This window comes from Haliotis rufescens, unplaced genomic scaffold, assembly GCF_023055435.1.
Source record: "Haliotis rufescens isolate VD_foot unplaced genomic scaffold, xgHalRufe1.0.p SCAF_4, whole genome shotgun sequence".
NCBI lineage: Eukaryota > Metazoa > Mollusca > Gastropoda > Lepetellida > Haliotidae > Haliotis > Haliotis rufescens.
The window spans coordinates 35,453,319-35,690,567 of NW_025964112.1; the positions used below are offsets into that span (position 1 = coordinate 35,453,319).

The 237,249-nt window shown below is 40.6% G+C and overlaps 11 protein-coding genes across 27 annotated transcripts; 6 read left to right on the plus strand and 5 right to left on the minus strand.

Annotated features, from left to right (window-relative positions):
- Nucleotides 1-5,620: 5,620 nt before the first annotated feature.
- On the minus strand, nt 5,621-18,132 carry LOC124149814 (transcription elongation regulator 1-like). 3 transcript variants are annotated; one of them, XM_046521605.2, is made up of 4 exons: nt 17,995-18,075; nt 7,961-8,028; nt 6,239-6,817; nt 5,621-5,734 (listed from the first exon to the last, which is right to left on the minus strand). In XM_046521605.2, the coding sequence occupies exon 3, from the start codon at nt 6,804-6,806 to the stop codon at nt 6,258-6,260; it is 549 nt and encodes a 182-aa protein (XP_046377561.2). In that variant the 5' UTR covers nt 6,807-6,817; nt 7,961-8,028; nt 17,995-18,075; the 3' UTR covers nt 5,621-5,734; nt 6,239-6,257. The 3 variants fall into 3 exon arrangements, with proteins under 3 accessions (XP_046377561.2, XP_046377565.2, XP_046377563.2); XM_046521609.2 differs by lacking the exon at nt 7,961-8,028 and having other exon boundaries at nt 17,995-18,132; XM_046521607.2 differs by lacking the exons at nt 7,961-8,028; nt 17,995-18,075 and adding an exon at nt 7,682-7,782.
- An 8,376-nt stretch (nt 18,133-26,508) lies between these two features.
- LOC124149849 (mucin-5B-like) lies at nt 26,509-43,358 on the minus strand. Of its 5 annotated transcripts, none has more exons than XM_048381957.1 (9): nt 43,090-43,358; nt 34,633-34,790; nt 31,700-31,816; nt 30,935-30,986; nt 29,958-30,107; nt 29,057-29,479; nt 28,643-28,906; nt 28,005-28,144; nt 26,509-27,645 (listed from the first exon to the last, which is right to left on the minus strand). In XM_048381957.1, exons 1-9 carry the CDS (start codon nt 43,187-43,189, stop codon nt 27,559-27,561), a joined length of 1,491 nt encoding a protein of 496 aa, XP_048237914.1. In that variant the 5' UTR covers nt 43,190-43,358; the 3' UTR covers nt 26,509-27,558. The 5 variants fall into 5 exon arrangements, with proteins under 5 accessions (XP_048237914.1, XP_048237913.1, XP_046377617.2 ...); XM_048381956.1 differs by having other exon boundaries at nt 28,643-28,981; XM_046521661.2 differs by having other exon boundaries at nt 28,982-29,479.
- An 881-nt stretch (nt 43,359-44,239) lies between these two features.
- On the minus strand, nt 44,240-100,833 carry LOC124149848. 6 transcript variants are annotated; one of them, XM_046521654.2, is made up of 31 exons: nt 100,763-100,833; nt 100,188-100,244; nt 98,807-98,863; nt 96,838-96,964; nt 95,363-95,505; nt 90,012-90,059; nt 88,379-88,561; nt 86,499-86,669; nt 84,372-84,626; nt 82,494-82,712; nt 80,348-80,539; nt 79,248-79,745; nt 78,617-78,778; nt 77,710-77,871; nt 75,294-75,498; nt 73,982-74,166; nt 67,786-67,953; nt 65,794-66,024; nt 65,318-65,488; nt 64,735-64,914; nt 64,209-64,487; nt 63,477-63,632; nt 62,161-62,355; nt 58,043-58,198; nt 54,160-54,399; nt 52,666-52,825; nt 51,264-51,379; nt 49,820-49,961; nt 48,436-48,539; nt 46,419-46,547; nt 44,240-46,011 (listed from the first exon to the last, which is right to left on the minus strand). In XM_046521654.2, exons 2-31 carry the CDS (start codon nt 100,216-100,218, stop codon nt 45,575-45,577), a joined length of 5,502 nt encoding a protein of 1,833 aa, XP_046377610.2. In that variant the 5' UTR covers nt 100,219-100,244; nt 100,763-100,833; the 3' UTR covers nt 44,240-45,574. The 6 variants fall into 6 exon arrangements, with proteins under 6 accessions (XP_046377610.2, XP_046377611.2, XP_046377614.2 ...); XM_046521655.2 differs by having other exon boundaries at nt 100,767-100,830; XM_046521658.2 differs by lacking the exon at nt 100,188-100,244 and having other exon boundaries at nt 95,363-95,488; nt 100,763-100,799.
- A 2,484-nt stretch (nt 100,834-103,317) lies between these two features.
- LOC124149811 lies at nt 103,318-108,962 on the minus strand. 3 transcript variants are annotated; one of them, XM_046521601.2, is made up of 6 exons: nt 108,891-108,962; nt 107,270-107,435; nt 106,897-106,964; nt 105,519-105,761; nt 104,202-104,309; nt 103,318-103,508 (listed from the first exon to the last, which is right to left on the minus strand). In XM_046521601.2, the coding sequence occupies exons 2-6, from the start codon at nt 107,393-107,395 to the stop codon at nt 103,355-103,357; spliced, it is 699 nt and encodes a 232-aa protein (XP_046377557.1). In that variant the 5' UTR covers nt 107,396-107,435; nt 108,891-108,962; the 3' UTR covers nt 103,318-103,354. The 3 variants fall into 3 exon arrangements, with proteins under 3 accessions (XP_046377557.1, XP_046377556.1, XP_046377558.1); XM_046521600.2 differs by having other exon boundaries at nt 107,264-107,435; XM_046521602.1 differs by lacking the exon at nt 103,318-103,508 and having other exon boundaries at nt 105,490-105,761; nt 107,264-107,435.
- Nucleotides 108,963-112,939: 3,977 nt separating this feature from the next.
- On the minus strand, nt 112,940-154,763 carry LOC124149843 (pre-mRNA-splicing factor CWC22 homolog). 2 transcript variants are annotated; one of them, XM_048382126.1, is made up of 20 exons: nt 154,646-154,763; nt 152,212-153,532; nt 150,235-150,266; nt 146,896-148,716; nt 146,501-146,689; nt 143,103-143,231; nt 142,241-142,334; nt 135,501-135,629; nt 133,898-134,033; nt 132,940-133,043; nt 131,782-131,884; nt 130,188-130,250; nt 129,627-129,710; nt 126,832-126,980; nt 126,324-126,401; nt 125,473-125,625; nt 123,881-124,008; nt 122,602-122,703; nt 122,168-122,319; nt 112,940-119,799 (listed from the first exon to the last, which is right to left on the minus strand). In XM_048382126.1, exons 1-20 carry the CDS (start codon nt 154,654-154,656, stop codon nt 119,174-119,176), a joined length of 5,604 nt encoding a protein of 1,867 aa, XP_048238083.1. In that variant the 5' UTR covers nt 154,657-154,763; the 3' UTR covers nt 112,940-119,173. The 2 variants fall into 2 exon arrangements, with proteins under 2 accessions (XP_048238083.1, XP_048238084.1); XM_048382127.1 differs by lacking the exons at nt 112,940-119,799; nt 122,168-122,319; nt 122,602-122,703; nt 123,881-124,008 and adding an exon at nt 124,015-124,512.
- Nucleotides 154,764-157,361: 2,598 nt separating this feature from the next.
- Nucleotides 157,362-172,036, plus strand: LOC124149844 (cell division control protein 6 homolog). The gene is made up of 12 exons (XM_046521648.2): nt 157,362-157,496; nt 158,415-158,567; nt 159,271-159,423; nt 160,285-160,929; nt 162,815-163,014; nt 163,730-163,893; nt 164,593-164,699; nt 164,977-165,116; nt 165,403-165,565; nt 166,507-166,712; nt 167,508-167,648; nt 168,443-172,036. Exons 2-12 carry the CDS (start codon nt 158,423-158,425, stop codon nt 168,533-168,535), a joined length of 2,157 nt encoding a protein of 718 aa, XP_046377604.1. The 5' UTR covers nt 157,362-157,496; nt 158,415-158,422; the 3' UTR covers nt 168,536-172,036.
- Nucleotides 172,037-177,393: 5,357 nt separating this feature from the next.
- LOC124149846 (40S ribosomal protein S26) lies at nt 177,394-180,509 on the plus strand. The gene is made up of 4 exons (XM_046521650.2): nt 177,394-177,522; nt 179,028-179,205; nt 179,572-179,705; nt 180,409-180,509. The coding sequence occupies exons 1-4, from the start codon at nt 177,520-177,522 to the stop codon at nt 180,448-180,450; spliced, it is 357 nt and encodes a 118-aa protein (XP_046377606.1). The 5' UTR covers nt 177,394-177,519; the 3' UTR covers nt 180,451-180,509.
- Nucleotides 180,510-185,743: 5,234 nt separating this feature from the next.
- Nucleotides 185,744-200,936, plus strand: LOC124149842. 3 transcript variants are annotated; one of them, XM_046521642.2, is made up of 6 exons: nt 185,744-185,831; nt 187,794-188,709; nt 188,930-189,256; nt 193,991-194,152; nt 196,038-198,209; nt 198,507-200,936. In XM_046521642.2, exons 2-6 carry the CDS (start codon nt 187,827-187,829, stop codon nt 200,609-200,611), a joined length of 5,649 nt encoding a protein of 1,882 aa, XP_046377598.2. In that variant the 5' UTR covers nt 185,744-185,831; nt 187,794-187,826; the 3' UTR covers nt 200,612-200,936. The 3 variants fall into 3 exon arrangements, with proteins under 3 accessions (XP_046377598.2, XP_046377597.2, XP_048237734.1); XM_046521641.2 differs by having other exon boundaries at nt 196,038-200,936; XM_048381777.1 differs by having other exon boundaries at nt 185,750-185,831; nt 188,083-188,709; nt 196,038-200,936.
- Nucleotides 200,937-201,622: 686 nt separating this feature from the next.
- Nucleotides 201,623-202,165, plus strand: LOC124149821 (ankyrin repeat, PH and SEC7 domain containing protein secG-like). The gene has a single exon (XM_046521615.2). It carries the CDS (start codon nt 201,623-201,625, stop codon nt 202,163-202,165), a length of 543 nt encoding a protein of 180 aa, XP_046377571.2.
- A 7,895-nt stretch (nt 202,166-210,060) lies between these two features.
- On the plus strand, nt 210,061-219,880 carry LOC124149810 (serum paraoxonase/arylesterase 1-like). Its single transcript, XM_048382633.1, has 10 exons — nt 210,061-210,170; nt 212,030-212,104; nt 212,826-212,896; nt 213,848-213,903; nt 214,638-214,833; nt 215,418-215,547; nt 216,185-216,385; nt 217,092-217,173; nt 217,454-217,588; nt 219,071-219,880. Exons 2-10 carry the CDS (start codon nt 212,037-212,039, stop codon nt 219,239-219,241), a joined length of 1,110 nt encoding a protein of 369 aa, XP_048238590.1. The 5' UTR covers nt 210,061-210,170; nt 212,030-212,036; the 3' UTR covers nt 219,242-219,880.
- An 8,001-nt stretch (nt 219,881-227,881) lies between these two features.
- On the plus strand, nt 227,882-234,002 carry LOC124149841 (serum paraoxonase/arylesterase 1-like). Its single transcript, XM_048382632.1, has 9 exons — nt 227,882-227,953; nt 228,673-228,743; nt 229,195-229,250; nt 229,703-229,901; nt 230,447-230,576; nt 231,070-231,270; nt 232,386-232,467; nt 233,290-233,424; nt 233,684-234,002. Exons 1-9 carry the CDS (start codon nt 227,886-227,888, stop codon nt 233,852-233,854), a joined length of 1,113 nt encoding a protein of 370 aa, XP_048238589.1. The 5' UTR covers nt 227,882-227,885; the 3' UTR covers nt 233,855-234,002.
- Nucleotides 234,003-237,249: the final 3,247 nt, after the last annotated feature.

Consider the following 237,249-nt stretch of genomic DNA (forward strand, 5'->3'; position numbering starts at 1 on the left):
GCCTGCACAGTCAGACCTACATGCGTGACAGTAACAAAGAAGGAGCAATTGATGTTTAATGTGAATAATCACCTTACTTTGGAATAAAGAAAATGCCGAAAGAATGAGATAAATCTTATTCATGACACGATTTAAATGTTTTTAGTATCAAATTACATAGACACAAAAGGCGGCCTTAGTCCTTTTACTCATTTTACATATAACTAGTGCAAAATTAGAGGGTTATTTCGAAAACTTACCAATTATCAACATGGCACTTATCAACCTACAATTTCTCAAATGATATATAAATCTGTGAAGGTCATTATATTATTGAAAAACTTATATAGACTTCTGTTACATAAAATAATCCAGACCCAGATGTTGAAAACAGTGTGTGTACATCGTTTAGATCCCTCTGTGGTCAGTTCTGACGTACATATCTTCCTTTTTGTGTATGCAACTGTTGAATATGGTTCCTACATATTGAATATATGAAACTGTACTGACAATTCTCCTTGGACATGTTACGAGTTATTGGGGAGTCTACTATGATATTGAAGAATGCTTGATTCGGATTTGTCCTGCTGTCACCGCTTTTAAATACCAGTATCAAGCCTTTTCACACAAAACCGTGCGCATGAACACATTGATAGCCTACATATCAATCCATAATACATGGCTGCCTTCGGAAAGGTAGTGCGTTGCCACTATGCCAGCATAAACAGCATAGACGTTGGGCTTCTGGTTGCCGCCGTGTCATCGGCTCGAGGGAAATTAATAGACGCCCGTGTTTCTAATAGAAGAAATACGGTAATGTGACATTGGGTGCTTTGGCCGACGATTTTGACGTTTGGTTTGATGATGAGATGACAACGCTCAACGAAGGGATATCGTTTGCATACAAATGATAACGTTTAAAAATCTCTTAGGGGCATAATCGGTAATTTTCTCATTGAACAAATGATTATAAAAGTGAAATATAACACAATAAACAGTGTTTTTATAAACTTTATTCAAGAAAACATGCTGTTTATAAACCATTTTGTGATCAATAAGTATCGACATCTCCGTCAACCACCATTGTTAGGATTTAGCAGAAGGGGATTTGAAAGTCCATCAGAAAACATTGCTCCCTTCCAAAGGCCACGAAAATGCACAAACGAAAGTACCGACATCTCTGCAGAGTCACAATGCCGGCATTTGGTAACAACAGTTTATCAAACACGCACAATAACAGTCCGTTTGGCTCCAAATGAGAACGATGACTTGCAAAATAACTATAGTCTATTAAATATCAATGCGGTACACGGCAATGAATACCCTGTACCCAACAATATCTGGTGTTTGTTATTTTTATTCTCATCACTGGAAAAGGTGTCTAAGAAACCATCATGTTGTTATGTGTGCAATTAAACATCTTGAACAGAGGGGGGCACAGTGATAGGAGGAACAGCACAAACTAGTACTGCACGTGTTACGCAACGGTACTGGGAATGACAACAAGATAGGGGTCGTCTCATGATAATTTTAATCGCTATCTGACTCGCTCATGTCACAGCCCTCATCGTCGGAATTGGTCGTTCCATTGGCAATCATGTTGTACCAGCAGGCTCATTCCCAGTACATTTGTAGGTTAATGTTGAAGCACATCATAGATCAGGGTTTTCATCTGGCTTTATGTAACATGTCAGGAACACGGAGACAGACAACAACATGGGCAGCCAATGACAGTTTTGATGAGTAACCGCGATGTAGGTCAAGTGCAGCCACATCCCATTTGGGGAGGAGATGTATGTATTTTGATTTTTCTGTTTGTACTGCTTACTATCTAATATGACTTACACATTTAATAATAAATAACAGAATATCAATTAACAAAGTTATCAATTCATTCAGATGTTTTTTTCCCTAATTTTGCAACCTGTCACCCCTATCTACAATGGGAGATACCATGTTGATTTCCAAGAAATGATTTGTCGCGTTGATTTCCAAGAAGTGAATTGTGAGTCCATGTGGTGCAAATACGCAACAGGTTGGGATGAAGTAAAACATATATCTTCGAACTCATTTTGGAGTGTTGCTTATCAACTTTATTTTGAAAATGTATGTATTTTGAACAAGTCAAGACTATGATTATATTAATCTTGAACTTCAACTGCCTGCGACCTCTTTTTGGAATGTTCTAAGATAGCGGACCTTTGCACCCATGTGTAGTTACACGTTCCAAGAAAAGGTTCCGTTTGTACAGCACTCTTGCCATCAAAGTAGAATAGAGATAAGCCAACTGTGTTTTGAAATTTGATGTAGTACCCCTGTAGAGTAGATTCCTCCTAATTATACATTTGAAATTTCAAGTTACAAACGAGGTATCTACTCTTCAGTGAGACAACTTCAAATTCAAGAACGCCGTAGCTTATCTCCTAATTGTACAGTACATGTAGAACGGTGCATGTTAAGGGTGATATATTGTTTAATTTTGTATATTAATTGATATTTATTTATTGGTATCTTCTTCTAAACAGGTTGGTATAGCAAAGAAGCTAAATAGACAATATAAATATGGGTAATGAGGTGCAACGTTTGTGTCAAACCATCTTCCTTGCAAGACATTTCTTTACTGTATACATTGGCGAGTGCTACATATAGGATGCACTGCGAAAATCATTATCAAACATATACACTCATCGATAAAGGTTCAAAAGTCCGAAGCTTGCCGAGGGGTGTCAGCCTTTTATCGATGAGTGTTCATATATTTGGTATCAGAACACACAAGGGTGAGATTCTATTTATCATCCAACATCATTCTTCCAAATGTGTCAGCTCATAAACAGTAATAAACAGTGTCATGTGTGTATAGCTGACTTAGTGGCAGGGTGATTAGACATATTGTCATAAGAACACACAGCAACACTTCATTAAAGAGCAATGTTGCAAAATGGAGCCAGACGACCAGCGTTGAACCCAAAGCAGTTACATTTGTTGTCTTTGTTCTGGATATATAGTAAAGTTAACACACCAGTTATTTCGATTATTTCGTTGCTCCTTTATCCAACACCCCCAAATCCTTCCCAAATTCCAAGCGTCTCTTCAGCAAATGTTCAAACATGCATCTGAGTTATATTGGTTGGTTGGTTGGTTGGTTTGTGGTTTAACGCCGCACTGAGCAATATTCAAGCTTTATGACGGCGGTCTGTAAATAATCGAGTCTGGACCAGACAATCCAGTGATTGATATCATGAGCATCGAGCCACACAATTGGGATCGATGACATGAATCGACCAAGTCAGCGAGCCTGACCACCCGTTCCCGTTAGTCGCCTCTTACGACAAGCATAGTCGTCTTTTACGGCAAGCATGGGTTGCTGAAGACCTATTCTACCACGGCTCTTTGCGGGTTTTGAGTTATATGTGAATCTGGAAAGCAGTGTTCTTATTACGTAATGGTTAATACGTATCTAGGTGTTCTGTGCTCTGACATAATCACACAGCTTATTTACTGGCTCGACAGTCTTGTTGTTAGGGGTGATAAACTCGCTTACTTGGCAGATCGCATGTCATCGAATGTTTCTTCATGTAGACATAGTCTTTAGTTTGGCTTCTTTCAACACAATATCTACCCTGTAACATTACCATCGGACATTTCAACACTGGACACTGTCTGTTTGTCTGTGCGGTCAAATGGCATGATGTGTGTGACGAAAAGCTTGGAAAAACTCACAGATTGTACAGATTGGTTTAATTCCTGGGAAGACGATTATTGAGACAACCGATTGTTTCATTTATTAGACCATTGGTCCTTTCTACAGATCAAAAGGACAACGTTTGTCACGTTTTATTGTCAAATTATGATATAAGCTAAACAAGGATATCCAAGTCACATAACTATTTATCACATTTCATACCAGATTCCCCTCGTAATGATACATATTGACGACAGTTGTCAGCATTTTTCAACAGGCTGGGTCTTTTGTCACACACTTACTGGAGGTGTTAATATGTGGATATTGAGTTGGTGTCCGAGTCAGAGGATTGGACAGAAAAACTAGGTTTCTTGTCCCCGATTTAGTGGAATGATTGTTATACACAAAGTTAAATGACTACTGGGTGTATTCTCGTTAGTTTGCACAAAGTAAGTAAATATAATGCACGTTTTCGAAAATCGTTCAGCTGTATTTTGTCTTTCTTTGATACACGTTGCGTGTATTGTTTGAAATTCGTGTTTGTGTACTGTCATCATCGTGTCTTTATGATTGTAAATCTGCAGCCTATTGATGACGGGACCACAATTTTAAAATCATTACAGATTTTCTCAAAGTGTATGTCACAAAATGGGGCAAAACGAATCTGTTGATCGGAATGGGTTGGATAAGTCAGTGTGTGGTGTTGGTATTGGTAGAATGCACAAATTGAACAATAGCAGAATTTAATGAACCTATATATCTATTCCTTCCTAGACAGCCGTCATCCAAAGTCTAGCGGCCCTCCACGGTATGCTGACAGTTTCTCCCACTGACAGGGCCTCAACTAATTTTACCATTTTATGTAATCATCAATACATTATGTGTTTGATCAAAGAACTTGTTGACACATATAGATAATGCGAATGTATTGACCAAGGAAGATATCTGCCAAAACAACGCATCAACATTTGACTTGACTAAAACCAAAAGGCATATCTTTTCCTCTTTGGTACTGGATTTCAAAGCTCCATAAAATTATGCACGAATAGACATTTTAGTTGGGTTCAGCAAATGTACCACAAAAATGCCTATCTCTAAGATTAACCACCATTCTTAATTCAAGAAAGGAAGGGCTTTTTTGTATTCACAGAAGTTATTTGAGACAAGTGGAATTAATAGAATAATTCTTAAAACCTCAAAGGATTTTCTTGAAGTTTTGCAATCACAGATAAGAATCACGTTCAATTCTGCCAAAACATGTCATTATTCAACTTTGTACAACACTATCCAACACGACAACCTTAAGGGCAAACTTCATTTTTTGATCCATCACATACTTACTACTAAACGTGGGGTCAAGAGATATACATGTGGTTCCATCACTATCTTCAAAGGTCCAGGAGAATTTGTCAAACATGAAAGCAAATGTCATTTGAAGTTCACTGAGAAAACAATATGTGAAATGCTGGACTTCCTCATTGACAACATCTATGTGTAATTTTGGCATAAGACATTTAGGCAACAAGTAGGCATCCCCATGGCCACCAATTGTGCTCCCCTTCTTGTTTATCTTTTTCTTCATGCATACGAATCGGAATTTCAAAATCGAAACAAGGCAATTGGGCTAAGAAATTTGAAAAGGTTCAGGTATATCATGAAATACTGCCGATGTATCGTTAAATCTTAACTCACTCACTCAGGTATGTCAATGATCTGATATCGTTCAGTAATGGTCAAATAGCCAATTCCCTTACACTAATTTACCCTTATGAGATAGAAATAGAGAAACCCAGTGTCACAGCCTCACCTGTTTTACATTTAGATCTATTTGTGTACGTGCGTGCGTGTGTGTGCGTGCGTGCGTGCGTGCGTGCGTGCGTGCGTGCGTGCCCACAAAAAGAAGTAATTGGGCTGCTTTCGATAAAGTCTATCTTTAAGGCATAACACGTAAAACAAATATTCATGGCATATGTTATTTATTTTGAATAATATAATGTTCCGTTTACAATCCCAGGGAGAAGAATCCATCAGTTTGTTTCAGTCCTCCATCTTCATGAACGGCTTTGCTTGACCCTAAACGGAGAAGACTGAATTGAGTAAATCAGTATGGTGTTACATTTCATTATTCATTGTATGGTCGGGATGAATGTTTTTGAGAGCCATGGTCGAATACAAATGCTGGCTGTAAATACCAACCTCTCTATGATAACTCCTTTACAACCTGAAATATGTACGTCATTATTCAACACGCGTTTATTGACATTATATTCAACTGTTAATTGCCTTTGTGTCACATGGTGAATCATCAATGTATCTTTCTAAAACAGAAACTGCTTATTCAAATGCGCCCTTTATTCAAAGGAATCAAAACATGATTGTATTGACATTGGGATAGCAGATGACTATTATTCATAGCCATTTGATCATCAAAATATAACCTGAGTATTAACGTACCAAGTGTATTTTTGAAGACAATATCCCTTTGGATTGAGAGGATAGAATACTAACCCTTACCCTTGTGCCTCATTATTAGTATTATAGATTATTATATCACCGAAATATAAAGTATTAACGTACCAAATGTTATTTTTGAAGATCAATAGAATCCCTTTGGATTGACAGGATAGAATGGCCTCCTCCTTAGGAATTGCGGTCGGTACACGGCTGGGCTACTCATAGAAATAGCCTGAGCTTGTGCCTGAGCCTGAGCAGCAGCCTGAGCTTGTGCCTGAGCTTGTGCTTGTGCAGCCTGAGCTTGTGCCTGAGCTTGTGCGGCAGCCTGAGCTTGTGCCTGAGCTTGTGCCTGAGCTTGTGCGGCAGACTGGGCTTGAGCTTGAGCCTGTGCAGTAGCGAAACTCCCACCACTGGTTCCGAACAAAGGAACGAAAGCAGGGGTCATAGATCCAGCAGCAGGATATGCTGTACCTGGGACATAATAAGGCCCAGTAGCAACAACACCTCCAGATGCCTGTGCAGAAGCCTGAGCTTGTGCCTGAGCCTGTGCAGCAGCCTGAGCTTGTGCCTGAGCCTGTGCAGCAGCGGCACTCGGGTCGCTAGTGCCAAGCAAAGAAGTGTAAAAAGGAGTCAGCACATGAGCAGCGCCCACTGCAAGGAACGCACACAAGACTACGCAGATTCCGTTCATTCTGGATTGGTCTGTGGAAAGAGGGGTCATATTTGTGAAAGATCAAAATAAGGATAATCTGTTGAAGTTAATTCATCTTACTTAGAAACAGTACTTATTCACCTTGCATTATACACTGAACATCTAAACATGATCCAAAACGGGTGCGTCAGTGCCTTATAAATATCTCTTTCATGTTAAAAGATGAGTGGGTATGGTTTTACGCCGCTTTTAGAAATATTCCAGCAATATCACGGCGTGGAATACCAGAAATGGGCTTAACACATTGTACTCATGTCGGGAATCGAACCCGGGTCTTGGGCGTGACGAGCGAAAGCCTTAACCACTAGGCTACCCCACCGCCCCCATTTTAAAAAGGAACTGAAACCGAACAGGAATGGAACCATACAAAGCACGTATGAATCACTGTAAAGGTTCAATGTTGACACAAGAATATGATTATGTTCTGATCTATCGGTCACATATCTGCTAACAAAAGTCGACTGTACTGTAGGGCTGTCCCGAGAAACATCCTATGACCCTAAGAGTAACCAAATGGATGAAACTCAAGAAACTCAAGCCGGCAAGTCTTTCGGATAAAGTTGCAGTGGCATTCCCGAGGAGTCATATGAACGTAATAAATCTAAACGGGTGTCAACAATTAGCATTATAAGTGTCAATAACGTCAACAAATACCACCACCAGCGTGCATAGAAGATGCCATGTCAAACAAATGATTTTATGTGTATAATTCCTGTAAGAAAAGTACTATTTCCATTATATGTACACATGATGTTTGTGAACTGCGCTAGTAGTATAGGACAGTACTCGGAGGAATGCACGACACTTACATTTACAAATAATGCAATTTTGCCTCATGTATCAGAAAACCTTACCTGATGAGTGATCGTCCCGAAAGATATCTCTGATGCATTAACACAAGGCTTAAATAGGTAAGTCAGCAAAATTGATGACTAATTTAGAAGTGGAATGTTTTACTCGGGCACATGAATGCCTTCGCATCTACAAGCATGACAGTGACAAGGAAGGGGTGATTGGTGTTTTTTTATGAATAACATCTTTGCTTCTGAATAAGGATAAATGCCAAAAATCGAATAATTTATGGTTCTGATTCGTGACACGATAATAAATTATATAGTATTAAATTGTTATACCTGTAAAACTGATGCCTTAAACCTGTGCTAAATTGTGGGATCGTCTCGACAAGATGACAATTATCACCCTGCAAGTGAAAATGATAGATACATTCTGTGCTGACACATAAGGCACGGTGTTTGCCAAAGATTTTCATGGTAGCTATTTTAACATGTGATGCTAGTTTACTTAGAACTGGCGATGAATATGGGCTCCTTTCCATGATATATTAGAAGGTATTTATGGGTGGATAGGAGAATTGCCAGTCAAACAGGTATTGTAGTCAGAGCAGCTCGATACATATGGTTTTAGGAAGATGACAGCGTCTGTGTTAGTGTCTTACTCAAACAGTCATTGTCAATGAATTCGCCACATGTAACAAATGTTTTCATAACATCGTTTAGGTTGTATTTTTTATTAATGTCAAGTAGTTCTGAGAGAAAGTCGTTTTGTGAGCTTCTCAATCCTGCTAAATATTTACCGAGTTTTCATAGGAATATTTTCTTTGATATGAAATTTGTTTCCTGTCTACGTAAGCGTCTGGTGAACAACAGTTTGCATTTATCAATATATGCCTCCACTGACCATTACCAAAGTGTGACTATATTGGTTGCACTCGGTGACCTCTAGGGTTATTGGTAGTTCTAACGTACTTTTGTACCTTTCTTTCCTTTTTCAATGCTCATGCTTGATGTTATTTCATAAAACGTGAATATGTGAAAATGAACAAACGAATCATCTTGAACATGTAACGAGTTATTGAAGAATACAAAGTAAATGTAAGCTGCACAAAGAAAGAACAAGATTATACTCTGTGTTGTCAAAAGAAATCAAATGATTTCAGCAACTTTTGCTGACGTGTATATCAACAAACGATGTTGCTTTGAACGTATTGCAAAACCAGAAACTGAATCCACTAAATCGTAAATAGCCGCATGTTCCCGAAATTGAAACTTGCAAACAAGGGAATTGACGTTGACGTAAGTAAGATTCTCACACAAAATTCAATTTCTCTGAATCTCCCACAATATTTCATTTTCAGGAATAAACCAACAGTTTCATTTTCCTACACAAACACCATTTCATCCAAGTTGTTCAATTTAGAATTAGGATACACCTTGATACATTTCAGTTTAAAGATGTTTCAATTTCAGAGGTATTTCATCTACTCATCTTTTATCATTCTTATAGACATCTACTTCCGATTATGACAGTTCTTGTCTAATAGTGTATAACCATAACACAGCTTAAAATTAACAGACATATGAATAAGGTGTCACTTTTGAATTCAACCACATATCAAGTTATTCTAGTTTACGAGCACAGTAACTATGAGCTAAGTTCAATTTGATATTTAATGTATTCATAAAAAGTATTTGAGAATCGTACCTTTACAGCACGAATAATTGACAGCAAATACATTGTGTAGGGAATTAATTCATTTCTGCTTGTTGCTTTAACTACTGTTTGTTTTGGGATATTCTTATTCATTTCTGGCCTTCCTACTTGATACATATTGAAAACAAATAAATCTGGATTGTATTCTGCAGATTCGATTCCCCACGTGTACCATGTGTGAAGCCCTTATTTGTCTTCCCACTAGTGATATAGTATCAGATTTTCTCAACAACAAAAGTTCCTGTGACACCAATATTTTCGTGTATTTTTCAAACAAGTAAAGTTTGTTTTTTTCAATAATGTTGTACATGTATGGAATCAAGTCACAAAAACGCAATTGCTACAGAAAAGTATGCATTCTATGCAAAAGTTGACTTTTATGCAAGCCCCATGCATTTCACTACCCAAGAATGGGTATAAAAACATGTGCGTTTACGGGATTCCATATGCATTGTTTAGCATCGTTCTGACAACAACTACTCAGAAAAACAAGTTCGCAATTATTCAACATTACGAAATGCCACGCCTGTCCGAGAATGAGCGTCTGCTAGCCATTGGTATACTTGAAGCATACGTGATGTTGCAAGACAATTTAACGTCCACAAAAACACAATTTGGTTTTTATGGCAACGTTGGCAACAGACGAATGCAGTCAGAGACCATCCTCGGAGTGGCAGGCCACGCGTAACCAATAATCGACAAGACAACTGGATTCGAACAACACACCTACGAAATCGATTCCAGCCAGCAAAAGTGACTGCAAGAAGCATCCCTGGCCTTCGACGAATATCTTCACAAACCGTACGTCGCCGCCTCAGATGTGCAGGGATTGTCACCAGAAGACCCGCCAGACGTCCCATTTTGACAGGAAACCACCGTCAAGCACGTCTACAGTGGTGCAGACAGTGTCTACGCTGGACGGCCATGCAGTGGGGAAAAGTTCTATTCACTGACGAGTCTCGTTTTCACCTCAGCAACAGCGATGGACGGATTCGAGTGTACAGACGTCGAGGTGAACGTTACGTCAATCATTGTGTCATGGAAGAAGACCAGTTCGGGGGCGGCAGCGTTATGGTATGGGGTGGGATAACAGCAAGACAGAGGACCCGTTTGATGGTGGTAGAGGGAAAACTCAATGGACAACGCTACCGCGACAAGATCATCGGCCCTGTTGTTCTTCCGTTTTGGCGTCGTCATGGCATTACCTTTCAACATGACAACGCCCGGCCTCATATTGCTCGACTTGTTTCGTTGCTGAAGATTTGCACAAAAACTGTGGATGGTATTAATGAAATGAACTTTATCAATCTGGTTTCACGTTGAAGCTTATTACTTTCATTCAAGACAGTTAGTCCTATTCACATGTAAATGTCGGTATAAATTAGTGTGTTTAGCAACAATAACGTGGAAGAGATGCCCCTGCCTCTTCTCTCAAGCAGAGCGTGTACCCTCTCTTGTCTCATACCAGATAAACCAAACATTAACGACAAAGACCTTTTTTGCTTATTTCACATACTCGAAAAACGCATCCATCACCTGTTTTTGTTATCCATCTTCATCAACGTTTTTATTCCTGAAATATAGATATACTACAACGTGAAGTCATAATCGATTATACATTTCTTTATTCTGAATCATGACATTGAAGGATTATATTTGTGATAAATCTGCTGTTAACACTTTCAAACATCAACGGTTTAGATCATATTTAACTTTACATTCGAAGGTCCTCTCGGTTACATGCATATTGACTTCAAAAATATCTTTGCTAATAAATGCAGAATGAAAATTTAAACGTAGCGCTGTTGCGCTTGATTAAAAGCATATATTTTGAGGTCTGTATATGTAATAGCCCGTACGAATCTTAAAAGCGCTAACGAGGAGGCGCGGCTTAATTAGGACGGCTGGCTAGGCCTGCAAGGTGATTGGGTATCAACACCAGCCGGATACAGATTTACGTGATCGTTTTATTAGTTGTGGGGAGACCTGTTTAAAGTTTATATAATACCGGTATGTATTCAATGTATGTTAAGAGTATGCTCGTTTGGCGTGTCAATTCACCTTGATTTAACATCAATTCCTTGATAATAACATTGTGAAATATTTAATCTTTCAAGTTTAGCCCCCATTCCACTAAAGGCCGTGCTGTTATAAAGATAAACATCGATTGATCTTTGTAGCCAATTACTGCTAATTCTCCAGGTATCTGATCACCTGCCAATACGCTTGAACATCACTGAACAACCTCCTCAAGATGGACATTCTAGAGAAGCATTCATTACATGGAGAAAGTGTAATAGCGGAAATCTAAAAGCATAGACTTTGCCAAGATACAATAACATCAAAACTCGAAGCTATCGAAACACAATACCAATCCATTGTAGAATGCATAACCAAAGTAAGCTTTCTGACTCTTTCTAAATCGAAGTACAATCCACACACAAAACCTTTCCATCAAAAAACTAAAATACATCCCGTCCAGCAGAGATACACAAGACGGCTCTGGATAAGTGATGGAAGGCCGCGAGGAATAGAATACCCATACTACCGAACCTACAAACTTTTGAAAAATGACTAGCTATTCAACAAATTCTGAAAAAAATCCCTTCGCTAGAATATTATTTAAACCTTTGAGTACAGTAATGGTCTATTTTGGAAGTTTAATAACAGGAAAAACGGAAAAGCGAATAACTCCCAACAAATCAAGGGTGCGTTCTCTCCACGTTTATATACCTAGTATTAGTAGATTAATTTCTCAATCTCTTAGACCCCTCAAACCTTAGAATCAAGATTACAAATATTAACCTTGGAAATCCAATGTTAGCTGATTATCGCACACTGCAAGAACTCTAACCGCATAGTCTTCAAACACTTCTTGCCATTGTGACAATGTAGTTTTTGAACGGCATTTAGAAGTGATACACATAAGAAAGAGAATTTATGGATCTCAACGTCTTTATTATGAGGAACACGACGTTTCAGGGAATATGCCTACTCCTTCGTGAGAGACAATGTATACCAGAAAATGGAGAACCCTTTCAAATGTAAAATCATCATATATGGATGCCAGATGCGTCATGACGTATAACAAGTGAGAAGGTAACTGTTACATCAAGCACTACATCCTTGGGCATCAAGGTCAACGGATGCAGTGGCAGAAGCTTGCAGAAAAGCAAAAGTACGTTTGTGGGCATTGTTGAGTATAGTCATGAAACCAAAGGGAGTTTACCCTCAAATCTCAGCGACTACCATCTACCAGACAATACAATAAACCAGAAGTTATCATTTAAGTAGTACGTTTTCTTATGATATATCTTACCTTATATGTAAAATACTTGAATTTTACTGGTCATTGACGTTTAGATAAATTTCCACGTTGCCCCTGCACAACGGAAAAAAGTACCCCGAGTCATGGCAACAAACATCTCTCCTAACAGAGAAACGGCGTCAGGTAATTGTACGCTTTGTCCGGAGCTCACCTGGTAATAAAAATTATGTCGACAAATGTAATACAAATCTAGATTTAACCATATGCCATGTCTACAGATAGATTTAGGTCTCTATCCAGTGTCCTATAACGCCATTCTATTGTGATAAATATCCCAGCTACCACTGTCTCGTTTTCATCGTATTTGAAAGACATGCCGCTAAAAATAGCCGCCAAAATAGATTACATTCATAACCAAGGAAACCCTGTGTTGTCATGGAGATACTGACGCCAATTCCAAAACGAAGATTTGGTTGCAAGTAGGTATGAATCATAATAGAATGGAGATAATATACCGTGAGGAAACATCATGCTTAACTGTGTCACGATCACCAAGCGGTGAATGTTTTACGCCACACTCGGCAATATTCCAACGGTATCTTGGCGGCCTCTAACGATGACAAGCAATCGGCCAAGTAACTAATAGTGAAGTTGACCATTCGTTGAAATGTAGTAGCTATGGGCGGGGTGCGCTGAGAGGAAATGGGGCTTCACGTCGCGTCGCGATTATTGCACTCTTGATCGATACATTCTGCGCCTCACGTGGAAGGAATTGCGTATTATTATATACTTCAGTGTAAGAACTGAGTTTTCTGAAGTTGAGAAAGGCTGTTTTTTCATTGCAGTGAACATAACTCTTGATATTTTGCTGCAGTGAACATTACACTTGATATTTCACTGCAGTGAACATAACACTTTGACGAAACTATTGTCATACAAGAGTTACCGCCCCTCAAATTGTCTCCCTTTGTCGTAAGTGTCTAGCCCGTACACAAACTGTCCTTTCTACGGTAGTTCTACATTAACAAGGCAAAAAAATAACAGATGGACTAAATGGAGTTAATATTACTTCTTGCCGTTTGTTATTCTCTCGAAAGTGTTTCGTTATAAACTGTAAATGTTTCATTTAACTCGTCAATTGAGACTGTTCGTTTCGCGAAAGCGCCTGTTTTGTTACTTGACGACCGTGTATTCTTCCGCTTCCAACATCGGTCTCGTAATTTTCAAGAATATTTTTTGTTAGAGTCGATTTTGTATATCATTATATCTAAATGTATGATAAAGAATTTTCGTGACCCTAAATATTTTTTTATTCTTTTGTTTATATTTTTTAAGTTTTTGCAAACACGACACTACTTTTTATGTCGCAATATACAAGGGGAGGTGAACCGTCCCTGTGTGTAGGGAGAATTTACATTTCAAGGTTTTACATTTGTAATGAAATAATTTAATTTCCAGTAGACAACTACTCCCAACGTATATAATAAATAGGATATTCCATGTGTCTCGTAAAATATCATGGTTATCTCATCTCGGCACTCGTGAAAACACCAGAAGTTGCATTGCCGCGTTGTTGCCCTTACGAAAGAAAATGTAAAAAATGTCACAATTAACCAACATGTTGTGTTTTAAAGCCGTTACGATTTTAGATGGAGCGACATTGCGACTAGACATATTTGGACCTTGAAAATATCTCGATATCACCTTTTGGTAAAGGTATAAAGAAAATATTCAAAGAGCGACAATGCGACAAAATATCAGGTTGTCTCATTGTCGTGCATTGGTTATTCTTTACCCTTTTTGCTTGTTTCTGTAATGGCGACAATGCGACAACGCGACACTCTCCATCCTAGGACTCCATAATAAAACCATCTAACGATATTAGACTAACTGTAATTGCGAATAGAATGTCGGTGAGTTTTGGAAACAATGAATACACCATGATGACAATATACTACTAATGAAAACCTATTAATTCTACAGAATCGTTTTTGTCTGACGTGTATCATCAATCACAAACACCCTGTGTGTACTGATCAAAGTGATGACGACGAATAACACTTAGTTCACGCTTCATCTTTTCACATCTCCCATGATCAATTACTACTCATTTTGTCATAATCTTACCACACCGTTTTGACGTACAATACATCATCATCCTTAATCATGAAGTTATGTTAATTCGAAAACTGATAAATCGTAAAGTTAACATAAAATTAAAAAACTGTAAGTATGACGTTAAGTTTTATATTAACCAAGTCTTATAGACCTCCAGTCGAGAGATATAAAATACGTACGGGAGGTAAAAGTGAAATCGACTGAAACCTCAAAGGGATTGTATATATTATTTTTTTAAATTATTCAAACTAGGTATCTATGACAATTACAGTTTACATGAACTATAAATAACAACAGATATAATTTGAAAGTGCCTAAGTTAATAAGAATTAATGATTCTGGTAAAATCGGATATCGTGAATTACTGACCGTCTGGTGCAATGTCACTGAAACATATTTATACACATACAAGAGAGATTTATTAATTAACCTGTAAGTTTCCTATTTGTCAATATAAACAAACACAACACGGGATGATGACTAGTGTATTACCTGTTTCTGTTCTGTGGATGCAGACTAATCCAATTAAGTTTTCATTATTGTGATATTTTCTTTATTTTGTTCTTTTGACAGCAGCTGGGTGATTGAGTTGGGTTTATTGTGGCTTTGAATATTATTTCAGTAACGCCATGGTGTGTCAGCTTGATGATGGAGGAAGCCCAACGAGATGTGGGTATACGACTGCGGTAAAACACACAAGCACGGTGATGGTTCTGACACTGTTCGAAACACAATAAGGGCGAATAGGGATTCGAACCAACTATCATTGCTTGCGCACCTAAGAGACGCAACTCTACGCCTGGCTAATCAGTGAGCAGTTGCTAATGGAGTCGACATTTCCACTTGAGACCAGGAAGCCAACAGCATCTACATTTTCTCGGGATAAAAGACTATCGGTAACATAAAGGATCGATTACTTTCAACTCGGAATATGGGATTATCTTTTGAGTAGTTCCTCGTGAGGCTTGAAACTTACACACTCAGTTCAAACAGGGGCATACAAACACCTGTTTGTAATGACAGAACACCAGATGCAAAATCTGTTCTGATGGTATACATTCCTTCAAGCGATGCAATCTATATTTCTGCACTGAAGAGGTCACAGTCTACATTGCACAGCTATTGTTTCAGAGTAGTAGAGGAGAGTGGTTTTCCTACACACCATGACATGATGCATAACCATTAACAATAGGTGAAAAGTTACACAGCCAGGGGAATTTACAAAGGTTAAATGATAAGTTCTAAGTCTCATTATAAAGTAATTTTCTCTATGTGAGGCTCACAAAAACTGTCTCTGTAGACTATAAATAGTACTTGAAAACACAATTATCCCATCTGTAAAAAGTAGTATAAACAGCTGTGAAATACCCAGAATGTAACTGATTCCCGTTAATGAATTAATCTTGAATCTGGTTAGCTAATTCGTTAATAAAGAAGGAAAACGGAAAAGGAATTAATATGCATCCTTGTCTTAATCCGATATGTGAGGGAGAAAACGATTTCCCATATCACGAACAACAGAGAGAGAGAGAAGTTGATTTTTTAATACATGACAAACATATATGTAAAGATAACTGCAGATATAAACATATGGAGATATTAATCAAGCAGGACATGCAGTAGGCAAACGAAAGTACAATGAATGGATATAAATTATTGAGGACATAGGGGTAACCGTGATGTGATCAAGATAACAAAAAGTTGTTTAATCAGAATTAGAGTTTAAGGCTTGGTAAAGCTTTTCAAAACGTTTTATGATAGATATGTGGTTGGCATGTTCAAATCTGAATGGCGAAAAAAATGACTGGTGCAATTCCCTCTTTTGAATTGTACATTATGATCCAGTGTTTGTTAAGGTGCTTCAACTGATTTGCCTTTGCATGTGTTTGTGGAAGGTGCAACCGGTTGGGCAGGATGCGCTCAATTTTTAGCGAACATCTGCTATGATCACTTTTTAATAGTGTTTCATAAACACATGCTCATGATATAGTCGGAGTAGTTGAATCGACTCTGCTTTTGGCAGATATTTCTTATGGATACGGAAAGGGTATTATGGCTTCTTTTTATTAAAATATTTTGTTGAAGTGGTTCTTACTATTAAAGGTATACGATTCCACAGCTAGATAGTAGATGGGGGACAAGAATCAGTTGAGGTTTTATTCTCGTGCGGGGAATTGGGATATTTTCCGAATTTCTTAAGGTGTGTGTATTTTTTGCAGCAGCGCAATTTGATGAAATATCTTTTTAGTAAGATGGGGCTGTGTTGTGATATATTTCATATAAATGACAGTTTTCGTTTTCTTCTACGTTCTTGCAATGGTTCCCAACCCGGTCGAAATATAATGATGTTCGCAACGTATATCTTGGTAACATAGTAATTAAAGATTCCAATTGCAATGTCTCTATTTTTCACTCTGATCTATTGAACATCCACCCCAAAGCTCAAAGCTCAAATGGGGCCTTACAAATGTTATCGAGAGTGTCGCGGTTATACATAAGCTTACCTTTTCTTAATGGGTGTATCATTTTTAGGTTGTTTTAACAATATTGTTTACATGAAAAAAATCTTTTGCTAAATCCATCATGTTCAATAAATGTGTCTTGCTGTTTCAACTGTATTCATTTTCCTTTCCATCAAACTGTTATTTAATCATATCTGTTTGTTTATTTTTAAACGACACAGTCGGCCGCAGTCAATGATATTCTAGTTATATCACGATGGAAGGTAAACAATTGAGTACATTACTGGCTTACTTTGTGTAACATTTTTGAAGAAACGGGTTACCCTAACGTCTTCACATGTTCGTTTTGCCGAGGACAGTGTGATGAATGATCATTAAGTAAAAAAACCCGCAGTTATTTCAGTTTTTAATTTCACAATAAGTTCAATCATTACTAAATCTGATCATCAAAAGAATATTTAAAAAGTGCACCTGATGGGTTATGCAATATTTTATGTCCTAAGATTTACTCAGTGACAAACAATTCATCAACATAATGAGGTATGCGTCAAAGGTATTTGTGATCATGTGCTTGTTGAGACTGAGTATTGAAAAACACAAAAAACGCATCTGTTTTGTCAGACGATATAAATGTAATTGTGCTTTTCTTCATTTTTTAAACTTCAAATTGACAATCATGAAATTCTGTCCAGCAATTAATGTGATGGTATAACTGGACATTCTCAGCTCTATTAGTGATGCACGGCATCTCGAAATAGAAAAAAAAACAAGTTAAGTTAAACATGTCCAAAATGTGTTTATTACCTACCTATTTTTACAGTGTACTGGCTAATCTCCGCCAAATGATTTGCTTGTTCCGGGTTCAATGTCATACACAGGTAGAATGTATGAAGCCGATGTATGTTGTACCATGGCTCATTAACGACTGAACAGTCATGGTAACCATGTGATACATCATGGTATTCCTGGCGAGTTCATAGCAGTGTAGACCGTGTGGACATTAATAGTGAAGAAACTGTCTGCCAAGTAATGATGAAGAACAGTAACATACACGATTTCTGCCATGTGATATGTCATTGTCTAAATCAGTGTGTCGACAAGACAGCTTACTCCGTCATTATCAACGGCCATGGCAAGACGACACGTCAGTCCTAGCTTACATATGTCTAGTTAATCTCTTCAACATCTCCCCCTCACACCCACTCTCCCACCCCCCCACCCACACCCCTACAACCCCCCCCCCCCCAACACACACACACACACACACACATACACTATTAAACACCCTACAACCCCCCCCCCCCTCCACACACACACACTACCACACACCCATACCCCCCCCCCCCCCCCACCCCCCCCCCCCCCACACACACACACACACGCACACACGCACGCACGGACACACGTCCCTTCTTTCTGCCATATTGTAATTGAATGTTGAACATATTTAACAGAACATGTTCGAAGTTGGACAACTTGTACCCAATCCGTTTCACTATTGTAGTGTTACTATTTAACGCGACAGTTTCCTATAATAGTGAACAAATATAGCGTTTGTCATGGCACTGTTGTTTGTTGAAAAAGCCCTGCTTAATAGGATTCGAAACCTGGACATTCGTTTGATTAATCACATCGTATAAACATTTTGATATTAATGTTTTTACATAAATATAAAACACAGATGATCACTGTGTACAAACATGGATCTTTTAGTTCTCATACACTGTTTACAGTGGAAGCTCCGCTTTTCTTTGGCCGTCCGTCACATTCTTTGGCGATTCGCTGTGCAGAGTTGCGTCTCTTGGACACGCCAGAAACCGAAGTGGTAAACGTCTGAGACCTGCATCACTTCGGGCTTTGCTCCCACATTAAGCTGACACGCCGTGATATAACTGGAATACTGTTAAAAGCTGCGTTAAAACCCAACTCACTCACTCACTCACTATTTTTTGGCGTTCACTCGCTATAGTTTTGCGCACCATCCATCCTATTTATTCTATGGCGTATCTCTTCTCAAGTTTTGCACCCTCGCTATTCATTGCTAGTATTAAATTTAAAACAATGAAATGTTAAATGTTAAATATATGTTCTTGAAAACTAGCATAATATTGCCACTCAATTTGGGTTATTTTCTCTTATCAGAATTTCTTTAGGTGATGATGAATATTGTGAATATAATTGGTTTTGTTGTCATTATACCGCTTTCCAATTATGTTTAAAGAAATCAAAACCAGGTATTTGTTCATGACATGTAGGTCAGGTTATATTCAAAGAGTCCTATTGTTACATAAATTGTGAGTCGGAAAATAGGTCCATAGCAACTATGCTTGTAAAATGCCGACTACAATGAGTGAGTGAGTTACGCCGCTTTTAGCAATATTCCAGAAATATCACGGCAGAAATGTGCTTCACACATTGTACCCATGTCGGGAATGAACCTGGGTCTACAGCGTGACGAGCGAACCCTGTAACCACTAGGCCACCCGACCGCCCCTGTCGACAACAATGAGGATCATGAGTTTAATGTTGGTTCTGACTCGTTACGTATCATCATATACGAGCGGAGCGTTTCATACTTATTCGCGACAATAACAACCTCTATCGGGAAATGAAATATTGACCAAAATCCAATGTCTGGCTGCCTTACATGAAATGTATGATGTTGTTCCCACTGACAACAAATAATGAAGCTGTTAAATGTAAGCCTCAGTACATTAATCGTTTGATCAAAGAGCTTGGCATATGTGACATACCAAATAATGTCACATGTAAGGCCACTATCTTAACTGAGGAAGAAATCTGCCAAAAGCATGCTGGTACTATCAACTTTTGACTTGAATCTAAACCCTGAAGATATGGCTATTCCTCTTTTGTACTGGATTCTAAAACTCCATATAGATCCTCACAAAGAGAGAGATACTTCTGGGTCCAGTAAATGTACATGTACCACCATGTGGACTCTCCTAAACAGGGGCGGTCGGGTAGCCTAGTGGTTAAAGCGTTCGTTCGTCATGCCGAAAACTCGGGTTCGATTCCCGACATGGGTACAATGTGTGAAGCCCATTTCTGGTGTCCCCCGCCGTGATAATGCTGGAATAATGCTAATTCCAAGCGGCGTAAAACCATACTCATTCACTCACTCTCATAATCACTCAACATTTGCTTGAATTTTTCCAATCCCAGAAAAGAATAAATCTACACCTTTGTCAAATTTTGGGGTAAGACATTTAAGCAAGAAGTAGGAATCCCCAGGGGCCCCAGTTGTGCCCCCCTCTTTGCTGATCTGATTCTTTATGCATAAATACATAAGCATGACCATGCATGCGCATTTTATATCAGAATTACAATTTGGGTGTTTCCTTTTGTATTTATATGATATACAAATAGACAGACATTTCCGATAATATCAGTGCTCTACTGCCTGATATAAATTAAATGATTAATTATAGGATATGTACTAAAATGTGTCACAACGAACCTGTTCCTCAATTCAGAGTAGGAGTCACTTGCATAGGAGATGTGCAATTCATTCTTCAACAGCAATGTAGCCTTTAAGCTTGCATGACATCCAGTATCTTTCATAATGAATACATTTTCATATCTGTCCGATTCAACAGCAATTTGCAACCTCTAAATTACAATATTGAGGAAGGCCAACTATGCTTAAATACTTAGGAGGGATTCAAACTAACTATTGATTTGCGTGTAAGGATGCTTGTCATGACAGAATAACATCATCAGGAAAAAGTGCAATGACAACTGGTTTGTTTCCTATTCCCTGACTAATCCAGGCAAAGCCAAATACAAGTAATTATCTTTTGTTGGATAAATATGTTGACGATATTTTGGGGCCTACACCATCCAAAGATGTATAACAAGGTTTGGGTAACCTATTGTTTGCTAAATGTCATATTTTGCTCCTATTCTCAATAGCCTTTGTTATATAGAACCATAGTATTTTATTATCAACCAACTTTTAAACAATATTTAAAATATTTAATATGTACAGATTCACTGGTATGACACTATGTGGTGTCCTATTTGCAGAACCGTAACATAGAATAGGCGTTATCATGCAATAAAATGTCATATTATATCTGGACAATGGATATTACCGAGATTCCGTTGTTAATTATTAACAGATAATTAGCTTGTGATACAAGTCAGATCTGAATGTTGCTTCAAATCAACTTATTGGTGAATACATAATCAAGGTATTTATATAAAGACACTGTTCCTATACGTGTACCATCATAAAACTACTTTTCATAATGTGCATAATATCACATTTCATAGGATCTTAATGGATCACAATTTTTAAACATTTATTTTAGTTTTATTCAGATTTACTTTCATGTCAGTATGTTTACAAAAGCTTTCTTGTACAGTTATCTTGATACATCATCAGCAAACATGAGAGAACTCATATCATCAATGGAAGATGTAACAGTATAACCTTGACCCTCTCTTTCCATTAGTGTATTAAATTTGTATATGCATATGTTAAATATTTATGGATTTAAAAAACACATCCTTGACTGGTGCCGCTGTTACAGGTAAAACACTTTTCCCAAAAGATACCTTTAGTACCAACTCCACACTGTGAATGCGGGAGGAAATTATGTCTTCGAGTGTCAAATGCTTGGCAAAAGGCCAGTGACGGGTAGTAACATCTTCTTCTTTTGTAACCAATGCATTTCAGAATTACAGCCTGTATCGAAGAAAACAATTGTCAAATTAAATAAATGTGTAGGATATTAAAAGATTTCCAAGGTGAAGCTCTCATAGAATAATCATGAGAAGTTTGTATCCCTTCAAGCATTCATAAAATGCTCATTTGAAACGTCACAACTTAAATACATTTTTCTTGAGCAGAGCCACTGATTTGCACATTGTCCGATTTTAAAATATATGGAAGTGTTTGTTTGCTTGGTCATTCTTGGCAACTATTTGGTAAGTATGTGTTTCGTAACGAAGACATTTTATTACATTTGAATAGATCTAGAACACGGTGTTCATCTTAAATTTCTCCAAGATTACAGTTAGTCCAAACACAGTCAAGACATTTTAAAGCTAAACACGAAGAAAGGACACATCACACCTTTATTACCTTTACATGGCTTGTAGTATTTACCTTTACACGGCTTGTAGTATTTACCTTTACACGGCTTGTAGTACTTACCTTTACAAGGCTTGTAGTATTTACCTTTACAAGGCTTGTAGTATTTACCTTTTACACGGCTTGTAGTATTTACCTTTACACGGCTTGTAGTATTTACCTTTACACGACTTCTAGTATTTACCTTTACACGGCTTGTAGTATTTACCTTTTCGCGGCTTGTAGTATTTACCTCTACACGGCTTGTAGTATTTACCTTTACACGGCTTGTAGTATTTACCTTTACACGGCTTGTAGTACTTACCTTTACAAGGCTTGTAGTATTTACATTTACACGGCTTGTAGTATTTACCTTTACACGGCTTGTAGTATTTACCTTTACACGGTTAGTAGTATTTACCTTTGCACGGCTTGTTTTATTTACTTTTACACGGTTAGTAGTATTTACCTTTGCACGGCTTGTTTTATTTACTTTTACATGACTTGTAGTATTTACCTTTACCAGGCTTCTAGTATTTACCATAACTCGGCTTGTAGTAATTACCTCTACACGGCTTGTTATATTTACCTTTACACGGCTTGTAGTATTAACCTTTACAAAGTGTGTAGTATTTACCTTTACATGGCTTGTAATATTTACCATTATGCGGCTTGTAGTATTTACCATTACGCGGCTTGTAGTAATTACTTTTACACGGCTTGTAGTATTAACCTCTACATGGCTTGAAGTATTTACCTTTACACGGTTTGTAGTATTTACATTTACACGGCTTGTAGTATTTACCTTTACAAGGCTTGTAGTATTTACCTCTACACGGCTTGTAGTATTTACCTTTACACGGCTTGTAGTATTTACCTTTACACGGCTTGTAGTACTTACCATTACGCGGCTTGTAGTATTTACCATTACGCGGCTTGTAGTATTTACTTTTTCACGACTTGAAGTATTTACTTTTACACGGCTTGTAGTATTTACCATAACTCGGCTTGTAGTATTTACCTTTACACGGCTTGTAGTATTAACCTTTACAAAGTGTGTGGTATTTACCTTTACATGGCTTGTAATATTTACCATTATGCGGCTTGTAGTATTTAACATTACGCGGCTTGTAGTATTTACTTTTACACGACTTGTAGTATTTACCTTTACAAGGCTTCTAGTATTTACCATAACTCGGCTTGTAGTATTTACCATTACGCGGCTTGTAGTATTTACTTTTTCACGACTTGAAGTATTTACTTTTACACGGCTTGTAGTATTTACCATAACTCGGCTTGTAGTATTTACCTTTACACGGCTTGTAGTATTAACCTTTACAAAGTGTGTGGTATTTACCTTTACATGGCTTGTAATATTTACCATTATGCGGCTTGTAGTATTTACCATTACGCGGCTTGTAGTATTTACTTTTACACGACTTGTAGTATTTACCTTTACAAGGCTTCTAGTATTTACCATAACTCGGCTTGTAGTAATTACCTCTACACGGCTTGTAATATTTACCAATACAAGGCTTGTAGTATTTACCTTTACAAGGCTTGTTGTATTTACCTTTACACGGCTTGTAGTATTTACCTTTACAAGGCTTGTAGTATTTACCTTTAAAGGATTGTACTATTAACCTTTAAAGGCTTGTAGTATTTACCTATAAAGGCTTGTAGTATTTACCTTTACACGGCTTGTAGTATTTACCTTTACGAGGCTTGTTGTATTTACCTCTACACGGCTTGTAGTATTTACCTTTACACGGACAGCAGTATTTACCTTTAAAGGGAAATGTTGACTGGCGCTACATTTTGGTCAAGGAAACAACCCCAGTTGTCCCATAAAAGTTATCTAAGTGTCATTGCGGACAAATATTTCTAGCAGTACAATGAACTGATACACACAACATGTATGTCACGAACTGGAGTAAAATTAGTGAGGTATATGTAAGGTCATTTACAACAATTGTACCTTTACCACCGGATGTGCTATTCAGAGGGACACAAGATCATAGGAATCTACCCAATCAAGGAGAGTGATGTTTATTCCTCTTTCCGGAAAGACACGCCTCTTTCTACCTTACTAAAATACGGGCTCATATCTATTTTACTGTGATATATTATGATGAATAGAGCAATATTCTAATGGAATATGGTAGGGTTGCGACTGAACTCGAGTACCCGGCAGACAATACCCGAACCGGACTCGAGTACCCGTAGTTCAATGTTGTCCCACTTGTTTGTAATACTTTTGCGAATAAAAGGTCATCAAACATCTATTGATCTATTCTAAGGTATTATGTTTTTATCAAATGCCTGCATGGCTTACCTAAAACATTTGAACGTTTGTCCGCTTTGTCGTCCATTTTGAAGTGACTTACGAGTTACAAAAGGCGAATAGAGTTATCTCCCCTGAACGGGTACTCGCGTCCTGAAAATTGGACTCGAGTCCTAAGCTACCCGACCCGTTATCGGGTACTCGAGTACCCGTCGCAACCCTAGAATATGGTCACGCTGGTGTTGTTCAATTGTCGCTACCAAACACGTTTACAATCATTTTTTTATAATGAATATATTGCATACAATGTATCTGCTTGATAACAACGTCCATTTAAGACCAGTATTGATACATAAGCAATCATATATGTTCAAGTGGGATTGTATATAGTGTCATACCATGGTTATATCAAAAACAAGCATGTACATTATTTAAGACATAAACGACGAGTGGGAGTTGTTTATCGTACAACAAAACACCGCAGGGAGAATACACCATGAGGGACGCAGCCGTATGTAATCGATATGTTCATACATATTTACACACACGATTCAATGTAAACATACAAAGTGATCGTCAACATGCTTTGCCATACCTCTACCACCCGTCGCGACATGCCTTGCCATACCTTTACCACCCGTCGCGACATGCTTGAGAACGTTTTGACAAAGAGTCTAATATCGGTGGGTGTATGACGTATTTGTAAAACATGATGCACAGATACTTAGAAATCATTCATCTTATCGTACCTGCGTCATACAGTCTCAAACAAGTTGTTCTTATTTATCGTCCACATGTTGCTGTTTCTTTATAGTGAGGGTAAACTATGGTACGACTCCATGCCGTGGAGATACGATGACCCACAATGACATTCTTGCTAACTGCAAACGCGTTGTAAAGGTCCACTTTAAATATGCACCTGAGACCTTTGGGAGCAATTTCTTGTGCTGATATTTATGCATTTTTCTTGTGTATATAATTATACATTATAGATAAAGCGAAAGAACCAGATAAGTCCAATGTCATACTCATATGCGTTGGAATATAAAATAGATTTTAGAAAATGTGTAGTTAAATTACAAGTATATTATGTTATATTACACGGAACATGTATATTCATGGAATACGACTATAATAAATCCCTCTTTACAACATACCAGTGAGTGAGTGAGTAAGATTGGTTTGAAGGTATCCATCGAATGTCCATTTCATAAGCGACGTGTTTGTAAGTTTGTGTATCAAAACCAGATATCAGTAAATTAGGTGATTATTTTCGAGATACGCTGAATCAAGGTGTTGCACTGATGACTGATAAATGGAATTCCATTGTGACGTCTATAGGTAACTTTAGGTCTTTAAACAGCATTTTCATCGATCAGCTTTTGAGACGAAAACCCGACGTGATACAAGTGACAGACGTTTACACCTTTAGAGGAACTCACAAACAGCCGTGCCCCCTGTAACCGTGATGAACCACACATGATAGCATGTTTCATTCTGTGTAGTTCTCTACGTACCAAAATGGACCCGTGTACTCTGTACTTCCAGTATATACATCAATCTACTTTACAGCTACACACTCGTCCTTGTGAAAGGCCACACGTTTCAAGAGGTTCAATTCAATGATAATAAATGTAGTATTTTGCCAAGTTCCCGTGGGGATTCATAAGTTCCCGTGGATATTCACAAGTTTTCGTGGGAATTCTCAAGTTCCATGGGGATTCCGGATTGAAACTGGTTCCAAGAAACCTAAGCAGGTCGGCAGAATGGATCGGTGACTTGTGTGTCATCGTAACCCGACTGCGTGGCTCGTTGCTCACAATATCAACCACTGGCCTGTGGTGTTAAATATGAATCATTCCCATGTATGTACCGGTATGAATATAATCTATGAGGAGTCTTCAACGTACGTGAATATGTCTAAAAAACGAAACCGGAGATTTGAGTGTTCACTTTTTAATTATATCGGTAATAATAATTACACAGGTCTAGGCACTCACATGGACAGTGGCGTAATGGCATCTGAGCCTTACACGTAATAACAGGAACCGTGCAGATATTTCACTTTTTTGTTCCAGTGTAAGGATTGCGTATGAAGGTTCTACATAATATCAAAATATTTCTGAATAATATGAAAACTGGAAACGTATAAGAAATTCTATTTTGTAATTCAAGTATTTTTTTCAAATTATTACATATTTCAGGTAGAAATAGAATTTAATTGTTTAAAATATCGCACGTCTATATGTCTAATCAACACTAACAACACCACTTAATCATAGTTCACAGTACGTTATCACCAAAATCCCCAGTGCAGTGTACCAAGAAAGAAAAAGCAATACTGAATGTTCAATGGGACATTACAAAAGAAGGGCGGTAAAGCAGAAATGTCTGAGTGAGTGAGCATTTAGGCCTTTTGAGCAATATTCCAGCAATATCACGGAAGGGGATACGAGTGAACGCTTTAACCATCAAGTAGAAGACACTTACAAGACTAACATTGGCACTGACTTTACTTTGGAAATCGAAAGACATAGTCAGTAATGCCTAACGTTACCTCCTGACATGACAACGGTCCAGTCAAATGCACCGAAGAAGTCTTTGAGAAACCCAAAATGAGTAAGAATTTCCTTTTAAACATTTATTCAAATTGCCTCTTTCAAAAAAGGATGTGTATTTGATGTTAGTCACATATGGTGAAGATGTGGTGCTGTTGACTTAATCAAAGAAAGTAAGACTGAAAGGTTTGAATACTGTTGATGAAAGAAGCATTTAGGGTACACACGAAACATTGATCACTAAGAGAACACACAATGCAGTGTTGGATATTTCATTTGAACACGTCAAAACAAGATCAGCACAATTATCTGAAGTGAATTGAGGCTGTTTCCCTGTCAAAGATTAAGATCAATGAACGTTTTTAATTCAGTTCATGGGAGATATCAAACAGTTGCGCTGAATGTTGTCGCTGGTCACTTCCAATGCAATGGTCAAACCATATTGGTGAATGTTCGATAGCTTGGATACCACGTAGTGCTGGCAGCATTCATATCTGCGGTCAAACGAGTAAATGAATCCTGAAAAAGATGGAGAATATGGAATGACGCATTTTTCAATTGGGTCCCTTATGTGATATGTATTCTAAATTGTTGGTATCAAAAATACTTCCTGAAACACGAAATTATGTTCGTTGTTTAGGACCTATTGATATTTGGGGCATATTTATTGCCACTCGAAGTTTCTAAATGTTTTAAATCATACATTAAAGACATCAACGCCGGAGAATAACCTGTCTGGATTATCTGCCGAAACAGATTCCATTGGGCATACAAGGCAAAACAGCAGTGAAAACTATATGAATGGATCAAAGAAAATTCTTATGAATCGTCTATACATGAAGCTTGTCATGCACGTTGGATTCTATCAATTGACGTACCCCGCCTATGGAATGATTATCTTCCATGTTCTGCGGTGCTTGTGGCGTCGTCACTCTCTTCTTTACGACATAGACAACTATTACAATGACAGCTATCAAAAGAGCTGCTCCGACCCCAATGCCTGTTCCCATAGCAACAACTGCAAAGACAATAATTTAAAATCAGAATCAGGAAATCATGTCGTATCATAAGGGGATATCAAACAGTCAGCGTATGTTGTTGATTAAGTCCATAACTCTGACATTTTTTCGAAGCTCATTTTACTCAGAACTTTAAGAATAACATATAACGCTGGTGATGAACATGGACCGCGAGTAAAGAAAGGAATGACCGTGATCCATTTTTTCCTTTACGAACACATGAAAAATCGGGGTAAATAGGTCTTCAGCAACCCATGCTTGCCGTAAAAGGCGACTGTGCTTGTCGTAAGAGGCGACTGGCGGGATCGGGTGGTCAAGCTCGCTGACTTGGTTGATGCATGTCATCGTATCCCAATTGCGAAGATATATACTCATGCTGTCAATCACTGGATTGTCTGGTCCGGACTCGATTATTTACAGACCGCCGTCATAAAGCTGGAACATTGCTGACTGCGGCGTTAAACAACAATTAAACAAACACATATTTCTTTACGTACCGTTGGGACTATCCTGCTGTGAGCCAGATACCCCTGTTCCTGGCTGACCAGTGGTTGTATCAGGTGCTTGTGCCGTTGTTGTCCCAGTACGTCCTCCTGTGTTTGCTGTTGTATCTGACTGACCAGAGGTTGTATCAGGTGCTTGTGCCGTTGTTGTCCCAGTACGTCCTCCTGTAATTGCTGTTGTACCTGACTGACCAGAGGTTGTATCAGGTGCTTGTGCCGTTGTTGTCCCAGTACGTACCGCCGTGATTACTGTTGTACCTGGCTGACCAGTGGTTGTATCAGGTGCTTGTGCCGTTGTTGTCCCAGTACGTACCGCCGTGATTACTGTTGTACCTGGCCGATTACTGGTTGTATCAGGTGCTTGTGCCGTTGTTGTCCTAGTACGTACCGCCGTTATTACTGTTGTACCAGGCCGATGACTGGTTGTATCAGGTGCTTGTACAGGTGTTGTGCTTTCTGATGGAAGATTCACGGTAGACTGTGGTCTGTTTGTTGTTGGTGACGTGGTCCTTGTGGCTGATGTCCGGGATGTTGAAGTGCCTTGTCCATTATTTGTCCTAACGTCCTGTGAAGTACTGAATGTGGAAGTGTGCGTTCTCGATGGCCGAGACATCTCCGTGGTCCTCTGATCAATTGGTGGTATTCGTGTAGACGGTTCTATCGCTGATCGGGTTGTACCTTGGCTGGTTCTTGGAGTGATTGAAGTCGTTGGTGGTTTTTCCGTCGGAAGAAAATTTGAACATGTCTGACAGCACGACAACAGATCATCGGCGGTCATCAGTGAACAATCGTCTCTGCGGCACCCATCCGTCCTGTCACCATAGTTGCATCCTGAAAGTGCAAGAATCGTTACAGGAACTTTACCGAAGAAGATCCGTTTCGTAAAGATCCGGGTTAGAGTTCATCAATGCTTGTCGTATGAGGCGACTAACGGGTCTGGGTGGTCAGCCTCACCGACTTTGTTGATTAATGCCATCGTTTCTCAATTGCTTTGATCGATGTTCAAGATGTCAATCACTGGGTTGTCTGACCAAGACTCGATTATTTACAGACCGCCGTAATACAGCTGGAATATTGCTGAGTGCGGCGTTAAACAACAAACACACAAGTAGGTTTGTTTATTCACACATCAGGAAGTATTTGCATCGTAAGTAGCAACAGTAAAGCTAATTGTAACAGTAAGGAGGTCCACATTGTGCATGAGCCCCATCGCCCCTCCTAATTATCAAATTATTCATATAACGTCAGAGGATATAGACATATTTGTAAACATTATTATACCGATGCTAAAAAACGTTGCGTTGAATACCTTTCAAGAAGATGCTTACAGCTTGACAAGATTGACAACACGTTTGTTCTATGGTTGCGTCATAGCATAACTTCTTGTCACGTGATATCATATCCGGACACGATATTCCGATGCCGCTGGTCATTGGCGAGTCACCAAATGGACAGGAATCTGAAAAATATGTATACTTCTTAATGCCTCGTTGTGAACACACGCAATCTTTAAAGATAACCAATAAGAATAATACTTTGAATCATACTATTTGATCATGTTCTTTGTCTTAATGGCTAAATTGTGATCCCTTTTCAGGAAAGTGGGAGTTGATAATAACTTATAGAAAAGTATGAGAAACAAAGGATCATAATCAGGGCGAATCTGAGACTCGAACCTACGCTCATTGGATCCTGGAGCGCATACGGCACGCAACTCTGCTCAGCGAATTATAGCGCATTACACGCGACGATGGCCACCCGTCATCGATCATCGAATCATATTAGAATTAATATCAAATGAACCTCTTAAAATTAAGGAGTAGAATAGGTCTTCAGCAATTCATGCTTGCCGTAAAAGGCGACTATACTTGTCGTAATAGGCGACAAACGAGATCGGGTGGTCAGGCTCGCTGACTTGGTTGATGTATGTCATCGTATCCCTATTGCGTAGATCGATGCTCATGATGTCGATCACTGGATTGTCTGGTCCAGACTCGGTTACTTACAGACCGCCGTCAGATAGCTGGGATATTGCTGATTGCGGCGTTAAACAACAAACAAACAAACAATTCTTAAAAGTTAAAAGGTTCTTGTTGAAACAATTGAGAGTCACCACAAGAAGATGTATTATATCATCATGTTTTCTATCTCTATCAAATAAGGATTGTAACATGTAGCTTGCGAATGAGATCAAGACATGAATATCTCTTTGAAATTTAATTTTCATATTCATGTATAATAAATAAAATATTAAGTAATGCTCACACATGGCAACTCTCAACTTACTTGGAATGGCGACGGCTTGATCAGAGAAGCGGCACTCCCCGTTACGGCACCACTGTTGACAATGAATGTGCACATATCACAAACATTAACACATTTAATAAGATCCTGTTAGAAAGTAACTGCCATTATCAATACTGTATGTTTTTTCCGCTTGTAGATGAGGTGAGATAAGGTTGGTTTAACGTCGCGTTCAAGGTTATTGTACTTGTATACGCATATAGGCCTATAGCGACGTGCATGTGCATGTGTGTGGGGTTGCCTATGTCCGGATGTATGCCGGTCTTTGAGTGCAAATCCACTAAGAAACCAATGCCGCAGGTTATCATGAATATCCTATTCAGTCACAGTGACTCCGAGCCGATCAATTCTTGTTTGATATTCCCTCATGTCGAACGCCGGACAGGTGAATACCAAAGACCAACGTCTTTTAACGTCGTGTGGTGCGACGTGACCAGGGGACCGAACCCCCGACCTTCCGCTCTCCGGCAGACGCTCTATCCACTTCTGATTTGGGAATTCGACCATGTGGAGGAAAGCAGTTTGGACTCCCCTGATCCCTGGTCAGTGAATTCACTGTACAATTGTCGCTGAACAAAATGTCATAAAATATATGAAGCTTTACTCATTTCCGTTTATTCGTCAATGTATTCGTGATTGCAATGTTTCTCAATGTATTTAAATGTATTTCAATGTATTTAAATGTATAGGGGATACAATTAATGCAACATAATTAATTCTGAGAACATGCCACCTGGCGGTTCCTACCTTCTTATTCCCACACTGTACGCCGTCATTGGCGTCGACGAGAGTGCACTGTCCGCTGGAAGGGTCCCCGCACCACACCCCTCCACAGATGCTGCTGTAGTTCCCGCTGTACTCATCCTGATATAAAACACATCTGTGACGTTGTTTAAATGAACCATTTTTTGTTCACGATTTGACAGGTTGTTAGATATCCACGCCAACACAATCTTGTGCCCGTATCTCAAATATTTACACATATAATTGACGGAACTACTTTATTGTCCTGACATCCAAAAGTATCATTTTCAATTAAGCCGGAAAAGATGCGTCACCAGCAGGTTCGTTTGATTTGAGGGCATGGTCAAGTCGACCTCGGCTACGGATACAAATGCTGGAACGGTGTGACATTAACTGTTAAATATGTTTCAAATATTTCTATAATCCTTGAAGGTTTAGAACGTGTTATGAATAATGTTGTGTTAAATAATGTTAAATTATGTTCGTGTTAAAGTAATAAGACAACATGTTGATGAGTAGCACAATAAAATACAAGAGAAACATAGTTTTACATATCCTTGTTCAGGGCTCTACATTTCATATCATATCCGTCAGTATGGTCTCAAAATATGCACGCGATGGTTACATTATTTGTTGTGGACCCCACGGAAATGTAAATAATTCAATCAACTCTCGACAGAGCATGGTGCACGTGATCAAATTCATTTTTCCGGACAAGGTAATGTTAAATTTGAGAAACTTAGACAAAAATTACCCGTATATTTAAATGACAACTTTTCATGCTATGTTACTTGGGGTGACGTTTCTTTTGCGGTTCAGTATATTTGTGCATGCGTTGAGAACCTGTAAAAAATATTTATACTAACAGCAAATATACCCACATATCCTTAAGTTTCAACCCTAGGACTCCACAATGGTGATTCTGTGACATTTTCGTATATATTTTTTTTCCCTGATTTAGAACCTTTACATTTCATGAACTATTTTAATCATTCCTTATCTTCGATGTCAAATCGTTTTAAGACAACAGACATTTTGGTGCCTTTGGTATTTTCACGAGTACAGACCAACGTACATGATACACATTAAACAAGGGGTGTTTTGCCGCTGTCGTATTGACATTCAATAGACTTTACCCGATTTTGAGTTATTATGCAATTCATCGTTTTCATTTGGTTGGTTGGTTGGTTAGTTTTTTAACGCCGCACTCAGAAATATTCCAGCTATATGACGGCGGTATGTAAATAATCGAGTCTGGACCAGAAAATCAGGTGATTGACATCATGAGCATCGATCTACTCAATTGGAATACGATGACATGCATTAACCTGTCTGAGAGCCTGACCAACCGATCCGTTAGTCGCCACGTACGACAAGCATAGTCGCCTCTTCCGGTAAGCATGGGTTGCTGGATACCTTTTCTCTACCCGGATCTTCACGGGTACATTAAACGAGGAATGAAACATTTTGCAATATATTGTCCTATAGTCCTAACCGTCCAAAATATTATCCAAACGGCAACGTTTACTTGTGACTTGAAGGCAACACGAGTTGGAACAGCCTGTTTATGTATGACGCGGAGTTCAATATAGTACCTGAAATGTAGCTGACATGATGGTAGTTGTCAGTACACATTCTATCTTTTAAACAGAGGGCTTTTAAAACAAAATCATGATTTACATGTAATCAATATATACCATCTCTAACAATGTCATAATGATCATAAATCCTCATAAAAATAATTTGAACTGACAACAACAGCCCATTCAAATAAACGTACAGTGTTCACGGGGTAGAAAATAATACCTTTAGTCTGAAAGCGTGACACTCACTGATTTGCCGTTTCATTCTCATCATGTTCAAAAGCGTGTGTGCTACATGTATTGCTTGTCTATTATGTCCAATTGTTAAGTGAATGTTTCAACCACTTTATATGTAATACGAGCATCAAGTAAAAGGTTTCATAATTCCATAAAACTGACAGCTGTCGGAGAGAAAAGAAGTTACATTGAACGATTGTGTTATCACGCTGAGTGAGTGAGTATGGTTTTACGCCGCTTTTATCGATATTCTAGCAATATCACGGCGGAGCAGCTTCATACCTATTCCCCATTAAGGTCTGTGGCGTGACGAGCGAACGCTCTACCCACTAGGCTACCTCACCGCTCCCAGTGTTGTCACGAGAGTGAATGAGTTGGATTGAAGGCCCTTTTGAACATTTAGTGTCTTACATATGCTGGATTTCCTTATTGATAACACCTATGTGAAATATGGAGATAAGACAATTCGGCAAGAAGTAGGAATCCACATCGGTACCAATTGAGCTGCCCTTCTTGTTGATGTTGTTCTTTATGCATATGAATCAGAATTTCTGCTCGGATCAAAACAATGGGATTTGGCAACATTCTTAACTTTTTGGCATATCGATGATCTCATATCGTTCAATAATGGTCAAATACCCAACCTTTTCACAACTTTTGAGGTGCAATCGACCAGGCTCTTTTTATGAAGATTTCGAAGAGCGTCATTTTACTCTTGCTCAAAGGTTGTTTGATCAGGGTTGCAGATTCAAGGCTTTCGATTGGTTCCCGTGTCTTTTTCAGGTGAACACTTAACTTGCATGTGTTTGTAACATATGCCAACGGTGGGGCTGGATGTTACGCTCACGTTTTTAAAACACCCTGTGTCACTATTTGATAGTGGTTCATACGCATGCTTATTATATAGTCATAATCGTACAATATGTATGGCGGGAAATACGTGAATCCGTATGATTTATACGTAAGTTTATCCTCTCGTTATGAAACTTCCCTTGCGTTGAAATGGGTAATTTTACCATCGGTACAGGTGAGGAATCAATTCAAGAAACCGGCAATGTTCCTTGTAACATAGCATAATAAAGACATGCGTAGTTATAATGCGCTATAAATACGTACTCGACAGAGATAGGATCCCTCGCCGAGCTGTGTCTCACATATGTCATCCGGGTTCGTGAACGTATCTGGCATCCATTTCAGAACGATGTCCAATTCATCAATGCTGAGGATGCCATCTCGACCGGACACACATCCGGAGAGAGGGTAGGGGGTAGCAGCTGAAGACAATGATTCATGTCAATAAGCATTTACTGTAAATGATGAAGTAAATGCGTCACACAGTTAATGCGAGTGCAGACCAATGCGTCATGAAATTGATGCGAGGAACCCTACATTTGAAATTATAAACACTCATCACCATTTTTCTACATTTTCTCAGAAAAAAATATTGGTAATGATAAGATTAACCTCCGAGCCACAAGTAATGACGGATTATCTGTCACTCGAGAAGGCTCGGAACACACAACATTAATTCAGGATGTACAAATAGTCCGGAATGACCCGTTGCTCTCCATGGTTATTAATTGTCCATCGCTTGTCAAATGAACCTGAAGTGGCAAATAAACCCCAATTAGTCAAGCTAATAATGCGGTATGTTATACATACAAGCATTTTTCGCCTGAAGTTCATGCTGACAATAAGTTCATGGTTTACAGTAATAGTGTGTTGAATAGTCTCTTGAAGTAATACTTGGAAGTATAACTAAGTTACTGGCATAACTTTCGTCCATGATTTGAATGCATGAAAATTGAATTAGTCAGGGGTCCTATTTTCACTTTAATGGATATTTGAGCACCTTTGGAACTAACTTGCCATTCACTCATTTCAGTGGATTGGATGTCACTAAATAGCGATATATACATTCAAATTGATCCTGTGGATGACCTACTGTACAACAGAGCTATTTACTAGTATTTTGATTCGGGCGAAAAAGATTCATTACGCAAATCGACTTTTGTTAAACGATGATTTGTAGTTTCATCGAACGCGGCATGTATTAACCTTCTATTGGCGGATTTCCTGCATGGTGTATTTGAGCAACGAGAGATTACTATGCAATGCAGTATTGATTAGTCCATGATATAGCTGCCGTGTAAATGTTCACAAGAGTAAATTAAATAAGGAATATATACACGCGGCGGTAATGCCAATATTGACAAACTGAAGATAATACGCTTTGATGAGCCATACCTGGGACAAACACTGTTTACACATCATGTTCGGGGAATACAATGTGCTGGTGATATGTAGATACAGGTAGATCAGTCATGGGGACGCAGATGTCATGTATTTTTACGCCGCTTTGAAAGTATTGCAGTAACCGTTATATTTCTACGAATATGCCCGAGGACAGGCCAAAGTGATGCAGGTCTCAGATGGTTACCACTTTGGTGAAACCCATGATCACGGATATGGTGCTAACAAGCCTAGAAACATAATGGAGGCGAAACGGGATTCGAACCCACGACCATAGGTTTCTGGCATGCCTAAGCGACGCAACTTTGCATGTCAAATGTTGCCGCCCCCCAGTGCAACGGAAAAGCAAACTGTTGTCCAGTAAACTACGATTATAACGAACTCAAAGGGACCACGAATTTTAGTTCCGTATAACCGTAGTTCGTAAGCATCTATACATAAATCCACAAATGACCGGGACCAAAAAGAAAGTTTGTTATATACGTTAGTTCGTAATAAGAGTGTGTGTTATAAACGTCGTTTACTGTATGTTTGGTGGGTATGTGAAGACAGGCAGGTGAGCCGTAGGTAGGAGGTAGGTAGATACCTGGCTGGCACATATAGACGGTAGATAGACAGGGGGTAAAAGGTAGGTATGAACAGGAGGATTGACAGAGGTGTAGGCATAAAAGTGGATACAGACGGATTGAAATGGGGTTTAACGTCGCGTCCCAGATATATTGCACTTATATAGCGACACGTGTGCGTGCGTGCGTGCGTGCGTGCGTGCGTGCGTGCGTGCGTGCGTGTGTGTGTGTGTATGTGTGTGTGGCTGCTTGTACTAGTCTGGACTAATGCCGATTTTATAGTGCTAGCCCACTTAGATACCATGCTGCAAATTAACATGAATTCCCCACTCAGACACAGTTTACTGACTCCGAGCCAGTCAGTCCTTTTTTAACCCCTGAATGCCCAGCGCCAGGCAGGGTAACAACAAGTACCATCTTTTCAAGTCTTTTGGTTTGACGCGGCAGGGGATCGAACCCTCGACCTTCCGCTCTCGGGACAGACGCTCTATTCACTAGACCACGAAGACGTTCTCGGTTGCAGAGATGAGTGATGTCATTTTATCGAGGCGTCATGATAACCGATGATGTCACAATGGTCTGCAAATCATTGTGATTCGGTTTCATTGTAGCGCTTTCTTCATTGTGATAAATAGATAATAGGCTGTATGAACGTATAACTGAGAATATAGTATGTATGAATGTATAAACTACTGAGAACATAGTCTGTATGAATGTTTAAACAACTGAGAACATAGACTGTGTGAATGTATAAACAACTGAGAACATAAACTGTACGAATGTATAAACAACTGCAAGCATAGACTGTGTGGATTTATAAACAACTGCGAATGCAGAGACCGCATGGACGTTTAAACAACAGAGAACATAAACTGAACGAATGAACAAACAACTGAGAACATACACTGTATGAATGTATAAACAACTGAGAACATAGACTGTATGAATGTATAAACAACTGAGAACATAGACTGTATGAATGTATAAACAACTGAGAACAGAAATTGTATGTATGTATAAACAACTGAGAACATAAAACTGTACGAATGTACAAACAACTGAGAACATAGACTGTATGAATGTACAAACAACTGAGAACATAGACTGTATGAATGTATAACAACTGAGAACATAAAATGTATGAATGTATAAACTACTGAGAACATAGACTGTATGAATGTATAAACTACTGAGAATAAAGACTGTATGAATGTATAAACAACTGAGAACATAAACTGTATGAATGCATAAACTACTGAAAACATAGATTGTATGAATGAACAAACAACAGAGAACATAGACTGTATGAATGTATAAACAACTGAGAACATAGACTGTATGAATGTATAACAACTGAGAACATAAAATGTATGAAAGTATAAACTACTGAGAACATAGACTGTATGAATGTATAAACTACTGAGAATATAGACTGTATGAATGTATAAACAACTGAGAACATAAACTGTATGAATGCATAAACTACTGAGAACATAGATTGTATGAATGCATAAACAACTGAGAACTAGACTGTATGAATGAACAAACAACTGCAAGCATAGATTGTGCGGAATTATAAACAACTGCGAATGCAGAGACAGCATGGACGTTTAAACAACAGAGAACATAAACTGAACGAATGAACAAACAACTGAGAACATAGACTGTATGAATGTATAAACAACTGAGAACATAGACTGTATGAATGTATAAACAACTGAGAACATAGACTGTATGAATGTATAAACTACTGAGAACATAGACTGTATGAATGCATAAGCAACTGAGAACATAGACTGTATGAATGTACAAACAACTGAGAACATAGACTGTATGAATGTATAAACTACTGAGAACATAGACTGTATGAATGTATAAACAACTGAGAACATAGACTGTATGAATGTACAAACAACTGAGAACATAAATTGTATGAATGCATAAACTACTGAGAACATAAATTGTACGAATGTATAAACAACTGAGAACATAAACTGTACGAATGTATAAACTACTGAGAACATAAATTGTATGAATGCATAAACTACTGAGATCTTAAATTGTATGAATGCATAAACTTCTGAGAACATAAACTGTATGAATGTATAAACTACTGAGAACATAAATTGTATGAATGTATAAACTACCGAGAACATAAATTGTATGGATGCATAAACTACTGAGAACATAGACTGTATGAATGTATAAACTACCGAGAACATAAATTGTATGGATGCATAAACTACTGAGAACATAGACTGTATGAATACATAAACTACTGGGACTATAAACTGTACGAATGTATAAAATACTGAGAACATAGACTGTATGAATGTACAAACAACTGAGAACATAGACTGTATGAAGGTATAAACAACTGAGAACATAGACTGTACGAATGTACAAACAACTGAGAACATAAATTGTATCAATGTATAAACTACTGAGAACATAGACTGTATGAATGCATAAACAACTGAGAACATAGACTGTATGAATGTATAAACAACTGAGAACATAAATTGTATGAATGTACAAACTACTGAGAACATAGACTGTATGAATGTTTAAACAACTGAGAACATAAATTGTATGAATGCATAAACTACTGAGAACATAAACTGTACGAATGTATAAACAACTGCAAGCATAGACTGTGTGGATTTATAAACAACTGCGAATGCAGAGACCGCAATGGACGTTTAAACAACAGAGAACATAAACTGAACGAATGAACAAACAACTGAGAACATAGACTGTATGAATGTATAAACAACTGGGAATATAAACTGTATGAATGTTTAAACAACTGAGAACATAGACTGTATGAATGTATAAACAACTGGGAACATAAACTGTATGAATGTTTAAACAACTGAGAACATAGACTGTATGAATGTATAAACAACTGAGAACATAGACTGTATGAATGTATAAACAACTGGGAACATAAACTGTATGAATGTTTAAACAACTGAGAACATAGACTGTATGAATGTATAAACAACTGAGAACATAGACTGTATGAATGTATAAACAACTGGGAACATAAACTGTATGAATGTTTAAACAACTGAGAACATAGACTGTATGAATGTATAAACAACTGAGAACATAAATTGTATGAATGTACAAACTACTGAGAACATAGACTGTATGAATGTTTAAACAACTGAGAACATAGACTGTATGAATGTATAAACAACTGAGAACATAAACTGTACGAATGTATAAACAACTGCAAGCATAGACTGTGTGGATTTATAAACAACTGCGAATGACGAGACCGCATGGACGTTTAAACAACAGAAAACATAAACTGAACGAATGAACAAACAACTGAGAACATAGACTGTATGAATGTATAAACAACTGAGAACATAAACTGTACGAATGTATAAACAACTGCAAGCATAGACTGTGTGGATTTATAAACAACTGCGAATGACGAGACCGCATGGACGTTTAAACAACAGAGAACATAAACTGAACGAATGAACAAACAACTGAGAACATAGACTGTTTGAATGTATAAACAACTGTGAACATAAACTGTACGAATGTATAAACAACTGCAAGCATAGACTGTATGAATGTACAAACTACTGAGAACATAGACTGTACGAATGTATAAACAACTGAGAACATAGACTGTATGAATGTACAAACTACTGAGAACATAGACTGTTCGAATGTATAAACGACTGAGAACATAGACTGTATGAATGTATAAACTACTGAGAACATAGACTGTATGAATGTATAAACAACTGAGAACATAAACTGTACGAATGTATAAACAACTGCAAGCATAGACTGTATGAATGTACAAACAACTGAGAACATAGACTGTTCGAATGTATAAACGACTGAGAACATAGTCTGTATGAATGTATAAACAACTGAGAACATAGACTGTATGAATCTATAAACAACTGAGAACATAGACTGTATGAATGTATAAACTACTGACAACATAGACTGTATGAATGTATAACAACTGAGAACATAAATTGTATGAATGCATAAACAACTGAGAACATAAACTGTACGATTGTATAAACAACTGCAAGCATAGACTGTGTGGATTTATAAACAACTGCGAATGCAGAGACCGCATGGACGTTTAAACAACAGAGAACATAAACTGAACGAATGAACAAACAACTGAGAACATAGACTGTATGAATGTATAAACAACTGAGAACATAAATTGTATGAATGCATAAACTACTGTGAACATAAACTGTACGAATGTATAAACAACTGCAAGCATAGACTGTGTGGATTTATAAACAACTGCGAATGCAGAGACCGCATGGACGTTTAAACAACAGAGAACATAAACTGAACGAATGAACAAACAACTGAGAACATAGACTGTATGAATGTATAAACAACTGGGAATATAAACTGTATGAATGTTTAAACAACTGAGAACATAGACTGTATTAATGTATAAACAACTGGGAACATAAACTGTATGAATGTTTAAACAACTGAGAACATAGACTGTATGAATGTATAAACAACTGAGAACATAGACTGTATGAATGTATAAACAACTGGGAACATAAACTGTATGAATGTTTAAACAACTGAGAACATAGACTGTATGAATGTATAAACAACTGGGAACATAAACTGTATGAATGTTTAAACAACTGAGAACATAGACTGTATGAATGTATAAACAACTGAGAACATAGACTGTATGAATGTATAAACAACTGGGAACATAAACTGTATGAATGTTTAAACAACTGAGAACATAGACTGCATGAATGTATAAACAACTGGGAACATAAACTGTATGAATGTTTAAACAACTGAGAACATAGACTGTATGAATGTATAAACAACTGGGAACATAAACTGTATGAATGTTTAAACAACTGAGAACATAGACTGTATGAATGTATAAACAACTGGGAACATAAACTGTATGAATGAACAAACAACAGAGAACATAGACTGTATGAATGTATAAACAACTGAGAACATAAACTGTATGAATGTTTAAACAACAGAGAACATAGACTGTATGAATGTATAAACAACTGGGAACATAAACTGTATGAATGTTTAAACAACTGAGAACATAGACTGTATGAATGTATAAACAACTGAGAACATAAACTGTATGAATGTTTAAACAACTGAGAACATAGACTGTATGAATGTATAAACAACTGGGAACATAAACTGTATGAATGAACAAACAACTGGGAACATAAACTGTATGAATGTTTAAACAACTGAGAACATAGACTGTATGAATGTATAAACAACTGAGAACATAGACTGTATGAATGCATAAACAACTGAGAACATAGACTGTATGAATGTATAAACAACTGGGAACATAAACTGTATGAATGTTTAAACAACTGAGAACATAGACTGTATGAATGTATAAACAACTGGGAACATAAACTGTATGAATGAACAAACAACTGGGAACATAAACTGTATGAATGTTTAAACAACTGAGAACATAGACTGTATGAATGTATAAACAACTGAGAACATAGACTGTATGAATGCATAAACAACTGAGAACATAGACTGTATGAATGTATAAACAACTGGGAACATAAACTGTATGAATGTTTAAACAACTGAGAACATAGACTGTATGAATGCATAAACAACTGAGAACATAAATTGTATGAATGCATAAACTACTGTGAACATAAACTGTACGAATGTATAAACAACTGCAAGCATAGACTGTGTGGATTTATAAACAACTGCGAATGCAGAGACCGCATGGACGTTTAAACAACAGAGAACATAGACTGTATGAATGTACAAACAACTGAGAACATAGACTGTATGAATGTACAAACAACTGAGAACATAGACTGTATGAATGTACAAACAACTGAGAACATAGACCGTATGAATGCATAAACAACTGAGAACATAGACTGTATGAATGTACAAACAACTGAGAACATAGACTGTATGAATGTATAAACAACTGAGAACATGAATTGTATGAATGCATAAACAACTGAGAACATAGACTGTATGAATGCATAAACAACTGAGAACATAGACTGTATGAATGTACAAACAACTGAGAACATAGACTGTATGAATGTACAAACAACTGAGAATATAGACTGTATGAATGAACAAACAACTGCAAGCATAGACTGTGCGGAATTATAAACAACTGCGAATGCAGAGACCGCATGGACGTATAAACAACAGAGATCATAAACTGTATGAATGTATAAACAACTGAGAACATAGACTGTACGAACATATAAACAACTGAGAACATAAACTGTACGAATGTATAACAACTGAGGACATAAACTGTACGAATGTATAAACAACTGCGAATATATTATTTAATGTGATTAGACTATTTGAACATTGATAATGCTCAGTTTCTGGCTGTTTGGACAGTTTGTTCACGAAATCAATTTGATTATAAAAAGGTAATTGATAAGTAGTTGACCGTCCACGTTGTCTACGACATTACACGCTTCAAATATTAATTTTTATCGGGGGATATTTTCCCTCTCCATTCCAACCAGCACTATGGTGACACATATTACGAATAGGTTTACATTATGCTGAAAAAGACTGTTTGGCCCTCTTGTGAACTTTCTTCGTCGAGGGAAGTGTGTCGACGAGTGTAATTTAACCGATTTCTACATTTCATAACATCATCGGAATGTTTAAACAAGTCAGTTGACATCAACAATCGTTAAAGACGTGAAACAGATGTACAAACCTTGCGTATACAGTACTACATGGTGAAGCAAAGTTATACAGATGATAATCCGGATTCCGGGCGATAATCCACTAATGTGTACTCTACAATAATCCTTCATTGATTTATGATGTCGCCTTTACATTGTGAATCACAGCGTCCATGAGCCGTACACAATCCGCAGCCGTTCTCGGGTAAACATAAAGCACTAACGCCACGGTCACGGAGAGACCGAATGTGCCTTGTCAGGGTGCACAACCGACCCCACCCAGAATAGATTTCGTTTACATACTCACATGCTCATGACGATCCTTTTCTATCCGAAGTAGGTTAGTCAAAATCGTGATGTCTTGTCACGCCTCCAATGAGGCACAGTTCATAACAAACCAGTTTGTAATGTACAGCTGCGTTATTCTGGTCCTTTGTGACGTTCAGTGTTGGTCTAAATCTCGTTTATTAAACCGGTTTTATTTGAACGATCCGGTTTGTGAAGAGGGTATGTGTGAGTATGTTTGAATTTCTGATTAAGGTTTTTTCCCCGACGGGGAGTGTATGTATATGTGGTGTTGACGCGAATAACACAATTTGAATGTAATGTTTGACAGAAACATGTTAGCTTCAATATTATGTAATACATGTTTTGTGATACACAAACCTAAGGAAAAGCTTTTGACATAAAGGCAATAGCATACGAACATATAGCCAAGTAAACCAGATCTAAAGTGAAATTTAAACATGATTGCACAATTGTAAACACGACGATTTTGCCATGGCGCACACCAGTAGCTGGGGGCACGGGTGGCCCAGTCGTCTAAGGCGCCGCGATTCGCTGTGCAGAGTTGCGTCCCTTGGGCACGCCAGAAACCTATGATCGTGGGTTCGAATCCCGGTTCGCCCCGATTATATTTCTAGGTTTGTCAGCACCATACCCGTGCTCGTGTGTTTCACCGAAGTGGTAAACGTCTGAGACCTGCATCACTTCGGGCTTTCCTCCCACATTAAGCTGACACGCCCCGATATAACTGGAATACTGTTAAAAGCGGCGTTAAACCCAACTCACTCACTCACTCCCAAACCGTCCTTCGTGATATTGCCAACAACGAGTGTACTCAACAAAGGACAATGTTAAGCCCAATTTGCCGAAAATATCCAAAATACACCAGAAACACAATCGGGTACAGATCAGTTTATTCCACGTGTATCAAGTACGTTCCGTTATTATCATAGATATCATGGCAATAAATCACCTGGGCATGCATTAAACCAGTCTAGCGTTCTCTTTCGAATTACAGAACCATTGTACTCAAGTCTATCCACGCAAATAAATAGAAAACATTTGTCTTCTCTTGTCAAATAACAACTTCACAAAAACAGACACATGTTCTAATTATCATATTGTTCTTGCATTACTCCCATGCTCTTAATCTGAAAAGCACAGTGACAAAAGGTAGGCTGAGAGTAGTTTCGGCATAAACTGTTATTTCATGCGAGTGAAAAGAGGATTATATATTTGGAGAGAAATATGTTAATTTATCACAAAATACATCATGTGTGATTATGTGGGATATCTATGTGTAGTATACAGATAGGCCGTGTATGGGCATAAATTGTAAGGTATTATAATGCCGCTATGTCCCTCTTGAAACGTGTGTTGCGGGGTTTGGGAGAAGTACAGGTAACCCTGCCATTTAAGACGTCGCAATTTGCCATTCAGAGTTGCGTGTGAGTGTACTAGTCCTGACTTATGCTGGTGCCATAGTGCTAGACCACTGAGATACCATGCCGCATTTGTCACACACATATTTCTGACTCCGTGCCGACCAGTCCTTGTTTTCTCCTCATAATGCCAAACGCCAGGCTGGGTTACAAGAAGAAACATCTTTCAACGTCTTTTTTATATCGACCACTCTCCGGTCAGACGCTAATCATGATACCATTGAGTCGGTCTACTATTTTTGGTGAATGGGACGTGATTACATAAACCGTGATATAAGGTATAGTCGTAGTTCTGATAATCAAAGTAGATCAGCTGAGATCAGAACTTCGTTATCTGTTCTCTGGACTATACCCCATCTCTACCATCATCAATTCCGCCACTCCACATATCCCAATGAGAGTCTTATTTACAAACAAGAATGAGTTATATAAGTCCTTGAAGGGCATTTAGAAGTGATACACATAAGGAAGAGAATTTATGGATGTCAGTGTCTTTATTATGAGGAACACAACGTTTGGAGTATATGCTTACTCCTTCATCGGGTGAATGAATGCTATGAGGCAAAGAGCATATATATCTACATGAAAGAAACGTATGTACTCCGAAACGTTGTGTTCCTCATCATAAAGAAGTTGACATCCATAAATTCTCTTCCTTAGTTATATAAAGCATAACAAATTCTTTTCCTCAGTTATATAAGGCATAACATAACATCTTGGAGTGCTAAAGACAACAGAACAAAGTCTGGGAGTCTTACTCATGCATATCGGACGCTTATCTCTGCATCCACTAGAACTGCCAAACAGCAGTAGCATTAAAGCCAGAACCAAACATTGCGAAGTTAACAATGAAAGGACGTGAATCTTTCGCTACGAGGATCTGTCTGGTGTACAAGGTTTTGCCACGACCAATCCTCAAGATCCTGTCACTCCATGTGATCCAGAAAAAACGGAAGTCATCACAGTCAAGCCTACTGACAGTTTTATGAACTAACACAACAGGAGGAGAGCCGGCCCACAGCTTCCTGATTGACATTTCCGTCTCGTTGCCCCGTCTTCTGTCCAGTTCAAAAAGGTACAATCGTTTCCCCGTCTCGGCCAAAGCCACACGAGCGGAGTGGCATGCCTTTACCCTCAACCTCAAGGTCATACTTGGTGGCACTGAGTAGTCCGATGCCAAGGGTTTCTCCCAGGACCTGGCTTTGGTTTCTAGTTGTCCTGAAAAATCTGTGTAAGAGAATCAGGTTATTATCTGGTTGATTGCTGCACATACCTAAAGTTACCCGAGCTGAGGTAATGGGTGATAACAATAGAAGATTGTCTACTGAAAACTAAATACTAATAGGACCTGAATAGCAAAAGGTACCACTGATTATCATTAACCCTAAAAAGCAACATTTGTTCAGATCGATAATTCTATGAAAATGTTTGATAGCTTACTTTTAGTTCTGCTTTGAAAAGAAAGCCTACTGTATTTTTCTGTTATCTTTATTTTATTCAGATAACAATATTAATCTGAAGAGTATAAAACGTTTCATTTTATATCTCGGTTGCTTACGTGTGTGCATATATATAAAAGTCTATATTATAATAGTTTACCCTAATTCACATATTTCATTGTAACCCAGTCTTACCTCTTCTACAGGTTCTATTGTTGCTCTGTAGTGTGAAGTCCAGGGCACAAAAACAGATCCTGGTGGTTGCATTGGCAGGAAAGCAACCGTGGTCGCAGTCACTCACAGATCCACTGCATACATTCGCAACTGAAAATAAACATCACATTGTTGTGTCTAACCTAAAAAAAAGCAATATAATTTTAATATTTATTTATCAATGTATTTCACACCACAAAGACATTGCCATCTTGCACCATTCCACAATCAGTTGATTATAATCGATATGTATTGTGCCCACATCCTCCAATCATTTAAATATCATGGCTATATATGGTGCCCACACATGTGAAAATGTAGAGGATATTATATGTGTCGAGTGAAATATCTCGTGACGGGGGAAAAAGAAGATATTTTCTCGCGAAAATATCTCCTTTACCCCCGTCAGTCAATGAGAGAGACATGTTATTTCACGAGACACATGGTATATCCTGTATATTATATACGTTTGTGTAAAGTCTACCGGAAAATGAAATTATTACATATGTACAACCTTGAAACGTAAATTCTCCTTACCTAACACACAGGGACGGTTCACCACCCCTTGTATTTGCGACGAAAAAAAGTAGTTTCGTTTTTGCAAAATCATTTTAAAAAATCATACAAAAGTAACAAAACATATTTAGGGTCACGAAAATTCTGTATCATACATATAGACACGATTATATAACAAAAAATATTCTTGAAAGCTACGAGACTGCTGTTCGAAGCGAAAGAATACACGCTAGTCAAGTAACAAAAATGGCGCTTAGCGAAAACAACAGTCTCGGTTGACGAGTTAAATAAGAAATTTACAGTCTATAACGAGACATTTTCGAGAGAATAACAAACGGCAAGAAATGATACATAAATGACCATCTGTCATTATTTTGCCTTGACAAGGTGGAACTAACGTAAAAAGGACGTCAACATTTTGGAGAGACACTTTAAGGGGAGGTAACTCTTGTATGACAATAATTCCGTCAAAGTGTTTTATTCACTGCACTGAAATATCACTTTTCTCAAATTCAGAAAACTCAGTCTCTCTCACTGAAGTATATAATAAACCTCCCTATATAGGATATATATGTTGCCCACGTCCCTCAAACATGTGAATATACTGGGTATATATGGTACATACCCCCTCAAACATGTGAATATACTTGGTATATATGGTACCCAGGTCCCTCAAACATGTGAATATACTGGGTATATATGGTACCCACGTCCCTCAAACATGTGAATATATAGGATATATATGATGCCAACGTCCCTCAAACATGTGAATATACTGGGTATATATGGTACCCACGTCCCTCAAACATGTGAATATATTGGATATATATGGTGCCCACGTCCCTCAACATGTGAATATATTGGATATATATGGTGCCAACGTCCCTCAACATGTGAATATACTGGGTATATATGGTGCCCACGTCCCTCAACATGTGAATATACTGGGTATATATGGTGCCCACGTCCCTCAACATGTGAATATACTGGGTATATATGGTACCCACGTCCCTCAAACATGTGAATATATTGGATATATATGGTGCCCACGTCCCTCAAACATGTGAATATATTGGATATATATGGTGCCCACGTCCCTCAACATGTGAATATATTGGATATATATGGTGCCAACGTCCCTCAACATGTGAATATACTGGGTATATATTGTGCCCACGTCCCTCAACATGTGAATATACTGGGTATATATGGTACCCACGTCCCTCAAACATGTGAATATATTGGATATATATGGTGCCCACGTCCCTCAAACATGTGAATATACTGGATATATATTGTGCCCACGTCCCTCAAACATGTGAATATACTGGATATATATGGTACCCACGTCCCTCAAACATGTGAATATACTGGATATATATGGTACCCACGTCCCTCAAACATGTGAACATACTGGATATATATGGTGCCCACGTCCCTCAACATGTGAATATACTGGGTATATATGGTACCCACAACTCACAGCTTGGGTCATTTGTGGTGTTGACGACCCGCATCCTGATCGCAGACTCAGGCAGAGAGAACACAGCTGCCCTGGCACTCTGGTCGCGATTTACTCGCATAAGTCTGAGGAAGAAGATAACGAATCGTTGGACGTCAAACATACCCCAGTAAGAATTCCTTGCTGCTTTTAGAAGTGGACTCTAAGTGGATATAAACTTAAATATAAAATTCCACGCTGGTCGCCAAGGAAACACTACAACGCCTTTTCGAATCTCACGGGATGTGTCATGAAAATGGTTGTATGAATTATTCTTTAATTATTACTTAAATCAGCGTTAGAAATTGGCACTAGCCCTGTAGTCCTTGCCAAACTGGCCAATAGTATCATGAAGACTAGTAGAAATTTGCCATTTTTTATGGTTTTGCTATGTCTTATCATTGTAAGGACTAGTAGACTAAAAATGTTTGTTTAAAATGGACAATTCGCGATAGTCCTAACAAGCACTTGATATGCAATCCACACATGTTAATCACCTGTACATGATTAAAATGTCAAGATTACTGTTTATGTTTTGATAAAGAACATACATCTTTATCAACTACGGTCAGTGTTGCATACTTTTATGGTGTTTCTTTTCATATGATACTGACTTTCCTTTGAACATAATTTAAAATTAGATGCAGGATAAGATGTGTCATTGTATTTCATCAATAGGTTTCACCTTTTTATCTACAGGTAATACAGATAAGCATATAATGTTCATTTATTTTTAAAAAAACTATAATTATACTAAATACATAAAACTGTCCATACATTTAGCGAAACCGCGTTTATCAAGATATTGTTTCAAATAAAATCGTTCGGTTCACACGTATTCATATTAACAGGTGATGGCTTAGTAGGTATATATCTGTGCATAACCCCTGACGTCCCTACAAGTCATCATTCAGAAGGAGGGGTTTCTTGATTAATGGGGTCCGGACTATACAGGTTTTACCGCTTTCGTCTTTAACTGTTGCATCTATGATATCTTAAAAATCCGGCACAAACGTTTCGACAAAAATTCATAGAGTATGTCTTGGTAATACAGTTTGCGGTATCCAATAAACATTTGTTCTGTTTATATATTAAGAGCGGTTTGTTAGAGTAATGTCATGAATTACTTTTGGATGACCTTTAATCGATGACATTAGTTTAATCTTGAATGACTTCAAGAAGACACTTTGTTTGACATGGTCACCTAATGTTATTTGGTTACCGCCTGAAATGATAATAATAATGTGTATAATTATCGCATATTCACAAGAATGAAGTCCAAACATTATAAAATGTTTTCTTCTGGCTTTAGTACTTCCATAAGGTAATACGAAAATAATAATAATAAGTCATATTTCTTACGCACACTGCATTTTTGTCCAGGTAGAAGTAAAATTCGTCTGTGTATCCGAATCTGGATGTGAAGTTTGAAGCAATTGTCTGTACATTGGAGCCATTGATGTACGCTTCCCGGAGTCTTGTGTATGTGTTCCACGTTATCTTATTTCCTGGAGCAGGAAAAGTGAGTGAGTGAGTGAGTGACTTTGGTTTAACAATATTCAAGTTTTATCGGGGCGTGTCAGCTTAATATGGGAGGAAAGCCCAAAGTGATGTATGTCTCTGACGTTTACTACTTTGGTGAAACTCACAACCACGGGTATGGTGCTGACAAACCTAGAAACATAATCAGGCGAACCGGGATTCGAACCCACAATCATAAGTTTCTGGCGTGCTCAAGGGACGCAACTCTGCACAGCGAATTGCGTCGCCTTTGACGGTTGGACCAACCGTGCCCCCGACAGGGGAAGTAACGAAACAAACTACAAACATGAACTATGTATAACATCATCCGCAAAGGACTAGATGATATTTAACTGACATTGTTCTTGAGTGTACTTTGTGTACAAGGAGTTTGGTTTAACGTCGCTTAAAAATATTTCAGTTACATCACAGCGTGTAAGTTATATGTGGGAGAAGAACCCCAGCTAGCACTGGTCTCAGGCCACTTTGACAAAGCCAAAGAGCTCGGGTATAGTTCAGACAAACCAAGCATCACAATCAAGGCGAATATGGGATTCAGAATTACAATGCCTTAGTCACCGTGTTCCCCTTTGCCTAATTGACAAAACTTTGTCCTAAAGATAATCAGGGTTCAAAAAGTCAAACAAGGCGTATATGCCTAAAGGGAGGTAATATCATAGCAGTGAGTGAGTGGTGGTGGTGGTGGAATGGGGTTTAACGTCGCGTCCAAGATTATTGCACTTATATAGCGACGTGCATGTACGTGTGTGTGTTTGTGTGGCTGCTTGTACTAGTCCGGACTGATGCCGATTTACAGTGCTAGCCGACTGAGATACCATGCCGCAGTTTAACATGAATACCCCACTCAGACACAGTATACTGACTCCGAGCCGACCAGTCCTTGTTTTAGCCCCTTAATGCCGAGCGCCAGACAGGGTAACAACAAGTACCATCTTTTAACGTCTTTTGGTATGACGCGGCCGGGGATCGAACCCCGGACCTTCCGCTCTCCGGGCGGACGCTCTACCTCTAGACCACGGAGGCGGTCAGTGAGTGAGTGAGTGAGTATGGTTTTACGTCGCTTTTAGCAATATTCCAGCAATATCACGGCGGGGGACACCAGAAATGGGCTTCACACATTATACCCATGTCGGGAATCGAACCCGGGTCTTCGGCGTGACGAGCGAACGCTTTAACCATTAAGCTACCCGACCGCCCCTAATAGCATAGCAAAGGTAATCTGTATATCACAATATACCTCAGGGAACATCCTACTGTTTATGACGTACCATGTTTGTGTAGGATCGGATTCCACACTGCGTTGGTGTCCACGAAAACTGTTTTAGCCATCTTACTGCTATAGTGAAGATAGTTGATGGTATCGCTCTCCACCCAGTACATTCCCCTTCACAAAGACAAAACATTAAACGTCATAGAAACATTGTTTGCGAATGCATGTGAACCTTAAACTACACAGCGAACACATTTTCATGACGCCTGTTTGTTTGTTTGTTAAATGTATTCTTTATTTACGAGGTACCTGAATAGACAAAGGAACAAAGCAAGTGGGTAAATGAGTGAATATTGTTTAACGCCGTGGTCAGACTAACTGGTGACTGGTAGCCTGAGCAACGATCAACGGTCCCTGAACCTTGTCAACTGGTTAATATGGTTAATGTGTGTGAGTGAGTTGGGTTTAACGCCGCTTTTAACAGTATTCCAGTTATATCACGGCATGTCAGCTTAATATTGGAGGAAATCCCGAAGTGATGTAGGTCTCAGACGTTTACCACTTCGGTGAAACCCACGAGCACGGGTTTGGTGCTGACAAACCTAGAAACATAATCGGGGCGAACCGGAGTTCATAGGTTTCTGGCGTGCCCAAGGGACGCAACTCTGCACAGTGAATCGCGGCGCGTTAGACGACTGGGCCACCCGTGCCCCCTAATATGGTTTATGTACATCGCAACCTGCTCGTTGTTGATAATAATGTATAAGATACCTACAGTATTTATAAGATCGCAAAGAACAACGAAGAACGAAGTTTTTTTGTTTTTTTTCCACGATGAAACATCGTTCTATCATGACGTCAATTCTGGAGACTGGAACAATTTGATGATGTCGTAAATTGGACAATGTTATTTTTTAGAGGGAAGTGTTTCGTGTGTAGTTCCACATAGCTGGACAACGCAGATAAAAGCAATAGCCAAACGATCGCTTCCAAAAGTGAGTGAGATATGGCAATCTGAATTGGGAGAAAAGGTGCAGATAATCGACGTAAACATTGTGAGAATATGTGAGAAAGGCAGAATTTAACCCCGTATTCATGAAAAGGACTTGTCCGACATTGTTGCGATAGGATTCTATTCAGGGAGTCATCAGTATTTGAATACGAGTAAATATTTCTAAAGCGTGTACGTTTTACTAACATCCTTAAAGAGGCTGTACGTAATGTTGATATCTCATATAAGAAATATGCGCCCTCGTGGATTGTTATGCCTGCAGTGTTTTATTGTACCATAAAGAACTCCCACTCGTCGTTTATTTTTTAAATATATATATTTAATATGTTGTTTTCAATGTTATGCACGGCCTTCATTTCAAGATTCAATTTTTTTACGTTCATGCCTTCATAAGAAATATACCCTTCAAAGGGACAGCAAAATACTTGATTAAAGTGAGGTTACTTACAGCTTTTGGTCAAGAACAAGACCTCGAGGTTTAGTCAGATTGGACAGGAGAATGTACTCTGCGCCAGAACTAACGTGGAGGGCAGCCAGCACCCCATCAAATGACGTGTAGAACAAAAGACCAGTGGCAACATCTATGTCAAATCCAGTTATAATGGTGTCTTTAACAAAGAAACAAAACAAGCTCTTGACGATAACCAAATAAATTACATTTTGCAGATCGACCCAAGGAAACACAATGTTTTCTTCGTAATTACCACATGTGTATATTTTTTTCAGAGCATTTAGATTGTGCGATAAACATACTATTTTCAGTTACCTTAACATCGCTGAATATGAATTTGGAAAACGAACGCGTCACGGTGCTAATTGTCCCCAAAACTTGAAATACTCTCTCTCAGTCGATTTATATCACGTTTTCGTCCTAAAGCCTTTTGTCACACAGTTCTTTGAATGCTATAGTAACCCAAACACTGATTTTGTAACCTATAATTTTACATATTATTATTTCAGAATGCCTTCCCACAATGATTGAAAAAAGGATCTTATCTATAAATATTAGTTTCCGTCGTCATGCGGTCATCCAAACAGCTGTTGCAGTCAGTGGTAGGTATTGTGATTTGAAAGCTCTCATTGACCAATCAGAATCGGGGATTTTCCAAATCCATGGTAGAACAGTGAAGAACAGACCTGTGTGTGATGTGATGTGTTCTGAGTGGGGTAATGAGTAATATATATTTTATTGTTACATGTATGTTGATTGAAACTTTGACTGGCTAACATAAAAGACATACAATGTTTGATTATAGTGGTCCGGGGACAATGTATTATTGGATTTTCTGAGAATAGAACGACTGTTATGTTTTTGCTACTCCATCATAGTGTGCTTCCAACGTGTACGTATATTTCTCATCAATCCTACCCTTTCGGTGTTTTCTCAGCAGATGAGTTTCTAGATGAAGGCATAACATACAGGTCTTTTTAAGCAAATCATCAGGGTTTTATCATCCGAAAAAAGGCAGTTAGTACAAGTAGTGGAAAAAAAAACTGTATTTAAAAGATTCGTTTTGGTATCCAATGTTTGTTTGTGGGAATTAATTCTTCAAGGGAAAACCTGATTTAACAAAGGAAAACACCACGAAACACAACTGTGTTGTTTCTTAGGAAGTTCTTTTGACGCTAAAACTGCACTGCACCGCACCGCACCGCACCGCACCGCACCGCACCGCACCGCACCGCATCGCATCGCATCGCATCGCATCGCATCGCATCGCATCGCATCGCACTGCATGATACAGCAAGCAGAGTAAAAGCAGCTTGAGTTTAGGAAGTTCTTTTGACGCTTTAACCGCATCGCATCGCACCGCATCGCATCGCATCGCATCGCATCGCATCGCATCGCATCGCACTGCATGATACAGCTAGTATAGTAAAAGCAGCTTGCGCAGGATGGGTTATAACAAAGACATCCTATTGTTAATAAATTTAGATTTACCCTGTGGGAACCTAAACAGAGCTTCTTCGTCCAGACCTCCCATTGTTACTCTCCCTATGGTGGTAGGCTCTTGTGTAGTGAAGTATATAAACTCATCCCTCGGATTATAGGCGAGGTGGTCAACAAATCCATCAGAGATGTTCAAGGACACACTCTCAAACTTCATTCCACGAAGGTGAAGGATGCCAATTTGGGAGTCACGCATCCCCACGACGAGGTTTATGCCTTCTACGTCAGTATCTGGAATCAGAGTCCACCAAGATTTGAATGAATATGAAAGAGATATCAAGAGCAGTACATCTACCACCCGTAGGGATTCCGGGTAAGAACATATGTGTCTACAAACCTACGTGTGCTTGTAAGAAGCGACTAAATGGGTCGGGTGGCAAGGCTTAGTTGATTGAAGTCATCGTATCCCAGTCGCGTGTAAACCAGACAAATTGGTCCAGGCTCGATTACCTACAGACCGCCATCATTCAGCTGGCGTATGCTGAGTGCGGCTTGAAACAGCAAACAAACAAACAACGTGCTTTAACAAATTGATTGGGGCAATTTTTATTGATATTATAATACTTGACTGGGAACTATGAGACATTAACTATGTTTGACAATATCCTGTTATCCCTTCATTGAAAACATCCTTGCTGTCACAAAATATGCAGTCTTGTACATTTTTATTGCCGATGACCATAGAACGTGCGTGTTAAGCTATGTCTTGTAGCTTTGAGGGAAATAAAGTTCAGTTCAGAGTGAGGAGCCCCGTTGGGAGTCCAGGGTTAGAATGGATTGGGCAGTAAGGTTCCGTTAAATTACGCGTCATCGTACGCCGACGGCGTGAATCGTAGCTTATAATATTAATCACTGGTCCAGGCTCGATTATTTACGTTTCATAGACAAACCGAACTTGCAATAATGTGCAAAGTCACATGTTCCTTATCTTATACATGTATCGAACGTTTCGTTTCGTTATACTACTACTACCACTACGACTACTACTAATACTATATGCATTATATATATCGCGGCGTATCCTCGCTTTAAAGCATACTACTACAGCGACTACGACTGCGACTAATACTATATGCATTATATATATTGCGGCGTATCCTCGCTTTAAAGCATACTACTACTACTACTACTACTACTAGTATATGCATTATATATATTGCGGCGTATCCTCGCTTTAAAGCATACTACTACAGCGACTACGACTACGACTAATATTATATGCATTATATATATTGCGGCGTATCAACGCTATAAAGCATACTACTACAGCGACTACGACTACGACTAATATTATATGCATTATATATATCACGGTGTATCAACGCTATAAAGCATACTACTACAGCGACTACGACTACGACTAATACTATATGCATAATATATATCGCGGTGTATCAATGCCATAAAGCATACTACAACAGCGACTACGACTACGACTAATACTATATGCATTATATATATCTCGGTGTATCAACGCTATAAAGCATACTACAACAGCGACTACGACTACGACTAATACTATATGCATTATATATATCTCGGTGTATCAACGCTATGAAGCATACTACTACAGCGACTACGACTACGACTCATACTATATGCATTATATATATCACGGTGTATCAACGCTATGAAGCATACTACTACAGCGACTACGACAACGACTAATATTATATGCATTATATATATCGCGGTGTATCAATGCCATAAAGCATACTACAACAGCGACTACGACTACGACTAATACTATATGCATTATATATATCTCGGTGTATCAACGCTATAAAGCATACTACAACAGCGACTACGACTACGACTAATACTATATGCATTATATATATCTCGGTGTATCAACGCTATGAAGCATACTACTACAGCGACTACGACTACGACTCATACTATATGCATTATATATATCACGGTGTATCAACGCTATGAAGCATACTACTACAGCGACTACGACAACGACTAATATTATATGCATTATATATATCGCGGTGTATCAATGCCATAAAGCATACTACAACAGCGACTACGACTACGACTAATACTATATGCATTATATATATCTCGGTGTATCAACGCTATAAAGCATACTACTACAGCGACTACGACTACGACTAATACTATATGCATTATATATATCTCGGTGTATCAACGCTATGAAGCATACTACTACAGCGACTACGACTACGACTCATACTATATGCATTATATATATCACGGTGTATCAACGCTATGAAGCATACTACTACAGCGACTTTGACAACGACTAATATTATATGCATTATATATATCGCGGTGTATCAATGCCATAAAGCATACTACAACAGCGACTACGACTACGACTAATACTATATGCATAATATATATCGCGGTGTATCAATGCCATAAAGCATACTACAACAGCGACTACGACTACGACTAATACTATATGCATTATATATATCTCGGTGTATCAACGCTATAAAGCATACTACAACAGCGACTACGACTACGACTAATACTATATGCATTATATATATCTCGGTGTATCAACGCTATAAAGCATACTACAACAGCGACTACGACTACGACTAATACTATATGCATTATATATATCTCGGTGTATCAACGCTATGAAGCATACTACTACAGCGACTACGACTACGACTCATACTATATGCATTATATATATCTCGGTGTATCAACGCTATAAAGCATACTACAACAGCGACTACGACTACGACTAATACTATATGCATTATATATATCTCGGTGTATCAACGCTATGAAGCATACTACTACAGCGACTACGACTACGACTCATACTATATGCATTATATATATCACGGTGTATCAACGCTATAAAGCATACTACTACAGCGACTACGACTACGACTAATATTATATGCATTATATATATCACGGTGTAACAACGCTATAAAGCATACTACTACAGCGGCTACGACTACGACTCATATTGTATGCATTATAAATATATATATATCACGGTGTATCAATGCCATAAAGCATACTACTACAGCGACTACGACTACGACTAATATTATATGCATAATATATATCGCGGTGTATCAATGCCATAAAGCATACTACAACAGCGACTACGACTACGACTTATACTATATGCATTATATATATCTCGGTGTATCAACGCTATAAAGCATACTACAACAGCGACTACGACTACGACTAATACTATATGCATTATATATATCTCGGTGTATCAACGCTATGAAGCATACTACTACAGCGACTACGACTACGACTCATACTATATGCATTATATATATCACGGTGTATCAACGCTATGAAGCATACTACTACAGCGACTACGACTACGACTAATATTATATGCATTATATATATCGCGGTGTATCAATGCCATAAAGCATACTACAACAGCGACTACGACTACGACTAATACTATATGCATTAAATATATCTCGGTGTATCAACGCTATAAAGCATACTACAACAGCGACTACGACTACGACTAATATTATATGCATTATATATATCTCGGTGTATCAACGCTATAAAGCATACTACTACAGCGACTACGACTACGACTAATACTATATGCATTATAAATATATATATCGCGGTGTATCAACGCTATAAAGCATGCCCATGACAATGCAGTTATTTCCCAGATCAATGGAAGAGTGTGCACTCAAATTGTATTCTCAATTCCCTACAGAAATACACCGAAACTGACTTTTTGATGCTGGAAGGTCTTGTATTAAGATCACCTCATCCAACCGTGTACCGTTCGTTGTTTGGTGGACAAAAGCTTATTTCGAGCAAACGTTATTTTTCTACCGAGACACCATCCGCGACACGTGGTATGAGAATCGTCTGTGTATCTCACCTTTACACTGGGCGATGCCCGGACTTCCCAGTAGCTCTGTGGTCTGGAAGCCAGGACAAGCCACACAGGAAGACATGCCCGGAACGTCTTGGTAGAATCCGTGACGACAACGCTTGCAATTGTCACTGTCGTAGCTCTTTCCCGGTGGACACTTAACTGGAAATACACAAACACGTATTCACAGATCACTTGTACAGAGACAGCCTACACTGTTCCATAATTCCGACTCAACTTGTAAATGGTCATGCAAATTCACAGCTTACATGCGCTTGCAACTCACGTCACAAAAAAGTCGTTATTATTGTTCGTAAATGTATTGATGAGTTAAACCTATATTTTCGTGGTGATTAATGGACCTACAATTGGACTGTGTCGTCGACGGAAAAAGAAATAGTTTTCTCCACTTTAGGATCAACTAAGGAGATCATACTTTCCACCTCGGTGACAGAGTCGTAACGTCAACTAAGGAGATCATACTTTCAACCCTAGTGACAGAGTCGTGACATCAACTAAGGAGATCATACTTTCAACCCTGGTGACAGAGTCGTAACGTCAACTAAAGAGACCCTACTTTCAACCCTGGTGACAGAGTCGTAACGTCAACTAAGGAGATCATACTTTCCACCCTGGTGACAGAGTCGTAACATCAACTAAGGAGATCATACTTTCCACCCTGGTGACAGAGTCGTAACGTCAACTAAGGAGATCATACTTTCAACCCTGGTGACAGAGTCGTAACGTCAATTAAGGAGATCATACTTTCAACCCTGGTGACAGAGTCGTAACATCAATTAAGGAGATCATACTTTCAACCCTTGTGCCAGAGTCGTAACGTCAACTAAGGAGATCATACTTTCAACCCTGGTGACAGAGTCGTAACGTCAATTAAGGAGATCATACTTTCAACCCTGGTGACAGAGTCGTAACATCAATTAAGGAGATCATAGTTTCAACCCTGGTGACCGAGGCGTAACGTCAATTAAGGAGATCCTACTTTCAAACCTGGTGACAGAGTCGTAACGTTAATTAAGAACCCTACTTTCAACCCTGGTGACAGAGTCGTAACATCAATTAAGGAGATCATAGTTTCAACCCTGGTGACCGAGGCGTAACGTCAATTAAGGAGATCCTACTTTCAACCCTGGTGACAGAGTCGTAACGTCAACTAAGAACCCTACTTTCAACCCTGGTGACAGAGTCGTAACGTCAACTAAGGAGATCATACTTTCAATCCTGGTGACAGAGTCGTAACATCAACTAAGGAGATCATACTTTCAACCCTGGTGACAGAGTCGTAACATCAATTAAGGAGATCATACTTTCAACCCTGGTGACAGAGTCGTAACGTCAACTAAAGAGATCATACTTTCAATCCTGGTGACAGAGTCGTAACATCAATTAAGGAGATCATACTTTCAACCCTGGTGACAGTCGTAACGTCAATTAAGGAGATCATACTTTCAACCCTGGTGACAGAGTCGTAACATCAATTAAGGAGATCATACTTTCAACCCTGGTGACAGAGTCGTAACGTCAATTAAGGAGATCATACTTTCAACCCTGGTGACAGAGTCGTAACATCAATTAAGGAGATCATAGTTTCAACCCTGGTGACCGAGGCGTAACGTCAATTAAGGAGATCATACTTTCAACCCTGGTGACAGAGTCGTAACGTCAACTAAGAACCCTACTTTCAACCCTGGTGACAGAGTCGTAACGTCAACTAAGGAGATCATACTTTCCACCCTGGTGACAGAGTCGTAACATCAACTAAGGAGATCATACTTTCCACCCTGGTGACAGAGTCGTAACGTCAACTAAGGAGATCATACTTTCAACCCTGGTGACAGAGTCGTAACGTCAATTAAGGAGATCATACTTTCAACCCTGGTGACAGAGTCGTAACATCAATTAAGGAGATCATACTTTCAACCCTTGTGCCAGAGTCGTAACGTCAACTAAGGAGATCATACTTTCAACCCTGGTGACAGAGTCGTAACGTCAATTAAGGAGATCATACTTTCAACCCTGGTGACAGAGTCGTAACATCAATTAAGGAGATCATAGTTTCAACCCTGGTGACCGAGGCGTAACGTCAATTAAGGAGATCCTACTTTCAAACCTGGTGACAGAGTCGTAACGTTAATTAAGAACCCTACTTTCAACCCTGGTGACAGAGTCGTAACATCAATTAAGGAGATCATAGTTTCAACCCTGGTGACCGAGGCGTAACGTCAATTAAGGAGATCCTACTTTCAACCCTGGTGACAGAGTCGTAACGTCAACTAAGAACCCTACTTTCAACCCTGGTGACAGAGTCGTAACGTCAACTAAGGAGATCATACTTTCAATCCTGGTGACAGAGTCGTAACATCAACTAAGGAGATCATACTTTCAACCCTGGTGACAGAGTCGTAACATCAATTAAGGAGATCATACTTTCAACCCTGGTGACAGAGTCGTAACGTCAACTAAAGAGATCATACTTTCAATCCTGGTGACAGAGTCGTAACATCAATTAAGGAGATCATACTTTCAACCCTGGTGACAGTCGTAACGTCAATTAAGGAGATCATACTTTCAACCCTGGTGACAGAGTCGTAACATCAATTAAGGAGATCATACTTTCAACCCTGGTGACAGAGTCGTAACGTCAATTAAGGAGATCATACTTTCAACCCTGATGACAGAGTCGTAACGTCAACTAAGGAGATCATACTTTCAACCCTGGTGACAGAGTCGTAACGTCAACTAAGAACCCTACTTTCAACCCTGGTGACAGAGTCGTAACATCAATTAAGGAGATCATACTTTCAACCCTGGTGACAGAGTCGTAACGTCAACTAAGGAGACCCTACTTTCAACCCTGGTGACAGAGTCGTAACGTCAACTAAGGAGATCATACTTTCAACCCTAGTGACAGAGTCGTAACGTCAACTAAGGAGATCATACTTTCAACCCTGGTGACAGAGTCGTAACGTCAACTAAGAACCCTACTTTCAACCCTGGTGACAGAGTCGTAACATCGATTTAGGAGATCATACTTTAAACCCTGGTGACAGAGTCGTAACGTCAACTAAGGATATCATACTTTCAACCCTGGTGACAGAGTCGTAACGTCAACTAAGGAGATCATACTTTCAACCCTGGTGACAGAGTCGTAACGTCAACTAAGGAGATCATACTTTCAACCCTGGTGACAGAGTCGTAACATCAATTAAGGAGATCATACTTTCAACCCTGGTGACAGAGTCGTAACGTCAACTAAGGAGATCATACTTTCAACCCTAGTGACAGAGTCGTGACATCAACTAAGGAGATCATACTTTCAACCCTGGTGACAGAGTCGTAACGTCAACTAAAGAGACCCTACTTTCAACCCTGGTGACAGAGTCGTAACGTCAACTAAGGAGATCATACTTTCAACCCTGGTGACAGAGTCGTAACATCAATTAAGGAGATCATACTTTCAACCCTGGTGACAGAGTCGTAACGTCAACTAAGGAGATCATACTTTCAACCCTGGTGACAGAGTCGTAACGTCAACTTAGGAGATCATACTTTCAACCCTGGTGACAGAGTCGTAACATCAATTAAGGAGATCATACTTTCAACCCTGGTGTCAGAGTCGTAACGTCAACTAAAGAGACCCTACTTTCAACCCTGGTGACAGAGTCGTAACGTCAACTAAGGAGATCATACTTTCAACCCTGGTGACAGAGTCGTAACGTCAACTAAAGAGACCCTACTTTCAACCCTGGTGACAGAGTCGTAACGTCAACTAAGGAGATCATACTTTCAACCTGGTGACAGCCGTAACGTCAAATAAAGAGATCATTATCATTGTATTACGCCGAATCAAGCAATGCCAATGTGATTCTTTTTCACTTTCCAAACTATGGTAGCGGTTGGGTCAAGAGTATTTATCATAAATGAATTTGTATATAATACACTTGATACTCGATAATGTCATGTCATCATTTACATGTAACAAGCTTTGACAACATTATTCCATCTTATTTAACATTATTGCACCTGGGTTAGTGAGTCACCTGTAATGTATTGTCTTACTGTCTCTGTATAACAACCAAGATGTACACAATAAAATGATCACTTACTACAAAAAACGCCTCCTTGAACTGCACCACGAGGACACGTCATGGTCTGAATGGCCGATAAGAGTTTTGGTTGCTGTGGTTGACTCTGATTGGCAAGTGTAATTTGGAAGTCAGTGTAACTCTTGTCCCTCACCTCCCAGTTGGTGTCGTCAAGGAGCTTCCAGGTCTTCATGATGGCACCAAACTGACCAGGAACTGCACGCGAGTACATTTGGAAAAAAGCAAAAATTAATGTTGGTGACTACAAAAACGTATCTTCATCAGCGGATGAGGGACTATGTTCAATTTTAATTCTTTCCTTACTAGATTCCAACGTTCATTGTTTCGTCGCTAGGTTTCACTCTCTAAATTATGAAGTTTGTTCATCTTATTTGTCGACAATTTGTCTTGAAATCATTGCGTTTCGGGGCTCAACAAAAAGAAAACATCCATGATCTAACAGATGCATGTTTTGTCATCCGATCCCTTTCCACACTACTCTGCACGGCTAACTGCGGTCCCTAATGATTAGACCAATGGGTTGGGCAGCTCATATTAATCTGGGTTCATGTAATCTAAACACAACTCGTGACACAGATTTGTGATGTGTGAACCAATTCCTGAAAGAGTTTCTATGACCACCTACATAATGACCTTGATCTGCGCACACAAGGGCTGATACTGGAAGCTCGGTGGATATCCGCCCATACAGCGAAAACGTGGAGACATCATTAGAACTGTTGAATGATTCGTGAGAACAAATTTGGAAATAGGAATTGTATGTTCCATCTTGTGGGTGAATTTTTTGTGTGTCGTATACAGTTCTATTACGGCGTGTCAGCTTGATGCGAGAGGAAAGTCCCAAGTGATGCAGGTCTTGCCACTTTGGAGAAATACAAGTGCAGGTGTATTATGCTGACAAAGCTAGAAACATTATCAGTGCGAATCTTTGATTCGAAGGTTTCTTGCATTCAAAGTATCTCTGTCCAGAGGATTGCGGCGCCCAAGATGACTGGGCCACTGATGGTGGAATGATGATGTTTGCCCTCTTCGGAATTACCTGGGTACTGCAGTTTCTGGTTTGTACTTTTCAACTGACATGAGAGGGATGCATAGAGGATTTAACAGATATTGAGTCACGGCAAAATGCAGCGCCTTTCAAAGACTTAGCCTTCCGTGTCCGTGTTTTTTGGGACGAAGATACCAATTTGAAGTCAGCAATTAACCCAAGGAATATATTGCATTGAGTATTACGAATGTTGTCCATAGTTTGAAAGACCTATAATATCATGGGATGATTAAATCAAATCACGATTTAGGAATCTCGGTTATCTCACCTTCAAACGCCATTGACGGTTGATCATATGGATACACCATGAGGGTCTCGTTAGTAATAGACATTTCTAACTCCCGGTGATCTACCGTTGTGGCCTCATCGCTAAAGTAGGTGAAAACATTCCAGGTTGCGAACAGGGGTGAAAGGTAGGCCATCACTGTAAATTTTGACAGGTAGTATGTACATGTACATAAAACAACACTGTCAACCTATTTTCTGCAGAAAGTGCCTGAGAAAACAGCAAAAGTAACAGCAGTGTGTGCATGTGATTCACTATAACAGCAGCACACAATGTCTGTACAAAGAAAACAATGCAATAACCCCTTAGGAAATAGTCACAAAACAAACGTAAATGAAGAAGATTATTAATTGAGTAATTCGGAAGATGCTGAAATCAAACCTTTACTGTTTCCAAAAACAAAATGGGATGAATTGAAAACGTGACAAAAATATACAATATTAGAAGACATCAAATCACTAAAGATCACTCCCATTTCTATAATAGCGATATGAGGAATTGTGTTAAAACTAATACAATCAATATGCCAGAACCAAAACAAACATTACTCTCAAGTGTCAACTGAAACGTTGACATTCTATTGTCCTATAGAAAAGTAAAATTATCGCTATTGGAATATAAGATCAAACATAATCTAGAAAACATAACTAAAATATACTTTTCATACTAAAATAAACGAGTTAACAAGAACTTGACTTAAAACTAGTAACGAACCTTGTTTGTTCTTTTGCAGTTTAAAGACATCAATGGTGTTTTGCTGAATGGCCATCTGAACTAGCAGAGAACCATAGTAAACACCGTCATACTTCCCACAGATTCGTACGTGGTCATTGCACATGGAGGTGCCCACAGCAATGGAGCAGGTACGAGATTGAGTACAACTGAAATTTCTACCCACTCTGTTAAGGGACGGACTGATGACTTGGTGGCTGTCAATAGAGTCCCCAAATACCACAGTATAGTTGATTCCAACTGTCAGGGGGGTCACTGGTTCTGAATTAGCAAAAGGACAACTCAGGAATAAGAAACTGGTCAGAGAAAGTGTAAATCAGTGAGTGAAAGTAATATATATTCTGAGGCCTGTAAATAATCGAGTTTGGGACACACAAACCTGTGATATTACCGACCCTGATCACACCCCAAACTACAAACAAAAGAGTACTGGGTATGTATTTTAACCCTGGTCACAAACGGAGGCACTAAACACTGGTGAAAGTTTTGCATGTAGAATGCAACCCACCTGTACAAGACACGGTGCGTTTTGTAGGCATCCATGTGCCCTTCTTGCAGGTATAAACAAATGGCTCCTCTGGAAAAACTAATCCACGTTCACATTCCACGCTGCAGATAATCGATCCGTCATTTTTATGACAAGTCTTTATGATACCCTTTCCGAGGACAAGGTCCTTTAGTGCACATTCTGTAAAATTAAAAAAAAGAAGTGCTCCTTTTATGTCAAACTATTTCAAACAAAGACTAGTAGTGTGTAGATTGAGAAGAAATTGATTTATAACCGTCAAATATGTACGGTCTGTAAAATATGAAGCAACATATAGATTCTAGTTATATTAGATTTAACTCCTCTATATATATCACATATTACCACATATATTTGAACCATCTGTACTATTCGTGGTTGAAAATTGTAAGGTTGTAAATTTCAATATTAATTTTTGTAAATGTGTATAAATTTAAATTTTGCCAATTGCGCCAAATGGCATCTGTTTCGGCGGATAATCAAGACTGAATATTAGCTTTCATTGACGTTTTATATTTACAAGCATTTACAAGAAACTAAAAGTGAACACTTCTTCCAGTGATACCTGGACACATTTGCTTTTGACAGAAAGTCGTTTCTATTGAGTTGCCATCACAGGGCTTTCCGTCTGTGTCAGGGAAAGGATTGTCACAGTAACGATGCCTTGCCCTTGTGCCGTTGCCACAGCTTACTGAACATGCACCCCAGTCCATCCATTCACCCCAGCCACCGTCAGCTGCAATAAAATAAATGCTAAACGCTAAATTCTATCCGAAGTGAGGAAACCTAGGCGCCTATAATTCCTTGCTTTTCACATATTTCTCACTGAAAACCTACGTGTCCCTGTACTTCACCTGAATGCCCTAGAATATTAAATTGGAATTTTTTTCATTGGTAGTCTAGTGGTTGTCCTCTCTCTCTCTCTCTCTCTCTCTCTCTCTCTCTCTCTCTCTCTCTCTCTCTCTCTCTCTCTCTCTCTCTCTCTCTCCTGAGCATGAAATCCCATTACTATATTTGCCTTTATGTATGTCAGTGGCATACCTATCTTGCCTTTGCATAGATCTCCTCTGTATCCAGGCTGACATTCACACCGATATCCATATGATGTCACTAGGCATGTGGCATTGTTACTACATATGTTATCTTTACACAAATCAGGAGGCACGTCACATTTGTCACCAGAGTAACCTCCTCTGCATACGCATGTGAAGTTACTTCCAGTAGGGATACACACGTTATCTCCACAGGGTTGGTTGAGGCAGACATCAGGCTCTGACAATGAATAAAAAGTTCACGGTTATAGTTCAACCAATCACGACGTAGATCGTGATCTAGTGAGGTAGCGAGAGCGAACCAGGCGTCAGTGCGTTAACGAACATTGCAGGAAGCAGACACGGGTGATTATGCTCTGACAATTCAGTGACTTAAATCTAAGCCCTTTGGCTCAGAGTGTGTACAACTACACTTTGAGCTGGAATACCTACTCTCGGCGTGTACAACTACCGTTTGAGTGGTCATCAACAGTTTCTATAGCTACGGTCATGTCCCACACTGAAACACGTAACATGTGGTGTCTCCTGAGGCAAGTGATATGACGCTGTTTGCCCGACAGTGAATGGGTACCCGGTAGGATGATTAATTTTTTATTTACAGATTAAAATAAACAATGCAACAAAGATGGTTTGGGTGATCCTGGCACAATCAGGCTGGTGATGCTCATCATCAGCTCAGGACCCTCCCAACCCCAACCCCAACCCCCACCCCCCACCCCCCACCCCCTCTCTACACGCAGACCAGGCAGCGAATGGGACTTCTCCCAGAAAGCGCTGCCAAGTCGAGTCAATCCAGAACTTTTCGGAAAATGTGAAGACTCCTCAACACTGCATCTTTCTGCATTACCCAGATTGTCAGAAGGGCTGTATTCCTGGCGGAAAATCAATGTCCTGTTCCAATGTCAGTCAACAGATTGGGAGGTACCAAACCTAAGGCCCCAAGAACAATTGGGACTCGGACAACTTCGTACTTGTGAATCGTGACATTTCGAAAGCGAGGTCCGCATATTTGCCATGTTTTTCCTGAATCGTGTCAATCACATTAGTGTCAAAAGGGACAGACAAGTCAATGATATAAATGATTTTATTGGATTTATTAAAAAGGACAAGTTCGGGTTTGTTGCCTGGATAGGTCTGAGGCTGTAAACGGGCCTATTCCAAAGGATTTTGTATTTATCATTTTCCATGACGCCCTCTACATTCATTTCATATTTATATTTTGACGCAACATCACGCTTGACGGTTTCGAGTGGAATGTGACTGGTCCTGAGCAGCATACAGAAAGCCTTCTGTTTCACTTTTAAGGCTAGCCGACTTCATCCACTGTAAGACTCTGCATGGTTGCTGATCTTCTCAACGCACTGCACATAAACTCAGTGGTCGTTCCGATAACCTCTTCTTGAAAACCTGAATCTGGACTGATTTGATATGTCACTTCGCTCGGATGGCACTTATAACTGTTCCGTCCAGCAGTGCAGAACCATCAACACAGTCAACATGACATTGAGATCATGTCCCACATTCTTGGCTCGTTTAAGAAAACTGCAGAATGCCTTGTTTTCATTTTGAGTCACTTGCTTGATAACTGTGTTAGAACCTACACCGAAACGTCGCTCTTAATTGTAATAAAGAAGTTGTTCATCCATAAATCTTACTCTTACTTAGTACTCCAAATTCTAAAGGCCTATCAATGAAGAAACATAGTGGAAATAAGACCAAATATTTTTTAACACAAGTTGTTGCATGAGCGAAAACGCATGCAAACCACTATCAGTCAGGACACAAATGCAACAATTTCATGCTACTGGTCGGTAGTAGCGACATCATTAGGAACTAAAACCCTATTCTGGGGTCAACATGAACAAACTGTTTAAACATATTTAACATCTACACTGACTTGTGATCCCACTCAAGACACTAATGTCACTCATTAAAGCGTCAGTAAGTCTGGAGTTACAAGATATTTCATATGTGTACCTACTCATGCATGTGCTGGGTACAACCTCCAGCACCTTGTCTAAAGCTTCCATGTCTTTCCGCTCCAGGGAGAAGAGTGAGTCCGCGTTGTATGAACTGCATGAGGTAGACATGTTCCCCACCACATCCGACTTAGCCGACGGCAAGAAGTTAAGGTCTCGCAGATACATGTCTGAAAGATCACTGCCATTGGTAGTCATATGATATTTCTTAATCAAATGTGATATCTCAGATTTGTCACCACTATCCATCTTAAAGTTATGTTCTTGTTGAGAACTGTTTAGGAAGTATATATATATATATGTGGAATTTATTATAGAATCCCACTACTTTTCGTTAAAAATATTCCCCACAAGCAAATACGAAAACACCACTTTTTAGTTCATAACATAAGTTTACCAATCCAACTTGCAACTCTCAAATAATACAACAACACAAAGGTGTTAATAATTGTGCATTTACATCCCGAAGTGTCCAATTGGTTCGACAAATGGCAAATAAGAATTTACTTCCATATTGCTTCCTTTTATCGAGGTTATAAATTTAAAAACGTTAAAAAACTAAAAAAAATATTTAAGTCAATTCTTATAAATACATATATCAGCCGTATTAACTTCACAGACTGCATATTTAATCATTAACACACAATATACTGTAGATGACAATACGAAATGAGTTCAGCACATTTATGCCACCCATCCACTCTGCTCTCAGCCAGTGAGGATGGGAGTTCCCTAAACAAATTTGGTTTACGCGAAATTACACGCAAAAAACTGCTTGGTTGCAATTTAATTAGGTTTTTTTAATCAGTGGTGTACATTGGTCTCTGGTGATCCTTTCAACGCTACTATCAGCAGTTAAAAGAAATTCAATCAAGTATTAACAAACTAAAATGTAATTAAGCGTCTGGTTTTAGGCTCTGTTATTCATAAAATATTTACACCTTCAGATCATGTCATTATACTCATCTTTTAATGTTGTATAATTCCTTGAAAATGTCTTGATCGAATGCTATTATTTTACTATTACACGAACATGTAGAGGATTACCGGATCATATCCTCACCCAGTGTCTTAAGTAAAATACATTTTAACATTCTCAACAACAGATAAACACTTTGGTCAGATACTCTGGGGAAAAACTATGGGAGAAGGGGCTGTATTGATAGTCTGATATTCTACTATTCACAATGTTTTTACAACACAAGCTACAATTACAAATATTTTTTCAAGAGGGGTCAGGATATTTATGTATATTTTGTTGATTTTTGAAAGTATCAGAATCAAATTTTGAAAATGTTAAATTATGTGTTTGCACTGATGATGATGTCACAAGAGGATTTCAAAAGTGAAACGAAGAGTTTTACCCAGAAGTCGTTTGTGAACATAACTATATCAGTGAAATATACTCAACAACAAAAGTTCCTGTGACACCAATATTTCAGTGTTTTTTTCAAGTAAAGTTTGTTTTTCAACACTGTAGTACATGTATGGAATCAAGTAACAATTCCATATGCATTATTTAGCATCGTGCTGACAACAACCACTCAGAAAAACAACAAAATTGCGCAATTATTCAACATTACGAAATGCCACGCCTGTCCGAAAATGAGCGTCTGCAAGCCATTGGTATGCTTGAAGCAGGATCGAGTCAACGTGATGTTGCAAGACAATTTAACGTCCACAGAAACGCGTAACCAATAATCGACAAGACAACTGGATTCGAACAACACACCTACGAAATCGGTTCCAGCCAGCAACAGTGACTGCAAGAAACATCCCAGGCCTTCGACGAATATCTTCACAAACCGTACGTCGTCGCCTCAGATGTGCAAGGATTGTCACCAGAAGACCCGCCAGACATCCCGTTTTAACAGGAAACCACCGTCAAGCACGTCTACAGTGGTGCAGACGGCCATGCAGTGGGGACAAGTTCTATTCACTGACGAGTCTCGCAGCGATGGACGGGTTCGAGTGTACCGACGTCAAGGTGAACGTAACGTCAATCATTGTGTCATGGAAGAAGATCGGTTCGGGGGCGGCATCGTTATGGTATGGGCTGGGACCCGTTTGATAGTGGTAGAGGGAAATCTCAATGGACAGCGCTACCGCGACGAGATCATCGGCCCTGTTGTTCTACCGTTTTTGTGTCGTCATGGCCCAGGCATTACTTTTCAACATGTCAACGCCCGACCTGATATTGCTCGACTTGTTCATGATTCTCTTCAACAAAACAACGTGAATGTCATCCCCTGGCCGGCTCGCTCCCCTGATATCTCACCAATCGAGCACATGTGGGATGAGATGGATCGGCGCCTTCGACGTCAACCACGTGTTCCACAGACACTCCAGGAACTTCGAAACATGCTCCAGCAGATATGGACAGATATCCCAAAGGACTTTTTGCGACGCCTGGTCCATTCCATGAGACGAAGATGTGTTGCTTGCATCGCAACCAGAGGTGGACACACACGCTATGGATTTGTAAATTGACATTTTGGCATGTTCATGTTTTTTTATGAAATCACGCATTTTCCGAAGTCAGTATGGCAAATTAAACCAATTGAACACTTACAGAGTCTTTTATCTGTTGCAAACAGAAATTGTTTCAGATTTGGTTAAAAACATAACTTTGCATTAAATCTTATTTAATGTCACAGGAACTTTTGTTGTTCAGTATAGTTGAATGTACAGTTTCGGTTTACAACAGAAAAGGAAATACCATCATGATAGCTCAAATAACTTTAGGTAGCAATAAGTAACCGATTTAACGTAAGTGCATGAATGTTCAGAGCATTGTCACTGTTGAATGTCTTGAAAGAGGCCTGTCACTGTGCTTGAATCCATTATAGTAGCTGGCAGGAATTGGGTGTTTCCAGATACGTATCCAAGCCTCAAATCGCACAAGTCGCTCTTATCACCAGTCTTCAAGAAATTCTCCCATCCAGCTTTTCGAATGATCCCATCTGCCATATTCATGTATACAACAAGGGACAAACAACTCTAATACCTGGGACAAAACCCAATTCTGGTTACCTTTAGTCACAGATGCCAATTATGTTTCAAATCTGGCCACGACAGCACTTGATACTATTTTACCAGCAGTTCAACATTTGCTGCCACTGACAATAACTCAATGACATACACATTTACAACATGATGCTTTCCTCCTTTAACAGGGGACAACTTCACACTCAATTAAAAGAACACAAAATACATGCATTATCAGCAAAACTTCATTTGTGTACTGATCTAATCAAATGATTTTAGAAATAGCATCCACAATGACATTGTTGAATGTATTCAAACTGGGAATTGTGCTTCTACGTTTTCATTGATCGATTGTAGTTGACACAACATTTGTCCAAGCAAATATCTTTTTTGCAAGATTTTGCAGTCGATGTTGCCAGTAATAAGCTGTTGGCCTACCCTGGGAGACTAGCCATTAGTGATTGTGTGGTTTGACTCGAGATGTGTTCATCCTCTCAGTTCAAGTAAATTCTGCCACGTTGCCTTCGGAAAAGTAGTTTTGTTTCCTACTCAGTCTGTCAGTTGTTCTGAAAAAATCAGATTCCACCATGATTTTAATTAAAATCATTGTTGTTTCAATTGTTGTGTTACAGCACGGACTTGAAATAATAAATAAGTTTTATTTACACACACATAAAAAAGACAATACAACTGATCATACAACAGACCCTAGAAATAATGTAAGCACATGAATGTTCAGAACATTGTCTCTGCTGAATGTATTGAAAGTGACCTGAATTCAGACTCAAGCATTAGAAGCTGGCAGGAGTTCGGGGTTTCCAGATAGGTATCCAAAGCACACTTGGCAATCATATTGAAACGGCTTCGAGGAGGGCCTCTAATATACCCGGGAAATTAATCATGGAGAAGGAATTGCGTAATCGTTAAATCGTTTTAAATCAATTGAGCAAATCGTTTCACTGTCACAAGCCAGTGACATAAGCAGGGTTTGTGACCTTTGAAAAATGGACAAACTTGCAGAACGTGCAGTGATCAAGTACAGGCAGAAGAGAGGGCCTAACACCAAAAACCATCCATGAAGATATCTGTACAACACTAGGGAATTATGTCCCTTTCTATCCCACCACAAGGTGGTGGGCAGCTCAGTTAAAGCCTGGCAGGGAGAGTCTTGAAGAGTCTTGAAGGGCCTGTGACGTCAGCAAAACCAGAAATGACCCAGACAATCCACAATATGGTGATGGCCGACCTGCGAATGATTTAGCGTCATTATGCTCTTTCGGTGTCTCCGAAGAGAGTACATTCCATTATCACAGAAACTTTGGCAATGAAGAAAGTATGTATCAGCATGTTAGGTTTCAAAGCTTCTGGCATCGTTTCAAAAATGCACCAGGCACAACATATCACATGATTGAGCCGGTCCAGAAAGGATTTTCTTGTGGTTTGTAACTATTGATGTAATCTGGGTTCACCACTTCAGAACAGTGGATTTGCCATCACCGCTACTATAGACAAAGACTTACCATCAGCTGGAAAGGTTATGGCCTCTATCTTCTTGGTTGCCAAGGGAGTTGTCACGGTTGACTATCGTCCATAAGGCCATACAATAAACGTGGCATATTATGTTGCGCTTTGGACTAAGAGGCGTGGGAAGCTGCGAAAAGGTGTGCTCTTCTATCTGCACAATGCTCCAGTGCACAAATCAGTCATTGCCATGGCTACAATCCACGAGTGTGACATTGAACTCCTTCAGCACCCTCCTGATCTGGCTCTGTCGTACTTCCATCAGTTCCGAGCTGGAACCATTTTGCATTCAGGAAGTGTATCCAAGTTGTTTGGTGGGGTGATGGTTTGGAGCACTTGTTATCATCCGAGACAACATCAGCACCTAGATCTTCAGGGATGACGATCTTCAACCCGTGGTGTTACCATTTCTTCGCTAACAACATTAGGGTGTAACTGCAATGGTTGTCCAGGATTTCTTGGCTTTGCACAACGTCACAGTTATTCCATGGTCAGATTTAAACCCAACTGAACAGTTGTGGGATCATCTGGGTCGCCAGATCAGGAGGTGTCCTCATCCACCACAGAACCGTCAACAGCTGGAACCCTTATTGAGGTATGAGTGCCAATGGATTTCCAATGACGTAATCAGGCTATTAACAACTTGAATGATACGGCGAATTTGGTGCTCGTGATGGTCACATTTGCGACAGAGAATGTCGGGTATCCGAAAACCAATTCAATCTGATCATGACAATACCTGCCTCACTCTGTTTATTACTTTGTAGTGTGAAATTGTGACCCGTTATTTGTGAGATACTCATTGATATGATGAATGTGACATCTCCTATGACCAAATACCATCGAAAAACGATGTCTTGCTTGCCTCGTTATAGCTACCATCAAACAGGGATGTATACTTTTTTTCCCCCGGCAATATGATGTATCTGATGCTCCAGAAAGCAAAGGAATGTATCACGACTCGTGATCGTTGTTTTATCATATTTCACGCCCATCATGGTTTATTCTCCCAGCAGTGTTTTATTGTACGATAAACAACTCGTCGTTTATTTCTTAAGTAAAGTAAGCTTCATTGAAAGACTAGCATTTGTACATGTTGTACTCCTAAGAGTGTAGAATCCGAATTTCACTTAATGCTCATATGTAACACTTATTGTGGGGAAATTTAAGTACTATCCATCCATATGTATTCTATATACGTTCTAAATGAAATGACAAACAATTCCAAAATATTGGTCTGAATGTTCACCATGATCTGATAAGATGAACGCATACTCACACCTTGTGAAACATGTGAAACATTCACTTTGGGCCTGTCGTCTATCAGTTCTGTGAAAAAACTTATTCTATACACAAAAGTGGCATTAACATTCACTGTACATAAAAAATATAAATGACAAAACCTAATTATAAGAAAGACGAGGAGCAGACAAACGTTCTACTTGCACAAGTCAGGACATCCACCATTCTGATTTCACAGCATTACGCCATTTGTGAGGACTAATGTTATGGAAAATGTATTTAATTCTGTATCGGGTTGAAATTCTTTGCGTCAGGTATTTACTTGTACAACATGGTCTTGTATGGTTACATCAGGTGTAGAGTATAACCTTACAATGGGCCATATAGCTCCGTAATTGCTCTGTATTTGCTACCCAAGCCTGGTCTGTTTTCGACATGCTAACTTACACGCATGGCCCCGTATGGTTATCTCCATCACAGATGGGGTTGATGAGGGACAGTCTTGGGCTTCTTCAAATACCTCTTCTGCAATGGCTGCACCTCCGACATACACTGTGAGCTTCGGGTGAGACCATGCAACTGCTACATGAACCCATTTGTTTTCCATAACGTTCTCAACATGCAGTTCATCCCTATGAAGAAAAGAAAAAACAAGTTACCCTTTGGAACTTGCCTTGTCACTAAATATGTATTATATGCTGTTTGTATGGGCTACTTAAAATGAAAGTCTTGAAGAATGCAAACATTCTCTCGGTTTTCGATTTCAAAAAGAAAGGTCCATGGTATAAAAAGAATAATTATTGTTTACTTCTACAGACACATCTTAAAGATGCATCTTTAACTGAGCTGTTATAGAATCTTAAATTGAGAAGTTTGATATCCCTTTATGCAAAGTGTCAGATGACGCTCATCCAGCCAAGTCACTGAACATGACTTCATGAATCTTTGTCGATTTCTGCAACAAGCAGTGGTTTCTGGGGACCAAGTTTACCATTGAATGCATTCGTTTCTTGTTGACAATACGTATTTCCACATCGAAACAATTAAAGCATATACAGGTTTTATTACCACTGGTAAAACTAACTGCATTGGTTGAGATTTGTGACATTAATATGTACGACAGAAATAGCGCTTTAATATTTCTTTTTGTGGTGATCCCCTTTTTCATAATTTTAAGATGTTCTCAAATGTTTACGTAGTTTCGATTTCAAAAATTGTTTTTGTACTTCTTTTTTTTGATAACTATTGGATCATAAATAAAATCTAACACTCGTGACTTTTGATGTCAAATATTTTAAACACACAAATGTCCAGTTAAAATAAACCAGTTCCTCTGAAACAAAAAACTATTACACACATAGTCCAATAGATGCAATATTTAAGATGCAACATTTCAGGTTTCGGATTTCTGATCGTTCGTGGGGAGATAATGAGTACGACTACGACTGAAACCTGACCTGATGTTGAACCAAAGTGACAATAACCAAAAGATGATTTATCAGCTTTCTGTTTTATGATGTTAGTGTTAAATCAGTTGCCTTTAGCACTTTTGGCTCAAAGCACTCTAAGTACTCAAGAATCATACATTAACGAGATGATTTAATTAAATTGACTGACCATCTGACCATTGTTAGATATGATCACATTATCACACATTCAAAAAGAAGTTAAAAAGCTTCCCCTTAAAGACATTGCCATGAAGAGTAAAAGAGAATGTTGTCACAGAAAATAGTTGTATGTATGAAGTATCCATTATTACCTCTCTCTCAGTATCACCCGAATGTCTGAAGAGACAGATATATCTATGGCCGTTCCAACAGTAGGACTGTACACCTGGAACTTGATGCCACCGTAATCTGCGTCTACGAGCTTGATCCAGAGGGCGAATGTAAAGTCGCAAATGCGAGATGGTTTCATGCCTTCTAATGGGACTGTAATTGGCCCTTGTAACAAAAAGTCGAATGCTGGAACATAAATGCAGATAAGTGCTTGATATTGTGTATTTTCCATTACTAGTGATAATTTCCTGAAAATGAAAGGATACCTTGATATATTTTTTTTCAATTTCATAGGGTAGAACCCCAACAGACACATAATACCTGTGTGCATGAACGTTCCATTCAGGATATCAACATGTCCACTACACCAGCTATACTAAAAATCAAAATGCATGTCCGTCTACTGTTTAGTTTTCATATGTGTTACATATTGGTTCAAATAGTTCTTTTGCCGCGTTTAACCCTTTAGTTACCACATACGTACATTATTTCCCTACTTTGGAAATGATAGCCCTAGTTAGGGAAGACTAGTAAAGGTTCAAGCTCACAGTTCAGGTTATAGTAAATGTATACTGGCCACATAAAGAAACTGTGCACGGAGAAAATATAGATATAAGGGCACACCGTCCATATATGAAAGATAGGTTTGAACACAGCAATTATTGAAGAAAGTCAAACGCTCATGCACGTGCCATGCGATATGACGTCATTGATGGGGGCCTATGGACGTGCAATGTGTTACTGCACGTGAATCCTGTGCAGCTGTACACAGCATGTGCAACTCAAAATTCGCTGTCACTTTGGAAAGCATGATCTGTGGTCATTCAAAAATTCAAAACTTCTCAGGTGCAGACACAAGCATATCACAAGCAAATCATGCCAAGATTGACAGCTGCACAGCGTCATGAAGCCTTTGGAATGATCCGAGCGGGCATGAGGCAACAACAGGTGGCAACACATTTCCAATGCCATCGTAACACGATATCGGCATTGGTGAGGCGTTATCAGAACACAAATGACGTTGCCGACCACCAACGTTCAGGACGTCCCCGAGTCACGACGCCAAGACAGGACAGATGGATTCGAGTTACACATCTCCGACACAGGTTCTAAACGGCAGTAACGACGTCCCAGACAATTCCTGGACTGCGCCGTATCCATCCCAACACTGTCAGGAATCGTTTACGTCAGTACGGGATTCGACCACGACGCCCTGCCATACGTCCCATCCTGACACACCGTCATCGAGTCAACCGTCTAAGATGGTGTCGAAATCATGTTCGCCAACCTCGAATATGGTGGAGAAATGTTGTCTTTACAGATGAATCGAGGTTCAACATTTCCCACAGTGACGGGCGCCAACGTGTCTACCGGCGTTTGGGAGAACGTTATGCACGCAACTGTATTGTGGAGAGGAATCGTTTCGGAGGTGGCTCTGTGATGATTTGGGGTGGGATAACAGCACGGCACCGAACCCCTTTGGTGGTTGTTCAGGGCAATCTCACCGGTGTTGGCTACAGAGATCAGATTCTGAAGCCTGTGGTCATTCCTTTCCTGCAACGTCATGGCCCGGGATTGACATTTCAACAGGACAACGCTCGTCCTCACACGGCTAGGGTCGCAATGGATTTCCTTCACCATAACAATGTCATGTTACTGCCATGGCCTGCAATTTCTCCAGATCTCTCCCCAATAGAGCATGTGTGGGCTGAAATGGAGCGCCGTCTGCGTCGTCTTCCACATCCTCCAGATAACGTCCGTGACTTGGCACAGGATTTGAGGAGGATATGGCAGGCCATTCCCCAGGCCTTCCATGCCCATTTGGTTGACTCCATGCGTCGCCGATGCACTGCTGTGATTCACGCACAGGGTGGTCATACCCGTTATTGACTTTGTGACTTTGTCGTTTGACCCCCTACTCCATTTTGATTTTCTGACGTCATCGTAACAGATGTTGTTCAGGTCCCGTTGACATTTTCTTATGGTCCGATCATTCAGCTGCTACAGCGTCTGCATCATTTTGTTCTTGCTGTGTTGTATTTCAATCTAGAATATATTTTCTCCGTGCACAGTTTCTTTATGTGGCTAGTATATATTGTAAATCCAAAATAACCAGTCTAGATCATAAAAATGATTACAATTTGTTTTTTTACTAATGAGGAAACAGGAAGTCTTTACTTTATAAGCTGAAATAACTTCTGACCACAGCGAAATCACAATTCACTCAATTACTGTTGACATTTTAATCAGTTGACTATACTTCAGGCATAGCTAAGTATCATGGCACTATTTGCTTTTGATGCTGAAGTGACCATTCTAACACTTGCAGCAGCATTTATAGATGTTCCTCTAACACGATTAGATGCGGGGTATTGACAGGAATGAATTAATTCATACCAACACAGTGTGATGTTGAATTTGCACCATCATCCTCTGTCGTTGTACCAACTGGACATTGGATACATTCATTCCTGTTTCGCTGATGTTGGTAAGACCTTAATGGGCATTTGAAGCATGGTACCACTCCGTTGGTAGAATATGTTCCTGGGCCACACATTTCTGAAACATTGAACAACACCATTGGTGGAATATGTACCTTAACCACACATCTGAAACACGTCTAAGACTCTCCTTCAAGGACGCTCCAGGACACGTCTTGCTTATATGGTTGATAAATTAATTACAAAATAATAAAGTGTACTTTAAATACTTAGAATCCTTAAAAACCCTATTATTCCCCGTATGTAAATGGAATAGGAAATGCACTTGACAATCTATTTTAGTTGCTAAAACTTATTTATCAAGACAAAGAGAATCTCAAACAGGATAAGTCTGAACCAAGGATAGACACATATCGAATGGAACAGTAGATTTCTTCTTCGCATCGAGATTTTGTAGTTACGTCGCTTCATTATAAAAAATAACATGATGAGATAGATGTCATGTAGTTTTTGGTGTTGAGGTGAGTGGGTGAGTGAGTTGGCTTTAACGCCGCTTTTAACATTAGTCAAGTTATATCGCGGCGTGTCAGCTTAATGTGGGAGGAAAGCCCGAAGTGATGCAGGTCTCAGACGTTTACCACTTCGGTGAAACCCACGAGCACGGGTATGGTACTGACAAACCTAGAAACATAATCGGGGTGAACCGGGATTCGAACCCACAATCATAGGTTTCTTGGGTGTCCAGGGGACGCAACTCTGCACAGCGAATCGCGGCGCCTTAGACGACTGGGCTACCCGTGCCCCCTTGGTGTTGAGGAACTAGCACACAGATTTTACTCTGATGCTTGAAGCATGATACGTACCTTTGCAAGAAGAAACGTCTACGTTAGCAAGAGTGATGGTGGTTTTGCCTTCTGGACATCCCGTACAACTGGTCTGTCCCTCCTGGCTTTGATACTGTCCGTATCCGCACGCCATGCATTCGTCCCTCGTGGAATTGTGATAGGACCCCGCTGGACATGGTACTGTATAGTAAACGAGATATGATTTAATGTGGCATGGTGCTGTGAGGACCCAGATCAGAAGTGATTGAATAGGTCCCAAACCTCCAAAGCGTTCGCTTATCACGCCAAAGGCGCGCTTTCAATTCTTCAAATGGGTGCAATGTGTGAAGCCCATTTTCGCTGGAATATTGCTAAAAGCGACGTAATATCAAACTTATTCACTCATGATAAGGGTTAATCTGCAATTGTTTTTGCATTATCGGACTCGTTAGTAGATCATGGGACTACGCAAGGCCTTATATTGTTTTGTATATACTTACAGTGACACACAACGTTTCGCGGCAATGGCGACAGCAGCTTTTCGTCGGACAGAACCCAGCTACTCATAATTGCTGAATACATGTCAAGCATTTTGCATAGAAAATAATAGTGCAAATAGGTTATCTGTTCAAGTCGTGCAAATATCAGTACATACATTTATACTGCATACCACATGAATCCTTATTGAAGTATCCGATCTTGTGTCCTGATCGACAGATCGGTACTGCATCTCTTACTCTGGCTCTGGTTGCCCGGATCAACCTCCCGCCAGCACGGAAAGCTGTTTTAGCTATTCGTCTGGCTATGGCTTTAAGCGTGAGTGAGGACGATTTCATGTTTGCAGCAAAGTTTTGGTTACCGACGACGACATTCAGTATTACTACATCAAACATGATGTAACTAGGTGGCTTTCTGTTTCTTCGATTGGGTCGTCTTCTTCGACCATACCGGCTCCCACGCTTGCGACGGTTCAGCAAATCATAGTCATCAACTTCGTCACAACATTTTACCTTGACGTTTTCTACTGTACAATGGACTTTTGTGGTACAGAGATCTTTGTTGGATATTACTTTCAGGAAGTTCTCCTTTATTTCTTGTTGTGCCTCTTCACATGGACCCGTGAAATAATAGTACTCTGGCATTCTCACATTTTCACCATATTCACGGTCTGCCAAATGAATAGATTTCTGGAGTTTAGTCTCGAATAATATAAACAGTGATACACAAGGACATTGTAAATATTATACTTACAAGAACTGTACCACAACATTTCCTACATGAAAGAAAGCATCGCTAATACCGCCCATTTTGAAACTTGATGCCAGCATGGAAAATGGACAGTCAATGTCATAGTATTTGTCAAGATGTATACGTGATAACAACTAAATATGGAAACAGCACATGTAAATAAAGGAAACAAAACCCAATTCCTGTTATTTTAGCACACATTTCTAAATGTTAATAATGACATGTTTCATGGACAAATGTAAGAAATTCTGCTGTTTTGTAACACCTCTGATGACACCACTTCCTCTCAATCTCTGAACAATCCACAGTTCACACGTGCCACAATATGGCTGTAATACCGCCGATGTGACGTTGAATTTAAATTGTTTTAACTCCTTCATTCACACGTGTCGATCCATAAACACAACTTGCAATCTTATCACAGCAAATGATCCTCAAAATAAGTTAAATGACCATTCTGTGAAAGCATTACAATCATCTTCCCAAGTAATACTACATTGCTGATGCAAATAAATAACTCACAACTGCAGTTACTGACGGTATCTGGAATCCAGACTCCCTTATCCATGCCGCATATATACTGGGGTGTGAACGTGGCACTATCCGGAATGTCATACCCTTCTTGACACTGCATTTGGCATACAGCACCCTTGCTCCAAGTGTCACATACCATTGCTCCATTATTTGGTGCTGGAAGTTCTGTACAGTTATGAACTGAAAGTGACACCAATAACTGAGCATGTGAAAAGCATAGACAAAATATCAAATATGTGGCAGATATATTTTACTACTGACAAGAATTCTTTTTTTTCTATTCTTTTATGTGACTATAGTTATCTGTCATGGCATACGAGATTACTGTGGTAATATGAAAGAATGTGTTTCTTTAACTTCTTTTGAGTAGTATATTTCAACAAATTGATTACCACCAAATTATTTTCACCACATGGAAATACGATAACAATTTCGTTAGAAAAAATGAAGACACTAATAAAACAAAAACATAACACAACGGCCATGAGTGACGTCTACCGACGTACTGCTTACTATTTATTTTATAAGTGACCCTACACAAAAATGTTTCCGCCATATCTGTGGATTATAAAGGCGATGATGCTAATGCAAACTAGATAAGATCAAAGAACCCGCTTGATGCCGAGTTAATAATTTTCACCTCAAAGAAAGTACCAAATATGTACATCAATGTTAACTTCCGTATAACATCACTATCGGTGACTATCGGTCTTTTACACAATGGCGTGTTCACTGACAACAGTACACGGAATTTTCAGAGGAGAATTTTTGTCGATGGGCACGTGATATACAAAAAAATGTAAGTAATCAGAAACAATGAGACATTCTGCGTGCTGTTATTTGTTTATGTTTTCCAATGTAACCAAGAGAATTAGTCAGAAATGCAGATAACTACCGTCGTCGTTGTGCGCGAGTTTGCGTCAGGTATTGCGTCCACAACATTCATAACGTTTCAGAATTATTATTGGTGATTTGATGAAACACAGATACCCGTGATTACTAATATGCTATTTTTGGAAGTCAATTCTTCGAGTAAATATCCGATATTTGGATTTCTAAACACAGTAAATAACGCCGTGAATGTTGATGTCGTAATGTACCTATAAAAAATGGCGAGATTTACGATGTACCAAACTTCAATTTCAGGTCAACTTCAGTCATTTTGCTTTGCGTAAAATGACAGAAGATGATATCACAGTGGAGGGAACTTCGCAAAGAATTCCAAACTGTGACGTGTATTAGTGTGCGTGATGTAATTTCAATTTTATTCGACTTCGAAGTGAGGGTTGAGGATAAGGGACATAAATATCGCTGTGGCATCCAGGGGTTTAGCACTCTTAACCCATAGACGAACTAGTCCTTGACATACCCCGCACTGAAAAAAGCCAGCTATTTGATTGGCTATAAAAAAATCCTCTACATCCCTGCTCAATGAATGGCGCGACCTTTTTCCGTGCGGGGTATGTCAAGGCCAAGGTCGTCTATGGCGAACGGGGCACGACAGAGTTTCAAAGGGGTTATTGAGACGAATAAATGTACGTAAGCTCTTTAATCCATCAGGTTTGTGTCGCGGAAAGAATGACGAAGGTCGGGCTGACAGGTGCCATCGATTGAACGTGTTTTGGCGCGTGGTGTGTGTGTACACGACCCAATAAACCAAAAAATCGGTAAGTTAGCGGTACAAATTCTGAGAAAGGATTTTGGCTCGGAATCGAAAAATCACGATATTTTGAGCTACTAAAGACGCTAGCTCCAAAGGTATGGCTACGAATTTCCTCATCTTTGTCTCATTGTGTAGCTGAATGTATTGGCTTGAAATGCGAATTGTTGAATTTGTCCTCGAACGAACTTATTGAGTAGGCCTCACTACAGCTCTTTCCTTTTATATCGCATACTGACACTGGGTGGGACCATATATCTTGTAACTGCTATTTTTGCGTTACAAGCACCTGTGGACTGAAGCATGAGTAACGTATCAATGGCATACGATCAGGAAAGTAGTCCATCTGACCTCAGCTCATCACCATGGAGTAGCCAATCACGGGTCTGGAATTTGATCTCATACATATGTTTGACACTAGTTATCGCAAATGGGTTTCTCACCTACAGGTGTGAACATATATATGATACTCACCACGACAAGATGGTTTATATTTCTCCACATCTGTTCCATTCTTCCAGGCCCAGTAGCCTTCAGTGGTATTCGCTATCAATGTGCACATGATAAACTGTTCGCCTATCCTCTCAAGGGATAGTTCACAGGTCAGTTCACATGATTTCCCAATTGACATGCCTTTACCACAATGTGCAGTTAGGTATTTGACATCAAACCAAGGATTAGGGCAGATAACATCTGTGAAAAAAAGAAGCAATATAATCTGACAGCAAAGGCCTTCTATTCTAAGGGTAGGAAATCTCTGGAACACACACCATATATCGAGACATCAATAAACTGTCAAATTACTTTGTTGATTTGGTAAATGGAGACCCAACACGGTTGACTGAAATGATTTGGTTTTATCTGTTTCTACTGTGGAAGATGATGTTGTGAGGATTGGAGGAGCTTCATAAAAACAGCATTGGCATTGAGGTTCGATGACATCAACCAACGATACCTCACCTTTACGGTAGATGGAACAAGAATAGGCAAGGATGCAGCAGTGGTTCTGACCAGGACTTATCGGATGTCAGAATATATGACAATTCATCCAGCAGTGAACCATTTCTACTTGTCCGAAAACTCCATCCCGACTAAGACTTCTTGTTTTAGTCACCAGCCAAATGCTTTGAGAAGAAGCATTTGGTACAACAACACTCCCATCCCAAGACTTTCGGCACTATCATGCAGAGAATATCTAGAAAAGCAGCTCCATCGCAAGTGTACACTTGCCAACCCGTCGGAGCTATAACCATTACACACCTGTACCACGCAGGAGTCGACACCATTCAGATCTGCAATATCACATTACACGAGTCCAAAGAGTCCTTGAAACATGATATTTCTAGATCCAGCAGAGCACAGAAAAGAGCCTGGAACGAAGTTCTGCATGGCGATATTGCACAGAAGAAACCTACGTCAGCTGTTCATTGTCACAGTGGTTCCCATGGTGCTTCTGTATTCCGACGTAGTGTTGAACTTGAACAACATGTAGGAATGCAACACGGACTATTCTAACACGATAGCTTTGCCTGTGCTTCAAGTCGATGTGCTCATATAAGTGCAATAAAACATTAATACAGTAAACTACGTTTATAACGAACTTATTTTAACTTAGATATAACGAGACATTTGTTGTATATATGCTGAATATATGTTTATAACGAACTACGGTTATTGCGAACTTAAAATAGTGGTCCCTTTGAGTTAGTTGTAACCGTAGTTTACTGTATTTCTTTGACATTACACACAAATGTTGCATGAAGAATAGGGAAATTGAAATATTTTCTCATCCAACCGACCCTTTTAACGAAAAAAAACCCACCTTATTGAAGAGTCCAATTTTATTTGGATTTATTTTTCACCATCGACCGAAGTTTTTGAGAAAACATCCGTGAACTAATATATCCAGAAAAGCTTAATGAGCTCAAAGCCCAAAGAATAACACACCATTATAGCTCATGTTACCAACGCGTGGTGTGGGTTTCTTATTTTATAAATGCAGTAAATGGCGATTTTAAAAGTTAAATTGGATAAAGAAATGCTAAATACTGAATTGATCCACGACGCTAGCCAGATCGGAACTAAAAACATAGTGCAACTGGTGATTATGACCCACTGGCGCTTCCAGAGAAGCTTCATCGCTTCTTAACATCATGACTTTGGTTGTGCTCACTTTCTTATCCGACACATTCCTAATCCGCCCCTGTCACTGAATATCGACCAATTGAATTTGAAACATGTAAGCCAGCACATTTAACCAGGGCGATGGGATATATTCGTCAATATAATCCCCAACTAAAACACTGGTAATTGAAAACATGATATAGTCAAAACGATAGCATGAAGACTTACTTTCGACAACCACGATGAAAACGCATGACATCGCCCGGTTTTTGCTTTTATCTTCAGCAGTGAATTTGACCAAGGTAGATCCCAGTGGAAAACTACCCACGCCCGGTGTTGCTACGTTGCTCTTTGGTTCGATCGTCTCGTTTGAGTTGTCTGATACGGTGATCACTGGCCACTCTACCATCGTCACGTTTTCACCGCTTGCTGCTTTGATGATTCTCTCGTCGGGGCAGTTGTTGAACTGCGGCGGCTTTGTATCTTTAAAAACAAAAGCGCATTAGATCTAGTGCAGCGGATTCTTACAAAAGTGTGCACATCGTTTTTTTTATTCATACCTCAATGAATATATATACTTCTTATAAATAATTATTACGAGGGCAAACATTTCAGGATTGACTGTGTATATATATATATATATATATATATATATATATATATACAGTCAATATACAGTCAATCCTGAAATGTTTGCCCTCGACTTCAATATATACTCAAAAGCATTGAAAACGCACCACCATGAAAATGGATGTATTTTTATCCGGGCTTAAGTCATATGAAAATATATAAGTGAATGAGTAATATTCGACGTTCTGGACGAAACATGAAGAAGAACAGCACGTCAAAACACATTTCTAATTTTTTTGCGAGCGACATCGCCAAAACGCAACAAATTGCGTGCACATCATGGAAAACGTGTTTTGTTTCACGGGAAGCATGCACAATAGGGCTCTAAAAGACAGACTTTTAAAGGCCACATCACTTGTTGCTGCAGACGTAAAGGGTACTGACACAAGAAATGCCAAGATTAAAAGCAGAGGAACGTGAACGTGCCTTGGGCATGCTTCAAGTTGGTACGTCAAGTAGAGTCGTTGCACAACGGTTTCAATGCCATCATTCAACAGTTCTCAGGCTACTGACCACATACCAGCAGACAAGAACCACCAGAGATCGACCACGTCCGGGTCAACGTCGTGTAACTACACCACGTCAGGATTGCCATATTGTTCGTCGGCATCTTCATGATCGTACACATCCGGCTACTAGGACTGCAGCAACCGCACAAGGCCGACGGGGTTTGATCAGCGCTGACACCGTAGGTCGACGTCTCAGCTCAGCAGGGCTACGTGCTCGATGTCCATATGTTGGACCCATACTCACTGATCGACATCGAAAAGAACGTCTGCGTTGGGCCTAAAGGCATCGTAATTGGAGATTGCGGCAGTGGCATGGTGTGCTGTTCTCTGATGAGTCCAGTTTTCATTTACGGAATGCTGACCGTCGACTGCGAGTGTGGCGTTACCACAATGACTGCGTTGTACAGACAGATCGATGGGGGGAGGGAGTGTCATGGTGTGGGTCGGCATCAGTCATAACCATCGAACAGAGCTCCATGTTTGTCGTGGAAGAGTTAATGCTCTTTACTACAGGAATAACATATTGGCAAATCACGTCATCCCATTCTTTCATCAGCACCAGGATATGCACACCTTCCAGCAAGATAATGCAAGAGCGCACACAGCACGTGTTTCAACACAGTACCTAGCGAACAATAATGTGCCTCTGCTTCCATGGCCAGCCCTGTCACCCGATCTATCGCCAATTGAACATCTATGGGATTACCTGGGTCAACGCCTCATTCGTCGGCCGCAAATACAGAACCTGAGAGAACTTGAAAATACATTACGTCAAGAGTGGAATGCCCCAGAACACTATTCGCAGACTTATTCGATCAATGAGAAGACTTTGCATGGCCTGTGTTGCTGCCAATGGCGGATATTGACTTTTCACTTTAACCCTATGTGTCTTCCTTACACTGATGACGTAATTGTAATAATTACTGTGTGGTGTTCCTGTTTCCTTTGTCGTCTTTCTTAATAATCCGCCTATGTCTGTTCTAATTAAAGTTGTTGCTCAAGTTGTTTTTGTAATATTTCAAGATTTATTACTGGTGCGTTTTCAATGCTGTTCAGTATATATTTGCATTTATGGAGATATGATAGGATATAAATGTAAATACCGGTATGCAAAGAGTGCGATACCTCTATAATCGCAAAAGAAATATTGAAGTCAATTCTTTGTTACGTAGAGAAAAAGACGTTCCCAACAAGACCGTTATACTGTTCATCTTACCTTCACACTTAACATGAGCAGGAATCCATTGTTGATTAGGAGTACACTGAGAGAAACCTGGAGGAGAAGGGGTGTAGCCATCCTGTGTGCATTTTCGCCATCGTAACGAATGCACCCCTGTGCCATCTGGGTACGTGAAATGTCCATCCTTCGACTTCTTACACTGTTTGGCTTTAAACAAACAAAATGTGCGTATGAAATTTTATCATAGGACGTCATGGTACTTTAATTATTACACTCTTTTGCTGTTGATTCTGTTCAACTGAATCTCATAAGGAGAAATCCACGTTGGAATTACATTTATTACTTTTACTAGTACACGTGACTGTCACAAAACGCAGAATCATGTAATATCACAACTCCAATTGCATACTGATGACCAGGCCCCTGCATATACTTCGTACAACATATGTGTGAGGAGGAGGGTGCACACGTGTGGCCCTGTCGCTTGCTATAAATTAGGCATTCAGTTTGATATGGAGCAACGTTTATGTAAGTGTCAACGCTGCCACAGAATTGTCACGTGACATAGTGATCCTAGATAATTTACTTCGATATGGACTCCTGCAGAGGAATGCGAAGTTCTGATTTAAAAGAATTTTATGGGTTTTTAATCAAAATGAGAGTTTATCTAAGCAAATTATTCATGATGACATGGATCTATCTCTGAAATACAACACCATAGAAGCGGGCAGGGTACAAACGATTTCACGGTCTCAACTCATCCTTAAGCTTTCTTGCATCTTCCAGAAGCAAGGGAGTAAACTGACTGTAAAAGTCCGTTTTTCATCCTTGCCGAACTGCGCTGGAATGTCTGGGCTCGATCATAGCGCCACCAGTGGCTATTACAAGTAACGTCCCTTCTGTGTCCCTCCTATTGACCAACAGATTCCACCTCACATATCACTTGCATTTGCTTCAAAGAAAATGGCGGCGCCCTGTCAAGACGATCTGATCGATGATCAACATATATATTGTAATAAAACAGGTCTTACATCGAGAAGTGCATCAAATCCCGTTAGCACCTTGATTAAAAACATGAACAGATTTGGAATACATCTGTCGAACCGGATGCCGATTTCGTTACCCGATTTGGATTCGACTATGCATTAGTCCGGCCAAAATATAACTCCATAATTGCATCCTAGTTCGACAAGAGTGGAAACTGGACTTTTACACTAGTTAACTCCCTTGCCTCGGGAAGATGGATTGATAGGTAAATCCCACCAAATTTCCTTACATGAATTATTCCTGTGATTCCTCTCAATCGTAGGATTAAGGTGAGTTGGGAGAACTCAGCTTTTCACCACAGGCACGAGCTACTTTGCTACTACTATAACGCTAACCAACGTCGAAGTACTGAAATCAGAGTGGTCCATGCAAATGAAGTATTTCAAGTTTATTGTACGGATTTCGGTATAAAAGGTTTAGATATATAGCATTAGGTTAGAATATATACCTATGCTTGTTGTAAGGGGCGAAAGTGAGTGAGTGAGTATGGTTTGAATCTAATATGGGGCAGAGAATCAGTGGTTGATATTATGAACAATGACAAAGACGAGGAGCATTGGTTGCTGGGGACTACTCTTTAACCCTGGTCCTCAAAAGTTATGAACATATATATGTTTGAACCATGTCCATCGACCATGTCAAGTACGACATTTTTATACGATATGGAAAGGGGTTTTTACACGTGACCTGTCTGTGGCAGATTAACCAGGTTGATCGAAAGGAACAGTTATTAGAATGATCAAACAGCAAGGATCGTTTCAATTTTAAAGTTCATCTCTTTATTCACACGATTAACAGGTGCACGGCATGCAGTAGGGTGGTGATTCCTATTCCTGTATAAATAAAAAAAAAAATTAAAACATATATACGTTTGCAAGTTCCGACGCTGCTCCAGTCTGTACCATCATTGCTACATGTTGCACGCCCACTTCCTTCAAGAGTGTAGCCGTCGCGGCATGTATAGTCGCATGTACTACCAGCGATATACGGACCGGTGGAACATCTAAAATAACCATCTTCAATCAATGGTGGTTTCTTTTCGCAATATACCTCTGAAATGTAAATAGAGTCCTATTTGATGCATGTATAGTTTACTTCAACGCAGCATCGGCTATAGCTCCACTACCATAGAGAATACAACATATCGTCGACACACACAAACACACACATTCATACGGTTTTATGGAATACCAAAAATCTTACGTATACACATTATAAAATTGTATCTTTCTTAGCCTTTTATTAAATCCATACCCTGCTAAATATATCCCTACAATTGAGTGAAAGCTTAAAGGAATATCTTCAGGAAGCAACGCTTGTGCAGGCAAGCAAAGTATGCTTAACGATTCTGTGTTACCCATACAATATCCACCCAACCTGACGTACTCTTTCGATGGCTTCAATTTCTAAAGTATTTTGACACCTACTTGAATTTCCCCATTTTTTTGCATATAATCCTGTGAATATCTAGAGTAAAATTGGTCGTAAAGGGCGACTAAAGGGATCGGGTCGTCAGATTCGCTGACTTTAGTGATGGATGTCATTGTATCCTAATTGCATTTATCGATGTTTATGGTGTCAATCACTGGATTTCGATCATTTACAGACCACCGTCATGAAGCTTAATTATTGATGAGTGCTGGGTTAAACAAAAAAAGAAACAAAACAAAGCATACGATCCAGCTTCAGAATCCAACTTTGATTGTGTGAAAACAAGGAGAATTAAATAGTTCGAGCTCTAGTGAGTGTTCGATCTAATTATCCACCTGATTGTGACTGATTAAGAATAAATCAAAGCGACAACACCCTTTCCCTTTTAATAAGAAATTTCAGACCCGTGAAGATCCGGGGTAGAATAGGTCTTCAGCAACCCATGCTTGCCGTAAAAGGCGACTATGCTTGTCGTAAAAGGCGACTAATGAGATCGGGTGGTCAGACTCGCTGACTTGGTTGACGCATGTCATCGTATCCCTATTGCGAAGATCGATACTCATGATATCAATCACTGGATTGTCTGGTTCAGACTCGATTATTTACAGACCGCCGTCATATATCTGGAATATTGCTGAGTGCGGTGTGAAACAACAAACAAACAAACGAATAAGAAATTTCAGATAAAATCAGAGTTGATTGTACGATTCCGACGATAACGTTAGCGAGTGTTAAGGAATCACCATCAAATAATGATGAGACCACGTGTTCGCGAATAGTTGGGTGTATCATGTTAAACTTTATATGAAACTGAGCGAAAACAATTGCACAGATAATGAGATTCGGTGATTTTCAAGTTGTAGCTTATATCAGTATCTTGTAATTTGAATCAAAAATGCAGTTTGTTGGGGGTGGTTGGTTGAGGGAAGCGTTTTTACTTTTTGGTCACTGTGTAACAACAAGCTACCGTTCATAATACTTTGCATTTTTCACTTGTCCGTCTTGAAACTCTCCTATGTATTCGCTTCACTTCTTGAAACTGTTGAAAATATGCACCAACATATTACTTACCTGTCACACGAAAGGACATGGTGCATGTATCGGGGACCAGTTCAACAGCTGAAAATAAGGAAAACAGACAGAAGAAACATACACTGCCATAAGTGTATCTGGTCAATGCAGCAACGTAAGAGGGTCGTGTTTTTATTGGAATATTGCAAAATAGTCGTGAAATGATATCTGAGTAGAAATGTTATTGTTTTTATTGGAATATTACAAAATAGTCGTGAAATTATATCTGAGTAGAAATGTTATTGTTTTTATTGGAATATTGCAAAATAGTCGTGAAATTATATCTGAGTAGAAATGTTATTGCATTAAATGAAACATTTTCCATTCTCATTTTGCCTTTGAGTGTTCAAATAACGGTTCATATTCCCTGACGACGACAACATATTTCAAGTTCCCTGATGCGTTTACATACATGGGTCTTTGAAAGGCATTTAGAAGTGATACACATAAGGAAGAGAATAGCATTTATTCACTCGATGAAGGAGAAAGTACATATATAGAATACTAAACGAGCTCCCGTGTAATACCAATTTTATGAAACGAGTGAATAGTTCTGGTATCTGACGAGCGAAAGCGAGTCAGATACCACAACTATTCACGAGTTTCATAAAATTGGTTTTACACGAGAGCGAGTTTAGTATTTTATTTATTACTTGTCATTTATAATGTTTTTAGAATTATACTGTTGAGTGTAAATAGGCTGACACCTACACGATCCGTGGCATAATCCAATTGAGTTTAACAGAATAATACTTCAAACACGTCAAAAGTTGAAACGTATGAATTTAATATCATACAATGGTCCACCTTTAGAATTCAGGCGTTCGTCCCACAAAATTATCGTAGTGCTAAGGCTATCACAACTCACATAATTTAACTTAGACTAAAGACTCTCGTTGCGCTAGAGTACGATCGCCTTGTGGAACGGGGCCTTGCAGCTCAAAGTTTACAATGACGTCACAATACCCGATGACGTAATTTGTTGAATTTTGTTGCAAGATCCATCGGCGAAACAATGCCATGTGACGTCAGCCTAGCAACAAGGTTGCTGGGGTCATCGAGGGTGCATAAGCTCCTCACAGTGATCTATCATCTCCACACACAATGTCGTTGAATACGCCAAGGGATGTTGAGAGCTTTCAATATTTGTTCGTGAAACGTGTTCCGAGAGTACATAAGCACGCGTTTTGGTATTACACAATGTGTAATAAAGCTGTATGTTTATTAAACGGGTGATCTCTTCACGGGCAAGTAATAAACTCCGAAACGTTGTGTTCCTCATAATAAAGAAGTTGAGATCCATATATCAAACGATATGACTTTCAAACGCGGATGGATACATTAAATGATAATTAGTGGCAGTGAAAAGAACACAGGATCTACTCTTTGCACACACAAAAATGTTGGCTAAACGTTCAAGGTCACTACAGGTTAAATTATGAAAAAGGTCACATCTAAGGAAATTTTGCATAAACTTATGAAAATTCAAAGCGTTTGCCAATCAGTTACATGTATGATTGACGCAAAATAACTAACGCATAACTTGTCACATTGAAGGTCACTCTGAAGGTCATTTAGTCGTGAAGTGACCTTCAAACAGTTTCAGTAGTCTCGGTGGAGTGGGTGAGTGAGTAACAATATTCCAACAATATCACTGCGGGGCACACAAGAAATTCTTCACAAAATGTACCCATGTTGGGAATCGAAACCGGGCTTCCGTCGTTCCCAAACGGACGCTTCAAACAGTAGTGTGAGCAGTTTCCTAAAAAATCAGGTAAAGGAATTACTAATTTTTGAATTTTGACACTTTTCGTGTTTGTTCGCAGGAAATCCAAAATTCGGCATTGTTTCTTCTCAACAGATAACCCACGTATAGTGGTATGGATATGCGTAGTTATTCCCTGACAGAACCTATAACACTTCCGTTTACATTATGAGGTTATTTTATCGTAAACATTTACAATATGATGCGGCAGACAGAATGATTAGTCACATTTAAATAGGCACAGTTATTTCCAGTCAACCCCTTATAATACTTGTACTGGTCCTGGTACTGGTACCTATACCGTGGAGAAGAAGAGACATGATGATGAAGGCTATCACCTGCCTCAAAGAATTTGCCCCCATACTCGGGGCATTAACCAATCAATCGATCAATCAAATATATTTCGTAATTCAAGTCACATGGCCCACAGTACAGTTGTAAGATAAATTATTTTTAAGGTCACATGTCCAGAGTGTTACATCTTTGACGATTTCATTTTAAATAATGTACATAAATACAGAGCTATTAAGTACTCTTATTTCACAGGAGTTAAATAAATTTGCAAACGTAATATTACCTAAATAATATTTCTGTTATGAGGTAAAAAATAATATTTCTCAAGTGAATATATTTCTTGCATACAAAAAAGACATGGTTTTCATCCTCTACTAAATATGGTCACATTCTTTACATATAGATTCTGTATGAGGTATATTTAACAATGACCTTTTACGAATAATGTTGACTCAAAAGTTGTGGGGAGATCGTCGAAATATACACATTGCTCTAACTAATCGTTTGTCTCTGAGTACAGTTATATATAATTCGGGTTCCAGAAGGGATTTTATGTCAGCATTATGCAATAAAAAAGTAGACGCTTCCCAACTGTGGTACCATGATTGAAAATAGAAATATCTAAAGCGTCTTCTAAATGCAGACAAAAACATGTTCTTATCACCAATATCTTGGAATAACCACACATACGTCAAAAAACCCGCAATTAAATAACATTTGTCTCACATACGTTGCCCAATTGACTTTTCCATTCCCATCTGATATTTTAAGCACAACATAACGTCGGAAGGGTATCCACTTTCATTCATTCGCAAAAGCTTTATTTGCGTATTTATAAACACACAGTGACGTCCAATTTCACCAAGAATATCTTTGTTTGCTGCAAATTTACCCAAACCAAGAAAACATTTGTAATAGCATGTTTGTATCTTTTCAATTGTATCATGACATTTAATACCCCATATTTCCAACCATAGTTCAATATTGGAGCGAAGTTACTGTCACATACATTACAAGCAGTCGAGAAATCTATAAATCTGTAAATAAATCAACAAATGAAAAACTAGCCGTATTGCCTTCCGTGCTTGCAGGGCAAGAGTTTCACATGCTTCAGACCATATTAACCGTGAGGATAAAATAATTCCAAGATATTTATAGTACGTTACCGTCTTTATCTTCACATTATCCAGTGTCCAAACTGAGTTATTATCCTTCGATTTCGAAATACGATAACATCTGATTTATCAAGATTTACGCACAGTCCCCATTTCAGACAATATGTACTTAAGACATCTAGCTGTCCCTGTAAGCCGCGAACAGTATACGAGAAAAGTACAATGTCATCGGCAAATAAGAGTAACATCAGATCTTCAATATTTTGGGTATCAAATATACTATGATCACAAGCAGCATACATTTCAAGCACAGGCTCATTAATAAAGAATACAAATAAGACAGGGTTCACAACGCAGCCTTGTCTTACCCTATAAGTGTTTAAATAAAGAAGTTTTAAAGCAACCAATCTTTACACCTGCTTTTACAGATGCATACATACTTTTTAACAGATTGTAAATTTTACCATGGCATCCATTTTGTAAAAGTGAGTGAGTGAGTATGGTTTTACGCCGTTTTTAGCAATATTCCAGCAATATCACGGCGGGGGACACCAGAAATGGGCTTAACACATTGTACCCATGTCGGGAATCGAACCCGGGTCTTCGGCGTGACGAGCGAACGCTTTAACCACTAGGCTACCCGACAGCCCCCCATTTTGTAAGGGTAAATATAGCATTGTATCATCTCGCCGTTTAAGTCTTGAGATTTTCTCAATAGTAATAATCACTAAATTACAATGGGACTTTGAAAAGAAAAAAATGTTTTCTAACTTACATTCCAGTTGTAAATGATCAGACTCTGTTCGCGGCAATACAGCCATCATTGTTTAATACATTATCACATAATATTATTTGTTTAGCAAACAAATCTTCATGATATAATACTTCATCAAAAGGTACATCGTCAAGAAAATAATCTAGTTCAGAAGCTGTTCTAGCATTAAAATCTCCACATATGATAAACATAGTCAGCTCCGTATTCATGTTTTAACTCTTCAAGTTTATCTTCCAATAGGTCGACACCACGTATCTTCCGAATTGTCATACTCTGTCGACCCCACCGGGTGTATATAGAAGAATGCAAGAAGCATTGGTTAAGGCAAATAAGCATTAAGTAACTGAAAAATGACACAATTTCCCCAGTTACACTTCATCTGCTTGACATGATTTTGATGCTTTATGCAAATAGAAATCATCCAGGAAATCGCTGTTGAGAAAGCGACACGTTGACACTGTCTCCGTCTCATCATTCCGGTAAACATTCTTACAAAAGTGTTGCAAATTAAGGGTTTAAATACAACTAAAAGTGATCAACTAACGAATATCGAGAATTGTAACAAATGTGACATGTTTTAAACAATTGTTTTATAATGAAAAGGCATGTACTTTCTATTCAATTACCCATGAGGCCATATTGGTGGTACACGCTTCGACAGTATCTATAATGACAACACAGTATAATTCAGAAAACAGTTACAGTGTGGTAACATAACTATTCATTTGTAACACCACATCTGCTTCCACATGTCTTGTCTTCACATCTTTGTTAAAAATTATGGTAGCTACACGCACGGGACTTTCTGTTTCAAGTGCATTGCACTGAGCATATATTTTCCCAAACCGGAAGGGTGTCATTAAACCGGAAGTGCTGATAACATTGCCATTAGAATAGCTAGAGGTATAGGGATTTCTGTTTTAAACTTTACTGCGTTTGGCATATGTTTCCAAAAGCCGGAAGTGCTAAGATGAAAGGGGAGGTGCTCATAACTTTGTTATTCAGACAGCTACGGGTGTGGGGCGTTCCTCTTCACAGTTTCACCGCATTTGGCATGTGTTTTTGAAACCAGAAGTCCTTAAACTGAAAGTGCTTATGGCTGTGGTGGCTAGAAGCATTGGACATTCGTAGTGCATTTGACATATGTTTCCCCAAACCGGAAGTGACATCAGTAATCCGAAAGTCATGCTATTTGTTATACGTCAGCTGGTCGTGCAGCATAAGACAATATAAGGTCTCAGAGATGAGAAAATACAGACACGGGTGAGGCCATCTGACTTGGTAAAGTCAAAATGGTTCATGGCACGTGTGTCTGGTGGGAAGGTTTTGGGGTATTCAGAAAAGGGTAGGTATGTGGCTGTTTCTGTTTCTGCAGTTCAGTGAATAATCATACTATACTCACATGTTTTTGCTTTTTCGACGCATTCTGAACAATATCCAGTGTTGCATGTCACTGCTTTGTGGAGTTCAGAGCCGTAACTTTTGCCACTTTTCGAGTCACATGTTACTGAACAACATTCGTTCAGATCTGCCACATCGATATAACTTGAATGTAAACAAGGTTAGATGATAATCGATGTTGTTCATCAAAATACGCTATTGATTGTGTGGTCCAGACTCAGCCCACTCCACCCAAAAAATCCATAAGGTATACCAAACGTGTTAGGTGAGGTGAATTGGGTTTAACGTCGCGTCCAAGATTGTTGCACTTATATAGCGACGTGCATGTATGTGTGTGTGTGTGAGTGGCTGCTTGTACTAGACCGGACTGATGCCGATTTATATGCCAGCTCAGTGAGATACCATGCCGCAGTTTAACATGAATTAACATGTACAAACTGCACAGTATACTGACGCCGAGCCGACCAGTCATTGTTTTAGCCCCTCAATGCCGAACGCCAGACAGGGTAACAACAAGTACCATCTTTAACCGTCTTTTGGTATGACTCCGGCGGGGATCGAACCCTCTCCGGGCGGACGCTCTACCACTGGACCACGGAGGCGGTCACCAAACGTGTTAAGTGATGTTGGATGACATGCATGGGTGACTGTGATATTGGAATTAGTCTATTTTTTACCATTAAGTAGTGGTACAGCAAAATCCATTGATAATTACAAAAATAGAAAAGTATTGAATTGTAGTTAGTTCAATCTAAAGAAGAATTACGACATTCAACCAGTAAACATTTTTGTCTGTGACTGATGTGATACATTTTTATTAATCATGATTTCTTAAATGAAAGTCCTTGTTAACTCACATTTATTACTTTTAAAGAAGAATTTCTCAATCAACACCATAATATAAGTTGTAATTTATTACGTCATCATAAGTATGACGTCATTCATATGTCATTGTCAGTTACACTGAAGAGCTGTCATTAGACAGTGAAAGTACTTTGTCTGAAACATCTTCTTAAAATCAGTCTCATGACAGCTCTTCAGAGGACAAATTCGTTAACCACTAACTATATAAATTACTTAAACCGACGGTAGAAACTAACAGTTTTAGCCAAACTAGTTTGTTTTGTTTGTTTGTTGTTTATCGCCGCACTCAGCAATATTCAAGCTATAAGACGGCGTTCTGTAATAATCGAGTCTGGACCAGACAATCCAGTGATTGGCATCATGGGCATCGATCTACGTATTGTGTCTAAGTGGGATACAATGGCATGCATCAACCAAGACAGTGATCCGGACCACCCGATCCCTTTGGTCACCTCTTACAAGCATGAGTTGCTGAAGACCAATTCTAGCCCGTACTTTTTCACAGCGTGATGCCCTGATCAGCCCTCTCACTAGTTCATAGTCTGTACTGTGTATTTGTGTTTTCCTGGAGAAAATAAACATTCAGCTTTGCAGAAAAATGGTCATACTTACTCCTTATATTTATCAACAACGAAAGCAACTTTTGGGACGTCCCACACTACACTGGTGCCCGTATTCCATGTATCCTTAAGTTCAGGACAGGTGAGATTCAGCACAACGTCAATGGGCTCACTTGGTACTGAAAAACCGGAAATCCGTTCCACATTTTGCGCTGACTTTATGGGTGAGTCTTTATCACATACATGTCAAGCATGCATTCTACTATGCATTTGGAAAAATACCGATTCTTATTACATAGACAATTAGACGTATCCCATCACAATAGCTACCTCTGATTGAAGCGGCATCGCGATAATTATATTCATATCATATCTCAATCATTGTGGGTAGGCATTTATTTGTCACAAAATGTAAATTTACGCTTACTACGATATTCATAGTGATAGAAATCGACCAAAGGGAGCTGCATGCTGCCATTATCGATGTACAAACAAATATGTGTTGTTGTTACGTCGTTCAACATGGCGTCTCCGATGAGCATCTTGTCCCAGTGGAAGGTAAGGAAAATCGTGGAGGCAGGATTATTAATATCTGTTTTTCTTCGGAGAAAACGCAATAGAAAGAGATGGGAAAAGAGGAAGATGTTGGCACACACCTGTGTTTTAAAAATTGCATCCTTGTAAGTAACTACAGGAACTGAAGGCTAGAGACTGACCTTCCTTCAAGAATTATCGACGTAAAGATGAAGCCTGCTTTGATGAGATTTTGGATCATGTCAGACCAAGTATTATAACATAGGGCAGAAACATGCAGTAGAGCATACCAGCTGCCGCAAAATCTGGCTCTTACACAAAGATATCTTGCTTCAGGTGTGTCATAAATCAGAATACTGTGTGTACGTAAGTGATGCACCATAAGTCAGACCTTGAACATGAAGGCAATTTTCATAATTATTTAACACCTGATCGAAAGAAACTCAAAATCAAAAAGTCGTTTAATCAACGGATACTGCAAATTATGAATTTGTCAATACCAAACTTTTACTACGATATTGTTTCAAAGGAATCATTCTCTAGTCTACACTATGGATTTAGAACAGGCACTTCTGCGATATATAGGAATCTGTTCCGCAAGTGTGTCAACCATCTACCTGTGTCTGAAGACGTGTCTTGAAGGTTTGACGTGGTTAATATTATTGTACAACTTGCCTGTTGCCTACAGATAGGTTTGAAATATATTTGTGTTCATTCTCAATAAGTCTAAACATAAACAAATCATTTTGGGAAAATACTGGTTGTTAAAGTTTCACTTTGATCCTGCATCGTCATGACTTACAATTTATTTATTTAAAATAAGATCATTGTTAACGGGAATAGTTTGCACATAATATTTAATTCATGTCACGACCATCCATGTTTGTCAACTGTGATAATGCAGCCATGAGCCCTCTTTCGCTGCTCTCAGCTCTGCTCTTTGAATTTCGATTTCATTTCAATTATCAAGTAGATGGTATAATAAGAATGTAAGGGGGCAGTTGGGTGCTTTTCCGTTAGCAATCACGAACCATTTTTATTAAAGAAACAAAAGGTAAATATATATCCTGCAAATGGTAAGTCAGTCGTAAACGTCTTCAAATTCCACTCTCAATGTCTCCACATTTGGGATTAGAGGGCAAATTTCAAGATTATACAAATGACCGCTTGCACACCGGTCGAAGCAATGATACCGAGTAACGAAGGAACTTGGACCATTTCTTGTCAAGGGCAGTTAATTTATATAGTTTTGCAGGACCCCATGTTTTTTGTCTTAAACTTAATTCAGTGATAAATCAGCTTCGAATATACTTAGATAAGATTATTTCTGCTACGACACCCTAACGACAATCTCAGCGCCAAAAAAGCTTCGTGATGCTACGTGACGTTTAAGCCCTGTCGCAAACATCGCTCTTTCCAAATCTCCTGTTCGTATTCGTATCAGTTGATAAGGATGCAGTGGCAGCATGGTTAGAATGTAAACATACCTTTTATCTCTTCAATGTGTTTCTTGTGACAGCCCCAACTGGAATCTGTAGTAAGTGCTGAAAGAAAGACATGATTTCACACCTAACAACTATTGTATTGTAACGTATAAGGTAACAAAAAAACTTATGCTATTATGACCCATAACTGAGTGCTGCTGTAACGTGCAAGCAGCGATAATTGAATTTGAGTGGGCGTGTGCTTGCGTGTGCGTACGTGCGTGCGTGCGTGCGTGCGTGCGTGCGCGCGTATGTGTGTGTGCTTGTACTAGTCCGGGCTAACGCTGGTATTATTTTCAAATTAATTTTTATTATAAGCCATAGTTAATACTGGAATAATGTCGGTTATATTGTGCTAACCCACATAGATGACATGCTGTAGGTTAACACGCATACTCCAATCAGATACAGTCCTAATTTTATCTCCTTTATGCGGAGCGCAAGGCAGGGTAACAACAAGTACCATCTTTTAACATATATTGGAATAATGCGGCCCGGAATCGAACCATCGATCTTTAGCTATCCGGGCAGACGTTCCATCCACTAGACCACGGAGGCGGTCCTTGATATATATGGATCGAGTGCTCAGGTTCGCTGACTTGCGTAGATTGATATTCATGTTATCAATCACTAGATTGTCTGGTCAGACTAGATTATTTACAGACCACCGTCATATAGTTGGAATACTGCTGAGTGCGGCGTTAAACAAAAAACAAATAAAAAAATATTGATAGAAGAAGGACTCTTCAAGTGGGAAACGGGAATTTGGGAAGAAGTAACGAAATATTCATTGCAGATGCAAATAATATTTTCAAAGAACTGGAAATGATTCAATGCTTGCAGGCCTCATCACATTTTGGTGGAGTGTGTGCGATAACTTCATACGTTTGCTTTATATTAACTCAGAACAGATAAAGCAAATAATCCATACGTTATATATATCACATCTTAACTTTCGTAAAATTGTATTTACATATTGTTGGTTGGTTTGTTGTTTAACGTCGCAATCAGCAATATTCCAGCTATATGACGGCGGTCTGTAAATAATCGAGTCTGGACCAAACAATCCAGTGATTGATATCATGAGCATCGATCCACGCAATTGGGATCGATGACATGCATCAACCAAGTCAGCGAGTCTGACCACTCGATCCCGTTAGTCGCTTCTTACGACAAGCATAATCGCCTTTTACAGCAAGCAAGGGTTGCTGAAGACCTATCCTACCCCGGATCTTCACGGGTCTATACGACTAGGACATCCATGAGCCGAAATTTGGGCTTCAGAGACATTATCCTTGTTTCATTTTACCATTAATATTTTACTGCAAGCGTTCAACGGGATTTTACATGCTTACTAACGAAGTACTGCATCAAATATACTTACCAAACAGTAGAGTAAGGTAACGTAAATACATTTTGCCCTTTGGCACAGTCTGAAGCTCTGTAAAATATGGACGATTCGCAAAAAAATGTTTTATTTACAAAGAGTATTCTCTAGAATCTATAATTGCGCTCCGTACAGTGTTATGAACACGGAGAATATTTACTGTATTAAATTGCAAAACCAACACAATTCCCGAATATAAAAAGGCTTTGGATTCGCTTCAGCCATACTGTGACTTCACACAGTAAAGAATTTAATTTTTGAAACCTGTCACCAAAGGACAGTAAAGCAAATGGTAACATATCCCAGATTCGTATTAAAAACTAGTGTCAAAACAATAATAAGATTAGACCATTAAACAACGACATTTTTCAAAACAAGTATTATAAATCGCAAGCAATCAACGTAAGCCAAGCTATAAGGGACCTCTGCAATCTGCTGGGACCCCAGCAGGATATATACCATTCTTTCAGCTGCAGTCGACTTTTTGAGCAAAATCATGCGATATCAAGTATTTCCTGAAATCAGGTAAATCGGATTAACTCTATCATGGATGTATATATGCATGTACTTACTTACACTTAGGCCCGCTCCATCAAGTTGATGTCAGCGTTGTTGGTAAAATGCTGCTAGCAGTTTGAGGTTGTATTATCAACAAGTATCAAATGTCTGTTGTCATTAGAAGTACATATGGTTCTAGTTATAACACATTATGATACTGATAATAAGTGCACTCTATCTGTTGACCTATTTAAGTGTTTACATTGGAAAAGTGCAAATGTTTTTGCGCACACATTTGGGCAAATATCTAACAGAATGTCTTTATATAATTTGTGTAAAGGTACTGAGGTGTTTTCATTTTCCTTAACAATGTACAAGTAAATTGCTCATTTTTCCAAACGACCCGCGAAGATCCGGGTTAGAAAAGGTCAGGCTCGCTGACTTGGTTGACGCATGTCATCATATCCCTATTGCGTAGATCGTTGCTCATGATGTTAATCAACGGATTGTCTGGCCCAGGATCGAATATTTACAGACCGCCGTCACGTAGCTGAAATAGTGCTGAGTGCGGCGTTAAACAAACATTTTTCCAAACACGAAAAAAACACTGGGAGGTCAAATATCCAGTGTTAATGTATCATTGCAGGCTGTAAATAGCCGAGTCTGAGCCAGGCAAACCAGTCATCGCTGGCATGAGGAACGATCCGTGTCATCTTGGCACGACACCCTAACAGCAATAAGACGTTGTCACTATAACGAGACCTGAAACATCTTTTCGTCTTTTCTGGAACCAGTTAACCCATGATTTGCTGTTGTTATAATATAGTCACCAACATCCCAGCTATATGACGGCAACCTGTAAATATTCCAAACTTGGCCAGACACACCACATCTTCCCGAGGCAAGAGAGTTAACGGACTTTAAGAGTCCAGTTTCCACCTTTTCCGAACTAAGCTGGAATTCCTGGGTTCGATCCTTGTGCCACAAGTGGCTATTACGATTTATGTCCCTTCTAAGCTTCTCCTATGGACCAATCAGATTCCACCTCTCGTATCACTTGCGTTTGCTTTAAACAAAATGGCGGCGCCAAGTCAGGACGATCTGGTTGATAATCAAGATCTAGATTGTGATAAAACGTGTCTTACATCGCGAAATGCGTCAAATCAAGTGAGCACTTTGATTAAAAACATGCAGAGATTTGGAAAATATCTGTTGACAACGAGTTAGCGGTGCACATGCTTTGCAAATCCTGCAAACGACCGAAATCTACAGGACAGTTTACGAACCGGATTTCGATTTCGTTTGCGTGATTTTGATTGGACTATGCATAGACTCGATAGTCCAGCCAAAATATAACTCCATAATACCAGCCTAGTTCGGCAAGGGTGGAAACTGGACTTTTATAGTCAGTTAACGCCCTTGCCTCGGGAAGATGGACACACCAGTGACGTGACGTCACTGTAGGTGACGTTACATAAGCAGCATCCCACGCCGTTGGGAGCGACCAAACAGTCAACCATCCCTAAACTTGCCAGGCACTGCTGATAAAACGTAAGCTGCACATTTATAAGGAAGCATTTAGGGCCATTTTGTTTTTCTTGCAATTTCAAGATACTAAGTTGAAACTTCAAGATACATACTAAGTTGACTAAAATGATGTTGAAATTTCAAGATAATAAGTTGAAATTTTAAGATTATAACTTGAAATAACTTATTATCTTAAACTTTCAACTTTGCATCTTTATATTTCAACATAACATCTTGTAATTTCAAGTTAGTATAATAAAATATAAAAAATGGCCCTAAAACACTTCCGTTCTAAAAGGAATCCGTAGATTCGAATGACAGGATTTTAAAAATAGCCGTCTCATCAAATTAATTTGTGATAAGAGAGATGAAGGTGGCGACGTCCTTTCGAGACGAAGTTATGATGTCGAATGTTCCATGTGATAGAATGGAGACAGAATACACTGGATAATCGAGGGTGATGGCATAAGGTGTGGTTTCAATTATCGATTTGTTCATTGGCCATTAAATAATTGCAATTTTCGTTTATCCGTTTCCATTTTAAATCTATAATACCGTATTCGACGTAATAAGCGCCCTGGGCGCTCTCAAAATTAGAAATAGGGGGCTCTTATTAGAATATAGTTTTGGTGAGAGAAAAAACAGAGTTGAATGATCAGTAAATTTCGTGGTTTATACACGACAGATATATTTTCCAGAATTTAATTGCCCATAATTAAGGGTGCATATAACACACGAGTCCGTATTATACACGAATAAATAAGTGTACATTGATCAATCGGAAGGGGTGCTAATTGGGATTGTTCACTAGCCAATATACTAGCAAATATCGCCGTGGGCGCTTATTAGAGCGGGGCGTTTATTACGCTTATTACGTCGAATGCATATAATCTTGGCCTGGCGTCTGACTAATCTTAGTACGTGTGGTCCATTCTTTTAAGGCGCAGCAGAGTAGCGTCTCCTATGAGTGTCAGAAACCTACGATCGTGGGTTCGAATCCAAGATTCCCCTGATTGTGTTTCTAGGTTTGTCAGCACCCGTGGGTTTCACAAAAGCTGGTAAAGGTGAAGGTGAATGTCAAAACATTAAATAAATGTTTGATACGTGTTTTTATTTTACATTTTCATACAATTGTCTCTTTACTTGTTAATACACTTGCAGCATCCGGGTACCTGTACCCATTCTATTGTGTACTTCAGGTTGTCATGGATACCACGTTGTGGGTCTTCAGTGACAGCGGTTGCAGACTCATACCTCTGTAGGCACTTTCCGTACATGAAGTTCGACACATGTCTGGAACAAGAGCAACGTCATATATACTGTGGATCTCGATACGACTGAACATCGTGGTAATTGGCGACCCAATACCACAGTGATGAGTGTTGATTGTTTAAAGAGGTTCAGTGAGTTGGAAAAGTATTCCAGTAATATCAAGGGGTTTTCTCGAAAAAGAATTTTCCCCAAAATTCTTGAAACAACTATAAATGATTTAAAAGGTGGCCTGCCACACAAAAAATACAATGTTGCAAGGTGTTTTTCCTTTTTTTTAAATAAGGCTCATAGCTTTAAATTTAGAAATATCTGGTTTCGTAGTTGTAACTAAAAAAATATCTAATCTCGATCAAAATCCCACGAGTGTGGTGCTGACAAACTTAGAAACAAACATAATCGGGGCGAACCGCGATTAGGGCCTACGATTTGAGCCCACGATCACAGCTTTCTGGCGTGACCAAGGGACGCAACTCTGCACTGCTTTACTTTGCTTTGTTGTAAAATAGCAGGTGCGGAAATAGAGCCTCGAATACTACAAACATGGAGCTTTTGAAACATATAACTGCTTAATATAAACAAAATCATCAATGGATTGTATATTTCGACTTTTAATTAAAGTGAATTGAAACGCCCCATACTATGTGTAGACAGTCAATGCCATCTTGCCCTGTCACGGCATCACACGTATTGTTGTGTTGTCCTTGTTATACTCACTGACATTGTTCGACCTTGAAAAACTGCTTAAGGGAATGAAGTTGGGCTATCTTCTTCTTCTTACCGAACACATTTAGAAGATATTGTTCAGACTTAAAAGACGTTATCCTGCAAACAAAAGTATACACAAAAGTCATTATTTTTTCTGGGAATAATACTTCAGGTTGATAGCAAGCAATAGGTACGAATCTTTACGGGTTGTTTTTGAAAAAAAATATCGTGAACGTAATTCATATCTAAATTTTGTAGCTTCTCTAGTTGGGATCAAGCCATGTACCCGGGGCAAGAGAGTTTACTGATTATAAAAGTCCAGTGTCCACCCTTGCTGGATACTGGACTTTTAAAGTTAGTTAACTCTCTGGTATCAAGGTTATAACTGACATAACTGTGTCCATGACGAATTGTTTGATAGGCATTACTTAGAAGTTGGTGGATAACAAAGTGGACACAATTTATGGATAACAACTTCTTTAATTACTGTACATTACTGTAAATTACTGTACACTATTGTGACAAGGACATCACGTACGGCACACATCACTCCTGTCCTCAAGCATCTACATTGGCTTCCGGTTGAGTCAAGGATCATGTACAAAATGCTGTCTTTGTCTTACAGGTGTGTCAACAACCAGGCTCCAGCTTATCTCTCCACTCTGCTCCAGCTTCATCATCCACCAAGAACTCTTCGATCAGCTAATCAACACCTGCTATCTGTTCCTCAGCATAGACTTTCCAGCTATGGACTAAAGACTTTCAGTGTGGCTGCCCCAAAGTTATGGAATTATCTTCCACTTGAGATTAGACTTTCCTCAACATTTCAGACATTCAAAGCAAAACTAAAGATACGTTTGTTCAAAAATGCTTTCCAGATAGACATTTTAATGAAGCGCTTTGAGCATGAACTCTACATGGAGGCTAACGCATTATTATTATTATTATTGTTATTGTTGTTGTTGTTGTTTTTGTTGTTATTATTATTAATAATCAATCAAGAAGTTTTTATCCATAAATTGTGTCTACCTTGTGTGTCTTTGATGTCTTATGATGCCCAGGTGACTTGAAGTCACTAGCAGTCGGGGCATATAAAAGAATAGGACTCCAGGGTAGAAATGGTACCCAGTAACATATGCTTGTCGCCAGAGTTGACTGAAAAAGATCACGTGGTCAGACGCGTGTACTTGGCTGACGCTGACGTTTCAATCAGTTATTTTTCCTGGCCCAGATTCGGTCATGTACAGATAGCAATGATATCGCTAGAAAATCGCGGTGTTCAACAACATTCACTCACTCTCCCCAATGATGCGCATCATGACGTACGTTTGACAACAGGCATGGTATGTAATGAGGCCCGGTGCCATCCTCCGATCTCTGTCGTACTCCGGTGAGTGCACCTGGTGACAGGAGACATGACAGGAGGCCTCGTCCTCCACGCTGGAATTCACCTCGTGGTACTGTGAGGAGATGTTGAAGAATGCCTGCTCGAAGTCAAACTGTTGCTCCACCGTCCGGAAGAACCCAGGGAACCGCTCGTTCACCTCTGCTTCGTGGTCCCCAGTTGGACTACAGGGGAAGAGTATTTCATATCACACATTCATTACTTAATATTCATGATTATGTAAAAGGTACTTAAGAAGAGCTATAGCCACTTCACGTGAAATAGTGATGACATCTTGTGTATATGCACTTCACGTGAAGTAGGGATGACATCTTGTGTATATGCACTTCACGTGAAATAGTGATGACATCTTGTGCATTGCCACTTCACGTGAAATATTGATGACATCTTGTGCATTGCCACTTCACGTGAAATAGTGATGACATCTTGTGTATATCCCTTTCACGTGAAATAGTGATGACATCTTGTGCATTGCCACTTCACGTGAAATAGTGATTACATCTTGTGTATATCCCTTTCACGTGAAATAGTGATGACATCTTGTGTATATGCACTTCACGTGAAATAGTGATGACATCTTGTGTATATCCACTTCACGTGAAACACTGATGACGTAGTTGTGCATTGCCACTTAAAGTCGTAATGGATATTTCCACTGCCAGTAAAGACTACAGTAAACCTCTCTCCCAAAGGCGTGTGCCACCATGTTTTCGCATGATTTACAATTCTGTCCACATAAGGATTGTCACATCTACTTACACTTCTCTCCATATAAGGATTGTCACATATACTTACACTTCTCTCCATATAAGGATTGTCACATATACTTACATTTCTCTCCATATAATGATTGTCACATGTACTTACACTTCTCTCCATATAAGGATTGTCACGTGAACTTACACTTCTCTCCATATAAGGATTGTCACGTGTACTTAAAATTCTCTCCATATAAGGATTGTCACGTGTACTTACACTTCTCTCCACATACGGATTGTCACGTGTACTTACAATTCTCTCCATATAAGGATTGTCACATGTACTTACAATTCTCTCCACATACGGATTGTCACGTGTACTTACAATTCTCTCCATATTAGGATTGTCACGTGTACTTACACTTCTCTCCACATACGGATTGTCACGTGTACTTACAATTATCTCCATATAATGATTGTCACATGTACTTACAATTCTCTCCACATAAGGATTGTCACGTGTACTTACAATTCTCTCCATATAAAGATTGTCACGTGTACTTACAATTCTCTCCATATAAGGATTGTCACGTGTACTTACACTTCTCTCCATATAAGGATTGCCAAGCTGGTTATGGTTATGGCGCAGCACAAAGTCACAATCAAAATCTGTAAAGACGTAAAAAACAACATACACTACAAGTAATAACTATTGTACACTCATTGTCGGTTACAGCACGGTGACAACCCAACTTCGATGGGCATACAAGTAGTTACACAGTATACCTGCCAGTAAAGTGACACAGGGGAGAGAAATTATTCTTTTACACCAGTCAGCAATATTCCAGCTAAATAAAGGCGGCCTGTCTGTAATCCAGCCCGGAACAGCCACACCAGTGGTTGAGAGAGTGAACAACAATCTGTTCAGTTTTTTTCATTGTTTCTATACCCCCTCCACCGATTCCTACCCATACACGTGTCGTGCAGCATGTCTGACTGGGCGCAGCGGACCATGCTGGGATCTTGTCTGATGCAGGTGTCTGAACATCCCGTGGCCCCATCTGGCCCGCACTGAGCGCTCGGCTCCCTTCCTTGACCATACTGCTGTTTCATGCACTGGAGGACTGCAGCAATCTGGAACTGATGGGGAGTGAAGTGGGATCTATGGGATCCTGCTGCACCAACATCACAAGAGATGAGTGAGTGAGTGAGTGAGTTGAATTAACGCCGCTTTTAACACTGTTCCAGTTATATCACGGCGTGTCAGATTAATGTGGGAGGAAAGCCCGAAGCGATGCAGGTCTCAGACGTTTGCCACTACGGTGAAATCCACGAGCACGGGTATGGTGCTGACAAACCCTAAAACATAATCGGGGCGAACCGGGATTCGAACTCACAATCATAGGTTTCTGGCGTGCCCAAGGGACGCAACTCTGCACAGCGAATCGCGGCGCCTAAGACGACTGGGCCACCCGTGCCCCCGGATGGAGATAGGAGGCTTGACATGTGAAATAGATTTCACTGGGAATGTTGGGAATGGGTCCCCGAAATAACAAAGACAGAAGGCGACCTCTTAAACACGTAAAGCAACAGCATTGATGGTATCAGCAGGGCTTGGGAGGATACCTCTGATTCCTAATCGCGTTGTGATTTAGCGTGGAAACTGTAAGATTAACTGAACATGATGGAACATTATGAAGTTAAGTGACATATTTTTGTATATTTATGTTTTAATGTAATTTTTTATGCATGTTATTTTACTTGACACACCATTTTCCGTTTTCTGTTAAGCATGATGATCGCTTATCCAACCGACCATTCACGATGAACAATTCACTTGATGTTATTGCAGTCAAATTTGTGTATATTGAGTAAATAAATGTATATACTGAAAGTGACCTTTGTTTTTTTAGCAAATAATTGCATATTAGGAAGTGAATTTAATAACGGACATACATTCTGGACAATTCTGTACATGATATTAAGACGAACAAACCGATATTATCAAAAAACATAGCAATATTAACGGATGGTTGCTAAACATATACCTGCAAACCATAGGATGGTCACAATGCACACTTCAAAAATTCAGATAGGTTTCAGAAGAAGGTAGGGGCGGTGGGGTAGGCAGAGGTTAAAGCGTTCGCTCATCAAACTGAAGACCCTGGTTCGATTCCCCACAAAGGTACAATGTGTGAAGCCCATTTCTGGTGTCCCCCGCCGTGATATTGCTGGAATATTGCTAAAAGCGGCCTAAAACCATACTCACTCACAATCAGAAGAAGGTATGAGGGAGTGTACGGAAGCATATCCCATTTCATTAATTCCAAACAACTAAAACATAACAATTAGTGATTAGATAACTGTAACGTACTGCTAACTTAATTCCTGTGCACCAACATTATCTAGGAATCTTTTTTTAACCCGGTGATGTTATGACCGAAAGATATATATCTGCTAAGTTGTTGATAAAAGAAAATTCAGTTATTATGTGACTCGAAATATACAAACGAAGCTGTTCAACAATTGAAAGTTGGGAAAACAAATAAAAAGCCATAAACAATCGTCATTTAAGTAGCTTAACACTTCCCTTACCTTTATACAAGCGATACTGCAAGAAAAGCCTGCATGTGATTCTCCTACGAATCTGTCTAGCTTGAATGTATATGGGACAGACGCGGCCTTCAACATCCTGTTATTAAATAATCAGGTTGTCTACGCTTTCAATGCGACCCTGCACGCGTGACACACAACCAAATATATCACAAGGTCAAATCATATTCATTATTGTGCACGATAATGTTTTCAGGATCGTTGGCATGTACATTTACCGAGAGGCTGAGGAAGTAGCCATTGCGTACATGGACAAAGATACTGTGAACGGAAAGCCTTTGTTTTGTTTGTTGTTTAACGCAGCAATCAGTAATATTCTCGAATCTGGGCCAGACAAACTAGTGATTGGTAGCTTGAGCAGTGTCCCGTAGTTTTGGTGGGATTGCACACAATCAGTCAAGTCAATCAACCTGAGCATCTGATCTTAGTCTGCGCTCACAACAATCATGAGATTTGATTACTAGTAATTGGTCATGCAGAGTTGCGTCCCTCGGCCTTGCCAGAATCCGCTAGTCTAGGGTTTAAATGTCAGGCTGGTCCGGATTGTGATCCCTTGTCTGCCATCACAGCCGTAGGTTGAGACATGTTACATTAGATCCACGAGTATGGCGCATCAATTCACATTGTATAGTTGCGTCCATCTTCCCGAGGCAAAGCAGTTAACTGACTAAAAGTCCAGTTTCCACCCTTGTCGAACTAGTCTGGTAAATCTAGGTTCCATCTTGAGCGAACAGTTGCTATTACGAGTTATGTCCCTTCCTTGTCCCCACTACTGACCAATCATATTACATCTCTCATATCACTTGCATTGATTCAAACAAGATGGTGGCGCCCAGTGAAGACGATCTGGTCTATGATTTAGATTTTTATTCTTATAAAACGGGTTTTAAATCGCGAAGTGAATAAAATTACTTGAACACCTTTATCAAAAAATTAAGGAGATATCTATCGACGCCCAGTTGACGGTAAATCCTGTAATCGAACGAATTCGGCACAGCAGTTGCCATATTATTTGGGAAACCGGATATCGATTTCGTTACGGGATTATAACGGACTATGCATAGTCTCGTTAGTCCTGCCAAAACATAACTAAATAATTCCAGCCTAGTTCAGCAAGGGTGGAAACTGGACTTTTAAAGTCAGTTAACTCCCCTGCCTCGGGAAGATGAGTTGCGTCCCTTCGTCTTGCCAATATTGCCGAAACAGATTGGGCGTACTCCTGGATACGACAACTACCTGTAAACAATCGAGTCTCAACTGATCAGACAATCCAGTGTATGGCTGTTCAAGGCGGCGTTAAACCACATGTAGGCTCATTCACTCAATGACGTCCTTGGCCGTCAATGGTGAAGTGAGGTTGTAATATCCATACCATGCCGCAGTTTGACAGTGAATAATCCACTTACTCACAGTATACTGACTCCGAGCCGACCAGTCACATATCACATTAATACCGAGCGCCAGGCAGGGTAGCAACAAATACCATCTGTTTACGATGTTTTGGTATGACACGATTGAACCACCAACCCATCGCTCTCCAGGCAGGCTCTATCCACTTGACGACGGAGGCGGGACCTTTTGTCGTCAACGGTGCATGGTATGTTTTTTAACTTCTAAGAGAAAACCTATGTGTAAGAAGGTTTAATCAAGCTGCCCGTTGCTGTATCTGTTTTTCTTCACCTTGAGCAGTTCCTGCAGGGCACTGACATTTCGTGAGGTGAGGTGAAATGGGGTTCAACGTCGCGTTCAACATTATTGCATTAAAATTGCGACGTGCGTGCGTGTGTTTGTACATGTATCCCGGGCTAAATTGTTTGGGATATCTGTCCTTCAAACACACCAATGAGTCGATCAGTGGGTCCACAATACTTTATTTGTGATATAATAAATACAGCATCTATATAATCATGATTATGGTAACGAGACAGACATGGCCAGGCAGCATCTCAGAGGCGTCAGAGAGCAATCTGCCTAGCCGCTGTCCGAGGGTCAAGTCTTGACCAACAGAAAGTATTCTAAATGACCAGCTGCCACGTGTCGAATACGATACCTCTCTCGGCAGCATTCAGTATCCCGTACCTCATTCACAATGTTAAGATTCAATGGCCAGCCGGCCATTCTCTAGTGTTTATTAGATGCCACTGACTCAGACATGACCACGTGCTGTTGGCCATCGTTATAATAGCCCTCTGCTGTTATAATTTGTATTGGGCAGCACTGTGAATATTTTGATATATATATATTTTAATTACTTAATATATAAGACATATATAAACTCCCTGTTAAAACCTATATACCCTGCGGGGGCGGTCGGGTAGCCTAGTTAGCGTTCGCTCGTCACGCCGAAGACCCTGGTTCGATTCCCGACATAAGTACAATGTCTGTACATTTCTGGAGTCCCCCGTCGTGATATTGCTGGAATATTGCTAAAAGCGGCGTAAAACCATACTCACTCACTCACTCTATACCCTGCCAAAGGGCCTAGGATACTTGTCTTGTGCTAGTCCGGACGTATGCCGATTCAGGGTTCATTCAGGTTTGGACTCTAAATTCAAGCACTTTTGAAACACTTCAAGGACGAACATTTGTTTTTAATGAAGACTTTTATTCTTAAAAAAGAACATCCTTTGTTCTTTGCTTTTACATTAGGTTCCACGAGTTTACAACAGTCCCAACAGGACCACGTTGCTGGCCTAACGGGTCGTAGTATGTGCAGACTTTGTGGACATTACTTGGGCAGAGCTTCTGATATTTGCTCTGAAGTTACATGGTCCATTTTCTGATGTCTGTTAATAGTATGTACGTGAAACTCTAGCTCCTTAAAATAGAACACACTGAATGCCCAAATCCTGTAAATTTACTTCCAACAATGAAAGACTGCTCCCTCTAGTAGATTGTAGCGTAATTTCCTTCCTGTAGCAATAACAAATTCCTTGTCCCTGTCTTTTGATTTGCGCACCCATTCGTACTTTGATACCCACGCATGATGCAAAACACTTCCCAATGATCTGAATACATTTCGAAGCTAACTTCCTTCTTTTGTCACATGTCGGGGGTGTCGATATAGCATTCATGACTTAGTTTCGTCTTCAGTGATGATAACGTGACAATTCAACTATATTCAGTAATACAATGCGCAAAGAATTTAATGCACCCATTTACGTTGTGAGTGACCGGAAGTAAACGCATTGAAACGCGATTGATATTAAACTTCAGTAGCGATTTTGTCCTATCAAGACCAATTTATTTACATTCCAGCACTTTTCAAGTACTGTCAATAAGATTCCAACACTGTTCCAGCACTTCCATGGCAGAATCATCGGACATGGTAAAATTCAAGTACTTTTCAAATCTGTGCGAACCCTGCAATTTTATAGTGCTAACCATTTGCTGCCATAGTTTCGTTTACTCTTCGCTGTGAGCCCCATTTCGAATGGTACGATGCTAAAAATAGCCGTCGACTCAAACTACCCTCATGATGGTATGAGTGAAAGGAGAGATCGAGAAGTGGACATCGCTCTGAAAGTGCCCTTTGACACAGTCTACCGACTCCGATCCAGCAAGTCCTTGTATTTGTTTGCTTGTTGATTACTGCCGCACTCAGCAATATTCCAGCTATATGACGGCAGTCTGTAAATAATCGAGTCTGGATCAGAAAATCTAGTGATTGACACCATGAGTATCGATTCATGCAACTGGGACACGATGACATGCATCACCCAGGTCAAGTCTGACCAGATCGGTAAGTCGCCTCTTATGACAATCATAGATTGCTAAAGATCAATTTTAACATGGATTTTCACCGGTGCCAGTCCGTGTAAGTCTGAGTATCATCTACCGTCTTTTGGTATGACACTGCCAGGGGATCGAATCACCATCCTTATGCTTAGTCCAGCTGCCAGTAGAGATACAATACACTTGACAAGAGAGGATGGGTTTTATGCCACTTTTAGCATTATGTCAGCTATATATCACTGGGAGGACAGGGTTAAGGTCTTTAAGTTTTAAAAACAATGACAGCAAAGTCGGAGTACAAATCTGACAATTTATTGTCAACACTCACAGAATGCTTTGAGTAAAGGCGCAGGTTACATACAAAATGATCAAATCCCTCACATTCCCACTGAATAATTGTCTCATTCATTTCAAACAAATACTCACAGAAATTTAAGTGTTCACAGGCTGTCAATACAAGGTCATCAAATCAAAATATATTCAAAAATCAATATTCACATGAAGTCATATTTTCAACCTGGGCCTTTGTTAATTCAAACACTTCAGGAGTGCAAATGATTTTAAGAAAAGTGAACAAAAGATGATATGGGTGAAATGTACAAGACACATTTGGGGCCCTAAATATGAATAATATGAAAATCAGCAGAAAAGCATACAACTGAAATTACATTATGCATACAGTCCTCCCAAAATATTATATATATGTATATATATTTTCAAAGACTGAACCAAAACTTTTCTCTTAAAAAAAATATGAAAAATATACATCATGTTCTCCAATAGTTTTTTTTATGAAATAGAAAATACCAGTTTATAGTAAAAATAATTTGCCAGACAAATGTTTACAACAAATGAAAAAAACATAAATAACTACAATAAAGGGACACTACTCTGCAGTCCCAGCCAGGTTGTTTGGTGCATTTCAAAAGTTGCCATGTTTGTACTCTAAATACATGGAAACAAAGTTTCGATTCACATAAGACACTATTGACATGGTAATGATGGTGATAGTCCCCATTTTATCAACATCTATAGCACTAATAGGATTCACTGTCACGTGGTCATAGTGTCTGCAAGTTTAACACATATACTACATCCCTCCTATTTTCTCCAGGCTACAATGTCAGATGTGCAACCATTGCAGCCTGCATCAATGGGCACACACATTGATTCACTGATTCTTTTCAGTCTGAACACAAACAAGTCAATCATGAGTTAATCAGGGGTCAAAATAGTGACTATTTACTTCATGTCTAACATAATTTCATGACTAACATAGAACAGATTGGTATCTCATACTTTAGTCAGAAAAATGACAGCAATTTCACTATGGGTTGTAAAGGAATTTGATCAGGACCATGATGAGTGTTTGTTTGTTTGTTTGTTGTTTAGTGCTTCTCTCCGCAATATTCCGTAATTATTGAGTCTGGACCAGACAATCCAGTGATTGACATCATGAGTATCAATCTACGCAATTGGGATATGATGACATGCATCAACCAAGTCAGCAAGCCTGACCAACGGATCCCGTTAGTAGCCTTTTACGACAAGCATAGTCGCCTCTTACTTCAAGCATGGGTTGCTGAAGACCTAGGCAGGATGAGTGAGTTTAACTTTGAACAGTACTTCAGTCTTATCATGGCATGTCTGTTTGACAATTGAGGGCCAGATGCAGGTCTTCTAGGTTTGCCAATCTAGTGAAACCCACAAGCATGGGAAAAGCGCTCACAAACCTAGAAAATATTTGTCACTGATGGAATTCAAACCCCAAGATGATAGGATTCCCGTATGAACAAGGGCCTCAACTCTGCACAGACACCAACTACTGGTCATCCATACCTTCTAACCAGAGCCATGTGGGGAATTGTATGGTAACCCATGTATCATGAAACACATTGTACGATTACCCATGTATTGTGACATATAACATATCACATCCGAATTGACAATTTTTGAGCAATAGATGTACACCATATCAGTAGACAATAGGCAGTAACCAAACAATGCCACAGTCTGGTACAAAGACATACAATCAGCCTAATACTACTCATAACAGAGGACAATAACTTTCGGATATATTTAAAGTCTGTCTCAATGCTGATTGGTCAGTTGAAGTGACAGTCACATTGTTTCAGTAAACAATGCACTATGACATCATCCATTGTTCATGAGGTTACAGACTGAAAACATCCTTTAGTAAAGTTTCTGTTGGGTTGAAATTCATGTTTTACAACATTTCTACCTTAGAATGTCAATGAGCAATGTATAAAATAACCTACTCTGAATTCCAGATCATCAGACCCTAGTGAATGAATGTCATGTCTCTTGCCAAAGTCTCAGGGCAAACACCATTCTGTAACTTTCTCTTAGCTGGCTGTTATTATCTAATTTTCCCCCAGAACCCCTACAGGTGCATCAGTGAAGGAGCACTTTAGTCTCGGGGCAAACACCATTCTGTAACTTTCTCTAAGCTTGCTGTATTTATCTAATTTTCCCCCAGAACCCCTACAGGCACAGTAAGGGCACACACAACAGTGCCCCCACACATCACTGACTTGTCAAGCTTTGATAACTTACACCAAGATATTGCTGAAATGTTGCTGAACATTTGCAAAGCTCTATTTCCTCACTCACTCTGACAAAGTCCAGTAATTGTGATAGTAAATTACACCAAACTGTCTGAAATAAGGGATATAAAGAATAAAGAATTGCTTAACAAAATATCACGGTCATGATTAACAATGTCCTTACTTGTTTTCAATTGTCATCACACCATTATCTTAAAACAAAATTACCAAGAAACTTCATAGCACTGACCTGAATATAGTCAGAATGATCAGTAGTCACTAAGACATGCTGAGAAAAGTTGTGACTTAATGCCTAAATATCACATTTTCAGGAATATACATCTCACGGTTGTCAGCACCTCTACAACTTGCTTATTTACAAGAGCTGATACAGCTTTTTCTTAAAAGAGGTGCTATTTTGGGACATAGCAATTTGCATTCTTGTGTAATGTTGATGAAAAAAAATCACCAAATGTAAGTATGTTATTTAATCCCACATTCAACAATATTCCAGCTATACTACAGTGATCTGTAACCATACAGGACCCGACAATATAGTGACAGACATCATGAGCATAAATCTACGCAAATAGGATACAATGACATGCATCAACCAAGTCAGCAAGCCTGTTTGTCACAATGTTTCTGTAAGCTTACCTTTAGTAAACACGATCATATTAAAACTCCCTGATTGTATAAATGTTACCATGCTTCAAAGAGGCGAGTGCACCCCATGCATCCCTTCTGGATCTGCGTACAATTTATTATCACATACACCATGCCACTGATCAGTGAGTGAGTGAGTGAGTTTAACTGTCAATATTGTTATTAAATCCAGCATACCATATATTCATCGTAAGACTTAAAAAGCAGCGTGAACATCACAAATTTCAAACAAGATTGATTTTCACTACCAGGAAATAAATAAATTAAGTCTGTCATGAATTCTTCAAGGTCTTAGGCACAGTGTCAAATCTTATTACACTTAAACAACCTTGGTTCATAACTATTATTTTCATGTGTTTTAATACTTTTATAAATAAAGTATGCCATTTTACAAATTCAGGGAGTTTCAAGCTATTTTGGTGATTTTCAGGCTTTTCAAGTTAGACACTAAAAATCAGGGAATTTCATGAGGGATGTTAAAATTCAAGGCCTTTTGCAAGCCTGTACGAACCCTGCTTCAGTATAATGTTGAGGTACAAGTTAATGTTATACCTAAATACAGTCCTGATACCCACAGGACACAGTGTTGTTTCCTACAGTGCACATCTAACAACTGATTCAACAAACAATACACTGTCCATGACCTGATGGCACGACATTGCTTCAATTTATCGATAGATGTAGTAACCATAACTACCAGTACTGATTACAAATTTAAATGAACACTTAACAATTTGTTATCTGAAAATAATCTGTAAGATTGAAAAGTGGCATCTTCTTATCCATTGAGTAGGCATTCAGAACTGCCCAGGAATCTACTGAACGATTAAGGTATGAGTGTGTGTGTTTGTTATTTAACGCTGCACTCAGCAATGTTCCAGCTATATGATGGCTGCCTGTAAATAAGAGTTTGGACCAGACAATCCAGTGATTGATATTATGAGCAATAATCCATACCATCCACAAACAATCCAATCCATCAAGTCGCCTGGAAGACCAGAATAGCTTGCTGGAGACCCGTTCTAACCTGGAATCCCCTCAGGTGGATGGAGATAGGAGTGAGTGATGACTGAATGAGTGAGTTGGGTTTAACGCCGCTTTTTACCTTATTCCAGTTATATCACGGCGTGTCAGCTTAACGTGGGAGAAAAGCCTGACGTGATACAGGTCTCAGACATTTACCACTTTGGTGAAACCCACTAGCATGGGTATGGTGCTGACAAACCTAGAAACATTATCGGGGGGAAAGGGGATTTGAACCCACAATCATAGGTTTCTGGTGTGCCCAAGGGATGCAACTCTGCACATCAAATCGCGATGCCTTAGACGACTGGGCCACCCGTGCCCCCGGATGGAGATAGGAGGCTTGACATGTGAAATAAATTTGTTTGTTCATTTGTGAGTGACTTGGGTTTAATGCAGAATTTGGGACTGTTTCATTTCAACTTAATTACTTTCACTGATTAGTAATCGTCTACACTGAATTCATTAGAAAAGATGTCTTGATTAGTCTTAGGTGTTCTGAGAAGCTGTGAACGCCAGTCTGTGGACACCATTCTGTGTACACCATGCTGGGAACACCAAGCTGGGAACACAAGTCTGGAAAAACCAAGCTGGGAACACCATGCCGGGAACATCATGGTGGGAACACCATTCTGTGTACACCAAGCTGGGAACACAAGTCTGGAAACACCATTCTTGAAAAACCATGCTGGGAACACCATGCCGGGAACACCATGTTAGGAACACCATTCTGTGTACACCATGCTGCGAACGCCAGTCTGTATACACTTAGCTGTGTACACCGAGCTGTGAACACCAAGCTGTGAACACCATTCTAGTAGGAACATTATTCTGGGAACACCATGCTGGGAACACCATGCTGGGAACACCTGTCTTTGTACAGCAGTCTGGGAACACTAGCCTGGGAACGCCATACTGGGACCACTGATCTAAAGTACTAAAAAACACACCATAACTAAGGAAAACTTGAACTGTCATCCTTGGATATATAAACTTTAAGTCTGTTCAGATTGTAACAATAGTGCATCCTGCCAGGAACCAAAATGTGATCAAAACCTAAGAGTGGTTAAATCTTTTAAAAGCCAGGGGTTGAAAAATCATTTTTCAGTCTAACAAACCTTAGATATAATCAAACTGTTTATGGTATGGATAAGTCACACCACTTTTGTTGTATGTCAATGAACAATTTCATGATCTCAAAAATATCAACATGTCTAATTCAATGAATGACAAGAGGTACAGTAGATGGTAACATGTTCCAACATGAGTGAGGTTCTCAACTGTCTTACTGCACAGTATCAACCATGTAGAGAAACTCCTCAGATGACAATTACATAGGACTTACTATATATTTCCAACATTATCTTCATCACAACCACTTAATATTTTGGGGCGGAGGGGGGGGCTGTAAAGACAGAGTATCGTGTTGGTCACTTCTTCACTGGGAACTCAGAAAGGAGAAGCCAAACTATTTTTGAAGAACATCTAGCATGTCCAGTGCACAATTATTTATTTATTTTTATAAATTTTCTTCTTTTGAAATCCCAAGACCCAAACACCAACAATATCTAATGGTTGGACCCAAAATCACAGTTGAGTTTTCAAAAGTATAAACCCCTGAATAAATCTGACTTTTGTACATGATGTGTACAAACTCCATCGCATGAGATGAAAATGAGTAACAAATGCACCCTGATGGTTCATACATGTAAAATAAAATGCAAGATACTAAAAAGAAAAACATCCAGGAAAAAATATATTCTAAATGTTCAACAAAGTGCACAAACAATCATCACTTTTGTCTGATGGATGGTATTTTTATTGTTCATGATTCCAAGGGAACATTTCAGGGGGGAAACCTGATTATTTTTTGGTGTGAGCACATGATGGGGATACCAGCCCTTCCATCCCTACCCATGTGGCTTCAGGACACTGTCAACATTCGCTCTCCTGCAACCCACGATCGCAGACTTGAGCACTTCCTTAATACAAGCTGAGATTTACCTCAGCAAAATTAAAATCACACATTATCATCCGTGATCGGCACAAACGGAAGTAATCAAACAAGATGCCTTGGTGGTCAATCTTCCCTCCCTCACGGTAAGAAATCACTTTCATATATATTCCTACATACACATAGAATGATTTATTTCAAGCAATCAACAAAGCACTTGTACCTTGTACCAGCTGCATGCAACATGGAATGACAGCTGGGGCACATGTCAAGACAGCCTGTGAACACACCATAGTCGTGATAATCAAGGAAAATCAAACTCAGTGCCTTCGCCTATTTCTTTCATGATCACGGTCCCTACCAACATCTTTATCAAACTCACGATCACTTCTATCGCGATCAGATGTTCGTTGTTTTTGTTTCAACTTGCGCCTGTCCTCCTGTCCATCAAAGCGTCCGTCATTCTGTCTGTCTCGGCGCATTTCCTTAACAGGCGACCTAAGTCTTTTATCATTTCTACGGTCTGTCCTTTCGTCAAACTGATTGTCAGGACGATGATTTCGATCGATAGGTTCTCGATTTCTATCTCGTCTGTTTTCAGTATCACGTCTACTGTCAGACACTCGATTATCACGAGTCCGTCTATCCCAGGAATCGGTGTACATTTCGTCATCACGCACTTGTCGGTAATTGTCATTTCGGAGTCTTCCCTTCTCGGTTCTGTCGTAGTCCATGTCTTCTTCCTCCTCTTCATTCTTCCTTTTCTTCTTCCTGTTCTCTCTATTGCTGGAACGACTGTAGTCTCCATTGGCATATTCTTGTCTGTGTCTTCCGTTGTCTTGGTCGGAGTTTTCCTCTTTGCTGCTGCGCTTGGCCTTGGCTGCTGGTTTGCTCTTCTTCTTCCTCTTTGTCTCTGGCTCTGACTCAGACGAGCTGCTCTCGGAGTCTGAAACAGATGGAAACATTGTTTAGACATTTGGATTTAACAAAGACAAATACTAGTCCTGAAGAAAAGCTCCATATTACTATAATTAGCAAACAAGAAAGCTCTTCTGACCAAGTATTCTACAAATCATAGAGTTCCTTCAACCAAGGAACTAAGCAAACAGAGCTCTTCAACCAAGGAATCTGCCAATCACAGAGCTCCTCAACCAAGGAATATACTGATCATAGTTTTTTTTCCAAAAAAGGACAACCCAATCATAGAGTTCCCTGAACCCGGGGAATATACACATCACCACACCCATATCACCACATCCTCATCACATCCTTATCACATCCTTATCACATCACATCACGGCAGCCTATCCTGCTACATTCTCAACCCCCCACCATCTACACATGATGAACACCGACCTATGCTGCTGCATTATCACACCCCCACCATCTACACGTGATGAACACCGACCTATCCTGCTGCATTCTCACACGCCCATCATCTACACATGTGAGAAATGCTGGCCTATCTTGCTGCATTATCACACCTCCACCATCTACACGTGATGAACAACGACCTATCCTGCTGCATTATCACACGCCCATCATCTACACGTGATGAACACCTATCTATCATGCTGCATTATCACACCCCCACCATCTACACGTGATGAACATCGACCTATCCTGCTGCATTCTCACACGCCCATCATCTACACGTGATGAACACCTATCTATCATGCTGCATTATCACACCCCCACCATCTACACGTGATGAACATCGACCTATCCTGCTGCATTCTCACACGCCCATCATCTACACGTGATGAACACCGACCTATCATGCTGCATTATCACACCTCCACCATCTACACGTGATGAACAACGACCTATCCTGCTGCATTATCACACGCCCATCATCTACACATGATGAACAACGACCTATCATGCTGCATTATCACACCCCCACCATCTACACGTGATGAACACCGACCTATCCTGCTGCATTATCAAACCTCCACCTTCTACACATGTGAGAAATGCTGGCCTTTCTTGTTGCATTATCACACCTCCACCATCTACACGTGATGAACACCAACCTATCCTGCTGCATTATCACACCCCCACCATCTACACATGTGAGAAATGCTCGCCTATCTTGCTGCATTATCACACCTCCACCATCTACACGTGATGAACACCGACCTATCCTGCTACATTATCACACACCCATCATCTACACGTGATGAACACTGACCTATCATGCTGCATTATCACACCCCCACCATCTACACATGATGAACACCGACCTATCCTGCTGCATTATCACACACCCATCATCTACACATGATGAACACTGACCTATCATGCAGCATTATCACACCCCCACCATCTACACATGATGAACACCGACCTATCCTGCTGCATTATCAAACCTCCACCTTCTACACATGTGAGAAATGCTGGCCTTTCTTGTTGCATAATCACACCCCTCCCATCTACACGTGATGAACACCAACCTACCCTGCTGCATTATCACACCCCCACCATCTACACATGTGAGAAATGCTCGCCTATCTTGCTGCATTATCACACCTCCACCATCTACACGTGATGAACACCAACCTATCCTGCTACATTATCACACGCCCATCATCTACACGTGATGAACACTGACCTATCATGCTGCATTATCACACCCCCACCATCTACACATGATGAACAACGACCTATCCTGCTGCATTATCACACACCCATCATCTACACATGATGAACACCGACCTATCATGCAGCATTATCACACCCCCACCATCGACACATGTGAGAAATGCTGGCCTATCCTGCTGCATTATCACACCTCCACCATCTACACGTGATGAACACCGACCTATCCTGCTGCATTATCACACGCCCATCATCTACACGTGATGAACACCGACCTATCATGGTGCATTATCACACACCCATCATCTACACATGTGAGGAATGCTTGCCTTTCCTGCTGCATTATCACACCCCCACCATCTACACATGATGAACACCGACCTATCTTGCTGCATTATCAAACACCCATCATCTACACATGTGAGGTATGCTGGCCTATCTTGCTGCATTATCAAACACCCATCGTCTACACATGTGAGGAATGTTGACCTATCCTGCTGCATTATCACACACCAATCTACACATGTGAGGAATGCTGGCCTATCCTGATGCATTATCACACACCCATCTACACATGTGAGGAATGCTGGCCTATCCTGATGCATTATCACACACCCATCTACACATGTGCGGAATGCCGGCCTATCCTGCTGCATTATCAAACACCCATTGTCTACACGTGTGATGAACACCGACCTATCCTGCTGCATTACCTGAGTCAGAGCTGTTGCTGGAAGAGGAGCTGTCACTGTCAGAACTATCACTATCTGATGAGTCAGATGACGACTCTGCCTCCTGCTGCTGTTGCTGTTGCTGCTGCATCAGCTGTTTGGTCATTGTCTTCAGGTGGTCACGAAGGTCATCCCTGTGATGAAGATGATGTTCAAATCACAATGTCAAACCAGATACACGTAGTGACTGGATACATGCTTACAAACATAGCCTGTAGAACCTCTAGATTAGTCTCTAAACTACATAAATGTCTCGACAAAAAGTAGGTCTCAATATTGTGTTGCTACATACACAATTAATTTCAAATATGTTTTATACTTTACTAACAGTCTTAAACTTAAAGCATGTTTAAATGGCTGAATTGAATTATTAGTCATCACTGGAAAATAAGAGGTTTTAGGTGAGAAATACTTACGTTAGTCCTCCAAGACCGATTGTTGTAAAAAAGTTTATAGCAAAACGCGTGTTCTTGGGATTATCCCGCGGCATGATTCCTTCGAAATATTCTTGAAGTGTTCTGAAACCAGAAACAAATGTATGATATTGACAGCAGAAACTGACCACACGAAGGCTGACAAATAATATAAAAACTTACAATGGGCCATAGATAAATGGGTTTCACTGTCTTCAGTCTTTCATCCTATACACTACTTGGTTAAACAGGTGCAAACAAATGCACCAGTTATTTTCTAAGTATAATGATATTGTCATACAGTGATATTTACAGAACAAATGTTGCTGAAATAAACTGCCATACACTCAATCACTCTCTTCCAGGGATATACAGAATGCTAACAAATTGCATTCAAAACGCATAAACTATAAGAATGGATGCAAATATTATTCTGTGACAAGTCCCTTTGGGACGTAAAGTAGAACAAGTGTTGAAATGATCAAATTAAATTGAAGCACATATTTCTGGTTATCTGATATTTCTGTTCTTTTGAGAAACATATTCAATGTTGAGACGATCCATGTTTAGATTTTTCCCTTAATCACTACGTTCTGATTGTAATCCCATCACACAGACATCCCATCTATAACAAGCATAAGGCATCACAATGTTTAGTATTTTATTGGCTCTTGGTACAGTAGTCACCCTTGGACCTCCATTTCAATTCATATGACCCCCAAATTGATTCATACCTCTACAAACGGCATTCTCAGGAGTTACTTTATCACAGCCTATTACAATACACAATCAACCCATGACACAAACTCACAGTGAAGCCCACAGTGAAACACTGCTCTCAAACCTTGGCTAGCAAGCCATCATTGATATTTCAACATATCCTTCCACGCCAGCTGGTAAATGGCCTTCAAGCTGTTTCAATACATCTTCAGTGAACTCATACATGAAGCATGTGGTACTACAGATGAGTGTTCCTTTTACAACGTTCTTGGTTTAACTGCTGTACCATCAGACATAGAAAAAGAGCTTCCATTAACTGAACAGTGTCAGGAATCAAATCCTTAATCTCACATGTGGGCTTATCCCACTGCCCAGGTAAAAGGTATCCCTTTAATCCCACGACTTTTATTTGCTGAGTTTACATCAGACACAGGAATTTTCAGACAAAAATAGAAGAAGTCACAATAACTAAGATTTCTCTAGCAGCACAAAAAATGGCATCAGTTCAACAAAGTCAACTCAAAAGCAGGAGTATGTGATAACATGGAACTAATTTACTTACACGTCTTTCAGACGATCATTGAGCCTTGGCAAGCCCATGTATTCCGATAATTCCTGGAACAAGATCTTGATGAAGATCCTGCTGGCTGATGTCGTGTCGTCCTCATTCAGCTTCACACACACCAACACCTACACAGAAATAATCATCATCAAGCCAATTGTCCTCAACTCCAGCTTCACACACACCAACACCTACACAGAAATAATCATCATCAAGCCAATTGTCCTCAACTCCAGCTTCACACACACCAACACCTACACAGAAATAATCATCATCAAGCCAATTGTCCTCAACTCCAGCTTCACACACACCAACACCTACACAGAAATAATCATCATCAAGCCAATTGTCCTCAACTCCAGCTTCACACACACCAACACCTACACAGAAATAATCATCATCAAGCCAATTGTCCTCAACTCCAGCTTCACACACACCAACACCTACACAGAAATAATCATCATCAAGCCAATTGTCCTCAACTCCAGCTTCACACAGACCAACACCTACGCAGAAATAATCAGGATCAAGCCAATCGTCCTCAACTCCAGCTCCACACAGACCAACACCTACGCAGAAATAATCAGGATCAAGCCAATTGTCCTCAACTCCAGCTTCACACAGACCAACACCTTCACAGAAATAATCAGGATCAAGCCGATCGCCCTCAACTCCAGCTTCACACACACCAACACCTACACAGAAATAGTCAAGATAAAGCTGAACTCCAGACACAACAAACTTAAAGTGAAATATGTTACTTCTTATGACAGAACTGATGGTCAGATCCAGAAAATAATAAACCTCATCAGTGTATGACAATTATTGGAAACAAAAAACTACTGACAGAAGTGTTTGAGCAAGTGTGGACTAAAGCTGCTTTGAGCTTCATATCACATAGATCACAGGTTGAGTCAGTTTAATGTGGGAAGAAGTTTGAAAGTGACACTGTGTTGCAAAACCTGAAAGCAAGGTAAATGGTTCATAACTGGCACAAATCTGGGACTCAATCGAACATTCAGGTGCTCCTGTCACAGCTAAGGGAAACAACTCCACGCGTCAAGTTGATAGAGCTGAGCTGGTGATCATCACCTGGGATAAAATGGCTCCTACACATCCAAGGGACACAACTCTGCACACATAAATATTTCAATGATCCATAACTGGATGTTATGCCAAATCTATGTCACTTATAGATCAAGATATAAACTCTTTCATTTTGAGAGAAGTCAAGAATTTTCTGACTCACAGCAGCTCAGCTGAAAAAATCCCTGAAAAATCTTTTTGAGGGAGAGGATGTCTCAAAGTCAATTTAAACTGGCAGTGGCTTTGGTTTTTGGCAGTACGACTTACCTCTCTTAGCCATTTTGTTTTTCCTCATCTCAGTGTTTGATTGGTTAGTAAAATGTTAATGAAAATCAAGGACAGAAAACTTAACATCACGAAAACCTCGCGAATTGATCCAGGGGGTGGTGTAGGTTTACCGATACATGGGCCCTGGAGATGTAGAGGATGGTGCTTGTCAAGGTTGATATTAAACATACAAACATCTGGAAAAAACATCATCTAACAACATAAACAAGACAACTCACCCCCCAGCTGATGGCGTCACTGTATAGAAGATGGCCAAAGAATTTGGCAACATTCCTCAGTTTGTTTGTCTCCAGCCGGTGAATGGTCTCGTACTGTTCTATAAACGTAGTCTGGAATGGCTCAACATACTTCTTGTCCAGTTGACAGAAACGCTGAGAGAATAAAATAGGTGTCAATTTTTTACAAAAAATTCACAGAGAAGCCAATTCATGAACTTATTTTTAAAGATAACATGCTTCAGTGGCATCATATAATTAAGAATGTTAGTTGGATTTAACAGCACACTGAATCGAATTTCAGTTCTACCAAGATTTACGAGCTTAATGTGTAAGGAAAATCTGAAGTCATGCGGGTCTCAATTCTTTACAAATAAAGAGGACACACACACACACACACACACACACAAACACACACACACACAGGTATGGTGCGGTCAAACAATGAACCATAATTAGGGTCAACTTGGGATTCCAACCAATTATCGTAGGATTGTGGCACACATACTGGAAGTAATTCTGCACAGTTGATTGCAGTGATCTACATAACTGGACCACTCGTGGCCTCTGTATTGATGACAATCAAGCTTCGACATGTATTCCATGCACTGACCAAATCAACTTTGGCAGATGCAAGGAGTGACTGAGAATGGTTTTACGTCGCTTTTAGCAATAAACCAGCAATATCATGACAGGGGACACCAGAAACGGGCTTGACACATTGTTCCCATTTTGGGAATCAGCCTTATGCGTGACAAGTGAACACTTTAACCACCAGGCTACTCCATCCCGCAGATACAAGATAGTATACAATGGTAGTAATCTGTAGGAACCCTGTCACACTGTTACAATACCTGTGCTAGCAGACCAAAGAACTTTTCATATGTTCTCAGCTGGGCGCAGCAATCAAGAATCATGTTGCACAGTTCCACCTGACAAATGAGACAAACAGTAAAAAGGGGAATTTCATACAGGAAACAGGCTGAATAATTTTCCCCTCAGGAATCAATTAAAAAGCAAAATAATAAAAAAGAATTCCAAAATATAGAAGTCAAGTGAATCTGTAGTGAAAGTTTGAGTTTACTGCTTCTTTGATTAACATATCAGTTCTATCACGCATCAGCTTCATAGTTACAGATGGGGGGAAAACCCAAAGTGATGCAGGCCAGGTTTTAGCATCTTTGTGAAAGGCAAGAGAATGGCCACAGTGCTGATCATCAGGGCAAGCTGAGATTCACTGGATTCCGGAACACCTACGAGATGCACAGCAATTGCAGCCTCATAGATGACTGAGTTACCCATGTGCCCTGAATCCCCACAGGGCTACACATTAACTACAGTAGCTGGAAGGAAACTATTTACTTCTTGTCCTGGCTTCATCTCCATGCGGAGCAACTTGTGGGCACACTCCTCGAAGTCCAGACTTGACTGGATGGTCAGGTAGATTGTCCGGCGCAAGGCCACCAGGTTGGTCTCAGTGTTGTCAATGATTATCTGTTTGGCTTCCTCATCTGGAAATAGGGACACTTTACATTGTTTCCAAACTCTTTACAGTGTTTCCTGACTCTTTATAGTGTTTCCTGAACTTACAGTGTTTCCTGACTACTTACAGGGTTTCCTGACTACTTACAGTGTTTCCTGACTCTTTACAGTGTTTCCTGACTCTTTATAGTGTTTCCTGACTACTTACAGTGTTTCCTGACTACTTACAGGGTTTCCTGACTACTTACAGTGTTTCCTGACTCTTTACATTGTTTCCAAACTCTTTACAGTGTTTCCTGACTCCTTATAGTGTTTCCTGACTGCAGTGTTTCCTGACTACTTACAGTGTTTCCTGACTACAGTGTTTCCTGACTACTTACAGTGTTTCCTGACTCTTTACAGTGTTTCCTGACTCTTTATAGTATTTCCTGACTACTTACAGTGTTTCCTGACTACTTACAGTGTTTCCTGACTCTTTACAGTGTTTCCTGACTCTTTATAGTGTTTCCTGACTACTAACAGTGTCTCCTGACTACTTACAGTGTTTCTTGACTACTTACAGTGTCTCCTGACTACTTACAGTGTTTCTTGACTACTTACAGTGTCTCCTGACTACTTACAGTGTCTCCTGACTCTTTACAGTGTTTCCTGACTACTTACAGTGTTTCCTGACTACTTACAGTGTTTCCTGACTACTTAGTGTTTCCTGACTACTAACAGTGTTTCCTGACTATAGTGTTTCCTGACTGTTTACATTGTTTCCTGAACTTACAGTGTTTCCCAACTCTTTATAGTGTTTCCTGACTACTTACAGTGTTTCCTGACTATAGCGTTTCCTGACTACTTACAGTGTTTCCTTACTACTTACAGTGTTTCCTGACTCTTTATAGTGTTTCCTGACTACTTACAGTGTTTCCTGACTACTTACAGGGTTTCCTGACTACTTACAGTGTTTCCTGACTCTTTACATTGTTTCCAAACTCTTTACAGTGTTTCCTGACTCCTTATAGTGTTTCCTGACTGCAGTGTTTCCTGACTACTTACAGTGTTTCCTGACTACAGTGTTTCCTGACTACTTACAGTGTTTCCTGACTCTTTACAGTGTTTCCTGACTCTTTATAGTATTTCCTGACTACTTACAGTGTTTCCTGACTACTTACAGTGTTTCCTGACTCTTTACAGTGTTTCCTGACTCTTTATAGTGTTTCCTGACTACTAACAGTGTCTCCTGACTACTTACAGTGTTTCTTGACTACTTACAGTGTCTCCTGACTACTTACAGTGTTTCTTGACTACTTACAGTGTCTCCTGACTACTTACAGTGTCTCCTGACTCTTTACAGTGTTTCCTGACTACTTACAGTGTTTCCTGACTACTTACAGTGTTTCCTGACTACTTAGTGTTTCCTGACTACTAACAGTGTTTCCTGACTATAGTGTTTCCTGACTGTTTACATTGTTTCCTGAACTTACAGTGTTTCCCAACTCTTTATAGTGTTTCCTGACTACTTACAGTGTTTCCTGACTATAGCGTTTCCTGACTACTTACAGTGTTTCCTTACTACTTACAGTGTTTCCTGACTCTTTATAGTGTTTCCTGACTACTTACAGTGTTTCCTGACTACTAACAGGTGTCCTGACTACTTACAGTGTTTCCTGACTACTTACAGTGTTTCCTGACTACTTAGTGTCTCCTGACTACTTAGGGTTTCCTGACTCTTTACAGTGTTTCCTGACTCTTTACAGTGTTTCCTGACTACTCACAGTGTTTCCTGACTACTTACAGAGTTTCCTGACTACTTACAGTGTCTCCTGACTCTTTACAGTGTTTCCTGACAACTTACAGTGTCTCCTGACTACTTACAGTGTTTCCTGACTCTTTACAGTGTTTCCTGACTACTTACAGTGTTTCCTGACTACTTACAGTGTCTCCTGACTACTAACAGTGTTTCCTGACTACTTACAGTGTTTCCTGACTCTTTACAGTGTTTCCTGACTACTTACAGTGTCTCCTGACTACTTACAGTGTTTCCTGACTACTTACAGTGTTTCCTGACTACTTACAGTGTCTCCTGACTACTAACAGTGTTTCCTGACTACTTACAGTGTTTCCTGACTACTTACAGTGTTTCCTGACTACTTACAGTGTTTCAAGACTATTTGCACTGTATTCCCTGACTCTTTACCATGTCTGTCAAACTCTTTACATAGTGTTTCCAGACACTTTACAATGTGTTACCGTAAGAATTATGCCATATGCCACACCAATCTCCATATATCAATATCTACAACCAGAATAGCTGCACCAATCATTGTTAAAACAAAACATGTATTATTATCAAGAATGAACCACCACACCTTTAAATTAATGCTATACAAGCATCATATCTAACAGCAAGCTGTGAAGCCTGGTACAAAAATGTTACAAATGTTCCTGAAACAATGTAGAAACAAGGAATGTTGTTAGACACACAATTTCTTTCTTCAGTTCACAATAATAATAATAATAATAATAATAATAATAATAATAACATTGTCATCTTTCTTTTCACAAAAACAAATTCAAAGTACAGAAGATAACAAAGACATCTGGCCTGGGAAAAGGCAAGAAAGCAGACATTTCTACTGCAATTACTGAAACAACCTTGCTATACAGCCACTTTACACTGTACCCACCTTCCTCATCTTCATCACTGTCTTCCTCACTGCTGGACCCAGATCCACTCTCCCCTTCGTCGGAGCTGCACTCTTCAAGGATCTCTGCAAGGAAAGGGTGAGAGGTTTAACAACCAGTACACCTGCGCTATCGCACTGAGAGCATTTCCACAGGTGGCAGCCCTCCTCCAGCTGGTCCTTCAGCCTGTGGCTGTCAGAAATAGCAGAGGGCAAACTATTATTTATAGTCCAAGATCCTTATGCTTAGCCAACTTGCACATATGTTGGATATTCATTTTACAAAATATTCAAGAAATGAATTTTTACCTGTTCAATATTTTGAAAATGCAGATTATTGTGTATTAAGTAATAATAAATGGGAGTGTAAATGTTGACAGCAAATGTTGGCAGGAACAGGCAATCTATTGGCTGACTGCATGAGCACCAGCCATGCTGTCGGGGCACAATGACCCACAATCAAACAGGTCACACACTGTAACCACCCTATCCTCTTAAAACAAGCATGGAGTATAGATAAAGCAACTATGTAGGTGCATCAGCACATTAGTTTCTCCTCCCCACCTCTCTTGAGAGATTTGTACTTGTCTTCATTTTCCAAATAGTCTGGATCGGCTCGGAACACATCTGAAACAATTACAGAGTTGCTGTTAGCAAAAATATCTTGCCAAATGTATACATAAAATATTAACCATATTCAATGATAATGAAAGACATATTTTCAAAATAATCTATAGTTACTTTCATGCCCAACTTATAAAACAACTTGACAGTCCCAATAAAAATATTGCAGTGGCATTTGGTTTTGTAGCTCTTGCTAAAAACAGTCTTGGCAAGTTAGACTATTCCATAGCCTTATGCTACAGACAGCTCAAGATATAATTGGAAATACATTAACATACCAAAACAGTTACTGCTACTAGTTCAATACACATTCAGCCTTTGTGGCCATCTAATCCCCAATCAAGTTCAAGTAACTCTTAGCCACTGAGCACATCTAATCCCCAATCAAGTTCAAGTAACTCTTAGCCACTGAAGACATCTAATCCACAATCAAGTTCCAGTCACACTACGCCACTGTGGCCATCTAACCCACAATCAAGTTCCGGTCACACTTAGCCACTGAGGACATCTAATCTCCAATCATGTTCCAGTCACACTTAGCCACTGAGGACATCTAATCCACAATCAAGTTCCAGTCACACTTAGCCACTGAGGTCATCTAATCCACAATCAAGTTCCATTCACACTTAGCCACTGAGGACATCTTATCAAAAAATAAAGTTCCAGTCACACTTAGCCACTGAGGACATCTAATCCACAATCAAGGTCCAGTCACACTTAGCCACTGAGGACATCTAATCCACAATCAAGTTCCGGTCACACTTAGCCACTGAGGTCATCTAATCCACAATCAAGGTCCAGTCACACTTAGCCACTGAGGTCATCTAATCCACAATCAAGGTCCAGTCACACTTAGCCACTGAGGTCATCTAATCCACAATCAAGGTCCAGTCACACTTAGCCACTGAGGACATCTAATCCACAATCAAGGTCCAGTCACACTAAGCCACTGAGGACATCTAATCCACAATCAAGTTTCGGTCACACTTAGCCACTGAGGTCATCTTATCTCCAATCATGTTCCAGTCACACTTAGCCCCTGAGGACATCTTATCCACAATCAAGTTCCAGTCACACGTAACCACTGAGGTCATCTAATCCACAATCAAGTTCCAGTAACACTTAGCTACTGAGGCCATCTAATCCACAATCAAGTTCCGGTCACATGTTACCACTGTGGCCATCTAATCCCTATTCAAGTTCCGGTCACCCGTAGCCACTGAAGCCTAATCCCAAATCAAGTTTTGGTCACACGTAGCCACTGAAAGCATCTAATTCCAAATCAAGTTCCAGTCATCGCTACTGATCCCAAATAAAGTTCTAGTCAAACCTAGTCATTGGGGCTTGTTACATTGTGGGGAATCGAACCCGGGCCTTAAGAGTGACAGGCAAACACTTTAAACACTCGGCTACCAGACCGTCCCCAGCCATTATGAGCACCTTGGGAAATACTCCACTTCAGCAACTAATCAAATATTTTTTTCCTTGTAAAGCTGTATGAAAGAAGTGGAGGACAATAAATAGTGATAATTACTCAGGAGGTCCTCTGACTGGACAGCATCTTCCAGGGTGATGAGATGTGTGAACTGATCCACCTCCTCCACAAGGTCAAGGTCATCCACCACAGCAACATGATCCTAGAAGTCAGAGATGGTTTATATGCAGTGTTCCAAAATAAAGGTGGGGTGGCTGTCCAGGAATATTTGACGTTTGCTCCAATGGCATTTGGATCTTAGGACGCCCTAAATCTTTAACAGTTATACGAGGCCTATGACAAGGTCTCCTCTCATGCTTATTCCTCAAACCCAATTAATGTCAAACCATGCTATAACAAGGCAGGACATAGTGAATGATCTTGATAATAAGCAGCGGAAATCTAAAAAATTTGCTTCCTCCCTTATAACTTAGATTGATAAAATCCTATTCCAATTTCTGAATTCCCAGGTTTATTTTATGAATCATACTCTCCATTAAGCATGTGACACATGTTTATCCCAATTACTTTTGTGAAAGAACATTTATCACTGGCTATGTATCATGAGTGAGTGATACGCCGCTTTTAGCAATATTCCAGCAATATCAAGGCGGGGGACACTAGAAATGGGCTTCACACAATGTACCCATGTAGGGAACAGAACTTGGGTCTTCGGCATGATGAGCGAGGCTTTAATCACTAGGCTACCCAACTGCCCTTTACAATCATGAGTAGGCATTCTGAAAGAACAGACTTCTAAATGTGCCTTTCAGGCACAAGGAACTAATATTAGCTTTGCCTTACAATTTTAACTGTACCAATGGTATTCTTATACAAGAAAATTTGGAAACAGTAGGTGATAACATCACATGGAAATATGCTTATATACATGTACATCTTAATAACCACCTAACAATTTTCATGCACATTTTAAGGATTATATGAATGTAAGTCAATAATTCATCAAAATAAGCTTATGAAATGTTCACGTACAAAAATCATAAAAACAAGCTTTTAAACTGTATATGTCAATAATTCATTAAGACAAGCATTTGAACTGTACATGTCAATAATTCATAAAACATGCTTTGGAACTGCATATGTCAATTATTCATAAAAACAAGCTTTTGAACTGTGTATGTCAATAAATCATTAAAACAAGGCTTTAACTGTATTAATTCAGCAATTACTCACTATTAGTTTAAAATAAACTCATACCTTGAAGCCATCTTTCCTGATGGCAAACATGACCTCCACCATGTACTGGACCCGAGTGTCAATCATGCCTTCGTGCAAAATGTTACGCAGGCGCTCAAATATTGCTGAAATGAAAAACATGACGAGCTAGTATTTTCACTTATCAAAGACCAAGTAACCAGGTAAGTACTCCTGTGGATCTCTTCTGATCCAAATGAATCAATAAATAATGTGAGTGAGTGAGTGTGGTTTTACGCCACTTTTAGCAATATTCAAGCAATATCACAGCGGGGGACACCAGAAATGGGCTTCACACATTGTACCCATGTGAATCGAACCTGGGTCTTCGAGTGACGAGTGAACGCCTTAAAGGGGAAGTGTACACGCAAAAATCACTTTCTTTCTTTTTCTAAACAAAACGCAATTTTAGAATTAATTAGTATCTGTGTTTGAATTGGTGCCAATATCAACTGGGTCCCTGTCTATTCTCAACGCAAAAGATATCAAGTACCAGTTTGCGGTAAAACAACATGGCCTACGACACACTCCGGCGCAGTGGTGACTCAGCATAACACTATGCTGGCTGGCATCTGAGACGCTAGAATCACACACCTGGACCTACACCACGTGAAGCGGCTCTAACAAAGCATGATGACGTCATAATGTTTATCAATTGGCACCAATGACGTCATATTGCAAGGGGCATAAGCCATGGTGTTTTTGTTGTGGAAATAGAACACTTGGTAAATGTGAAAAATATAAATCGTTTTAATGCGAAAAATATGTTAATTAATTGTGATATTTTTATATTTTTGTCTATGACACTTCTATGTTAACACTTTTAATGTGGAAAAAGTACAAGAAAAATAGGTTCATTTCCGTGTGAACTTGCCCTTTAACCACTAGGCTACCTAACCGCCCCAATTGAACAATGAGACCACCGCATCACCTGGATGAAGCTGTTTCCAATCCAACTTACCATTGATTCCTCGGGGAGAGACCTCCGTCAGCTTCTGTCCACATTCTTTGAGGAAGCCAATGGCCACTTCCACAGAGTCGTCTGTCGGGTTCTCCATGAGCAGGGTGAGGATCTCCAGGGCTATCACTTCATGGGCCTGGCACAACAGGGCAAACAATATGCAGCATGTACCACACAGAAGTCCCCATAATATTCTAGTGGGACCTAGAAACCCATCAGTTTTAACAGCCCATATGTATGAATGTCAAACCTGCATCCATGAATAACCATATCTTCATTATATTATGATATACACCTTGAACCCATTTTGCCACCACAGCATAGTTTTGAAGTGACTTTTCACTAATAAAGCACAGTATTTCTCTCACTCATGGACTCGAAATCAACAACCAGCCAAATTGCCTCTTCTGAGTACAGCATAGATCTACATTCAAGCCCAAAATCAAAGAACAGTCTGAGCTGGAACATGTGTTTCCCTCAGTATTAACATTAATAAGAATGGTTGGTTGCTTTGTTGTTTTACGCAGCACTAAGCAATATTACAGCTAGACGACAGCGGTCTGTAAATAATCGAGTCTGGACCAGTCAATCCAGTGATTGATATCATGAGCATTGCTCCACGCAATTGGGATCGATGACATGCATCAACCAAGTCAGTGAGCCTGACCACCCGATCCCATTAGTCACCACTTACGACAAGCTTTTACGGCAAGCATGGGTTGCTGAAGACCTATTCTACCCTAGATCTTCCCAGGTCCATTATCAAGACAAGGGAGGGATGTCACTATGATACAAGAATCCTTGATTCTACTACTGTCTGCCATCACCAATATTAGGGATGACTTACAAAAGCTGAGTCAAGCACTGGTCATGTTGCAGCTTGTTTCAATCGTGAAAGAGTGAGTGAGTAAGGTTTTACGCTGCTTTTAGCAATATTCCAGCAATATCACGGCGGGGGACACCAGAAATGGGCTTCACACATTGTACCCATGTCGGGAATCGAACCCGGGTCTTCGGCGTGACAAGCGAACGCTTTAACCACTAGGCTACCCGACTGCCCCAATCGTGAAAGAACACTGTAATCTTGTTACACATCAACTAAAGTGTCACTTTAGTTGAACCAGACTCCAAATGTCAAAGTAATCATAAAGAACTTGGATCTATTCTACATGGAATCTATTCTACAAAGAATCGCTATGGGAGTACTAGGTCTCAAACAGGCAAACCAGAGGTTGAGAGTATGAGCACATATTACCGATTGTACATAACTTCACACCAGTTTATTAATCCGGAAATAGATTATTTGTTAATCAGCATGATTTCACTGGGTACATCAGTGTCTGGATAAACAGGGTTTTACTGTACCAGCTCACTGCCCAAACATGCCTGCCTAGGAGGACACTCATAAAGGTAGGTGCTGGTGACCTATTCTGCCCTGAATTCTATATGCATTTTGGGTACAATGACACTCAGATCATGATTTAATTTCAAGAGGGTCACATTTTGCATAAACTCTCATATATGAGTCAACAATGATAATGTTTAAGTTACAATAAGTGACAGGTGACACTCAACTTGAGACTATACATCACACAAAACCTACCACTTGCTGATTGACCAGGTGAGCTATGAAGCGTGTAGAAGACAGGCACACAGTCTTGTCATTTCTCCGGAATCCCTTCTTAAACAGCAGAATCAGCCTGCGCAGAATCAGCTCACCATTTTGAGGAAACTGAAGTGAAGGCAAGAAATAATGAAAATTAACACATACAGATCCAGCTGCTGCAGGTTAGTGTATTTGTTTACTTACCGCCACACTCAGAGATTCCAGTTATTATGAAGGCGGTCTGGACCAGACAACCAGTGATTGGTATCACGGGAAACATCCTACGCATTTTGGGTACAATGACACACAGATCATGATTCTATTTCTATGTTGTCGAAGATAACTTCTAATGAGCATGTGTTCACCAAGCGAGTCACATTTGGCTTAACCTCTCAACAGTGACACATGTCTGAGTTACAGAAAGTGAGATGTTGCACATCTGTGCATCATTCACTGCAGTAGAATTCACATGTACATGAAGTCTACAGTCAGTCAAGAAGAAAACATCGAACCCCCAACCATCCTCACTCCAGGCAGACGCTCCCCAGGCAGACGCTCCCCAGGCAGACGCTCTCCAGGCAGACGCTCCCCAGGCAGACGCTCTCCAGGCAGACGCTCTCCAGGCAGGCGCTCCCCAGGCAGACGCTCTCCGGGCAGACGCTCTCCAGGCAGACGCTCTCCAGGCAGACGCTCTGCAGGCAGACGCTCCCCAGGCAGACGCTCTCCAGGCAGTCGCTCTCCAGGCAGACGCTCTCCAGGCAGACGCTCCCCAGGACGACCCTCTCCAGGCAGACGCTCTCCAGGCAGACGCTCCCCAGGCAGACCCTCTCCAGGCAGACGCTCTCCAGGCAGACACTCTCCAGGCAGACGCTCCCCAGGCAGACACTCTCCAGGCAGACGCTCCCCAGGCAGACCCTCTCCAGGCAGACACTCTCCAGGCAGACGCTCCCCAGTCAGACGCTCTCCAGGCAGACGCTCTCCAGGCAGACGCACTCAATTCAAAGAGGACAAATTTAGTAAAATCTAAATATTTTTTACATTTGTATACTTATCCTGCATTACTCCGTATTGCATTTACTGCTATGTTTGACAGAGAGACGAACTGTGTGAGATCCAGCTGCTGAAGAAAGTTGTCCCAACCAGCCCAGGAGGCAGCGCCCTCTCACAGTCGGCACGTGACCCGGAAGTCATGACGTCACACAAAAAGACATAACTGCTTTAAACATAACATCTGAAACTTCGTGGGGAGGTAGCGTAGCGAAAGGGAGGGCACTTAGACTTCGTAATGCAGGATAAGTATACAAATGTAAAAAATATTTAGATTTTACTAAATTTTTTAACTTATCCTGCATTACTCCGTATTGCATCTTTATCAGACGGCTTGGCCGGTGGGCATACTTGCAGATGTGAACCATATTAAACCCTCGTCAAGGTCCGATGAATCCGCACCGCATACAAGTGATGACCGGAACCTCTACGACCATTCCTGTCTTCAGGAAACAAGAGTCGATGCAAAAACGAAACGCCCGAATAGGTAACCGAAATACAATGAGGCGTGTAGCCAAAATATATAACTTACCGAAGAGCGAAAGCGAAACGCAGTAGAACCTAGAGCTAATCTGAGGTGATAAACACCAGAGAGTTCGACGGGCCCCGCTCGGGGAATCGAAGAATCAGCGGCGTCGGCGGCAAAATCTACGACCAATCCCAAGAGCGAATGCGAAACGCAGGAGAGCCCTCTAGGCTGGAGGCAAGGAACACCGGTGAGGTCGACGGGCACCGCCCAGGTACCAGAGAAGCAGCGGCGTTGGCGTCGGCGCCGGTGTCCACATCTACTACCATTCCTGTCGTCAGGAAACGAGAGTTGATGCAAAAAGTAAAACCCGGATAGGTGACAGCAATAGAATGAGTCGGGTAACCCAAAACTAAAACTGACCTAAGAGCGAATGCGGAACGCAAGAGAGCCGTCTCGTCTGGGGTGATAAACACCAGAGAGGTCGAAGGGGCCCGCTCAGGGTATCGGAGAATCAGTGGCGTCGGAGATAGATGACCTGTTGGGCTACAACCAGGGACCAAAACTGTGAACGCCGGCGACAACTTTCAAGGCTACATCACGGAAGTAGTGGTTGGTGAAGGCGGTGTCCGATCGCCACGAACAGGCTTCCCTGAACGACGGGATGGAACAGTATACCGTGAAGAACCAGTGTAAATACGATCGCCCTGATCTCATTTTATTTCAGGTAATAGCCTTTGGGGGGAGGGTCCAATCCGGCGGCTCATACGCTTTAAGGATGACCGCCCGGAGCCACAGGGAAAAGTATTCCGGCTGACCAACGACAGCAACGAAGGGGAGACCGGCAGAAAAAGGTGTTTCCTAGACTTGCGGCAGTCTTTAGATCGTAGAATAACCTTCAGTGCCCTTACTGGGCATAATGACGCTCATCCTCATCCTCGGCACCCGCACTGGACGAGGGGGGAGGGGACAAGGAATGATCTATCAGGCTGTCCTGGGAGTTGAGTCTTTACGCTGACGTCCCAGTACGGTCCATGATGAACGGCGCCCTGGGTACCGCATTCGAACCGGGCATGGGAGACGTCGAGGGCGTGCTGTACATGGACTCGAGCGGCAGTAGTCAAAACCAGTAGAAACACCCGTCTTCTACTTAAGGTCGTAGAAGGAAGACGAGGGGAGTGGTTCGAAGGGCGTTGAAGACCACATTCAGATCCAACGCAGGCGGTCCAAACTTGGTCTTCAAGACTGAACGAGCGCAGCCAGGCCCGTAGGTCGGGAATTTTCGTCTTTCTCCGATCGTCCGGGATGGCCAGAACGGAGTAGATGGCGACCAGGTATGTGGGGGTGGTAAGCCCTTCAACCGATGGGTGCTACACAAGTACAGAAGGAACTGATCCAGGATCTGCGGTGACGCTGTCATCGGATCCTGGTGTTTGTCAGAACAAAATGCCTGGAACAAGCATCATTTATCAGCATACAGTCCCCCTGTAGATGGACGGTGGGCTGAAGCAATAGCTTGGTCGCTCTAGCCGAATAGCCCTTGGCTTTCTGCATGTGTGTCAGGCGTGCAGACGATAACATGCGGGTATGAGGGTGTGGCTTCTCATTCTAACAGACCGTGTGGATGGAGCAGAAGGTTGGACCACACCGGAAGTTCCAGGGGTTGTCTCTGGCTATGTTTCGGAGGTCGATAACCCAACTTCTGGCTGACCAATAAGGCGAGACCAAAGTCAATGGCAGGGGTCGAGTGGCCTGGATCTCTGAAGAACCGTGGGAGGGAGAACCGGAGTCGGAAAAGCGTACGCGCGTAATCCTTCTCAGGAACGATGGAAGGCTTCGACTGCCACAGCGGTCGTATCCGGCACAGGTGGAATGGAAGACGACAGCTGGCCACATTCAGATATGAGGCAAACAGATCTAGGGTTGGGGTGTCGACCGTTTCACATAGTCTGGCCCGAGGCGCCGGAGAGCGTGAGGCGTCGGAGAGCTTGAGGCGCCTGGAACGCCGAAGATGGTGATTCTCGGGTGCGCCGGTCGAGTTTGTGGCGCCGGGAGAGGGGCGAGAACTCTGGGTCCGCAAACACCACACTACGGTGACGTCGTCAGTGGACACGATCAACAGGGCGTGACCGAGAATGCACTGTCAGCAAGTGCCGTCCTGGATAAGCATTTATCTCGAGGCTGTTGCTGTGCCAATGGTGTTGATCTCTGGATCACAGGTGGTCACAATGTGGGCTGGCGTGGGCCACTAGCCACTGACAAGGTGGCAGGGGAGGTAGTCAGCAACAGGGGTCTGCGATTGCGTACCGTCGGTACGATTCGGAAAAAGGTGTGATCGCCTGCGAGCCAACCTCAAGTAGACGAAGTAAACCAGCTTCACAATCGACCGCCGGGGCATCGACGTAACCGGGTAGTAGGAAGTCGAGGCAATATGGCCATTGCACGAAGTAATGAGATCGTTTTCATCCCTGAAGCGGCGTATAAGTACTCCTGTTCTTATATCGAGGTGACGATGGAGGACGACAACACGATACGAGGCAGGTATGCAACAGGGGTCAGTGGGACGGCCGAGGGACTTTAAGTATCAAATCGACACTGTGTCCGGTAGTCAAGGCGGAAGATAGGAAGGTGTCGTAGTCGAAAAGATCAAACCGGACGAAGGAAGGCGATCTCTTCCATCCCTTGAACGCCTATAGGCGCTATCGTTCTTATAGCGAAGGGTTGATGAAACAAGGTTCCTCGTGACAGCCGTGTTGGTAGAGGAGGTCTATTGTTTCCAACATCCGTGCATGGATGGACTGCGACAGGCGCCTGGTTGAGTGGTATCACCAAGCGTACAGGTAGACATGGAAACCAATCTGTAGAAATACATGGCACCCCTTGCCATGGTAAGTTGACCTAAATCCGGTCGGAGTTGTTGACAGTCCGAGTACTTGACACGTGACATGTAAATCACTCTGCGCAGTAGCCGAGAAAACCGCCTTGGAGTCGGAACTGAGGTGCAAACTCCACACACAGACAATCCTCAATGAACTGTGTGAGAGACGATCAAGTGGTTTACCCGAGTTTTGCGATAAAACACGGAACCCCATGGGCGTCGTGCAAAACCCGGGGAGCGCCGAGGAAGAGTCTCTCTCAGGAACGCTGGCGCTAGGGTAGGGTAGAACAGCGTTGATGTCTGCGATGTCGACGAAGTAAACTCTTTGTAAGTGGATGTCGTCGTCGAATCTGATACAGACGCTGTTCACATGACGCTCTGTTTCGATGGAAACCCGCAGGTCATCTCTCCGGAATCATAGCGCTTTAAACGACGGGATTATGGATAACGTCTCAGCGGGCAAGTTGAATCAGACCAACTGTCTATTGGTTGAAATGATTCCACCCAGGAAGTAGAACGATATTTACGATCCCGAAGACCGACGGGAGAGTGGCGAAAGGAGCGGCGACAGTTGTTTCACCATGCTTCTCCGTGTGACGAGTTATGAGACGGCAGCAAGAGAAGAGGGCAGTGGCGCCGGGGAGGCGATTGCCGATGATGCCCCTTAAGCCGCAGTAGAAGATCGGATGGTCGGCTCGTTGATCTGAGCTTGATAAAGCTTGTTGATCTGAAGCTTGTTGAGCGCCGAAGACATCAGAGGATGCGGAGGCGCCGGAGCGCGGAGACATCAGCGGCGCCGGTGGCGCCGAGTCATCGGAGGCGCCGAGTCAACAGCTTGTCATGAACAAGTCATGAAGCTTGTTGAGCGCCGAGACATCAGCGGCGCCGAGTCATCAGAGGCGCCGGTGGCGCCGAGTCATCAGCTTGTCATGAACAAGTCATGAAGCTTGTTGAGCGCCGAGTCATCAGAGGCGCCGGAGGCGCCGGGAGCGCCGAGACATCGGAGGCGCCGCGTCATCAGAGGCGCCGGGAGCGCCGGGAGCGCCGTGGGCGCCGTGTCATCAGAGGCGCCGGGAGCGTCAGAGGCGCCGGGTCATCGGAGGCGCCAGAGGCGCCGTGAGCGCCGTGTCATCAGAGGCGCCGCGTCATCAGAGGCGCCGGGTCATCGGGTATGTCGTGCCATGGGAGGCAGACTCTACGTTGGGAGCGCTGGAGCCGCCAGTGGAGTAGGAGACCGTCAACGGTCGTATGTCGTGCCATGGGAGGCAGACTCTACGTTGGGAGCCGCCGTGAAGCTCCGCTGAGCGCTGCTGCCGTCAACGTAGGTGGGGGTCGACGAGCACGTTGAGCGAGGTGTGTCCTGGATACTCGCATGAGCTGAAGGATCACAGCTACGAATGACTGCAACATCGGCACTGCCTTGTGAAAGTACAGGGCGTCGTACAATCACGGCAGAAAGGGGCGGCCCCGACCAGATTTGTTCCCGCGGAAACAAGTGCAGCGAGGCAGAAAATCTGGAATTTAAGCAAAACATAACTATGTGGCAAAGCCACAAAGTGCGGGAAGCATAATGTGTGGCCAATCACAAAGTATGGGAAGCATAAAGTAACTCAAAAACAGTATATTTTATTAAAGTTTATGAGATAAACAAGTACGCTAAAAGGGAGCGAAAGGCAAAGCCTTAAGCAAACACGTAACCATGTGGCAAAACCACAGAGTACGGGAGACATAATGTAACTCATAAACTTCGTATTATATTGAAGTTTATGAGAAGAAACAATTACGCTGAGAGGTAGTGAAAAGGCAAGGCTTTAAGCACACCAAAACAACATACATAAATGTAATGTATTACCCAAGCCAAAGAGAGAATTCAAAACGCAGAACACGACATTACGTGGCCACGTGGTGAATGGCCAAAATGGCGGGAAAGAAAACAAAATGGCGGGAACAACATTGCGCCCGTAAATTACTGTGACGTGAGCCACAGACGAGCGATAAACGTTACAATTTACGAATGGGAAGACCCTAAGGTCACGGCCCATATCAGGTAACAATGTAGCAGCATATAATGAATGTAGAAACACGCAAAATATAAAAAACAAATAATAAGCTTTAATTTCCACAAGGGATACAAAGTACGTCCGTCCGTGGAGGTGACAAAGCAGTTATGTCTTTTTGTGTGACGTCATGACTTCCGGGTCACGTGCCGACTGTGAGAGGGCGCTGCCTCCTGGGCTGGTTGGGACAACTTTCTTCAGCAGCTGGATCTCACACAGTTCGTCTCTCTGTCAAACATAGCAGTAAATGCAATACGGAGTAATGCAGGATAAGTTAAAAAATACTTACTTTAGTGTTGATGATGGCAACTAGAGCAGCGTAGACATGGGTGAAGGTTGGCGACAGGGTCTGTGCTTGAATGACTGATCTGGCCAGGAGACCTCTGTAATAGTGAGTGTGTGAGTGAGCCTTAAAAATATATTCTAAACAGATCAGGCGGTGTCAAGCTAGTGAGGGAGGAGAACGCAAATTGTACAGGTATTACCACTTTGGCAGAATAGGTGAAACCTCCAAGCAAATACTTGATCAGGCATGTCATTGAAGGATGACAACAAAAAATGAAGATGAGGTTTGGGGGCCGCAAGCTGTCAACCAGGGTCATTGTGGAGACCTGGTTAGGATGCTCAAAAAGATGGAATTCCAACTCAGGAAATATCACATGCCTGCATAATAGACATGGTGCTGACAAACCAAGAATCGGGGCAAATCTGGGATTCTAACCAATGTTCATGGGATCACGATTTGCCTTAAGGACACCACTATGCTCAGCAGATTGCAATGCCTACGGCAATCAGGGCATGAGTGGCCAATTAACACTAAAGAAAAATATTCGTAAGTTGGTGACAGCCATAATCAATGATGGGAATTCATTGGGATTTTGTCATCAATCATTTGTTAAAATCAATTTGCTCTAACTGATCAATTGATCATTTGAAAATTACAAAACATAATGATCCACAAAATAATGACAGATTACAAGTTGAACCCACCCTATCCTCCTTAGTGAGCTCTTTAAACAAGCATAGATTATTGGGTGATATTCAGTTATATTTAGTGTCGATGTTTGGCATAAGTCACACTGTTTATCATGATCAAAATCGACTCAAACGTCATCAACTGAATGTGGAATTGAATCTGACAATATTCTCACCTTCCTCTGACAATATTCTCCTGAAACAGCTCCTTGACGATCAAGATGATGTTTGAGACGTTGACTTTGTTGATGAGACCGTTGATACTCTTCTTCAGAGCCTCCCAGGATATACGCTGGTACTCCACACTGAAACAGCAGTCTACATGTTTAGGGCCATGTTGGGACTATCTGATGGATTCACACATGCAGGGTTAGAAATTAACTGAAAAAGTGATCCAGTCCACAGTCCAACTGCAGCTGAACTTTACTAGCCCTGAAGAAGATCAGTTAGCCCAGACTACACAACACAAAGTCTGAAAATCATGTCTTCATAACTATTAAGTTTAAGAAACATCAACTTCTTGTGAGTTCATGAGGTTTTTGAGACAGGTACTGAACTCGTACAAACAAAATAAGATGAACAGTAAACATCTTTGTTCTCATCACAACCACATTCAACTTCTAAAATTAATGCCACTGAAACATCAAATAACAACAACACTTATTCACTGAGTATTTCTCGCAAATTCTTTCAATTCATTAGTTTAACAACACTCTTCACAGTCAGATGGAGAGTTATCAGACTGAGCAACATCCTTTGCAATGACTAGAGCAGCAGACAACAGATTGTGAGCCCTCTCCTCAAGTCTGAGAAGGTTTTCTTGACATAGGTGATTTGCATACTTGAAAGATAGTGTTCCTGATTCCATAAAATCAGGTCTCCTTGTCCTCACAGATCTAGAATTCCATAGGTGGACAATGGAGTAGGATCAAATGACATGACCTCTTGGGTTTCGATCAAGACTATAAGGAGGTCTGACAGGTGACTGTCTTTCAGATTGCTCCGCCAGTCTGTCTTGACCCGCCCCATTGCATTGTTTTTACCGAGATCTACCAATGATTTGAAGTTATGGATTCAGTTAAGTTCAATGGCTGTTCTGATGCTACTGTACTGAGTATTGAGTTCATGTTGTAACTGTGACAATGATCAATGAGTCATAAAATATAATGGCATATCGAACGTTTTTTAGTAAGAGTATGTTCAGGATCCAGCATTTCCTTGATAAATCTAGTCAACATGTTTCAGGTGCTATAAATGTTTAAACATGTCAGTTACACCAATAACGGTCCTGGCAAAATGTGTTTTGCAATTCTTAATATAACTCACAAGAGATTGAATTATTATCAGCTTGATATGTCTGTTGTAGAATAACTATATATTCATGCAGAGTCAGCTAAATAAAAACAATGCTTACATCATTGTACATTCAAGTGTTCGCATTCATTCTTTATCATATAAGGTATTGCGGTATTGATAAATCTCGTAATCCACACAACCTGTCGACTGTTTACTTATGCAAATCTAAGCACGATATATTTCATCGCATGATCGAATACAGGACTGGTTGCGGTATGTCACGGCTACTTGTACACACGTTAACTTTTTTTATGACAGTTCCTGGGATGTTTTTGAAGTGGAATTACCCCTTCCTCCATTCAAAATTTATTAGAAAAAGAACCCATTTGTTCAAACGAAGTCCCTTGACCAAACCTCGGTCGTATGCAAAATTCAAAACAGGAAAGTGATATACCATATAATCCACACAGCCTTACTTACTGCAGTAAGATTCACCAATGACAGGTACTTTGTTTACCGAACTCGGTAAAGAAAATCAGCATCAATCAATCCAATGAACAACAAACATTTTGTGAATCACATATTTAATAAGTTTGTAAGCGTGCCCCACTACGATCCATTATAAATTAACTACCGCGATAACATGGCGTATCATCCTACACGGTCGCTCGATTCAGCGGGTCACTGTTACCACGTTCTGAAGTATACCCTTGATGTGCCTGGCCTTTTTTTAGTTTCGTCCAAGACGCAAAAAGCGCTCTTCAGCCAACACTGCTTTAAGGTTAGTTAGCCACCCGGGCTAGCGTTCTGCGGATGTTCTTAGCCCTGTAGGAAATACTCTAGCCACGGGCTAACGGGCGAGCGTTAATTTCGAACCCTGACATGGTACTATACACTGAAACAGCAGTCTACATGTTTAGGGCCATGTTGGGACTATCTGTTGGATTCACACATGGTACTCCACACTGAAAAAGCAGTCTACATGTTTAGGGCCATGTTGGGACTATCTGAAGGATTCACACATGGTACTCCACACTGAAAAAGCAGTCTACATGTTTAGGGCCATGTTGGGACTATCTGATGGATTCACACATGGTACTCCACACTGAAACAGCAGTCTACATGTTTAGGGCCATGTTGGGACTATCTGTTGGATTCACACATGGTACTCCACACTGAAAAAGCAGTCTACATGTTTAGGGCCATGTTGGGACTATCTGAAGGATTCACACATGGTACTCCACACTGAAAAAGCAGTCTACATGTTTAGGGCCATGTTGGGACTATCTGATGGATTCACACATGGTACTCCACACTGAAACAGCAGTCTACATGTTTAGGGCCATGTTGGGACTATCTGATGGATTCACACATGGTACTCCACACTGAAACAGCAGTCTACATGTTTAGGGCCATGTTGGGACTATCTGAAGGATTCACACATGGTACTCCACACTGAAACAGCAGTCTACATGTTTAGGGCCATGTTGGGACTATCTGATGGATTCACACATGGTACTCCACACTGAAACAGCAGTCTACATGTTTCGGGCCATGTTGGGACTATCTGATGGCTTCATAGATGGTACTCCACACTGAAACAACAGCCAGACATTATTAGGGCCATGTTGGGACTATCTGGTCCTGAAGTGATACAGAGTTGAGACGTTCACCACTTCCGTGAAACCCACGAACATGGGTATGGTGCTGACAAACCTTGAAACATAATAAGGTAAACATGGATTCGAACCCACAACCATCTGTTTCTGGCCTGTCTAAGGTAAGCAACTCTGCACAGCAAAGTTTGTTGCCTTGGACAACTGGGCAACCTGAGCCCAACAAGAATTTGAGAAAATTATTTTGAAATGTATATAACTTGAATATCTGCCTACATCTAACACGAAATAAGTTTGTTCATGCATTTAGAACACAGTAAAATGCAAAGTCTATACAAAAGAAATAATACCCCAAACAAGAGTGATCCTCTCAGGAATCTTGTTTGCTTGTCATTTAAATCCACACTCTGCAATATTCCAGCTATATGATGGCGGTCTGTGAATAATTAAAGCTGGACAAGACAATCCATTGATTGACATCATGAGCATCAATCTATGCATTTGGAATACAATGACATGCACTAAGGCAGTAAGTCTAATCACCCGATCCCATAAGTCACTTCTTACAAGCATGGGTTGCTGAAAACCATGTCTAAACCTGATCTTCACTGAGACTCTCCACAATCACAGAATTCTAAATACAATAACATAATACCACCCACCTGCTCTTGTCGGTTATCTGTGCTTGCATCATGCGTAGTTTGGCAGGTGGGATGTAGGCACCGCCTGTTCTCCCTGTCAACACAGCCTTGCCGGTAGCAGCAGCCTTGGCCTTCTTAGCGACTGGCTCCCCATCACCGCCACCAGCGGCCATGGGGTCTGCTTCCCCCACTCTCCTCTTGCGAGAGTCGCTGTCAATAACAAATATTAACATAACTTAATTCACAGGTTCTTTTACAAACTATATCCCAAACAATATTTTCTGTCTTATTTTAATTGTATTGAGTAATAATAATAATAATAATAAGCCATTTGTATGGTGCTGTTTCCATGAATGCAGTCCTACTAAACTGTAAAAATTCTAAGAAACTAATACATGAAACTAAGACTGACGTACCTATCGTTTTCTTTATCCTCGCCATTTCTATCCCTCCTCTCCATTCTTCTGTCGTTCATCCCTCGTCTATCACCTCGATCATCATTCCATCGATCCCCATCACGGTCGTTCCTTCTCCAACGATCCACCTCTCCATCGCCCCTCCGTCTGTCCATCTGTCGTTCATCCCTTTCTTCGTTCCTCCAGCCACGGTCATCTCTTCTGTCATTCCACCTACCATCTCGCCTGTCATCTCTCCTCATCTTCCCACCTCTTTGATCTCTCCGATCCCTGTCCCCACTACCATCTCTCTCTCCCCTATCATATTTTCTCTCATTCCTTCTGTCATTCTCGCGACTGCCACCACGTCTCATATCCCCATTCTCGTTTCGGTCAGGCCTTCTGTCACGCTCACTTCTGTCCTGTCTCCTCCGATGTTTGTCCCTCCTCTCAGATTCTCTTTCTTCGTCCTCGGATTCAGTCTTCTGTTGTTCCATTCTTCTATCTTCATCTCGACTTTTGTCCCTGTTAACAGCCCTAACAGCAATTTCACTCCTTCTCTTTGGCATATCTTCCTCACTGTCATCGCTGTCGCTGCTGTCACTGCTGGAACTATCAGAACTATCATCTGAACTCTCACTCATTTCTTCCTCTTTCTCTCTCTCCCTCTTATCTTCCTGTCTCTTCTCTCTGTCTTCTCTTCGGTCTGCCCTGTCATGATGGGTTCTGCTTTCATCAGACTCCTTTTCAACCGTTCCTTTCTCCACTTTTCTTTCTATCTCACTGCTCCGACTTCTGTCTCTTCTTTTCTCCTCTCTTCTTTCTATCTCACTGCTGCCACCTTTACCACCTTTTCTTTTCTCCTCTCTTCTTTCTATCTCACTGCTTCCATTTCCATCTCTTTTCTCCTCTCTTCTTTCTATCTCACTGCTTCCATTTCCATCTCCTCTTTTCTCCTCTCTTCTTTCTATCTCACTGCTCCCACTTCTATCTCCTCTTCTTTTCTCCACTTTTCTTTCTATCTCACTGCTCCCACTTCCATCTCCTCTTGTCTCTTCTTTTCTTTCTATCTCACTGCTCCCACTTCTATCTCCTCTTCTTTTCTCCTCTCTTCTTTCAATCTCACTGCTCCCACTTCTATCACCTTTTCTTTTCTCCACTTTTCTTTCCCTCTCTTTGCTGTTGCGCTTGTCATCTGTAGATTTTTCAGATTTTCTTTCCCTGTCAGGGCTTCCTCTTATGTCTCCTCCAGTTTTCTCAACTTTTCTTTCAATCTCTTTGTCATTCCTCTTTTTCTCTGCTCTTGTTTCTTTCTCATTACTTCTGCTTCTAGAAGTTCTGGTCTTCTCTTCTCTCCTTTCCTTCTCCCTGCTTACACTTCTGTCATTTTTCATCTTCTCCACTCTTTCTTTCTCAGTACTCCGACTCCTATCACGATTCCTCTCCCCTCGTCTTTCTCGCTCTGAACTGCCATTTCTATTATCCAAACTCTTCTCACTCTTCCTCTGACTCCTGTCTTTCTCATCTTTGCTCCTCTTCTTCTCTGACCTTCGTTCCTTTTCCCTACTCCCTTCATCACTGTCTTCATCTCTTTGTTTTCTCTTCCGAGGTTCTTCCTCTGCCTGTTCCTTCCTTTTCTTCTCCTCATCTCTTTCTTCCTGTTCCTTCCTCTCCCTTGCCACCAGCTCCTTCTTCTCTTTCTCCTTCTTTTCCCTGGCTTCAGCCTTTTCCCGCTCTCTTCTCTCCTTCTCCTTTCTTCTCTCCTCTTCCTCCCGGCGCTGAGCTTCTTCCTCCCTCTCAAACTCATCATCATTGTCATCCTCGAGCTGCACCAAGGTCACTCTGCAATAAAAAAACACTTTTCAGGTGAATCTTTGGCATTCACACAAAAGCTTATCACAAACACCATTTTCACATTTATTTGACCAAAGGATGTTGCAAGTAGGCGTTCGAGGGTTAACAATGTCACTGGTCAACCAACCTGTGACTGAATAGGAATTAATATCAATGTGAGCTAAGCAGGATACACTGAACCAGCAAGGTAAGAGAGAGTGAGTGAGTGAGTGAGTATGGTTTTACGCCGCTTTTAGCAATATTCCAGCAATATCACGGTGAGGGACACCAGAAATGGGCTTCACACATTGTACCCATGTCTGGAACCGAACCCGGGTCTTTGTCGTGATGAGCGCACGCTTTAACCACTAGGCTACCCGACCGCCCCAGGTAAGAGAGAGCTACCATGGTTGTGTTTTCTTTCACACTGCAGTCAGCAATATTCCAGCTTTATCAGTGTTCGCGTTTACCAGTAATTACCACTTTCTTACGGGTAAAACTAGTCTTGGACTGGTAATTCAAATCACTGTCACCCCCTGTGGACTGGCTAATAAAGTACCTTTTACATCTTTGTTGTTGAATGAAATATCGGTGATAATCAATACAGTATATAAAGTTCAAAGTCAGCTTATCATTTATCATCAGGGTTCTGTTGTCTATTTTTAGTGCAAAGAAATAACATTTCACTTCGCTTCAAGGTTAAATATCGATTTGTAGCAACTTAGTCTTCAACCAAAGTTAAATATTCCGGGAAAAAAAGAGAAAATTGTGACAGAACTTTGTGTAAAAGATGTGTAGAACCAAGTTACTTCAGGGATGGTGTCATGGAATTTGTCAGTCACGAATGTACACTGCATTAACACTATGTTGAAAGAATGAAAACCAGGTACTTTTCATACGGTTTTTTTTCATTTCTTTTAGTGTTGCCAGTCCACTGGGAGTGGCAGGTTTAAAAGCCAGGGCCAGACGACCAGTGGTCAATCAACAATCCACACTGTGGGTGTACAATGACACACAATCAGCCAAATTACAGAGGCTGACTTCCTGATCCTCATTCTACCCATCTTCCTGAGGCAAGGGAATAGGCACTCCCTTACCATGTCAGTGTCCCTCAGACGTTGCCCATTTAGTAAACAAGCCTGTCCCTGCTGTCTTCCTTGATTCCAACATCACGGACTATTTTGCAGAAATGCCCACTCAGTGCAGAAATGTACCTCTCTTGCAGAAAATCACATTTTGTGCTTAACAATTATTAAAATGTGGTTACAGAATTTACCAAAATTTTGGACGAAAACAATTAATGCACACATTGAACTGCAACTTTCATATATTGAGGACCAGCTTCAGATTCGCATTGTTAATTTCTGCATCATAATTAGCCGGTTCAGCTGCAGAAAAATGCAACATTCTGCATCAGTTCCGGGAGACAGGTACACATCAAGAGGTAAATTCTGCAAAATATTCTGCAACCATGGAATCGAGGAATACAGCAGGGACTGATACATCATATTTCTAGGATACACTTACCTCTCCTCATCCTTTTCATTACCATCTGATTTCTGTAAATTTTAAAAAGTAAACTGTTATGAAACATAAAAAAATGAAGGATACAACTGATCATTTAGGCCACAACAAATTGATTATATATTTGGAAACACTATCCTTGTTTAGATCACATAGATATCGCATGAATTAATGTGGGCGAATTTACCGATGAGGCACGAGCGGACATATTTATGTAGAAATGTACTTCCTGGTGGGTCAGCTATACAAACATACACACATCCAGAGAAATCGTGAATTTCTACACAAGCTCTTTGGGATTTGTCATGTAAACAGAGTGAGATCAAAGAAATTCTGGTTGCTCACACTTCTGACACCAGTCAAATCTGACAACCAAATAATCAATTAGGCTCTTCTTCAGTATTATACACTCAAGTTCACAAAGTATTAGAAAATTCCAGAATGACAATCTGAAACACAAAAACTATCACCGTTTCCATATAACCATGGTAACTGAGCTGTTACAGCTAGTCGAAGAATATGTTTAACATATTGTTGAAATTAACAAGAGTCACAAACAGTGTTTGAAATTTAACATGAAAGTAAAGGGGCCCATGTCATTGTCCTTATGCTAAAACTTACTGATTTAGGGTGTCCCTAGATTCAAATCGCTTTTTTTATGTTCTTTCTGACATATTGCATGTACAAATTTCTATGCCAATAACTTTTATTTGTGTGAAACTATGATCAAATGCACCTATTTCAGTCCATGACATTTTTTTCAGTACATTATTGTTATAACGCTAGGATAGGGAATAAAAACAGTAAAAAATGGAAATCTTTCCTTGACCAACCGGTTATTGCCATCATCTAAACAGCACATGCCATGTGATCAAAAACACCACTTCAGTTATACAAATTACATTTTCCATTTTCTCTGGTATCGCACTCAATTTTATATTATTACAATTAAAAAGAAATGCTATTATCAATTCGTCGTCTGCAAACTGACGTAAACTAATATTCCCCAAATTTGATTTACACATGCTTATCCTCAACACTATGTACTATGGATTTCGCAATATATACAGGGTTACGCATTTTTGTAAAAATAGCTCAAATAGGTTTTGGAATTGTATTTTAGGGAAGAAATGATAGACAGATAGTAAACTATGACAGAACTGAATGTGCATCGTCGTGTTGTTGGATTTTTGTATATGCATGAATTAGTCACGTGACACCACCTGTGTGGCTTTTCTAAAGTTGTATTTGAGCAAGGTGATTATAGGGTGTGTTTTTAAATATTTCCTCACAAGTCAGTTTTGTTTCATCATTTTTGGATTAATATTTCTCTCTTCTAATGAAAACGAGCAAAAGTGAGACAAGATGTGATCATGTGTGCGTTGTTATAATGGGTAATTGGCGGTAACTGGTCATCAGCAATAACTGGTTGATCAAACATCCAAGGACCACCCTCCCTTCATTTTGAACACTGAGTAAAGATTGATAAAGGTTGGCAACAAGGCGTAAACCGGCTATCCAAGTTACCGTCGACATTTATCACATAATGTGCAAGAGACATATAACACTATGTCAAAGCAAAAAGGGTCCCATGGGCCTATCCCATACAGTAAATCTGGAAAGTTTTGTGACACCATGTTGATGAGATAACCAAAGATCAATCTTACTGTCGCATGTGTTGTAAGTAGAAAGCTACATGATGAAATGGTAACTTGGTGTCAGTCATTAGTTTCTAAAATATAGATGCATGTGTTATTGTAGATGACAATGGAGGTTGTAGTAGCATGTTTATCTAACAGAATTGACTGGCTGGCTTATGTCTTCGCTACTCAGTGGGCAACTTGACAGAATGTGGCAAGTTAGTGAACTTTCATGATTTAGACTTTTGACACTGAGAGACAATGTGTAATTAAGCAAGGAAACTCTGACACCACAATGACATGGTGGCAAAAATAGCTTAATCGGTTTAACTGATCTTACCTGCACAGACGTCTTGGATCTCTTGCCACTCTTTCCTACATCACTTTCCTCATCCGTTGTGCGGACTTCGCCACTCTCTCGGTCACTCTCGTGAGGGCGAGTCTTGCTGGGGGAGCTATCCTTCCCTGACTCATCACTGCTACTGGAATCAGAGTCATCAGAGGAAGAGGAGGATGAAGATGAATCAGACTCCTCCTTACCCCTCTTCTCTTTACTGTCTTCCCTTGGTCGCTTAACCCGTTTGCCCTTCTCTTCAGGATGCTTCTTTCCTTCACTCGTGCTTTTCTCCTCCTCACTAGAACTACTGTGATGTCGTTTCTTGCGAGAATGGGAACCCCTGTTTTTTTCCAAAGATTCCTTTGACTTTGTGGATTTATGCTGTTCACGCTCTGCTCTTGGACTGGATCTGTCATCACTGGAACCATCATGTCTTCTACCTCGATCAGGCTTCTGCTCTGAATGGGATGACCTCTGAGGAGATTTCCTTGGAGATTTTCTTGGTTTGGGTGAAACACTGCTCCGCTGACGACTACTCCTTGGACTCTCCAAATTATCTCCTATCTTTGACCTTGATCTTTCAGACAGTTTCTCCCTTGACTGACATGGTGAAAGGTCCCTCTTTTGTCCATCCGAACCTGGACTTCTGTTCTCTTCCCTTTTACTTGTCCTTGGACGTAAATCAGAGACTGGACTTGGCATTTTCTCTTCTCTATACCCTTGTCTATCTCTTTCAGGTCTGCGGTCTGAGGATGGTCTGTCAGGTCTGCGATCTGAGGACGGTCTATCAGATCTGTGGTCTGAGGACGGTCTGTCTGGTCTTCGGTCTGAGGATGGTCTGTCAGATCTACGATCTGAGGATGATCGATCGGGCCTACGATCAGAGGATGGTCTGTCAGGTCTACGATCTGAGGATGACCTGTCAGAGAGTCTTTCCTGAGAAGCAGCTGGACTTCGAGAGACATTTTTTTGCCTTCTGCTTGGATCTGGACTTCTGCTACTTACAGACCTGTCACTCATATTTCTGCTCGATCTATTTTGACGATCGTGGGAGCCTGTAGATCTTCTAGAGCTATTTTCAGCATGGCTATCATCAGAACTTTTTTGGGATTTCTTCCTTTCAGGAAATTCTGCTCTAACATCTCTGTTTTTAGAGGCTTTAACCCGAGGAGAGGAATCTGTGCTGGATTCTTCATCAGAGTCAGAGGAGCTGCTGTTGGAACCAGATTCGGAGTCATCAGAACTATCTTCTGTTGCAGATGCAGCAGATTTGGCTTTCTTAGTTTCCTCATCTGAGGAATTGTCACTTTCTGAATCATCCCGTCTGAAAACATTACATATGATATCAGTATGAAAATTGTCTCTTTTGTGTTGTCCTTACAAGATTAGGTGTCTTCACTCTCAATGACTCAATTTTCCATTCCAACAGTGTTCCAATCATCTGTTTTGTCATACCCAAATTCACTTTAAAGTTTATGAAGTCCTTACACTTTCCTATGTTTCATTACAGTAACCTGTGAACCGTTAAATGTTACTAGCAGACACCATCTTATTTTTTAACAGTCAAGTGTCAACATTTATCATGTTACACCTCAATAGTGATCATGTGATGAGCCAATATTCAAGGTCAGTGTCAGTCACATGATTTGGGGGCCTACATTGAAATGTACTGTTTCATAACATGGAATTGCTAGTTTCTCAATCGAGATATCACAACATCAGTTATTAGGTCTTCAGATCACAAAAGGTTTATGTTTACACCACAGTCAGTAATATTCCAGCTACATCACAAAGGTCTATCGACAATACATGTTGTCCTGGTACAATCAGCAAGTTCACAAATTGCAACAACCTATTCCTGATCAGTCCTCTCTCACCAGAAACATTTGGTACCAAAGTGTGTATATATATATGCAATACGTGGACAAATTCCCCATGCCTTTGACAAGCTTCATTAGATGTTGTTTTCAATTCAATCATATCAGTATACGATCTGTTCGAATCTATAATAATGCAAACGTCATACCAGCTAGCCTATTCATACCATGACATTTACAAGAAATAATACAGGTTATTCTCGATGTAGGCCCACTTCTGAACATGCTAAACATCTGGATCAGGATCAGGATCAATTAATGTATTTTTCAAAAGTATGACTTTGTTGAGGGCTCCATACATTGTAGAAAATACTGTCAATACTGATAATGAGAGTTTATTTCTTCGACCTTTTTACCATAAGTAGAGTACTGTCATTAACTTTCGAAATAATCGACAGATCAGTCAGTCTAAACATTTTCCATGCTTTTCACAACTTCATCTTTTATCGGAAAACTGGCACGCACATGGTTTCGGGGATTATAGAAAGAAACATCAAGCGACACTGGCTACGATCGACCTGTAACTGTTAACACCGCCATTCAAAAACAAACTAGTTTACCTTTTCGGCATAATAAGTAACAATTCTCTTTCCAAATTGTACGATTTCTTTGCGTTGAGTTCCTATTTCAGGTTAACCGGAAGTCTCGTTTCTTCACGCCGAATGAGCGGGGTGTTTCAAAACTGGATTTGCTTTAACACGAATAATGAGTCAGATGTATCTGGATTTGATTGTATGTAACAGCTCAACTGAGTCATTCCCCTTTCTTCTCACTAAGGGAAGCACCTCTGCACACGCTACTTTTAACGGCGTCTTAAACTAATTTTTACACCGCTTTTAGCAATATTCCAGCAATATCGTGAAGGGGGGCACCAGAAATGGGCTTCACACATTGTACGCATGTGGGGAATCAAACCTGGGCCTTCGGCGTGACGAGAGAACGCTTTAACCACAAGGCTACGCCACCATCTCTATCCTGAATCAAATGTGTTTACATCGCACCCCGCAACCCCTAACTGTTTAACATGCCTTGATCAATTTTCTAAAGACCTTATTTTACTTACTCAAGCCTCTTGGCCCCCATTACTTAAAAATTATAGATAAATCCCCGATACACATTGTACGGTTCATCAGTGTCACTGTGTCGATAGATCAGGCAGAACTCTAATCAAGCATTATTCGACTCCTCGCGGGGGGCGGTCGGGTAGCCTAGTGGTTAAAGCGTTCGCTCGTCACGCCGAAGACCCGGGTTCGATTCCCGACATGGGTACAATGTGTGAAGCCCATTTCTGGTGTCCCCCCGCCGTGATATTGCTGGAATATTGCTAAAAGCGGCGTAAAACCATACTCACTCACTCACTCGACTCCTCGCGTATTCGACGGATTGGTATAGTAGCCTATATACTACTATATATACATGTATATGCCCCCAAACAATTTTCATATGCGCTTTTGGGGTAGCTAGTCTTCAGCATCCCATGCTTGACGTAAAAAGCGACTATGCTTGTCGTAAGAGGCGACTAACGGGGTCGGGTGGTCAGGCTCGATTACATTGTTGATGCATGTCATCGTATCCCAATCGCGTGGATCTATATGCTCGTGATGTCAATCACTGGATTGTCTGGTCCAGACTCGATTATTTACAGACCGCCCTCATATAGCTGGAATATTGCTGAGTGCGGCGTTAAACAACAAACAAACAAATGATATGCGCTTTCATCGAAAACAACATGAATGGTGAACAATATTGTTTTTTCATGCATGGGCGATTGTATCTGTATAAACAGTGTATCCGGATTGTTTCTATTTTGTCCCAAGTACAGCTAGAGCTCTGAAAACATTGATCCAGTGCTTAAGCAGGGCTGACAAACATCCTTCGTTTCAATATAAAGAAATAGCCCTTTGTGTTGAAATTTGAAGATACAGACAAAGACGTATAGCAACTTAATGATTATTTTAAAACAGATATGCTAGTATATTTTGACTTTACGCAGAATTTATGTCTGATGGTTTTTAATAAAGGATTGCAATTTGTACATATTTGGAGTTTTATAATAGCATCGAGATAAATGTGCTGACAATGATAAAATAGCATGTAATAAACAGTGACGGATCCATGATTTAAAAAAAGGGTGGGGGTGAGGCGGAGGTCGACTTGGACCATTTGTACCTTCAGGGGTGGGTGGGGAGTCCACCCAACGGCCTCATAAACACGATATGTAAACCATTATTAATTTTACTTTAACAACCAATCAGCATGTTATCGCGGTAGGTAATGCGCATACACAATGTCATCATATGTTAAAAAAAAGAAGGCTGGGGCCGGGTGTCCACTCCCCAGAAGAGAGGGTGGGGGCACCACCAGAACCCTCCCTCTGGCTCCGCCACTGATAAGTACATCATTCGGACATAAGGGGTAGAGTAAATGAATGAAACCTATAAAAAGATGAACTTGGAAAAGAACACATATTATAATATTATGTCATCTCAAATTTATCATGTATGTGTGCGTGTGCGCGTGTATATAAGATATGATAAGATATATCAATTTTGTAAACCATTAAAAATCATATTGTTCTATAATTCTACACGTATTATATTGTGTGTGTGTTAGAGAGAGAGACAGACAGACAGACAGACAGAGAGAGAGAGAGAGAGAGAGAGAGAGAGAGAGAGAGCGTGTGTGTGTGTGTGTGTACTTCACCGCCATGACCGTAGGAAAGGGATGGAGGCTTTCGGGTTGACCTTTGGAAGAATGGACACTCCCTATTAATCTCTCCACGATTGCCGACGCTTCGCTTGACGTTTTTAAGTCTCGTCGATGTAGGCAATAGTAAAAACAACGAAATAAATAACATATATGGTGATATTTATTGGTGATTGGCCCGCATTTATACTGGAAAATATTCATTACAGCTGATAATAAATAAACAACAATAAAACAGCAAAGATAAGTCTACTGAAATATTTTTTAAAAGTGTCCGTCTCTTTGTCTATGAATTTCTAAATTTATGGTTTGAAAAGAAAATATACAGGTAGAGCTCTATACATACTTGAATCATATTTATATGTTTTTATGCTTGAAATATTATTTGTAATTCAGAGGCAATTCTTATATTGTCCTCATAATTAGGGAAAGTTTCCATTTGGAAAACAACGTGATGATATTTAGAAAAGATTTTAAAACAATTAAGATTTCGGTTTCATTCTTAATTCGTAAACAAAGTCACAATACTGATTTTAGTATGAACCGACTCCGATTTCGACCAATCAGCAGTACGGTACCCCGGGCTTTCCCGCCAGATCAGTGTGTTTACAGTCAGTCTTATGCTCATACGGCTGGCACAAAACACAGATTAACTTCGTTAAAGTTGATGAGTGTATATTCCCGGCTTGTGTGAGATACATTAAGGTAGGAGTGACTACATTGACCTAAAACCTGCAACTTTTCATTGATTGCGTTACGCGATCTGAATTTTTCTTTTGAGGACTTCTGCCACAGAAGCCATCATCTGATCATTCATTGAATCGGCTTGGCCATAACACCTGTCCCTATTCAGACTCTATGGTGTTTGGAGTTCAGTCTTGGTCATTTATGTTACATCAGGTAAATTTGTACACATGCAATACTGTTAAACAACATGAGCAATACATCCGTGGATTTTCTGTTCTCTTTGTATAAATTAGTCTTAGCCTTGAGGCCTACAGCGATTAGCTTGATGGGTTTGAATCATGTTTGATTCATCTATAGCGAGCTTCTTGGTCTATTTTAATGCTATGATGAGCCACTGGGTCCCCATCAGTACGTAGGCTAAAAGTGTTTGTGAGAGTCAAATAACTATTAGCGTATTTGTTTAAGTGTGTGTTTCAATGGAATAAGTAAAACCGAAAACGGCAACATTCACGTTCCTCTACCTTTTACGTACGTTGACCATTCGCGATTGTGATGAAGTTAGAAATTGCTCAGACACGATGCCTTCTATATGAAAATACGGGAAGAGCCAGACAAGTCAATATTGGAACAACCCGTCATCAACATTTGGTTAATGTTTTAACTAGACCTAGTGGTGGAGTAATTAACCAACTGATTGAAAAGGATATACAGGGTTAATTAATGGATTCATCTTGACATTCAGACCAATAATTTGTGAAATATAATATGTTTCACTGTTTCAGATCTCTACAATAAATAATAGTGATATGAAAGGCAATAACCAGTAACATAGTTTACAATTTACAAAACTATGGACGATGGTCAGGACCGAAATTGGCCAGATAGCAATACTCAACATGATGGCCTACAGCATATACAAAATCTGTTTTGTTGCAGCTATCAAAATGGCATCTCAAGTTCAAAGACGTCTGGACATGAACTTTCCTGTCCGCAAAAACACAAGACTACGCTCCAAGTCAGCTGCCTTACAAAATGAAAACGAACAGGATTCTGACCTTGTCCTGTCCCCAAGAAAAAGATCTGGCAGAGGTAGTGAAAACTTGGAAGATTTACAAAATAGATATCGCCTTAACTGATACCTTGATTGCATGAAATAAAATTCCTTTGTTGTTATGTTCAAATTTATAGTTATGCTTTGCATAGATTTCATGATATTGTCGTGGTTATGCCATGGTACCTACTTAATTACTTGTATGTATAGTACGATAAATGTGTTATTTCTTTCAGTCGGACTAATTAATCTGATCTTCGTACAAAGTTGTCACTGTCATGGCTAGCATTTGACTTCACCAGCCATGATCATTCACCACTGAATATCAACATGATCTATTCATTGGAAAGTGTTCATGGTTGGTGAAGGTAAATACTTGATCTATGCTTTATGTAAGAGGTGACTATTTTTCGTCGTAAAGTGGCGACTTACAAGATTGGGTGGTCACACACACTGACTTGGTTGTTGCATGTCATTTTATCCCAAATGCAAAGATCCATGCTCATGATGTCCATCGTTGGATTGTCTGGTCCAGACTCGATAATTTACAAACCGCCATCATATAGCTTGAATATTGCTGAGTGCGACATTCAACAACAAACATACAAATCAACATGATCTAAGACATGAGAAACGTAACATACTTGTTTGGAGTTCACTTAACTTGATTGTGGTAATGGTATGCTTGGAGCTAGTAGAAATGTTGTGTTTTATAGCTCGTGTGTGCTATTTTGTCTTCAGCTGTGCCAGATGAGAAAGTACCAATGTCCTGCTCACCTACGAAGAAAAAGAAAGAGTTGGTTCGAGTGACCAGATCCCGCAGACGTGAAACTCCTGTCAAGTCGTCTCTCATCTCTAAGTTTGGCAAAGACACTGAGAAGGAGCAGCACATTGGTAATTTTCTTGAAAAACTTTACCTGTGTTTACAGTATACATGTTAGGCCCATGTTCATAAATGATAAAGGGCCAGCCCTTACATAAATCACATAAATTTGAATAATGCACTTGTAATAACCACTGATTTATTCTCTTTGCCGATGCAATAAACAATTGCAAGTGTCAATAAAGTCAGTCGTAAGTTGAATAATTGAATCATGTATGTATTTTTCAACGACCTACTCTGAATCACTTCTGAATTGTAAACATGGTAGACCAACTGAGAAAAAATAAAGGGTCTGATCAACATGATCAGTTGATAGTTGAGAAATATATTATTTTATGTTAAGATGATTAAATTGTATTTCATATAATACATTTAACACTATACAACTACCGAATTCGACGTAATAAGCGCCCACACTGATATTTGTTAATATATTGGCTAGTGAACAATCCCAATTAGCACCCCTTCCATGTACACAAGACCTATTTATTCGTGTATAATACGCACTCGTGTGTAATATGCACCCTCAGTAATGGGCAATTAAATTCTGGAAAAATATATCTGTCGTATATAAACATTTCAGGCTGTCAGCATAAACCACGAAATTTATCTTTCAACTTTTTTTCACCAAATTAATATTCTTATAAGCATGATAAGAGCCCCCTATTTCTAATTTCGAGAGCACCCTGGGCGCTTATTACGTCGAATACGGTAATTCATTTGCTGCCCATTATGTTATTTAGATATCAATTGAAGGAATAAATTGAATGTTAGTAAGATTACTCTTGTCATAGTGTAATGAAACTGTTTAATGTCTTCTTCAACCTTTAAATAGCAGCTAGATCTATATATTTTCCATGTTTTGTTTTCAGATGATGTTTGTGTATCAGTAAAACCAATACTGTGTTCGCCAACAAAGAGACAAGAATTAAGTTCTCCAACCAGAGACCAATCTATCCCTAGTGTTAAACCAATATTCCAGTCACCCAGCAAAAGGGACAAATGTGTGAAGACTTCTCTTTTCTCGCCTCTGAAATCAACAGACTTTGACAAATTGTGTCTCGCCTCACCCAAATTCTACAGAAAACCAGACAGTGAAAATGTGGAGCCTGTTCTCCATTCACCCACAAAGCATGTCCGTTTTGCCAAGTCGCCATTTTCTTCTCCAGTTAAGGAAATCAATGGTAGACTTCCCCTCTCCCCGTCAAAACTTTTTAGTCAAAACAATGCCTCACCAGTCAAAGTTAAAAAGTCACCAATCAGGCCGACAGACTCTCCCAGCAAGAGGCAGTTGTTTGCCCCTAGTGATTCTTTACTTTCTTCACCCTCGAAAATGCTTCGCAGGGAAGGATTTTCATCCCCTGTAAAGGCTAGAAGGTTTGGTCTTCTGGAATCACCTTCCAAGTTTCGGTCATGCAAGGAGAACTCCCCCATCAAACAGCTCAGATCTCCAGTGAAGCAACAGAGGACACCAGTGAAAAAGTCATCGGCCATGTTGAAGTTACAGAAAGTTGACAGTGAGTTGTGACTTTAACAGCATATTTCTTACTTCGTAACAAGGGTCATGGTGGGTCCCCGGTAGTCTATTCCCTTGCTATTCCTCTTCCACATTGCATCTCATGTTGATAGGACTGCTTCATTGATGTGACAAGTCTGAAAATACATGCATGACTACTAACTGTCCAGAATTTTTCATATTTGTTACAAGTTTGCAATATGAAAACATGACTTCTTCCTTATTTCATAAAGGGGGCACGGGTGGCCCAGTTGTCTAATGCGCCGCGATTCGTGATGCAGAGTGGAGTCCCTTGGGCACGCCAGAAACCTATGATCGTGGGTTCGAATCCTGGTTCTCCCCGATTGTTTCTAGGTTGTCAGCACCATACCCGTGCTCGTAGGTTTCACCGAACTGGTAAACGTCTAAGACCTGCATCACTTCGAGCTTTCCTCCCACATTAAGCTGACACGCAGTGATATAACTGGAATACTGTTTAAAGCTGCATTAAACCCAACTCACTCTCCTTATTTCATATGAATAATATGTCAGTCTCCAGAAATAAAGCACAAGGACTAAAATTTGATAGACACCAGTAATTATTTAGCCTTACACCGCGCGCTGTGGATGCACCTTGTTCATGATGTGAAATCTGTGCATAGCATCTGTCGAGACCCTCAAGTCGGATTATCGGAAGCTGCTGTAGTCGAAGTGCATGTATAAGTTAAGAAATTATGATGTGAGTTTTGAAATCGCATTGCTCTATTTTACTGTAGACAATTCATCATCTGGCTCTGATGCAGTGTTAAATATGATACTTGGACAGACCCGATGATGACTATTATCAGACATGTCAGAGCTCAAGATAAGCTCTTGGTGTTGTGGGTATTTTACCCATGCATTTTAAAATCATTGGGTATCAGTAATTCCATCTGGGTATTCAAATTTCTGTTACCCACTAGTTTTTACACATGTGGGTATTTAAGTTAAAAATTTAAAAACACTATTCATCTAGTCCCTGCAAACTGGTGTCATGTGGGTTCAGGAGCTTTATAGGACTCAAAAATACCACGATACTTCCACAAGAAAGTGTGATGGCAAATGATCGTGATGTAACTGTCATCGTGGAGTTTGGCAAGGTTGACGGTATGCCCGTTTATAATTTCAAAATAAGTTGCTGATTTGCTAATCAAATACGCAGGGTTACTTCACAATAAACTGAATACGTAAGCAGTCTTAAAATTATCTGCCAGACAGGCGGGCAGGTGGAGGAAAACTTCATGCAGTTATTCCAGACACTGCTTTGGTGTCCCGACTACAAGATTGTAACAAAGTACAAATTTTGATTTGGGAAAGGTAGCAGATGTGTGCATGAAATATTTTAAGTGGTTTGATAGCCATGACAATAATCTTCTTTCGCTAATTGGCTTCATACGACATATTGTGAATCCTGTCTAGAATAGGTCCCCACAACCTACATTCGAACTATGGATGTGCGAATCCTGGCGACTCTCAGAATTAAATGTGCGGATTAATACAGTTTGCACATGGTTTTTAACCGGTGGACCTAATAAAATAGTCAATCCTAAAATATGCAGATATGTAGTAGAGCAGTATGTGCATATATCCCTGGGTCCTTCATTTCTGAGTATGTGCACCCGTTGATCCTTCATTTCAGAGCAATCTGCATCCCTTGGTCATATTTTGCAAATCTGGCCCATACTGATCTTTGATAATGGTCATGGGTTACATGACCAATAATTAGTGAAAAGTCTGATAATATTGTCTTATATGGGTCCCGTGTACCTGTGAATTTTACATGAGGTATGATTCTTTATTTATCTTGGTAATGCCTGTTTAATGAATGAAAATGGTTTATGTATTAACACACCTATCCCTTGTATCAGGCCCAGCCTACCATATAGCCAAACAGTCGCTGCACACAGCCAAGCCTGACAGACTTGACTGCCGGGACCGAGAGGTTGGGGCCATTACAGAGTTCCTGCAGCGCCACCTGCAGGCCATGTCTGCAGGCAGCCTCTACATCTCAGGCGCCCCCGGCACCGGCAAGACTGCCTCACTCTTACACATCATTGATGACTTGAAGGTAAGTCATCATCTTGTTAAATAGGGCAAAACTGACAAACCTTTTTTTGGTTTTAACAAAGTTACAGTGCATTGATCACGAAACATTATGATTGATCGCGAAACATTATGAGACTTGTTGAGTAAATATCCTTATATGTTTGTTTTCATAATTGAAATATCGTCATGTTTGTTTTCATAATTGAAATATCGTCATATGATATATTGTTTAATGACAAAAATAATCTAGAACTACATGTCGCTAATGTTCGTATTTCTTTTTGTCTATGCACCATTCCTTCTGACTTATATTTTTGAAAAAAAGATAAAAACTTCAGCCAACTTCAGTGTATGCACGACCAGATCATTTTATACGTTTAAAATACATTTTGTCCAGGGCTACTGTCAAACTATTCCTAATCGGACATTTTGTACCTATCTCTTGAGATAAGACCGACAGCGGGAAAATGGGTATCTAAATACATTTTGTCCAGGGCTACGGTCAAACTGTTCTCAATCAGACATTTTGTACCTACCTACAGTGGGTACCCGGGTATGGTTTGGTAATAGGAGGATGGGTACCTGGGTAGTAAATTTGGGCTTGTCCCAGCCCTAATATCAATACACGCCGTTCTACTGTTTATCTCTCCAAAAGTGAACATTTGGCCCTTTAACATGTCTGATCAAGCCATTGTTTGTGAAACAATTATTTCACCATTAACTCCTCCCTTTTGCAGAATCAGCATGCCTGCAAGATTGCCTACCTCAACTGCATGATGCTGAAAGACTCGACTGCTGTGTTCCGGAAGCTTCACGAAGAGTTGACCGGACGCAAGTTGCCGGGGAACAGGGATACCATGAAGTACATGGAGAAATGTGTCACCTCCGCCAAACAAAGCATGTATGTTATCAGAGATTGAAAATTACATTAGTCCACCAGTAAAAGACGATTGACTTTTCCTTGTGGACTACCATTTTTACCATTATTTGACGGCAACTCTGTAGCAGGACCAGTGACCTTTCCTTCTGGACTACCACTTTCACCATTAGGCAGCTGGAAAGTTTGTAGCAGATCATTTTGCCGACTAGTGAACATATATATTTCTAGCCCTGGTTATATCATGTTATATGGACATGGTGGACGTGTAGGCACTGTGTATCTTTGCAGTGTTTTAGAGTCCAGGGGTCCTTGGGGTGGTGGGTTACCTCGTGAGGACAAACGTGGGCACGGTGTGCGACAGGGGAAATATTATTCAACCAGCATAAGCCCTTTTCACTTACTTACTTATGTATGTTACAGGGGGCCCCATCGATTCCTATACTGTAAGGGTAAACTTAGAGGATACCAGGTTCCTCCTATATGGTAACCACCATCACAGTTTGAAATGAAGTCTGAAAGTCACGGTTCCTTGTTCAGCACTCATGTTAGAACTCAAAGACTCCTTAGTATCAAACACCAAAGAAAACCTCAAGAATCCCTTTACTAACTGCAGTTTTTTAAATTCACTGTGTTCTTGAGACGATTTGGTCATTTAATTAATATTTTGCAGGCAAAATGATATGGTATTTACCCACAATGAAATATGTTTCATTTTTTCAGAATCATGGTTTTAGATGAAATCGATCAACTTGACAGCAAACACCAGGAAGTCCTCTACACAATATTTGAGTGGCCGTCTCTTACCCAGTCCAAACTTATTCTAGTCGGTGAGTAGCTTGAACTTCTTTGTGGATAAATGTATGAATCATGAAATACACCTGACGGACATGTAATTATTACTGGTGTTTTTGTAAGACTAGATGGCAGATTCTCATACCTGGCTGTTTTTCAAGTATTAATTTAAGCATGTTATATGAGAGGTGATGAAAGGCAGTCTCAGTGTTTCCAACAAATTTCAATTCTCATCTATTAAAATGTCTTTCAATTTTGTAAAAGTCATTTCCCGAGACCTTGTTTAACCATCCGATACTCAATACTTTTCAGGTATTGCCAACGCCCTTGATCTGACAGATCGAATCCTGCCACGCCTTCAAGCCAGACCCAAATGTCGTCCCCAGTTGCTCAACTTTGCTCCTTACAGTAAAGAACAGATTGCCAGTATTATTAAGGGCAGATTGCGGAAGGTTGGTTGATAATATTCTGCTGGCCAACACTGTTTATCAGTTCATATTCTAGGACGATTGTCATCCAAAATGTTCTTCTTTTTTTTTTAAATTGGCAGTTATACAGAAGAAACTTTCTGGAATGTCTGAATCTCTAACAAAACTCCTGTGTTGATTTAGTAACTGTACATAATTTTCGAAGAGAAATACTTACTGCATTATTTTCCCCAATTGTTTTCCCATATGCATCAAATAAAGGTTTGTGGATAAATCCCAGGTGCTTGACAGTTGTGTAAATGTATTGTAGATGGAGGAGGATGGTCTGGCAGTGATTGAGCCGAGCGCCATTCAGTTCTGTGCACGGAAAGTGTCTGCAGTGGCTGGCGACATGAGGAAGGCCCTGGACGTGTGTCGGAGGGCAGTGGAGATGGTGGAGCATGAGATTCGGAGTCAGCCATTGCTTGCAGCAGGTCAGATCATCAGTGTAGTCTCAAGTAGCTGTAAACATGGAAGCAGATTATACCTAATTGTTGTCTTTCACAACTGGTAGAAAGAAAACCCAATTCATCTGGATCATAATGGGTTGATATCACTGTTACATATTTGCTCTTTCTGTGACTTCAGGCACTAGCCTTGGGCCCGAGCCTAAAATACCACAGTTAATAATAGGCCATATATTAACATGAAAAGCTATTTAAAATGTTGCCAATAGACTGGCATTAGATTGTTTTGGTATTTCTTTTCCTTATTGAGATTCTGGAGTAGAATTGGTTCTGAGATCCCCACGCTTGTCATAAGATCTAAGATCCACATGTTTGTCATAAGATACCAAGATCCCACATTTGTCTTAAGATCCCGAGATCCCACACTTGTCATAAGATCCCAAGATCTCACATTTGTCATAAGATCCGTAGATCCCACACATTTAGATTCTTCAATCCCTATGCTTGTTGTAAGGTCTGAAGACCCTAAGATCCAACACTTGTCATAAGATTCCTTGCTTGTCATAACACCCCACACTTGTAGTAAGATCCTAAGATCCTACACCTGTCATGAGATCCAACACGTGTCATAAGATCCTAAGACCCCACACTTGTCATAAGATCCCTTGCTTGTTAAAACACCCCACACTTGTCATAAGATCCCTTGCTTGTTATAACACCCCACACTTGTCATAAGATCCCTAGACCCCACACTTGTCATAAGATCCCTTGCTTGTTATAACACCCCACACTTGTCATAAGATCCCTTGCTTGTCATAACAACCAACACTTGTCATAAGATCCAAAGGCCCCACATGTGTCATAAGGTGGACTTTTGTGGATTGGGTGGCTACATTGACTTCAGTGATGTGGAGTGTAGCCTGTGCTGAAGATATTGTTGATTAAGATGGATGATCTTGTCATTTCAGGTAGCAAGAGTCCCCGGAAGTCTCAGCCCCCTGTTCCAAAGAAGATAACGGTGATGCACATCTCGCGTATAATGTCTGACGTGTACGGGTCAAGTGTGAAGTCTGCGGGCCAGGAGGAGACTGTTCCTCTGCAGCAGAAGCTGGTGGTGTGCACCCTGCTGGTGATGCTGAGGGAGGGGAAGTTCAAGGAGGTGGCGATGGGGAAGGTTAGTATGTCCTAGTTCCCTCATTTTCGTTTCAATGACAGCCAGCAGGAATCAAGAAACTAGGATTTAGTCATAACACAAGTGTGCTGGTGTGCAGGAATTTCTCAAGAGAATCATCTTATCTTCAGCATTCATAGCAATAGTTATTTTAGAATAAAGGGCACTTGGTCAGAATTATGTACAGTCACTTTAATGAGGTTAGTTAAAATACATGCTTTAAAAATATTTGACCGTATGTAAGTATTTGACTTCCTGAATACAATCCAACCTTGGCAAAGTCGGACAAGTCCATTTAATGAATCTGGGGGGCCTAAGTTTGGTTTTTCACTGATATTCTCACAATTTTCATGGCAGTTATGTGTAACTTTTTGCCTAATACAGATTGCAATATCTCGCCCTGTTATGAATGCGATCATTTGTCCGTGGTGTTTTTCTGTTATCATGGTTATGCCCAGCTATAGGGAACAACTCACAACTAACAGTTTTTGTCCACTGGTCCTTATAATGATAACATATATCAAAACCCTTAAATATGGCAAATTTCTGCTAGACCATATGATATCTTAACCATTGAGCAGTTTGGCAAGCCCTTTAGGACTGGTGCCAATTTCTATCGCTGTTTGTGCACTAAAACTGAAAGAGATTCTTGGGACCTTGAGATTTGCTGCTACAGTACTTAAGTCTTTCTTCCTTAACATCAGAGTAAGGACCCTTGACGTTCCTGCTTACTTACTCTATGCATGTGATGCAGTGTTTCCTGACATGACAATAACAGGAGGATATTTGATATTGCAGCTGCATGAGACATACTGCAGGGTGTGCACCAAACGTCATGTGGCCAAAGTTGACCAATCAGAGTTCTTCAGTCTGTGCTTGCTGCTGGAATCAAGGGGAATTCTGGGAGTGAAGAAAGCCAAGGAATCCAGACTTGCCAAGGTAGAAAAGTGTGAATTATGCTAGCAATGGCCTAGGTTGCACGTTCCCCATGGTTGTGTGACAATGTGTGACTGAGGTGTTGTGTGTCACTTTTCCTCAGTGAAACGCACCATGCATGGCAATTGGTCCATTATTTACAGCCTGCTTTGTTGGACTGTTGCTACTGCGATAGAAAAGTCACTCACTAAAACATATTGTATTGACACAAGTTTTGTGCTCATGATGTCAATCACTGGATTGTCTGGTCCAAACTCGATTATTTACAGATCGCCGTCATATAGTTTTGTGTAAGTGTGAGCGAAGCAACTGTCTTCTTTGAGAATAATACAGAAAAGAAACGGGCGGGGGGGATAACCTTGTTGTTAAAGCATTCGTTCATCATGACGAAGACCCGGGTTTGATTCCGCACATGGGTACAATGTGTGAAGCCTATTTATGGTGTCCCCCCTCAGTGATATTGTTGGAATATTGCTAAAAGTTACATAAAACCATACTCACTCACTCTCTAAAAGAAACAATTCTCGCAAGTTGGTATGCTCAGTGGTTGAAAGTCCCAGTTAGTCCCTTTGTGTTGCAAGAATCTGATGATAATTGCTTTGAATCCCAGATCAGCAGTCTGTCACAGCACCATACCCATGGGTTTCACCAAAGTGAACTGTTTAAGACCTACATCACTTCAAGCATTCCACCCACATTCAACTGATACACAGTGATTTGGCTGACTACTGTTCAAAGCAGGCCATACACTCCCACCCACTCTCCCATTTCTGACATTAAACACATTCTTGTTTCAGGTGACGTTAAAGCTGGATGAGAAGGAGCTCGAGCACACCCTGCAAGACCGTGTCCTTATGTCCTCCATCCTGCAGGAAGGGATCCCCAAATAAGGGCTTTCTTTGTCCGGCAACCATGTTGATCTCACCATATGCATTACCAAATATTAGGCGCTGTGCCTAATTCCAATTGTATAGTTGGCAGTTCTTGTTAAATGGTACCTGTTACATGTATGAGTGTGAAAGTGCTGAGCGATGTAATAGTTGTTGATGTAATGTTCACAATGTTTTAGTTAAATGGAGGAAATATTGTTTGAACTTTGAATTTTGAAAGGGGAAAATTGAATTTAGCCCAATTTGTTTTTGTCCCATTTGGCATAAAGTCGATGGATTTGGTCAAATGACAATACAGTAAACTATGTTTATAACGAACTGGCTGATATAACAAACTGTTTTTTGTCCTGGCCATTTGCTGTGTATATGCTTATAACGAACAACAGTTATAACAAACTAAAATTAGGGGTCCCTTTGAGATTGTTATAACCATAGTTTACTGTAGTTAAGGGGGGAAAGATAGATTTTTACAGTAACATATTCGACTATGTATTAACTCACTAGCTTGGTCTGAGAAGGTTTACTATACACTTTCTATATTGATAAGGGGGCGGTTGGCTAGCCTAGTGGTTAAAGTGTTTTCTCATCACGCCAAAGATCTGGGTTTGATTCCCGCCATGGGTACAATGTGTGAAGCCCATTTCTAGTGTCTCGTGCCATGATATTGCTGGAATATTGCTAAAAGTGGGGTCAAACCATACTCACTCACTCATAGTGTCACACTATATTGATTGGTGTTTTCAGTAGCCAGTAAATGAAATTAATTTCATTACACTTTAAAAACATCATGTTTTGATTTATACTCTTTTTTTATTCATTTCTCATGGCTTTTGGCTCTTTGGATTTAAATCTGAACCCCAAAATTTATAAAATATGAAATATGAAATCTACCAGTTTGACGTAATGGACAAATTGGTGGCCTGCAATCTCATGAAATCAGATCTTTTACTCTCTGCGTGACGATTTGACGACACCACTATTCTAAATGATTCTTGAGCCAATCATTTTAACAGACTAGTCGGGTAGCCTAGTGGTTTATTAAAGCCTTTGGTCGTCAGACTGAAGACCCTGGTTCAATACTCGATGTGGATACAATGTGTGAAGTTTGGAAAAGGTCATTGAAGTTTGTGTTTGAGATACAGAAATCAGAAATGCTGGTCTGAATGCTTCCCTCACTCTAGCCGAGAATTTATTAACATAGACGCTGATTGCCAGAGTAGAAAGTTGCCTTGACAAACCTTCTATGGATGTGTACTTAACTCTTCTCGCTGAGAGGTATCGTATTTGAGTCAAGATCTTACTTTGATGAGAAATTTGTGGCATGTCCCATGATTATTTTAGGAATGCTATCCTGATTTTGTGTGGTATTGTGGTGTACATTTGTGCTGATCCAGGGATAAGAAAGGAAGCATGTTTGTATATGATGTATGTCTATGGATGATATTCTAATGTCATAGGTAATAATGAGTTCTTGATGTGGATGAACAGATGTAGATTATTAGTGCTCTGGTTTCTTCAGTTTCCAAATACTCTGATACTGCATACACGTTTTAGTCATAGCCAATTTCACTAAAATGTCTGTGGAGACCATTGTGAGATAGCCAGGTTTTTGCATAATATTTGTTTTTCAAATGAAAAGATTTTGTGGTTTACTTGTTGAAGGATTTCTTGTTAAATATTTCTCTATCAGAATATGAAAAGGAAAATACATATCTGATCATGCAACATCATTTCCTCGGCTCTTACCCCCCAAACTGATAATGAAATATTTCTACAAGAATAGATTTAAAAAAAAGAACAGCCTTACACGTTGGTCTTGTTAACACTTCCCTACCTGAAAAACCCTTACTAACCATTAGGCCTGACTTTTTTAAAAGATTGTTTACAGATTCCACTGACCATGAAATAATAAAACTGAAACTGCACACATGGCAACATATTCAGATATTTTTTTTATAGAACCAACCAGATAGTGAAATGTATTTTGTGTGTGTTATTTTTCCTTCCCAACTTTCCAGATTATTGAAACAAAAATCCATAGACCCAGAAGTAGAACAATCTAGCCTTAGGGAGGCCTTATACACAATCAACCCTGTTTATTGGTATCAGTTTACATAATAGTATTGAAATAACTGGCCCTTTGCTATTTTTGCTTGCCTTGGGCCTAAGGGTTGCTGTTTTGCTTGTCTAAGTCATACCTCTAACATGGGTCAGATTGTTTTGTGGGCAAATGCATCTTTTTTCCCCTGGGTGTTGAAAGTATGCATCATAGAAAGTGTAAATCATTTCCAATTGTTTCAAGATGTTTTATTAGACCGGTGTTCAGATACGAATTGAGCTTTGATATCAGCCTGTGTAATGTCTAGTGATGGAGTGAGTGACCGATGAATGGACTATTTTACTCAGACTAGGAGTACTTCAGCTGAGATGATTGTGATATATGTGAAGTCGTGATGGATCAACTGCATGATCCTAACCTTCACCACCTAATTTAATTTTTATCACATATTTAAGAATTTTTAACCCCCTGAGTTTTAAGATAAATGTTCACATAACAAATTTCTATTTAATTTTGTATCCCTACATTGTTATCACATTCTGTATGCTCTGTAAAATACTGAGTTATGTATATGTTTAGTAATAGTCATGTTTTATTGATGTGGGGAACAGATATGTTGTAAGGTTTGGCAAGTTTCCTATATTTTGAAGTAGCATGTTATTTGTCTACCTGAGGTTGAAGCCATGTTACTTGGTTTACAGATCAAAAGAAAGTGAAATAAAAATATCATTTCCTAAAAATAATATGTTAGATATAAATGTTAATATGTATAAAGTGACAGGAGTGCTGGTTCAAGTGTTAATTTTATCTTTATCCCAAATCTTTGGATAGTTTTTGAATTTTTTCATTTGTGAAATTGGGTTGGGAAAAGGAAGAACTCTTACAATTATGGGAATGCAAACCTACAAAACATGTATAGAACATCTTGCTTTTCTCACTTGACTCATTTTGATAGTCATCTTTAATCAGTTGCTTTGAGAGAAGTGGAGTGAAAAAAAAGGAAAAAGGAAAAAAAAAAAGCTTCTGGTAGGTGATTTTCAAACAGAAATTAATCTTCAGGGAACTAATGGATTTTATGTCCAGTTGGTTCTTAAACATTAAGTATGTGACCATATAATGCATTATTTCAGTTGTAATATCCTTGCCTGGCAAAAATAAATAAAGATTATGATTATTTTTTGCATGATTTTTCTGAATATTGAAACTAGTGCTATATCTGGAACACAAAGGTATCTCTGGGCATGAACTTTGAGGTTATGAAATACATGTATTAAGATCAAGTCAAGTTTTATGTTGATGCAGTGGCAGTATTTTGTTTGCTAATGTCATCAAGTGAAATGAGATATTCCTTGTCATGTACAATGTGAGGTACATTTACATATTAGCAAAACGACAAATTGTACAAACTGTTTATTTTGATTTATGAATAAAGTTGAACCTTACCTGTGGTGTCTTTTTTATGTTGCATAAGATATTTAAATTTGTTGTATTTTTAACTACATGTTCCTGACCTCATTGTTTAAGAATCCTTTTTAATGGACAGTGATTTGTTTCTTGGTTAACTCAGCACATGGCAATATTGGTTATATGATTGCAGTCTGTAAATAATTGAGTCTGGGCCAGACATTTCAGTGATTGACATGAGCATCGGTCCACACAAATGGTTGGTTGGTTTGTTGTTTAACGCCGCCCTCAGCAATATTCCAGCTATATGATGGCAGTCTGTAAATAATCAAGTCTGGACCAGACAATCCAGTGATTGATATCATGAGCATTGATACATGCAATTGGGATCAATGACATTCTTGAACCAAGTCAGCAAGCCTGACCACCCAATCCCATATGTCGCCTTTTACGGCAAGCATGGGTTGCTGAAGACCTATTCTACCCAGGATCTTCATGGGTCCACACAAATGGAAAAGGACATGTGCAATTAACCAAGTCACCAAACCAGACCACCCCTAGAGCTTCACAATTATTAATCTATCAGTATAGCAAATATTAAGAAGTCTACATGAAACCTCTCTTGCCAGTGAGGAAGGAATTTGCTGTGCAGAGTTGCATCCCTCAGCAGTGCCAGGATTTGATGCCTTCACATTATACAACCATTTCACCTCACTTTTGTATGGGCTCCTTTGTTGAGCTGTGATTTGACAAAACTATATACTGTTTGAAGCTTAGATTGACATATACCGCTCAAAAGAAGTTAAAGACTATCTTATTCATTCATATTATCATGGCCTAACATATTAACTATAGTAATATGAAAGAATTTGGTGTTCTTTAACACCTTTGAGTAGTATATTTCGTATACTTGGAAGTAAAAGTACCAGCAGATAATCATTACCTGTTTGAATCGTCAGTGATGACATACAGTCAAACACTGTTGTGTCCAACTTACAGTTGTCTCGAAGAAAAATCTTGGTCCCTGCATATTTCTTCTTCATTCATCATTTTTCGGTTGTGTCAAACTTCGTATAAGTATTTACGTAGGTCCCTTCATCTTCGACTCAACGATGTTTGACTGTATCAGGATACCAACCATAAGATGTTGCTGTTGAATTTGCTTACATCAATGAGTGGACAAACCAGTAGTTATACATGTATGAGTGTGCGAGCAACGTTTATGGTATAATAAACCCGTTGGCGGCGGCTAGAACTCTCGAGTCTTAATTAAGGAGCAACTCCTCCCCCGAAGCACAACAAAACCCTATTCTTCTTAGAAATATATATTTTCACGGCTCGATAAAGATCGGTCGTGGTCTTATGGACGGCCCCAGATCCCCCCTTGTTGTTATTGGAGGTTTGGCAGCACCATTCCCTGCAGGTGGGCGTCACCTGGCAAACTTATGTAAACTGCATCACCTCGGACGTTCCGGTGCTGTAGACGACTTGGCCATTCGTGACCCCATCATACTAAATAGTTGGTTTTGTTTGTTGTTTAACGCCGCACGCAGCAATATTCCAGCTATATATATATGACGGCGTTCTGTAAATAATCAGAATGGAGATATGATGCACTGGATAATCGAAGTGGGGTGCCCCACTGTGTATCTGATATGAATGTGTATGTTACATACAGTGACATACAGTTTCAATAACAAGTATTATCAGCTTGCTGAAATTGAAAAAAAATGTGTCGGGATCCGTTACATGTATGCTTGTGTATAGTGCTTAAAATCTACCATATCGTTCTGGGATACGTCATTAATAGCTAGTGTTCCGCTACATTTATGCATGTGTAAAATAACATAGTCTGGGGATATGTCAGTAACAGTTAGTGTTCCGCTACATTTAAGCGTGTGTAACATAACATAGATTGGGGATACGTCATTAATAGCTAGTGTTCCGCTACATTTATGCATGTGTTAAATAACATAGATTGGGGATATGTCAGTAATAGCTAGTGTTCCGCTACATTTATGCATGTGTAAAATAACATAGTTTGGGGATATGTCAGTAACAGTTAGTGTTCCGCAACATTTAAGCGTGTGTAAAATAACATAGTTTGGGGATATGTCAGTAACAGTTAGTGTTCCGCTACATTTATGCGTGTGTAAAATAACATAGTTTGGGGATATGTCAGTAATAGCTAGTGTTCCGCAACATTTAAGCGTGTGTAACATAACATAGTTTGGGGATATGTCAGTAATAGCTAGTGTTCCGCTACATTTATGCGTGTGTAACATAACATAGTTTGGGGATATGTCAGTAACAGTTAGTGTTCCGCAACATTTAAGCGTGTGTAACATAACATAATTTGGGGATATGTCAGTAATAGCTAGTGTTCCGCAACATTTAAGCGTGTGTAACATAACATAGTTTGGGGATATGTCAGTAACAGTTAGTGTTCCGCAACATTTAAGCGTGTGTAACATAACATAGTTTGGGGATATGTCAGTAACAGTTAGTGTTCCGCAACATTTAAGCGTGTGTAACATAACATAGTTTGGGGATATGTCAGTAACAGTTAGTGTTCCGCAACATTTAAGCGTGTGTAACATAACATAGTTTGGGGATATGTCAGTAACAGTTAGTGTTCCGCAACATTTAAGCGTGTGTAACATAACATAGTTTGGGGATATGTCAGTAACAGTTAGTGTTCCGCAACATTTAAGCGTGTGTAACATAACATAGTTTGGGGATATGTCAGTAACAGTTAGTGTTCCGCAACATTTAAGCGTGTGAAACATAACATAGTTTGGGGATATGTCAGTAACAGCTAGTGTTCCGCAACATTTAAGCGTGTGTAACATAACATAGTTTGGGGATATGTCAGTAACAGTTAGTGTTCCGCAACATTTAAGCGTGTGTAACATAACATAATTTGGGGATATGTCAGTAACAGCTAGTGTTCCGCTACATTTAAGCGTGTGTAACATAACATAGTTTGGGGATATGTCAGTAACAGTTAGTGTTCCGCTACATTTAAGCGTGTGTAACATAACATAGTTTGGGGATATGTCAGTAACAGTTAGTGTTCCGCAACATTTAAGCGTGTGTAACATAACATAGTTTGGGGATATGTCAGTAACAGCTAGTGTTCCGCAACATTTAAGCGTGTGTAACATAACATAGTTTGGGGATATGTCAGTAACAGTTAGTGTTCCGCTACATTTAAGCGTGTGCAAAATAACATAGTTTGGGGATATGTCAGTAACAGTTAGTGTTCCGCAACATTTATGCGTGTGGAAAATAACATAGTTTGGGGATATGTCAGTAACAGTTAGTGTTCCGCAACATTTATGCGTGTGTAAAATAACCTAGTTTGGGGATATGTCAGTAATAGCTAGTGTTCCGCAACATTTAAGCGTGTGTAAAATAACCTAGTTTGGGGATATGTCAGTAATAGCTAGTGTTCCGCTACATTTATGCGTGTGTAAAATAACATAGTTTGGGGATATGTCAGTAATAGCTAGTGTTCCGCAACTTTTATGCGTGTGTAAAATAACCTAGTTTGGGGATTTGTCAGTAATAGCTAGTGTTCCGCTACATTTATGCGTGTGTAAAATAACATCGATTGGGGATACGTCATTAATAACTAGTGTTCCGCTACAGTTATGCATGTGTAAAATAACATAGATTGGGGATACGTCATTAATAACTAGTGTTCCGCTACATTTATGCATGTGTAAAATAACCTAGTTTGGGGATACGTCATTAATAGCTAGAGATCCGCTACATTTATGCGTGTGTAAAATAACATAGTTTGGGGATATGTCAGTAATAGCTAGTGTTCCGCAACTTTTATGCGTGTGTAAAATAACCTAGTTTGGGGATTTGTCAGTAATAGCTAGTGTTCCGCTACATTTATGCGTGTGTAAAATAACATCGATTGGGGATACGTCATTAATAACTAGTGTTCCGCTACAGTTATGCATGTGTAAAATAACATAGATTGGGGATACGTCATTAATAGCTAGAGATCCGCTACATTTATGCGTGCGTAAAATAACATAGATTGGGGATACGTCATTAATAACTAGTGTTCCGCTACATTTATGCATGTGTAAAATAACCTAGTTTGGGGATACGTCATTAATAGCTAGAGATCCGCTACATTTATGCGTGTGTAAAATAACCTAGTTTGGGGATACGTCATTAATAGCTAGAGATCCGCTACATTTATGCGTGCGTAAAATAACATAGATTGGGGATACGTCATTAATAACTGGTGTTCCGCTACATTTATGCGTGTGTAAAATAACATTATAGGCTAGGGATATGTCATTACTAACTGGTGGTTCGTTACATTGAGGCATTTGTAGTGTTAAAAAATAACATGGGTTAATACCTAGTGATTTCATGAAATCCCTGAATTACTTTTTACATATTCAATGACATTTTGCGCAGTTCACAACATAAATTATTTACCACGATTAAACAAATAATTGATAACAAAAGCAAATTTATGTCACATTCCTTGTCATGCCTGAATCAGCTCTTTTTTAATATATATTGCAACAGCTGAAGCTGTCACACTTCAATTATCTCTCGCCAAAGTGGCCATGTACAGGTAAAGTGAGAAAATGCATGATATTACTGAACAGTTGAGGCTGTGGTGGCATCTAGATTTAACATTAATTTTGTCTTAAATCACTTGCAGCGAGTTGTCTTGCAACGCTTGGTAACACTGCAGTTGCGCTTAATGAGTTAAGCTATCTTCTTTGTATATTTCTCAACACCTCAACACAACGATCCCTCAAACTTTGTAAGTGGCAATTGTTTCTTTCTACGACTTGGACTATTTATCAAAGCATGTTTACCTCACTGGCAAGATTGAATTACTTCTTATGAAAAGGGTTTTGTCGCATTTATTTATAGTACTTTATAATATCACTATAACAGCGACTCACGAGTTAATTAATGAAAATTCCTAGCAACTCAGCTTAGGGACTTCATGAAATTCCTGAATATTTTTGGAATTACATGAAGTCCGTGACCAAAACGGGGTTTTCATGAAATGACTGCCATATTCAAGGATTTCACGAAATTCCTAGTTTCACAATCTCGCTGTAACATAATTGTATCTGGGCATCCACAACAAACAAAAATGACTAGGTTCCTGTCTGCCATTAACCCCCCCCTACTTCATTAATTAGCTGCGCATGCGAACAGTGGAACTTGTTACATATAAAGAGTGTGTTGGGTTGGAAGTTTTCTTAGTGGTATGCTTTATCATAAAATGAATTACCTCCCATTTGAAGCGTAATGATGCCAAATAGTTCCATTCCATATACTTTGTTTTCATTATTATTATAATGTTAAACATAAAAATGACTACATCAACAAAACATATGCTGATTGTTTCTAGGTTCAAATGGATTGAAATTGTTTCTGCTCATTATTTTATTGCAACCCATATAGAAAAAGTCCAGCGCGCATTAATCGTACTCAGCCTTTCTCGCACGTTGGCCATGCCAAGATGGTGGGTACATGTGCCATGCTCTTAGATTAATGTTACGATATGGACAAAATATGCACAATAAAAGATCTTTTTGTGCATTTTGTTGATATCCCTAAACAAGAATAACCCTAAGAAAGGATTACCTAGCTTAATATTCCGCAAATGGGGTCATAATGAGAGTTTGTGATCCGACCTGCCACTCACGTGTTCGGACAAAATCGAGTCTTATTTTCCAGCAGATACTCACCGCTGGAAATGTGTGGACGTTTATTATACTGATGGGTAGTTACCAAACAGTAACTGCGTTAGGATCTTTGGCGAAACGTCGATGATCAGTGAACGATCGCAAAGCAATATTAGCCTGTTTGTTGCAGAATAGCTTCCGTTTGCGAGACATTAGGTGATGGGGGCAACATTAAAAATAATGGTGGCTTTCGGAATTTTCACATTTGCTTTCTGTGGTATGTTTCCCTGCTGTTTTGTTTGAAATGTTCATCTTAAAATTTTAGGGAGTTTTTGCTTGAAAGCTTGGTTACAAATTAATGACTTATTTTCTCCATCTTCACTTTCACCACAATATTATGCTTATGGTCTTTAGGCTTATAAGACTCTTGTAAGAAATATGGGTACATGCGTTCTTCAACCAGATACCTATCCACAATGTTTGTTTGATGCTCTTAGTATTTTTATGGTTTCACATGACTAAGTGCAAAATGAGTGATACAGCTTAAAATATTGCTGGAATATTGCTAAAAGCAAGCCCATTATGAGCATACTCACTCAAATCATGTGGAATTGCCGGCAAATCTCATGGGGAGAAGACTGACTGAAAACGTATGCTCTAAATGTGATATAACAATATAGTGTTATGGAATCTGAAAAATGTTAAACCCCATTAAGTTGATAAAACAAATAACCGTAGCCCAAACCAAATGAGTGCACAAGCCTGGTTATGGCTCTTAGCATGTTTTGTACATTTTGTGTTATCAGATGGAGTATTATTAGCTGAACGTACTAGACCGAACATCATTTTATTAGACACTGTAATACCAAAAGACATTAAAAGATGGTGCAGACGTTATTAGTTTGTATGGGATAGCAGGTACTCCATATTCCACTCACACACACACAAATGTTGGTTAAGATATGAAGAATTACTCATATTCAAGAGATGTTAGACTGGTTGAATGCACAAACGAACATACTGTAATGGTTTGTGAACCGACACTCGTGAATGCATCACAAGTGTCATAGATCCATGTCTTGAGATGCACCATTTGTCTTGTGCAGGATTAGTGTTTAAAGTTTGGAAATCACATGCAGCATATCATGTTAAGAAAAGACACTGTCGTAACACTTAACTGATTGTTAGCTTTGTCATTAAGTGACACATTGGAAACAACGTACACACTTCTCTATATGTTTCCATGGTTCGCATTTCTTGTTATTGTGCGTGCACACACACACACACACACACACACATACATATGAATATGTAACATGATTTGTATTATTCCCATTTGCAGACTTCGAAAAGAAGGAACAACGGACGCAGCAAGAAGGGCCGTGGTCACGTGAAGTTCATCAGGTGCACTAACTGTGCCCGATGTGTGCCCAAGGACAAGGCCATTAAGAAGTTTGTGATCAGGAACATTGTAGAGGCTGCCGCTGTCAGGGACATCTCTGATGCCAGCGTTTATGAAGGTATGGAAGATTGTTAAATGGGAAAGTAGAGTATACTTTAGACATGCTCAGCTAACAGCTGTTTTATTAATAAAACTAAAATCTTTACCGAAAATTTCCGAAGACAAGTTAGGGCTTACAGCTACCTGGGTTGCTCTATTATAAGAAAATGGTAATTTCCTGAGTGACAGTTTCTGATTTACTTTCTGTAAGTTTTTACTTTTCTGATTCATATCACTCTGTATACATTGCATGCTATTGTTAATGTTTTCCTTCCAATAGCAAAAAAATGTTTTCCATGTACCCAAAAAATAAAGGGCTAGTTCATTTTTATCAGGACTCTGAAATGCATGGATAGTGTGATTCAAAGTTAACTTTTGATTTCAGTTTATGCCCTTCCCAAGCTATATGCAAAGCTATTGTACTGCGTCTCCTGCGCTATCCACTCCAAGGTGGTGAGGAACAGGTCCCGAGAGGCTAGGAAGGACCGCAGCCCCCCACTCCGCTTCAGACCCATGAGGGTAAGTAACACGAGCAGACTTTGTTATGACTCCTTACCTTGATTTGTGGTGGAGTTATTGGCTGATTGGGCAAATGTAGAGATTGAAATCCAAAATAGCTGAAATGAATTATAATCACGGCCTTAAATTTGATTGGTCAGACTGTTATCCCCCATTGTCTTTTGCTCACCTCGTCAGTTATAGATTAGCTACAGGTAGTTAATTAAAGATGTCATTTTACACAGAAAGTGGCTGTGAAACTTTGTTATGTGGAGGAATGTTATTTATTGTAGTTGATGGTAAGTTATTATACCAAGGCTCCGTCCGTCCGAAAACTTTGTCCTCGCGATTTCTCTTAAACTTGTCAGTGGATTCATCTCAAACTTAGTACATATAATCTGTGTCATATGGAGGGGTTCAGTCAAACGAAAAAAAATTGTTTTGATTAATTTTCCATTTTTTTAATGAATTTTTCAAACCCTAACCCTATCCATTATTTGATTTGAAACTACTGACACTAGGCAGGGTTATTAGTGAGCCACGCTCACTTTTGCCCTTGTTTTAGGTAGATTTTGGATACAGTAGTTGTAAATTTTTCATCTTAAAATACTTTGTGCAGGTTTGTCTTAAAACAGTTGTATGAGTTGACTATTTTTAATGAGTCTTATCTGGGATTGCGAAACATCTGTAAAACTGATATTGAATGATCTGTTTTGTGTTGCAGGAAGGAGCTGGCCCCAGGGTTGGAACTGGTGCACGGTCATAAGGCTGTTTACAACAACAAAAATGTACAAAAATACGTAAATAAACATGCTTTATGTACCATTTACTATAATGTTTTATTTTACTGGTATGGAGGACTGTATTAACTTAACCAGGCTGAAACAATTCAACAGTTTCACAAGTTAAAAGGTATACATGTACGTCAATCTGTATCTGTTACTAACATTAATGGGACAAAATTCAGTGTAAGTTGTGCTATGGTGGAAAATCTAAACTGTATTGGGAAGTGATCATATCTTGAACAAAATATTTTGATAAGTATTTGTGTAGGAAAACCTCTGGAATACAACTATTAGCTATCGAGTTCTGAGGAACTGATCATTGTATCTGCAGAGATGAAGTTACAGATTGCCAGTACATCACTTTATAGATCTTTTGCTCTTTTGCAAGGGACATTTGTTTACGAAACAAAGTATGAATAAAATGTTTATGGACCTTAAATAGAAATGTTAAGGAATGGAGTGGGATATGTACGCATTATTTGGGATTTGGGGACAATAGATCCCTCACTTCTCGCAATAATGACAATTATCTGGATCTGTGTGTTCTTCGAACTTCCATTTTTCTGGAGTTCATGTCTGCTTCGTATAATGTATTGATATTGGACCGTTTGAAACTTCTTCACCCAAGGGCGGTAATGGAAGTAATCTTCGAAAAAGTGCTTGCCTAATGTGTTGAGTGTTTACCAAACTGTAGGAAACGTCACCTTCATGCTACATAGATGTTTTGTTTTGTTGACAATAAGCACTCTTGAAGATTGGGTGTGCTATTTTAGTGTGATTGTAATGGGGTGCATGTGATTTGTTGTACCACCTTTCCTAAAGAACTTATTTTAAACAGGCCTTTGTAGTTTTTTTCATTAGTCTGGATCAAATTTGAGATATAAATGTTCCACTAAAATGATCTAGTGAGACAAAATTCTCAGTTCTTGACATGGAAAACCATAATTGTTATTTTTGGAGGTTGCTTTCTCTGTGCTTTGCATGCAATGGATGAGTTTTGTTTAGGGATGTGTGACTCGGGTAAGTGAGTGGATGTTGTTTGATGCCACACTCTTCAACATTCCCTCCATGGCATGGCAGCCTGTTAGTTTTAAAGGCAGCCTAACCATATGTCATGACCCATGCCACTGTTGTCGCACAAGGTAGTGCATTGTAACATGAGACTTAACATGAGCATTGGTTACTGGGGGCCTTCTCTGTCACAGAATTACCAGTAAGCGTTACTGTAGGACAAGACTCAAAAGGATGCACCTTTGGTTTGTTGTTTAACGCAGCACACAGCAATATTGCCAGCTGTATGATGGATGTCTGTAGATAAGTCTGGACCAGACAATCCAGTCATGACAAGCATCCATAATAGGGATACAATGACATGCATCAACTAAGTTGCCTCTTTCAACAAGCATAGTCGCCTTTACAGCATGCATGGGTTGCTGAAGACCCATTCTACCCCAAATCTTCACAATCGTCACCAAGGAGGAATTGTTAGAAGACCGTGCAAGGCATCATAACGCACCGTTGGACAACACTGTAAGGTGTTCCTGTTAATCAACACTGTAGGACAATGTAAGGTGACACTAGGACAACATTGGAAGGTGACACTGTAGGACAACACTGTAAGGTGGCACTAGGACAACACTGTAAGGTGATGCTGTAGGACAACACTGTAAGGTGGCACAAGGACAACACTGAGGTGATGCTGTAGGACAACACTAAGGTTACACTGTAGGGCAACACTAAGGTGGCACTAGGACAACACTGAGGCGATGCTGAAGGACAACACTGAGAGGAGGCTGTAGGACAACACTAAGGTTACACTGTAGGACAACACTAAGGTGGCACTAGGACAACACTGAGGTGATGCTGAAGGACAACACTAAGGTTACACTGTAGGACAACCCTAAGGTGACCCTAGGACAACACTGTAAGGTGGCACTAGGGAAAAACTGAGGCGATGCTGTAGGACAACACTGAGGTGATGCTGTAGGACAACACTAAGGTTACACTGTAGGACAACACTAAGGTGACACTAGGACAACACTGTAAGGTGGCACTAGGGAAACACTGAGGCGATGCTGTAGGACAACACTGAGGTGATGCTGTAGGACAACACTGAGGTGATGCTGTAGGTCAACACTAAGGTGACACTAGGACAACACTGAGGTGATGCTGTAGGTCAACACTGAGGTGATGCTGTAGGTCAACACTGAGTTGATGCTGTAGGACAACACTAAGGTGACACTGTAGGACAACACTAAGGTGACACTAGGACAACACTGAGGTGATGATGTAGGACAACACTAAGGTTACACTGTAGGACAACACTAAGGTGACACTCGGACAACACTGTAAGGTGGCACTAGGGAAACACTGAGGTGATGCTGAAGGACAACACTAAGGTTACACTGTAGGACAACACTAAGGTGACACTAGGACAACACTGTAAGGTGGCACTAGGGAAACACTGAGGCGATGCTGTAGGACAACACTGAGGTGATGCTGTAGGACAACACTAAGGTTACACTGTAGGACAACACTAAGGTGACACTAGGACAACACTGTAAGGTGGCACTAGGGAAACACTGAGGCGATGCTGTAGGACAACACTGAGGTGATGCTGTAGGACAACACTGAGGTGATGCTGTAGGTCAACACTAAGGTGACCCTAGGGCAACACTGAGGTGATGCTGTAGGTCAACACTGAGGTGATGCTGTAGGTCAACACTGAGGTGATGCTGTAGGACAACACTAAGGTTACACTGTAGGACAACACTAAGGTGACACTAGGACAACACTGAGGTGATGCTGTAGGACAACACTAAGGTTACACTGTAGGACAACACTAAGGTGACACTAGGACAACACTGAGGTGATGCTGTAGGACAACACTAAGGTGACCCTAGGACAACACTGTAAGGTGGCACTAGGGAAACACTGAGGCGATGCTGAAGGACAACACTGAGGTGATGCTGTAGGTCAACACTGAGGTGATGCTGTAGGTCAACACTGAGGTGATGCTGTAGGACAACACTAAGGTTACACTGTAGGACCAAACTAAGGTGACACTAGGACAACACTGAGGTGATGCTGTAGGACAACACTAAGGTTACACTGTAGGACAACACTAAGGTGACCCTAGGACAACACTGTAAGGTGGCACTAGGGAAACACTGAGGCGATGCTGAAGGACAACACTCAGGTGATGCTGTAGGACAGCACTAAGGTTACACTGTAGGACAACACTGTAAGGTGGCACTAGGGAAACACTGAGGTGATGCTGTAGGACAACACTGAGGTGATGCTGTAGGACAACACTAAGGTGACACTGTAGGAAAACACTAAGGTGACACTAGGACAACACTGAGGTGATGCTGTAGGACAACACTAAGGTTACACTGTAGGACAACACTAAGGTGACACTAGGACAACACTGTAAGGTGGCACTAGGGAAACACTGAGGCGATGCTGTAGGACAACACTGAGGTGATGCTGTAGGACAACACTAAGGTTACACTGTAGGACAACACTAAGGTGACACTAGGACAACACTAAGGTGACACTAGGACAACACTGTAAGGTGGCACTAGGGAAACACTGAGGCGATGCTGTAGGACAACACTGAGGTGATGCTGTAGGACAACACTAAGGTTACACTGTAGGACAACACTAAGGTGACACTAGGACAACACTAAGGTGACACTAGGACAACACTGTAAGGTGGCACTAGGGAAACACTGAGGCGATGCTGTAGGACAACACTGAGGTGATGCTGTAGGACAACACTGAGGTGATGCTGTAGGTCAACACTAAGGTGACACTAGGACAACACTGAGGTGATGCTGTAGGTCAACACTGAGGTGATGCTATAGGTCAAAACTAAGGTGACACTGTAGGTCAACACTAAGGTGACACTGTAGGTCAACACTAAGGTGACACTGTAGGTCAACACTAAGGTGACACTGTAGGTCAACACTAAGGTGACACTGTAGGACAACACTGAGGTGGTGCTGTAGGTCAACACTAAGGTGAAGCTGTAGGACAACACTATGGTGACACTGTAGGACAACACTAAGGTGACACTAGGTCAACACTAAGATGACACTGTAGGACAACACTGAGGTGATGCTGTAGGTCAACACTAAGGTGACACTGTAGGTCAACACTATGGTGACACTGTTCGTCAACACTAAGGTGATGCTGTAGGTCAACACTAAGGTGAAGCTGTAGGACAACACTAAGGTGACACTGTAGGTCAACACTAAGGTGACACTGTAGGTCAACACTAATGTGACACTGTAGGACAACACTGAGGTGATGCTGTAGGTCAACACTAAGGTGACACTGTAGGTCAACACTATGGTGACACTGTTCGTCAACACTAAGGTGATGCTGTAGGTCAACACTAAGGTGAAGCTGTAGGACAACACTAAGGTGACACTGTAGGTCAACACTAAGGTGACACTGTAGGTCAACACTAATGTGACACTGTAGGACAACACTGAGGTGATGCTGTAGGTCAACACTGAGGGGATGCTGTAGGTCAACACTAAGGTGACACTGTAGGTCAACACTAAGGTGACACTGTAGGACAACCCTGAGGTGATGCTGTAGGTCAACTCTAAGGTGATGCTGTAGGTCAACACTAAGGTGACACTAGGACAACACTAAGATTACACTGTAAGACAACACTGTAAGGTTGGACATTACTGTAAGGACACAACACTGCACAGCTACACTACAGGATATTACTGTAAGGCACTAGCAGTGACATTTTATGGCATCCTGTATTATAAAGTACACATTTGCACATGCAGTAACTGAGTAAGTAATCACTATTTCAAACAGTGGGTCCCTAAAAAGTGTTACATGTGCGAATAAAATCAGTTTTATGCTGTATTAAATATATTGCACACTGCAATAGGGACAGATGATTTTAACCCATTCAGAGCTCCTTGTTAGCATGGAAGCAGTCCCTGTTACCAATATGAATATGAAAGCTAACAGAAAATTTTACAAATTCTTTCCTTATCCCTGGTGTGTTCCTCCCAAGTACATATAAAAACCTAAAAAAACAAATCTATTTATCATATCACTGTTTCAAATTCTTTGTTTATTTTCATGTAACGTGAGATATCATGTACATTTTATTTAAATAAAATGGGGGCAGCTCCAATCAAAACTCCTAAGCTGTTCTCGGTGATCTTGTGACGCTGACATAATGCTCCTCTGCACAGCTTGTATCTTCCGAGTACTACGAGGGTGGGGAGCTTGCATAATTCTATTTTTAGCACTGGTTTTACCCGATTTGAGAGGCAACATTTGCCTCGAAGAAGGCAATTTCTAATATTTTTACAATGCTTAGGTAAGTGTTGCCGGAGTTGTGATTGTTTACATTGTAATGTCGTCTTTCGGTATCTCATATGTGATCTCGTCCAAATTCTTGACATACCTTACTGTATTGTACAAGTTTTCAACAGCAGGAGTACGAGCGTCGGAAATGAAATCGAATCTAGGTTTGCGTGTTTGTTCAAAGGACCATATTTAACACCAACAAATTGTTGGTATAAAATATGGTCCTTTGATGACGTTAATACAAAAATAATTAGCAGTAAACTTTGGACGAATGATAATTTCTAAAAAAAGATTCCATTACAACATGACTGGACAAAGCCTTAGAATTAATTAACAGGGCCTAAATCTCCTAGTTTCAACTGTTGCTAGGTTGCAGCTGGGCTATATCAGTTTTGTTAATATATTTTAGAGCTTGTTTTTGTACACTATAAGAAAGGGAAGAGCAAGGTGTATAAGCCAGATTTGATTACTGTGGTGATTTCTAGAGTGTTTTGTTTAAATAATATAACTATAAATTTGTGTTAAAGATAAATGAACTTTACACTGTAATACAATCCAAAGTCAAACAGAAACATCAAGTTGCAGATATATGTACAGGATCATGCTTTATGCCCAGTGTCTGCTTGTACTAGTCCGGATTAATGCCGATTTTATGGTGCCAGCCCAATAATTAATTAATTAATTAACGGTGCATATAACACACGAGTGTGTATTATACACGAATAAATAAGTCTTGTGTACATTGATCAATCGGAAGGGGTGATAATTGGGATTGTTCACTAGCCAATATATTAGCAAATATCGCCATAGGCGAATACGTCGAATACGGTACATGAAATGGGGGTGGAAGCATCAGCACAATGTGACACAATCCTATATAAGATCAATCCCACTGGCCCACCCCCTATAATAAATGACCAGTCCCTTAGTTATATGCCTTTAATGAGGTACATATACATTTTGGGGAAGTTTGTTTTCCTGCCCAAAGGGATCAGGCTTTCACCACATTTAAAACTTAGTATTGATGTCTGTACATGAATGTCAAGCTAAGTATTAATTCCTTCATAAATGAGGGGCGGTAGGGTAGCCTAATGGTTAAAGCATTCGTTTGTCACGCTGAAGGCCTGGGTTCGATTCCCCACATGGGTGGGCAAACATTGCATCTAAAAAGGCAACCTCTGGATAGTGATTTTGTGAAATGGCAGAACATTTTCATGTTTTCTTCAAGTTTTGATAGGACTCTTCAGGACATTTCTTATAAAATCACAGGGTTCACACTTGGTATTTTCTGACATGGGCCCTTTATGTGAAAATTTCAAATGTTCCAGAGGTACACCCACACTTGCCCATACAGCACCATGTTAAAATGCCCCATTGTATTTGAAAATGTGGGCCTTTTTCAAATTTAGGGGCTAAAAGCACAAGGCCCCACCCTAGAATTATCGTTGAAATCAGAACCTGTCTCAGGATATGAACCCATCTTAAATCCTAGAAACATTTTGACCATTATTGAACATTGTCAGATCATTGATATAACTGGAGCTGAAGTTAAAGTTCTTGGCCAAATCCCCTTGTTTTGATTTTGCCAATCTGAACAGATTCATTTCATAAGAAACATATCGGCATGGAGGGGAGCACAGTGTGTGCCCATAGAGATGCCTACTTCTTGCCTCAGAGCCTAAACCCCAATTTTTACATTGATGGTATCAATGAGGAAGTCCAGTATTTCACCTATTGTTTTCTCAGTAAATGTTTCTGAACCTTTGAAGATAGAAATGTAACTATATCATTAATGACTAATGCCCCATGGAACAAGTAATGAAATTTTCCTTAAGTTTGTCATGTAGGATAGTGGTGTGGTGGTTGGTGGATAGTGTGTAGTTGAAAAATAAAATGTTTCGATACAAGTGAACTGGCGTCTTTTCTGACAGGAATTCTTTTCTTTTCTGACATGAATTCTTTCCTTTCCAAGGACATACACTAGGAGGGATCTATAGATTTAGGGATGTACAGGAAGGACAGGAGGGTGGAGAAATGTCAAGAGCAGACGTATGAAAGTGAGACAGATAGTGGAGGATGTACAAAAGCAAAGAAGAGAAAAAACAAAGACATTGTAAACAGGGAAGTTGGAGGTAGTGCTACAGATATGCCAGTCTACCCCAAGATAATGTCTAAAGGGGAAGGTGTTGCCTCACAGGAGGCAGGTACTGCTGATGTCAGCAAGAAGGATGTTGAAGAATATTTCCCTGTTGACTTTACAGATGGGGAGGAGGAGGAGGAGGGAGAAGGAATAGAAAATATGTCACAACTGGGTAGAGGAGCTGTAAAATTGTCAAGGCCACAGCCACCCAAAAGGACACAACTCCAATCAGCTGGTGATGCAGATCAGACACAGACATCAACATCCACAGCTTCATCTTATGCAGAACCTAACCAGCTCCGGAGGATACCTCAGGCACACTCGCCGACATCTCCTTTTTCAACAAGAATACAGGAGTCCTTTGGGGAACCGGAGGTTCCATTGACTGAGGAAAGTGACACTGAGAGTGGAGGATGTACAAAAGCAAAGAGGAGGAGAAAAAACAAAGAAATTGAAAACAAGGAATGTGCAGATGGTGCAACAGACCTGACACCAGAGAACCCCAAAGGAAAGTCTAGAGAGCAAGGAGTTGCCTCACAGGAGGCAGACACTGCTGATGTTGAAGAATGTTTGCTTGGTGACTACACAGATGGGGAGGAGGAAGAGAGGGAGGAAAAAGAGGGGGAGGAGGAAGAGGAGGAGGAGGGGGACGGAGATGGAATAGAAAATATGTCACAACTTGGAGCAGGCACTGCCAAAGTCAAGTTCAAGACTGTAAAACAACATTCATACAAACTTGTGGATAAAGGTATGTTGGCTGAAAGGATTAAAGATAAGTAAATGATGATAAGGTTTATCAATGAGTCATGTCACAAACCACTAACTCTGAACATAATAGACAATAAATGAGCCTTTATATTTCTACTGTGGTTGTTTTGTCTACATAAAATAACATTCATTATATCCAATTGTGACGCTGTCAGAAATTAATAATAATGGAATTTAGATTGTGCTCTTATGTTTTGCAGACACTACAAAACTAGCAAAACATGTAGTGGGATGTTACCAGAAGCCACAAGAAGAAACAGTGTCTCAACTGCAGCTGCCCCAAGGGACACAACTCCATTCAACAAAGGTACACCCACAGCAACACAAAGGGACACAACTCCATGTAGATCCGCAGCAGACATCATCGTATACAACTGCTACTTGTGCAGAACCTCAAACAAGCCCAAGAAGAACTAAGAAACAGTTGTCAACATCGCCCCTTCTACCTAACATGCCTAGCATACAAGAATCAGTTGTGTCAGAGATTCAGTCACTTGGAGTACCATTGACTGATGCATCTCCTGTAGGTGAGTGGTACTTGAGATAGGGGAGATACCCGTCGTTTAGATAACTAACAAACACTATGGAACAATGCCGATGACATTGCCTCTATTACTTATACAAGCATGTTTTATATTTTCAAGGAGGCATCCATGTATTGTGTGTTGGTTAAACTTCAGTTTGTGGGTAGTTCCTCATGTAGGACCTCTGTTGATGTGTCAAGTCATCCTCACAATCGCCTTTACTTGTGGCAGCCTATAACGGAAGAGTTGTGCATGGAGGATGGATGCCAGGAAGAGAGGTGCATGGAGGGTGGGTGCCAGGAAGAGAGGTGCATGGAGGATGGGTGCCAGGAAGAGGGGTGCATGGAGGATGGGTGCCAGGAAGAGAGGTGCATGGAGGATGGGTGCCAGGAAGAGGGGTGCATGGAGGATGGGTGCCAGGAAGAGGGGTGAATGGAGGATGGGTGCCAGGAAGAGGGTTGCATGGAGGATGGGTGCCAGGAAGAGGGGTGCATGGAGGATGGGTGCCAGGAAGAGAGGTGCATGGAGGATGGGTGCCAGGAAGAGAGGTGCATGGAGGATGGGTGCCAGGAAGAGGGTTGCATGGAGGGTGGGTGCCAGGAAGAGAGGTGCATGGAGGATGGGTGCCAGGAAGAGGGGTGCATGGAGGATGGGTGCCAGGAAGAGAGGTGCATGGAGGATGGGTGCCAGGAAGAGGGGTGCATGGAGGATGGGTGCCAGGAAGAGGGGTGAATGGAGGATGGGTGCCAGGAAGAGGGTTGCATGGAGGATGGGTGCCAGGAAGAGGGGTGCATGGAGGATGGGTGCCAGGAAGAGAGGTGCATGGAGGATGGGTGCCAGGAAGAGAGGTGCATGGAGGATGGGTGCCAGGAAGAGGGTTGCATGGAGGATGGGTGCCAGGAAGAGAGGTGCATGGAGGATGGGTGTCAGGGAAGAGGGTTGCATGGAGGATGGGTGCCAGGAAAAGAGGTGCATGAAGGATGGGTGCCAGGAAGAGAGGTGCATGGAGGGTGGGTGCCAGGAAGAGGGTTGCATGGGTGCCAGGAAGAGAGGTGCATGGAGGATGGGTGCCAGGAAGAGGGCTGCATGAAGGATGGGTGCCAGGAAGAGGGCTGCATGGAGGATGGGTGCCAGGAAGAGAGGTGCATGGAGGATGGGTGCCAGAAAGAGGGCTGCATGGAGGATGGGTGCCAGGAAGAGAGGTGCATGGAGGATGGGTGCCAGGAAGAGGGTTGCATGGAGGATGGGTGCCAGGAAGAGAGGTGCATGGAGGATGGGTGCCAGGGAAGAGGGTTGCATGGAGGATGGGTGCCAGGAAGAGAGGTGCATGAAGGATGGGTGCCAGGAAGAGAGGTGCATGGAGGATGGGTGCCAGGGAAGAGAGGTGCATGAAGGATTGGTGCCAGGAAGAGGGTTGCATGGGTGCCAGGAAGAGAGGTGCATGAAGGATGGGTGCCAGGAAGAGAGGTGCATGGAGGGTGGGTGCCAGGAAGAGGGTTGCATGGGTGCCAGGAAGAGAGGTGCATGGAGGATGGGTGCCAGGAAGAGGGCTGCATGAAGGATGGGTGCCAGGAAGAGGGCTGCATGGAGGATGGGTGCCAGGAAGAGAGGTGCATGGAGGATGGGTGCCAGGAAGAGGGCTGCATGGAGGATGGGTGCCAGGAAGAGAGGTGCATGGAGGATGGGTGCCAGGGAAGAGGGTTGCATGGAGGATGGGTGCCAGGAAGAGAGGTGCATGAAGGATGGGTGCCAGGAAGAGAGGTGCATGGAGGATGGGTGCCAGGGAAGAGAGGTGCATGAAGGATTGGTGCCAGGAAGAGGGTTGCATGGGTGCCAGGAAGAGAGGTGCATGAAGGATGGGTGCCAGGAAGAGAGGTGCATGGAGGGTGGGTGCCAGGAAGAGGGTTGCATGGGTGCCAGGAAGAGAGGTGCATGGAGGATGGGTGCCAGGAAGAGGGCTGCATGAAGGATGGGTGCCAGGAAGAGGGCTGCATGGAGGATGGGTGCCAGGAAGAGAGGTGCATGGAGGATGGGTGCCAGGAAGAGGGGTGCATGGAGGATGGGTGCCAGGAAGAGAGGTGCATGGAGGATGGGTGCCAGGAAGAGAGGTGCATGGAGGATGGGTGCCAGGAAGAGAGGTGCATGAAGGATGGGTGCCAGGAAGAGAGGTGCATGGAGGATGGGTGCCAGGAAGAGAGGTGCATGAAGGATTGGTGCCAGGAAGAGGGTTGCATGGGTGCCATGAAGAGGGCTGCATGAAGGATGGGTGCCAGGAAGAGGGCTGCATGGAGGATGGGTGCCAGGAAGAGAGGTGCATGGAGGATGGGTGCCAGGAAGAGGGCTGCATGGAGGATGGGTGCCAGGAAGAGAGGTGCATGGAGGATGGGTGCCAGGAAGAGAGGTGCATGGAGGATGGGTGCCAGGAAGAGGGGTGCATGGAGGATGGGTGCCAGGAAGAGGGTTGCATGGAGGATGGGTGCCAGGAAGAGAGGTGCATGGAGGATGGGTGCCAGGAAGAGGGCTGCATGGAGGATGGGTGCCAGGAAGAGAGGTGCATGGAGGATGGGTGCCAGGAAGAGAGATGCATGGAGGATGGGTGCCAGGAAGAGAGGTGCATGGAGGATGGGTGCCAGGAAGAGAGGTGCATGGAGGATGGATGCCAGGAAGAGAGGTGCATGGAGGATGGGTGCCAGGAAGAGGGGTGCATGGAGGATGGGTGCCAGAAGAGGGTTGCATGGAGGATGGGTGCCAGGAAGAGAGGTGCATGGAGGATGGGTGCCAGGAAGAGAGGTGCATGAAGGATGGGTGCCAGGAAGAGAGGTGCATGGAGGATGGGTGCCAGGAAGAGGGGTGCATGGAGGATGGGTGCCAGGAAGAGGGTTGCATGGAGGATGGGTGCCAGGAAGAGGGTTGCATGGAGGATGGGTGCCAGGAAGAGGGGTGCATGAAGGATGGGTGCCAGGAAGAGAGGTGCATGGAGGATGGGTGCCAGGAAGAGAGGTGCATGAAGGATTGGTGCCAGGAAGAGGGTTGCATGGGTGCCAGGAAGAGGGCTGCATGAAGGATGGGTGCCAGGAAGAGAGGTGCATGGAGGGTGGGTGCCAGGAAGAGGGTTGCATGGGTGCCAGGAAGAGAGGTGCATGGAGGATGGGTGCCAGGAAGAGGGCTGCATGGAGGATGGGTGCCAGGAAGAGGGCTGCATGAAGGATGGGTGCCAGGAAGAGGGCTGCATGGAGGATGGGTGCCAGGAAGAGGGCTGCATGAAGGATGGGTGCCAGGAAGAGGGCTGCATGGAGGATGGGTGCCAGGAAGAGGGCTGCATGGAGGATGGGTGCCAGGAAGAGGGCTGCATGGAGGATGGGTGCCAGGAAGAGGGCTGCATGGAGGATGGGTGCCAGGAAGAGAGGTGCATGGAGGATGGGTGCCAGGAAGAGGGCTGCATGGAGGATGGGTGCCAGGAAGAGAGGTGCATGGAGGATGGGTGCCAGGAAGAGAGGTGCATGGAGGATGGGTGCCAGGAAGAGAGGTGCATGAAGGATGGGTGCCAGGAAGAGAGGTGCATGGAGGATGGGTGCCATGAAGAGAGGTGCATGAAGGATTGGTGCCAGGAAGAGGGTTGCATGGGTGCCATGAAGAGGGCTGCATGAAGGATGGGTGCCAGGAAGAGGGCTGCATGGAGGATGGGTGCCAGTAAGAGGGTTGCATGGGTGCCATGAAGAGGGCTGCATGAAGGATGGGTGCCAGGAAGAGGGCTGCATGGAGGATGGGTGCCAGGAAGAGGGTTGCATGGGTGCCATGAAGAGAGGTGCATGGAGGATGGGTGCCAGGAAGAGGGCTGCATGGAGGATGGGTGCCAGGAAGAGGGCTGCATGGAGGATGGGTGCCAGGAAGAGGGCTGCATGGAGGATGGGTGCCAGGAAGAGAGGTGCATGGAGGATGGGTGCCAGGAAGAGAGGTGCATGAAGGATTGGTGCCAGGAAGAGGGTTGCATGGGTGCCATGAAGAGCGGTGCATGGAGGATGGGTGCCAGGAAGAGAGGTGCATGAAGGATGGGTGCCAGGAAGAGAGGTGCATGGAGGATGGGTGCCATGAAGAGAGGTGCATGAAGGATTGGTGCCAGGAAGAGGGTTGCATGGGTGCCATGAAGAGGGCTGCATGAAGGATGGGTGCCAGGAAGAGGGCTGCATGGAGGATGGGTGCCAGTAAGAGGGTTGCATGGGTGCCATGAAGAGGGCTGCATGAAGGATGGGTGCCAGGAAGAGGGCTGCATGGAGGATGGGTGCCAGGAAGAGGGTTGCATGGGTGCCATGAAGAGAGGTGCATGGAGGATGGGTGCCAGGAAGAGGGCTGCATGGAGGATGGGTGCCAGGAAGAGGGCTGCATGGAGGATGGGTGCCAGGAAGAGGGCTGCATGGAGGATGGGTGCCAGGAAGAGAGGTGCATGGAGGATGGGTGCCAGGAAGAGAGGTGCATGAAGGATTGGTGCCAGGAAGAGGGTTGCATGGGTGCCATGAAGAGCGGTGCATGGAGGATGGGTGCCAGGAAGAGGGGTGAATGGAGGATGGGTGCCAGGAAGAGGGGTGCATGGAGGATGGGTGCCAGGAAGAGAGGTGCATGAAGGATGGGCGCCGGGAATTAAAGTAGCCATAAAGTCCACACAAGTAGATTAACTAGTTAAAATGGGCTCTTTTTGTATTCCCCCCCATCGAATCTTGTTTCCCATTTTGTCACCAACAGGCACTCAGTACAACTTTATCCAAGTACAGCAACAGTTCGGGGAGGTAACAGTGAAGGGAGCCAAGAACCTGAGTATTGGAGGGACTCAGAACCTTGGTACTCCTAGGACCGGTCAGGAGGAAGAGGAGGAGAAACCTCTGAGCACAGTCCAGAAGATCAGGAGTGAGTCAAATGCTCCACTATTCTTAGCATTCTGATTGTTGGGCTGAGGACTCTGGTATCTTCCCAAAATAACTACATACCAAAATCACTACAGCAGCTAATCCCCTGCCTCTTCCCTTTATCCCAAAGTGGACTAGTCTTACAACATACAAATACAAAAACACTGAATGATTAAAACAGAATAATTTTTTCATAAACCATAAGATTTTTATATTAACATCTCCAGTATATACAATTTAAATGTGTTTATATTCATATCTAAAATTTAAAATCATTTATGTCATCTATGTAAATAATTCTAGAAAATCAAGTTCAATACAACAAAAGGATTGTAATAGTTTTTTCAGGATCACAATGTGTGTTGTGTCTACCGCTGTTGCCATGATCGTGTCTGTTTTATCCATTCGATGATAGAACGATCCAGATTGTTTTTGTTTATAACTAATTAAACCGAAAGGTACGGCATTTTCTTTTTGAGGTACATGAAATTTGGAAAGCTGTTTTGTAGTATTTAGAGCTTTAAGAGGTCCCCTTCTGCCTAAGCAATTTCAGCTGACCTGCCTCTCATGGAGAATCAAGTGTCAGTAGGGTACATATATCAATAATGGTATTTAGAATCAAAAAAATTTATGTATTTGTATTGTTAGCTACTTTAATTTCAAGTCTTTGAAAGGCATTTAGAAGTGATACACATATGGAAGGGAATATGGATGTCAACTTCTTTGTTATGTGGAACACAACATTTCAGAGTATATACTTACTCCTTTATCAGGATATATAGTTAGGGATTTTATGACCGCTTCAGCCATTGGCTATGAAGCAGAGAACATATGAGTACCTTTTAGAACAACAAAAATAACTTGCCAAGGGAAGCCAACAGTTAATTGGCGCTGATAGGTGATTAGCAATGGACAACTGGAAGCCGACACTTAACAGTTAATTAGCACTTGTAGGTGATAGCCATGGACAACTGGAAGCCAGGACTGACATTATCACTTGTAGGTAATAGACAATGGACCAGCTGGATAATTAGCACAGACGATATTCAAAGCAGTAACTCCAAAGCATTGGGCAGATACGTTCCCTGGTCACAGTTCATGGCTGGCTGGTGTCTCCTGATGTCAATGGCTGGTCAATGTTGTTGGTAGACGGGATTTGAATGGCTTCCCACAATGATGTTATGGTCCTGGTACTTAAGGTTGTGTTGGGAAATAGATGTTTTAAATCTTATGCACTTCATGATGTAAGACCTGTTTTATCACTATATAGATCATGATTATCGATCAGATCGTCTTGACTTGGCAACGCCATTATGTTTGAAGCAAATGCAAGTGATACGAGAGGTTGAATCTGATAAGTCCATAGGAGAGGCTTAGAAGGGACATAACTCGTAATAACCACTGGTGACTCTTCGATCGAGCCCAGGAATTCCAGCCTAGTTTGGCAAGGGTGGAAACTGGACTTTTAAAGTCAGTTTACTCCCTTGCCTCGGGAAGATGCGTAGGGACATTTGGTTGATATGCTTGACTCAATGTCATAAGGTCAAAAACGTATTATGTTTACAATAACTCAAAACATTTTCATTGTTGTGAGAGGAAATTTGGTGTGGGTGGTCTGAGGGAGCTTCTTTGGGTACTAAGCCAAACCATGTGTTTGTATGACATGTTTGTAAAAGTTTACACCACGTTTTCAACAAGAAATAATAAATTGTGTGGTTGGCTGAAATTGAGGTCCAGGGCCATTATTCTAGAACTTTCATTTTAAGTAGCTGTGACTTTCTGCTTTAAAGTTTCTAATTTCAAATGCTGCAAATATCTCTATACACTTTGGTTGAGCCCAATCTGAAAGAATGTGTGGTTTCATGAACAGTTCATTGTTCCTACAGAAAGAACATCATCGAGGATACAGTCATGGACTCAGAACATCGTGGAGACAGAAGGTTTGCAGCAGGTGATTGATCGGATTCAGAGAGGAGCAACATGGGTGACCATAAAGGGAAGACCAGGTGAGGGGAAGTCTACAGTAGCCTACATGACCCTCAAAGATCTGCACAGCAAAGGGAGACAAGTATTTCAGGTGGTGTCACCAGACGAGTTCAATGAGGTTATCATGGCCTGCCCCCACCCTGTCATCATGTTGGACGACATATTTGGTGATCTGGAATTTGATGGAGCAGAATGGGCGAAATGGAGACCAAGTCTACGGCCTATTCTGGATGCAAAAGACATGGATAACCTACATTCAACAGTCAATGTCGTTGAAGTTGCAGGAACATCAGAGGGGACAAGAGGTGAGCCAAAACAACCAAAGAAAACAGGACCCCCCAAAATGGGACCTATTATTATACTTGTAGGCCGTGATTATGTTCTGAAATCCTCATTGACAGACTTGGGAAGAATGGCAGATTATATCACTAACATACGACACATGGTTGAAATTTCTACTCAAAGAAACACAGAAGAAAAGAGAAAGATTTGGAACGTTAATGCCCAAAGGAAGAAAATAGACTTCAATGAAACAATTGTCTCTAAAATATTGCAGGCTGACTGCCCGCATGGGTTTCCTCATGTGTGTAAAATGTTTGTGACAGAATATGAAAAGGAAAAGAATCTGATTCCAGTTGAGTCTTTCTTCAATAAACCTCTTGGGTTTCTCAAACAAACTTTGCATAAATTTCTGGCAGATAGCATTAAGTGTGACTTGTTCAAAGCTATGGCTCAAAGAGATGGACAGATCAGTGAGCAGGAGATGGAAGAGAGTAATCCAGGTTATGACTGCAAGTCAGCTGCCAATGATTTAGTTGGATCTTATCTCAAGAAGGAAGATGATATATACACATTTGACCATCCATCTATCTATGACAGCGTTGCCCTTATTCTCATCAGAAACCACACATGCTTTGTCATTGAAAACTGCACTTTGTCATTTATCCACCAGCGTCTTCGTCTGATACCTTCCACAAGATCAGCTAATGATGCTTCTGTGGACACAGACCTTGTGGCATATATTCCACAGTCCTTTGCAGTACAACTAGCTGTGAGATTTGCTGCTGAAATTGAAAGAAGGAATCTGTTGCATGTCCTATCACACCAGGCATGTTGTGATGCCGAGTTCATTGACAAACTAATGGCCGTCCTAAAGACACACTGTCATGCTTCTTTTCCCGATATGTTGAGTCTAACTGATAAATCGTCTCAACAGTCATTTTGTGAATTACTTTCCAGCAACAAGTCACAACATTTTCTCAAATACATTATGATGAAAGAAAACATACAATTTACCGAGAATGGAATTAAAGAAATTTTACTTGGGGTGTGCAGGAATGCTGCTGGCAATGTGTTGACATATATGAATGAACACATGCACTGTGATATAGACACTCGGTATGGGTTAGATCATCAAACACCAATAATGATTGCAGCAGGAACAAAAAACAGCAGTTTTGTTGAGCAGATTCTGTCTTTGAATCCTGATCTAAATGCTGCAGACAGACGGGATAAGTCTGTCCTTCATTATATTTGTGAAAATGGCCTAACATCTGCTGTAGAGTATGTCATTGACAAGGGTGTTGAATTGAATGTGCAGATGGCATTTCAGCAAATGCCCCTGTATTTGGCAATACAAAATGGACACACTGAGGTAGTGAAACTTCTCTTGAAAAGAGGATGTGACAGTGACAATCACAAGGGCCTGCTTTGTGCAATTGGAAGCGACATGATTGACATGGTGACATTGTTCTTAGACAGAGGGGCTCATGTTGAAAGAAATGATATTTTTGTAGCATGTGAAAGGGGAAACCCTGATGTTGTCAAGAAGTTGTTTGAAAACAGTGCAACAAGGAACAAGAAATCATTTGATAGACACACATTTCTTCATAAGGCAGTAGAATGGGGATACAAACAACGTGTTGATGTATTGCTGAAGGCTGGAGCTGATGCAAACGTACAGAACCAGGCAGGTGACAAACCACTTCATACAGCAGCAAATTTCGGATTCCTTGAGTGTGCTGATGTTCTTCTGACAGCTGGAGCTGATGTAAATGTTCAGAATACTGCAGGTGACACACCACTTCATAGAGCAGTGATAAGTCAGTCTAAACAGTTTGTTGATGAGTTGCTAAAGGCTGGAGCTGATGTGAATGTTCAGAATACTGCAGGTGACACACCACTTCATAGAGCAGTGATAAGTCAGTCTAAACAGTTTGTTGATGAGTTGCTAAAGGCTGGAGCTGATGTGAATGTTCAGAATACTGCAGGTGACACACCACTTCATAGAGCAGTGATAAGTCAGTCTAAACAGTTTGTTGATGAGTTGCTAAAGGCTGGAGCTGATGTGAATGCACAGAATAAAAAAGGTGACACACCACTTCATAGAGCAGTGATAAGTCAGTCTAAACAGTTTGTTGATGAGTTGCTAAAGGCTGGAGCTGATGTGAATGCACAGAATAAAGAAGGTGACACACCACTTCACACAGCAACATTACATTGCTCTACTAAGTGTATTAATGTGTTGCTGAAGGCTGGAGCTGATGTGAATGCACAGAATAAAGAAGGTGACACACCACTTCAAAGAGCAATCATTAGTCAGTCTAAAGAAAGTGTTGATGTGCTGTTGAATACTGGAGCTGATGTGAATATTCAGAATACTACAGGTGGCACACCACTACACAGAGCAGCAGCACATTTGTCAGATGAGAGTGTTGATGTGTTGGTGAAGGCTGGAGCTGATGTGAATGCACAGAATAAAGAAGGTGACACACCACTTCACATAGCAACCCTACATCCTTCTATTAAGTGTGTTGATGTATTGGTGAAGGCTGGTGCTGATGTGAATGCACAGAATAAAGAAGGTGACACACCACTTCACACAGCAACATTACATTGCTCTACTAAGTGTATTAATGTGTTGCTGAAGGCTGGAGCTGATGTAAATGCAAAGAATACTGCAGGTGGCACATCACTTCATAGAGCAATCATAAGTCAGTCTACAGAGTGTGTTGATGTGTTTATGAAGGCTGGAGCTGATGCAAATGTACAGAATAACACAGGTGACACACCACTTCATTTAGTAACTAAAACTCTGTCAAAGGTGTGTGATGGCGTGTTACTAGAGGTCAGAGCTGATGTGAATAAACTGAATGAAACAGGTGAAACACCACTTCATACAGCCTCAGCACATTGGCCTAAAGAGTGTGTTGATGTCTTGATGAACTCTGGAGCAGATGTGAATGCACAGAATAATGCAGGTGACACACCACTTCATGAAGCAATCATTAGTCAGTCTAAAGAAAGTGTTGATGTGCTGTTAAATACTGGAGCTGATGTGAATATTCAGAATACTACAGGTGACACACCACTACACAGAGCAGCAGCACATTTGTCAGATGAGAGTGTTGATGTGTTGGTGAAGGCTGGAGCTGATGTGAATTTACAGAATAAAACAGGTGACACACCACTTCACATAGCAACACTGCATCGGTCTATTAAGTGTGTTGATGTGTTGCTGAAGGCTGGTGGTGATGTAACTGTACAGAATAAAGAAGGTGATACACCACTTCACATAGCAACCCTACGTCCTTCTTTTAAGTGTGTTGATATGTTGGTGAAGGCTGGTGCTGATGTGAATGCACAGAATAAAGAAGGTGACACACCACTTCAAAGAGCAATCATTAGTCAGATCAAAGAATGTGTTGATGTGCTGTTGAATAGTGGAGCTGATGTGAATATTCAGAATACTACAGGTGACACACCACTTCATATGGCAGCTACAAGTCGGTCAAAAGAGAGTGTTGATGTGTTGGTGAAGGCTGGAGCTGATGTGAATGTACAGAATAAAACAGGTGACACACCACTTCGAGGAGCAATCATAAGTCAGTCTAAAGAGTGTTTTGAAGTGTTGCTGAAGGCTGGAGCTGATGTGAAAGTACAGAATAATGCAGGTAACACACCACTTCACATAGCAATGCTACATCGGTCTTTTAAGTGTGTTGGTGACTTGCTGAAGGGTGGTGGTGATGTAAATGTACAGAATAATGCAGGTGACACACCACTTCACATATCAGCAGCACATTTGTCTGCAGAGGGGGTCGAGGTGTTGGTGAAGACTGGAGCTGATGTAAATGCACAAAATACAACAGGGGACACACCACTTCATACAGCAGCTGCAAGTCGGTCAAAAGGGCGTGTGGATCAGTTGGTCAAGGCTGGAGCTGATGTGAATGTGCAGAATAATGCCGGTGACACACCACTTCATACAGCAGCTGCAAGTCGGTCAAAAGGGTGTGTGGAAGAGTTGGTGAAGGCTGGAGCTGATGTGAATGTGCAGAATAACGCCGGTGACACACCACTTCCTTCAGGAGCAACATGTTGGCCTGAAGAGTGGGATGATGAGTTGGTGAAGGCTCAGGCTGATTTGCTCTTTAGAAGAAGAAGAAGAAAACAAAAGTGTGTTGTCATTTAAGATATTACATTGACAATAACTGTTTTCATCAACCAACCACCTCATGACTATTGTCGGGTTGCAAATTCTTATTGTTATATTACTCCTTATTTTTGTCTAGTTCAACATATACTACTTGGATTTCTTGAATAATATTTAATTTTAAAGGCAATGTATCAGTTATACAGGTGATATATTCCTTTGATCTACCAATGTCTAGAACAAGACAATGTCAAACGATCTCGAATGTTCAGGTCACTCCATCAGGACAATGAATACATTTACCATGTAAACCAAGTTGCAGAAGGTTTATTTTGTCTAACTAATAAAGTACAGTGTTGTATGATCTATTGTGTTCAACCAATCCACAGTCCACGATATTGAATAGTCGTGACATGACTACAACACACCTTTCCATAGTGCAGAAATGAGGGGGAATAAGAAGAAATGTTTTGATGTGTTGTTGAAAGCTTGAACTGATTTGCTGTTCAGAAAAAGAATTGTTCTCAGTTCAATGTGCAAAGATGTAATGAAACATTAAAATAATTATTTTTAAACTTATCCTTTTTCACACTATGCATTTCACTTTCTTCTTTCATTCCTAAATGGAAACATGCCGATTAGAAAGTGAATGAGTTTGTTGGGGAAACGTGTTCAGCGCGCATTGTTCAACTGACAAGAAAAGCATGCATGACTGAGATTGCTGGGGTGTGGCCATAGTGATGCTTGGTGTGTTTGAGTAAATTGTTTTTTAAGAAGCTGGAAACCTTTTGCCTGGACAGGTTTCCATTTAGGAAGAGAAATGCATAGTTTGAGATAGGATAGTATTATAAAGATACAATATATTGTAAAATTTACAAAAAGTGGCAGAATGAGTTTGTTTGTCATTTAATGCCACACTCAGTAATATTCCAGCTGTATCGCGGCGGTCTGTAAAAATTGATCTACACAATTGGGATACAATGACATGCATCAACCAAGTCAGCAAGCCTGACCACCCGATCCTGTTAGTTGCCGCTTACAACAAGACAGATGACACAGCACTTCACACAGCAGCAACAAGCTTGTCTAAGGAATGTTGATGTGTTTCTGAAGGCTGGAGTAGATGTGAATGTACAGAATAGAAACAGTGACACACCACTTCATGGAGCAGTAGAAATAGAGTTGAAAGAGATTGTTGTGTTTTTGAAGCTTGGAGCTGATGTGAATGGTGTCACACCATTTCATAGAGCAGCTACAAATTTGTCAAAAGGGTGTGTGGATGAGTTGGTGAAGCTTGGAGCTGATGTGAATGGTGCCACACCACTTCATAGAGCAGCTAAAAATATGTCAAAAGGGTGTGTGGATGAGTTGGTGAAGCTTGGAGCTGATGTGAATATACAAAATAACGCTGGTGACACACCACTTCATAGAGCAGCTACAAATTTGTCAAAAGGGTGTGTGAATGAGTTGGTGAAGCTTGGAGCTGATGTGAATGTACAAAATAACGCTGGTGACACATCACTTCATGGAGCAGCTACAAGTTGGTCAAGAGGGTGTGTGGATGAGTTGGTGAAGAGAGAAAAAAACGTGTAGCGACAGTTGAGATTTCATAATATATATACTGTTGTTGAAGGCTGGAGTTGATGTGAATGTACAGAATAACACAGGTGACAAAACAATCGGTACATCAGCAGTGAGAGAGTTTGGAGAATGTATCTACATACTGCTTCGGCATGGTTGTTTGTCTGATGATAAAATCATGTTGAGTAAAGTATTTGTTGTGGGGCTGTTCATGATGCAACTGTGAGTGATATAAAAACAGTCCTGAAGGCAAGTGCTTAATAGAGACAATAAAAAGTGCAGAAACACACTTCACCCAGAAGAAGATACTATTTGTATTTGTTTTGGGACACACATCAATATATAGGTGCTCATATATTATGGGCCATGCTCACATCTTAAGGGTACAATTGCACATAATCAGTAAGTCCCTGTGTCGACCACCTGAACCAATTTCTTTGCCACACAGAAGCATTTCAGATTTCTGTTATCCCCACAGGATCCTGTACATAAATGTAAGGGTAATTTTGGTTATGGCAAACGTCATGGTAATTAAGAGTAACATGGTCCCAAGAAAGAGTCCACACCTGGAGGTAACAACCACTGTTGTATTTCACTGTAGGGCAGTACTAGGTGTAACACGGTAGATTATCATGCGACTGAATCACTGTAAGGCAACACTAGGGGATACAACTATGTGGTAATGCTGAAGATCATTACATTAAGTTAACAGTGTATGGCAACATTGTAGGAAGTCACAGTAAGCTAACAACATAATTGTAGGACATCATGGTAATCTGATACTGTAGTACATCACTGTTGGACATTGCTATGGTGACACTGTAGGACAACACCAGTGATGCTGTAGGTCAACACTATAGGGTGACACTTTCACAATTTATGTCAGTCACCTTCATTCATAACATCATCATGCAAACTATATCTTACATACATGTAAAGAATTATGAGCTAATAGTCATGCTTTGAGTAGCACCGATGGCTCGCAAACACTTGTCACTTGTCGAGGTGTTACACCGAGGCGCTCCTACAATCTCGTTGAATCCTCTCGCGGGAACTGGCTCGCAGAGATAAATCAACAACAATGGTCACCTTGAAAGGGCTCTTGCGCCGACATTCTGAGTCCTGGGAGTTACATGTTTCATCGTACGTCCTGCAAGCATTGTTTGGGACAGCAACTACATGTACTTGCATCACAGCAATGTGTGCTGCAATTGGGCATTACAGTCTTGATTGAATATATTAACCGTTGATAAACGTATTGAAACCCCATGTTATTTGGACAGTATTGTGTGGGTGGTGTGAGGTTGGGGGAAAGCGCGAATCTCAAGGAGGTTTGCTCCATCAGTACTTCAATCTAGGGACCCCCTCAATCGCTAATGTTAAATGTTAGGGTTTTGACAAGGACCCCTTGACTTTCATGCTCAATTTTCGAACACTTATCGAGTGGAGGAGGGGGCGGGGTTATTCCTCCCTGGGGGAGATGTGGTCATTAACACTACAGGCCGTCTTCAGACGAATGAGTACTGGCCCAGTCATCTAGCTATGCTAAGAAAAGCCCTTAACTCGATGTTCCCTTTTCAAGGTGAGTCACTAGTGCTCAAATATTCTGAATGATCACTTCCACTGAAGTCTATCTTTAAACTGCTTTATGAATACCTCCATTTTCAGTTAGAATAAAGGTTAATGAGAGTGTGTCACATTTTGTTTGTTTCAGAACTATACTAGCCACATTAAGAAACTGTGCACGGAGAAAATATAGATATAAGGGCACACCGTCCATATATGAAATATAGGTTTGAACATAGCAATTATTGGAGACATTCAAAAGCTCATGCACGTGCCATGCGATATGACGTCATTGATGGGGGCCTATGGACGTGCAATGTGTTACTGCACGTGCATCCTGTGCAGCTGTACACAGCATTGTCTTCTGAGGCGCTCATGTGCCACAGTCAGACGCATTCCTCTGAAAGTACGTCTTGATTTCAGACCAGACGTTTCCAACCTGTTTCGTATTGTTGACGTCCTAAGTCGGGTTCCTTTGGCAACCCTGAAGTTGTCCCACAGTTCTGGTGCAGGAATGAATATGTTCATCAAGGCTGCGGTGCGTGCATATCGATCCTGCCCAAGAGTAGTCTTTCTAGGCATTCCCGGGGCGGTCGGGTAGCCTTGTGATTAAAGCGTTCGCTCGTCACGCCGAAGACTCGACATGGGTACAATGTGTGAAGCCCATTTCTGGTGTCCCACGCTGTGATATTGCTGGAATATTGCTAAAAGCGGCGTAAAACCATACTCACTCACTCTAGGCATTCCCCTACCCACCCTAATTGAGCCGATATCGTTCCATCAGTCGCGGTTTGACGCTTTCAGATTACCAAAGTATCTGGCAATAACATTCTGTGATTGTCCAGCTTCAATCATGTCTGTTGCGCGATTTTCTTCATTTCTGTTATGTACACTTTCGGAAGCATTTTCCTTGGTTGTACCCGATCAATGAAAAACGTGGTTGTAACGTTTATTCGCACATGCAAGTAACCAGGAAGCCTTACCGTGGACCGTGCAAAGTTTGAGCGGGTTGGCTCTCCATGTTCAATGACTGTCTGGTGAAACAAACCTGGTCATTTCATTCACAGAGCTGAAATGACAGGGGTTCATGGTATAATAATGTTTAATACACGCCCCGTTATTCACTCTAATAACACAAACATTCATGACAACAGTTTTAAGTCAGCACAAAGAAGATACTGTTTTGGCTGTATTTTGTTTATTTAGTTCTTTCAAGAACATTACAAACTTTTTATCCCTTTATGATACTTTAAGCTGATCCGAGAAACAAAGCATATAATATATGTTGCTCCTATTGCCGAAAGTAAACGTTTCTGCTTTGATTAACCAGGTGTTCATTCCTGTTGATGTAAATGCACACACACACACACACACACACACACACACACACACACACACACACACACACACACACACACACACACACACACACACACACACACACACACTAAGAAAATAAATAAATAAACGCAATAAATACATAGCTTTTTATTGACAAAATAAAAGTCTAAGATACCTGAAGTCAAGGGCTTAACAGGCCTTTTGCAAATGTACAGGCAACATTGGAGAAGTAAATTGCGAAGACCTTCTAAAAGGACGGTCTGGGTATCATTCCTCTGGGACGAGGGGACTGTTTACTTTATTTAGTGGGCTGCTGAAAAAAATAGAAACCGTTACTCGGAAGAAATTTTCCCAGCCGCAAAGAGAAGGTGTTGCAAACAGAATAACCATTACCCCCAAACAGAATAACCATTACCCCCAAACAGAATAACCATTATCCCCAAACAGAATAACCATTACCCCAAACAGAATAACCATTACCCCCAAACAGTATAACCATTACCCCAAACAGAATAACCATTACCCCAAACAGAATAACCATTACCCCCAAACAGAATAACCATTACCCCAAACAGAATGACCATTACCCCCAAACAGAATAACCATTACCCCAAACAGAATAACCATTACCCCCAAACAGAATAACCATTACCCCCAAACAGAATAACCATTACCCCAAACAGAATAACCATTACCCCAAACAGAATAACCATTACCCCCAAACAGAATAACCATTACCCCCAAACAGAATAACCATTACCCCAAACAGAATAACCATTACCCCCAAACAGACTAACCATTACCCCAAACAGAATGACCATTACCCCCAAACAGAATAACCATTACCCCAAACAGAATAACCATATTACCCCCAAACAGAATAACCATTACCCCCAAACAGAATAACCATAACCCCAAACAAAATAACCATAACCCCAAACAGAATAACCATTACTCCCAAACAGAATAACCATTACCCCCAAACAGAATAACCATTACCCCAAACAGAATAACCATTACCCCCAAACAGAATAACCATTACCCCCAAACAGAATAACCATTACCCCAAACAGAATAACCATTACCCCCAAACAGAACAACCATTACCCCCAAACAGAATAACCATTACCCCCAAACATAATAACCATTACCCCCAAGCTTTCTGACGAGGTCCCTCAACCTTTTCCCAACTTATATAGAAGAACATCTAATAACAAATTCAATCCTTGTAAACACATCTCATAATCTCTCCTCTGTCACAAGGAAATGATCAAGGTAGGAAATCACAGTTATTCCATATCACGAATGCATAATGCTACGGACTGCAGCACTTGGCAATCTGTGGCGCTTTTGCACAACCGAAGGGTAGTTTCTTGTCATAGAGATACGTTAATTGATCGTCACCCTTAAACTTCCAGGCAAGGCCATTCAAATTATAGTTTTCATTCTTAATGTTTATTAATCTGTAGGCATTTTTCAATTCCACGTTCGCTTAGTTTGTTCGTTTGTTGTTTAACGCTGCACTTATCAATATTCCAGCTGTATGACGGCGGTGTGTAAATAATTGAGTCTTGACCAGACAATCCAGTAACTGAGATCATGAGCATCGATCTACGCAAATGGAATACGATGACATGCATCAACCAAGTCGACGAGCCGGACCACCCATACACGTCAATCGCCTCTCACCACAAGCACAGCCGCCTCTTACAGCATGCATTGGTTACTGAAAACCTATTCTCTACCCGGATCTTCAGGGGTCCCTCGATAAGTAAGATGCTAGCTTATTTCTCTCACAGGCGGCGTCGAGATTCCTGTAAGAGCAATATTTATCACAAACATCTGAATTCAAATCGCCAACAGAAACTAAACTAGCATCGAGTATTAAGCAAAATTAATGCTTTCATCGTCTTTCGACACAGCCCCTGAGGCTGAAACAACAGTTGGTTTCTTAACACATAATCGCCGTGCTGGATCTCCGCCCACAATTGCTTTTCCACCTTGTCCCGACACTCGCATGTAGAACGATGTTTTTTCTAACTAGTGTCCTCACATCTTAGAGAAGCTATCTACATAACGCCATGTAAAAGATACTCTATCACAGTATTTGTCCATGCATGGAGGGTCAGGGGACTACTCTTGTGTCCTTCTATGACCTTTGACTGGGACTATTTTTTGCTGGCAAATTTTACTTTGTCCCAAAGGTGACCTGTGTTTTGCCGCTCTATGAGAGGGTTCACAGCACAATGCACAATTATGTATAAGCTTACAGTGGGTTTCAAAAATCACTGTTAAATCTAAGACAGACTGCCGTCCCTCAGGAAGAAAAGGACCCTTCCGCTTTCCATTCCTGCAATGGGTTTTGATGTCCCGACTGACCCATCTCTCTCATGGCTTGCACTTGTACATTATCCTGCTTCGGTATAAGGTAAAAACATGCACATGTGTTGGTTTTCTTCGCCACGATCTGCGCGGTCTGAGTGGTCTCTTCTGAGCCACAAGGCGCCTCGTCGTCTTCAACATCAATACCATGCAGTGCTTCAACCATTCGCTGGATTCCGGCGTCAGCCCGATTAAACGCCGGGACGAGTGACAGCAGGAACCAGCTTAAATGCTTCATCGTCTGGAGTAGCTTCCCTTTGATAAGGGCAATAACTCCAGCCGGCGGTCGACCGAAGCGCCACCAGTGTCTATTATCATTATGTCCCTTCTACGTCCCTCCTATTGGCCAATCAGATTCCACCTCTCATCGCTTGCAAAATCACGATCTTTATTGTAATAAAACGGGTCTTATTTGCGAAGTGCATCAAATCACATGCGCACCTTGATTAAAAACATGAACATATTTGGAATATATATGTTGACGCTAATTTGGCGGTACAAATTTTCGGAACCGGATGTCGATTTCGTTAACCGATTTTGATTGGACTATGCATAGACTCGTTAGTCCAGCCAAAATATAACTTTTAAACTCCACCCTAGTTCGGCAAGGGTGGAAACTGGACATTTACAGTCAGTTAACTCCCTTGCCTCGGGAAGATGACACAAGTGAGGCCCATGTGTACATGCAGGAGGCCTCCACTAGCACAGCATACATTGTTGGGGACCCATTCTAAAACGGAATCCCCTCTTTGCCTGCGTAGGAAGTACATGGAGTGTATGGCTGCTCTTTGTTTGCTTAGGGCAAACTCGGTCAACCCCACCCTTTCAAAAGCAAGATAATTCCTGTTTATACAGAAGTGAATCGGAATGACTCGGACTACCACGAGGACAGGTCGCAGACTATACCGGGAATAGGAGATATACAGGTTATCGAAAACATGACGTGCTGATATTTGGGTAAACGTTGATGCCAAATTTGATTTGTCATCCATGTGACTTCGTGTGGTTTGCAAATATTAGTATAAACCGACAGTGCGTGGGACGTTTCCGTTGTCTAGGAAGATCGGTGGTTCGATGCCAAAATGCCCCGGCCGCGTCATACCAAAAGAAGCTTACCCTGCCTGGCGCACTGCATTAAAGGGCAAGTTCACACGGAAATGAACCTATTTTTCTTGTACTTTTTCCACATTAAAAGTGTTAACATAGAAGTGTCATAGACAAAAATATAAAAATATCACAATTAATTAACATATTTTTCGCATTAAAACGATTTATATTTTTCACATTTACCAAGTGTTCTCTTTCCACAACAAAAACACCATGGCTTATGCCCCTTGCAATATGACGTCATTGGTGCCAATTGATAAACATTATGACGTCATCATGCTATGTTAGAGCCGCTTCACGTGGTGTAGGTACAGCTGTGTGATTCTAGCGTCTCAGATGCCAGCCAGCATAGTGTTATGCTGAGTCACCACTGCGCCGGAGTGTGTCGTAGGCCATGTTGTTTTACCGAAAACTGGTACTTGATATCTTTTGCGTTGAGAATAGACAGGGATCCAGTTGAATTGGCACCAATTACGTCATAATCTAAGGGGGATAACTCAGGCCTGTTTAGCTCGAAAAACGAAGGCCTCATATCGGCATATCATTTTCACACTATTGTGAGCTTCCTACTTTCACTGTGAAAGAAATGAGTGTATATTTTCAAACACAGATACTAATTAATTCTAAAATTGCGTTTTGTTTAGAAAAAGAAAGAAAGTGATTTTTGCGTGTACACTTCCCCTTTAAGGAATGAAACAAGGATAAGTACCTCGGAGACGACATAATGTGTAGGGTATTCATGTTAAACTACCGTATGGTATATCAGTGGGCTACCACTATAAAACCAACTAGTTCGGTCCAGCACGCAGGCACACACACGCCCGCATCGATGTATATAAGTGCCATGATCTTCAACGCGACGTGAAGCTCCATGTTTTCCTCACTGATTGCGCATGATCATTCGAAATTCGAGCGTTTGAAACAAAGGCTTGTACTCTCGTTTTGGGGTGGGGTACCTGAGCAGGGTGGGGATAGGATTAAGTGTAGTAGTGCAGATCTGGATGGCATGGAGGCAGGGTCAGTCATCACAAACCAACCATGTAAATGTGAATAAGTGAATATTTAACGTCAAACTCGCAATAGTCAATAACTGAATCTGGATCAAGAGTGGATCAAGCATTTTTAAAAGGAAGGGGTCCAAAATATCTAAATCCTCTCAGTCATTTTTATAAACATACTACATTAAGATTTCAAAAGGGGGAGGGGTCCTCCAATGTGGATCAATTAAACCAGTGGCTGAAGCTATGAGCAACGATTCACGTCATCAGGGTAGCCCGACCACCCGATCCTGTCTGTCCATCGTCTCTTACTGCAAGCAATAGAGTGTCATGGACCTAGTTCAGCACGGGACTATGCGTGGTCGACAAATAGAGGAGAGGGTTGTGTTTACTGCGCCACTACCCATACCGTAGATAACACCAATGAAAGGGTCGTGTTTGTAACCTGTAGCGTGGGTTAGTCTGTTAACGCTATGTCACGGGGTGTTTCCAAAGTGTTGTTTTTTTTGTCGAGTCAGAATAAGGGACTTGATGTCTCTTGGTGATTTGCTGTTTGTAGGGCTATATAAAGAAAAACACATTTGTCTCTTTGATTTATAGCAAGGAGGACCCTTCTCCCACTGGTAGGTGCTTCAAGTACTTGTAGTAGTTAGGGAGGTGTGTGTGCGTCTGTGTGTCTATGTGTGTGCGCACGAGTGTGTGTATGTGCATGTGTTAGTGTTAGTGTTAGTGTTAGTGTGTGTTTTTTGGGAGACAGGCACTATGGACAAGCCATTTAATGTTTGGGGTCGGTGGGTTTGCTTGTTTATCATGCAGTTCGAGACGGAGCTCCACGTCTCTATTTCGTGTCCATCTACTCGAGGAAACCAAACAATCATCATAAACACCATCAACATGTTAAACCCGCTGATGTACTGTTGACAGTGCAAGACTTATAAAAAAAGTCAGTCACATTCTGGAAAGACACAAGTAGTCTCTTAAGAATACCATGAACATGCATCAATTGATATCAAGGATGTTTTGACATGTTATACTTCATCGTATGTAACTGTTCCCCGAAAGAAGCCATGTCAATGATATTGTAACCACCGCAATCAAATATTGTTACATCACTCAAAAAACTAAATCATTGTCCACAAAGCATTAACGTATCTACCTAGTCTGTCATATAGCCCATACAAGTCTAAAATATTTGTCAAGTCCAGATTACTGCAGTATCTGAAAATGAAGAAAGTCTCATTGCTCCCTTTAATTATATTTTATAACTAGTATTGGACAACAGTTTTTACTGTAAATTGTATCATTTCAGAGGCTAGAAGTTAGATTAGTATCTACCAAACCCTCAGTGATCTCAAAATCCCTCCTCGCTACAATCTACCCACACCCCCACACCCAACCCAATCCAACCCCTTCACCCCTACACCTCTTTCGCATCTGTAGGCGGACTTGCTTCCTCATGTGGCTTTTTAAAACTGGCAGTAGCTTTGTTCTGTTCAGTACTTTTTAAACTGTATTTACCACTGACAGCACGGGCGCGTGTGAACATGGATTTAACGAATTTTAACGCGTAACTCGGAATTCAGAATGTGGAGTCAGTTGGTGTATGCGCGCAGAGCACGTAACAACATAATCCACGTCTGTGCATGAATGTCAGTTACTCATACCCGAGAGTGTTTCATACTCATTAATGCGCGTCAGCTTTCACGTAAACTAACTTGTATATAAATATTTATTTTATAGTTTATACTTTCCTTATTTGAATGTTTTTGTCAAGTGAAAATATTGTTAATAATGTCATACTATAAGCATAACGGTGACTTACTTTATGCTGGATTTAATTTGGACGATGTGTTGTGTTAGATCGAAGGAATATAAATTGAATATCATATACATAACAAATAATATTATTGTATGCAACAAAAATGTTTAACGCCGGACTCACTTTTATCAACGGAGCATGTAAAATAATCTAAAAAAAACGAAAAAAAACTATTGTGTGAAACAAAAATGATTTACGGCCACACTCAGCAATATTCCTGTTATATGACGGCGGTCTGTAAATAATCGTGTCTGGACCAGACAATCCAGTGATTGATATCATAAGCATCAATCTACGCAAATGGGATACAATAACATGCATCAACCAATCAGTGATTGATAGCATAAGGTTCGCTGAACAACATCGTGTTATGATTACTGCTGTTTCGATATACCCTTGTTTGTTCATTTAGGAGGTAAACATACTGTGTTTTCAATGTAGAGCTTGGTTGCCTGTAGATTTAACCGCGCTAAATTGAATTAAATACATGTAATGTTAAATACACAAATGTTAAATACATGTATCTGTATCCAAAATGAAAACTTTTTGCGTTTTGGAAAACGAGATGGATGTCCCAGCGAAACCGTTAACGAAACCGTATACATGGACACCGATATTAATGGCAGTGTATACGTGGTTTAACACAACTGTATTTTCGTCCAGGTTCAAGATGTACGCAAAGACCATAGTGATCAGTGTACTGGCGCTGCTGGTGCTTCAATACGCCGTCAAGTTCTAGTAAGTATTCCTCAGACTGTCCATATCAAATCTCCCTCCATGTTATTGTTGGCTTGGGGGTTCCCAACGAGATCCGCTAGAAGCTGCCTATGCGAATTGCCTTTCCGTGTCTGAGACATCAAAGGCTGCAGTTTTATCTTATAACATTATCATAGGCATGAAGTTAAACCCGTGGTTAACATGGCGCTCACTTATCCTACAAATCGCAAACACATCTCCAGAACATTTTGATTAGGGCTTTCATACTCGTATTGCTTTTGGGCTAGTAGTCAATCACATCTCGGGCCGATGGCCAACCTGGGTACAGAGGTGAAGTCCATGAATGACGTCCGCTACTCATCTTCCCGAGGCAAGGGAGTTAACTGATTTTAAAAGTCCAGTTTCCAGTTGGAAATCAGTGTTGACACCAGGTGTTCGCGTAAAGGGTAAGCATGCCGATTGTTCTGTTCTACCTGTAGCCCCCACCACCACACAATTTGCATGAATTTAGTGTCGATAATAAAGAATGGGAGTTGTGACCGTCTGAGTGCTAAGATCACAGAAAGTGATCCTTGGCCCCGTTAAAACGTAGTTTTCTTGGCACATAAAGCTGACAAAAAAATGCCAAACCCACACACAATCACTCCCCACCGACAATGCTGAATAAATAGTCCCATTAAAAGACTAAAGAAAACTTGAGCAATATGTTTTATAACTTTTTGTCTTTTTTATATCATTTCAGTTTCAAGATGGGTTACAGCAAACATATCTTCAACCACTACCCCGGCCCCTGCCACCAGGTGCAAGGAATGGGTCAGCTGCTTTTGTACTTACTCTCCTTAAACCCATCTTCCCGAGGCAAGGGAGTTAACTGACTATAAAAGTCCAGTTCCCACCCTTGCCGAACTAGGCTGGTATTATGGAGTTTGGCTGGACTAACGAGTCTATGCATAGTCCAATCAAATTCGCGAAACGAAATCGAAATCCGGTCAGTAAATGGTCGTGCAGATTTCGGTCGATTGCAGGATTTGTAAAGCATGTGCACCGCCAACTCGTTGTCAACAGATATTTTGTCTGTTCATGTTTTTTGAAACAAGGTGCTCATAAGATTTGATGCACTTCGCCATGTATGACCCGTTTTATCACAATATGGATCTTGATTATCGATCACATCGTCTTGACTGGGCGCCGCCATTTTGTTTGAAACAAATCAAGTGATACAAGAGGTGGAATGTGATTGGTCCATAGGAGAGGCTTAGAAGGGACATAACTCGTAATAACCTGGCACTACGATCGAGCCCAGGAATTCCAGCCTAGTTCGGAAAGGGTGGAAACTGGACTAAACTAAAATCAGTTAACTCCCTTGCCTCGGGAAGATGCCTTAAGCCTAGCTCTCGGCAATTCTTGGTACATACCAAAGTTCATCATCCTACGAAGCAGACAATGCCCCGTTTACGTAATGCTTGTTTTGTTTGCAATCAGCAATATTCGTACTTTATCACTGCTGCTCGTAAATAGTCGAGTCTGGATCAGACAAATTAGTGGTTGATATTATGAGCAACATCCCACGCCGTCGGGATACGATGAGTTGCAATCAACAAAGCCACCGAACCTGACCACCCGACCTAATATAGTCGCCGTTAACAAGAAGCACTAGAGGGGTTGTGTGACATGCAAATACTTGAAACGGGAAACGATTCATGCACTGCATCATTCAATTTATGTTAATGTATTTTGATTATGTATGATTATAATGATTATCAGGTATTGGCTCTGAAGACATGCACTTGATGGACAATGGTATCGTATTCATTTCATCGGTGAGTATTAGGAAATTATATATTATAAGCAAGCTTTTAAAGAAGTGACCTTTTCATATTGCCTATGGGATTATCCTTTTCTTAAACACATATTATGATATCTTTTGGCGAACTTCAGCACTCCCTGTAACATTCATACCAATAAACTGAAAATGAATTGCTTTACAAACAATTCAGAACGTGGTCGCGATATGGAGATGTAAGATTCATGTGATATACGCCAAAGCCATCAACATTACGCCATGCCCACAGTTGCCCAATACCTACGATTGTCTGGTTACAGTAAACTACGTTTATAACGAACACGCTAATAACGAACTGACCGATATAACGAACTTAATTTTTAGTCCCGGCCATTTGTTGTATATATGCTGTATATACAATCTTATAACGCACTACGGTTATTACGAACTAAAATTTGTGGTCCCTTTGAGTTCGTTATAACCGTAGTTTACTGTATTAAGATTAGGGTTTGAAGAGAATATGCCACAATAACAGGAGATGTCGTTATGATTGCAGTTTGATTATGGAACAAATTTTGATTATTTCCAAAGGAAGACATATTCTTTATTAACAATAAAATTGATTTGATTAAATAACTATTCATGAAGCAAATTAGTGAGTAGCGAATGAACTCAATCCAATAAAGTTGACCTCGTAGGAATGAGGAGGCAGTAGGAATGTGCGAGCATAGCTCTGCTGATGCGTAATAAAAGCGAGCTGATTGCTTCCAGGGGTTTAGGATGAAAGCCAACTCAGCAGCCTTTGACAAGTTCTACTCCGAGAACAAGGGCAAGGGCACGATCTATCTGTTCGACATGAACGACCCCAAGAAGAACGTCCAGGAGATGAACCTGACCTCCACCAAGGAGTTCGACAAGGACAGGTTTCAGCCCCATGGTATCAGTGTGTGGGAGGACAAGAAAGCAGGTGGGCTGATAGGGTTTAGTATGCTGTATTGGATGTAGCGGGGGTATCAGTGATGCTTTCGGTTCTTGTTTTATTAGTTCTTCAAAGACACTTTAAGTTTCCATGTGTCCTTCGGGGACACTAAGAGCTGTTATCAGTCCTTCGGGGACACTTAAAGATGTCATCAGTCTTTCAGGGACACTGAAAGCTGTTATCCTTTCTTCATGGAACATTTTGAGCTGTAACCAGTCCTTCAGAGACACTCAGAGCTGTTATCAGACTTTCAGTGACTCTGAGAGCTGTTATCATTTCTTTACGGAACATGTAGAGCTGTCATCAGTCCTTCAGAGACACTTATTGGTGTTATCAGTCCTCCAGAGACACTTAGATCTGTTATATCAGTTTTTCAGGGACACTTAGAATGTGTATTCAGTTCTTCAGGGACACTTCTTGCTGTTATCAGTCCTGCAGGTGAGGTGTCCAGTTTTGATGTGACAGTGTTATGCATGACACACAATGTGTGTTAGGTGAAAGACTGCTCGAATGTGTGAAGAATGATCTGCAAAGGTATGGATATCTTCTTATGTAAAGTATTTTGCTTTCAGGTAAATTGTACCTGTATGCTACTAATCACGAGCGAGATGGAGAGGAGAGAATAGAGAAATTCCTGGTGTCTGTGGCCAAGCGTTCTCTTCAGCATCTGAAATCCTACTACGGAGATCCAACTATAAAACAGTAAGCGCGAAGCGAAGTTTGCAGTGGACGTACGCAATCTTCTATTTAAGACGACCTGGCTTTCTTCTGACATACGTTACAGTCGCGTTTAAAATATTGGAGTAACTTGCCGTCCACCATTAATCCTATCCAACCTTTCTTTCTTCGTTTAAGGGATTTGAAATAGCCAATAGTGCCGCAGTTTAACATGAACACCCCAATCGAATTAAAAACTCTTCTATTTCCTGTTGAGAGATATGAACATGTTAACAAACGGTTCATGAGTTATTGATTGAGTGGGGTGTAACGCCATTGTGAACAGTGAGAGAGTGTGTAAGTTAGGTTTTAATGCCGCTTTGAACAGTATTCCAGTTATATCAAGGCGTGTCAGCCGATGGGGGAAAGTCCGAAGTAATGCAGGCCTCAGATGTTTAGCTCTTTGGTGAACCCACGAGCACGGTTCGGCTATAGTGCTTACAAACCTAGAAACATAATCGGGTCGAACCGGGATTCGAAACAACATCGTAGGTTTCTGGCTTACCCAAGGGACGTAATTCGGCACAACGGGTTGGGCCACCCTTACCCCCAAACGTTCATGAAATCAATGACATTCCCCAAACGGAACTTACTTATCAACGCTGTCATGGTTTATTTCCAGACTGAACGACGTCATTGCCACCGGCGACGACAGCTTCTACTACAGCAACTTCTTCTCGTCGTCCAGCTATATTGGGCGTATGCTGGAGATGATGTCCTTCATGGCTTGGACCCACGTAGGCTACTATGATGGCAAAGGATATCGCACTGTAGCAGATGGAATCATCATGGCCAACGGTATACAGATGTCCCGGGATGGAAAGTGAGATCATCTTCTACACAGTGCTGATTTTTTCTAATTCCAAATATATTTCGTTGCGGTGTTTTTATCTAAATAGATGGTATATATTTTAGTTTGTTTGTTTGTTTGTTTGTTTGTCGTTTATCGCCGCACTCAGCAATATTCCAGCTATGTGACGGCGGTCTGTAAATAATTGAGTCTTGACCAGACAATCCATGAATTGACATCATGACCATCGATCCACACAATTGAGATTGATGACATGCATCAACCAAGTCAGCGAGCCTGACCAACTGATCCCGTTAGTTTTGAAGACCTATTCTACCCCGGATCTTCACGGGTCTGTTATATATTTTAAATAATATTTGTTTTATTATCTGCTTTAAATGAATAGTCTTACTGGTACTACAAAACGTTTCTTACAAACACAAAACATTTGTTCAATTAAGGTTTCGGTATCCCATTGGTGTCAGGCGCCAGAACTCTCAGAGCAAAATCGTGTCCCTTACAATCTGATTGTGTGCTACAAACTGATTGGTTGAAAACAGTGATTTAATGAGATTCGAAGTAAGGAAATCTGTATCCACAGTGCATGGATAGTGTTTTTTATCAGTATCTTTTATTTTCTCATTCCAAATTTGAAAAGACGTGCCATTCGGCTTGGCGAAAAACAATTCTGCCAACCACGCGGGTTCCGTTGTCCTGCCGTCAAAGTGTTGTGTTTCAGATACGTCTTTGTCGCTACCAGCATGGGCCATGAAATAAAGATATACGAGAGAAGGAACGATAATTCCTTGAACTTGAAGCAGGTATGCAAATAGATGACTTTATTGTTACTTAATATATTCGCCAAACACCTCGCTTGAATAACAACGGAATCACTTCTTCAGCGGTTAAGATAAAAGCAAGAAAAAAATTATCTACGAAACACAAACACCAAGGGAAACAATTCGACTATTTCATTTTTAAGACAAAAAAAGGGTTGATCATGCCTTTCATATAATTGCCTCCAATGACAACAAAACAGGAAGACAACGTTGTAATGATGTTTCGTATCAAGCAATATGCAACGTACTTCTTCTTTTCTAGTCATACGCCTTCCACACGTTTCCTGACAATATCATGGAGGACCCAGTATCCGGGGATCTGTATGTAGCCTTCCATCCAATCGGACACCTTATGGCACAACACGTGACAGATCCGTCTTTAGAAGCGCCGTCTCAGGTATGAATGAAGTCATTCAGACGTCGTAGTTTGTCGGATAGCTAAACTCGTCGTTTGTAAATATTGCTATCTTTATATTGATGTTTTGAAACGGTACGTATTTCAGCGTGATCAGATAGTGGCAGAAGTTTTTTCAGGAATTTCCTAGTAAACATATTTATGACTCATGTTTTCCACTGGACAAGATTGTATGTTTTTTTTGTTGTGGTTCCCAAAACAATATTTTTGTTCCTGTTACGTCTACATTTAGAAAGAGAATGCAAAAGGAAATGCAGATTAACACTGTCGATAAACGTCATGTGTCAATATATTTGAGGGTGCTGTTTAGTATAAGATGCGCGGATGGTTCAACATTTGAACATCGTCGGTTGCTATGTATATTTCTTTCCATCCTGTACCAAAACACAAAAATCATAAAACAAATATTTTTCTCAGATACAACAATTTTGACCTGTACATTGATTTGGACTTGTACTTGGACTTGGACTTGGACTTGTACTTGGATTATAAATACAACTTGGACTTGGACATAGACATGGGCATGGACATGGATTTTAAATACAACTTGGACTTGGACATAGACATGGACTTGTACTTGGACATGGACTTGGACTTGGATTATAAATACAACTTGGACATGGATATGGACATGGATTTTAAATACAACTTGGAATTGGACATAGACATGGATATGGACATGGATTTTAAATACAACTTGGACTTGGACATAGACATAGGCATGGACATGGACATGGACATGGATTTTAAATACAACTTGGACTTGGACATAGACATGGATTTGTACTTGGACATGGACTTGGACTTGGATTATAAACACAACTTGGACATGGACATGGACTTGTACTTGGATTATAAATACAACTTGGACTTGGACATAGACATGGACATGGACATGGATTTTAAAAACAACTTTGACTTGGACATAGACATGGACTTGTACTTGGACATGGACTTGGACTTGGATTATAAATACAACTTGGACATGGATATAGACATGGATTTTAAATACAACTTGGAATTGGACATAGACATGGATATGGACATGGATTTTAAATACAACTTGGAATTGGACATAGACATAGACATGGATATGGACATGGATTTTAAATACAACTTGGACTTGGACATAGACATGGACTTGTACTTGGACATGGACTTGGACTTGGATTATAAATACAACTTGGACATGGACATGGACATGGACATGGACATGGATTTTAAATACAACTTGGACTTGGACATAGACATGGACTTGTACTTGGACATGGACTTGGACTTGGATTATAAATACAACTTGGACATGGACATGGACATGGACATGGACATGGATTTTAAATACAACTTGAACTTGGACCTGGACATGGACATGGATTTTAAATACAACTTTGACTTGGGCTTGGACTTTACATATAATTTGCACATAAACGTTGACATGGACTTGAATTTTCAATTTAAATTCAGATCCTACAGGTGAAACTAAAGCAAGGCACGGTGTCCGCAGTGACGGAACTATTTGTTGATGACGGACACCTGGTGTCAGGATCCTCCGTTGCAGTTGTGTACAAAAAGAAGATGCTGATTGGCTCCTTGATTAACAAACTTGTGTATTGTGACGTAACTGTACCTCTGTAGAATGTCTTGGGAATCTCTACCTAATAAAATGTGTTATCAGATATCTATTAATGATATGAGGCATTTTGCATGTGCGATAGAGCCAACATAGAGACGGTCATATCACAGGAGTGTAATAACCAGACCCGTATTACACACACTGCCGGGCCGATATGGCATTTCAATACATTTTGAATCGGCGATAGATATCAGCCGGGTGGTAAGGAATTAGGGTTACGTCCCTTAGTGTGTCGTCTGCTCGGCTAGCTTTCCCGTGACGATGTCTTCCAAACAAGGTGGAAATGTATTGCATTCACATGCAAATCATACATTTACAATTTGATGTTATGATATATGATGAAAAGGTTATTATACGTCAGTTTTCATATCATACCCTATATCAAACCTCAAGGCCATCAGGCGGACAGGGGGTCTCGGCTTGATATGGGGTATAATATAAAAACTGACATGTAGTAACCTCTAAATATACCCACGATTTTTCAAGGTGTATCGGGCACGTCTATACTGACACATCGACCAACAATATATGTGTAATCGACATTGAAGCGTCGTTCGAATCTGTTGGTTCAGCGCCACACGGTGCAACGACATTCAGCTTTGTAAGTTTTATGTGTCATTGTCGCCTCATCATTTCTTCAGTGGGGCTGGCCGCCTCCGTGGTCTTGTGGTAGAGCGTCCGCCCGGAGAGCGGAAGGTCCGGGGTTCGATCCCCGGCCGCGTCATACCAAAAGACGTTAAAAGATGGTACTTGTTGTTACCCTGTCTGGCGCTCGACATTAAGGGGCTAAAACAAGGACTGGTCGGCTCGGAGTCAGTATACTGTGTCTGAGTGGGGTATTCATGTTAAACTGCGGCATGGTATCTCAGTGAGCTAGCACTATAAATCGGCATCAGTCCGGACTAGTACAAGCAGGCACACACACACATACACGTGCATGCACGTCGCTATATAAGTGCAATAATCTTGGACGCGACGTAAAACCCAATTTCACCTCACCTCACCTCTTCAGTGGGGCACGGGTGCCCCAGTCGTCTAAGGCGCCGCAATTCGCTGTGCAGAGTTGCGTCCCTTGGGCACGCCAGAAACCTATGATTGTGGGTTCGAATCCCGGTTCGCCCCGATTATGTTTCTAGGTTTGTCAGCACCATACCCGTGCTCGTGGGTTTCACCGAAGTGATAAACGTCTGAGACCTGCATCACTTCTGGCTTTCCTCCCACATTAAGCTGACACTCCGTGATATAACAGGAATACTGTTTAAAACGGCGTTAAACCCAACTCACTCACTCATTTCTTCAGAGAAAATGGATTGTGGTTTACTGTTTAATGAGATAGTGTTTTTAGAGTTTAAAGGTTGGTACCTTCATTTTAGGTTAGGTATCGACTCTAACACATTTATTTAAACTTTACAGTGTCAATCGACTTTCATATTCGTGCATACCAAATGCTTAAAATTTCCCACTCCTTTTTATATGCATAAAGCGGCTCGCATTTATTGTGCAGCAACCACCCACAAATGGACTCTTTTTCCAGAGACACCATACCTATAATTATAACTATATGTGATCGCTGCTGTGAACTAATCAATGCAATAATCATATGCAACCGACCATGTCGGATTAACGGGACTTGACTGTAGTTAAAATTTAAATACACTGCACATTATCACTAATATAACATATACCATGTTCAAATATCTTAGTTTTCAGATTTTGTGAAAACATACAGACAGATAAAGTTTGTTTAATACATTTTGTCCTCAAGTGTTTTTATGGAGGAATTTATCAACATAGGCGCTACATAGATCGAGGTTTTGGACACTGTGTTCAGGGTTATTCAAATGGCTGACTTGGTTGATGCATGTGAGTGCTACCCAATTGCGTGGATCTATGCTCTTGATATTTATCAGTGGATTGTCTGGTCCAGACTCGATTATATACAGACCGCCGTCATATAGCTGGCATATTACTAAGTGTGGCGTTAAAAAACAAACAAATACCAAACAAACATTTATTGCATCTGATATGGAAAGCATTAGCTGCCAATGTCGTCCAACGGAGGTAGGTTGAAATCGGGTTTGACGTCCCGTTCAATTTGCACTCATGTTTAGCATGGATACCCAACTCTGACTCTGATCCGACCCGTCCTTGTTTTATCCCCTTAAGGCGGAGCAACAAGCATCGGTTTGGTATTATGCGCATCGGGCTTGAACTAACAACCTTCGGATCTCCGGGAAGACGCTATACGAAACGCTCTATCCACTAGACCATGGAGGCGGTGATTATTTGTTGATTATTTGTCATCGTACTTACACGGCGTGGGCCGTTGCTCACAACATCAATCACTGGGGTTATTTACAGATCGCCGTCATTTAGCAGGAGTGTGGTATTAACCAACCAACAAACATATCTATAGGCAAACCAAGAAGAAAGAGTGAGTGAGTGAGTGACTATAGTTTTACGCCGCTTTTAGCAATATTCCAGCCATTTCACGGCGGGGGACACCAGAAATGGGCTTCACACTTCTTACCCATGTCGGGAAACGAACCCGGGAATTCGGGTGACGAGCGAAGGCTTTAACCACTAGGCTACCCGACCGCTCCAAAACCAAGAAGAACACATTAAATACATTAAAGGGTTACATGTAATAATAATGTTTACAGTACAGACACTCCATGGATCATTTGCCATTTGCAGGCTGGAGCGGCCTGTCATGATTGAAATTCAAGCACACGCAATAATAAAACTCTCTGCTATGTTTATTGCTATTTGTGTTAGTCTTTCTAAATGAAAGAAATGCATAATTCACAATTAAGTCAGCCGGTACAATAAAAAAACTACAAAAGTAAAAACATAAAGCGTTGCTGGCAATAGTGGATTCCAACCTTCTGGCTCAGCTCGGGCCGACATTTCTTGAATTCAGGCATTACCCAAGCTCCTTCACTACGACTTCCAACCCCAAATGTAGTGACATTTATATTTGTGTGAGGAACCCAACTTCCCTTTACATTATCATTAAACTAATTACTTGTCAGATGAAACTTGAAATGAAATAGAAATTCAAATTGACAAACAAAGAAGATAATCTAGCTGGGGTAAGAGTTGTCACATGTTTGTAAACTTAACGGTTCAGGGATGTGGGGGATACAGCGTGCACAGATGACATCGAGATGTTGAGTGTTTCACTGGAACCACAATATCTACCTTGAGAAATTGGACAATTATTTGTTTTACATTTTTTTTACATTCCCCCAATGCTAATACTGACAGAACTTATACTATCATTCACGATCAGATCAACAACTGGAAGGTTTATCAACAGAGGCACCTAAGAGGGAGAGTTCATTTGGGGAGAGTTTATTTCCTGTAAGCTGAAAAGAGTTCTTCCTAATTACTACCAGTATGCTGACTGCCCTACAAGAGATGATCAAACCATTGATCTATGTTACGGGAATGCAAAGGACGCCTACAATGTTCAGGAAACCCCTCATTGGAACACCGGATGATAATGTGATCAGTTGTATTCCAACATACAGACAAGAGCCCAGATGTGACAAACCTATTGTAAAATCTGTCAAATCGTGGACAGCAGATTCACTGGATCAATAAGGAGAGTGTTTTCATTGTACCACTTGGAATGTGTTCGAGGAATCAAGTGTTGACCTAAAAGAACTAGCTGATGTAATTACTGATTTCATAAATTTCTGTGTAGACTTTATTGTGCCGGATAAATTAATCAAAGTTTACCCGAACAGCCGCGTTCAAGCCCTGGGTATCAAAAGAGCTGTGCTCAACGAAAAGAAGCAAGCTTTTCGTGCAGGCGACATGACAAAAGTAAAATCCATTTCAAAGGACATCATGGATTCGACAAGGGAATGCCAATCACTTTCGGTACAAAATCTACGTTCTGCTTGGCATAGCATAAAGACTATCATTGGGACTAACAAAAACCACAAACGCAAAAATGCACAGGATGACGGGTCTTGCGCCAATGAGTTGAACTATTTTTATGCTCGTTTTGATACTTGTGATTGTTCCTCAAAAAGTTAAAAATGTGTTTCAGTCCCTTAATTAAGGATGATAACGTAGCCATATCTGATGATGATATGCTTAAATCTTCATGGGCAATAAGCAAGGCGTGCAGCCCGGATAATATACTAAGTCTAGTATATGGTTTAGTATTTATAAAAGGCAGTGTGCAGTTGTGCAGCATATTTTCAAGCTTCATTAGATTGCCATTGCATTACTATAATATATTGGGAAGGTTCTGACATTGTACCTGTTCCCCAAAAGCAAAACCTGACTGTACACACTGACTATCGCCCTGTGGCTTTAACTTCAATAGTTGTGAAATGCCTTGAACGCATTATGAAGAGATTGCTAGTTTTCAGCATATTCGTGACCCTTTGCAATTGGCATATGGACCCAACAGGTGTTGAGGACGCTACACAGATTCCCCTGCATAAGCTTTATAACCACATCCATAACGGTAAATTGTAAGAATATTGTTTCGTCGATTTTTCAACCGATTGCAATAATATACAACCTCACTCGCAAAAGCTTGATAACATGGGTGTTAACTCAAATATTGACAAATGGGTCAAATCCTTGATTGTTAACAGGCCTCAGTCCCTCACCGTTAAAGGCACCATCTCTTGTTCGTACTTCTACAGGTTGGGTAGGCTAGTGGTTAAAGCGTTCGATTCCACACTTTGGTACAATTTGCAAAGCCCATTCCTGGGGTGATATTGCTGAAAGTGGCTTAAACCATACTCACACACTTACACACTCACTACAGGGGCCCCTCAAGGTTGTGTCATCTCGCCAATTTTATTTATTTTGTTCACAAATGACTGTATGAGCCCTTTCATTTCCATCGTCTCGGGGTAAGGGAGTCAACTGGCTATAAGAGTCAAGTATCCTCCCTTGTCCAACTGCGCTGGAATTATGTCGCTCGATCGTAGCGCCACCAGTGGCTATTACAAGTTATGTAATTCGTCCCTTTGTCCCTTCTATTGCCCACTCAGATTCCACCTCTCACATCACTTGCCATCTTCCCGAGGCAAGGGAGTAAACTGACTATTAAAATCTAGTTTCCACCCTTGCCGAAATAGGCCGGAATTGGGAGTTTTGGTTGGACTAACGAGTCTGTGCATAGTCCAATGTGACGTTAAGTTGCACATGTCTGTACTTAAATACAACAGAATATACACATTGATTCAATACCTCGTTGTGTCATAATTGGACATTATTCCTAACTAATACAGGTATAAAAGACAGTGATTGGGACAGCAACAGTTGTTGGGGACCTAGTCTAACCCGAAATCCCCTCTTTGCCGGCGTAGGAGGAACATGCGTGGGGTATAACCGCTCTTTGTTTGTTCAGAGCAAACGCGGTCACCTCGACCTTTCAGAAAGCAACTACCACAATTGATATGTGTACAGTAGTGAGTCAGCATTACTGGGACTACGACGCGAGCAGGCCGCAGACTATACCGGGTTTAGGAGATAAACAGGGTATCAAAAATGAGACGTGCTGATATAAGGGTAAACCGTGCTGTAAAAGTTGATTTGTCATCCATGTGACTTCGTGTGGTTTGCAAATATTGGTATAAACCGATAGTATATGGGACCGCCTCCGTGGTCTAGGATAGAGAGCGTCTGCCTGGAGAGTGGAAAGCCCGGTGGTTCGATTACCTTCATAAAGACGTAAAACATGAAAACAAGGATCAGACGCTTGGAGTCAGTATAATGAGCCTGCATGGGATATCCATATTAAACTGCTGTATGGTATCTCGGTGGGCTAGCGCTAATAGACATTAGTCCGGACTAACACACGCATGCACGCTTCCATTTCTCTTCCCACATCATGCCGACACACAGTGAAATAAACACAAATAACTGAAATACTGTTGGAAGGGGCGTTAAACCAAAATCATTCTCTGGATGGTGGAGCCTAAGAATTTATTTTCAGAGTACATTTTCTTCAGGCCATCATAATGCGGAGGGTAATTCTATATTTTATTCTGAAACAAAATATATTTTCAAACAAATTCCAAAGCCCCTGATCGGTACCTAAGCGTCTCCCAGGCTTGGCTCACCAAGTACCTTTGGTTGTACAAATACTTTTGGACATGGGCGAATACTCTGTTGGTGCTGCGATACTGTGTAAAAACAACAATAAATACATTCAATATAGACCACAACCCCTGTCTGTAACCAGGCACCCAATATAGTCGAGAAAATGGGTGTGAATGAATGTTGTTTAATGTCACACTCACAATAGTCGAGCCATATTTCAGAGGTCTGCCAATAATCGAGTCTGGTTCAAGTAAACCAATGACGACATCAGGGTAGTCCACTAAGTCAGATAGCCCGACCACCCGATCAAATTAATCGTCGCTTACGGCTAACAATAGAGGGTCATGGGCCTAGTTCAGCCCCGGACTACACGTGGTCGACAAAATAACGAGAAGGTTTTCTGTTCTAACACTAACCATACTCCAGATAACCAAGTGGACGGGATGTGACTTGTAATCTGTAGCGTCATCTATAGCGGGATGTTTTCTCAGTGGCGTTTTTGTCGAGTCAGCCCAAGCTTGGTGTCTCTTTGTGACTCGTTGTGTGTGTGGCCTTGAACACTTAATCTATATTTAGGGCCCATGGTACGGGATTGTAGTTGGGATAGTCTGCAGTTCGAGATGGAGCTCCGTTTCCATCTACTCGAAAACAAATATCACAAGGTGTGATCATGTATAAACCCATGTTGACATGTGCAATACTGGGAAAAATGTTACATTTTTTTACATTTTGGAATGGGGTCGTTGTCGGCACACCTGATACGGCTATGTACCCGGGTATATTTCTTTATAGGGAAAAATACCCACATAGTCACTGTGTACTTAAATATACCCGGAAATAACTTCTCGAAAGACTTTTACGACATTACCAGTTCCGTTTACGACATCGGCGAAAGACTAGTTCATACAGACTGTCAATCAACCGTAGCTTGCGCGAAACTGAAAGAAAGCGATCTAAGTGTAGCTGGCACTGGGTCGAGACGACCCGTACGCTGAAGGTAAATGGTGGTCACGCGGACCCTTGTACGAGAGTGGGTACATTTAAGTGAACAGAGGTAGTTTTGAGACTGTTAGGGTACTTTTTACGAGTTATATCCCTTCTATGCCCTCCCATTGACCAATCAGATTTCACCTCTCATATGAATTGCATTTTCTGAAACAAAATGGCGGCGCCCCGTCATGGCGATCTGATCTATAATTAAGATCTATATTGCATTAAAACGGGCCTTACCTCGCGAAGTGCATCATATCACATGAGCATCTTGATTATGAAGACGAAAAGATTTGGGATATAACTGTCGACGCCGATTTGACGGTACACATGTTTTTTTCAAATCCTGCAATCGATTGAAATCTGCATGTTGTTTACGAACCGGATGTCGATTTTGATACGTGATTTGGATCTGGCTATGCATAGACTCGTTAGTCCATCTAAAATATAATCCCGAAGAAATATAACTTCGGGAAAATGTAACTCATGCTAAGGCTTTTTTCAATTAAAAAAGCGGAGTTGGTTGGAATTTTGACCCGGAGCACCTCGATCCGCTTCTGTGAATATCAGTCACAAATACACGAAAATTGCTGCACAATATCATGATATTCCAACTTCATATCGAACGGTATTCAGTGCATTGAGTATTTGATGCTAATTAATGCGCGTCAAATAACACGTAAAACTAACTTAAAAATTGTGTCCAATGTACTAAACTATACCCGTGTAACGTAATGGACGGTGCCACTCGGGATCAACAGTCAAGGTTGTTCTCTGCTGTGTTCACCTGTAATGGAAATACAAATATCTTAGTTTATACTTGCCTTATATGAATTGTGTTGTCAAGTAAAAATAATTATTCATAATTTTATGCATCAAGCACAGCGGTGAGTATCTAATTTGATAGACGTGTCGTGTCGAGTGAAATCAATTCAATGTACTTCGAACTCAGTTTGCTATTTTTCACCTTTATCAAACGGCCATGTTAGAATAATCATGTATATACAAAAATACAATAAATTTATTGTAACAAAAAAGTTTTAACGCCGCACTCGGCAATATTCGAGCTGAATGAAGGCGGCCTGTAAATGATCAAATATGCAACAGACGAATCAGTGACTGACATCATAGAGTTCACTGAACATCGTGTTATGATTACTCGTATTTTCTGTTCCCGCATCCGTTCGTTTGTTCATAATTTAGTACCAGTTGTTCTATATAAAACCAGAGACCATATAATAATCTATTATATGGTCTCTGATAAAACTAAGGGGGTAATTAGCGACCCCTGTAGAAACATCTGCAAATGTACCACGCACTGCTATATCTCTGAGAGGCAACAAAGAATAACATATTGTTATAAAACTCTTATCCCCAAATTCTACACTTTGAAAGTAAAGTAAACTCGATCTAGATCGAAATAAAACTGGTTGCGGTTTTGGAAAACAAGATGGCGACCCCAATGAAATGGCTTCCGGTTTTCGTTTACGAGACCGTATATAAGGGACAGTGACACCGGTAATAATGGCACTGTACATGTGGTTTAACACAAATGTATTTTCGTCCAGGTTCAAGATGTACGCAAAGACCATAGTGATCAGCGTACTGGTGCTGCTGGTGCTTCAATACGCCGTAAAGTTCTAGTAAGTAGTCCTCAGACTGTCCATATCAAATCAAATCGATTGCCAACCTGGGTACAACTGTGAAGACCATTTATGATGTCCCCTATTATGATATTGTCATAATTTGGCATGGATATATATGATTTGGTTGTTTGTTCTTTTACGCCGCACTCAGCCACATTCCAGCTATATGATGGCGGTGTGTAAATAATCGAGTCTGGGCAAGACTATCAAGTGATTGATATTATGAGCATCGATCCACGCAATTGGGATCGATGACATGCATCATCCAAGTCAGCGAGCCTGACCACCCGACCCCGTTAGTCGCCTCTTACGACACATGTGAACTGTCCACATGATGGAAGCATCACCAACGTTTTATAAGACCTGGGCACCGTTCCACAAATCGATCTCAGCATTACCACTATGATATTATATATACTTCGCGACAAAAATCAGACTCAAGAGGACATGGTTCAACGCCAAATTCGAACACAGAACTGGAATCTAACACTGTTGTAATTTCACGTGATTATCTGTCATTACAGATTTACGACAGTCGCCGAGTTAAGATCGCATTAAGTGGTGCATGGCTTCTTTCATGTTGTTTCACTGGTACATTATATCAGTGGAAAATATACTCCCCAAAGCCCCACACAATCACTCCCTAAAGAGTATTGCGAATAAATATTCCCATTCAAAGACCAAAGAAGCGATATTAACTCTTATATTTATTTCAGTTTCAAGATGGGTTTCAGCAAACATATGTTCAACCACTACCCCGGCCCCTGCCACCAGGTGCAAGGAATGGGTCAGCTGCTTTTGTACTTACATTCCTTAAACCTAGCTCTCGGCAATTCGTGGTACATACCAAAGTTCATCGTCCTGCGGAGCCGACAATGATCCCCTCTTGTAATGCTTGTCATTAGAAACAACTACACGTGTATCATATTTTGTTTTCAATAAGCAATAGTCCTGATATATCACGGCTGGGAGTAAATTTTATTATTATTCAGACAAACTAGTGGTTGATATTATGAGCAACATCCCATGCCGTCGGGATACGATGTGTTGCAATCAACAAAGCCACCGAACCTGACTACCCGACCTAATATAGTCGCCGTTAACAAGAAGCACTAGAGGGATAGCAACTAATGATACCCAGATCCCCGGGGGTGTTTGAAACGCGAAACGATTCATGCACTGCATCATTCAATTTATATCCATGTGTTTTGATTATTTATGATTATTATGATTATCAGGTATTGGCTCTGAAGACATGCACTTGATGGACAATGGTATCGTTTTCATTTCATCGGTGAGTGTCAGGCAAACTATATATTATAAGCAAGTTTTTAAAGACATATTGAAGTTTTCACTAAAATTACTAAACCTTTACGTATTTCCTCTATGCGATAATCATTAACTCAAACAAATATTGCAGTATCTTTTGGCGATCTACAGTTCTCCATTTTAACAAATATGCCGATATACTGAAAGTGTATTGCGTTACAACCAGTTCAGAACGTGGTCATGTTATGGAAAAGTAATATATCTGTGATAAACGTCAAACGTCAAACGCCAGCAACATTACGCGATTTCCACAGCTGTCTAGTACCGACCATGGTCAGGTTAGTAAGATTAGGGTTGGAAGGGAAGATGTCACAATAACAGGAGATGACATACTGTTCTGGTGTGAATGAGGCGGCAGTTGCAAGGAGTGAGCAGTGCTCTGTTGATGCCTAAAATGAGCGAGGTGACTATTTCCAGGGATTTCGGATGAAGAACGGAAACTCAGCAGCCTATGACAAGTTCTACTCCAAGAACAAGGGCAAGGGCACGATCTATCTGTTCGACATGAACGACCCCAAGAAGAACGTCCAGGAGATGAACCTGACCTCCACCAAGGAGTTCGACAAGGACAGGTTTCAGCCCCATGGTATCAGTGTGTGGGAGGACAAGAAAGCAGGTGGGCTGACAAGGTTAGGTATGCTGTATTGGGTGTAGCGGGGGTATCAGTGATGCTTTCGGTTCTTGTTTTATTGGTTCTTCAAAGACACTTTAAGTTTCTATGTGTCCTTCAGAGACATTTTCAGTTGATATCAGTTCTTCAGAGACGCCTTTAGTTCTTCCCAGTCCTTCAGAGACATCTTCGTTTCTTAAGAGTCATTCAGAGATACTTTCATTTCTCATTGAGTCTGTCTTCCAGAGAAACTCTCATTTCTTACTGTCCTTTGATGGGGAAGAAAGGTTTTGGGAGACCAGTGTCAGGTGCTGATGTGTGGCTTACGCAGTGGGTATTTTATGCTGGGAATTTGTGAGATGGGATATTTGATTGTAGAAGGATGTACTGTTGGCCATGGGATCCACATGTGTAAGGTTAGGTCGTGTCCAGTTTTGATGTGGCAATGTATGCAAGACACACAATGTGTATTGGGTGAAAATCTGCCGGGCTTGTGAGAAATGATCTGCCAAGGTATGAATATCGCCTTATGTAGAGTATTTTGCTTTCAGGTAAATTGTACCTGTATGTTATAAATCACGAGCGAGACGGAGAGGAGAGAGTAGAGAAATTCCTTGTGTCTGTCGCCAAGCGTTCTCTTCAGCATCTGAAATCCTACTACGGAGATCCAACTATAAAAGAGTAAGCACGAAGAGGGCTTTGCAGTAGACGTAAACAATCTTAAATTTACAACTACCTGTCTTTCTTTATTTTCACTTTGTCCAAAGAGCCCTCTTGCAATTGTTAAATCTCTCCCTTTATACGTTCTTAAGGATCAACCTGACGCAAAGAAGGAAGCAAAAGCGAGAAATGAATTAAATACTGTCAATTGGGAGAAAACTAACATGATGAAAATGCGTTCGTGAGTTAGTGATTGAGTTTGAATTATCGCCGATTAATACAGTATACAGTATTTCAGTAATATTACTGCGTGTCAGCCTCCTGTCGGAGGAAAGTCTGGAGTGATCTAGGTCGTGGACACGCACTATTCTCGTGGAACCCATGAGACACACTGCGCAACAGCAAATGGCGGCCACGTAGACGACAGGGCCACCCGTAACCCCAAAAGTTCATGAAATTAAAAATATTCCCCCGAAATGATCGTATTATCAACACTGTAATGGTTTCGTTCCAGAATGAACGACATCAGTGCCACCGGCGACGACAGCTTCTACTACAGCAACTTCTTCTCGTCGTCCAGTTATATTGGGCGTATGCTGGAGATGATGTCCTTCATGGCTTGGACCCACGTAGGCTACTATGATGGCAAAGGATACCGCATAGTAGCAGATGGAATCATCATGGCTAACGGTATACAGATGTCCCGGGACGGAAAGTGAGCTCGCCCTCTACCCTCTACACACAGGGAACAGTACTGATTTTCCAAATATATTTGGCTGTGGAATATTTTTCTGAATAGTTGTCAAATATTTTTTTTGATAAATATTTGTTTTATTAACTGCTTGTTCTAAATGAATAGTTTCGGTATCCCATTGGTGTCAGGCGCCAGAACTCGCAATGCAAAACCGTTTCCTTTAACATCTGGCACTGTACTGCAATCTGATTGGTTGAAAACCGTGATAAATGGGATCACTCTCCTACCCAGAGTTCCCTGCCATGCTAAGTCACCATTGTTCCCGGGTGTGAAATGGGATTCGAAGCCCGGAAATCACTATTTACGGTGTATGGATACTTTTTTCATAAGTATTTTTTCTTCACAAACAAACATTTTCCATTCGGCTACACGAAATGAATAACGCGTTAATTTAATACTGAGTTTCAGAAATATTTATCAGAACAACTTCGATTTAGTTGTCATCCATTGGATCATGACGTCATCGCATGTTAGGATGAATTCAATAATTTAGTATATGGAGGTATTTGCAAACGAAGGAGGTAGAATATAGAAGTGAATGAATTCTTGTAAATAAATATGTCAACAACAATAACTTTAGTGACATTTTATCCATTTACAGGGCATGATCTAATTGTTTTAGGTTAATGGGAATATACAAACGCAAACAAAATGATCGAATTTCAGGAATACTTTTTTTAGATTATTCTGTATGCATTCGAATTCACCTTACGGGTAACGACTGTACAGTAATGAACAATTGGTTATTTTTTTAGCTTATCTAATCAGGAAATGACTTGCATGACTAGTTCCCGGTTCTTCATCTTGACGTCAATGTAGGGACGGAGTCCAGCTAAACGACGCCGGATGTGACGTCAAATAAACGAGCTGAGCGTTTTTAATGTTGGCCAGTACCGGCTCCTGGCTCCGGCTCTGGCGCAAGTTAACGACGCGCATAGAGAGCCGGGACCCAGCTTAGGTGACGTTATAGCATATACACAAAAACGTGTCTTGTGTGTCTTTCTGGGGTCAGTATATTGCTGTAATACAACTAGACGGCTCCTAGTCACTGTAACCATGAACGTGTTGTGCTTCAGATATGTCTTCGTCGCGAGCTTCTTCGGTCAAGAGATGAAGATATACGAGAGAAGGAACGATAATTCCTTGAACTTAAAGCAGGTATGCAAATGAATGACTTTATTGTGAACGAATATATTCGCCAAGCACTCACGTGAAAACAACGTATCGGAATCACTTGTTTAGAGGAGCAAGAGGGACGGTGGGGTAGCCTAGTGGTTAAGGCGTTCGCTCGTCATGCCGAAGACCCGGTTCGATTCCCTACATGGTTACAATGTGTGAAGCCCATTTCTGGTGTCCCCGCCGTGATATTGCTGTAATACTGCTAAAAGCGGCGTAAAACCACACTCACTTTCTGGAAGAGGAGGATGGGGGCCGATGGGATTGATCTTATGACTGTTTGAAATATCATGAAACACCCCACCCCCATTTTATGTAACAGTTATTCATGCCCCTCGCTCAATACACATTTAACATTTTCCCATGACAACCAATCCCCAATAAGATGTAAAAAGATCCAAAACAATGTTCAAATGTATAATTTTTGTATTTGTCTGTGTCATTTGTTCATGCCCCCCTCCTCGACACATACCTCATATTTGTGATACATTTTGGTAGCACTCCCGTCCCTGTGTCCCCCTTATTCCTATAACCACCCCCCACCCCACCCCACCCCTAATCTCACTGCCTCACCTCGCGTGCATAACACCGTAGTCACCAGTTTAGCGGGTTATGTTAAAAGTAAGAAACATCATATCTGCAAAACATAATTGCCAGTGGAAATAATTTTAATATTTGTTTCTTAAAAAAAGAGGGTTAATCATGACTTGAAAATAATTGCTCCCCAGTGACAATTAAACACGAAGACAACGTTATAATGATGTTTCGTATCATGCAATATGGAACGTACTTCTTCTTTTCTAGTCATACGCCTTCCACACGATGCCTGACAATATCATGGAGGACCCAGTATCCGGGGATCTGTATGTAGCCTTCCATCCAATCGGACACCTTATGGCACAACACCTGATTGATCCATCTTTAGAAGCGCCATCTCAGGTATGAATGAAGTCATTGGTGTTTATGAACGTATTCATTTCTGTGAAATCAAACTGTGGCTGCGGATGTTTTGAAAAATATTTGCTGAAAAAAAAATTATGACGTAGTTTTTTTCTTAAAAGAACAATTGTTCACTCGACATGGTGGAATAGTTTTTATTGTGGTTCCCAAAACAATATTTTTGCTCCTTCGTTCACATTTGTGACGCTTACATATTGGACTTGGACTGAAGCTTGGACTTGGCTGTGGTGTGTTTCAGATCCTACAGGTGCAACTAAAGCAAGGCACGGTGTCCTCAGTGACGGAACTATTTGTTGATGACGGACGCCTGGTGTCAGGATCCTCCGTTGCAGTTGTGTACAAGAAGAAGATGCTGATTGGCTCCGTGTTGAACAAACTTGTGTATTGTGACGTAACTGTACCTCTGTAAAATGTAGAGGGTTTTAAACATTCTTACAGTTTTGCAGTTTTCATATCGTAATAGTCAAAGCAACAGCAAAGCAATGCAATTTTTTCCTCGGTACGATTCCGACTATATCATAAGCATGCGTTTGGAATATATAACGCAAAAGGTGAGCGTATCCTACCCAGTCGGTGGCACCCGTTACAAACACACGTAAAGGCAAGTCAAGTGTTCACCTGAACAAATACGGTCAAAGGTCAAAATAGGGAATTGGATCAGATATCATTTTGGTCACTCATGCGCCAAATTTGGAAATGTCTACCAAATGTCTACCCTAAAACTTTTTGAAAGACTTACAAAGTTGAAGACACCCCTCTTGTGTCATACAGTCTTGTGGATTATTTTTTAAAACATAAAGAGTTTTTTTTTAAATCAGAAGGTTGTTCAATACAAGTTCAGATTTTCTATTCATTTTAAATCACTTTTGGAGTTGATGGAAATCATGCATGTAAATAATCTTGAGATGGCAGCATGAGAAAAGTGTAGATTTGTGTATTATAAGTAAGAAGGAGAGCTGTATCGGCAGACAATCTATTGGTAAATCATAAGATGCCACGCCAACGAGATCGGTGATAGGGCATACACATTAATGTACACATGTCACATTCAGACACCCTCGCACAGCACAGTAAGGGGATAGACGGTGCAGTGAAGTCAGGACTCTAACTGCGAGCTCTGTCCATCCACACAATGAAAGTCAATGGTGCCATGTCGGCAAACGCTGCCTTTTTCTTAAAAATACTTTTATTTCAATTCAGTAGACACATATGTAACATTGGTACATGAGGTATATACATGTAGCAAGTCATAGAATCTTAAAACATGATCAGATATGGGTAAGTACATCTATTGATTGACTGAGAAATTATAATAAGTAGGCTGATAATTCCTTCCATTTTCTGTCGAATCTCCTAGTACTACTATTTTTCATTGCGATGAATTTTTCTATTTTACATACATCTTTCAATATTTTTATGAAAAAAGGAAAGCATAATGAAGTTTTCTTAATGCTTGACTTGTGAATGTATTTTTTTGCAAGAAGAATTATGTGGTTGAATAGGTAGTTGTTTTTGTTGTAGCAAAATAACTTATATCCAGAATGGTAATATGAATATCATATGCAAGTTTCGAGTTAAGGTATATTTCGATTTCTAACCAAAATCACTTTACAAAAACATTCTACATACACATGGTATAAGTTTTCAGATTCAGTGACACAAAATGAGCATATATCATCATCTATTAACTTCATTTTCCATATTTCATCTTTGGTATATAGAGTTCTATTTATGAATCTGTACTGGAAATCTGTTAGTTTAACATCATTGGTACACAATCTACAATTAGAGAAAACATTATTCCATAAAATGCTTTGATTAAGTTAATTTTCCCATTTATCACAAATCAAAGGAAAGTTAGTTGTTGCTATAAGTTTATCATAAAATATTCTGGAGCCCTTTGTTCTTATCAACAAGTCTCTCAAAATGTTATTTATGTATAAGTTAGCTGTGATAGAAGATCTGCCATTTATTGCTTTTTTCCATGATTTAGGGATATTTAGCTTTACTCTGTTGTAGTCAAGTATAGTACCTTTAATTTGAAATTGGTTTTGTAATTCTTCAAATGTTAAAAATCTGTTGTTGCTACATAAATCTTTTAAACTATGAATACCCTTATTAAACCAATATTTTAGAATGAAATTATTTTTAAATTGGTGATTGAACCATAATGGTTCTGATAAAATTTCGTCAATACTTTGTTTGTCAACTTTATGTTTTCTGTAGTAATTACCCCAAATATTCAATATATCCCCGACCCATGAAGATTCCGGGGTAGAATAGGTCTTCAGCAACCCATGCTTGCCGTAAAAGGTGACTATGCTTGACGTAAAAGGCGACTAACGGGATCGGGTGGTCAGGCTCGCTGACTTGGTCAATGCATGTCATCAATCCCAATTGCGTGGATCGATGCTCATGATATTAATCACTGGATTGTCTTGTCCAGACTCGATTATTTACAGACCGCCGTCATATAGCTGGAATATTGCTGAGTGCGGCGTGAAACGACAAACCAACCAACCAACCAAATCAATATATCCCTCCAAAAGGGATTTTTCAAAGTAATAAACGTATCAATATTTGCTCCCAAAAGGAATATCTGTTTTGATTGGAAGTCCCTGTGCTGAAAATATATGAACTAATGTTGAAAGAGCCAGAGTCTTAATAACAGTGATTTTACCTATTAATGTTAGATATCTTTTTTCCAGCTTCCCAGTAATCTATTAATATGTTCGAATCTTTTTCTTGTATTTATTACCCATAGATCATGTAATGTGGGATTAAATATTATTCCCAAGACTTCAAAGTTTCCCTCATGCAAGTCTAGTATTATGTCTTCACAGAGTTTGATTCTGCTTCCTGCCATTGAACCTATCCATATAGCTTTAGTTTTGTCAATATTTACCTTAAGACCGGATATTCATTAAAATTTATTCAAAGTATCAATTGCAGATCTAAGACACTCTTCAGATCCATCTAAAGATAACTGTGTATCATCTGCATATTGAACTAATTTATACTCCATATCATTTATTGTTATTCCTTTTATGCCTTTATTATTCCTAATCATTATTCCTAGTATCTCAGCTACAAGCAAAAATAGGTAGGGTGAAAGTGGGTCACCTTGCCGGCATCCTCTTTGGTTCTGAAAAAAAAAGTGGAGAGATGTCCATCTTGTATTACACAAGAACGCTGCCTTAGGTTACTGACTGTTCTGTGTAATTTATATTGATGCGTCTGTCACATGTGTTGGTTCAGCTGCTTTCGAAGGAAACATCAAATTCTTGTCAATGTTGAGACTGAATCATTCATGACCAGCTGATGACCAAGCCATGAAGACTTTATTATGACAGATTTAGACTTTAGGTATTAACGCACGGTGCTACGGCACATAGCCTTCTATGGCTCATGTACAGTGTAGCCACATCATTTCTTCAAAGAAGATTGATTGTGGCTTACCGATGTTTGAGATAGTGTTTAAACAAATCAAGTTTCATTAAGGGTAGGGGTCGGCACTAACACATTTATTTTAAAATTTACAGTCTGATTCGACTTTAACAAACTTGCACACCAATTATAGAGGGGCACATTTAATGTGCAACAACAACCTACAAAGGCTCTAGTTCAAGAGATAGCATGGAATTTATTTACCTCAGAGGTGCAAAAGGTTTGAAAGCTGGATCATGAAGAAGATCGATAAAATTTTCTAAAAAGCAATTTCTTACAAATTGTTTGTTGACCATTTCCTCAGAGTATGGTACAACAGGCAGCGCCGGGGTGATAAAGGAAAAATGAGAGCTCTAT

Excerpts from the sequence above, each read along its gene's own strand:
- LOC124149846 (XM_046521650.2), top strand. Across the intron at positions 179,206-179,571 it reads TGATGCCAGCGTTTATGAAG|TTTATGCCCTTCCCAAGCTA; the intron begins GTATGGAAGATT and ends TTTTGATTTCAG. Across the intron at positions 179,706-180,408 it reads TCCGCTTCAGACCCATGAGG|GAAGGAGCTGGCCCCAGGGT; the intron begins GTAAGTAACACG and ends TTTGTGTTGCAG.
- LOC124149841 (XM_048382632.1), top strand. The coding sequence starts at position 227,886 with ATGTACGCAAAGACCATAGTGATCAGCGTACTGGTGCTGCTGGTGCTT. Across the intron at positions 231,271-232,385 it reads CAGATGTCCCGGGACGGAAA|ATATGTCTTCGTCGCGAGCT; the intron begins GTGAGCTCGCCC and ends GTTGTGCTTCAG. Across the intron at positions 233,425-233,683 it reads CTTTAGAAGCGCCATCTCAG|ATCCTACAGGTGCAACTAAA; the intron begins GTATGAATGAAG and ends GGTGTGTTTCAG.
- LOC124149849 (XM_046521660.2), bottom strand. The coding sequence starts at position 43,189 with ATGAAGGATTATTGTAGAGTACACATTAGTGGATTATCGCCCGGAATC. Across the intron at positions 30,987-31,699 it reads TACAGTGTGGGAATAAGAAG|TGGTGCCGTAACGGGGAGTG; the intron begins GTAGGAACCGCC and ends CATTGTCAACAG. Across the intron at positions 28,145-28,642 it reads ACAGCAGGATAGTCCCAACG|TTGTTGCTATGGGAACAGGC; the intron begins GTACGTAAAGAA and ends TTGTCTTTGCAG.
- LOC124149848 (XM_046521654.2), bottom strand. The coding sequence starts at position 100,218 with ATGTATTTACGTTACCTTACTCTACTGTTTG. Across the intron at positions 95,506-96,837 it reads GTTGTTGATAAATATAAGGA|TTATATCGATGTGGCAGATC; the intron begins GTAAGTATGACC and ends TTTACATTCAAG. Across the intron at positions 75,499-77,709 it reads TTCAACATCACACTGTGTTG|CATTCGACTTTTTGTTACAA; the intron begins GTATGAATTAAT and ends TTTATGTTCCAG.
- LOC124149842 (XM_046521641.2), top strand. The coding sequence starts at position 187,827 with ATGTACAGGAAGGACAGGAGGGTGGAGAAATGTCAAGAGCAGACGTAT. Across the intron at positions 188,710-188,929 it reads ATACAAACTTGTGGATAAAG|ACACTACAAAACTAGCAAAA; the intron begins GTATGTTGGCTG and ends TATGTTTTGCAG. Across the intron at positions 194,153-196,037 it reads CACAGTCCAGAAGATCAGGA|AAAGAACATCATCGAGGATA; the intron begins GTGAGTCAAATG and ends TTGTTCCTACAG.
- LOC124149844 (XM_046521648.2), top strand. The coding sequence starts at position 158,423 with ATGGCATCTCAAGTTCAAAGACGTCTGGACATGAACTTTCCTGTCCGC. Across the intron at positions 165,566-166,506 it reads TCAGCCATTGCTTGCAGCAG|GTAGCAAGAGTCCCCGGAAG; the intron begins GTCAGATCATCA and ends TTGTCATTTCAG. Across the intron at positions 167,649-168,442 it reads AGGAATCCAGACTTGCCAAG|GTGACGTTAAAGCTGGATGA; the intron begins GTAGAAAAGTGT and ends TTCTTGTTTCAG.
- LOC124149821 (XM_046521615.2), top strand. The coding sequence starts at position 201,623 with ATGACACAGCACTTCACACAGCAGCAACAAGCTTGTCTAAGGAATGTT.
- LOC124149843 (XM_048382126.1), bottom strand. Across the intron at positions 142,335-143,102 it reads GAGAATATTGTCAGAGGAAG|AGGTCTCCTGGCCAGATCAG; the intron begins GTGAGAATATTG and ends TCACTATTACAG. Across the intron at positions 133,044-133,897 it reads CTCTCCCCGAGGAATCAATG|CAATATTTGAGCGCCTGCGT; the intron begins GTAAGTTGGATT and ends TTTTCATTTCAG.
- LOC124149814 (XM_046521609.2), bottom strand. The coding sequence starts at position 18,058 with ATGACATTGAACCCGGAACAAGCAAATCATTTGGCGGAGATTAGCCAG. Across the intron at positions 6,818-17,994 it reads CCAGTACACTGTAAAAATAG|ACCAATCCAGAATGAACGGA; the intron begins GTAGGTAATAAA and ends CTCTTTCCACAG.
- LOC124149811 (XM_046521600.2), bottom strand. The coding sequence starts at position 107,395 with ATGGTCAAGGAAGGGAGCCGAGCGCTCAGTGCGGGCCAGATGGGGCCA. Across the intron at positions 104,310-105,518 it reads TACCATGCCTGTTGTCAAAC|GATAACGTCTTTTAAGTCTG; the intron begins GTACGTCATGAT and ends TTTTGTTTGCAG. Across the intron at positions 103,509-104,201 it reads TTCAAGGTCGAACAATGTCA|ACATGTGTCGAACTTCATGT; the intron begins GTGAGTATAACA and ends CTCTTGTTCCAG.
- LOC124149810 (XM_048382633.1), top strand. The coding sequence starts at position 212,037 with ATGTACGCAAAGACCATAGTGATCAGTGTACTGGCGCTGCTGGTGCTT. Across the intron at positions 212,897-213,847 it reads CCACCAGGTGCAAGGAATGG|GTATTGGCTCTGAAGACATG; the intron begins GTCAGCTGCTTT and ends AATGATTATCAG. Across the intron at positions 217,174-217,453 it reads ATTCCTTGAACTTGAAGCAG|TCATACGCCTTCCACACGTT; the intron begins GTATGCAAATAG and ends CTTCTTTTCTAG.